The 248,332-nt window shown below is 43.0% G+C and overlaps 5 protein-coding genes across 14 annotated transcripts; 3 read left to right on the forward strand and 2 right to left on the reverse strand.

Annotated features, from left to right (window-relative positions):
* Window positions 1–17,079: 17,079 nt before the first annotated feature.
* Window positions 17,080–96,971, forward strand: CABLES1 (Cdk5 and Abl enzyme substrate 1). Its single transcript, XM_068396522.1, has 10 exons — window positions 17,080–17,639; window positions 54,442–54,513; window positions 56,789–56,881; window positions 64,013–64,090; window positions 77,894–77,993; window positions 79,506–79,662; window positions 80,428–80,531; window positions 91,092–91,198; window positions 92,136–92,343; window positions 93,947–96,971. Exons 1-10 carry the CDS (start codon window positions 17,134–17,136, stop codon window positions 94,085–94,087), a joined length of 1,566 nt encoding a protein of 521 aa, XP_068252623.1. The 5' UTR covers window positions 17,080–17,133; the 3' UTR covers window positions 94,088–96,971.
* Window positions 96,972–110,273: 13,302 nt separating this feature from the next.
* TMEM241 (transmembrane protein 241) lies at window positions 110,274–174,997 on the reverse strand. 8 transcript variants are annotated; one of them, XR_011047817.1, is made up of 17 exons: window positions 174,859–174,997; window positions 172,488–172,534; window positions 171,316–171,393; window positions 166,463–166,544; window positions 162,248–162,325; window positions 160,783–160,808; window positions 159,370–159,421; window positions 159,163–159,211; window positions 157,018–157,063; window positions 155,983–156,018; window positions 145,546–145,580; window positions 144,201–144,270; window positions 141,480–141,573; window positions 114,491–114,555; window positions 113,613–113,663; window positions 112,805–112,914; window positions 110,274–110,955 (listed from the first exon to the last, which is right to left on the reverse strand). XR_011047817.1 is itself a non-coding variant. In XM_068396343.1 (15 exons), the coding sequence occupies exons 1-15, from the start codon at window positions 174,928–174,930 to the stop codon at window positions 110,895–110,897; spliced, it is 888 nt and encodes a 295-aa protein (XP_068252444.1). In that variant the 5' UTR covers window positions 174,931–174,997; the 3' UTR covers window positions 110,274–110,894. The 8 variants fall into 8 exon arrangements, 4 of the variants coding, with proteins under 4 accessions (XP_068252444.1, XP_068252443.1, XP_068252446.1 ...); XR_011047816.1 differs by having other exon boundaries at window positions 113,546–113,663; XR_011047818.1 differs by lacking the exon at window positions 112,805–112,914 and having other exon boundaries at window positions 113,546–113,663.
* Window positions 174,998–178,400: 3,403 nt separating this feature from the next.
* On the forward strand, window positions 178,401–190,101 carry RIOK3 (RIO kinase 3). 2 transcript variants are annotated; one of them, XM_068396341.1, is made up of 13 exons: window positions 178,401–178,584; window positions 179,633–179,754; window positions 180,582–180,727; window positions 180,856–180,960; window positions 181,511–181,620; window positions 182,353–182,496; window positions 183,386–183,513; window positions 184,674–184,862; window positions 185,332–185,491; window positions 186,507–186,587; window positions 186,676–186,765; window positions 187,138–187,245; window positions 188,763–190,101. In XM_068396341.1, exons 1-13 carry the CDS (start codon window positions 178,522–178,524, stop codon window positions 188,862–188,864), a joined length of 1,548 nt encoding a protein of 515 aa, XP_068252442.1. In that variant the 5' UTR covers window positions 178,401–178,521; the 3' UTR covers window positions 188,865–190,101. The 2 variants fall into 2 exon arrangements, with proteins under 2 accessions (XP_068252442.1, XP_068252441.1); XM_068396340.1 differs by having other exon boundaries at window positions 178,428–178,584; window positions 184,677–184,862.
* A 2,656-nt stretch (window positions 190,102–192,757) lies between these two features.
* On the forward strand, window positions 192,758–209,191 carry RMC1 (regulator of MON1-CCZ1). 2 transcript variants are annotated; one of them, XM_068395897.1, is made up of 20 exons: window positions 192,759–193,125; window positions 195,405–195,481; window positions 196,947–197,031; window positions 197,413–197,469; window positions 198,526–198,612; window positions 199,819–199,959; window positions 201,609–201,712; window positions 202,183–202,272; window positions 202,391–202,496; window positions 203,898–204,009; window positions 205,077–205,121; window positions 205,536–205,589; window positions 205,901–206,029; window positions 206,379–206,485; window positions 207,221–207,340; window positions 207,525–207,602; window positions 207,764–207,868; window positions 207,954–208,022; window positions 208,164–208,389; window positions 209,014–209,191. In XM_068395897.1, the coding sequence occupies exons 1-20, from the start codon at window positions 192,952–192,954 to the stop codon at window positions 209,091–209,093; spliced, it is 2,046 nt and encodes a 681-aa protein (XP_068251998.1). In that variant the 5' UTR covers window positions 192,759–192,951; the 3' UTR covers window positions 209,094–209,191. The 2 variants fall into 2 exon arrangements, with proteins under 2 accessions (XP_068251999.1, XP_068251998.1); XM_068395898.1 differs by lacking the exon at window positions 207,221–207,340 and having other exon boundaries at window positions 192,758–193,125.
* On the reverse strand, window positions 208,983–237,930 carry NPC1 (NPC intracellular cholesterol transporter 1). The gene is made up of 25 exons (XM_068395896.1): window positions 237,729–237,930; window positions 230,387–230,509; window positions 229,011–229,117; window positions 228,180–228,355; window positions 227,112–227,279; window positions 226,278–226,527; window positions 224,253–224,329; window positions 223,213–223,583; window positions 222,607–222,833; window positions 221,949–222,049; window positions 220,897–220,999; window positions 219,760–219,949; window positions 219,155–219,337; window positions 218,303–218,417; window positions 217,432–217,559; window positions 217,202–217,342; window positions 216,538–216,627; window positions 216,243–216,433; window positions 215,330–215,445; window positions 214,632–214,761; window positions 214,027–214,227; window positions 212,304–212,535; window positions 211,055–211,168; window positions 210,137–210,299; window positions 208,983–209,739 (listed from the first exon to the last, which is right to left on the reverse strand). The coding sequence occupies exons 1-25, from the start codon at window positions 237,810–237,812 to the stop codon at window positions 209,657–209,659; spliced, it is 3,864 nt and encodes a 1,287-aa protein (XP_068251997.1). The 5' UTR covers window positions 237,813–237,930; the 3' UTR covers window positions 208,983–209,656.
* Between the last annotated feature and the right edge of the window lie 10,402 nt (window positions 237,931–248,332).

Here is a 248,332-nt window from a genome sequence, read left to right on the forward strand (position 1 = left end):
GACTTGGCCTGGTGCCCCCTTTTTCCAAGACACCCATTTCCCTGGCTTGTGTCTGCATCCCCAGTCTCCTATCTAAAGCCAGAGCATTTGTACCTCGCATGATGTCTCTTCTCTGGGACTGGGGGGAAGGGAAAAGACTCATGGTCCCTCATCTCTCCCCATGCTCAGACATGCAGTTCCCTCTCCTCGGGTCAGTTCCTTGAGACAGCAGAGCAACCATAAACATGCACGTGCCCCTACATGGAGGGTCAGGAGCGTCCTGCTACACTGCCAAAGGGTCCCAGCTTGGAGCCAGCTAAAGCTCCAAGTCAGTAATGATATCCCTATGCTGGGCATTAAAGGAAATATTTCCATATTTTCGTTTCAGACTGTGTTGAGATTGCCTCCATGCTGTGGCACTGCCTTAGCAATGCTTCCTCACGGCAGTCAAAATCCAAATCTCAGGTGCTAAGTCCCTCCTAGCCCTTGCTTTAGGTCCCATCTTCATCAAGCAGAGGGAATAAGCTGTACACCCATCAGGAACTTGAAGCCAAGGAGATGGAGCAGGCCAGCAGACGTTGACAGTGTCCACGTTGACTTGTGACCCACCTGGAGGTCCCAGTGTGATCTCAGGAGGCACGATGGGGTTCAGCAGTAGAGAAGAGAGGTGTTTTTCTCCCTGCAGACTACGCTGCCAGTGCTATGCTTGGGGCACTGCTGCTTTCCACCAGCTCAGATAATGTTAAAGGCATAGACTGTCTCCGTGAAAAATCCTCAGGGAAAGCGATCTTCTGCCATTACGCCAAGAAGGATGCAATCCCCAGGGAAGCTCTGCTGGCAGCTGAAGTCTGCGCACCACCCTATACTGGGTGGGTTAGTCCAGGCAGGAGAGGAAGATGGCTTCCTATGGCACTTCATGCCCTCGGTTCGGCAGGTGCATGGCTTCAGACACAGGCTTGGGTCTAGGAAGACTGAGATTTGGTTTTAATCACGTCTTCAAGAGAATGTAACAAAAAGATGTGAGCATATTGGTTTGAGGTATGAATATCTAATGGAGCAAATACCAACCAAAAATGAAAGCTGCTATAAGTAACCATTGTGTAGCAGAGATTTTCGTTCATCATCACAGTACTTTTTAAAGTAAGGGGTTATCTGCATGTAAACCATAAGAGTATTTTTTAAAAACTTAGTAATCCTAGAACAGCTTGATTTGCTCTAGTAACACATTCTGGAAGTGAAATTTCTATTTATTTATAGACAACCAAAATGAAAATATTATGTCTATTTTCATGTGGTGGGCTTAGAAAACAAAGAACAGTCACGGGAAAAGCATTTGTGATGGAAAGTTACTGTCCTCTCCCTGGGACTGCTCAGTCTGTGAGAAGAGAAGGAAAGGGGAGGGCAGGGACAGAGAGAGAGAGAGAGAGGGAGAGGGGGAGAGAGAGAGAGAGAGTGTGTGTGTGTTTATTTTCATATATATTTCTATATAGAAGTAAGATTCATAATCTCAGGAGAAACCAGTACGAATATTTTCAGTTAACACGAGAAGAAATAAGACTCTTTCTTAGGCTAGAAGGGAGCTATGTGTGCTCCACAAACGCACGTGTCCTTGCTGGTAGCTGGAGGCCCAGACATGAGAGTTTTGGTGGGGGCACAAATGACAGACAAATAAATCCAGACCCCAGCTCCCACCACCGTAGCTCCTCACATACGTCCCCAGGACACAGAGGGTGGCTGGGCACGGAGAGGTGTGAGTGGAGCCCCGGGTGCTCCCCCAGCTTTCCCGTGGGAAGCCTCCAGGGAGGCTGTGGGCTCTATAGGATTCGTATATGCTGCACTCTGCACTTGTAAAAAGCAACTATAAGGTCAATTACAATATTTTTCTTCTTTCCCTGTAACAAAGAGCATCCCTAAGAGAGAGTGTCTCATCCAAACTCCTTCGCTCTGCTGCATCCTCCATTTCCCCAGCTTTGGCTGAGCTGTCCCCGAACTAACACCAGCCCCGAACCTCTCCCCTCTCCATCTGCCCCAAGGGCTCAGCCCCTCTGTAACAAAAGCTGTCACTGCCTTGCATCCCAAAAAATCAGCATCTAAAAATATCAGCTGGTGCTTGTATACATAAAAACGGAGGCCCATCGAATAAAACCCATCGGAGACCCGGTGGATGCTCGGTGCCTGCACGTGTGCACACACACCACGCCGCCCGCCCGGGGGGACAAGCAGCGAGGCAAACCTCACCTGCAGCGATGCCGGCTGACTTGTGGAGAACAAAACCCTTCACCAACTCTTCCAGAAAAAAAAAAAAAAAAGCCTTGAACAAACCAGCCCGGGGCCATTTCAGCCAGCGACAAAGCTAACAAGCAAATCAAACAGAGAAATATCCCAGCAGACCTCAACTTGGCTGAACAAACAGACAGAGAAACTGAGGTTCCAAAGAGCAGGGGAGCTGGGTTATGAAACAAGATTTTTGATACAAAAGGAAGCTTATTGCTATCTCTGGTGATTAGACACGGAAGAGAAAGGTCGCTCTGGGTGTCAGGCCACACTTCGCACACATGGAGGTTATTCAATCAATATTTGTCCTGGAATCACATGCGGCGGAAAAAATTGCAAGTGAATGGTCAGCAGAATTTAATGCTCATATTCATTCATGTTGTACTCTTGGATGGACATGTGTTTTTAAATCTAGCACAACCTAAGCTTCAGAATCCAGTGGGTTTTTAAACAAAATACAGGAAAATCTTGGAATTAAACATTGTATTTGTATATGCCTTTCAGTTACATCTTCAGCAGGACAGGGACCCCTCACCTATGATTTTAGATCTGTGGTTAGGAGGGGCAATATTTGAATCTCCAAGTTCTTGACCTAATGGGAAAAATAATTTAGTTAAGGCTGCAGAAAGACAACCCTGTCCACAGAAACCTTCCCAAAGCAGAAGGGAGTGATTTATTCCTGCCATCACTGTGTTCCCCGGCCATGCCGCTGCGCTGGCATTAGAGGTTTTATTTAGGGTCACGGCAGTAACAGTGGGAAGATATAATCCTCTGATGAACAGACAGCTGTTACCCCCTGCCTTTATGAAAATTATGATCTCAGGTTGAGGATATTGTTGCCTTGAATCATCATCTTTTTTTTATCCCCCCCCATGAGTTCTCCACAACAGATTGTTTGCTTATGTTCAGATCATAAGGTCATGACTCAATTTTTACCCCCCCCATAGCAAGAGTTAAAGGAAATTTGACCATAGGGGCCCTAACCATGGACTTTAGAATGTGGCTGCAAATAATGAGGACTAAAACACAAAAAAAAAAAAACAAAACCAGACAAACCCCAACCCTCTTGCCTAGTGACTTAATGACAAAATGTGTGCAAGGCACAGCACAACATCCAGTTCTCTTCAGAATCACAGAATGGTTCGGGTTGGAAGGGATCTCTGGAGATCATCCAGTCCAACCACCTGCCAAAGCAGGTTCCCCTAGAGGGTCATGTCCAGGGCGGGTTTTGAATATCTCCAGAGAAGGAGACTCCTCACCCTCCCTGGGCAGCCTGTTCCAGTGCTCTGTCACCCGCAAAGTAAAGAAGTTCCTCCTCATATTCAGATGGAACTTTCCATGTTTCAGTTTGTGCCCGTTGCCCCTTGTCCTGTCACTGGGCACCACTGAGAAGAGTCTGGCCCCATCCTCTTGACACCCGCCCCTGAAGTATTTGTAAGCATTGATAAGATCCCCCCTCAGTCTTCTCTTCTCCAGGCTAAACAGACCCAGCTCCCTCAGCCTCTCCTCGTAAGACAGATGCTCCAGTCCTCTAATCATCTTTGTAGCCCTCTGCTGGACTCTCTCCAGTAGTTCCTTGTCTTTCTTGAACTGGGGGGCCCAGAAATGCACACAGTACTCCAGGTGTGGCCTCACTAGGGTGTAGAGGGGGAGGATAACTTCCCTTGACCTGCTGGCCACACTCTTCCTGATGCACCCCAGGATACCATTGGCCCTCCTGGCCACAAGGGCACTTTGTTGGCTTGTCCCACCAGAACTCCCAGCTCTTCTCTGCAGAGCTGCTTTCCAGCAGGTCAACCCCCAACCTGTAGTGGTGCATGGGGTTATTCCTCCCCAGGTACAGGACCCCACACTTGCCTTTGTTGAACTTCATTAGGTGCGTCTCTGCCCAGCTCTCTAGCCTATAAAAGCTTTCAGGAGAAGCTTTCGGGGAGGAGTTTATTTTAATAGCTTAGCTGGAAATTCACTGGGAAAACAGCTCCATCAGCCCTGGTCAGGAAGAGTGAGGGCAGAGATTATGTTCCTCTGGCAGTCTGTCCTGCCAAAGCCCCTGTGCTCCAGCACAAGACAAAGCATTGCCATGTCCTGCATCAGATGTGCTTTATTCGTTGTGTGGCTAATGCAAAAGAAAAAAGCCTCTAAGTCAGTCACACTGTGTTAAAGATCACTTTGATGGACTTCAAACAGCCTGCTGAAATCATCCACTGTGCACGCAGGACCGCGCCGCTTCCAAAGGAGATGCTGCAGGAGGGCAGAGGGATGAGCGGGGAGCACTGCCCAGGTCAGGGACACATCCATGTCCAGGGGAAAAGCTCTTCCTACACATGGCGGGTGAAAAACCAGCAAACCCCACACCCAGGGGACTTCGTGTAGCGCCATCCTGGTGCATTCACGGCAAAAAGCAGTCCTGCTTCTCTTGCAAACCATTTATCTTCCACCTGCGCACCTCTTCCCCTCTAAAAACACTCGTCCTCAGGGCAACGCTGACCCATACCGCTGTAGTTTGGGGAGAGGAAACTCCCTATTCAAAGTGGGGCACCCTGGGGCGAAACAGGGTTTATCCCACAAGTGGTGAACAGGGCTGGCACGTTTCAGGTGGGGAGCTGCTCTTTCTATGTTTCACCTCCACAAGGCTATTGCATTTACATTTCTTAACACTTGCAAGGGAATATTCAAATGGCAGAGGGAAAAGAAAGATCCTCCTCAAACATGATGTGCCCCTTTCAGAGCTTTGGCCCTCAGTCTGTTTGGCGCTGAGCATTAGTGTCCTGCCTCCCCGCGTGCCATCCTCTGGTTCTGAAATGGGGAAAAACTGGCAGATTCAGGCACAATTGAAATGATGTTTCATGGGAGTCACTCTTAATGCTCTGTAATGTATTTCCTTAAATAGCCACACATTTGGCCTAAAATTACTTGGCTTGATGCCCTTTAAAAATAACCACTTTGGAAACAATTGCATACTGAATTTGAGCATTTGAAGTTCTGGGACAAATGACCCTACCTGCATTTGTCATCCTCCATCATCTTCCCACATCTCTCTGCACTTCAGGTATGCTACATACAGAGCAATAAAAGCAACACATCCCTCACCTGTCTTGTTCTGGTTGGCAAGCAAATACTAAAAGCTCGAGATCAGCAGATGGCTATTCAAACAAATTCATGTCTTATTCAGCCTACAAAGGATTAACACACCCATGTGTTCACTGTGTGGTTCTCCTGTGAGCTATAAGGGTTGTTCTAAAGACAGAAACTGCAAACGGTTGCTTCCAAGGGCACAGTATGCTTCATGATATATTATCAGATATTATATTCAGTCCACTGAAATGCTGATTAGGTATCGCAGTGAGTCAGTTTAAAATTCCTGTACGTTGTCAAGAACAAAAACAGGGAGAGGTGGCAACATGCCATCGCTGTTTAGAGCCGTAGGAAACTTAAACCAGGAAATGTCTTGAGATTAAAAAGAGGAATTTCAACACTAATTGAAATTCTGCAATTTTCAAACCTTTCTCTATAGCCTGTTCCTCTTCACTTTTTCCCTCACAAACATGGTTTCTACCACCAAAAATAAACAATCACTCCAGTGAAACTGTGCGGGGAGCTGGGACGTTGTGGCCCCTTGTGAACTGCTGGGTGACCCATAACACCAGTACTGCATAAACCAATGCAGGCAGCACATCTCTCCTCAAACATGCTTCACATTTCTCAACAGCAAGCAGCAATCCTACCATATCACCACCAAGCCCTTTTCTTGGAGGTTTTTACCAGTGCCTTAAATCTAAAGGTGTCTTAGGCACCTTTAGGATGTCTTAGGGCCATCTCACCATCATCTGCCCTAAGCACGACAGGGGAAATGGCACACACAAATGGTCCCTGTGCCTCTACCATGTGGATGTCTCACCCTGGCCACCCTCTGTACCTTAAGCGAGGTTCAAGGGGAGTTGTACTGATGCTGGAGCATCAGCAAGGGAAGCCAGGATTATGCCAGCAGAGACAAGACATAGATGAACCAGCACTGAGAACAGAGCTAGAGAAGACATTTGAGCAGTGGTTACAGGAGGGATAAGACCAGGACTGGAAGATACAACTCAGACTTCCTTGTTTCATTTATTTCCACCAGCAAATTGGTATTTCTGGACTCATAGTACCAGATGGGGAAACTTGATGTTTCATTTACGTCTGTACCCTTGATGTACAGCACATATGACTCCATTTAACTGCGTATTTCCCCCAACTTAGAAGCTTGCCTTGAAATTCGAGTCCCAGCCTCCCCATAACTTCCAGTATGCTCCTTCATTACCTGCTGGCAAAGAACTGCAGGTTAAGTTCTGTCACCTTCATATCACTTACGAGCATAACGGCTGCTTTGCTGGCAATTTTAACAGCTTGGAGTTAAAAATAAAGCACAGATACATTCGATCAGCTTCAGTTCAGGGAATGAACACTCAGAATATTGATTCAAAGAAGTATGGAGCTAGCTGCAGCGATCGTTCTGTTTTCTGACCGACTGGTCAGATTGATGCTTTTCTTCCCCAGAATTCCTTATTTTCAAGGCATATTTGACAGAGCTTTGAAGTTCCAGGGTTTTCTTCTGTAAGCATTGCTCCTGCTGCAAGTCAACATTAAGGCAACATAAAACTCTTACAATATACAACACAAGACCTTATTTTTCAGCGGAGATATGCATTTAAGGCAAACATTAATGTAAAGCCAGATTCTAATATGCTCCCTCACAAAGAACAGTACTTTAATCCAGCAGTAGTCCCATTAAAGCCTATGGGATTACTCCTGCAGTACAGTGCTTTTCAAAAGGGGTATCATCATTAGGATGCAGCTCTGGGAAGTAACACCCTGGTTGCAAGGAGGGTGCGAACAAGCTTTTACTACTGAGGATCTACTAGTTAGTTCTACCGATGGTCTGAACGCAGCTGATTGCATCTTGCCTCATTGGCAGAGTAGAAAAGAACTCTTGCAATTTGTTTCCAAAATGAGTGAATTTAATCAGAATATTGCAGAATACTTGTTATTTACAGAATATTTAGTTTTTTGCTAAACCCCAAGTTTTTAGCCAGGATTCACCTACTCTTGCTATAGAAGCCTCTTGCTTTGAGGCAGCTTGTTCCCATAGGAACACAGTCACACTGGCATCATGGAGGTGGCTAAAACATTTCCAAAAACAGCCAGCAGAATAATTCTTCTACCGCTCTAGTTTGAGCATATGTATTATGTCCTATTATATCTAGTCAGAATTACATCCCCACAGGGCAAAGTGAAAAAAAAAATATATACATATGGACACACACATACATTCATATATATATCTCTCTCTCCAAAATCTTGTTAATTTTGGTGTGTATCTGAATATTTCCTTTTTTTTCCTGAGGGACTGGCACAAAAACCAGCCACCTCCAAAGACATGGCAGTAAATCAGAACTAAACCTTGGAAAGTTTAGTTGCAGTAAATTAGAATGAAACTTTGGAAGAAGGAAACACCGGTGTGTCAACTTCCCAACAGAAAGACCTGCAGATGCACCAAGTACGTACCAAATGCCATGCTAGGAGAGCTGTACCCTCCTGCTACGTTACCATTTCTTTCAGTTTGCTTTCTGGCTCCTAACTAAGTTTTATTTTATAATAAATTTTAGAATGGATCTGATGATAGACTCTTTCCATCCTTATTTCTTAACAGCTTAATGGATTTATCCTTTCCTCGGGGCTCAAGAAGGCTTGAATTTTATTCTTTAGATTTGAACACCATCTGTCTTCCCTTACTTTCTTTTACACTTCAGTGCTTCATTTATTTAAACAGCCTCATTGAACTCAACATGAAGATTATTACACCAAAGTGCTATTTGATTTGAGCAGAGGCAGCAGAAGACTTTGGATCTGTCTTGCCAGGGGATCGCCTTTCCGTTTATGTCATTTCCATTTTCTGCTTACCAAAATTTCCTGCCAAAACCTTGAGAGGAGAAATGTATCCTGTTTAGACCAATTTTTAGCAGCTTTAATTTCTATTGGATTATGTGAGACGTGCATGTGGCAGGTTATGGTTATTTGGGGTAGGGTTGAGCTGCTGGTTTCCCCTCAATGGCAGCAAGCCGCCCCCCACCCCATGGGCAGCCAGCTGCCCTAGTGCACCCCAGTGCAGAGCTGGGGCACCTGTGGCCATTCGTCTGCAGGTGAGTTTGCTGTTCCCCGAGACCAGGGCGGGACACCCTCCCCTCCTAACGTGAAGGCAAGCAGGAAGATTTGGGAAGTGCAGGCAGCAGCCTCGTGTGAGCACCACATCGGCAGCCCAGGGCTGCAGGGAGCTATAAAAGACCTCCAGAGGGCTGTGGTGGGGAGCCCATGACCTGACCCAGCCTGCAATGAGACCCCCCCAGACAGGCACATGCAGGAATCTGAGGTGCGTAGCCTTTGCCAGCTCAGAGGATTTTGGGGAGAAGAGCTGCCCGCCACCCAACCATTGATGGTTGATGAGAAGCTCAACATGAGCTGGCAATGTGCGCTCGCAGCCCAGAAGGCCAGCTGTATCCTGGGCTGCACCAAAAGCAGCGTGGACTGCAGGTTGAGCGAGGTGATTCTGCCCCTCTACTCAGCTCTCATGAGACCCCACCTGGAGTACTGCGTCCAGCTCTGGGGCCCCCAACATAAGAAGGACATGGAGATGTTGGAGCGAGTCCAGAGAGCCATGAAGATGATGAGAGGGCTGGAGCACCTCTCCTATGAAGAGAGGCTGAGAGAGTTGGGGCTGTTCAGCCTGGAGAAGAGAAGGCTCTGGGGAGACCTTATAGCGGCCTTCCAGTACCTGAAGGGGGCCTATGGGAGAGCAGGAGAGGGGCTTTTTGCAAGGGCAGGTACTGATAGGACAAGGGGGAATGGTTTTAAACTGAAAGAGGGTAGATTTAGATTAGATATTAGGAAGAAATTCTTTCCTGTGGGGGTGGTGAAACAGTGGCACAGCTTGCCCAGAGAAGCTGTGGATTCCCCCTCCCTGGCAGTGTTTAAGGCCAGGTTGGATGAGGCTTTGAGCAACCTGGTCTAGTGGAAGGTGTCCCTGCTCATTGCAAGGGGTTTGGAACTAGATGATCTTTAAGGTCCCTTCCAACCAAAACCATTCTATGATTCTATGATTCATCCTCCTCCCACCCAGCCCGCAGCTGAGGCTGGCCCCATATACCCCCCCCCACCAAGGTTGCCACCATGTCATCTTCCTTCTCAGCAGCTCAGTCGCTTGTGCCAGTTTTTCTGGCCGCCCTGGGACAGAGGCAGAGCTGACCTGGCTGGGTATCATTATGCTGGAAATTTGCTCATGGCAAATATTTACCCATGAGTATTGCTTGGAGGATCCACGTAGGACCTGTGCCCCGTCCTGGGAGTAAGGAGAAGTGGCTGCAGACCCCCCGGGTCCCCGTGCAGGTGGTCTGAGGTGACAGGACACAAGGGTGCAAGAACAGGTTTTATTTCTTCTCCCTGGCAGCGTGCTTTCCACACCAGCCTGCAATGAGCAATACTCACTGAGGATCTCCCTAAGTTAAAAGGCTTCTAAAACCTTCCCTGAAATTTCGGAGTGAACCGAGCACGGCGCTCACGGGATATCACATTGCACACAGACCGAAAAATGCCATTGAGCTGAACGCAAAACCCCAGCTCCCTCCGCCAAAAAGTTTTCCGTTTGCTTCCTTCATTCCCCTTGGAGTCACACTCCCTGAATTTAATATTTTCAAGAGGAGGAAAAAAAAAATCCTTTGAACTTTTTTTTTTTTTTGCTTGGATATTAAACATTTCCAGTCAAGCTGAACTCATAGGAGAGCCTCTGAAGTGAAACACTCCACCAGCACGTCCCTCCGGGAACTTCACATGCTATTTATTTAATGTTTTTACTCATTGAAGACCGTGTCTGAGAAGGTGTCAACAGCGTTTTCACTCTCACCCAGCTCCTCGGTCTGACTGTCCTGTGAACTGGAGGATTTTCCTACCCTCGGCAGACAGCAAACTGAAGGACTTGCTCACATGAATGTTTCAGAAACCTGCAGCCCGTTTTAAAATTATCCCGAGGCGATTAAAAATTAACAGACGCTGTGATGAAGACAGATGTTCTTCCAGGCTTCCCTCTGAAATCTTAATGTCCAGTGATCCTGTACTTGATTCAAACTGTCTCAAAATGGTAAAGAACAGGATAAATCACAGCTGTCACTTAATGAAAACCTTAAAAAAGCTTTTTTTAGTGACCAGTCGTTCTGTTCTACTGCAGTTACGAGTTGCTTTTTATTTACGCCGCTGCTTAAGGAGATTTCCAGGCAGACAGGACATTTGCCCATTCCTCATTTCAATAAAGACTACTCCATTTTGAACCTCACGCCCACGTTAACTTCTGATGATACTGCAAAAAAAATATTAATCTTGATTTCAGAGAAGAAAACTGCAGCAAGACAAGGACAGAGAGAGGGGTTGTTTTCTGTACAAGTGCCCACAGTTTTTGTTTTTTAAGGGAGGGAGGAGCTATGTGGCCCTGCTCCCACTTAATCACTCCAGTAGGAGCCAGCAACGGCCACGTTCCAGTTGCAGTTCCAACATGGCCACCTTCCTTGTTTTGTCTAGTTATCCCGCACGCTCACTGAGGCATGGGGGAGCAGTCTAGCAGCACCCAGTAAAACAGAGCTCCCGTTTTAGTGTGGGTCTTTAAGGGATCCGATAGTCTGTAGAGTGAACAAACAACAACAACAACAAAAAAACTCAAAGCCTGCTTAAGTTGAATGAGGAACTTTAAAAATTCAAGCATGCAAAAAAAAGCGAGGAGGAATTCAGGTTGGATGTGCAAGCCCTCAGCCCCGCTGTGTGTATGCATTAGACCCGAGGATGGTATCTTTTCCTCCTGCAGCTCCTTCCCTCTCCACATCCAAGCAGGCTGTTCCCTCCTCCACTCCACTTGCCCGCTCTGCACCCATGGTCCGGCAGCTGCCTCCGCCATGCCCCAGAACAGCTGGGAACATCCCTCCCAGCTCCTGCAGGTCTGGGGACTGCATGTGCTCAGCCCATTCAGCAACTGCGGAAGGCTGAGGTTTGCTCCACAAAGATATATCCTCGCTGGCAGTTTTAGCTGCCAGGCAGGAATAAGTCTCTAGCGAGCATATGCAAGCTATGATTCAAAGGCTTAAAATTGGACAAAGGCAGCTGGATTTTGACAGGAAGGGCACCCCCTCCTCCTTCCCCAGCCCCACCTCAAGAGACAGAAGCCCACCTCCTGAATTCTCGTCCAGGTGCAAGGATGCTGCGGTATTTCAAACGAAAGGTCACAAGAATTTCTAATGTGGGCGAAGCAATGTGTTTTTCTTGGTCTTGCCCTTGGAGCTGGCGTAACCATTTTGAACAAAGTTTTCCAAGAAATGTTTGTCCTGAATTGTATCTAGCACAGATCTAGCAACGGATAATGTTAAGCATTCTTAATAAAAGGCTGTTGCCACCAGCCCCACCTAAAGGTACTGTAAGTTGGAGTAATGATACAGATGCCAGTTTTGACCACTTAACTAGACTGCCCTAATTTTTCCAAGAGACAAACGACTACCAAATTGGCCTGACTGCCCATATGTGTGCTACCAGCCTACTGAAGATCTCAGGAACCTTTCAAGGCACACAGAAACACCATGGATGCTGCGCCTCTGACATCCAAAATAAGTGGCAGGTTGGGTGCTCTGACCATCCACACCTCAGCTGATCTGCAGAGACATTATTTCATCTTTGCTGAGGGCATCTGCTTCTGCACGTCCTGCCCCTGCAGTCACCCACACTGCTCCAACCATGATCTTAGGCACACACAAATCTCTCCCACTTTCCCACTGGCATATATGAAATTGGTTTTACGTTAACTGGCTGAGGTTGGCACCTACCCTGGAATGATGCAAGCAAACGAAGTTAGGTTCTTCGTACAGAGGCAAGTGTGGACCTACACATATCCAAGGAATGCCGCTCCTCAAACAAGATGTCACTCACGTTAGTGTCAAGCTTTTACGTTGCAATTAGCAAAGGCGGCCTTCAACAAGTAAAACACTCAGGCTCCTGAAAAATCACCAATGGGAAGCACAAGTACTTCACATTTCTGAGAATCAGGCTAAATTTACAACAGACTGAAGGTTAGGGCCTGGCACCAAAACAGGCCTTGCTATCCAGATGCAGTATTAGTCTTTTGTAAAGAATTTGTACTGTCTTTATCCAATTTCCATTCTTAACTGTGGCTCTCAGTGAAATGTGTTCAAACTCCCTCTACTTTTTTCTGCCAGATATTCCTTCTAAGCAGAAGGATCATTAAATTCATATTCCAAGTCCTTCTCCAACGTTACAACTGCTCTCCTCTTTTGAAGGGCAACGCTCTTCTGAAAAGGGACTCTGGGAAGGACAGAAAAATGCGCTTATAAAGATCGCACGTTTCTTGTTTCTCCAAAGTCTTGCACAGCAAATCTGCTTACAGGCTACGGGAAATCTGCGTTAACTGTTGGGATCTGATAGCAATATCCATGACCGCCGGTAATAATGATCTCTGCTCTCAACTACAGGAGCGCAGAAGCGTTATCTCCAGACTAATTCTTTGCTAAGCTTTGCATAACAGCATTACCCGACTGATCCCGACAATCAGAACACAAGACTGTCAGAATTACAAGAGACAATTGCATTTACTTTTTCTTCCCCTAGCTGACTCGGTTCTGCAGCTCTGACAAGTGCCAGTGACAGTAAGAAACTTGTTTTTGTCACTAAAGCAGGCAAACACTATGCTGAGGCCGCTCAAGAACTGACCCGGTGACTCACGCTGCAGACTCAGGACCGGTTATTCCTGCAGAGTTAACTCTCAGTATAATACAAATCTTGCCTCTAACTCAAATTCCAGGTGAAGTTTTTGATTCACCTGAAAAGATATTTTTAAGCTTGACTTGGCAAGCTGCTCAGGAGCCCAGCTTTAGCTCAAGGTCTGTGACCTTCAAACTGGCTCTTCACATCCCACGCGCTGCACGCTTGCATTGCAGCAGGACTGCCCTCACACTAGTTACAGGAAAACCAAGACAACGTGAGGCTTCCACACTTGGATTAACTTTCCCCTGAAGGCAGGTACGCAGAGGCACTGTTTCTCCAATCTCATTTCTCAGACTGGTAAATTGCTGAGCTTTCATTTTTTCTCCAAACTTCCTCCACCCTCCTCAAGCTCTTCAAACCCACTTCACCTGCGTTGACCGGCCCCCTAAATTCCATGTTGTCTCCTAACACCCACAAACAATTAGTCTCTCTTCCAGCTCTCGGTGCACTGGGTGAAAAAAGACATCATGCTCTACCACTCCTATTACCACTTGTCATCCAACCCCTTACATAAGCCTGTGACCTCTGAAATAAAAACATTTGCTTGCACTTGGGTAGAGCCGGTTGGTTGGAAGAGAACTCGGAGAGGGAAATGATTGAAAAAACAGTCACAGAAGCAAGCTTCCAGAATATGTCTTTTTGGTTTTCCTTTCAACTTTGCTATTTCCTCTAGTCAACCACTGGTTCCCCATCAAAGAAAAAAGTTTCAACCAGCAAAGTCAATTCGTTTAACATTTCCACATATCCTCCAGCAGACAGGACTCCTATAGCACGTATAATCATCTATAGTCTTGCTAAGCACAGATCAAAAGGACGTAAGGAACTGGAAAAAACATTCACCTTAGGTTGTGCACATTCATTTAAATTTGCTACTAAATGCATAAATAGGTCTAGAGAACCTGGTATTTCTAATGTGCCAATTATATTTGTACTGTGGTACACCACTCGTTACCAAAAATAGCTTCACTTCAGACTGAAAAAGTCATGCTTTTCTTCTGTGTGATTTTCTCAAACAAGTTTATTCTCACGTGCAGTGGGATATTTTAACCCACCTTCAATGTGATTTTTGGAAAAGGCAGTCCGTACACACACAATACCCCCAGAGGTGGCTTGTGCATGTTAGACCATGCGCATCAGTTGAGGTCCAGGGTGGTAGTTAGGCTGGTGAGCACAGACATACACTTTGCAAAGGACATGCTGGGTGACCAGGTGAGCTCAGCTGAATGAACCAGGCTAGCAAAGCCCTACAATTTATCCCGACCCCTCTAATTTTGATGCAAGAAGGTTTGATAAGCTCAACCATTCACATGGGTGTTCAGATCTCAGAGAGAGTATTGTAAAAATCAGATGCCAAAAAGCATCTGGACACACATGTGGACAAGGGAGGGGGGTAACCCGTTCCTCTGGGACAGCTCCAGAGGAGCTCTAGAGCAGAGGTTGTGGCTCCATTTAAAATAATGCTTACAGCAGGAAGTGATTTATCCCATCACGAGAGTAATTTTGTGGAAGGAGTGCATACTTCTGCACTCATAAAAATTGTCCCAAGTTAGACTAACCTCTGGAAACCCACCTGGCATTTTGGTGGTGGCTCTCTTTCACAGACCTATCTCATGAGAAGCTGGATTTGGAAAATACGCTTCAGGACCCAGTTGCCATAGCAAACTTCGGAGCTCCAGAGAAAAATACACACTGTGGCTGCTCCCCCTCAGAAATGCAAGAGGAAAAAAAAATCCCAGTGTATACCTTACTCAGCTGTAATGTGGGAGGCCTGAGTTTCATGACCTATCTACCATCTAGTAGTAGTCCTTGGATCAGAGGTCAGCATACAGGGAACGCACTGACCATCAGGCTACAGAGCTGTGACACTTCTCTGGGGCACAGGAGCCCTCCTCCAAAAAGTCTTGAATTCTTTTAAAAGCAGTACTGTCTCAAAAGGAGCATGGAGCTCCTCCACGGGAGCAGAGTACATCATTGTCCCAACACCAGACATCCCGCTGGTCCCCACTGTAGGGACAGGGCCTACAGTCAGAAACGGGCATTGCCTGCCCCATCAAAGGGAAGTGGCAGGCCTGCAAATCCTCAGTCTTCCTCTCCGAAAGAAAAGTTTGACACATTTCGACCACAAGGGTACAGAGCATCCTCCCAGCAGATGGGAGATGCCAGTTGGACTCTTCTCTGGGGAGGTAAGCCTAGCACTCAGGCTGACCCACCTCCCATCCAAATGATACATCCCTGATGTGCCACAGGGACAGGGACACCAGTGCCCTCTGTTAGGAAAGACAGCATCAGTGTAAACCTTAAGAGAGCAGCCTGAAATGAGAAGACCCATCTCAAAATAGCACTTGCCTCTTGAAGAAGGTGGGATCTGGGAAACATCCCGTTCCTCCATCATTTACCCTTCCCTTGCTCAGCGCTTCCTGCTCAGGATGCAGCATTCTTACCGTGTAAGGAGCCCACCCCAGCAACTTGGCCTCTTACAACGTTCAGGTTTTGTGGCACTCAGTGTCAGTAAAGGCCAAACTTTCAGAAATCAATCCAAGTCACAGAGCTCGATTCTAAAGTCATTGAATACTCAAAAGGTCAGTTTTGAGAGAAGCACAAACCTGTGTCCATAGCTTCCTCCAACAACAGGATTAGGTCCCCCTCTCTGACCAATCTCATTTTTTTAACAAATTAGCAAACTTTTGATAAAATCGTAGGGGGCACTACAATATTTGTGACAGTTTGAGATGACTGTAAATCATCCACCAACTGTAACTGGAATACAAATAATTGTAATGCTTTATGAAGAAGGCGCATGTCACTATCTTGCAACAACCATATGTTCTGCTGTTTGTATGTATCTGTTATCCAACCCTTACATAAGCTGTCGATGAAATTATCATCACAGGACAAGAACACTTGTAGCACGGTTGACTTGATCAAAATAAAGTAATGAAGAAACGAAGGAGCTTTATGGTGAGGCGGGACTGGCCACTCGCCTTCCCGAGCTGCAGCTGCAGGAGGAGGGAGCGTGCAGACCTGCAGTCAGCCGCGCAGCAGCCATCACTTCGGAAAAGACGGGGAATACACAAATTCTGGGGCTTGGGTGACTTACGAGAGGGCAAACTAAAATACCCGCACTTTCTCTGGTCCAGGGGTGAGGGAAGGGTTGGGGAGGGGAGTTGAGGGAAAGGCTGGGAAGGGGGTTGCTTTCACAGTTTAGGGAACTCGTGAGACTTTACTTACACACACTGAGGCACACGCACGCCTCACGCTGCAGCAGGCCGCCCGTACCAGCTGGGGCAGGCCAGCCTTGCCGCACCGGGGGACGCGCCGCCGGCAGCCGAGCGCACCCCCGGAGGCTGCCGCCCTTCGCTGCCCCCGCCTCTCCCCTCCCGCCCGCCGGGGCGTCAGCGCCTTCCCCGGGGCCCTGGCCCCGACCCGGCAAAAACAGCAGGGCAGCACCCGGACCTTTTGGCACGGCACGGCACGGCTGCAGCCCGGTGCCGCTCCATCAGCCGCGGGCGGGCCGGGCCGAGCCGGGCCGCAGCCCCCGACCCCGGTACTGCCGGTGCCAGCCTCCGAGGGCCATGTGCCGTGTACTACGGGCACAGACTCCACCTTCCCCAGCTCCCGCCCGCCCCCACGCATCCAGGAAGGGAAAAAGGAGGAGGAGGAGGAGGAGGGAAGGGGGTGAAAGGGAAAAAAAAAAGAGAGAGAGGTTGAAAGGAGGGAGCTCGCCGAGACCCACCCTTCTCCCTCCTCCTCCTCCGGGCTGCTGGCCGGGCTTTTGTTTTCCTCCAGCGCCCCGTTTCCCACACGTGATTGCCGTGTTATTGCACGGGGCGCTCGGCGGCGCGGCTGCACCTATAAATACGGAGCGGGCGGGCGGCGGGGGCCCGGGGCAGCGCGGCGCGGCCGGGCGGAGGGCACCCCCGCACCACCCCCATGCACCCCGGCGGGCCGACGGCACCCATGCCCCGCCGCCCGCCCGCCTAAGGGCAACGTAGCGAGAGGCAGCACCCGGCCAGCAGGGAGAGGAGGGGGAGCCGGCCGACAATGGCGGCGGCCGCCACCGCCGCCAGCCCCGGCAGTCCCGCCGCCGGGCCCCTGCCGCCGCCGGAGCCCTGTCCCAGGAAGGGGCCGCCGCAGCCGCCGCCGGCGCGCAGCGACCCCCGCCGCAGGCAGGCCGCGCTCTCCTTCCTCACCAGCATCTCCCTCGACGGGCGGCCCCCGCCGCCGGGCAACGACGGTCCTGCCGCCAGGCCCCGCCAGGCCCCGCCGCCGCCGCGGTTGGGAAGCCCTCCGGCGGCGCCCGCCGAGCCCCCCCGGGCGCAGGAGGAGGAGGAAGAGGAGGAGGAGGAGGACGCCTTCGCCGCGGTGCAGGTGCCGGCCGCCGCCTTCCTGGGCGCCGCGGCGGCGGGCAGCCGCGGCCGCCTCAACTCCTACACGGCGGGGGTGCTGCCGGCGCCCTTCGGCCGCGCCAGCCCCCAGGGCCCCGCCGGTGGCAGCGGAGAGCTGGGGCAGCCCGGCTCCGCCGCCGCCTTCGAGCTGCAGCGGTCCCGGTAAGCCGCGCCGCGGGGATGATGGATGCGCGGGATGCGGGGATGATGCGCCGGCTGCGCGGGCGATGGGCTCGCCCCTCGGGAAGGGCGGGCACGGCAGCTGGGCGGCGGGGGGCAGCCGCGGGGAGGCCCGTTAGCCGCGGGGTGGGAGCGCCGGTGGCGCGGAGCCTCCTTCCGCGAGGGCCGGGCGGGCGCCAGGGCGCTGCGCTGCCGCCTGGCCGGGGGGAGCAGCGGCACCGGCGGGGCTGTGGGGGCGTGTAGGGGGGACAGGTCCGCAAAGGTTCCCCAGCGGCGGCCGAGCCTCCGGGGCAGCAGCAGTCATCCACGCCTGGGCGCCAGCGGCTGAAAGTTTCGCTCCTGCTAAGAAATGGGGGCGTACGGCTGCACAGCCGCCCTCCCCTGCGGCAGCCGAGCGCGGCTACGGGACGGTTGTCAGCCCTTTCTCATGGCCGGTGGTGGATTCAGCCCGCCGTGCTGTGCCTGGCTTCTAGGCAGCAGGCTGGGAGCCAGCCCTGAGCCAAATGTGCTGTAGCCAGACCTGGAGCCCACAAAGGGGAAGGAAATCTTTATCTCGATGCCCACAGATTACTGTGTATGTGCACGGTGTAAGCAGCAATCTCGCTGCCTCCCTAAATAAGCTCTATCTACAAGCACTTCGTGTTCCTTTGGGTTGTTCCTTGCCGCCGGGTACTCTTTTGCCTTTTAATAAGCTCATCTCAAAAGAATAACCTCACCTGTTTGAAGAGCTGAGGCTTTTGGCTAAGAAGGTGCAATCATGTAAAAATGTGCAAGTGCATATGGATTAATTGCTCCACGGTACAAAATTATCTTCCTTTACTTCAACAACATATTTGGCTATCAAAGGCTGGGGCAGGGGAAGAGCCAGGGAAGAAGCTGGAGGAAATGACTGCTCTCCCCAAGCCCACATCGGTTGCCACTCCCACATTCCCCATTTGCCACACTCCCTTCTTGTTTCTCCCTTGGACAAGTAGGTAGACTTTGAGTCACATGTTATTGCAAGGGTTTATAAGGGTAATTGAGCATAGATTGCTGTAAAAAAATCCCTTTCAAAACCAACTAGCTTGGAGAAATTGGAGGTATTCCAGGAGAAGGTTGTCTTAGCTGTGTGCCCCACCGTTGGTTGTTTTTTTTCCTTCCATCTGGATTGTACTGGTGGCTTTTTTGAGCCCCTTTTCGGGTGCTGTGCTAGGGAGCCCCACTTTCCCAGGTGAAATGCCTGCTGGTGGGTTACCACCCATCTTTTCCCAGTCATGTGTCTCTCAAAACATTTCCTGGAGTGACAACCCTCTAATTGCACCATGGATCATCAGCACAGCAGCGTGACACACACACGCTTGTGCATTTTAGTCTGTGACGTGGTTCTGCACACTGCTGCTTGTGGCCTTGTGAGTGAGGAGTGACCCACGGAGCATGGTTTGGGAATTGCTTTTCTACTCTTGAACTTTTTACTTCTTGGTGATAATATGCTTGGCAGTACCCTCTTAGTGTTCAAAAGACTGGATTCTCCTTGGCCTTCCAGTTAGTGAGTTTATTATCGATGCACGATTCCTGTGTTACCTTTCTGGATTCCCAAGGATCCTCCTTGGGTTTTCATTGCTCGCCCGCTTTGATGCTGAGCTCAGTTCTGGGAAGGATGCTCAGATCTCACCTGCATCCCTTCTTCCCTCAGCCCTTCCTCTTCCCATCATTGTTTTCCCTTGCCCCTGTTCACCATGCTCTGAATTTTTCCTTCCACAACTGATGCTTTTTTTTTTTTGTTACATGATAACAGTGAGGAGTTTAAGAGGAAAAGATAATTGCTGTTCTTGTTTACAACCTAGAAATCCAGTGTCGTGCAAGTTTGGCTGTGCTGCTGGCATGCAAGCAGGCTGAATGGATAGCCCAAGTCCATGATAAGGGAAGTCACCTAAGGAAACCTTGTCAGGGTGCTCCTCCAGTCCTTTGTGCTGTATATTTTTCTTGTGGTGTAAGATGTAAGGGAAGTGCTGGTTTTCTCATGCTCTTTTGTTTGGTTGAGAGCTAGATTCAACTGTGGCAGAGACCTTGCATTACTCTGCCAAGTGTGAAGCCCTGTTGCAGCACTTGCTTACGGCTGGTGTTGGTGCAGGAGAGCTCTGGTTTATGCCCCAGGCATTTCTGACTGCTGTGACACTACACATGTGCAGCCTGGGGCAGTCTTTGGCCTGCCTTCAATAGAATTTTTTTTTCTGTTCTGGAAAAGGTATATATTTTTAAACATCAGGAAGGGACAGCTGCAGACCATGGAGGTTGTATCAAGCATTTGCTCATCATCTCAATGAAAAGATGTGGTAGGGGCTCTCATTGCTGGGTTCACACTTAACTGCACAGAAGATAAGTTGCAGGCACGCACAGGGCTGGCGCAAGCCCAGGGACAGAGGGTTCGAGCAGACCTGCTGCTGCTCTCTTAATGGAGCGGAAGGAGCCAAATGCCCAGCACGTGGCCTGCCCTTCTCGTTGCGACAGGGTGGGAATCACAGCAACTGCCCAGAGACAGGCGTTTGCTCACCTGAGGGAGGATGCGGAGAAGCAGAGAGGAAAATCAGAGATTTTTTTCGTAATTTGTGTGTGCATCTGCTGTCTTTTCCCACCCTTCCGCTCTCCTTGCAGCGGGCTTGAAATTGAGTTTCATGCGCTGTTTGACAGACTAGTCCTCTGTGCTGAGACACATAAGTTATGTTGTAACATGAAACTATTTTCTATTACAGTATCAGCCAAGACAGACTGCCTCATGTTGTTGTTTTTATTTAGTTTTCAGAAACCACTGTGAACATATAATCAGAGTTTCCTGGCTTTTTTGTTTGTGTTAGCAGTTTGTATAATTGCGCACTAGTTTATATTTAATAAGGTTATCATTAATGTGGTTTGGGATTGTGCTCTTATGTGTATGCACAAGAAAGAAACGACACAAAAAAAGAACACGGAGCTTCTAGCTGTTCAGAGGCTAGTATGTAATTATATGTAAATAGAAAAAAAAAAACGCTTGTTCAGGAGTCAGCTTGTTGATGCCAAAGGCTCCTGTCTAGTGCAGGAGGAGTTTGTTTCAGTTTTGTGGTGAATGGGTGGCTGAGGACACAAGGCTGCTGGAAACTAGAGCCAGGTTCTGCCAGGTTTTCCTTCATGTCAAATTATAATTCATTTTAATGAGGAGCTCTGTGGAACAAGATTTCAGCAACACCGGTTTAAAATCATTTCAGGTCCTGTAGATTAGGTGATGGTCCCAGGTCCTTGCTTTTGTGTATGCCTAGAATTCTTGTTGCCATAGTTTTCTTTGGGAGAAATGCTGCTGTTCCCATACGTGAAGTTTCCTTTTCTACATAAGGCCTCTTCCAGTGGGCTGGGTGGTTACAAACAAGCGCATGCTTTTTTGTGTTGTGGTGGTGTGTTTTTTTTTTTGCTAAGGAAGCAAATCACTGATTGGATTTGGAGTTTAAACATCGTTTACAGTTGCATTTGTCTGTGTCGCTGTGTCAGGCTTGAAGGCTTGAAGGCAGATGGGCAGGAGAATTCCTTCTGGGAGCAGCTGGTGCTGGGAAGGACGCAGAGAGGAATATCTGCTGAGTAATCGCTGGGGGGGAGGTCTGCTCAAAAGGACATTGAAGTTATCGTGGTCCAAATAGATTTATCTTCAGAATTTATTGACCTACAAGACAAATCTCATTTCCTGAGTAATTCTAAAATTAATTTATGATTGGTAAAGCTTGTGAAGATTCAATTTGTTTCTACCCATTAGAAAATACAGAGCTATGTAAGGCCTCACTATTCATCTTCTGGAGAGATGCAGTGAAGGGGGATGCTGGACTGGTGGACTTGCCTGGCTTTTGTAGGGCTCGCAAAGTGATGGGTTGTTGGTGCTAGAGGAAGCCTGCAGGGTGTTGCTGAGGAGCTGAATCCCACCGTTCAGTTTCATGGTGGAGGGCTGTGAGATCAGAGCCCAGTCCTCTATGGCCTTGGGCGGGCAGGCAGTGCAGGCTCAGCCCACCGCAGGAGATGCCTCCAAACTGAACACTCCAGAGACAAGAGTCTCTCAGAAACAAGTGTCTGACAGGCAGAGTCCTGAAAGAGGAGCAAAACAAAGAGCTGGGGGCACCGTCCACCCCGCAGGGTCATCCCAGCATCAGGAGTGGGCTTATGAGCTGCTGGAAGCACATTGGACCTTTTGTGTGTGATGGAGCCTCTGCTATTCACTGAATCTAAAGCCCTTCAGGCAGCCTGAGTTTCAGAATGATGTATACAAGAATAGCGTGAAAATAGCAATTTAATGGTCTGAGAAGTGAATGGGAAGTGCACATGCTGAACTAAGTCTTTTCATAGGTGTGTGACCTTGTATACCAGTGTTGGTTGCTGTCTTTAAAGAAGGGGATGCTTATTGACTTCAGCTGTCACTTCAGCAGGCTAAATGGCCTTCCTGTGCTGCCCTGAAGAGGGGATGTTCAACAACAGGGTTAAGACTCAGGTAATAAGGGCTGTTTCACTGGTCACACCAGCATCCTGCTGCATCGCTTGGGGCAGGTCCCTCGTGTCCCGTTTTCAGTGCTGCAGGCCCTGCATAAGTCTTTGATGCCATTGCCAAGGGCTGCGCCCCCCAAGAAAGGGCTTGCAGTCCCCATGCACGCAGCTTGCAAGCTCATCCAGGAGTCCTGTGAGGGGTACTGAGTGCACTCATGTCCTTCAGCATGAGCACGCTGAGAGGCTGGGCCCACATGGTCGCTTAGAGCTGCACAGGAACAGTCACTGACTGCCTGTGGGCTTTCTGAGCTGTGCACGTGCCGAGCACGGACAGCCCCACATCTCACTGACTGTCATCTGTCACTTTTGGTCTGTGCCTGCCTTTTACCTTGTTCAGGGCACAGGTTTGTGCCTCCCTCTGTTGCTTGCCTCCTTTGAAACTTGTGGAAGTGTGGTCATCTTCCAGGTGTTAGTTGAAGTTGACCAGTGGTTCAGAAGTCACTGCAATATGATGATTCACAGAGAGATGGACAGCATAGATCCATCAGCCTTATTCCCTTAAAACACAAAGCTGTTAAAACCAAATCCCGCAGAAGTTTGTTCTGGCATATTTTAGGCTCTTATTATACTACTTAGCAAGCATCTCTGGCAGATAAAAAAGGTGATATTCATCAGACAAGGAAAAAAACCTTTTGCTGTCAATTCTAAAGAGGAGCTGGGACAGAACATAACGTTCATGACTGTTAGGGAATTAATTAGACACCTTCACAGAGGGACAGACACTGAGAGGAAGCTGCCTCTGCCGAAGCCTTGGGACTCAGCAGGTTTCGGAGTGAAGCGGCCTTAGAGCCGGACAGGTGAGAGGGCTGTGCCTGGGTGGGTGCTCATTAACCCCTGTGAGAAAACCTGAGCCGGTAACACATGAAGAGCCCTGTTTGTGTTGACTGCCTTTGTTGGCCACCAATTCAAAGCTTTCTAGGTCCAGCCCTGCCTCAGGAAGTCCTGTGGTTATACTGCAGAGGTGCTAGCTGGTATGCAGTGACCCCGTTAGCCATCAGGAGAGTGGAGGAGTGAGACATTTCAGCATGTTGGCTTATGTGGTCGGTGCATTTCCATTACTTGATCTTTGTTTTCACCCTTTTCTTTACCGTCAAAGCTCCTATGCAGGCAGCCAGACTGGCCCTTCTCCTTAGGAGCCTGCTACACAGCTTTCCTCTGCACAATACTGCTGCAGGCATCTTGAAATGATGAAGATCGGTGGCAACTATGTGAGTCACCAGCCCTCCAGACCATCACAAAAACATAGTTTGATGGTGAATAGGTAGGATAATGACAGATCATAGTTTTGATGACAGCTTTTGGATAGGAAGTGTGCTTTAATCTGTAATTTATTATGACTTTGCGAACTCCTCTGGTGGAGGATGTAGCTTAGCTTGGAACAGTTCAAAACGGCTAAAACACAAAGATGAGATTCCCAAGTGCTCTGTGAAAGGAAGAAACCCCAACCCTCTAGTAATTCTGTGGCTTCCTCATTTGAAAGAAGTAAATACCAGATGGACTGTCCAGAGGCTTTGTAGAGTGGTGAGTGTGATAAGAGGTGAAGATGAGAAGCAGAACCAAATCCTGACTTTTTTTTAATTTTAATTTATTGTTCCCCCTGATTTCAGCTGTTTGTAGTCTCTCAGGCAAGATCTCCACTACACGAACATAAGGGCTCATCTTCATAATCTAACCTGAAAATGCAGGAGTTTGGTTTTACATTTTGGGACTTCTGTTCATTGAAACTAAATATGGGAGATCAGATTCTATCTGAGCCATGCAAATATCCACAAAATTGTCCTCTGAACGTATGCTAATACCTCCAAGGATATAACCTTGTCCTTTCTGACAAACACTCTCTTCTACACCCAGAATTGCTGTTGATGGCTGTGGGGCTGCCACCAGAGACCAGGCTTAGCAGCGCAGCAGGTGCAGTGAGACACAAAGCTGGCTCTTTTCATAACCCAACTGAAAAAACCCTTGCCAGTTTGCTGTAAGAAGTATTATTCCTAGAAAATGGAAATGACATAATTTGGCATAGGGACAGTATCTATCTGCCGGCCTGCAGTTAGCAAATAACACGCTGAGAAATTTAAGGAATGGTATTCGATTTCGTAAGAAGGGCTTAGCAGAGGTTTTATTTGCTGCAAGGGTAGGGTTGAGGAGCTGAGCAAATCGGTTAGAAGAAAATTTAACCTGGTGGCTGGAGAAAAAACGATGTGCCAGTGGGAAACTTTTAGGAGTCTCAGGGTTTGCTTTTCAGGCTGCAATATGCAGATTTAGAGAACATCTTTAAGGAACTGCGAGGTTCCTTTCTAGGGGCTACTGTGTTATATTCGTAGCAACTGCTTTCCTGTCATGAATGCTAAATGTATTTTCTGTTCTCATGATGTGTTTCAGAGTCAACACTGCTCTTAGCAGCTACGTTTGAGTTCTTGTCTAGGGAAGGTTTTCTGTTGTGGAAAATTTAGATGTGAATGAAAAGTGAAGGAAAGGCTACTTTCCTTTCTGGAAGAAGTACTTTTTTTAAAAAAAGCCTTTCACCCCTTACATGAGTATAAAGGACAAATAGATGTTCTTAGCAAGCAGTTGTGTTTTCCTCCATGTTATAGGTTAGGCTAGCAATTTTTGTGAAATTGAGGTTTGAGGAACAAAAGATTCACTCAGCATGATTGAAATGTGTTTTCCCCTGCCTGTCTTGGATGGCAGAGGAAGGTATGTCCTTTCTGACCCAGGATCCTGCAAAGCCTGAACTGTACATTTACATGTGTATAAAATTACTCAGTGAAATCAAGTGCCAGTGTATAAAGTTATGCTAGTAAGTAAACCTTTGCAGTATCAGGGATTTTATTGTATAATATTGGTGGAATTAAAAAATAGGATGATAGATAACTTTATGCATAATAATTTTTCAGACAACAATGGATTGCATTTTGGTGCTACTACAGATAATCATATTACCGAGGTAAATATGATTAGGTTTTCAAATCTATATGCTGTCAAGGCAAATCAGGCATAGGCATATCAGTTTATGGGTAAAGGCATTTAAAAGAAGCATAAACTTTCCTGCAAACTAAAAAAAAAATCCCCTGATTTTGTGTAACAGGAAAAATCTGTAAGGTGACATTATGCCGACTTCTTTCTGCACCACATCATGCAGCTGGAACTGAGCCACGTGGAACGAACAGTGATGAAGCTCTTCAGATTGCTTTTCCCTTTCTTTGGGCTTTGGGTAGGATGTTGAGCACCAAGAAGTCAGTAGTGCCACTTGGTTTGCAGCCTGCTTGCAGGTAAATTTTTTTCAGCCATCTGCGTGCCATCTGCTGTGTGTGGCCTTGCCCACAACCATACAGGACATATCTGCACATATTTTTTGTGTAGACACAAGGGACAGAGAAGTGATACTGGGATGCAGTGGTGGTGCCAGTGCAACCTCAACAGGTATCAACTGCTAGGCACTGTTGCTGTCCTTGGAGTTGAGCTTGTGCCTCCTGCAGCGTGGGAAGGCTGGTGATGGGTGTCTCTCTGTCCTCTATCCTCTGTGGGATATCATTTCCTTTCCCGTTTCAGGATGGAGAAAGAGCCACTGCAGGTACAGGGTCAGCGACTCCCAGTAAGGAAAGTGGATGGGGAAACATGCGGGAGGCTCCAACATTCCCAGCATCATTGTTTTTGGTGGGTCTGCCATGGGTGGAAGTGCAGGGAGAGGTCCCAGCCCTCCAGCAAGGTTGGATCACACAGAGGTTAATACACCAGAAGGGAAGAGGAGGAGACAAGAGACCCTGAGCTGAGCTGTCTCCCTATCTGACAGGAGGTGTACATGCTGGCACCGTGGCATGGATTTTAATTTCATCACAATGAAAAGATCAGATGTTATTACCATTGCTTTTTACAGAGACACCTGACAGCCTTGGAGCAGCCTGTTCCCTACTGTGGCTGCTAGAAGAGAAGTGGATTAAAACACCAGCATGGTGGTGTGCCCTTTGAAGGGTGCAAGCAGCACAGCTTCGCCAGCCTACTTCAGAGGGAGGTCTGCCGAATTTTAGTTTCCTGGGTGCATGGTGCTGGAGGAGGGGAGAGCAGAGCCTCACTGCCCCAAGGACCTAGGATGCCTTCGGCCCTCAGGGAGGACCGTTGTGTCACCTGGAGGGATGTCAGGTTTCATCCAGTACCCCCAGCACATGGAGGGATAGCGAAAGGGGAACCAGGAGATGAATGTCAACATAAGGCCCTTTGCCTTCAGGCCTGCTTGGATCACATACATACATTTGTGTATACACAAATATAGTCCATACCTGCAGTTCAAGAAGCTCTCATTACTCCTTCTTCACACTGGCATGTGCTAGGAACCTGCACATCCCACCCCACTGTACACAGCCTGTCTGAAGGATGTAACATAAAGCAGAAGGTAAATGTCAGCTACGGTCCAAAATGTGTCTTGAATGCATCTTATTCTCTTTTTTTTTTTTTCACTTACCAACTTTATTCCTTGTGTTCTGTCTGTCATACCCCTCTATGGACAAAATTTTTATTTTCCTGTTGCTTCTGCACTTGCATTAGTACCTACACATCCAACAGAAAAGGAGATTAATTTCTTCCTTTTTCAGTCGAGGTTGAAATCGGCTACACCCAGGCAAATGCAGGGTGACAGAAGGGTTGTCCACGTGTCTGTTGGGTGCAGTGGACTTGCACAGCAGGGAGTGAAGTCCTCGTTAGGTGACAGAGAGCTAGTGACAGAGAGCTATGTGAAAACGAAGACTCCATCTTGATACCTGGGACGTGGGCAGAGTTGAGCAGGCTTAGTAGTACAGGCAAACTTCGTAGTTCTCCAAATTTACTTAAGTGAATGATATTGTTTCTGACTGTAAAACACAGCGGTGTTTTTTGGGTAATAGGAAGAGAAGGAAAACAGCTTTCAGGTACTGCAGTGCAAAGTACAGTTTAATCACTTGGGTAGGTGAGTTGTGCAGGTGCTGCAGCAGGTTCTGTAAAAAGACATGGAAAGCTCACCGTCTGCTGTTAATAGTCTTGGAAGCGTGGTCTTTAAAACACAAAGGTGTAATTCTGTTTTCTAAAAGAGAGTTCACATAAGCTCCCACCTTCAACCCATTGTATATCTTCCTTAATTTTATGAGGCTGTTTTCTTAATTAAAGCAAAATGGGGTTTAATTTTTAATTGATGGTGTTTACTGTTTTGTAGAATGCCATCTTTTAGCATAACCTGATCCAGAAGAAGCAGCAGCTAAGAGGTGGTTGCTTAAAAAGGCAGAATTATTTACAGCAGAACACAAAGTGCCACTGTCAAGTACCTCCATCGTGACCTTTATTTGTAAAACACGTATTTTTCCGTTTGTGTGACTTACCTCGAGATAAAATGCTTTTCTATTTTAGAAGGTGCTCCGGGTACTACAGAACTCACGAGCAGCCTCACAAATAGCAAGTGTCTGCGCAGATTTGTTTTAAGGAACAGACTTCATCGTCCAAAGTTTTTTGCTTCTGTTTGTTTTAAAGAGATTATTATAAATATTGCTTTCTTGTTTGTTCATTAATTTCCTTCTTGATACAAGGATGTTCAAGTCAAAGATAGTGCTAGGGTGTAACAGGGAGCAGAGTTTGAGCAAATGCATTTAAAAGTGAAAAATGCAAATTGTATGAATTTGCCAGCACCCTTAAATAGGCGCTTTCAGGCTGGTATTTTCTGTTGCTGTCCTCATGCTCTGTGTGAAGGCTGAATGAATGATGTGAATGGAAACGTGTATTTTCTCACAGAGAGTTTGTGAGCTCACAAGCTTCCTTCTCTTGGAAGGATGTAGCCTTGCAGCAGGAGCAAGGATTTTTTTATGGTGTGGTACCAATGCTGCGCTCAGTGCTGTACAAAATGCCATTACTCCTCCATATCCCTTAGGAGCTAAGCCCCAAGCCCAGGAACTGTTTTGTGCAGTGGGGCACCGCACAAGGGTGTGGGTTGTAACTGGGATTCACTCCCTTGGGGAGGATGGGGTGGGAGCGAAGATGCTGGAGTGAAAAAGCCCTCATGAGCCGCTGTGTGTTTGCAAAGGTTGAGGCATCTGAAAACGAACGGGCTGTGATTAATTGCGGGGTTGCTCGGGTACAAATGAGACCAGGATTAGGCCTGTCTTTTCTATTTTAGGTGCGGAGGTGGTATTTCCAACCTGTAGAGTGATTGTGTATCTCAAGTATCTTACTGGATAAATGAATGTGATATCAACAGTTGAGGGTGGTACAGCCTTTCGTGTGACTGGCAGTTGTCTTGCAGTTGTTGCCGTTCTCTGTTTTGTATGATCCCCAGGAATATTTCAACATGGTCTTGTCTGTTGTGGTTTTTTTCTATGTGTCATTTACATATGTTAGAAGAAAAACAGCTTTTGAGAGACTCTTGACCCTCACATCCACTTTCCCAAGATATGGGGTTACAGTAATGAAGACTTGACTTCACTTCTCCAGTGTTTGTTCTGAATTAGACGTCTGTCTTGTGTTATACAGCTAAAGAGAGCAGAGTAGTCAAGCAGTTCAAGCTGGGATTTTTGAAGGAGCCTCTGAACCATGAATTTTGAAGAACTCTCTGAGAGCCTTTGAAAATCTCACTTTGAAAAGACAGCATGTGCTTTTCCTTTTTCACAAATTTTGCTTACCGCACTGTCTAGACCTGCTCCCGTTTGTGTACTTGTCCTCCCTGGCATTTTTTGGGGGAGCCATTGGTGATGTTGTGGACTATAATTGTCGATCTGCTTTTACTGAAGTTAACAGTACACCTCTGGTTTAAGCAGTGGGTCAGAGAGCTTGCTTTGTGCTGACACATTAATGTAAATGGACAAAAATGCTCTTTATAAAACCTGAAATGTGACTTTGGAGGCCACAGCACTGCTAATCCTTTGCATCTTAGCCCGTGGAGGGATGTGGGCCATAAGAACCAGAAAACTGAGGTGCAGGTTGTGCTTTCCTAAAGCAAAGTGATTGTAATTCTCTGATTGCTCTTCAAGCTGTTGTTTCCACAAGCTGAGAACGAGAGCAAAATTGGAATAAAAAGACATCTCAGAGGCTTGGTCAGCTCCTCACATGATGTGCCCATGCCATGCTGTGGGGTGACAGTCAGTCCCACTGGGCTGCACCCTTTCTTGTTTTGCACAAGCTGTTTAAACATCCAGTGCGCTGAAACGAAGCTAATCAAGAACCACCAGCACTATAAGTTATTTAAACCTGGAGCCTTTGCGAGAGAATGGGGCCTTCTCCATCCAGAAGGGCCTTGTCTGTGTCAACAAGAAGCATGGTCCAGCAGGAGCAGGTCGGTAGAGCCAGGAGCTTGGTGCTGAGGACCAGATGTCCACACCACGGACGTTCAGACCAGCTCTAGCCTGGACCTGCAGACTGGACACCCAGCAGTAGTTGGAGGACAAGCGCAGGTGTTCCTGCAGTGTGTCACCTGGCTTCCTGCCGTTGGAGGGGAAGCCTTCGTGCTCCAGGGCTGCTCCATGCTGCAAAGAAGAGCAGGTCGTAAGTGGGCATGGTCAGGAGACTCGCTTCAAAAGTGTGCTTCTGAGCCAAAGTCAAACACAGTGCAGATATGCCTGTAGAGTTGCAGTTCCCTGTTCTGGGACAAAGGGATTCACACTGAGCTAATTTAAATTTCTCACACCCTTCCTTCCACTTGGGTTAATACACTTTTTCTTTGACCCGATGAATTCAGATGCCTTTCCCCTAGTCATTTCCGTTGGAAATTACTGACTTCCCTCTTTCCACTGGGGCTTTAAAAAAGATTTTGTAGGGTTAACGTATTTTTTTTTTGCTTGTTGAATCAGAGCACTGGCATCTGTTTGCTTTTTACTGGTTAGTTGTGGGCTTTCTAAATCTTCATTTTGTAATGTGGTAGATTCTGTAAAAATTGATTTTTTTTTTTTTTTTTAAAATTACGGTTATTCACATTAACAGACATCTTTCCCATCTATTTAGTGGAAAATGTGAAATAGGAAAACCAAAATTTCAAAATTCTGTATCACATGTTGATGGCAGTTTGTGAGCTTGATCAACACAGAGGTCTCATGTCATACCCAGCATGGTTTTACCCTTGCCCCCAGCTGTTTTTAGATGTGAACATGCAGCGGCTGAGGAAGTAGTGGTTTCTGTTCGTGAGGTCTGGGGAGGAGGGTCCGTTTGTTTAATTAAAAGAAAGAAAAAAAAAAAACACGCTTTCATACAAAGTATAGCTAATTTCACTTTCAGTGGAAGCAATAAGGCAAAGTTTTGCCTGTGACTTCTATGGAAGTAGCTACCAAATGAGCCTTTGTGTTGAGTCCTACCCAAGATTTGCAAGGGAGAACCACACCAGGGTTTGGCACAGAGGTTGAGGGTTGCTCTTCTCCTCCGGCCCCACCATCTGCAGCTTCTCACGTGCACGTTTGTGCTTCTCCCCTTTCCCAGCCAGATGCAGGCAGCATTTGGCAAACACATCTATGCGTCTATCTGCCCCTACCCATCCAACCATAAAGCTGTTCCCCTCTCCCTTCCACATTAGACAAGCTCATTATTGTTCAGGTCTGAGGAGGCAAAGGATGACAGAAGCAAAGCAATACACTTTTGTATAATTTATTTTTTTTCTGATGCTGTGAGGGCCATGGCCCTCGTATAGCAACACTTGGTTCAAACATCTTCCTTTGCAGAGGCTTGTGGGGAAAAATGCTGTGGGTGCTTGGGCAGTCGGAGGGACAGCGACAGAAGTGCATTTTTGGTTCCTTCACTGGATGGATTCTTTGTAAGGTGCCGCTGCTTCTAAAGGAAAAATAAAGGCATATAAATCTCCTGTTTTCCAAAGAGCGGTCAGCAGATCCTGCCCAAGAGAGGAAATCTTCCCAGTTCTCCTTGTCGCTCTGTCACAGGTAACTGAATGCTGCTCTGTTAGCACTCGCATCCCCCATTTCACTTTTTGAACTTGTACAGATGGTTTCCCACTATCGAGATCGAGTATCCCGATTACCAGTGCCAGGGGTGCTGCTGGCTGCCCCGTGATGGTACCTGTGGGAGAACCTGAGCCATCAGCTGGGGAAGAACCTGAGCATCAGCTGCAAACCCCTGGTCCGCTCCCTTCCCTGCCGCCGCCACTGCCTTCTTACACCTTCTTGCTCTGGAAGGCTTCACCATGGGCACACGGGTTACTTAACCATCCCTTTTCTTGCTGACATTGTCCTTGCAGTCCGTGAGGCTGTGTAGCGCCTGTTGGAGCATGGTGGGATGGCTGGAGCTGTCACTGTGAAGGCTTTAGATGTGCTTTACTTCAAAGAGTGACTGTATGTCCACATTTTATTTGTCCTTATTAGTACAAGCAAGGATGTTTCTTCTGTATTGATAGCTGTATTTATTCTTTGTGAGGTACAGGGATAAGTTTTTCCAGTTGCTAAAACACAGTTGTTTCCTTGTCTAGAACTGCAGCGATTCTATTCTCAAATGTGGTCTTCAGATTTTTTTTTTTTCTTAAAAACCTTCAAATCATGGTATGCTTGTTGTAGCTTGGTGCAAAATTAGTTCAGATAATAAAAAACAGCAGAAGGAACTGGGAAGGGGAAATACTCAGTCTTAGGGCATCTTTCTCTGTACCTTTTCTGGCTAATATAAATATAGAGAAATTTTTTGTACGCAAGCAAGTTCAAAATGTTGCTAAACAGTTTGTCTTTATACCTTGTAGTACTGCCATCAGGATACTATTTTCTGTGTATTACCTACCCAGCCACTACTTTATACATAATTTGAAAGCTTTGAGTAACCAAAAATCCACTATGAAAGTGTATGCTTCCTCAGTTCCTACTTAAAGCCAAAAGAGATGCGTACTTACAGATAATAAAACATATTGTTTTGAGGAGGAGTATTGTTTCTTTAATTGCCTGTCTGATACCCCCCTTGGAAGATGAAGTATTTTCGGTAGCAGCTTTGTGGTCCATCCCCTGTTTGCTTAATATCTGTCATAAAATAATGTAACTGGTACTGGTGCAGGTAAGACTTGAGCTTGCATTTAACTCCCTGGTAGGGTATTGTAAATGGGAAACTGTTGTGGATACATAATCCCATTAGGCAGTATTGTTCAAAATCCTTTTTTTTTTCCCCACCCTCACAACAAAGGTCCTAGGTCTGTGGTAGTGTTTTGTGACACATTTTTGAACAGGCCTTTTTGCCCTGCTTTCAGTTCTTTAATGCAAGAAGCTTTACCAGGAAAAAAGAATCTCTTTCTTCTCTGTCCGTGTTTATTCAGCTTGGGGCTGCGATGCTGAATATGCAGACAGACACACAAGTCAGGTGATGTAAGATGTGTGATATTATAAGGTTAGCCATTTCACATGAAAATAATTTAAAATCTGTATCAGAGTTGTTAGGTCTGCACTTAATGTCTATGCCATCTAAATAATATCTTAATCCTCTTTTTAAAGGGTAGAGTTTGTGTGTTTTCACACCTCTCAAGGATGTTCTAAAGTAAATCCTCCTTGCCTTATATTTAGTCGCATCTTTTGAAAGAGGTGATTTGTTTGAAACAAATATTTCTAAATTAGCTTTTGTCATTGAGAAAGGGCTGTGTAAAAATAGACTCTGATCCTGCAAACACTTGCAGATATGGTCAGTCTTACTCTCCCAGGTAACTTCCTGCCTTTGGCTTATAAAGTCATTGCCTAACACAGTCAAAATGAGTGGTTTTGTAGTTCCATTTGAGCACGAGCCCCATCAGCTGAGTTTTCACCGTTAGTCATGCAGTTAGTACCTTTGTTAAGAATGTTGAAGTACATGAGGTTTTGCAGGATCAGATCAAATTATTGTTATAAGTGACTTTTTTCCAGTTATTAGTCTGGTATATTTTAAAATCTTGGAGAGGATGGGCTTTCGGTGGTTGTCTTTGAGATGTTTTTGTAAATTAATGTGTGCAATTAGTTCTTGTAATATTAAAAGCTGAATACAACTTACTGCAACCTGGGAGAATACTGGACACTGAATCAATGAAGTCTGTGACAAAAACTGAGTTTTTTTCCAAAGTGGTGGCAAAATGAGATTTTTTTCAAGGCATTTCACGTTTTATATTTTCCTTTATATGCTTAGTCTTCTGAGGAAATGTGATGAGCTGCTGTCCAAATTTTCTCTAGCTGGTTTTCTGTTTAAGTTTTTTGTTGTCTGTCCGATGCTGCTTATAGAGCAAAGACTTTTCTGCCTGGAGGTTCCCCTAGGTGATTTGGGGCAATTAAAGGGATTACTGGCCCCAAAGCAGAGGGTAGCTGAAGCAAGTAGGCTTACAATTCCAACATTTTATTTCACAACCCGAAGTATCACTTTAAACTGAAATACCTGCTGGTTTAAGCAAACACACAGGTCTGACTCTGCTCACGTTTAGCCCCACGTTTAGGTTTTTCAGCTTTCAGAAATATGTAGCTTTTTATATTGAATGGAGTAGGAGAGCCAGATCTACTGCATCTGTTTTCAGGGACTCAAAACTTTATTTCTTCCTGCATATGAAAGTGCCTTCAGCAGAACTCAGTAATCATGTTTGAAAGGTAGCATATGCGTGCACTTCACACTCCTGGCTTGGGGAAATGAAGGAGCAAACAACAGATACTGTGAGCTGCGGCTTAGCGGTTCTTAAGATTTTTGGTATATTTTTTCGTGATAGTTGGAAGCTCTAACAACATTTCTAAATCACATGATCCAATAAAGGGTCCTGTGTCTCCTCTCCATCTTTGTTGCAGAGGAAATTATTCCAATGCCACCAACTTCAAAGTCTTGCAGTGTATGATAGAGGCTTTTTAAAGTTCCTGGGCTGCTGGGATGAGGTGGTGATGCTCACTCTAATCTCCATGTATTCTGTCTTTTTGACAAAGTTCCTAACTTTCAAGATCAAAAAAACATTTTAAAAGATCCAGCCTTAAAGACTTCCATACCAGAAGGCAAAAAGAAGACTCTTTAAGGATTCACAGAAATTCATAAATTTTAAATATGTTTTAGCTTTGTATTTTTTGTTTAAACAGATAATACAGAGTCACAGGTCTCTCGTGCCTTCTACTTTTGTAGAATCAGCAATGAGTACTGGAGGGCACCGTATGCCCGTGTAGAGTCCTTGCATGTATTTTTTCAAGGAGATAAGGCTCTAAAAGTGACAGATACCACCATGGAAGTGGTAACAACTGCCCCCATCATGACATTGCTTTTAGCTTGGGACCACTGGTCATGGGAAGATGCAGCTTCTGAGGCAGATGTGGGTACATCACAGATGGGTTGAGGCAGCTCGGGCACCTCGGTACTGAAGCATCCCCTGGGAGTAGCACTGTCTGGTGAATTGCCTCTATGCTGACATCTCCCATAACAGGAGCCAGGGTAAGGTAGATGTGAAACTGGAAAACAAGCCAACACACCCTGACCATCAGCAATGCAGTTACTGAGTTTACAGGAGGACATGTAGAGAAATGCAAGGAGAACCATTCATCCTTCTGACTGTTGAACTTTGTTCTCACATCTGCACCCATCCAGTGGTAGTTGTGGGAAGGGTCTGGATACGGGGACCTCCTTTGTCCTCTTCACACAAAAATTTGTGATACTGAACTCAGTCAGGAGGGGTTTCTGATTTATTTTTTTTTATTATTACTTTTTCTTTCTGCAAGGCAATTGCCTCCAGTTTCAAAAACGTCTTTTGCCTGTGGATGTGACCCAGTGGCAGCGGCGTGCTAAATCCCCAATGGGTTGTTAATGTGTCATGAGATGGGGTGTCCTCTCCTTCTGGACCAAGATGTTCAAATCCAGCTCGGAACTTTTTCAAAGTTACCTGTTTTGCACGAATAAGGGTTTTGTAATGATATTTTATGGTCACACCAGGGGCGGTGCCTGCAAGTAGCTCATCGCCGGCTCTTGCAGAAACTAGTCCCAACAGCAGCCACTCGCTTGGGTTACGGTGGCTGCAGGGCTGGCTGCTGCCCATAATCCTGTCTTTGGGGTATGAAGCCAGCCATGAAGTGTCTAATTAAAATACCTCGGTCTGGATGACTTAATGATTTTTGACAATAACAATTACTGGCAGTAGTAGAAGTTCCTTGAAAAACAAGAAGTGGCACTGCAAAATTGTCACAGCGTGTAACATTGGGATGGGACACAGGGCTGCACGTTGTATTTGTGACCCTTATTTTTAAAAATTTCTCTACAGTTGTTGTAGTCTGTGAATTGAAATAACATCATGTCTGCTCCTGAATATTCATGAAATTGGGCAATGCCATGGCCAACTCCCCAGTCACTGTGGAACTGGATGGGTTTAGTGGCTGTAGTAGCTTGGGAGGTTGGTATTACTGAGTTTCCTTTCAGTTTGTGATTTTTTTAATGTATGTATGGTCTGTCAGATCACTTGCCCGTGCAGTCAGAGGTTAGGATGAGCATCTTCCAGAAATAAAGATAAATATTTTTGAATTTAAAGGCTTAATTCTGTGAAAAGCTTAATGGGCATTCAGTTACGCTCTGGAGTAGTTTACCGGGCTTCAAATGGGAAGTAAAAATAATAAACGCTTGGAGTGAAAGTCATCTCTGCGCAGGACTCTGCAGCCCAGTGAAGCTGCTGCTCCAGTTCTCCAGCTCCCCAGCAGGCCTGGCAGGGATGGGGTAGGATATTTGCAAGAGTAAAGGAAGGCAGGGCTTTTTTTATCTTCCTTTTTCCAGGACAGAGGAAAATAAAGTAGCTCCTGATTTTACTGTATATGTAAAGGGAAGAGCAAAGCTTTCGGAGGAAGTACAAGGTTGGGAAGGGAAAGCGGCTGTTTCCTTCTTCCTCCCACTTTCCTCTTCACTTTCCAGTCCCTCCCCTTGCTGGGAGGATCTCAAAATGCTGTGGAGATTTGGGCTCAAGACTTATTTTGTAGTGAGGTGTGGATTGGAAGACTGGTTGGAGGCTACAACTTCATGTAGTTTGTCTGACGTTGGCGTTAAGTACAGAACTTGAGCAGCGTTCCGGGGGCCTGCCCTGCAGAGGCATCTTCTGGGGCATCCGCCTTTGTGTTGCCTCTGGAAACTGCAATTTCATTGACGTAAAAAAGTGTCTCGTGACTGTTCTCATTTAAGAATAGGATAGATAATTTGGCATTCTGCTCAGAAAATTGCCATCCTTTAGCAGGAAAACTTGCGGGTTTGGGGTGTGTGAAGCGACGCGCGCAGAGTTTGCGAATCAAACTAAGCAGGTTGTTCAAACAACCGTCAGGTTGGTCTCCTCACTCATTTTTCAAATGTTTGCGGCAAATAACTGGGAGAACTAAATTCAAAGTGACTCCTCATGAGAGAGGCAGGACAGCTCAGGAAATACACCATAATACAGGATAAATAGGTTGTTTCAGTGGTGCCTTGGTACAGCATCACACTGTGGCCAGATGGGCAGGAGGAGAGAAACCTCGCCACCTCCAAGTGTTTGGGTCACTTTGCAAAATAGTTTGAAATTTCATTTTTTTTCCTTTTCTGTCCTCTGCTGTCTTGCCTGACAGCAGCGGCAGAATACCTCCTGCTCCTCCTGGGGTTACAGCCTGTGAGTAGCTGCTGAAAGAGCTTCTAGAGAATAAAATTGAGGGGTAATAGAGGGTAGAGAACAGCATGGCCACGCTTCATATGTTATCTGTAATGCCTAACAGAGCTTCTTTAATAGAAGAGATTTCTTCTCTGCTGTCCTTGTGTTAGTGGGGCACAAGCCTACAAGCAAAAAAAAAAAATGGATAAATGAATATTAATGAAATATGTCATTAATTATAGCCAGAGGATGCTCTGGGAGAATTGGGTTGCATTTTCAGTGGATTGAAATATAACTTTGCTTATGCAATCCTGTTAAACATTGTTGCAGTATGTCACTGAGAAAACTCATTATATTTGCTGTATAAAGATTACGACTTGGAGGGGGGAGATTAAAGTTTTAGCGGCGGTTGCCATCTTTCTTGTGGTCACAACAGTGAACTGTTAAATGTGGAGAAGAGGGCAGAGGCTGTGGGTAAGCCAGATTTTCTGTCTGCCTGAAAACACAACCTTTAAAGCTGTTAAGCCAAACCAGAGGAAACTCTTGTGAGCTTTTTTTTCAGGAAGAAAAAATCTTCAGAAAGGTGAGATGTTCAAACAGTGGGAAACGTGTTTTTTTTTTTCTTGAGTATGGGTCTTTTATATCATATATGCAGATGAATATATATGTATGTGTGTGTGTGTATATATAATAAGAAAAAAAATAATTTCAAAGTGAAACATTGGCTTCAGGCAAATCAAAATGCTCTGTTCCCCACAAAATCTGAGATTTTTTGATTTTGCTGGGAATAGTGGCCAAAATGAAAACAGAAATGTGGGGTTTTTTTGTAATTGAGTCAAAACCCTGCACCCAAGACTAGCAGTGCCTTTGCCCCTTGATGTAGTAGTCCATGTTGCTGATTGCTGGAGCTGCTTGGCATTTTCAGCCTGAAAATGTTGCCCTTAGAGCCGTGTCGTCCATTTTTTTTGTTATTATGAACCTAAGCATGTCCCTTTGGCCTGCTCATTTCTGTTAGCAAAAGTCTGAGCTCGGTGTAGGGGAAAGCAGGTCTGCCTTTGCTCGCAGCGTTGGTGCGTTGGGGTATGGCCGAGGGGGCTGATGTGCAGACACTGTTCTGCAATGTATTTTATTCACACCAAGCAGTGCTTGCTTCAACAAGTCATTTGCTGACCTCAGTTAAAGCGATGTCTGCAGGCTGATGGCTCTAATTGGACACAAGGTACCTGGTGTATCAGTGATTAAGAATGAGAAACATTATGACTAGTTATTGTACAATTGGCTTGAAACCACTGTATAATGATGGTACATTTGCCATCAGATTAGGTCATGAAGCAGCTTTACTGCAGCTTGGAAAATTAGGATCAAAAATAGTCCTCTGATTAAAACTTGAGCTTTTGAAAGCTCTTTAGAGAAGAAAGATGTGCAAATGCAGATGTATGGGAGAAATTAAGCAGTCTGGATATGCATGGTTCTTGAATTTAAAGAGAATAATTGATTGAACCACTGTGCTGTCTCATTTCTCACAGCTACCCTGTCGTAACAAAATTAAATGAAACATCAGAATGATCTGGGAATAAGTTGCCTAAAATACAATCCATAATTGATCAATGTATTAACATAGTGAATTTCGTATCTGTGGACATGCAGTTGTTACATATACCAATGTCAGCCTGCAATAGCAGTTGTCTTGGTTTAGATTTATTAATTTCTCCCACATTTAAAAAAAAATATTTCAAACAGTTTATCACACATTTATCAGCAGTAGGATAATTTCTCTTTGAAACAACATTTGCTTTCTGGTATCATCAGGAATTGGTCTCCTCCTCTGCTGCCCTTTGCTGCATCAGCATGATTCCATCAACCTCAGGGCATCCTACGAGTCCCTTACATCCTGCCAGGCAGTTTTTAAACATCAGGAAAAAAAAAAAAGAAGAATGTTTGAACCGATAAAGAAAAATTATTAGGTTCTCATTTTGTTGCTGTTGTGTTGCTTTCTTTCATTTGCATCAAGCAGAAAAGCATCAATGGTGCTGGAGTTGTGCTATCAGGTACCCAAAGACTGAATCTGGTCAGTATTGGCCACAGGCCTATTTGGTGTCTGTATCTGTTGAGCTTGAAGGAGTCCAGCCTAAACTTGTTCCCTGTGACTGTTTTAGATGCCCACTAACTGACTGAGTTGAAGGTGGGACCTGTAGCTGCAGTGGAGAAAGGCTTGGGGACGGACAGGGGCTGTGGGAGCAGCCTCTGGAGATGCAGGAACAGCGAGTCTGTTGCTGTGATTTGAGGATTGTTTTGGGCTGATCCCGTTGAGGACAGCAGGTATTTTCCTCCCTCACAAAACTCAAAAAAAGCTAATTACTATTTGTTTTTTTTTTCACTTGTGTGCTTGTTAGCAGGATCGATTCTCTTACTTCGCCAGCTGCAGGAGACCTTCTGCTGGCACGATGCAGGGGTGGGTAGATGGCTGGAGCAGCACGGTGCCTTTTGGTCACAGCATAAGCTTATTACCATAAATGAGGCTGATTTAAACCAATTATGAAGCCATAGTTTGCAGGAGGTCTACACAGGGGCTGACCTTTACTTCATTTAATGTTATTTTGGTGTCAGGATGTTCTGTAGGTCTCTGAAAGTTAAGTTGTCCACAAGGACAGTTTCTCTGCACGCCAAGCCTCCAGGTGTGGGCTATTCTGCCTGTAAGGTTCCAGAGTTTGGTAAGTCTTAACGGTGTTCACTTTTTAAAACCTCATACCCATCTTAGACAAAATTCAGTATCGTGTGGGTTGGCATCTGTTTAACTGATGGGTGTTTACACCTGGCCCAAGCCCATTTTTGTATATTAAAAGTGATGCTGCGTTTGAAGTAGGTGTTGCCTGTTGTCTGTGACGTGTACATGATTTATGGTACTGATAAAGGGTCATGATCATGCTGAATCCAGTTGCCACCTGCTCCCTCTGCAGCAGCTCCATTAGCCTGGACAAATACAAGGCATTTGCTCAGTCTGGGAGAGGACAGAGGAGCAGAGAATTATGGGGCAACATAAAGTCAGCTAATAAGACAAAGAAGCAATGTCAATACCCCAAGCTCGGAGGTTACCGTGACCCTTGTGCGTGTTGAGAAGATTGCCACGGGCTTGGCTGGAAAGCAACAGAAATGCTCCTGGCCGTGAGCACAGTCCCAGCTAGCCAGGGCAGTCAAATTCCCTTGCCTCTTTATCAGTTCCCTGGCTGAAAGGCTGATAGAAAGCACTTCCTGATCAGCATGATAAATGGAATTCTGCATGATAATTATGTTTACAGCAGGACAGATGTACTAATAACACATCCCCTAAAGTCTTCAAATGAGCTATAAAAGAACCAAATCTCTGCTGAAAATGCTGGCAGCAGTAGTATTAATTGTGTAAGTTACAGCTGATAATTGTCTTGTTTCATTTGAATGAGGCAGTCAGCTATTAATGGCTTGTGCTCTGTCGTACAGAAACAGCAGGCTGCGCAAAATTTGTCAGTCTCTATAACGTAGTTATATATTAGCAATGCATCCTAATGGACATACTCTAGTGGCTAGGGAAGGGAGGAAGTGTTACAGTTAATTTCTAATGCTGTTTCATCTTTTCTATCAAAATACTTGCTTATGTGCCTTCAGGAAGAGAACTTATTTTTTCTTATCTACAAATTGTTTGATGTAAGACAATGCCTGCAGTAAAAAAACAGGCTCTCTTTGTGGTTATTGAGGATTGAAATGGAGAATGACTAATTAGCTGTCTTGTTCCACTTATCTCTTCCACACTGGTGATATGAATGAAAACCTTACCCATGTTTTTGTGTGTATGAAAGATCCCACTGTTCTGCAAATCTGTTACAGAGCATGCATAAGTATGCATGTGCATAGATACTGATAGACATATATATATAATATAAATGTGACCTAAAAACCTCTTAGAATAAGTTATCAAGCCTAATTTTAAAAATACCAGCAAAATGAAGTCCAGTTTGGTGATCATACTAGGTATTGTGCCAGGTTTACAGTTAAATAAAGATCTTGTAGGTAACTAACCAAATTTAAAACCCTTCTGGTCCAAATTGAATTACTTTTTGTGACATCTTAATTCGTTTGCATTCCCAAAGCGTGTTTCATTTCATCTGCGGTAAGTTGAGCTGCAGATAGTATCCCAGAGGAGCGTGCTTCTAGCAGTCCTAACCCATATCCTTGCTCTGGCTGATTAATCTGTAAACCCTTCAAAATTTCTCTCCCATGCTATTACATCAAAGCATCCCCGAGTAAAACATGAGAGCAGAATCCTGAAACGTGCTCCCTTAGCATGAGGAGGACTCTGTGTGTGTTTCATTAGCAAATACTTTGGGGGTTTTTACGGAGAAACAGGTAGTTGACTTTCTAAAGAGTGCAAGATGTGTTCACTGGTTAGCAAAAGAGAGCTGATGGCCTGGAAAAACTGCCTGGAGATGCTCCCTAAAAATTGTCCTTGATTCCTTGTAACTTTTCATCAACATAATTCATTGCTAACGAGCTGCAAGTTCATTGCAATTCATTGCAGAACTTTAAAATTGCCACTGAGTCAGATGTGCCTTGTTTTATGTTATCAAGAAAAATCTTCAGATTGATGGAGGACTAGGCAGTAGCGCAGCTCTGAAAGAAGTCTTGGACCCTTGTCTCTAAAGGGTGCCGGTGGAAGTACAGTGATTTTGAGAAGGGAAAGGAAGGGGGAGATCAGAAAAACAGAAAATCTTTGTTAGCTTACATCCGCATAGGTTTTATCCTTATGCTTGCTCGCCCTAGGGAAATGGTAATGTGGTTGATTTGTTCCAGGCAGATAGGCAAAGCCTTAAATATCAAATATATCCATTTCTGCATTGGCTTAGATATTTTTCTTCCTAAAACTGTCTAAAAAGTACATGTGCATAAACAAATGAAACACCAACAAGAAAAAATACCAAATTAAAAAACGATCTCAGCTAAAGAAGAGCTTAATAATTTTTTGCGTCTGTAGTCATGGCATTTGCCACCCAAAGGTCTGTTACTCTGCCTAAGGTTATACTTAGCATAGCTACAGTCATAACCACAAGGCTGCTCCTTCCAGATGTTGGAAATCCTTCAGACTAAGTCAGTGTACAGCACCTCAGCTTTGAGAGGACTGACCGCTGCGTCAGCTCAGGTTCCCATGCCAGGTTTTTTTCAGGTCTGATGCTGTGATTTGCTCCTGTGCTTCCCAGACATTTGGAGACAGGCACCTCGGGTAGCCAGCTTTGACTGCTGGGAAGATTTGGAGACACTGAGTGGTGTCTTACACCCTTATGCATGCTTTGTTAGTAAAGCTGATGGCAATCCCTTTTGACAAGGGAGAGGTCCATCATCAAATGCGGGATTGTGGAAGCCATCCCTGTCTCTGCTGAGCCTCGGAAGCAGAGGAGGGAGATTCGCTAACAAACTGCCCCTCCTGGAATTTTACTGTCATTTTTAGACTTTTTGCCCCACCCTCCTATGTGTATAGGCCCCCATCTGAAGTAACGTACAGGGTATATAAACTCACCATAGACAGCTCAACTTTTGTATTAACAAGTTGTTTGTGATGGGGAGAGCTGGGTAACTCAGATCCTCCAGACTTCCCATAAGGTTAGGGTGTGAATCCATTCTCAATTAATCATCTCTACCAGAAGATGGGTTGCAACTTTATTATTAATGATTGCTTTGTCTATTTGTTTTCTTATATATGCTGTAGATTAGATCAGGTCAAGGGCTCAAGAGACATTTGAAGTGGGTCACTGTGACTTTAGGGCTAGGTCAGCCAACCTCTTCCCTTCTTCATTGCGTAATATGTATGCAACATACCTTTTGGGTGTGCTGGGGAGAGACTGAACATGTCAGGAATCATCACTGGAGTTATTTGGTACAGCAATCAGTGTGCTCTAAGAGGGCTGCCTGCTCTTGCATCTCTCTGTTCTTCTGGCACGGCGTGGCTGTATGTGGAGATAGTGAACCAAGCACTGACATGGGTGAACCAAGGCAGGGGAGCTTGCTAAGTATGTAGACATGAAATTTGGGTCTTGTGCTGCCTTCTAATAATGCTGGTCTTAAAGCAGCCCTCTAAATTGCATTTTGGCCAGATTTGTCACTATGAGGTGCTTTTTATTGCTCTGATAATATAAAATATCAGTAGACCCAGTCTTGCAGAGTGCTCTGGCAGCTTTCCTCACTTTTGGTGTATTGATGTATCTGCTTTTAGAATAGAACAGAATAAAATAATTCAGTTGGAGAGGACCTGCAATGATCACCCAGTCCAACTGCTTGACCACTTCAGGGCTGACCAGAAGTTAAAAGCATGTTATTAACGGCATTGTCCAAATTTCTTGGAGGTTTTTTCCCCCCCTCAAACTGATGGAAAACTGATATCTCAGTACTGGGTATTTGCTGTCCAACCAACTAGTTGGCACCCAGAAAAATTCACTCCTCAAGTAAGTAATTTACTAAGTAGGAGACTGCTCAGATTACCAGAATAACCATTATTTCCGTACATCTGATAACCCAGCCCTTTGACAGTATGTGGGGAATATAAGAATTTAAAAGGCTGCAAATTCAGGTCCTTTTCAGGTCTTCACATCCAGCTGTTTCTGGAGTGGCAGAGCAACGTGCCTTCCCTGAGTGAGAGAGTGGGGACGGTGCCCTTGGAAGAGTCTCTTTGTGGTAGAGAGTAGGGGAGATGCTTTTTGAGCCTCTGACATCTGCCGATTGCAGTGTACACTCTCAGGGAAGTATTTATCCCGGGAAAGGCAGTTCCCATGCCTGCAGATGTAGGCTGCATTTGCCAAGTCAATTAAAAGTTCATTACGGTGTCTGCTGGGTGCTCTCTGTTGTGAAAACAGGTGGGGAGGCTTCTTGACAAGCTTCTTTAAATACCGGATGCTACTGTACCACCATACCTTAACACTGGGCCAACGATACAGCTACACAACCAAATGTCATTAGAATTATGAGGATCCCCATAATACTTGCATACCAGGAGTAGGGAGAAGTTAGGGTTACTTGCAGAGATCCGATCCCTTAAATGCCACCCTCTAAACCATGGTTAGTCTTTGTATGTGTACCTGTGATAAGCTATACCATGTTTGGTTCATAGCTGGTCTTTCACCCTGTGGATCATACGGACTAAATGTTCTGAATGGACTAAACTGGTTTCTGAAAACATTTAAATTTTTAATAGAGATCTGTACCAGGAGAAAGCAACCTCAGGCTGGAAATGTGCCAATTACGGTATGCCATGCTGAGCAAGGGACCTCAACAGAGAGAGAAGAAAATGATCTGATCCTCTGCTACCACCTATCCACCCAGTGCCCGGTAACAGGAAGATGTTGTGCCCAGTGACACTGTCAGGGACGGAGGGAAAGAGGAGGTAGTTTGCTTTTCCCAGAGCAATTACACTGGTTGGCTCCAGGATCTGTCTCTAGTGAGAAGAGCAGGGAAGAACCAAGCTCTCTCTCGTGAGCCCCAGGCCCACATGTTCACTCACAGACATGTTGCAGCAGTTCTGCTGGACAATAAGAATCTTCCATTACCTTAATAGTGGATCTTGTTTTACTGTTTTTGAATTGTTTCCATTATTGCAAATATGTTTTTAAGTAAAGCATAAGCAAATGAAATATTTTAAGTAAATACATATTTTTGTACTCACATGTCTTTGGCATTAAAACTGACTGCATGAACTAACAGGCAAGGAGGCATTAATCCCTGTGGATGTAGTAATATTTATAATTTTGACACTGGGCTGTCTTGCATTATCCCCTCCCTGGCAGTGTTCAAGGCCAGGTAGGATGGGGCTTTGAGCAACCTGGTCTAGTGGAAGGTGTCCCTGCCCATGGCAGGGGGGTTGGAACTAGATGATCTTTAAAGTCCCTTCCAACCCAAACCCTTCTATGATTCTATGATATCCAAAAGTGTACCCAGTATTGGATATCTAAGCTATCCAATATTTTATTTTTCTGAACAATATGAATTGGCTTGGGCTTTAGCAATGCATGGCCAGGGAAAGGAAGGTGTTGAGTCCTGGGTGTGTAATAGGATGGAGGGAAAAGTGCCTGATCCCAAGCGAATTCGTAGCAAATGTGCCCACAACTAAATCCAAATTATGCACCAGTAAAAACTGATTGCCACCACCTGTGCCAGCATTCCAATCTCATGCATGAAATGCTTCCTGCTCGATTTCACTTGTTTGGTTTGGTCTTTATGTCCTGCTCACATAGGGGACTTCCTTTTTTTCGTCAACAGAACTTTACCTAGGCAATTCACAGTGTCTAGGATACATTTTTTTTAGCCATGAGATTTATTAGTGCCTGTTCAGATCTCTTCTAAGCCTAGTGTTAAAATGTGGGATTGCAGGATATGTTTTGCCAGGTAGCGCACGTGCCTCTGGAGACAAAACAGGGATATGAGGTAGGGCTGTAGGTTACCTAAGAAATACTGTGAATGAAAGAAAGGAAAACAAACAGGAAAAGGCAGCAGTTTTAATATCATAGTTATGTATGCAGGCTAGAATGAAAGTATTTTTTTCAGATTACTTAATAGTGCATGTATGTGTTTCCGTGTGTTATGGTATCTACTGCATATAGCCTTGGCTTGCAAGTAAGTTTCTTAGTTAATTCCAGAACTTTGGCTGGTCTGAAATACAACATTATGGGATTTGACACTTTAAAAACTGGTCTTGCAGTGTGGCTTACTCAAGTAGTTTCCTCAGTTTAAGTGTTGATTCTTTATTTCTTTTCTTAGGAATAGGTATCCTTAGGATACGACTTTTAAGGAGCAACATCGCTTGTGGACAGACCTAAAGATTCATCGTTTTACAGTGCACAGAGTTTGTCAGGCAGAAATGACACTTGAAGAATCTGTTAGATTAATGTTGATCAGACAAAGGCTATTATGGTGTGAGTTTTACTGTAGAAAAAGGACATAAAGATGGAGAATTTGTATGTTCTCTACAGTGCTATTGTATCTGCTTTGGCAAGCGTCCGTATTTTCATAAGAACAGATGATTAATCTTGTTGTTTGTTCCTTTGCTAGTTTTGAGTGTCTTTAATTAAGCTGGTGCCCATTGATGTCTTACCGTGATAATATGTGTTAGGTTATGAGGTAATGGCTGTTCTGAAAAATACATCTGTGGCAGTGTTCGGGCGTATTCAAAATAAATCACTGTGCACAAGCCTTCTGAAAGCTATCACATTGCTGCAGAGTCAGTAAAGTGAAGACAGGGAATCTGTAAATCATTGGTTACAGATAATAGAGGATGTCGATTTTTGGTGCTTCAGGAACTGAGAGCTCTGCTGTCTCTAAATGAGTCTTACTGAATTGCAGCTGTAGCTCCTCATTACAGCTTGCGTAGAGCCAACAGTAGGAGGATTGGGTGCAGAGGCAGCTGCCTGCAGAGGGAAGGTAGTAGGTTTTAAACAGGATCTGTCTTCCGTGAATTGGGAATCCAGCTGGGGAAGGTGAAAATGAAAGGGTCCCCAGAATCAACAGCATGTGGTGATTGCTCTTCCATTCTCCCTAGATGCAACCCTGTTTTTTTCCTTCACTAGAGATTTCATATCAATGCCTAATTTTGAACACATTTCCTCCCAGAATCATGTCTTCTAGCAAGACTAACAATTAATATATCAAGTTGAATTGTGCAAGATGCTAAAAAAAAACCCCAAACCAGTTCTACCATACCTTCTGTTTTTCTGCACGCATGCGTATGTGCGTTCACACTCTACAAATGCTTTGTCAGTGAACAGCTTGCTTCTCAGCAATTCTAGTGTACGTCCCCTGTCTCTTCACAGTGCTGGTACTCCTGATTTTATATTTGATATAACCAGACCCAGATGATCCCTCTTGGAGATTGGGACAGAGCCATGTTAGAATTTTGTGGGCCATTTGAAGGATCATGTGTGTAAAGCTACATAATAATTTGTGAAAAGAGCATTAAGTTGTGTTGCTACACTGTGAAAGGTCAGTGGGATACTTCAGTATTGTCATGTTGGTTTCCTTCATTCTTGCTTACTTCTTTCTTTTTGTGCTCTGTATTTGACAGGAGTATGATTTGTACACAAAAAAATCCTACCTTTGGGGTGGCAATGTAGGTGTTTTTTACGCTGAGGTGTTACGTGCAGACAGGTCAGCAGGCAGCAGTTTGAGAGCTGTGTATTTCGAAGCTTCTGCCTTGGGTATTGCGGGATGATGAGGCTTGGAGAAGAAGCTGGATGGCAATATAGGTAGGATACTTGGTGCAAGGGGGACAGCTGGTTTGGGAGTAGTCTGGCATGGAAGCATGTTCATGCCATAGCTCTCCCATCATCCCCCTGTTTTCTGCCCATCTTCCTTCTTACCCCCTAAAGGCTGATGGAGACCGAGGAGGCATTTGACATGGCATTATTCTTGTAGTTATCACTAGCCTAAGGTTTGAAGGTCTTTTTCCTTGCAATACGTATCCCAAGAGGAGCAGGTTGTTGGGGGTCCTGCTAGCTCAGGATTTCTGTGTGGGATACTTGCCTTCATAGCCCACTGCAGAAGGCTGTGGTCTTAAACCATGTTTGCATCCTGCTTGCAAGTAAGTGACGGCTAAATGGAGGTCTCTTGGTATATTCTGTGTGTGTTTGGGTTGGGCTACTGAATTAACAAAATAACCCATACCTAGCGTGCGCCAGATGCTTTTAACTCCCATTGTGGGCAGCCTGGCCAATATGCTACGCAGCTTGGAAGTCCTAAATGGAGTTTGATGTTCTTTGCAGAGAATGGCTCTGCTGCATAATTATGATAGCACATGACTAAATACTGCTTTATATCGGTTTGGATAGCTCCTGGAAACTCTTTATTTCCCTTAATAATTTTCTATAGTCTCAGGGTTTGTTTTTCCTATGTTTGTCTTCCTGTGATATTGGCAAAAGATAGGAAGAAAATTATCTGGGACATAGGAATCCCAGTAAAAGCTTCAGAGGGAGGGCGAGAGGTGACTCATTAGCGGGTCTTTCATCTGGGTTCATGCTGGGTCATGGAGTCAGGGGTCAGGAAGTGAATGGGGATTCGTACACAGCTGATGTCTATTTCAGAAGAGTGTATTAATTGACAGCAGCTTAGCCTGGAAGTTTGGGCAGAGGCATTCAGCTGGTAGGCTGAGGAGGAGTGGGAGAGAAAAGTAGCTTTTAGGTTTCCCTGGGGTGACGAAGGGGCTGGGGCTGCTGGGGACAGGGCATTGCATGCATTGGGCAGCTCTATGATGACTACCTGCTCCCCTGGCCCAGGGGAGAGCCGGCAGCTGCCTTTCTCTTTATACCCAAATCCAAAGGAGTGAGGGAGGAGAATGGTAAATGTACCTTATTCAAAACTCAAGAGTTGCTTGGAAGATATGTTTGTGGCCGGCATGTGCTGAAGGAACTAAAATACTGAACAGCCAGGGTTTGTTGTGGACTATAGACCAGAACTGTGTTTATATATATATATACACACACACACTTGTAATATATAATATATATATTTACTTTTAATATTTTTTTTATTCTAGCACCTAGCAGCCTGATCGTAGATCTCATTGAATACTCTCCTTGTTTTCCTTTTACTGTTCAAGCCATTTTGGTGCTGGAGGGAACAATATGAAGCACAATGAAAAAACAGCCCTAGGGTTGCTGTTCCTGTAGCAGTAGGATCAAGGGAGCTGCATGTCCAGAGCATGTTTTGGTAACTCCCCAAGGAGTGTTTGCAAAGGACTAGGTTGGCTTTTGGGCAACAGTAGGTTGGCTTTTAGGCAAGCGCTCCTCTTTGAGTCCAGAGCTGGCACCTTTCAGAAGAGGGTGGATGGATGGATGGCAGAGGGACACTCTCCCCTTACACCTCTAGGCAGGCCCTGAGGTATCCTTACAGGTATCCTGATCTCATTCCCCATCGCTGCAAGTTTTATAATTACTTTCTTTCCACTCCCCTTGTGTACATATCTGGGGCAGTCTTCCTGCACGTAGGATATATCTTTTGTGATGAAGGCACAGCGAAAACAAGGAATTCAGCATTTTCCAAGTGCCAAGCAGTCTTGTGCTTTTCTGATGCTTGCAAGGCACGATATTAGAAAAGCGGTTGTGACCAAAAGGGGATAGCCCTGATGTTTCTGCCCCATGGCTCTAGTTCATGCACGTTCACTTTCCCAGGCCAGCTGAAGGGAGAAGGTGACCCAATGGGCAGGTGAACTACCAACAGTCTTCAGCTGCTGAAGCATCTTTGCCCCTCCCAAGTTCTCCCGTCAGTGTTAATGCAGTTGGGAGGTGTTCAGATGATGAGCACTTGTGTGTCCCATCATCACTGCATCTCTGAAAGGGTTCAGTTTTCCTAGACAAAGTGGAGAAGCTTCTTCTGAGGGATGCTTTTATTCTGGGAGCCAATGGCACCCATGCTACTGGCTTCAGCCATTGTAGGTTTGTAATCTTAACACAAGCTGCAGGGATCTACACCCACAACTTTCACAAAAATTAGGTGTATTTAAAATGCAGCTTTTTCTTCCTAGTTTTGTAGCTGTGCTAGAAAGTCATTACACATGGATTTATTTTTCCTTATCTCTTGTATTATCACTGGCTTCCTTCCTTCCTTCCTGGATGAATTTATCCAGTGTTCTGATTGCAGCTCCGTTTTTTTTATCACCTCCTGTCTATGGGGCTTAAGATTTTGTATGTTTAACATAATTGAGCTGAGTATTTTGCAGGAATTGACAGTGAAGATAATTTTCCACCGATTGATGAGTTGGTTACAGTGAATCTTTTTGCAATCATCTACTCACTTTGGCTATTTGCTCTTTTGGTTACAGACCTGCTTTATTTTATTTGTTCTTGTATTTTATTTCTCTTTTTTCTCCTTTTATTTTATTTCATTTTTGCAACTGAGCCACATATTACTTTGGAGAGGGGAAACGGAGACAATATTTTAGGTTTTAAGAAACTTCCACGCAGATTCAGACAGCTGGTCAAAGATAAATCCAGTATGCAAACATGGTCATGAATATCTTAGAAAACAACCGTTTAAGATACCAGGGTATCAAATATCTCTTTAGTCTCTTTCTTTGTATTTGGGCTTGGAATTTGATTGTAGGGTATTGGTTATTTCTGGGCTTATGTAAAAATTGCACGGGGAACAGGGAAGAAACAGAAAAAAAATATTTTAGATAGGTGTTTAAGGGAAAGTGGTATTACATGATTTTAAAACAAAAAAAAATCCGTAAGTTGCACGAGGCTGTGACTGACAATGTCCTACAGGGGCTGATCATAAGAACTAGGAGGTCGTCCTCTTTCCAGAGGTAAACTGCTTTCTTCTGTGTGCTTGGGGGTGTGGGGAGAGAGGGGTGAGTTTGGTATACCTAGGGTGTGGTAGCTGAACTAGGAGGAATTTTTTTAAGGCTTTCCATGAACTAGGAGAAATTAACATTTTTACTGAAACATCTTTATTTTTGTTATTAAGGGCAATTGTATTTTAGTGTGTGTTAGCTGGCTGACATTTACTCTGCACAAGTTTTAAAGCATTTTATGTTGAAAATGCATCTGTCTGAAGACTTGTCCCAAAGCCTGAATCCTGTATGAGTCACATAGTGCTATTTTGTTTTGGTCTGTGTATAGATACTCTTCCTTAACAATAGAAGGATTTTCCCCTCATTATTATTGAAATAGGACATTTTTAATTATAAAATAGGTATCAACACAGCTTTACATCAGAATGATGGTGATGTGCGCTATAAAACAGTTTGGGTTATTTCAGTGCAAGTGTCTACATATACCAGCTGCTATAGCATGTTAATCAATTTTTGAAAAATAACCCTTTTAGAAGTTGTATAGACAAGCCCTGACTGCTTGCCTGAAGAAAGAAAGATGGTAAGTTAATTTAAACATTAAACACCAGTTGAGGAGATTAATTTTTAATGATGACAATGAAAAACTGGTTTTGCTTGTATTCCCTGGAACACCCTTTCAAAAGCTTTGCTTTTCCAGAGTTGTTTTTTTTTTCCTATGTGTGTGGCACAGGATGTGACTTGGTTCACAGCAGGTAGGTTCATTAGTTGGCATTTCTGGTATAATACCCAGCTGTGGAAAGCTTATAAAATATTGGTATTTAGGTCATCTTAATTAGGCCTTGAAATAAAGATTGAAGATAAAGTGGAATAATTGCACTTAACTTCATTGCGGCTGAGCTTCTTCAGTGAAAAGAGGGTGCAATTCCCGGGCAGTATGAACTGGTTTCAGCAGAGTTGTTCCAAATCCGCCTCACCGGTGCTCCTGAGATTGTGCAGGGAGCTGAACCGATTAAAACTAGCCATTTTGGGGGAGAGGTGAAAGATGTGGCAGTTTTCAGCTGGGTTGGGTGCTGGACTGGATATCCTCACTCTCACTGCTACCGATGCCAGCATAGGGGAAGGGATTGGGCTGGGGCAGCCCCTGTTTACATCACTGCAGGCTTCTATGTGACCCATGCTTCTTCATTGCTGGTGATTTGGGGGGGTTATCTGCTTTTTTTCCTTCCTTCCTGGATGAATTTATCCACAGTTCTGTGTATGTTCACACTAGTTGAGAGGGAGCTCAGGTATCTGTGCTCCTCTCCCAATTTTGGCTGAGCAAAGAGCTTCCCCCCTTCTTTGTGCAGACTCACTTGCCATGGTAGGTCCCCAAAATACTGCAGAATCGCTAGCAGTGAAAATCAGTTTGAGCTCTTTGTGCCAAGAGGGGTGGCAGTGATTCCCATCCAGCCTGTGTTGCATTTGAGATTAGCAAGCAAAAACCAGCAGGCAGCATTCCTGGTGCTGGGTTTAAGAAGTTGTGACCAGCAAGGGAAGCCAGAGGAACGTGAACAGTCAGCAGGTAACTGGATGACCAGCATTTAAAGCTGCCCTGGAGCTGATGAAATGCAGTTGTTTGTATTTCTGCCAACCAATGCATCTGTCTTAATAACAGATGCAAATGTAGGATCTTCAAACCCATCTCCGCCAGCTGTTGGCAATGAAGTTGAGGATGGTGCGTAACTTTGGGCAAGGAGAGGTTTGGAGAAGGATTGCAGGGGCAGCTGGAATAGGCATCTGGTGTTGTACAAGCACCTTACAGCATCTAACAGGCATCTAGGGGAAACAGAATCATAGAATGGTTTGGGTTGGAAGGGACCTTAAAGATCATCTAGTTCCAACCCCCCTGCCACAGGCAGGGACACCTTTTCTCTAGACCAGGTTGCTCAAAGCCCCATCCAACCTGGCCTTGAACACTGCCAGGGAGGGGGCATCCACAACTTCTCTGGGCAACCTGTTCCAGTGTCTCACCACCCTCACAGGAAAGAATTTCTTCCTAATATCTAATCTAAATCTACCCTCTTTCAGTTTAAAACCATTCCCCCTCGTCCTATCACTACTTGCCCTTGTAAAAAGCCCCTCTCCCGCTTTCCTGTAGGCCCCCTTCAGATACTGGAAGGCCGCTATGAGTGACTAGTTCGATAAATTGAATACAAAGAAGGTGGCACGGTTGTACTGTTGTTTATCTCTCTTTGACTAACAACACGGAAAGTATGCTTTTGGTGTTGTAACACCAGAAGATGGGAGGGCACCATCATTTAAGTGTGTTATTAAGCTAATGATGTATAAAGAGATACTAAAAAGCAACAGCTATTATCTGCTACATCAGTGGTGCTGGTAGTTGAAGCTTCCAACTTTAGTTTATGGACCAATGTAACTGGAAATGGAGGGGGAGCTCCTCCTGATGTGAATTTATCCCTGTAAGAGCATCTCTGTGTCCTCTGGCTGTGGATGGAGCCAAGGAAGGACCCATGGGTGCAGGAGGCAGCTGTTTGGTCTCTTCTTCCTTGTCTACACCAACAAGTTTAGCAAAGTATCTCAGGGTCGTGGGTCTGCGTGATTATGGGGAGGACATGAACAGATGGCATGGACAACCTACCAGTACCCTACAGGCGCGAGTACGTGAGTTGCAAGCTAACACTGCTTTAACCACCCCCAAGACACTGTCTGCAAACATGCAGTTACTTAGAGGAGACTTAGCTGAAAGCAAAAATCACTGAAAGGAAAATCGGCCTGGTTTAGGCCAAACCAGGACATACACCCTGAAATGCAGACTTTATTTTTTTCTTAGCATTTTGAAGGTGTATCCTATCTTGCAGAAGATCTAAAAATTCTAGTTTAGACAAAGCCTGAGGGGATTTAGGTTTGCATATTTTCCTAAGAGGATTATGCTTCACACTTAGTTGCTCTATAAATGGTTTGAGGGGGTTTTTATGATTTTCTAAGTATACAAAAAGCCACATACACATTCAAACTGTCCTGAAATGTGTTGTCTGGGGGTTACTGATAGAAATCTGGTGTTTGAACTAGTAGTAAACTGAATCACTGAACCTCAGGGTTATTTTGAACTGAAAGACATTTCAGTAATCAGATTTGCAGCATGGCTGCAGGAGCAGTTGTAGCAGCACAACTGGAGGGGTTAGCAAATTGCAAGAAGGATTAGAAACTGCTTACACCAGCATCAGAGAAAACGAAATTACAGCCCGGGAATAAATTAATAAGCACCTTTCCAAGCAAAGGAGTGCTCGTAACACATTTTGATTCTGGAAACTCTTTACTTGCAAATCAAGGGAGTAAGGCAGCTCGGTGGGAAGGACATTAAGGTAATTGGGGAAAACATAGTGGTAGTCTATGAGGACTTTTATCATTTAAGTTCATACTCATAAAATGACTGCCGAGGTACTGTACACCTCAGCAGTGGCCCCTTGGAGCAATGGGTGCTGACACTCCCCGTGCTAGCTGGGTGCTGCAGCACAGCCCCTTTGCTCCCGTGGCTGTCGCAGCTGCTTAACACCCACCGACGGAGTCGTTTTGGTGCTTACCAGCTTAATTTTTCATGATGTGCCTGCAGGTGGGCTGCGTCTTATACCTTTATTTTTTGTATTTACGGTGTTTTTTGGAGGGCTGGGTTCAGCTCCTCATTTTGGTGCCGTTGGGGTGTTTGGAGGTTATGCAGCAGTAATTGCTGCTAAAACCAAGCCTGTACCAGGGCTTCTTCCCTGCCTGCTAGAACAGTCAGAAAACTTGAAATGCTGAGATTTCCTTACTTCATTTTGCTGAAGGTGGAGGAAGGATCTGACTCGGCCATAGAAAACTGGTTTAAAACAGGACTAAACTCATCTGTGCTGCTCAGAGGGATGGTCAGAGCTCCCATTTAAGCTGCTGTTTTGCACCCAGTGCTGCTGGCTCTGTCATCTTTCATCTCTCTTCAGTCACTCCTCACAGGAGTGATGAGATGGACATCACTGAGAAAAGAGTGGCATTTATTTGGTAAAAAGGGCAAGGGGCAAAGAGAAGTGTCCCCTGTGGCAGTGTGAACAACAGGCATTCTCTGTAGATCTACGTCTGCATTATTTTGTCAAAGAAAGAACTGTACTAATAGCATTGCAAGCAATGCCACAGCAAATGTGGGACTGGTGTTAGGTGGGTGTTAAACCCTTGAAGGAAGGAAAACCTGAAGGCACAAACTGAGGAGGAGCGGTTGGGAAGTTTCAACTTCTGTTTTGCTACAGAAGCTTGTAATAGAGTGTTTGCTTCTGGTTGGGATCAAATTGATTTAGTAAGGTAAGCAAAACAGAACAAAATTGATTCATATCCAAAGGTACGGCTTGGCTAGTGAACGGCAGTTCGTGAGCTTTAAGAAATAACAGCTCTGAGGACTTTCTCGTGCCCTCTAACCCACAGTGTTCTTTTGTGTTCTGTTTTCTCTGCAGGCGTCGGCTGATCTCCCAGCGATCTTCTCTGGAGACTCTGGAGGACATCGAGGAAAATGCCCCACTGCGGAGGTCATTTTATTTACTCTCTCTCTGGTTACTTGTCTGTAAGGCATGTGCAGGGACAGACTTGCTGTCCCTGCACATGCTGGAAAGTCACTGGGTGTTCACATAAAGATGTTCTTCATAGTGGGTAAAGTGAAACCTCACACAGCCTGCAAGGTGGTAGGTGACATGAATTACATGTTCCCTGGCTTCAGGTTGTTAAATAAAAAGTCAGTATTTAAACAAAATATCAGGAAATAAAAAGATTTGGTTAATAGAGAAGTTTAGTTGTCACTAACAGGAGTGACTAACCTCTAACGCAGTACCATTAAAAAGTGAGTACAGCTGGTTTAATAAGGTAAGCTTTTAAAGCCTAGTATTTTTGGTATTCTTATTTTTTTATGGATTTTTGTCATTTGGTATCTCAACACACACAATCTTATTTCAGTAACCAGTGTTACTGTCTTTTTGTGTTGACTTTTTGTGTTGTTTGTGATGGCTGCCTCACTAATAAATCTGCCCCCATCTTTGTTATATCAGCAGCTTCAGTGTTGTATTATATCTGCATCCAGGAGGCCACAGCTTCTCTGGGGACCGCAGTAATTAGTCACTAGGCAGTCCTCCGGGGTGATGGAAAATGGAGCAAGTGCTTAACTGTTCAGAAACGGGCTGATCAGTAATCTGACCAGTGCATGGTATGCTTCCAGGTCAGCTGTTCGGCAAGGCAGCAGCTTGATTTTGAACGTCCCTTTATCTTGGGACTTGTAATTCAGATGGTTTTTATTGATGTTTAGCCAATAGCCTTGTTTATCCACATGCAGATTGGCTGTCTCTCCCTACCTCAAAGTAAAGACTTAATAGCAGAGTCCATACCAACTGGCCTATTACCAAGGCTTGATTATTTTTACTAAGCTTACTGGTGAATGCTTACCGGCATGTTATGAAGCATTCTCATAAATGATTCAAACATGTATAATTGTCAAAAGATATAAACAAAGTATGGTTTGCGAGGCAGTATTTTTACTGGCTAATTTGCAGAATTGGTGGTAGAACCTCTCTCTCAGTGGTATTTTCCCATGAAGAAGCTAACAAGGCTAATTGCAACCAGAGGGTGAGGGAATCCCAAGGATTTTGCTAACAGGAGGAAGGCAGAAATTGCAAAGTGATGGGCCCCCCTCCTCGGGGTGTGCCCATGCAGCATGATGACGTTTGGGTACAGCAACAGGGACTGGCAGTCCCTGGTGGCTTAGGACCGGTGGTCTGTGGTTTCAGTCCAACAAAAGGACCTCTTGGGGTTGGGAAGCTGCTGAACTCTGCCTATGCATAGGAGAGGATGGGAAAAATAGGTTAGGGAGGCTCAACACAGAGGGACTGTGCTGGTCCCATGTGCCAGCGGAGGATGCTCGTCCTTTAGCTCCCACGGAGGATGCAGCGGCTGCGGTCCAGCACCCCTGGCTGTGCAGCGAGTGCAGGAGTTATCATCTCCGGTGCCTGCGTGCCGTGCCGTGCCTTGCAACAAAACAGCACTGAGGTGAAACAGAGAAGGCTTTCACATGCATTGTGGTTTCAGCTGATTAAAAAGAGCAAGGCTGGAAGAGGGGAGGGATATTGCTGTTTGTCTCATCTCTCCTCCCTCCGGCAATTTCTTTCTGTAACTGCAATTTAAAAAGTACGTTCAGATGTAAAATAGATTTAAGGATTAATGTTTTGAAGAAAGATTTTTTTTCCTTAGGTAATTTATTTTATTTTCAGGTTTTTTGTATGCTGTCAGGAATGTGAAAAGTAGTGTTTAGAGTTAAAAGCAGATAGGAATTATCCTTGCAAATGAGAGATTTTAAATCTTTCTAAAATTAAAACAAGAAAGAACTTTCCTCAGTAGCTCCTTTATCAATAGCTGAGGAGGGTACAAAAGTGTGGGTGTTAGTTTGAGGGGGAAAATTGCATATTTACCGACTTTTGTTTTAGTTTAATTTTTTTCTTACTCTGAAAGCTTGGGCTAAGCTGTCACGGTAGATTACAGGAAGTTTTATTTTGCGAGATTTTTTTTATTATGTGTTTTTTTGCATGAAGGGAGGGGTAGTGATGCCTTTTCTTATTATTATTTTAAATATTTTTTATTTAATCTGTCACATTTCCAGACTTATTGTCTTTATTGTTCTTGCTGATTCCTAACACAGGGTGACTTGAATCATTTGTCTCGTCTTTCCTTCCTGCCTTTGTGTAGACTTCTTGGCTGTACAGCAGGGAACTGAGTACTTCTGTTTTTTTCTTCTCCCCTCCCTCCAACTGATTTATTTTTCAGATGCCGGACACTCTCAGGATCACCCAGACCAAAGAACTTCAAGAAGGTTCACTTTATCAAGAACATGCGGCAGCACGATACCAGAAACGGCAGGTATTGTGCATCCAAAGGCTGCTTCTGCAAAGGCAATCCATGGGGCACGAGGGAAAGGGCAGGGTCAGCATCCCCATGCAAGAGCACAGCGTGCCATTGTCACTTATCACATACGTAGTAATGGCCTTTAAAATAGTCTGTGAAGGTGCAGGCTGCAATGCACACTCCTTCCTCGAGTGAAGTACGAGTCAACAGAAGTGCTAGCCCATGGATTTTTAAGACCTGTGTCTCCATAATACAAATAATTGCATAAAATGAAAATCAGACAGAGTAAACTAGGCATAATCTGGTTGCATTTCTTCAAGGGTAGTGCCAGGTACTAAGTTCGAGAGGGGCACATGGCTGAACCTGTCTGGAATAAGTTTAGCAATGGCTGAATGACATTTCAAAATCTGTTAGTGGGTATAAGAGTAGGTGTCAAGCTAGCTGGGTTGTCAGGGCTGCCTGTGGCAGGAGGCTGACTGGACAAGTGACTCAAGAAAACAGCTTTAGGGAAAGGTATTGAGATTATCCTGAGTCGTACAAGATAAATTATAAATGTGACAGATCCCAACAGCGCTGTTGTGTCCTCCTGGATACATAGTGCTGGTTGGTAAATGCACAGCCGGGGATGGTTGTGGCGAGGTGAGGAGTGGGATCCTTGTTTTCAGGGCAGATGCAGGCAGAGGGGCTCCCAGGGGGTGCCTGAGAGGTGCAGCTGCAGCACACCTCGAGCTGGGGCGTGCGCTACCCAGATTGCAGCTATAGGCACCGGTGGGACCTGTACAGCAGTAGCTGGCCGGGACTTCCCTTACTGCAAAGGCACAGTACCTGTCGTGGTGTTCCCATCAGCAAAAGAGGTTCTTGCGGTATCATCCAGCTCAGAAGTGAAACTAGCTCCTCCCTACTTATAAAGAAGACACCTGCCCTCTCTGTTTTTTTTCCCAAAACAATTTCCCCATGTGCCTCATGCTCATATGCTTGTCCTTCCAAACCTGAATAGGTTTGAAATAGGCAACCTGAATAGCTTGTATATAGACTAAACCATCCCACTGAGGCTCACCCTTGCACATATCTGTTGCACATATCTTGTACAACTGCCATGGGCGAGAACCATGTACGTTCCTGTGGACCGATTTGTGCACATAGCCTGTGGTTTCCATCAAACATGGAGCCAGGTCAATAGAAATTCTGACATTACATTGAACTACAGGTTTTATAAATTGAGTTCTGGTAGGTGTTACTTGGCTCAAGCAAAATTTTCCTTGCATTTATTCTCACACGTACAATTAAATGAAGTGAAAGGTAGTAATCAACATAAATATTGCAGAAGGTGGCTCTGAGAGACAATGGCTTTTTAGAAACAGCTTTTGTAGCAATCAATCATACGCATGCAGAACTGTTGACTTAATGATTGTCTGACTAGCAGCTGATTATTGTCTTTACAACAAATAAATGTGGAATCAAACGCTGTAAAGCAGCCCTCTAATTTTAGTCTGTTTTGTGCATAAATGTATGTACACTTTGGGAATTTCTTATAGCAAAAAATACTTATTCATAAAGTATTATGCAAATTCCACAGAGAATGAGTAATTTCTGAGACGCATGTATAAAATACATCCATAAACTTGATAGAAATATTGCCTGTGAAAAAAATGAATAAATACTTGATTTATGAACTCTTTCTCCATCTGTTGCAAAAAAGTATTTGTAGGATATATCCTAGCATTTTATCTTAGTTTATATATCAGTCATTGTGTCTAATAATATAACTGAATATTTTTCTTGCTAAGAAAACAGTCAGTAAGCTTCTGTTGTTCAACTGGCTTCTTATCTTTATCAGCAGAAACAGTTTTCCAGAATATTTCCATAATAATAATAAAGATGCCTGTATCTAGAATACAGATACAATAAGAATAAGATACACAGTTTTGGAAATGCTTTTCGTCCTATGGACAAAGAGCCACAGCGATATTAGCTAAAAATAAAATGCAAAGTCAACAGTTTGTGTCACCCCAAAGGCCAGCTACGTCTAGCAGTAAGTAATCTGAGCACCTGCCCTGTGTTTCTGAGGGGTCTGGATGCTGTTGCAGTGACTGAAGTTAATAGGCATTCTGGATGAAAGGACCTCTGGAAATTCAGGTGGATCTGCTTTATGTGTTTGTCCTAAAATCAACAGAGTTTCTGAGTACCTTAAGACCTTTAAAGCTGGTTCCTCCCTGGTTCCTTGTAACACGGAGGAGCACAGGTATTGCAATGGATAGAAACCCCCCCCGAGGCTCCTCCCCATGCCCGGGACCTCATCCCAGGCAGCTGCTGTGTGGTCATGCAGGATGCAGATGCTGAGCTGGGCTGGAGTTGGGCTCTCTGAGCTCTCTCTGAAACCCCTGACCCTTCTGTTGCGGCATGAGAGCCTTTCACTTAACTTGAGGAACCTAGCTTTGAAAACATCTACACAGAATATATTTTTGAGTGGTGAATTTGATAGCTGAGCTTTAAAATAGCTAGCGCTTTCAGTAATTAATTTCACTGGCCTGTGACTCTGAGTGTCACAGCAAAGAAAACTGCAGTGTGGATGATAGCTTGGCGCTTGTTTCTCTGCTAACTGCCCTTATTTGTGACTCTCAGCCTGTGAAGTGCAGTGTCCTTGTCCTGCGGGCCTGAGAGCTTTTCTCAGCCCCTGGGGGTGACACATGCTGAGCCACAATGCTCTGGGTCCAGCCTTCGATGCTCTGGGTCCCGCCTTCAACAGTCCAGCGGCAAGGCAGGACCAGCTGTCGTTAAAATAAGAGTTCAGCTGTTTCAGCACAGAGAAAAACCACATATACACAGGCCGCAGCTTATTAGCCAGTCCTTGTAAAGCTTCCTGTTGATGGTTCCGTGCACTGGTTAAACCAGTTTCTTTGGATTTGTAGGATGTGGCTTATTAAAGGAGCTGGAAAATTAAGTTTCCTAGACTGTATTATCAAAGCAGTCTTGTAAAATAACACAAAATAAGTTTTCCCATTAGAAAACAAAACCAAGCCAACCCTGACATACAAATTAGCACAGGTAGCCACCAGTGCCTGGTGCCACCCACTTTACTCAGCAGGTTTATTGGTGGTATCTTACATAAACTGTGAAGCAGAAGATTTCCTATCCATCAGAAACAGGCCACCAAAGCAGCAGCCTGAGCCAGCTGAACAAACAATTCATGGTGGGAATGGGACAAGAACATTTTTAGAGTCATCCTACATAGCAGATGTAAAAGCAGTAAAATAATGCTTCTCTTCCACCCCCATGCTATCGCTTTCTCAGATTTTTTGTTAGTATACATACAGTTCCATGCCAAGGCCAAACAGCATCCGTTAGGGAATGAAAGGTCTGGTTTGCTGCCCTTTTAAATGTGGAAGCACACACATGTGCACTCTAAGAGATTGACTATTTGCAGTGTCCTCACAGTTCATAATTACTCTCAGCCACTTTTCAGCAGCCCCAACTTGAACTTGTGAGACTCCAGAATGATGGCTGCTACCCAGACAGCATCCGTGGTTTGTGTGTTCACCTTTGCATGCAGGGCAGCAAAGCCATGGTAGTCAATCATCATCAGTCAGGTATGAGAGAAGAGGCTACAATATTCCACATGTATATGGTACATGTAATGTATATCACATTGCCTGATTGCAGCCTTTTGGTGCAACACAGTTAAACCTAGACAGGCACTAAAGAAAATGGACATTATTCTTCTTCAAGTCAAGCGAATTATTGATTCTGTTGAGAGCCCTGTGCTCAGTAAGTTTTTGTAGTTTCATAGCATACACCTCATTAAAGAAATTGGAAGATTAACTTTTACAGCCTCAGATGGTTGCACATTGACAGAGCTCTCTTGCAAAGTAATGGTTGCTCTGAACCATAGTAATTAGTACAACTTCTTGGTGAAATGTGAGAATTAGAGAGTGAAAATCTTTTCATGAAGTAATTTTAAACATGTCTAGGTGGCACAATGGCAATCAGGGCATGTCAGCCCACTCTGACTCAAGCTGCTTCTGATGTCAGAGATAGCTCATTCAGAGCTGCACAGGATCATAGACTCCCTTTGTTGAAGAGTTGAAATCCAGGAAAATGCTTTTCTCTCATAAACAATGGTTCAATTTTCTTGAACAGCAATGGGCTTCCACCACACCTTCTTTTCCAAAGCCTACTTTCTGACAAGTTCCTGGACTTTCTGCTCCAGCAAACCATTGCAGGCCCTCAGAATTTTTTTGTTTTTCATACGTATCATCAGACCTCTAAATAAAATGCCATTTTATCCCTCCATAATGAGCTTCCGACCACTGTCTTCCCTGCTTCTCTTCCAGTTCAGTTCCTAAGCCTGTCATATACCAACCCCCTCCAGCAGCTCTACAGATGGGGTTTTGTGGCATCCTGGCAGTGGAGGCCATGGGCTCCTCTCCCACTCTGCCTGGGAGATCTTTATGTAAAGAGGGTCCCCCGTTCTATGGAAAGAGAGGCAATACTTGGGTCCCAAGGGAAAGAAATCTGAAAAAAATAGAGACTGGGCTAGTGCTTTTTGTTTCGTTTCTGATCTATTCCTTCTGATGCACACAGCAAGTTTTCTGTGGTAACTTCCCACTGTTGTCTCTCCTTGTGGACATGGAAGTACCAGTTTGTTTTTCTTTTTAAGTATTAAGTGTTTTTTTTAGGGAGGTGTAGGGCGCTGGTGGAAGAGCTGCATTGCCAGAAGCAGCCATAGCGAGTGGGGTGAATACACTTAGTGGGTACTGTGGTTTTCCGAATTCAAAGATGCTTTCTGATGTCAGCCTCGAAATCTGTGCCAAGTTTCATACATCAGCAAACAAGGCTTCCAGTGAACAAGCAAGCTGTTGTGAGTAGCAACCATTCAGCAATAAGCAGTGGCAAGCACAAAATTAATCATACGCCAGGGTTTTTTTGCTTGTGGACTGCCTTTCTCAAATGTGAAATATGATTCTCCCCTGCTTTATAACTTACTGATGTACCATGAGACCATCTTGTAGGATCTGAGATATTTACCATAGGTAAGGGGTGTTATAGCATTCAGACAAACAATGAGATCATCCTTTATCTGCTGCAGGAGAACTTCCTAAAGCTGTGTGCATGTTTATTATTAGAAACCCTCCTTTATTAAAGGGTAAATACCACTTTGCTTTTAAACATGCTTTTAAGGAAGAAAATAGGATTACTATAACAGAATGACCCAGGAGAAGGAAAAATGATCATTCTGCATTTTTCCAAGCATTAAATGCAGCAGCTCTCTTGGGGATCTAAACCTTTTCCAAGAACTATGACTAAGCTGGTCCCATAAGGAAACCATTTTAATAACAGCATAACTGGTGCGAGATTGGTAGGTGCATATGGTGGGTTTTGGACAGTAAAGAACAAAATAGCTTTCTAGGGTTTGTTGTCCAACTTTGATCAGTATAGGACAAAGGATGAAAAATTTGAGTGAAATCCTCACATACAGATCTGCGGCACACAGCGTCAGAAAAATCAATGTTGGAGAGCAGAGCAAGGAAGTGCAGTAGCCCTGACAACCAACCTAGCAGTAGGTCCTATCATTTGGACCACAAGTGGAGATTTTTAGAAAGGTAAAAACATCAGTAAATTCTAACACTAATCAGATTAGAAGATGGCACAAATTGCCATCACCATGTCTTAGAGGAATTTGAGGGGATGCAGCCTGTTGGCCAACTTTAGAGGGAAGAAGGGTCTTTTTAGTGTACGTTGTACAATTGTACAGTTGTCGGTGTCCTGAAGTGATAAGGAAAGAGGGTATATTTATAAACAGTTATTTATTGGCATTTTATATCTTTTATATCTTGATCAAGCTTCTCTTGGCCTCTTGCCAATCTGCATCTCCCAAAACTATAATTATGTAGCTATTGGCAGTCTATGCAGTTTTATGGAAAGTGAGTCTTGACCTCAAGGTGGTTTTGATGTTGCTTAATGATATGTCAGAGCTTGACGGCTAAAGGTAATAGTATGGCTGTAAAACAGATAGTTTGCTTTAAGGTGTTTGATTTAATGCCACACAGTGAGTTTGCATATGATGCAGAGATTTGGAGACCAGTTAAAAATACAAGGTGTTTGCTGTAAGAGTGGCCTGGATATAAGCTCTGTGCAGGCAGATAATGTATGCTTTCATGTAGCCAAATCTTGAGCTACCTGCCTATAAGGAATGAAGGCAAGCCATGCTTACAGGAGGAGGGATTCAGCCCTGACAGTTAGTGACTGAGATAGATGTGGCACTGGAGGAGAAGGGGTGAGGAGCTGTGGGATCAGTCATGCCCGAGTGTCAATGCAACTTCATAACCAAGAGGGCTGATGTGATTACTGAGTGCAGTGGCTGGCAGTCGTCAGGGCTAGACACTGATCATAAAGGTAAGACTGAAAGATGTGATGTTTGTATCTGCCATGTGTGCAACTGCTGAGGCCAGTGATACTGCCCAGAGACCAGGAAGGGTGATGGGGAAAAACTGGAGAAGACTGAAGGAGGAACCTGGAAAACAGTGAAAGGATCTAAAAGCTTATGATAACAGCAAACTTTTACTTCATCCATGAATCAGGCTGTTTCAGGAACAGGAAGCTGAAAACCAAGGGAGCCCTTTGGTTTAGCAGAGAAAGGTCGTGACCAGCAGCTGGACATTCTTGTCTGATAAATGCAGACTCCAGATCAGCCACAGAGTTGTGGTGCACATCACGGGTGGTGGTTGCTGTGTATCGCCTGGGTTGCTGTTGGATTTGTCTGTTTAGTTTCAGCTATAGTGGTGAGTTGTCAGAACGACTCCTTGCCTCTTTGGGTGGACTCCTTTCACTACGACTCCTTTCACTAGAAAAGCATCTTTCCTGGGTTCCAAGTAGTGTATTCAAGAAAGTATTCCTAGAAAGCCTGTAGAGGGGATGGAAGTCCACTACTCATTTGTTGTGTAATGTATGGCACAGGCTTCAGCACTTCTGTAAAGAGTCGGTAGCGCAACACCCTACCTGTGAGATAAAAAAGAGAAGGGAGAAATCATCCATGATGGAATTTTTATGATTATGAATTCCTCAATGGTAACATCTATTGCTTTGGTTATTGTGGTGGGATTTTTAAATTTTAGTCTTTGATTTCTTTTATTTTCTTTTATATTTTAGAATAGTCCTTATCAGCAGCAGAAGATCCTTCTGTAGCATATTTTCAGTGCTGCCATATCGAGACTGTACCCAAGTCGGGTATGTATATTTATCCACGTACTACACAGTCTTTCTGGGCCTGCATGTAGACCTGATAACGGAGAACAGCATGATGGAGGCTAATGCTTTTACATATCTGCTCTGAGAAAAGATAAATGCACTTAGATATATTTGCCTTGTGGAACATTGCTAGGTTAAAACTACAGCACTCAGTCCCCAGTTTATTTGTGTGTGTTGTGGTATCTTTGATTATTAAACTGGAGAAAACTAACCCCCTGAAATCAATGTTGTTGAAAAATGCACTGTTTTTATTGTTTCTTCTGACTTCACTCATCTTTGACAAAACAAGTACTCGACAGCACAACTTTTGTTTTATAAGCAGTCTTACCTTTCTCATTCTCCCACGCAAACGTGGTGCTACTGTATCTAGATTTCCAGAACTACAGAGAAATATTTGGATTTAAACATAATACGTTTTTATTGTATGTTTAGCCATTGGTCAGATCATTCAGTCAGTGAAAACAGGTTATTTTGGTCATAATACCATACAGGTTCTTAGCTGGTGTAAGCAATGTCCATGGAGCTGCCTTGCATCCCTTGATGTGCTGGGACGCTAAACCTCTGACAGAAAAGTTTATTCAGATTGAAGCAGTTCTCCAAAGACTGAGAAAGCTTTTTGCTCTCCCACTGAAACTGCAGAAGTGGAAGAAACTGGATTTGGCTAGGAGACATTGTCTGGCAGGCTCCGGGGCACAGCTTGCTGGGTGCCTTCAGAGGCACAGCGCAAGGCTGGTAAGGGCAGTGCTGGTCAGCAGCAGCACCAGGTCCCCGGAGCAGAGGAGTAAAGCGTAGCCACCATGGCCATTCGCCAGAGAGCTGAGAGTTGCCTGCAATTGGCGTTGGCTCAGCCCCTGCAGAGCACCAAATTTTCAGGAAATATTCAACTGATACACTGAGGTGGGTTTGAAAGACCCACAAATCACCTAGAGTCAGATTTATCCAGTGCGTAAAGGATGAATTTGGCTCGTATTTTTCAGCCATCTATTTAATTTTGGAGAATGATTTGCCACAAGCTGCTTGTGCATCAGGAATTCAAAACAAAGGGGGATTATTTTTAATGCACAAAGGAGAGGACGCACCTTTGTAGGAGAGTTGACTTGTTCTCCTGTCTCTTACAGTAAATTTTTTCTCTTAATTAAACTTGGGTGACACATCAGGCAAATTCTTGACAGACTGACAGTTTTCTTCGTTCTTCTTGGGTACACTGTCATTCATTTATGGTCATTGCCCTGTGGAAACTGCCTCTTTATTGAAAATTGAATGTATTTTGAAATGCTGATGACTGGTTATACCTTCTAAATTACAGCAGTAACGAGCCCAGCTGCAAACCTAAATATTATTTCAGCATGTAATGTCTTGTACCGTGCTTACACAGCAAGAAGGGCATGGGATGAGAAGGTGGCAAGTGCCAGTACAAAACAATCCAGCCCTGTTCCCTTTGCTAAAAAGCCAAGATTAAAAAAAATTGCCCTCTGTCTTTCTTCCAGAGCATCAGAGGAAGAGAGGAACAATGCAATGGCACCTCCTTCCAGGAACAGCTGGTGCAAAGAACAGATGAGGCAGTGTAGCATAAACTATAGCCACTCTGTTCAGGCTTCACAGTGCTTGCTTACTTCGTTGCACATTTTGATGTGTGGAAGGAGGGGGGGAGTGACACTGGTACCTTGTTGAAGTGCTGTAGTGACAGCATCCTTTAGCTTTGCTTTCTCTGAATCTCTGGATTGCTGATGTCTGTCCCCGGGCAAGATGTCCTAACTGGTTTACCTTCTGCAAACATTACTGAAGAGTTTATGAAAAGAAACAAATCATTGCAGGGAACCTTGGGCACGTCTACAATTAGACTGGAGTAAGTCCTGGCAGGAACAGGGGAGCAGGGTGGATGTGCATGCAGGGGGGACTATTCCTTGTGAGAGGAGCACATGGTGGAGCTGCTGCAACTTCTCCACTTCTGCTCTGACTCGCAGGCACTGCAGCCAGTGAGGAAATCTCCAGGCACAGCTGTGTTTTGGGGAGGCTGCCAGCCCCCGTTATGTTGTAGGCAGCACAGAAGAGCTCTGCTGTATCGATGCTGGCAGCTGAACTGTGCTGAGAGATCCACTTAAAAAACCGATCTGAAAGGCAGTTCCTGCAGACACAGCTGAACTCTGCATACTTGGCCAGGGTGGACGGGGCAGCATCGCCTCTTACCAACGAGGTGCAAGCAGTGTACTTTAGGCTGTGGCCCTTGCTTGCCCACCTTCCATACTGAGGTCAAGCTACAATAGCAAGAACCCTTCCCAAGCCCCCAGACTGTGTTTTTAAGTGGTTGTACAAATACCGGTGGAAGTCGAGAGTGCGGGGAGGAGAGCCATGGAAGTACATGAGAGGATGAAATTTGAGCTGTCCCCTGGAATATCTTTCCCAAATCCCCCTCCCTGGCAGCTGCCAGCTCACCAGAGTGCAGAGGCTGGTGAAGGGAAACGTGCTCCAGAGCGGCACAGAGGCTGCCAGTGATGAACGGTAGTTTTTGCTACCTGTGGTTTCAGAAGGCCCCTCTTGGGTGGTACTTGCTGGGGCTAAGAAGGAAGGACACCGTGTGCCGGGGGAATTACTTTCTCTACTTTTCTCTGTTATGCTGAAGAGAAGCAAAAAGCACAAAGCAAAGAGTGACATGGTGGGGAGGAAAAAAGTCATGAACAGAAGTAATCACTAGAATTTTCTGTCCTCAAAATTTTGTCCGTACCTTGTATGAATGGAAACCTAATGCTTTAGCTTATAGTGCTTTTGTGCAAGGGGAAATGGCAGAATTAAAACCTAAATTCACAAGGGGTTTGAGATGCATTTTCTCCTGCTGGAGCCACTGAAAGGCAGGTACTTTTGTGGATCTGGGCCATAATTTCTCCTCTCCAGGTCTGGTTACATTAAGAGTAGGGTAATGGGCATGGACCAGAGCTTGCTTTCCTTCCCCCACCTAGACAGCAGAGCAGCTGTGAGAGCAGCCATAGCCGGGTGAAAGCAATGTAAGGCAGGCTATACTGCAAGGCAGGAGCTGAAAGAGGCACTGAGCATCTTGCCTGCTGGCTTCCCTTGCCCCCTGGCATCCTCCAGTGTTACAGCCCAAAGTCATCAGACCCTACACAGGGTTTAGGGGTGGCTAAGGGCAGTGATGAGAGGATTGCCCTGTACTGACAGCACTGTTAACAGTGTTATTGCCTCTGCTATTAAAATAACAGACGCACACACAAACTCTCTTTGTCGTTACAGCCTGATCTGCAGAGGCAGGTAGCACCTAGAGCATTCAGCAACACTGGTAATGTTGTCTGAATGCTTGGCTTTGATTATGTTTTTATGAAATACAAAATCATTGTGTGATGCACAGGTTAGAGGCAAGGCAATTCAAGGGCTGCTGGTGGTACTGCAGGATCAGTTGTGCAGTTGCTACTCTTTTTTTCAGTGTATTGGAAATCTTCATGGCTAAAGGGTATTCATGATCTGAATTTTTCTGCTGAACAAAATCTTGCTCACCTGTGAAACGTGCATGCTGTTACCACACAGAGATTTTGCAGTAAAGTTTACAAGCAAAACACATGCATGATGAGATGCAGCAGTGACTACTGAACCTTTTTTACCATTGTGGAGAGATACTTGTGCTTTACAAAAATTGTTTCTCCTCTCCTTTCTCACCATTCACTGATGTTACACTATGGATCAAGTTTACACCCCAGTGTTCTTTAATACTACTTACAAATTTGAAGCATCTTGTGTAATGTTATGCTAATACTCTTCTTCAAGTTCCTCTTATTTAAATATAGTATTCCAAAAGATGGAAGAGCTACTTTGTGAAGGGCATTGATGCCGGATTTCTGTCTTAGCATCCACTTTATATCTTCCTTGCGGGAGATAAGAATGAATTCCCATCTAGTTCTGCAGATGGGTGGAAAATGAGAGGTAATGACAGTTATCAGAGGTGCACCTTGTGCAGCCCCTGAGCTGCTGTGGCATACACCTCCTCCGTCAAAGGTTGTCATGGTGGAAGCTCACAGCAAGTGGAGTTGAGCCTTGGTGCTGTTCCTCTTCCAGGACAGGGGGAGATGCCTCAGGTCACTAGCAAATAGCTGCCCCACCACACGCGCACTCAGCACATGCACGTACACACACATGCTGACCTGCTCTAGGCCCTCAGAGGGGATCCGTGTCATGGCAGACCAAAGAGTGGAGCTGTTTGCAGATGGATTAAACAAGACTTGAAGGAATTCCTCATTTGGAGATGGGCTCCACATGGTTTGAGGTGAATAGGATTTCAGCCCTTTGAGACAGGAGCTGGGGATCAGGCACAGCAGATAATAGCCTTTTAGTCATTAGGCAGGTCGTGCTCCGGGTGCTAGGGTCACTGCGCTTGACACAGAATCACAGAATCACAGAATGTTAGGGATTGGAAGGGACCTCGAAAGATCATCTAGTCCAATCCCCCTGCCGGAGCAGGATTGCCTAGACCATATCACACAGGAACGCGTCCAGGCGGGTTTTGAATGTCTCCAGAGAAGGAGACTCCACAACCTCTCTGGGCAGCCTGTTCCAGTGTTCAGTCACCCTCACCGTAAAGAAGTTTTTCCTCATATTTAAGTGGAACCTCCTGTGTTCCAACTTGCACCCATTGCCCCTTGTCCTGTCAAGGGATGTCACTGAGAAGAGCCTGGCTCCATCCTCTTGACACTTGCCCTTTACATATTTATAAACATTAATGAGGTCACCCCTCAGTCTCCTCTTCTCCAAGCTAAAGAGACCCAGCTCCCTCAGCCTCTCCTCATAAGGGAGATGTTCCACTCCCTTAATCATCTTTGTGGCTCTGCGCTGGACTCTCTCTAGCAGTTCCCTGTCCTTCTTGAACTGAGGGGCCCAGAACTGGACACAATATTCCAGATGCGGCCTCACCAGGGCAGAGTAGAGGGGGAGGAGAACCTCTCTCGACCTGCTGACCACACCCCTTCTAATACACCCCAGGATGCCATTGGCCTTCTTGGCCACAAGTGCACACTGCTGGCTCATGGTCATCCTGTTGTCCACTAGGACCCCCAGGTCCCTTTCCCCTACGCTGGTCTCTAACAGGTCTGCCCCCAACTTGTACTGGTACATGTCCCCAGAGAGGAACTGTTACGGCCAGACTCTCCATTGCATCCAGCACAGGGAACGTGCCTGCAGGTTTCTCCACCCCACTCCCCAGCACGGTCAGTTCAAGGGCACTCTGCAGACCCTCTGTGTGACCTCAGCCAGGATGGAGAAGGACCAGGTTCAGCTCTGCATCCAGGTAACTACCCTGGAAAAGGCAGATTTCCTGGGCAGAGGAAGAGGGGAACCCATTCTCCATTGCTTGCCTGCTCCTGGAACTTCTCTAGGCACCACTTCTTCAGTTTCCAAGGAGATGGTACAACTCTGGCAGTCCTCATGGATGTTGTCAGAGTCGCTCCATGTGGCCTGCAGGACATGGTGGCCTGCAGAAAGGCTCTGCATATGCTTGCAGCCAACTGAAAGCAATCCAGTTCTCGTTAATATTTTGAGGTACCTAAACATTTTCAAAAAAGGCGATGGCAATGGATGTCTGTTAGAGGTGTTATAAAGGAGGAAGAAAGTACCATGTTGTCTTTCCTCCCAGGAAAAGAAGGTTGTGCGGTTAGTTGGGCTTACAGTTCTGTTGTGTTGTGTTTTTTTTTTCTTTGGCATGGATCTTTATGGTTCATAATTTAAAAACATGTTTTTGAAAAGGGACTTTTTAGGCTTGTTTTTGTTAATGGCAAAAACATTCACAGATGAAATCATACCTATTCTGATGATATTTTATTTCGTGATGTTATAAGAACTTTTAAGAGCTTCCAAGTTCCTCTGAAGTCCTGCCCAGAAGATTAACGTAGAGGACCCGGGGGAGGAGGAGAGCTGGTGGTGTCACATAAATGTGGCACTGCAACATGGCTAGTCTTGCGTTCGACTCTCAGCCGCTGCACTCGCAGTGACTGACTGCCATTGGGGCTGGAGGTGATGAGCTACAGGACAGAAAATCCAGAGCGTCAGATAGTGCATGTCCTCATAAGACCGGCCAGTTCACCTCATCTTTTATTCTTCACGGCTTTGAATTCATTAAGTGGTTAGAAACTTAACTACAGCAGGCATAGCTGCTGAATATTGCTGTCTTGACAAGAATGCAGGTATTCATCTGACTAAACTTGCCTCCAGTTAAGGGAAGTAATGCGATATGAGTAATCGAATGGATTGAAGCCCAGGAAGCGGACCATTCTTCTGAAGTAAAGCAGCAAGTAGTTAGATAAAAAGAATTTGTGTCCTTCTCAGAAATGCTACAAACCAGCTTCATCCAGTTCCTAAAGATAAATCACTGCTGAATTTAACTTTGAATTTAACTAAGTGCTGGCCAGAACACTAATGAGTTCAATGATCCTGAGAGCAAGAGGTTTTCAATACTGTCACCCCAAATAACATGTAGCCACAACGATCAATGAGTCCGTAGGCCAGGCATTCCCAACGGCCTTCTTTACCTGAACTCTGAAATCTTTGTTCGTCTTCAGTGTTTAAAGTGGATAAGAAAGTCGTATGCAAAATGAGACAAAAAGAAGCATTTAAGTGAGGTTGTCTCACACGCCGCGTCCCTGCCGTCAGTTATTTGGCAGGGCAGGTAACAAGCATTGCAGTGAGTGTGGCAAACGGGGGAATGTTTACAGGAGAAATGAGAGCATCTAAATTGCCATAAAGATAGTAGCAATAAACACACAGCAAAGCTGAATACTGTGTTGCGTCCTTCAGATTTGTTACCGAGTTCCTTGCTGTTCTTCCCCAACAAATTTTTGTATGCGAGGCAATTTTGATCAAGTCATCAATCTCGAGTGCTTTTCCTGAGCATTTATCATTCCGTAGGCCTGGGGGAGAATAACTATCTGTTCTTAGCCGATAATAGGGAAACTGAAATATCACTGCTCTTCGTTACCATTGCCCGTTTTCCCCGCTTCTCCCAAATTGAACAAAAAAACAAAACCAAGTGCATATTAGCTTTACAGAAAGACAAATAAATCTGGGGGGGTTTTCCCATAATCACACAGAATCACACAGAATGGTTAAGGGTTGGAAGGGACCTCTGGAGATCATCTAGTCCAACCCCCTAGAGCATGTTGCACAGGGTCGCGTCCAGGCGGGTTTTGAATATCTCCAGAGAAGGAGACTCCACAACCTCCCTGGGCAACCTGTTCCAGTGCTCTGCCACCCTCAAAGTAAAGAAGTTCCTCCTCATATTCAGATGGAACTTCCCATGTTTCAGCTTGTGCCCATTGCCCCTTGTCTTGTCACTGGGCACCACTGAGAAGAGTCTGGTTCCCTCCTCTTGACACCCACCCCTAAGGTATTTGTAAGTGTTGATAAGATCCCCTCTCAGTCTTCTCTTCTCCAAGCTGAACAGGCCCAGCTCTCTCAGCCTCTCCTCATTAGAGAGATGCTCCAGTCCTTTGATCATCTTTGTAGCCCTTCGCTGTACTCTCTCCAGTAGTTCCTTGTCTTTCTTGAACCGGGGGGCCCAGAACTGCACACAGTACTCCAGGTGTGGCCTCACTAGGGCCGTGTAGAGGGGCAGGATAACTTCCCTTGACCTGTTGGCCACACTCTTCCTAATGCACCCCAGGATACCATTGGCCTTCCTGGCCACAAGGGCACTTTGCTGGCTCGTGGTGAACTTCTTGTCCACCAGAACACCCAGGTCCTTCTCTGCAGAGCTGCTCTCCAGTAGATCAGCCCCCAACCTGTACCGGTGCATGGGGTTATTCCTCCCAAGGTGCAGGACTCTACACTTGCCTTTGTTGAACTTCATGAGGTTCCTCTCCACCCAGCTCTCCAGCCTGTCCAGGTCTCGCTGAATGGCAGCACAGCCTTCTGGTGTATCGGCCACCCCTCCCAGCTTTGTGTCATCAGCAAATTTGCTGAGTGTACACTCAGTCCCTTCGTCCAGGTCATTGATGAATAAGTTAAACAGGACCGGGCGCAGTACTGACCCCTGGAGAACACCACTAGCCACAGGCCTCCAACTAGACTGAGCACTGCTGATCACAACCCTCTGGGCTCTGTCATTCAGCCAGTTCTCGATCCACCTCACTGTGCACTCATCTAAGCCACACTTCTTGAGCTTTCCTATGAGGATGTTATGGGAGACAGTGTCAAAAGCCTTGCTGAAGTCAAGGTAGATAACATCTACTGCTCTCCCCTCATCAACCCAGCCAGTCATGTCATCATAGAAGGCTATCAGATTGGTCAAACATGATTTCCCCTTGGTGAATCCATGTTGACTACTTCTGATGACCTTCTCCATATGCTTAGAGATGGCATCGAGAATGAGCTGCTCCATCACCTTTCCAGGGATGGAGGTGAGGCTGACCGGTCTGTAGTTGCCTGGGTCCTCCTTCTTACCCTTTTTAAAGACTGGAGTGACATTGGCCTTCCTCCAGTCCTCAGGAACCTCTCCTGTTCTCCATGACCTTTCAAAGATGATAGAGAGTGTCTGGGCAATAACATCTGCCTGTTCCCTCAACACTCGTGGGTGCATCCCGTCAGGGCCCATAGATTTGTGTGTGTCCAGTTTGTCTAAATGATCTCTAACTTGATCCTCCTCAACCAAGGGAAAGTCTTCCTTTCTCCAGACTTTCTCTTGTACCTCCAGGGTCCGGGATTCTTGAGGGCTGGCCTTAGTAGTAAAGACTGTGGCAAAGAAGGCATTCAGTAACTCTGCCTTCTCTGCATCCTCCGTCACCAGGGCACCCTCCTCATTCAGCAGCGGGCCCACGTTTTCCCTAGTCTTCCTTTTGCTGCTGATGTACTTGAAGAAGCCCTTCTTGTTGTCTTTGATGTCTCTTGCCAGATTTAATTCCAAGCAGGCCTTGGCCTTCCTTGTCACCTCCCTGCATACTCTGACAACCTTCCTGTGTTCTTCCCAAGTAGCCTGTCCCTTTTTCCACGTTCCGTAGATTTCCTTCTTCCATTCAGTTTTGTCAGAAGCTCTTTGCTCATCCATGCAGGTCTCCTGCCCCCTTTGCTTGATTTCTTACTCATAGGGTTGCATCGATCTTGAGCTTGGAGGAAGTGATGTTTGAATATTGACCAGCTCTCATGGACCCCCCTGCCCTCTAGAGCCCTAAACAACAGGAGATTGCAAAACTGATCATCTCATGTATGAATTTTATAGAGCCACTGTTGCTCATTTTTGTGAGTTGCCCTGTTCCCTTAGATTAACATTAAGCAATGTACCTCCAAAAGCTAATAGGTTTAAATTTTGAACTTCTACTCTGTGTTGGCCAAAGTATCAGGAGGAGAGCTGATGTGCTGACACCTGAATATATTTGAAGAGAGAAAAAGGATACTGGCCCATTAGAGCCATCTTTCCAGGAGTTTTTCCACCTCCTCTCCCTGTAAATTGCCACTGGAGCTGTTGTTCTGACAACACTAATGGTAATTAGGATCTGAAAGCTCTCAATCAATTAAAGCAGATAGTCTCAGGCAGTGGGAGATCTGCTGCTGGACTGGCTGGCAGTGCATCTTTTCCAAAGCTGTCATTGTCCTTGTCCCTATAAACAGAGACGATAAGTAGAAATTATTTACAGTGACGGATAAGAACAGTATCTTTTCTTGATGTCTCATGAACTGCCTTTGCTTTCAGAATAAATCCTAACAGTCAGGAATCACTAAGCTTAAAATACAGACACAAAAGGCTTACATCTCTAAATAACAAATATCAATTTCCTTTCTGCAATAAGCAGAAGGCTTTTTCATGTGTCTAGAAATCTATTTAATATTTAATGGACTTCTAAATTATTCACAGGTTAAAGTGTTCAACTGTTGCTGTCATTGAAAGAGCAAGTGCTCAGCAGGAGTCTTGCATGGGGCTTTGTAGATTGCGTCAAGAGTAACGTTTGGTTCATTAAAGAAATGTTATACTTCAAAAGGTAATAGCATCCAGTTTATATTCTGCTAATCCTGGCCTGACTAATAAAAGACATGGTGAGATTTCCTGTTTTGCTTCCTATCTACCTGCCAGTAAAACTTTTCACCATCCCACAACAAATTTGGGATCCCAAGTCACCTGGTACTGTTCCAAGAAAATCTGTGAACTCTGTAGGTGGAGAAACTTGTTTTTTTTCTGCAGTCCTGGATAACTAAAATCATATGCTGAGTTTTGAGTATAGTTATAAGACCGCTCAGCTTTCTGGAAGTGGTATGCACAAATAGAATATCTAGAGCTTGACATTGATGTAAATCAGGGTAACTCCCCAAACATTGTCGGAAAGTGGGATCTAGTTTTTTGCCTCCTAAGGGAATCTCATCCCTGATCATCTCATTTCTTCAAGCTTTCCCTGTTCAAATAAAGTGAAGGCAGTAAAATTAAGTTCCCGTGATTGATTTTTGCTTTTTGGTGTCCGTTTGAATCCCTTGAAAACTTTGTTTAAAAGCACTTTTGGAAAATAAAACGGGAAAATCAAAGTGAGGAAGAGGAGGAAGGACATTTTATTCACTTAAAAGCCTCTTTGGCAAGGACCGTCTTTCCTACTCTGCATTTTGTAAGCATCTTCTACTACTGGATATTGGTTTGTGCAGTTCCTCAGTCCCATCGGTAATCTAAATAACTTAAACACAGTGAAAGCTTGATTTTTTTTAGATAAAGTGCCTATCCTCCATACGGCCCTGCCCCGTGGGGCCCATTGACCGTGGTGCCACATGAGAGCATGTGTCCTGAAGAACTTGGTGGCAGTGGTTGGCAGCGCTGGTGCAGTGGCTGTACACAAACAACCATCCTGACTGTTTCCCACTCACCTATTTGGAGAGGGCAAAGCAGAGGCATCCCTCAGGTCTTTCCTAGTTGCTCTTGGGATTTTGGGGGTGTGGGAGGAAGCAGCTGTGCTGGGGCTCCCCCAGCAGCAGGTTGCAGTCCCTGGGCTTGCTCTCCCAGCAAGAGCTTTGCTGAGGCATTCGTGAACTTTTTGACTATATTAGGAGGGAGGAAAAAAAATCAAGACTGGTCCTGCAAAAACTTGACTAGCTTGCTGTTGATCGTAGTAATAGGGAACTCAAAAAGGATACAGTAAAGTTGACTAGGAGTTTCTTACTAGGTGCTTACCGAGATCTTTTACCAGTGAGAGGAAGATGTGTATAAGCTCAGATGAACCTTTCCATTTATACGCTGATACAAAACTGCGTGTTGTTTAGTACTGATTTTCCTCAAGAGAGGGAGTTTAATTCTCTGGTTTATTCTCTGTTTCTTTCCAAACAGTAGTATTTTATTACTCTGTTTTACAGCACAAGCAATCATAGAATCATATGAATCACAGAATGGTTTGGGTTGGAAGGGACCATAAAGATCACCTAGTTTCAGCCCCCTTGCCACAGGCAGGGACACCTTTCCACTAGATGACATTGCTCAAAGCCCCATACAATCTGGCCTTGAACACTGCCAGGGAGGGGGCATCCGCAATCATATACTACCTAGAAATATAGAGCGCATGTAGAGAAGGGGAAGACCCTAAGTAGCCCTTGCAAAATACCTAGGATGGGTGACAACGACTGCAGTGTTGTTCACAGGGTCCTGAAGGTAGAGTCGCTTTAGAAACACCAGAGAGATGGGAAAATGGAGGCATTAATGTCCACTGATCTTCAGCTAATGTCCAGGAATCATTCCTGCATGTGCTCACATGTACCAGCTGACCCTGATCCCAGAGTACTGATTTCAGTCCCCAGAACTGCTCTGTTTTTTTTAAAACTGCTGTGCTGACTCTTCCAAGGGTGCCAAATTTTCATTTGATGAACTACAGGGTTATCTATCCTTGTCTGTTAATTGCATGGAGAAATTTCTCCGTGACTCGTTTTCATAGTTGTAACAGCATTATTCCTTACTCTATGTCTGTAAGGTTTTCAATGGAAGGAAACTGAACTGTTCTGGTATTATTTCAGGTAATTCAGATATTTGTTTTCGGTTTTGGGTTTGGGGGCTTCCTCAGGTTGTGTGTTTGTTTTCTAGATAAGACTTGCTGAAGTGGTTACAATTTGGCATTTATCTCTGTGAGAAATAGTTCCTTTAAGCCCATTCTGTGCAAGAGCGGCGAGGCTAATCCCATGCCTCTGACAGAGGGTTATTTTTACATAATTATTTGTCCAGCCCCTCAGTAACATGATATCAGGAAACAAGAATGATAATGTGACACTGTGCTAAGTGCACCCCAGTCAAGAAACTAAGAGGACTTTGTTGGGATTAGAAACTTGATACAGTCTTTTCCTTTGTCACAGAAGTATATTTTCCAGCAGATAGACATGTTGGATTTTTCTAGCAGTAAGGTGCATGATTTATTGGGGGCTCACCAGTTGCCATGTTTCAGAGAAATAAAGTGAGTGACAGGTTGGAAAGGGAAGACAAGGAAATAGGGTGTGCGGAGATGCAGTAGGAGATAGCACAGCCCTGCAATGGGGTGAAGAGCCTGCAGGGCTTCTCCCTGCATCAGTGTCAGCATCGCTCCTACACAGATTTTTAAGCACATACTTGGACCTCAGCGGAAATCAGCCAGGAAGATAGTGTGAGATAAATACTCTGGAGTTGTATACAGCTGTCATTTGTGGAGTACCAATTTCCTCATAGTGTTTTTTACCTTCACTCACATTTTGATTGTGAGGCTAAAGCATGGGATACAGCCTGATTGCCTCAGGCATCTCACTTACCTCCAAGTGTAAGATGCCCACTGGGTCAGTCCTTCTAAAGTAGATCCCCAAGTTTCCATCCTGAGGTGATAGAGAGCTGGGTTTCTCCTGCCGGCCTCCAGCAGGAGTGTCACTGGGCTTTGGACCCTCTCCTGCGCTCGGAGGAGCAGGAATCACTCCCGGAGGCTTTCACGGGCAATTACCTGTGTCTGATGGCATAGGGGGACGTGGGTATGTACTCTGGGACCATCTGTTTGCTGGATACGTGGCAGTCCAGTGTTCAGGCTGGATTGCTGGATCTCACATGAAGTGTCTATGATTTCCAGTTCCTTCCCAGTGCCAGGTTCTGTCAGAGGCACCCAATGATGGGGAGCCTTGCTCTGCACCAAAGGTGGAGTATGAGGTGCAACCTGGAACAAGTGCAAACTGAAACAAAGTTGAGGTGTTGGAGCGAGTCCAGAGGAGGGCGACCAAGCTGGTGAAGGGTCTGGAGGGTCTGACCTATGAGGAACGGCTGAGGGAGCTGGGGTTGTTTAGCCTGGAGAAGAGGAGGCTCAGAGGTGACCTTATTGCAGTCTACAACTACCTGAAGGGAGGTTGTAGTGGAGTGGGAGTCGGCCTCTTCTCTCAGGCAACTAGCGATAGGACAAGAGGACATAGCTTCAGGCTTCACCAGGGGAGGTTCAGGTTGGACATTAGGAAGAGTTTCTTCTCAGAAAGAGTCATTAGACATTGGAACGGGCTGCCCAGGGAGGTGGTGGAGTCACCATCTCTGGATGTGTTTAAGAAAAGACTGGACATGGCACTTAGTGCCATGGTCTAGTTGACAGGGTGGTGTCAGGGCAATGGTTGGACTTGATGATCCCAGAGGTCTCTTCCAACCTGATTGATTCTGTGATTCTGTGATTCTCTCTATAATGGATTTTAGACTACACAAGTGCTGCCCATAGGAAAAGTTGTCTGGTCTGTGCTTTGCATTGGCATGTTTGAATTAACGCTGCTGTACTTTATTTCAGCATTGGGTGGTGGAAGGTAAACAAGGCGTGTGTATTAAGAGCTGTTTCTGCTCTGGTTTCTGTTCCCTAGGGATATGAAGCTGGACGGTGGACGCCAGTGCCATTCTGCCGGAGTGTGTCTGAAAGAGATAATTGGTCTTGAAGGTGTGGAGCTTGGAGCAGACGGGAAGGTGGGGATGCTCCAGTTCCTACTCCCTTAGATTTTATGTAATAAGGGAAAAAAATGGCTTAACTAATAACAAGCACAGATATAAAAATAAATTATAACATGCCATGTAACACGATAGTTAAAGCACGGTATGTGCAAACTGAAATTCAGAAGTAGTGCCCAAACTGTCAATGCAAACAACTCTGTTTCCTTGAAGAAATTTGCCTGTGGCAACATCTGAGTCTGTAAAGCATTACTGAATCGCACAGCCTTCCCCTGGCTCTGACAGGAGGTATCACTGCAGAGTATATTTTCAGGGGCTTGAAAATAACTTCTGGTGAGAGTTGTAAGCTGTAATTCTGTTTGCTCACAATTTTATTTAGTAAAATAAATTTTGCTTAACAGCATATTTTTTCAAAGAGCAGGAAGACAGTAATGCAAATCTGATGAGTATTTCAAAATTCAAGAGTGCATTCACTTGAATGGAATAAGCAATTATGAATCTCTAGGGAAAGTGATCCGTTTTGAACAAATGCATATAGGAGAGACAATTTTAATCATAAATTAAACCATTTTTTGCTGAAAGCCTGATTTACTTTTTACAGTTCAGTTTACCCACTCTGCTGTCGTTTATGGATTTAAAGGCCCTAGGTCAACGCTGCTACACGTGGTGTGCTCACCTAACCAGGTGTCAGGCCAGACCACGGGCTGTAAATTCCTGAGGACAATCTGTCTGCTTATAAATAAATGAAAGCTCACATGATTTATTTGATACCTGTTCTGACCCCCTCGTAAACCAGTCTAGAGTCTAAGCCTCATTTGTTTTTCTTCAATATAATGTTATTTTTGGAAAATAAAACTACGAGAAGCAAGGTGTAGTCTATTCCTGGCCAAGGGTGCAAGCAGAGAATTGGTACGCTCTAAAAATAATTTTGTCACAAGTTATTCATTCACAGTTAGTCCATGTTGGGAGGTAGTAAATGATCTCCCACAACCATTGCTGTAAACTGCTAGCTCCCTTATGACACCAATAAGACTCTGCCAGACAAAATCCTGAAGGAGAAAAATACAGGAGAAAAGTGCTTAAGTTCAGCAACATCCAAGTGATTTGCCTCTGGCTGCCCTGTGCTGAGGGCCCCATATAGATGATGCTGTTTCAGTAAAGAAGCAGCTGAAACCTACTCCAGAGAAGGCCCACTGAAAAAAAAAATTACCAAATTGATATATTTTTAAGTCTGACCCTTGAGTAGGATTTTGTAAATCCAGTGTATTAGAGCTTGTGTGTGTGTGTTTGTGGTTTGGCTTTGTTGAAGAATTAATGCCTTTGCAAAAGCTTTTTTTTGCGTGGATAAACTGACTGCATTGAAGCAAATGTAGGTGACTGGTGTTTATTCATCTGTGCCTAACTATTAAATCCAGAAAATCCTCCGCTAATTTGGCTTTCCTTGTTTCCAATTGGGATTCACCAAAGGCATCACGCTGCAGCCAGGCTGGGCTGATAGTAACTGTCTGTCCGTTTGGACTTTCTTTTTAGACGGTTTCTTATACACAGTTCCTGTTTCCCACCAATGCTCTGGGAACTCGGAGAAACACGATAGACTCCACCTCATCCTTCTCCCAATTTCGCAATGCAAGCCATCGTAGCCTTTCTTTGGCAAGAGCTAACAGCACCCAGGGGAGCATTGATGCAGGTAACTTCTCAAGAAGCTTGTTTTAATATCCTTGTATAGCCTGGTGATAGGCGGTTATTGTGAAGGATGGACATATGTCATGTTTTAGCCCCAGTTTTTGCTTAAATGAAGCAAAATACGGTCTCATGCTGTGGGTGAAACAGAGCTCCTTCCCTGTTTGTTTAGCAAAGCTGGATTACAGATGATGGAAAGTTAAGTAAACAAGACTGCTGGTCGTATTGACAGCCCCTGATGGCACTCGGCATGCCTCCTCCTGTCACTGGCCTTGTTTGTTCGTCCCGCACCAGGTTCATTGTTACCTACCTTTGCTATGGAAAATTTACAGAGGCAACACGGTAGTCATGAGCTGAAGGTGTAAATCATACTTGTGACCTTTATTAGGCTGGAAAGGGCCATGTTTACAAAACTGGGCTCAAAACATAAGCTAAAGCATGGCATGTTAAATGAAACAAATCAAAACATCTGCATAAACAGATGAAAACTTGTTGCTGGGAATAAAACTCATTGTGGAGCTTTATATAATTTTGCAGTTCTCTAAGCCCTAAATTCACATTTACCACGTAATTCATAAGCTGTAGGTCCGCTATATCTTTGCAAATTGTATTAGTAGAGTTTTCAAGATTTAGAGAAATCTTTCGACTCTTTCAGAAATCTTGCATGAAGTTCATCTTATGCATTACCTGTGAACTTGTTTGCCGCTTCTATTAAGTCCAGAGATTTCTTGATGTAATTAATTCCTTTCTTATATTTACCATTGTTTTATAGGTAGTGACCTGGGAGACTTTGTTGAATACGACCCAAATCTTTTAGATGATCCCCAATGGCCATGTGGCAAACATAAGCGAGTTTTAATATTTCCTTCATACATGGTAAGTGATATGCAAAATAAGGTTTAGCACAGATAAATTTTGGTTGAGGTTACATTTGACCGTATTTTAAGAAGATTATTATTATTTTTAATCTACTAATAACAGCTGTTTGGAATGCTTTGTTCTAAATGACAGTTACCGCAACATGTAAAAACAAACTCGTGGAGGTATTACAAAAGTACATGCTTTTATTACCGCTGTATTTCATAAATGCTTTAGATGAAAGGCTTGTTTGAACAATGTGTTCGTTCTCTCACATTCAGAGGAAAATTTATGCTTCCTCTAATTGGCATCTATTACAAAATAGGAGGATGCCCATTAGGGTTTTTCTGAAGTCATGAAGCTGCATTGTGTTTTGATGCTTATCATTCACTTCTCGGAACAGCACTTCGATGTCTAGTAGAGCCTTTGTTTCCCAGGTGTTTCACCATGGGATAGTCCTTCCTTTAATTGCAGCAATTGCGAGTAGAGCCTGTATATTTTTCACTATATCCAAACCCGTAACAATACAGATGCATAACTGTTCCATGATCTGTGCTCTAGCTCAATGTTTTCTGTGGTGAGAGACTTCTGTAGCCTTTTTTTGCTTGGACGAAGTCTGTAGGCTTTGGTGTGCTATTTTGGCAGGAGTGTTGCAAGATGCAGTGCCGTTGTGTATGCACGTGAGCACGTATCTGTTTGAATTATACATCCAAAGTAGTAGTAGGTAGCAGGGAAAAGCTTTTTTTTCCCCCAAAGTGGTGACCTAGTACTCGGTTACCTATTTACAAATAGGATAGGGTTTGAAACACTGAGGTCTAAAGCGTAGTCCATGTCCTCACTTAACTTGGAACAGAGATATGATTTAAGAAACTACTAATGTATGTAAAAATACAGTCTGTGTAACTTCTTTTCTGCCCCGTACCCTGGTCTTTTTTTGATAATAGGGCTCTTGGGTACTCCTTCTTCAAAATAAATGGATTTTACATGTTCCATGTAGACTGAAGCTTATCTCCTTGCCGGCAAGAGTGTTCTGCCTGTTGCAGAAGGCTTAAGAGAAAGGCTTAATCGAGCTCTGAGGTTGTGTTTGTGCTAAATTTTCAAGTGGGAAGTCCAGTACGACCTCTGCTTACTTTCAGCCAGTTTTACTTTCAGGGATGGCAAGTTACTTTTTGGCTGCCAGCCCACAAAGTGTCAACCTTTTATGGCAGTGTAGCCAGCCGGTCTAGGGAAGTGATCGTCCCTCTGTACTCAGCACTGGTGAGGCCGCACCTTGAGTACTGTGTCCAGTTCTGGGCCCCGCACTTCAAGAAAGATGTTGAGGTGTTGGAGCGAGTCCAGAGGAGGGTGACCAAGCTGGTGAAGGGTCTGGAGGGTATGACCTATGAGGAACAGCTGAGGGAGCTGGGGTTGTTTAGCCTGGAGAAGAGGAGGCTCAGAGGTGACCTTATTGCAGTCTACAACCACCTGAAGGGAGGTTGTAGTGGAGTGGGAGTTGGCCTCTTCTCCCAGGCAACTAGCGATAGGACAAGAGGACATAGCTTCAAGCTTCACCAGGGGAGGTTCAGGTTGGACATTAGGAAGTATTTCTTCTCAGAAAGGGTCATTAGACATTGGAACGGGCTGCCCAGGGAGGTGGTGGAGTCACCATCTCTGGATGTGTTTAAGAAAAGACTGGACATGGCACTTAGTGCCATGGTCTAGTTGACAGGGTGGTGTCAGGGCAATGGTTGGACTTGGTGATCCCAGAGGTCTCTTCCAACCTGACTGAATCTGTGATTCTGTGATCTGGGTAGGAAAATATTTGTTACGTTTTGATATGGTTGTTGTCACAGACAGGGAGCTGTCTTCCCTCAAACAGAAAGACTTTAACGTCCAAAGTGAACGGCATACAAAGTGAACATTGGCTTTAGCAGTCATGGTTGTGTTTCCAACCTTCCTCAGGCTGCGAGTGTGCACCAGGCAGTCTGAGTCCTCTAGAATCACCAGAGGTCTTTGGTCCCTTTCCAACTTGGTGCTGAGATGGACATGGTTGGGCAAGTCAAAATAGGACAGCCAGGATAGCTTCCTGCAGGGGAGGTCTCCAAGGCCCCAGGGTGGGTGTTCGATGCTCTTCTTTTCCATATGCTGGTTAACCACAGCATTTTGAGGTACTTTTATTGCAATAAGAAGCTGACTGGGGATTTCCACAGTGACAGAGGTATGATTAGATGCTTTAAAGGTGAAAAATGGACTTCAAGGGCAATTGTTAAAATTAACGTAATTGTTTGTCTAGAGTATATCTGCATTGACAGGGGTCTCCCTGCTTTTTCATTTTCTCTAGGGATTAATTACTGCTGTGTCTGGAAAAATGCCTTATTTCACATTTTGGGGTTTTTTTTTGCCTGAATTTGCCTTCCAGCCGTCACTTCTTCAGCGCTGCCTGAGGGTCTGCAGCACTCTCATGTCTCTCTCTGAAGGCAGGCACTAATCTAAGAAAGGGCTGAAGGACATTAAGTGCTGTGTTTCTTTTGGTGGTGGGAATAACTGGCATGTGCCAAGAGCTCTCTTGTCCAAGGTCCAAGGATTTTGCTTGCCCCTGGTGGAAGCAGTGTAGCTGTGGTGCCACGCCGGAGCTGCACAGCTTTGCAAGAAACCAAAGAGCGGGTGAGTTTTCTTCAGGGCTCAGCTGAGAGATTTCACAAGGGGCTGGTGCTTCCTTCAGCAACGAGAAGGGAGAACAGGTAGTGTCGGAGTTCCTGGGAGCTTGCAGGTTAAATAGGATTTTGCAACTTGAGCTGCGGGTAAGGAGGGTTTGTGCATCGAGCTGATGAATATAGGGCCGTATTGGCTATGTAGGAGACTTCACTCGCATCCATATTAGACTTTCCGGGCTCAGCTGGCATTCCCCATCCCTGCAGTTCACATTAGTTTGAACAGGAGCATAATAGGCTGTAATTTCAAGTCATTTGCTTCCCCAAATATAAAAATCAGCGTATGCTGCAATTAAAGCAAATTGCAGTCTGAGGCCAGCGAGAAACCTGTGGTTTTCTTCCTGACCGTGCACAGCCATTGCGGTATTGACAGACCTCTGCCAAGTGACCACGGGGCTGTAGAGCTGCTGTACACAGGATGAAACCAGTCTCTGGTCCTGAGCGTAACATAGCAGTAGTTACTGCCTCTCGCAAGTGCCCGAGCAGCCGAGAGCAGCTCTGATGTCAGCGCCAAACATTTTATTGTGTGTGGAGAGCTGCAGCTTGTAATTAAAGTTTCGTTACTTGGCCAGCGTTTAGCATTAATGCTTGGCAGCTGCAAGCTTGTAGATGTGTCCCCCCCCGCCCCTTACGGATGTCAGAGCAGTAAATGGGGGGAAGGTGTGTGAGAGGGAAGTGAACACGTGGCGGTGTGGATGAGCAAGGCGGGATGTTGGGCTGCGGTGCTGGCTGCGGAATAGGGCTACATGCACCCGTGTTACTCCTGGGAGCCTGGCTCGTGCTTTGCAGGCCAGGATTTCTCCGCTGGTAAAACTTCGTTGAGGTCTGTGTGAATGCTGCATCAGTAAACACGGCACGCTTTGTCCTGAGGCACAGGACAGGCAAAATGTGCGGTCCTGCTTGGATTTTACCCTGAAATACGTGCAGTTAGCACTCAAGCCTATGCGACATGGCTCCATTTTTGTGGAGCCTGGGTTTATCATCACCAACATTGACTTTATAGTCTCATAACTTTACTGGGCTGAATTAGTCCTGACTTGCAGAGGATTTTTAAGCGCAAGTCCTCAGCTGTTTTCAAGGAGGAGCTGAGCTTCCTCTTTGAAGATAGCTGTGGGGAAGGAGAAGTGCTTTCGGTTTGGTCTGGTTTTTTACAGCGAAGTTCCTAGCTTGAAAGGGTATACACTTCCCTATTATATTTCTGGAATACCCACAAACAGCCTGTCAGGGGATGATTCTGAAAAAGCAGCTTCAATGCTTTGCTAACACAAACTCTATGGCTTCTTTTAATTGTGTTAGTCATATTTAAATTCTGGTCTGCCCCAGAGAAATTATTTTGCTTTATGTTGGCTTTGTAGGAGAGTCTACAATCTCTACCGCAATATAAACAGTAAGAGGTAGAAGAATTTCATGTTGGGGGGCGGGGGGAGGAGGGAAACATCATGTCATGGTTAACAGATGTCTTCCTGGCTGATAACTGCTAAAACAGGAATTCTTGCACATTCTTAAATCTCTCTAGAATGGGAACTTTACCTACCAGACAGAGCAGTAATTTCTGTGCTCGAGTCTCACGTTGGCCAGGGTACACCCAAACTCGTCAGTGCCTCCCTGGCCTCCCTGCATTCTTGCCAGCAGAAACAAACTCCTTCCATGCAGAAGCAGGAAAACTCACCCTGCAACGGGCACGCAGCTGATCCCCGCAGTCCTGCTTTTATTGGTAACACAGAAACACAGGCGTGTCTTCAGCTGGCTGCTGTGCACTGCCAAAACTTGCAGCAAAAGAAGAAAAGCCCGTATCAGTAGCGTCTTGACTTTGAGTGACCCTTCTGTAATAACATCCCTGCAATATCCATCTATCCGTGCCCAGGGGATACACTTGGAAATTGGTTTGGGTACTTAGCTACAATCTCAGTGTATTGGTTTAATTATGTCCAAATAAATTGACATCTCTACACCACTCATTAAAAATCATGTCGCAAAAGTCTGCAGTGTTCTTACAGCGGGCTGACCGGCAGCCTGCCTTTGCCAGGTACTGCACTAGCATCGAGCACAGACAGGCTGCATTATTAAATATTAGTCCTCCAGTGTGATTTTAAAATTAGAACTGCGTGCTGCCCTGGCTGTTCAGTCTAACAAAAGCCCTGCATGATGATATAGCGCATTCGGTCTCTCACTCGCCCGTTCTGTCTTTCACAAGGAACATCAAGGTCAGGAGTGCTCGGCTACAGCCAGCGTCCTTCGGTGCCATCATCCTATTCTTCGAGCTGCTTCCGTAGTTGTAAATTAAGCATCTCCAGACTGCTTTTTTATCAGCTGCTGACCTTCTACCCAAAAGTCTCAGGGAGCAGGGGATCACAGTGGTGGTATATGTTCATATCTAAACCCTGTGCTCTGTGCATTTGATGCTGTATGTGGCAGAGACTCCAATAAAGAACTATTTCATAACAATGACACACTGTATTAATTGAGAATTATTCCAGTGTGTTAACCGTATAAAACAAACTGGCGCCCTTCCATGTACTTTAATGGCAATTTTGAGATTATTTGCTTTGTGAAATTTGAAATCTTTCAGTTTAAAAGATCCTTGATTAAGATCCTTAATAACTTTCTAACAACAGAAACATCTTCTTTTAGTCTTCCTTTCCTTTTTTTTTTTTTTTTTTTTTTTATTATATGTAAGAAATCACTCCCATTTTCCATCACCGTTTTAAGCCTCAGCTCTGTCAGGATTTCCCATATATATGCATCTTCAGCCATAAGTATAGGAATTAGGCTACTGACAGTTGATTGATAGCTACAAAGCTGGTCACCTATGGTATGCATTAAGGTAGCCAGGCAGTGCAGAGTCATTGACTGCTTTTCATTTGTTATGTGGTTGAGAATTTACCATTGACTCTCTGAAAGTCTGTTAAAGGTATCAGTCTTCTGTCTGCTCTCTGTGAAGTAGATTTATCAGGGGTACACAGTAATGACAGCTGAAGAGAGCCTATTGTATATCTTTCATTTTATTCACCTATTTTATTCTGATTTTATCCTTCTTAAGTGGGAGATAGAGGCATCCAAGGCTAGATCATCTTTTACTGGTAGTGTGCCAAAATAGGATTTATTTTCAACAATATTTCATCTTGCCAGTCTTTCCAACCATTTCAGGCATCCTCCCTCCTCCCATGTTTATGAAGCTATATATACAGCTTTCCTATGAGAAAGCAGCTGCTTGAAAACGCTTGTGAATAACACACAAGCTAACCTCCAAGTTAAAAACTGCCAGCCATGCAAAAAGTGTGCGGAGTACAGACTTCGGCCGAAGCATTCATCATGTTGTCCAGGCATCTGTCAGCTACCATATATCAAGGCTTTCATTTGTCTTGTGCAACTTCCATCGCCAAACTAAAACATACATGTACAGATTTGTATACAGAGAACGCGAGCAGAGCTGATGAAGGAGTATTGCTGAATACTGAAGTGAAATATGTTTTGTGGAAATAAGCTGTGAGAAACAAGACGGATGTTTCTGGATGACAGAAGTTACAAACATTTGAGATTAGAGTATGAGAGAGACCGTTTGGTAGTTCCCAGTGCCTTGCTCGTGTGTCTGACAGCTCTGGGAGTGCAGAGTGCCTGCCTGGTGGAGAATAACATTATGTTTAAGAAAGCATGTTTGGGTAGAAAAAAGCGGTGCTACTTTTAGGGAAATATTTGCAAACCCTTCATAAAATTTGGGGCATCAGTGTTGAATGGGCTCCTACACGGGCAGTACCAGAATTGTTCAGAGAGACACAAATCTGCACCGTTTACAGTCATGTCTTCTCCTCAACGTGGCAGCTTCTTCTGGGACTCACGGGCGGCTCGAGCACAGTGAAATGGCCTCAAACAGAGAAGAGAAGCGTAAACGCTGAGCAGAGAGCAGGCAGCGAAGGACAGCATTAGGTCAGAGCCCTCCCGTGTCAGATCCCAGCTGGTCCTCGTGGGTCGCTGGGCCACACCAGAAGTTTCCTCTGCTCCATCCCTCGCGGGCAGGGGCAGCGGCGCGGGAGTTGCTGCTCGCTGCCGAGCTGCGCGTGGGGTGCAGGAGGTGCCCCAGGCAGGAGGGCGGCCAGGGACCGGGATTTCTATGTAGCCCTGTGGGTGCTGTGCCCCAGCCATGATGTGACAGCGAGAGGGGTGCTGGGGTGCCTGGTCAGAAATGCTTAGAAGGGGTAACTGATGCAATCACTCAACAGACACTAATTCAGCATTGCTTTTAAATTACCTGTCAACAGATATTCTTTTTTTTTTTTTCACTGCCTGCCTCTGGTGGGCAGGGTCCCACATGCACGCGTTTCTATAGGCACCAGCTGGGCAAACAGCATCCTACTGCTCAAAGTTGGGCTTCTGCAGCACCTATGGGAAAAAAAAAATCAAGAGGGAAAAAAAAAAAGTTGCACAATTCCTTTTCTTGAGAATAAGGGCAGTTAGCTGAGCTCTCCAGCATGGCACTGACAAGATGAGACAGCTGCCTTAGAGCCAGTGTGTTCAAACATGCTGCCATTATCCTGTTACATGAATCAAAACCAGCACACACCAGCTTTCATCTGGATTTCATTATTGTGATTTATATCGTAGAGACTGTTGTCTTGCAGGAAACAGCAGTATACAGAGTTGGGGAGGGGGGGAGATTCTTATCAACAGGACAAAATTGACAAATCTCTCTGTTTAAAAATAGCCATACCTCCTTACCATTTTCAGTTTTAAGCTGTCTGCTTATTCTCGAGCCTCTTGAGTGCTTTGCTTTAAATAAAATTTTTAAAAAAAGAGCTTTTCTCCTTCTAAAGAGAATTTATCTGAATTCTGGCAAATCTCCCACGGGCTGGAGGAGTCCCAGGAAAAACAGACGGTGCCTGCAGAGCGGCCATGGGGAAAGGTGCACCCCGGGGGGCTGTTGTGTGGCAGAGCCCAGGGCTCGCTCCCCCTCTGCGCAGTCACCCCCAGAGCTGGGTTCATGCTGGCACCTACTTGTTAGAGGTGAAAGCAACTGAAACTTGGTGTCTGGTGTAATTTCTGTGCAGCTGAGTCCGGAGGATGGTCGGGCCCTCCCTCCGCTGCCGTGCCCTTTCTGCAGCAAAGTGGTTTCTGTCGTGCGGGCGAGGTTCGTGCGTGATTGCATCCTCCTCTGCGCGAGAGAAGGTGATTACCTGGGGAGAGCCAAAGGCAAGTCTGCCAGAAAAAACCATGATCACTTGGAGGGAGATAATTAAGATAAAACTAAGGAGCTCTGTGGTAATGGAGAGCAAACAACAGGCAGTTGGGTTTGCAGTGGAGCATGAAATAAGGTGTCATGTAGCTTTGCACAGTAGCACTGAGCTCAGTCTTTCTAGGATTGCCCAAGACAACCAAAAAAATGCTCATCGTAACTAAAATCATCTTTGGATTTAATAGCAGGTAGCCTTTATGTGCTCAGTGTCTCTTGACTCTGCAAGTAAGGGCAGCGTGGACCAATGCTTCTGTAGTTTGAGTAGCAGATGGCACTGGTCTAAATTATGTTGCGTGGCTTGTTTCAGTAGACCTCTTTAGCAGTACTAAGAGGAACCCTCTCAATAACACATAAAACTCCCAGCGTATCTGTGTGTCAGAAGCACCCAACTTGCTGATGATCATCTGGCAACAAAACCAAGGAGTAGGCAGGCAGGCAGCGATGTCCCAGGAAAAGAGAGGAGAGCAGTAATTGGTAAGATCTTCATTCTTCTGCTTGGAAGGGCTGAGCCCTGCCAGGTGAGATGAAGCACATGAGAAGCTGTCTGTGACGAAGAGCCATGACCGCACGGTGCGTGCGTATGTCCTTAAAACCTCAGCAAGATTAAAACCAGGCAGACCCACACATTCAGTTGAAGCCTTTCCCTCCAATCCCGGGTAGGGCAAGGTTTGTCCTCCCTGTCTTTTCCTCTCTTCCCTTTATTCAGGCATGGTTGTGTGTTGCCTGCCTCAGCATCAAGACAGAGTATGAATTTTTAACCTCAATGGCACCGCAGTGTCTGCCCGGACCTGCACTTGAGCTCATCCATACACATGCAGGGCAGCAGGGATGGCTGAAGAGGGCTGATGTGGCTTTCTCCTTTTTGATGATTTCTTAGGACTGGCAGCTTTCCATAATAGGACTGAATTTCCTTAGTAAATTATCCCCTTTACTGAGCAAAATTTGAACTGGTGCCTGACACGTGACTGTGTTGGAGGGGGCTCACAAGCATTTATACATAGGAAAACAGCAGGCAACTGTTGTGCGTGGCATGCCCAGTGGAATTACCTGCCAGAGCGTACTGGGGAGCATTTTATCTGGACAGATGATGCTTCTCACACTGCAAATCAGATAGCAGAATGGCCCACATTTTAAAATGTGTATATGACCGTAACAACACCCCGTGGCAAGAAGTTGGTTTTTTCCTCTCTGTTACAGTATGTTTACCTCAAATACTGCTGTGTGCTATTCAGGGGAAACACGTGCTCTGCTTTCTTTTAAATTCCTATTATTATCCATTATTTCAGTACCATATCTCCTAAATAAAGTGCAGGAAAAGTTAGGTGTGTTTTACTTCCCTTCATGTTCATTTCAGATCCAGACAAGAACATGATCAGACAAGAGTTGTCCAATTGCTCTCTAAAGCCATTACACCTCTCTCCTCCCCAAGCCCTTCCATATACTCTTTCAATTATTGAAAAAAACCTGCATGCATATGCAGTCAGTCTTATTGGATGATTTAGATTCCCATGAGGATATAATACAACGAAGCTCATTCTTCTATAAAGGCATAACATGCGACAAGTGTTTTGCATGCCTCTTTCCACCTCTTGTTGTGTAGTGTTAACAGCCCTTTGCCATAATATAGGTTAATCATAAACAGAAATTAGAAGGGAAAAGTTATTTTACTGGAAGGAGAATGCACTGCACTGCAGACTGCTGCTCTCCCACTGCCCGTGCTTGAAGCTGGACGGGAGCTGGGTGCCTGGGTTGTCCCCTGCCTGCCCAAGCTAGGGCTCTTCTCTGCTTCTGTCCGAGGGGCAGAACAGCCGAAGCCAGGAAGAGAATTGGCACATCCTCAAAATGAAGGTTGGTTTCTTGTTCAGCTGATAGATTTTGGACAGGTGAGTGGTGACAGAGGATGTGGGTGAAATGCTTCCTGAATGAAGACTGAAGGAATAAGAGAAGTGCTGCACACCCATAGATGCGAGCACTGGCATTGCAGTGCTGGCCGGGAGGACCCTCTGCTACCTGGGGAAATCCTTTACGTTGTGACAAAAAGGAATAGGAAGCTCAATGTAAAGGGGATAGATAGATTGTACATTTTGAGTGTTGTCCTAACTCAATATTTTTGCGCACTTACTGCCTAACTTATGACAGCATTACTATCTTGCACTCCACTGAATGACCTGCTGTGTTGGCTAATTACCTATTTTATCACAGATGTACACTATGGCAGTCAAGAATTTGTACCAGTGGTTCCTTTGAAGAATCAATTTGAGAGAAACTCAAAATATGTCTCAGAATCACATGGAGATATGCACACAAAATACGGTCATCAAATCAGTTATTGTGATGGGGTTTTTTTGGTTTAACAAGACTTCTCAGCTCTGTGTTATCCACCCACATTTAGCTTAAACTCACTCTTGGCAATACTTGGAGGATCCTAATAAGGTATGTGTTGTTTGGGGCTGATGCTGAACAGTCGTCTCAGATTTCAGGTCACTTGTTCTGATGGAGCAGTCACAAACAAATTGCTGCCTTAATTCAGACTTAATTTTCACCTCTACTGAAAGCATTGGGACTGACTGGCACTTGTTTGGTATTCCTTGCTTTTGGGAATTGAGTGATCTTGTTTGTTACAAACTAAAAGAGCAATTCTCTCTTGACCATGTGTTACAGACCACAGTCATAGACTACGTGAAGCCATCAGATCTCAAGAAGGACATGAATGAGACCTTTAAGGAGAAGTTCCCTCACATCAAGTTAACCCTCAGTAAAATAAGAAGGTATGTTGCAGAGCTTCATAAGACTGCAACGTGATGCAGCTTTCTCACATTTCAGTGCAATTGCTGCTGTACATGAGGGGAGGCACAGCACTGATATTGGTCTTCCAGGAGCAGTGACCGGCAGAGGTGTAGAATAAGTCAGACGATTGCTTTGATCAGTGGGCTGAGTAAACAACATAGGGGAATGTACAAACACGCATCAGTCAGGTGTCAAATGTGGCATCTAATGGGATGAGGATGCAAGCTGGGCATGCACTATACTAAAATATCCAGAAAAATAACACAACAGAGTCTCTAAGCTCATGGCACTTAGCCTAAAAAAGAGGCTGAGGAAAAAGAAATGCTGACTTCTGTGCCGTGTCCAGAGAGCATGGCCAGAAGCAAAACAAATGGTCAGCTTTACAGCAAAGTTGTAGTATTTCATCACTGTTCCCAGTGTAGCAGGCTAGACATACTGCTTCACTGAAGTAATGATAATTTCATTTGACTGAAGTGGCCAGAAGGATACTGAGTCGTGTTGCTCTGTAACCGGGCAATACTGCAGTACATGGAAAGACTGTTGGTTTGGATTTGACCAAACGTAACCAGCAGCAAAGCTGCATATAGAGCACAAGCAATCAAGCTGTTCTTAGTAAATAAGTTGTATACAACTTAAGACCCCTGATGAAATATTGTTACTAAAAATGTCAGAGGTTTTCAGTTGCTTTTATAGTTTGACACAACTATCTATTGAGGGCAGTGAGGGGGAAGGGTGAGGTCAAAATGTGCCGTGAAATGTGTCCCCAAAACAGCATAAAGATACCTGCCCAGTAAATTAAACTTTCCTTTTCCCCTCCATTTGACTAAGCAGGAATCTCTGAAAGGATGACTCTCAGGGTGAAATGAGAAATGCTTTAAAATGCAGTTCACAGCATACTTGTCTGATCTCTTTACTCAGCTTGAAGAGAGAAATGCGCAAGCTTGCTCAAGAAGAATGTGGTTTTGAAGAGCCCACGGTGGCCATGGCCTTTGTCTACTTTGAGAAGCTCGCTCTCAAGGGGAAGCTGAACAAGCAGAATAGAAAGCTTTGTGCTGGAGCCTGTGTTCTTTTAGCAGCCAAAATTGGCAGTGACCTCAGAAAACATGAAGTCAAGCATCTTATAGATGTACGTATCCATAGGTTTCCAGTGTTCCTTCTACATGAAGTGCCAGCATGTGGTCTATGCAAGCCTGCTTGTCAGTGGTCACTCTCTCCTCTAGGTTTCCAGCTGTATAGCCAGCTAAATACCTTTTTTTGTTATACATTTATGTGGAGGTAGTAGTGATCAATGTCACTGCAGAGGTGTGGGAAGCTCGTTTGATGTGATTGAAGACCCTGGTGTCAGATACTGTGAGGTCTGAGAGGTATCTGACCACCATTCTGTCAATACAAGTCAAAAGTTAACCCTCAGGAAATGCATTTTGCTTTTAATTCTGTTTTCAAGAGTGTCAATAAAGACTCTCCTTTGAGAGGTAAATGCAGATACTAAGTTCAGAGGGAGTCTAATAGACTACCAAGTTGGTATTTCTTTCATCAAGTTAAGCTTTTGGGCAACAAAACCTACAGAAGTGTTCCCATTAGAACACCTCACTCCAGCTACTTTTTTGTAGAGTAAGGTGTTTGGTCTTCCACCCACTCCATATGAAAGCCTTAACAGAAGGGAGTGTTATTCCATAATCTGTTTGCAAGCACTGAGATACCAATCTGATGTAACGCTACAGGAAGTTAGGGCACGTAGCTGGGTACTTGGCTACAATCAACTCACTTAGTTCAAGAGAGATGGAAACCTGGCTGAGGGGCAGAACTGGACTCGTGCCCTTCTGCCACAGTCACAGAGCTGTGTCGACAGTCAGTTTGTTAGAAAGCCCTCTGAATAACCAGAAAAAAAATCAACCCAGTGGGAGTTGGAAGATCTGGCCTCTCTTGCTATCCTGAAACATTGGTACATCCTTAAGACACATTGAGCTTTTCAGTAGACTCAGTGGGCAGAGAAATAACAAGCTAGGGAGATCATAAGAAGAGGACGGGGCGGGAAATATCCCTGAACAGCTGGTTGCCTACTTGTAGCATCCAAATCCAGTGAAAACAGCAGAGCAGATGGGAGGTTTAGTGCGTTACAGCAGAAAGCCAACTATGAAACCCATCTCATCCCCCTTGAGGACAGTAGTTTCTGCTACTCACTGTTCTTATGGTTGTTGCAGATGACACCTTCTGCCTCTGAGGTATTAAGATCAAATGTCTCTAATCGTAGCAGAAATAATTTCCCCAATAGGGTGTTGTGACACAGTCTAATGCTGAAGGGAAGATTAGTGAATTCAAGCAGCGCAGGAAGTTTCTGGGTAGTTACGAGACGCATGTCTTCCATTACACAAGTGATTTCGATGTTTGCATGAAGCCAGGAGTTTCCCCTTCCTGCAGTGGTAATCACTATGATCAGGAGAAGGTGTATCTGCTGGAGATGGAATGAGTGACATGACAAGTCAGAAATAGCATGGCTGGCTGAGCTTTGTAAGTAAGTTCACCTTCACAGTAAGGAATCGATCGGTACATCCCGTTCAACCTGCTCTCATTTTCTAAACCTAGAGCCATGCAAGTCCAGCAGAGCAGAGGTTTAATGACAGCAGCACGCGTGCTTTTAATAATGTCATCTGTAAGAAAGCGCTAGAAAGTCAAATCCTCATTCACAAAGATTTTTTAATTTTTTTTTTTTTCCGTGGCTGTTGTTGCAGAAACTGGAAGAGAAGTTCCGGCTGAACAGGCGAGAGCTGATCGCCTTTGAGTTCCCGGTGCTGGTGGCTTTGGAGTTTGCTCTCCACCTTCCCGAGCATGAAGTGATGCCGCACTACAGACGCTTGGTGCAGAACTCCTAGCACTGGCTGCCCTGCGGGGAAGGGGCTCGCGACTGTTCCCGCTTGGCTCTCCTGAGCCGCAGTTACTACTGGAAATGCAAAATCAGACTCCTAACACTTCACTCTCTCTCTCCCCAAAACAGTTTTTCTGGCAACTTACAGGAAACACTGCGTCGATGTAAGACTCTCAGCTTTGACAAATTTCTGTATCATTACTTTCTCAAAGCAGGTGAAGACTGAGCTGTTGGTAAATGGTTAACGTGCTGAAACTGGGTGGCAACTGGCCCTACCTGTGGGGACTACAGCTATAAAAGTAGGCAAAAATTAGAAGGGCAGCCTCCATGACCACCCCTCTCTCCATCACACAAACCCTGGAAGCCCACGTGAGTGCATTCTCATAGCGCTTTTTCTACAGACCTGCTGCAACTTCCAAGAGGACTTCTTAACGTGAAAAAGCTTTTAAAGAGGATATATCTTCACTGTGTCAAAAAGAATGTGCCAATCTATTTTTGTATCAGCAATTGAAAGTGCACTTTTTCCTGTGGGGTGTTTGTGTGTGTATCCGTGTGTGCGTGCGTGTGTGACGCTGAACTGATCTCAGTCCAGGTGGTTGGCTTGGCTTAGCTGTTTCCGAGCGTATCAGTTACCGATGGCGAAGATCAAGGTGACCTTACATGTTTACTTCTTAAAAAACATAACTACTGGAAAAGTGGTAAATGGGATCATTTTTGGATGCTTGTTTTTTTTTATTCCCTGATCTTTCCAACATTGTACCTTTGAAAGGATTACACTACTACTACTACGAGAGAAGGATCAGCAACTGACCTTAAGTTTTCAGTCATGTTTGTGATAAAGACGAAAGCATTAGTATGAGATTTCATGTCATGTTTTTTAAAAATATCTTGTGTTAAGCCACATGCATATTTTTAACCTTCGCACTTTTCCCACTGTGGAGATGGTTAGACTTGCACTCTGTAGTGTTGTATTTCTGTGCTCTATGTTAGAGTGCATAATAAGCACATTTATTGTGCTGTATCTTAAAACAGTGTTTTATTAAAAAGAAAAAAAAGAGTAGGGCTCAGCAGTATAACAGGTGTCTTAAGGCTCCAACAGCAGGGGCATCAGCTGTTGTTAAAGTTTTTTGGTTTTCAACTAGAATTGACTGTGCGAAACCTAAAATCAGCGCCCATTGAAGTTAAAGGTCCAGTTCCTTTAGGCATTTCAGTACTGGAGTTTTACAGTTAACTTCTCGCAGCTTGCCTGGTTCTGACTAGACACCCAGAAAGCTGGAGGGTTTCATCCAAGCTCCCCAGTGCTACATACACCCTAAGCTAGCGCCATGCTTACGGACCTCGTTCAATTACTGTTATCCTGTGGGATTACACCACTGTCCAATCTTCTGTGCTGGTTCACTTAACAAGCCTTGCCCTCAACATGCCCCACATGGATCCAGTAAAGTCAAATACTTACATTTATGGTATATATTAAAAAAATAAAAATCTCAACCATGAGATTTTAGCTGAAGCCTTACATCTTTGAGTTTGGGAGTGCTTGCTCAGAGTATGGAAAGGGCTTGTGAGCAGAACATAGAGAAGTGGGACATACCAGAGGACGTAAACACACTAATGCTTACTTTCTTTTGCTCTTACTTTAATCAGTTTTATTATTTCCTTCAGTTAGGCCAGGAAACATCCAGTTTCTTTACCAGCTTTGACTCCTTTAAATTCTAGTATGAAAAACGCCTGCGTATGATTGCTCTGTAGGATCTGGAAAGGTTACACATGTCAGGACAAACGGGAAGCTGTTTGATGCTGTTGCTTTCCCTCCATTTTTGAGGGGGGAGGGTGACTACGCTAGCTTACAATTATCATTAATACTTACCTAATTACTGATATAGATACATTCCAACAGGATTGGGGAGGAGCAGGTAAAGAGTGCACTTACCTCCCCGGTGCAACGCCCTACACCGCTGCAACCCACACATCACTCGGCCGGCTGCGGAGCCAGGGGACAGGGGCCCTTGCCAGCGCTCCTGCTCCCTCCTCCTCCTCCTCCCGGCCCTCACGCAGCCAAGGAACAGAGGAGCCGAGAGCCTGAAGTGCACCTAATGCCTGTGGCTGCCCTGCCTGTTTATTCAGCCCAAAAAGGCAGTGTAGTGTTGACCTACAAGTCAAAACAGTCTGTGGGTCTGGTAGGAGGACTTCCAACCTTGGCTGCATCCCTTCCCACCGAAATCGTGTACATACCTTCAAGATTTGCTTCTGATTGCAGAGATCTGTTTCTAATAGTGACCACTCAAGGCTAAGCAGAAGCTTTACCTTGCTGTAAAGGCTTCTGCCTTTTGCTTTTGAGTCTGATTTTTTTTCATGTTGCTTTATAGTATTGCAGGGAAAAAGCAAATGGTGATTGCAAGATGCAGACTAAAGAATGACAGTCTTACAGTAGTCTTTAGAGACACTATTGAATCACATCTTTTGTCTCCTGTGCTGCTACCCAATCCTGATCTACAGTTTACACAGATTTCTGGGATGAAATGTGATTGCTGGAGACTTCCTGCTTTTCGTTGTTGTTCTTGTTGTTGTTTTGGGGGCAGGAAAGGGTGTCAGAGTGATGTTCAGTTACAGTTTGAATGTGGAATAAATGCTTAAGACAGTGATGATGTTGCACTGTTCACTTAGGAACGTATATAAAGCCATATGATTCTAGATCTCAGAGCACAAAGCTTGTTCAGTACAATTATGGTTAGGACAACGGGCAGGATTTGCCCCCCTTTTCTCTCCAGCCCTGGGAAAAATCAGACTGAAGTGGTAGAGGAAATCTGTACCAAACAAAAAACATGTTGATTGTTTGCCTTTGTCTTACATGGTAATGAGTGTTGATTTACAAGTGATTTTAGGTTCAAATAGTTTGGGAAAATAATCCATTCCATATCACTTGTTCTGCTTTGAAATTATATACTGTACACTCTACCATGCAGAGTTTATTCATTTTCTAAAAAAATAAATAAAAGTTTAAAAAAATTTGAAAAACCCAGACTCTTTTCCACCAGTGACAGTATGTAATATTATTCTGTTCTCTCATCTTTATGTGTCAAATGGTTTTGGTTTTGTCTTCCTCTGGGACATAAAGCTGCTTATTAATAAGCCAATAGTGGGATTGCCCAAGGGCCCTCGCTGTCTCCCTGCAGAGCCCTCACTTCCAGGATCTTTCCTCCAGTCAAGTTCTTAATCTTCTCCTTCCCAGACCATCGTTTTGAGTTTGTTGTTTTTTTTTTTTAAGCCCTTCTTATTGGCACCAGCTCCTCCTCCTGGAGCTGCCAGGCCCTGGTTCTCCCAGTCCAAACTGTCAGTGTGCAGAAGGACGAGGCACAAGAAGGCTCCTCAGCATTGCTCGTGTCTCACAACCCCTTGTTCACAGGGGAACTTGGGATACGCCACTTTGATTTAGTCCAGGTGGTAGTAAAATTTACAACTGGCCCCCATACCAGTTGTAGTTCACAGCACCTGGGAGGTTGAAAGTTCAGTTTTGGATGTTCATGCGTGCACACACCCAATTATCCACCACTTACTGGCATTCAAGCTATTTTTTTTCTGCCTATGACACCCGCTAAATCCAACACCCAGCTAGGTGGTCTCGCCAGACAACACCCATTTATTGTGCATTTTCATTCCACATTAATAAAGTTACATGAAAGGTTTGGGTCCCTACCTCCACCCACCACTGTCTGGGTTGTCTAGAGACTCAGCTGTAAATCGTGTTTGTCGCAATATGAACATTAGCTGGATTTACACAGACCCCAGAACGTACCAATATAGAGAAAAATGCTTTACTAATCATTTTCCAAAACTACTCACTAACAGGCAATGGCTTCTTTGGGATTGTCTGTAACATCTTTAAATGATAAAGCTTCAGCTAATTGCTCCAGCCTCCTAAAATACAGAGCCCACAGCATAAGTCTTCCCTGGAAGCAGTGAGGAGTAGTTTGGTAGGAGATGATGGCACCTTCCCACGATGCGAAAGAATTTTGGCACCAGGCCCCACAGTAAATATTTAAAAAAAAAAAAGGTAAAAGTAGTTTAGCGAGGTGAGAGACTGAGCAATCACAGCAATGCCAACATCACTAACTGAGACTGACATCTGTCCCAAGTTGCACCTTTGGGGAGAGGAGGAAGGAGTGTGGGAGGCAGAGTTAAGCTTAATTTGTTCATCTTCGACTGTAAACTTTGTAGTGAAGAGCGGGAAAAAAAGAAGTGGAAAAAGAAACTTGAGGTGCATCCCTTCAAAAAAAGTTGCACACAAGTAAAAAGGCCTTTCTGAAATCCCAACCCTTGTTGCTTCCCACCGACTTCACTGTGAGCTCACACAGCCAGAGACTCCCTGCTTCAGCCTGGAGCCTGCTGATCCCGATGAGCTCAGAGGAAGAGCTCTTCAGTCACTATAAACAAAAAAACCTTGTCCAGACCCCAACAGCAAATACCAGGACCAACAGTGAGAGGAGAAGCAATGCTTATAGTGTGCTACTGGGAAACAGCAGGAACTGTCATCATGGAAAATGGCCTGCATGTCTTCAAAGCAAGGCAGGGAGGACCAAGAAGTTGCTGCTGACTTGAGCAGCAAACACTTTGTTCCCTTGGCAAAAGCTAAATACTGGCTACTACCAGAAGTTAATTTACCTTTTCTATTCATTCCTCTAGCCTGTCATACACTCATTTCCATAATCTTCCTGAGCATCATCTTAAACCAGCTAGGATCATTGCCCCTGCTACACTGTTTAGACAGATGCTCCAGGACTTAATTCCTCAAACCAGAAGAATCCATCCAGTTTGTAGTCAAATGTCATTGGTGAGTAATTTATAACTTTCTGAACTCATGTCAGTATTTCATTTAACTTTCATCTTTCCCCTCTGGGAACTCCGGGATGGGGGATCCTCAGCAGCAGCAGATATTCTTAACAAAGTTCTGGCATTGAGTTAGACAAGATACTAAAAGGAGAAAGGAGAGGCAAGAAAATAATCCTCTTCCAAGAACTTCCAAGCACAGTGAAATGGCTAACTCAGTGGGTACATCTTGGCTAACATCGGTGGGTACACTGATCGAGGAAGAAGTTGTGCAAGTCAGGTTTCCAGAACCACTGACACAAGGCCTAAACTTCCTTAATTTTCAATTCACCAGCATCCATGAGCTGGCCTTTATACTCTCCTTCCCAACACACACAGACAAAAAGGACAGGTTTTCATCTTCCCCATTGCTTCCCTCTACCAACAGCTGGAGGGTTTTTACTTTGAGCATTGACTCGGAGAGAGAGATGATAAAGAGGCAGAAGGGGAGAATATAAAGCCTGGTTTATTTACAAACCAGTATGAAATCCTCTGTGTTCACAGAGACTGGTTTACGAGGAATGGATTCTGTTCATTGATTTAGGAGTGAAAATACTGGGATTTTTCTTTCAGTTTTGAGACTGAGCTTTAGACCAGCTTTTCTTCAGCACCTGTAAAGCTGGAGCCTAACAGCAAGGAAAGTTTTGGAGACATTTAGACTACCTCAAGCCAGCTGTTTCTCCTCTGTTGCCACACTAACTGTTCATGTTGCCCACACGGTTGCGTTGTGCTGGGTTTTTACAACGGACAAAGGCATCGTGTTGCAGCATGAGAACAGCAGTCACAGCATTGGCTTTTAGTCTCACACCAGAAGACGAAAGGGGCCCCATTCTGGTCCCTAAATTTCTGCCCATCTGTTTGCGTAATAGGAACCCCTGGGAGTGCAGAGGTCTCAGCTCTTTCTCCTTCTCTCTCTTAGCCAATCATCACATACACACAAATTAAAGTAAAAAGCAGGTAAGATGGCAAATCTCAATATATTTATAGAATGCTAAAAAAAAAAAAACAAAAAAAACAAGCTTACCAAACAATAAGCATGAGAGAGGCGTTACAGGCCTGTCTGCTGCCCCCTTGTAAGGAGCACAGACAGCAGTCTCCGACTGGTAAAGAATCACACTTGTGATGGCCTTCCCCAGCCCTCCACACCTCAACATGCTCTTGACTATACGGCCGCTCTGGATGGGGAAGGAAGATAAAGCACGAGGAAGAGATTTCAGAAGAACTGCAGAGCTGAGCGGTCTGACATACTGTGTGAGGGAGGGAGGAACGGTTCACAAAATTATAAGTATGCAGAAAACAAAGGGAGTCTGTGGTTTCTGGGGGTATTTTCTGCTGGCAATGGAAGAAGCCTGATTGTAGCCTGATTGTATTTTTTTTTGGTTAAAAAAGATAAAAACCTAATGTAGAGACATAGTAACTGTAAAGTTTTAAAAGGGTGGATAAAAGGTTTTTATTTCTAAACTGCTCTCATCGCACTCAGAGCAAAAATGACCGAATTGTTACCATCCAGGCTGGATTAACAGTTCAGCCCGTGCTGTTTCCCCAGTCCCTTCACACTTGCCAGTGGCTGGATGTCCCTGCAGAACGACACGTGTGAACACCCCTAATCAGAGGCTTGAACCCCAGACACATTCCTCACATCATCCTGCCTCTGTGGGTGAGAGCACACCCTGCGAGGCAATCGACTCCTGTTGATTAACTGCCATGTGCCGTCCTTATTAATTGGGAAAGAGATTGTCCCTGCCTTCAGCGCCGGGCAGGAGTGCCCAATGGGCCTGGTTCCCACCTGTATACATTGGCTACCTCTTGGTTGCATGTTGGGGTAAGACCTGGCAGTGCATCCACCCACCACTCATTCAGCTTTCCTTTCAAAGGAAACCCACAGCGCTGGCAAGAAGGGAAGCAAGGGGCCATCACCACAACTGTCCATGTGAGCGTCCCTAGAGGAAAAGGGAGAACTAAGACATGTTAAAGACATGCCCACTAAAAGAAAGGTGAACTGAAGCAATGACTACCCACTCATCATCATCTTCATCATCATCTCTTCTTAAGAAAAGGACCTCTCTTCTCCCACCAGCTGTGAGAGGAGTAAAAGGGTGCTGAACAATGTGGTTGAAATGCAAGCATTAGCAAACTTCCTTCTGCCTTCAAGGCCAGAAGTGAGCTATTCAAAGCGGGCTAGGTCTGTGCTCTGACCTCCCATGATGCAACCCACAAACTAACTTCACTGTAGCTCGTCATGGAACACAAGCATTTTAATGAAACATCTAAGCATGATGTAGGCATTTCAGACAGACACAGTCCAACACATTTCCAAACAGTAGGTTGTTCCAATTTCAGTCTCTTCTGGTTGTGAGCATTTTTTCTATACAAAACTAGACCAACTCAAGCTTATAAGCAATCCCAGGGTGTTTACATGCACATCTTTCAAAAGCAGAGAGTGCTTTTGAAAGCTCAATATTTAATGCCTTCTTCCAGAGCGACATCCTCCCAGCTATCTTTAAACATCCTCCGGTGAGCAGCAGACTGGATGCCAGTCAGCATTTGGGGTATTTTCATGGGCAAAGACTACAAGGCTCACAAAGCCAACACCAGAACTGCAAAGTGCTCATCTCCCATGACAGCCCGAGAGGTTCATTAATGCTTTCTGAATCCAAGACTCCACAAGCTGTCATCTGCCTTCCAGGGCGACCTGCATATCATCTTATTTCTGTACAGATTGGAGTTGAATTAAGACAACCTATGTAGAAGAAAAAATGACTTTTTTTTTTTCTTTGTCCAGTATCCAATCTTTCATTTCCTCTAATCTGAGAAATATCACAGAGTTAGATCTCTAACCATCAGTGGAACACAGGAGGCATTGCATTCAGATGTACTCTCTAAGGAACATTTCAGATATCACAGTTTAAATTATGGATCATGTAGAAGGATTAAGAACTATGAGATCCTGTTTCCTCTTTTATTCCTTGTTAGGTGCTTTTCGCTTGACTCCTGCTGTTTAGGTGTCTTTTTTTTTTCCTTTTTTCTTTCCTTTTGATTCACCTTTTATAATTTCAATAAACACAAAGATAAGCAGAAAGAAGCTGGTGCAGTGCTGGGAGTTCGGTCTGGCTGACTCTTTCACACAGTGCATCCGGAGCTGTGGACTCCACCCTTCGTCTGATTTATTTTAAAAGCCTGTGCTGTGTCCATTAATGGAAAATTGGACTCTGTTCAGGCTGTGATGGTGTCCATGGACAGGAAAATGGAAAGTTTCAGATTAAAGCTGCAGGAGGCCAGGAAGAAAAATATCTGGTGAATTTAATTGATGGTAGCAGCACAATTATTAGGGACAAATATTAAAGCAATGGCAGTCTGTGACCCAAAGTAGCTCCTTAGTTAGAAAGATAAAAGAGGGTGGCATGAAAGTCTGCAAGGCCACAGGACAGAAACTGAAATATTCCTCACCAGCGGGAAGTTCAGCCACTTTGCGAACTTGATCTTTTGAAAGTATATGATAGGACATCTATCAATCACTGTGACGTTAAATTTGCCAACCATCCAAGTTATTCTCTTCTTAATTTCTTAAAGATCTGAGAAATATCTGATGGCACTTGGGCCTTCCCTGCTCGCTTTTGTAGTCATCATTGAGTCTGAGAAAGTGGTAAGAGTCTCAGGGACATCATTCTGTAGTGTCACTAAAATAAGCAGCTGAGTAGAGGGAAGAAGTCACAGTAGCAGCCTTCACTGAACATCTGAGCAGACACTGGAGAAGCCCATCAAGGTACATGGAAACCCTACACCTAGGCTGCTGCTGTCCACAGAGCAGAAGCCAGTAAACCAGTGAACAGACTTTTCAGAGCACAATTGAGATAAATAAAAAGCTGGAAAAACAAGCAGAATTGCTGCTCTTAAACCTACTGATTGATTTAATAACAATACTGTCCTCACATGATGTTTTTTTTGCAGTTAACAGTGTAGCGATGAAGTAAACGAAATATTTATTTTTAGCATAACTGTGACTATTGTTATTTATATAAGGCTACTATAGCATACAGGAGGAGATGAAACCAGTATGATGACAGGGAAACTTAATGGATTCTACACCAAAAAATCCCCCAAAACCTTAAAGAATGCTCCAGCTGAAATCTCATGCCATGGGCTTGCTTTATTGTTTGTTTTTAAACCATCACATGGAAAATGATGATAGAATTCTATAGCAGGAATATATTTTTGGACTGGTCAAAAATATTTCAGAGTACTTTGTACCTTCCTATTAAGGCAAGATAGCCGAACCTCCAGCCCATGAAAGAATTTGTTGTGAAGTGAGTTCATTAAAGCTCTCAGAGAGACCAACATGAACAACATTGTCTCTTAATTTAAGAGTATGTTCCTTTCTCTCCTTTGCCTAAAAAAGAGAAACACTTGCAAAACCCTTCCAGTCTTTACCTTTGGATGAAAGGATTGAGTGCACAGGGATCTGGTGCAATATAATATCCCATTATTTTCCTCCTCCTAGCTGAAGTCACAGCCTAAGACATTCCCATCAGCACAACCATCTGGTTAAGGGAGCTGTATCTAGCCTGAAGTGAATAGAGTATCATGACTGATTGATAAGCAGCTTTAACTTCCATCAGTTTAAAAGAAGATGTGGTTTATTAACTCACAGTGAAGAACATGGTAATAGACCCACGTTTCCTCTAATCTAGAAAACTCTCCCGATTTTGCCATGAGCTGCTGAATCCCCAGGTGCTGGCAGCAAGGGGTTACACCACCATCTCAACTGTTTTCCACTGCATTTACTCCTTTAAAACTGACTTTCCATGGTTTCAAAGAGGAGTTTGAACCAGAATGGTGTCATTGTGTCACATTTTCAGAAACAAGAAGAGTAAAAAACACAAGAGAGATTTTGAAGGGAAAGGAGAAGTTAATTTCTAGCTTGTACACCAATTTCTGTAGCAGGAGGTTAAGGGTTCCTCTGTCAAAATTTTCAGTGGCGCTGCCTTTGCAGTTGAGCATTTGCTCTGGTGAACTACATTGCGTTTCTCCAAAGATTTCTGAATCACAGAGGGCTTGTTTTATACGTTAGTTTGTTTGGTTTAACTCAAAAGAAAACAATACAGTTGAGTTTTTTCCATCTGAGAGGCTGCGGTAAGCAACTTACCCATACAACACGGCTATTCACAACACGAGCCATTCAATTCTTTGCTCAGCAATTTTAATATTCCACTTTGAATACAGCTGAGCCACATGAAATTCTGTTGTGTAAGGCTCTCCTTGAAAGTAGATTTATTTTCTTTGGTTACAGCTCATCAACCTTGAGGCTACAACCATCTGTGTTAATCTCTGCACAGTCTGTTCTTATTCATCATCAATAATAAGCGCAAGGAGCACCCATGCTGAAGACAGTGTGAACAGACAAGTATAATAAAGAAATAAAAGCTGCCTTGCTGAAATTTTTAGCTTCTGTGTCTATCCTACATCCATTCTCTGAATATAACTGGAGACATTAAATGAGAGAAAACAATTAACTTCGCCCTGAAGGAGCATAATGTTTGAAAGAAAGTTCAACTCTGTTTTCCAAGCGGCCATTGCTGGAGTGATTTGCAGATCTCAGTCTTTGGCAGTGGGATAGCCAGAAGCAGGAAGGCAAAGAGAAGAACTTGGATGCTGTTTTCTTCTGCCTGCTGGAATCTATTGTGTCTCTTACACTGCAGCTATTGGGGTGTTCTCCACTAACTGCTGAAGTTTGCTACACGAGTAGACCGGGTCATTCAACTGCTGGCAAGCAAGATCCAGGGCAATGTCTGCAGAGTTGCATACAACTTTACCTCTAGCTTGCTCTCCAGTGACAACGAAATGGGGTTGGCACTTCTGTCATGCAGCTTAAATGAAGAAACTCACTGCAAGGGCTGATCATGCTGAGCACCCCAGTAACATGCTGATAATCTTTTTGCTGGCATTGGACTGCCCGCAGGGTTGCAGACTTACGAGGATGGAGGGTCTCAATTAAAATTTCTTCTGACTGCCCTGACCTGAATGAAGTTCATTTGCTAACTATTGAACTTGTGGCAGTAACTGGCATGGAGGCACAGGGACCCCTCCTCTGAGAAGGCAAAGAACAGACTGATTTCTAGGCATCAGTAAGGGAGAGGTGACTCCTTGAGGGAAGTTCTCCATGCCTTGTCTGAAGCCAAAGCTCACCCCTTCATGTCCCAGAAGGTGCATGATAGAGAAACAGCAGAAATCCCTTCTGGTTCCCGTCTCCAGCCAGGGCTAGAGGGTACGATTAGCCAGACTGGCTTAGTCTCCACAGCTTTCAAAGGAAGGTCTGAGAAATATGTGCCTTGCAGTGTTTCCCACCCCAGTCAACAAATGCTTTCTGCTTTTGCGATGTGACCACTAATTACAGCAGCGTAGTTGTTACAGTGGGCGTTCACAAATCCCCAAAACATTTCTGCTTAACAACAACTTCATGCTTGAACCACAGTCCTCTTAGCAGAAACTTTAACCCTCTTGTTAATCGAACAAGTTCTGAGCTATATGTTTTTAAATCTTAATGACAGACCATAAGACAAAATATACTAAGCATGATCTCAGTGTGGTTTTCAAAGAGATTTTGTATACCATCAAATCAAGAATTTAACATGCCAGCTGGGAACCCCCACCTATTAGAATGTTTCCAGGGATGGGGCATCTACCACCTCTCTGGGCAACCTGTTCCAGTGTTTCACCACTCTCACTATAAAAAATTTCTTCCTTATATCTAGTCTAAATCTATTCTCTTAGTTTAAAACCCCTTGACCTATTGCAACAGGCCCTGCTAAAAAGTTTGTCCTATTTATTAAAAGGCAGAAGGGCACTGTGTGACTGCTTCCCATCCCAGATACCAAGGTGGAGGTACACTCCCCACCTCGGTGATCAAGAAGAGATAGTACAACTTTTTCACCAGCATTCTTCCAAAAAATAGTCAATTTTCTAGCAGAAATCAAGGCTTACACAATGTAACTTTCAAAGCATAGTTAAAAAAGGGTTAAGCTTCTCAAAACAGCAATTAATATGGAAACGGTTACACAACCTTCACCGGCTCCTCTAATTCCTTTTCAGGACTAAAGAGACATGCAATTGTAATATACTTTAATTAAAAAAAAAACTCCGAATAAGCAACACATTTTTCAGAAGCAAATCGCTTCCCATTTTATCTCCTGGTACAAAAGTATTTTGGCCTCTATTTTTTTCAGTCCTGTCCCCAATCTCCTTCCCCTCACCCCCACCTCCTTTTCAAACAAAATGAGCCTGTCCCTGTGTCTATGGTCTGGAACAAGATTAAAGTTTCACACTGAGCCTGTTGCCCAGTTCACAGCAGCAGATGATCTGTTTGAAAGCTCTTCATTCAGCTTCTGCTCCAGGCAAGACAAATTTGCTATGGAGTTTGCTTCAACCCACAATCTCCTTTAGCTTACAGGTAAAACAAAGCTGGAGGAAAACTTTCCTCAGCACTCAGTACAGCTCCCAGCAACTAACTTTTCTACAATACTTAATAAAAGCACCCTTTTCAAAAATGTCCTCTGTTGACATCACATTTCTTGAATTCTTCAGATCTTCTTGTTTGAAGATGTGAAACAAGAACATAAATGTATATACACTCACTCGGTAGTGTTAGGTTAGTGGTTGGACTCGATGATCTTAAAGGTCCTTCCCAACCAAAACAATTCTATGATTCATCCACCAACTCAGACAGACATAGGTGTTAAAAAGAGTAATAGTAAATCAGAACTCTATCCCTTAGTGAGCATTTTAATAGCTCCATTGCTTTTTTAAAAAAATAATAAAAAAAATCTTTTCCTATTGTTTTTTGCTAAGATCACTTGCTCTGCAGATTTTCAGCTTCATTATTAAACTGGTACTGAAAGCTTGGCATAGATCCTCTTCCAACACGAAGCAGAACAGCCACTCAGCAATAAGCAACAACAGAATCGCTTCAGTGGTAAGCATCAGGTTCATTTAATTCATTTAATAACATTTTTCTGATGGAAGCTATGTCACAGCCACCAGATCCAGGAGACTGTTTCGAAACAGTATCTCTGCTGCCTGTGTTTCAGTAACCGACTTGTAGTGAACATCCATCAGCTTTACTGTTTCAGTCTTCTTTCCACGGCACCTGGCTTTATGTAGATGCTCTTTATCATGAAGGCCAGCCACACACAAAAGTCATGCCTCTGCAGCAGATAATACAAGCCTTGCCCCAAACAAATTACTTCAGCGAGGAAAAAAAGGTATTACATGACTCAGGAGTATCTGAGTGGTTTGATCAAAACCAGTAGATGAGAAAATGGTGTGATGGGACAGCCTCCACGGCCCGCTGTCTCTCAGAAGGACCAGCACACTCCAATTTCTCTCTCTAGTGCCATGTGCTGATGGCCCAAAAACTGAGAAGCCTTAAATGATGGATACTGATAAAACCAGAGGTTCTTCCACCAGCTGAGCTACAGACCCATTGCTTTGCAGTCAGGCATTAATTGGTCAGACCCATTGCTTTGCATTCAGGCATTAATTAGTGTCGTTACATCTTGGCAACATAAAGAAACTCCTCCTTCCTCAGAGCTGTGTGTTTGTCACTTTGTATCTTTGACTGACTGGGAAGAAAAGGTCAATTAGATATAAATAATCCACTCTTTGCATATTTGTTCTCTAAATTACTGAACATAACTGTTGTTAGTCTTGCAAGAGCCATCTTAAGCTTGAACTTCTGAGGTTTCCTGCTTCGAAGATCATTGTAGTTTTTACCTTTGCGGTATCCCTCCTTCTGCAGCAGGGCTGAATTAAAGATCAGGCTGCTGCTTCCTCAGGAAATCACGGGGTTTGCTCTGCCCCATCTCCGCCAGCCTCCACCAGTGGCCAGTACATGCCTGTCCTCCCATCTCCCCTCTGCTGTAATCGCCTCCCCGTCTGGGGCTGTATGCCTGCTAGGACCAGGGAGCCCAGCCGGCGCCTCTCTGTGTCTCTTCTCCCCTGGATGCCACTGGTGGGAATGCACCTCTTCCCAAGAGCAGCGGGAGGGGGGCGGGGAGGAGCCGGGGTCTTCCCATAGATGCCCTCCCGTGGCTCACCTACAGGTTTGTATCACATGCCTACTCTGAACCTCCAGCTGAAACATCATCTTAGGGCTGCAGATCACCGTTCCCAGGCCGACATCCCCACCCTAGCATGCACGCGTTGACAAAGTCACCACTTGTTGCAACAGCCAGAAGCCCTCTGAAGGGCTCTCTCTCCACAACCTCTTCCCCTACAGCAGGGCTAAGCCTCCATCAGGTTGCTCCTGGCAACGCTTGAGCAGCTCTTTGCTCACAGGCACTCCCAGATGAGCAGCTGCCACACTGGACCCCAGCTCTGCTGTCACCTCTGCCACAGCCTGAGGAAGAAGTAAGCCAAACCCTGCCTTCAGCACCCTGAGACAACTCCGAATACACAGAGAGAGATTTTGAAGGCCCTGGAGCTCCACTTCCACCCTACTTCAAGTCTTCAGCAAGCCTGATGAGCCTCATGCTGGTCCACAGGAGTCATCCTCACCTGAAGCAGTTCAGGTCAGTTCAGAGGGTGCTTTTTCTTCCCAGCCATGATTGACAGAGGAGCCCAAATTCACTGTTAACTCTGCTTCCTTGATCTGCTTATGTGGCAATCAGTTTAAACCTGCAGTGTTTTACTTATATCAAGCAGAGTCTTAGAAATGCAAGCACATTGGGCTAAGGCACAAAAATGAAAGCAGAAGCAAACAGCTCAGTGTTGTTTAACATGTGCATGAAGTTAAATAAAACGGTAGTGGACTTAATATGCAGGGAGATACTAATTCAGCAGCTGCGGAGACTGAATTGCCCCAGAGCCCAGACAATGTAATGCCTGTTGCAGCCAAACAACCTTCCCGCAGCTGCCCTAAGCATGTCCTCCACAATTAAAACGCTACAGCAGCTCTGGCTGCTGATTTGGCCACTGGCTTTCTGCTGAGACCACCAGCAAGAAAGCAGATGGGTGTTCTGGGTTTTGGTACATCGCTAGGAACAGCACAGACAAAAGAGAGGAAGAAAAAAATCCAGACTGCAGCCTACCCTTGAAAGTTATGCGAGAGGTACACGTTGAGCTTTTTCCACAGCAAAGGTTCCAGCTATGATTGCAAAACCTCATCTATCACACCGGGACTCTTTCAGGAGGTCTCCCAGGGTCACTAGTCACTTCAAAATGAGCAGAAAGGTGGCATGGCAAGGATCCTACCATATTGCCACAACTGACTGGAAGAGCTAGCTGTCTGAGGAAGGCTCATGTTGGTTTCAGGACAAGTGCTCAAGTTCAAGCACGTTTCTTTCATGCTTGTCCCTCTCTCCCTCCTTCTTCCCGAACCTGAGTTTTACCACCTGGCAAGAAAATGGCTCACTCCAAGCTCAAGCCAGAGCGTGATCCCAACATACATGGAAAACATACCAGTATAAAGAGACCCCTTGCAAATAACTGGGATGAGCTTAGGTACAATACAGGCCAGCGTACTTCTCTGAATTCTCTTTTTTAAACTACAGCATTTTTTTCTGAAAACCAACTGATCTTTATCTAAAACTCTCCAGTCAGCGAAATTGACTGCAATCCTTTGTAAAATTTACCTTGTTAAACTATGGTGGTTTATGGGAAGTTAACATGTAGCTATAATGTAAAACTCAGCTGGTGGAATTTGTTAGATTGAAGCAGATATGCCTCAGCTAACTGTAGCCTTCTAAAAGCCAAGTGTCTTGTCTAGACAAGTCAGCTAATTTCCATCTACAGAGAGATGAGCACTTCCAGAGGGTCTTTCAGTCATATTAACACAGCAATCTACTAAAGAAGAATCACCTCTGTGACAGCACCCCTCTCCTTCCATTGACTATGAAGGAAACTTTGTCAATTTAGATTAAGGGACTAGACTTCAGATACCTAATGTCATATCAGACAAGTCCCTCTCCTCATTGAAGATTTGTTATCAAGCTCCTTTTGACATGTAGACCTTCCCCACAATATTATCAACTCATCATTTAATATTACTCTCACATAGATTGCTTTCCCAGACACTAATATATCAAGACTAATTTCTAACAGCCATTAAGCCACCAGAAATGAAATTATTTTAAGAACTCTTGAGATGAATTGCCTTACACTCTTTATGACATTCATTTGAGGTTCATAATCTTTGTTGCCTCTTCCAATAATTTGAGACAAACCACTGCTGGGAACAGTATGTGTCCTTCCACCCGCTCCAGCTGACAAAAATTTGCAGAGTTCAAGAGAAATCTTGAAGAATGGGAGAAGAAAAAAAACACACAAAGAGCAATCACTACAGATATTAAGATTTATTGCTGATTTCCCCATTCTGCAAAGCTGTCAAACGGCTGCAGTTCCAGAAGGGGATTATCTCCAGAAGCCCCATGGCCTCGGTCACCGTGCCAGTTCAGACAACGTGACTAGAGACCCATGTGCAGCAGCTTGCTGCTTACAGAACAGTTGGAGACAAAATCCATCCTTCGTGATCCTGAATTCATGGCAGGATCTGGTCTCTGACATTGGTACAACCTGCTGTCAGCTTTCAACAAAAAAACTGGGGGCACCCAGTGGGGAATGCTGCTTTTCCTGAGTTCAGTTCCCTGGGCAAGGAGCTGCTACTGAGAGGTTCTCACACAGAGCCATCAGCATGAGACAGTGCAGTTTTTCCTTTACCACATCAATCAGAAATAGTTTGTCTTGTGCTTTGAGGCGAAGGCTCCTAACCATCCTGCCAACTACGCTGCTCTCTTACCAGTGCTATTAATAGCAGAGTTTTTCTTTCTTAACAGAAAAACAATAGGTCTCTTTCCTCATGTTTGGTTGCACTTCTTCATTCCTGCTGCCGCATTTTATTCGTGATAGGGTCTCTAGGCTGCAGATCAGCTCTTTTCCAGCTGGTGAGATCTGGTTCCTCTTTATGTGCCTGTCCTTTCAGTGTAAACAAGCAAAGCTTCTCCAGCTCCACTGATCACAAGGCTGTAAACAAAGTATACCACAAATTTAGCATGAAGCAAGTCCCTCTACTTGATACTATGCCAAACAGCACAACATTAGGAGAAAGGTATTATTTTGTCTAAACACATTTCAACCTAGAGACAGTAACCCAGGTGATTTTTTCATTTTTTCTTGCTAAGAAAAGGCTGAAACCAGAAATGTCTTATTTAACTGATCTCATCAGAAACTACCCTTCCTATATTTTAGGGCTGGTGGTATTCACCTGAAAATACACAGACAGAAATCTAGATAGAGAAGGTTGCATCTAGTTACAAGAATAGCTGCACACCCATACACTAGCAAGAACAGGAAAGGAAGGCAGGAGAGTTTGAACTTCATTAGGTTAATGATTCCCCCTTGCAATTTCTGTTTGCATGCTGTCCTGAAAACTTGCCACTTGACGAAGTCAGGAGGAGATGTAAAACCTAGGTTTTGGGGACTGAGGAAACTGGGAAAAAGAATTTTGCTCTAGGGAGATCCCACTGGTGTAGCAAGGCTGGTAGAAATTCCCGTGTTTATTTCTCTTTGTGAGGAACCTGGTGGAAGAACCTACCCCAGCCGAAACGGCACATGTGCCCAAGAGCTTCCCTCCTGTGCTGCTCACAGTGCAGTGGTGGCACTGACGCTTCTCTCCAAGACTCAGGCTAGAAGCAGGGCTCCAAATCAGGATGAATGTATTTACAAACACCACTGTTCACTGAAATAAGCTCAATCCGTGCAAGAGTTAATAATCCCCAAATCTCCCCTGCTATCTGTCATAGCTGACAGGACTATAGTAGGATACCAACTTGTCTCCCCTTTTATAACAGTGCAAAGCTAAGTGTACTGACCTTTCATCTTAGCCTCATGGCTTAGTTAGCTTATGAAACATAAAAGCTCCTTAATGAACTTTATAAACAAAACAAACTTCTGTTAAGTTCATTTGTAAGAGGGCTTTTTTGTTTTTCTTGGGGGAAAAAAAAAATCATGCAAAGCTGAAGGCTCTCTGGTCTTTAATAGCATTACGTTCACTTAAATCTTAGCTTTGGTGACCTGTTTTAAAAATCACATAATTGCCCTTGTTCCCAAGGGGAACAAACATTGTACAACAACAGTACAATATCTCACAATTACACAAGAAACGGCCCTGGAAAGTAGGTGTTACAGATGGTCTGTACAGTCTACTGTGGAGACCGAATACCTTTGGTGTGAAATTACCAAAAAGGAGCAAAGGGCTATGAGAGCTACAAGCTTTTCAAAAAGATCTAAAACAGGTGAGTCTGCTCGCCTGTAATCACTACCAAGCTGTGAGCACTTATTGCTGGAGAGGGTTAACCCTCATGTCTTGCCTGGATTTCAGCTCCAGTTGTAAACACACCCTCTGCATTAATTCCTTCAGAAGATAAGGCTGGATACTGTATTCTTCTTCTTTATCTTAAGGAAAAAAACCCACTGAATATAGCAAGAACTAAACCTAACAGAGCCTTAGCAATGACTCAACTTTTAAAAAAATTTCTATAGATGTATTGTTTTCTACATTTTAAATGGAGACTTTAAAAAAAGAAACCTATCTCTGCTGTAGCATTCTAAACACTAGACTGGCAATTCTGTACAAAAATTAGCAAACTGTACAGCCCTGTTCTGTAAAAAGGTGCCTGTATCTAAACTGTTCTTTAATATCTTATGTCCTACATCAGAGGAAAGAATTCCTTTCTGAAGGATTTGAAATGTCAGGTATCCACATGCCCATGCAATCTATACTCACCAGATTATTAGGCCAACAGAAACTATCATTATAATTTAAAGATGAAGCAGAGCAAAAACCATGGCTGAACGCCAACCCTTGATTTACCTTCAATTTACCATCTGGCAATTCCTCCAGCTTCTGTTTGTTGTGGGGTGACAGCTAACAGCATTTGCCCATCATTCAGAAATTAACATATGATATTGTCCATGACAACACTGGAGCAACATTAAAAAACTCAGTGATTAATGACCTCACGAGTGTTTTGCAGCTGCTATCATCTAACAAACTATTTCCAGAGCTTTGCTGATAGCCAAGGCGCTGCTAATGCACAAGCAATAACAGAACTCAAATAAATATATAAACAAATAAAAGAAATGGTTATCTTTTTGAATTATGACAACCAAAGCATAACAGTGGCCCAAGGGCTAAAGCAAAGCTTCTTTTAAAGATACAGATGTGTTCATCATCTATATTACTTTCAGTGCATATAGGGCATGTAGTATGTGTGCGACTATATGGGCCCATGCGCTCACATTAACAAAGGTACACATGATTTTTTTAGTATACCTGTCAGTGAATACATACATACTATAAAAGCCTACCTCTAGCACGCACATGATAGACCTGCACAAACACATGTAAAACATGGTGAGGAATGGCAAGTTAATGGTTCACAGAATCACAGAATGGTTAAGGGTTGGAAGGGACCTCTGGAGATCATCTAGTCCAACCCCCTGCCAAAGCAAGTTCAGACTAGGAGTGGTTTAGGTGCATTGATATTAGTTCAGCCTCTTATACACATAGGCCACATAAATGTATTCCAAGAGCTAAAAAAAATTACGTTACCTATTTTAGTATTTGAGATTACATGCACCTAACAAACATATGGGGATGCATATTCACACATATGTACATGGGGCTAGTTTAAATTGAGAGTCTCCTTCCTGTAACTTCTTTATCACACCTGAAAAAAGAATATGTTAATTCATTCAGTGCAGAGCTGAACCTTTTAATATAGCAATCAAACTGTGAGGGGGAAAAAGGAAGCTTAAAGCTTTTCAAAAGCAAGCAGATTTTCATTTCCAGCAACAAATCTGTCCTCAGAGGTACACACCTAACCCTGTATTTAGTTGTTATTTGCATGGCAGAAGCATTTAGGAGCATCAGCCATGGGCTGGGATTCCCTTTCACTGGGTGCTGTGCAAACACAGACTAAAAACATTGTCTTTGACCAAAGAAGTTTGCACCCCAATCCTTTATATTACTACCTAAAAAATTCAGGTTAGGTGATTCATAACATGTGGCCACACGTTACAAAATCCAGGTTCAGCTTTGGAAAAAGTTTATTATCATTATTTTTCTACTATTTTCATTTTATGCATTCACAGTACACACCATGTTTGGGAAAATTGAATACACTCTATTGGTTAAAAAGATGCTGTCACCAAACCATAACTCCTGTGTTTTATTTGCAATTCCACCACTAATTTATAGCATGACTTTGAATGGGCCATTTATTTGCCTATTGCATCCATTTGTCTAGCTGTAAAACACGCTGAGTGAATTGTGGTGAGCTTAATGTCCAAAATGTCCATGTTCTCCCACAGAGACAGAAGAAACACTCTTCTACTTGTATTACTGTACTGCATCCATCATTGCACACCTGGTTCTCCTTACACGCAAAATATTACTGGCACTAATAGAACCTGACATTTAAAAAGTATTTCCACATGAAGCACTGTGTGGGAATTCATCTGTACTGTTAAGAAAAAAGCTCACGTAGGCACTTACCAAGAAATTGTTAGTACATTGGTAGTCATGACAAAGAAGAACGGGGATAAGCTCGCAGTGATAACCTGTTAAATTGAAAGGAAAAAAAACACTTTGTGAACTTGTGATATCACAAATGAAAACTGAAATACTTTTACTGAAATTAAATTTTTGCCTCTGCAGTTGCATTTTTTTCTTTTCTTTTTTTTCTTAATCATTAGATGCAGTAACTAAAATAGTCAATGGACAGGAGAAACCAAATGAGAGTCTATGCTAAACAGTAAGACATGGCTAAACGTGGAGCTTCCACTCCACCCCAACCTCCCTCCCCTATGCAAGTACAGACACTATATACAGGCACCTCCTTTCCCCTCTAGACAGTGGGAGGCAGGCCAGAAACAGCAGAAAAAGACCCAACGGACAGGGATACAAGAGCTGTGCAGCCGGCTTGGGGCAGGAACCTGACTGTGGGGTATTGCTGGGAAAGCAAAACATGCTGCTCATTAGGCTGCGAAACCAATAGAGAAAATAGTATGAGGGTCACACATCGCAGTTCGATTTTGACTCCTACAGAAGCCGAGACACAGCAGAGGCAGGGCAGGGAACCAGAGCAGAGGGTCCCTTATCACACATCCCGGCTGGCCTGGCCTGGAAAGCTGCTAGCTTTTATTTGCCGACAGCAGACTGGGGAGAGCCTTATATTTTTGAGGAGAATGAGAACTTGAAATGTGTTTGTGGGTATAGAAAAGCCAAAAAAGGAACAGGGGACGGGGTAAAGAAAAACAACGTGACTTCAGTAGGTTTATATCACAAATCTCATTACACTGAGGTGTCCTGGGCAGAGACTGGGGCAAATGACTTTATATTTTCACAGTACTGATGCCAGAAACAGCTAGATCCCGCCATACAATGGTTTGTATCAAATCCCTGCCTTAACAGCTACGGAACTACCACATCTGCAGCCTGAGCGCAGCTTTGGACATTTTGTTGCCAGATAAGATAATGTAAAATGGAAAGAGTTCAAAGAACAGTGACAGAGTCATTAGATGGAGGGATTGATTTTCAGTCAACAGTTACGATAAGCAATGCCTGTGGGAAAGGAAGACTTGGTAGTGATTTACAAATACTTGGGAAACACAAGCATTGAGGAATGAAAGGAACTATTTAGGATAATGCAAAATTGCCCAAGGAAAAAGATGAAATTAAGAAACAAAACATTTAAACAATTATCGGCTAAGATTTCCTAATCGTTGTTCGTCTAGCTGACCCCCAGCGGAGACAGCAGAAACTTCATTCCATAATCTATTACTTGTTAAAACACTACTACATGTGCAGCAGCGAAGCAAATGCCATTTTAGAGCAGGCTCTGTGCACCAGACCTTGGACTAACAGTTTTTTAGTCAATACCCACTACATTTGTTACGGCTGCATTTTAAAAGGCAGGGTTCTGAACCTGCCCAGTGTGTAATCACTGCAGGATCACGAGCAGCAGTGGACAAAGAAGAGATGGTTGTATGTCACTTCTCCAGCCCCACTCTAAGAGGTACCTGGAGAGGGGGCAATGATCTAAAGCTGGCAGTGAGACCATGCAAAGGCAGTAAGCACCACACAGGAGCGGTGGTGCTCGATGGGGACTATATGGTGAGTGCCTCCTCTGGACTATTTGGGTATGTTCTCGACTTCAGGGAGATTCAGGCATGCAGGAGATGGCTTTTTTCTTCCTAGACATTACCATAAATCACACCCTGACTGTTCTTCATTGCCTACAGCATAGGCACCCTGCAGAGGGAATGAGGCGGGAGATGGACTTGATCCAGGAAGGATACCATGAGACTGCAGATCCACTCCATTCCTGCACAGCAATCAAATCGCTGGTATCAATACAACCACAGACATACCTCCTGATACAGACTATTCATTCATCTGACTTAAGTGTTTGCACACTGCCTACCACAGTAGTGTACAACATGGGCAATACTCTAGAGCTCGAAGCTAACAGAAAAAGTGAGCTCCCACTCCAGGGGAAAATCAAAGATATGTGTCAGCTCTACCCCTACAGCCTTGAATGCATACATACAAGGAAACATATGACTAAATAGATGCACCCAAAAGAGACTGACAGAGGATAAGGACAAGTCATAAACTGAGAGTTATTCTTCAAAGCTCAAGAAGACAATATTGCAACTGTCTACATTCAGGTCACCCCTTGGCCTGTCTCATAGACATTTGCAGCCAGAGGTAGCTGACACCTACTCCAAACAGTGGAAGTTAACCATTCAGGAGCTGAATCTTTCACACACTTTACTTAAATACAGCTCCTAGGCTGGATATCCATCAGTTCAAATGCAGTACATCTTGTTCTAGCAATGTGGATTCTCCCCTTACACACCTACAAGGAACTATTTCTCATTACAACAGTGTGAATGATTGTAGAATTAACTGCACTGAGCTTACCTTACGTTAATACTAGTCTATTACATAAAAATATACAATAATCATTACCAAGCATGTAAAGAGGAGCTAATGAAGGACGGCAGCTGTGGTATTTACAGAGTATTCTTTTCTTTAAGCTGGTCTCCTGAAAGAGACTGAAGTGCTGTATTTGAGAAGTGACACAAGTTAAAGTTCTGTCACCCGCTCCCTTGTAGAGTCCTGTTTATTAGAAAATTGAGAAGAGGCCAACAGAGGAGAAACGGGCATTTAAGAACCCTCTGAAAACAGGCCTTATCAAAAACAATACACCATTCTACTGCGATCATCCCAAACCTCTGCAAAAATGCAGGCTGTAGCCTTTTGGACTATTACAGCAGAACACTGTTGTATTTTTGAAAAATTATGTAAGAGTGTCTCAGTGCCAAAGAAACAAAATGTAGGTTGGAAGAGCACATGAAGTATGCGTGTGGAAGGAAAAAACCAAACAACCAAAACAAAAGGAGAACACTTTGCTAAAACGTCCACCTTTGATTGTTTATCTAAAAGAGGAACACATTCAAAAATGAAAACAAGTTTTCAGGGAAGCTAACCATATAATTTGTTCCAGGGGAAGAATCTAAAGTCTAGGGACATAGTTCAGAAAGTAATTTTCCTTCAAGTACATTTCAGCATTTTCCAAAGTGTTTTAAGTGCATATTCAGTTTTAAAAAAAACCCTCCTACACTGGTGTTCTGAATGTCCTTTAAAAAAAACAAAACCACAACATGCTAAGTGCTATAATCTCTCTTTCTTCACTTGAAAGGTCACAGTTGTCCTCCTAGGCATGCAGACGCCTTAAGAAAAGGAACGAGCTTGCAAGACAAAAGAAAGCAATTAAAAAGGCAAACTAAAGTTAATGATTTCCAAATATATTTTGGTGCTGAATCTGTAAAACTAGGAGGTGGAAAACAAAATTTTAATTAGCTGTAACTAGCCTATTTTGAACAAAGGTCCCCAAGATTTTGACATATGGTCACTAATCCTACCAAAAGATACAGATTGGATGGTTGAACCCCAACAATTTTAGAAACAGGAATGGCTCTATGGACTCTGCCGACTTACTTGCTTAAAGGACCGTGAGCAGGCAGTATTGCAAAAGCTATCTTTAAAAACATTCATAGCATGAACATTTCTACAAAATTCTGACACAGCTTTCAGTGATTAGGAAAAAAATCCAAGTGTAGCATCATTTAACAAAACATTTCCATGTGAGCTGAAATCATTCCTAAGAAATCATTTCAAACCCTTCCTTGTTCCAAAAAAAAAAAAAAAAGGAAAAAAAGATTGTTTCTTAAAAGAACACTCTAAATTTAATGTGTTACTTCATTGTACCCTGGAAACAAGACCTATTTAAAGGAACACTATACTAACATCTATTTGCCTTGATCGCAACTATTTCTATAATTCCAATCACTCAGTTATTTACAAGTAATTTTATAAATAAACAAAAATCTTGGCATTTCAGACTGTGTTTGTTATCTCAGCCAAGAACAGTTCTAGCTCTTTACAATGTGTATCAGCATTGAAATAAATAAGTGCATCCTTGTCATGGATACTTACCTGGGATGAGGTCTGTGCATAAACCTGGCCCAACTTACCCTAGATGAAATGGCTTCTACAGTAATGCAGATAGCCTGCTTGAGCTAGAACTGCAGATCCCACCAGGAAAGAGAAGAAAGAAGATTAGAGCAGGATCACTTCAAGCACAGGGAGAATTCTGCAGGACTGCCGGAACAAAGATTGGGCCTGAACAGTTAGATAACGAAACAGAACAGATGAGACTTCTTTACACATCTACTCTAGTACAGGGAGTGAACAAGGATCAGGAGAGAACACAGAGGGTAACCCAGCCCTGTAGCTGGATTGTGCCACAGAGAAGGGTCTTAAAACAGCAGCCCTTCTACAAGTTTGTACCAGAAGTGGGGTTGGACCTACCTAGAAAGGGTAGGACAGCAGAGAAGTACAGACTCATTCGTCATCTTACAACCTGATCCCTAAAGAGGGAAACAAAGCTTGCGAGATCCCTGCTCCAGTTTCTGAAGAGGAGAGACATATTTCATGGAGATTCAGTGATAGGAAAGATCTGCTTATTGTAAACACCAAAACAGAAACAGAAAAGGCTGAGCTCATTGTACCTAATGACCACGGACATGAGAAAGAAAAAAAAAAAAAAGAAAGAAAAATCATGGCCATCAAAGATAACTCTTCAGAAGTTGGTAAGCCATCAACTATGGTGAAGCTTTAAGGAAAGATCATGAGGAATCACTTAGGAGGAAAAAAGTCTGTGTCTCCTCAGTGGTGAAACACCTATCTGAAAGGCTGAGCTTTGGGTACTGGTACACCACAGCCTGGCAAAGCAGAGGGATGTGGGGCTCCAGAGTATTAACCCACAAGAAGTGGGACAGTCAGAGGTTTCCAACAACTTCTTGGTTAGAAGAGATTCCCAGATTCAGTTCCCCACAAAAAAAAGGGTGAAAACTTCGGGCGTTCCCATCATTATGGGAACCAAAGACAGGCCTGGATGCCACATAACCTCCCGCACACTGCTTACATTGTCATTTACATTTAACAAGCTGCTCTGAAGGGCAACACAGTGCCCAGCTTCAGGATCCAAACAGAAGAGGGGAGTCAATTCCACAGGTACAGAGTTTGCTTCTTATCAGGCTGAATTACCAGCAACAAGAACAACGATGGCATTGTTGAAGTGCTGGGTAACAGACTAAGATTCATAAAGCAGAAATACCCTAACGTGTGGAGGAACTTGTTGCACAGTAGGGATAAATCCAGCATGTAAAATCATCCTAGGAAAGAATGTGTTCTATTACCACTAGCTTTAAAGAGTTCCAAAGGAGCTTTGATAGACAAACCACTACACAACTCATGACATGAATGATCCCCTCCTTTCTCCTAGTCACATTATGGTCAGACAAGAAAAAATGTTCAGAAGAGAAAGCAAAATTTTTTCATAAAAGTTATTTTTAAAAAAATTAGAAAAAAACTAGAAATTAATTTAGAATTAGAAATTAATTTAGTTTTATAGGTAACAAAATAAAAAATAAAGACTGTTTGGAGAATTCTTTGCTGAAGGACCTTAAGAACAGGCAAGAACACTGCTGAGCCAGCTTCCTTATTACATCTATTTCTTGACCACGTAACAGAAAATTCTGGTAAGGCTGACATGTGGCTTGAAGACAGGAGATGGCAACGGCATCCTAAGGGTTCCTGGTCCTTGACAAAGCAGAAACTTGGATCCTGGGACATACAGAAACACGGGACTCTGCATTCTTTGCTGCCTTGCCTTCTCCACCAACCGGCTGTGGTTATCCCATAGCCTCTGCGGTGTCAGTTCTCGATCAGTTCAAACCAGCCAGCACCGGCTAGATGAAAGTGTCATTCTTGACCAAGCTATCGATGACCCCTTCCATCCCTGACTTTACAATTACTTTAGAGAAAGATTTTCAAGCTGCAAAAGCTGGCTGTAGATTTTGAATATCTAGCGTTTATGAGGTGTTCAGGAACATGTTGTTTATACAGCTAAGAACACAGATGAGGACATTTTCAAAATTTAGATTCTGATTTAATTTTCCTATCTGGAATGGAAAGATATGGGGGATTTAGTCCAGACATGACCATGATTTGTTAATATTACAACTATACTGTACATACCATATAAAAAAGTATGTTTCCTCTGATTCACTGTTAAACTGCTAGAAAGTTAAATGTCATAGTTCTTGTTGTTAAGTGAACACAGAATACTTTACAGAAGTTTTCCTTAGTTTGTGTACACAGAGCCAATCCTTGTAACCTCACTTCCCCAAACTGCCAAAAGCTCTGTCCTTTCAAAAATACGTATTTTTTCCCAAAGACGCTGTTTTGAAACAGCTCATCAAGTTCACTCACTGTTCAAAATAAATCATCCTATTTATCATCAGGTCATCTTCTCAAAACATCATGAAAAAGCTTCTGATGTACATAACCTTTGTTTTCATTCTACTGGTGGAATTAATGCAATGTCAAGCTTTTTATAGACATAATATTTGTTTTGTCCCTCTTCTGCATGTTTTAACCAGCTGCTAAGATAATCATCAAAAATCGCCAGGGAAATGGATCACTGTTAGTGCCACTGAAAACAGCTACATTAAGATAATCCAGCACTACCAAAACGGCAAAAATTACAGCAGGCAAACATCAGTAACAACATCAGTAACAACATATACTCTTTTGTTTCTTGAGGGAGAGCCACTGAAATAATTTCCCAAATTTCAGAGTTACATCTCGTTTGCATAGACATCTACTAGAGAGTAAGCATATGTGCACACAAATATGAAATGCTATGTCAGGTATGGAAATCTAGCAAAAATAAAACAAAAATCCTCAGAACAGGAAAAAAGGAACAGTTAATCTTTTAATGCCATCTTCTGTATTCGTTAATTTACAGGAATTTTCTAAGCTATTAACACGTCCTTGTTTATGTACATTTTTCATCGCAGCTGCAACACAAGCCATTTCTATCTAGCTCTCCTCTGCTTCGCTACATCCAAATTCAAGGCAACCAAACATTGCCAGATGGGTAACTTCTCTGCACGTTAGCAAGAATACTTTGATTCAGAGAGATCCAGCAGCTACAGGAACAGATGAACAAGGCATTGGCCAGGACAGCCAAATACATGGAAGAACACTGAGTGACCTGGATCTCCCTTGTCTAAACCCTGACTAAAGTGGTCCAGTGTGCACTGACAAGCCTTTTTGAAATAAACCAGACTTGAGAGATCTTCATAGAGCAGGTGCTAACGGCGAAGTTTTACAAACTGTAGAAAGTCAGCAATGAACAACAAGAAGCACCAGTGAATACCAGTAAGCTCACTGATTGTGGGAGGCTGGTACAAGCACTGAAAACCTGCCAGAAGTGGGCAGCAAAAATCCCTGCTAAAGATGACAAACATGGTACACATCTTCCCTCACAAGAAAGACAGGATGGGACTAGAACTGAAGTCAGGTACAACCAGATTGCTTGTAAACAGGGCAGGGAAAAATAAAACACAAAGAAAGCGTGGAGGAAAAAGAGAATATACTATTTTTCTCCCGTGGTCATCAATCAAAATAAAGCACCATTAAAGCTGCAGATACTGTGCACAGGAGATCTCTTCCATCCTGCACAGTATCTGAATGAATCCTCCACGCAGAACCAGAGGAAAATCAAACTAACATTAACTGTTTAATTTCAGGTCAGCTTTGGCGATGATCTACCACGGAAACAAAAACTTCCCTGGAAACTTTCAAGCATATTGCCTATTGCAATGAGAAGGCTTTCCATGCAATCTGGATCATTTCTAGAAGCTTGAACGCTCCTTTAAACCATCTTTAAAGAGCCAAAGCCAATCTCTGGTTAAAAGAGAGACAGCAAATGGAGGCAAAATGCCTCCAACCAACTCTCCTATAAAGCCTCCCTCCCCTAGATATTGATCCAGTTGTGTTAATCAACACATTGAAAGGATCTGTGAGTTTTCAACTTTGTTCTGAGGGTTTAATTTGTTACCATATAGAAGAAACACAAAATATGCTGCTTAACCTCATGGCTTTAGGTGATATTGCAGCCCCCTGAAGGAGCTGTACTAATAAATCCACCGACAGGCAAGGATTTTAAGCAGAAACACAGCTTTTTCCAAGGGAAAGTAATGAAGCTTTAGCCTTGAACCACCAAAATAATGGCTGTTCCCAAAGGAAACAGCAACGCCATGATCCTGCCTGAAAAGCTGAGCAGCCCAAACAAGGGAAAGAAACAATCCAAAGTGAAATACATTGGAGAAAGGGGGAAAGCAAAACAGGTTTCGCTCTCAGTTCTGCTCATTAGCTTAAAGTTAACTTGAGTATGTCTACTGCATCACCCTCATTGCCTGACCAAAGTGCAGACATGCCCTAAGGGTTTTCCTTCCCTGACAGACTTACCTGGAGACTGTCAGTCTATGAAATCAGTAGACAGTGCAATGAGTTTGTGCATTACAGCATACTTAGGTGCACATTGCTCGTAGGAGGACTCTGCCAGCTCTCCTGAAGGAAGAAAACCCTTTAACCCTCCCTGACACACACCCTTGATCAGGAGATGCATGGGCCTGGGCAGCGTTGTTACTTAAATGATAAGTGATGCTGGCACCATGGCAACGGTGGCACCATGGCAACGGTGACAGAGTCAGCAACTACATGATCCACACAGCTTTGATCCAGCCACACAGAAGTTGCTGTAAATTTCTTTGAGACCCTTTATTTTGTATTTGCCTAAATGCCTGCACAGATCTCCAGCTTCCCTAAAGTACATTTTTCTCAAAGGAGGTTTTGGTCACTCACTTCTGCCCTTTCCTTATATTTTATTCCTCTTTATTTTTTTTGAGCATTATTAAAACAATAATGGAAAATTCCGAGGGTTCTTTAAGAACACGATTAGTTCAGTGTATTGTGACTCAAAAGCAGCCAGTGTTTAAACATACCTTAGCAGTCAAATGCCTAATGATAATGATAAAACTTAGTTCTAGTGTAAAGGAATCTAACTGGTTTTCATAGCAATTAACTTCTGACCCAGCTTAAAATCATCTACATGTTGCATTTGAAACATAAAACACACTAAAAAAAGAGGGAGAGGGTAGATCAAATGTCAAACACAATTGGCAACCTGCCCTCTAAAATGTTTTCAGAACAGAAGCAGTATAAATGCTCACCTCTAGCAAAATCATCAGATATTTTAGGGTGGCTTTTTCTTTTACCTTACCAATACCCAAAACAATAATTTTTGTATCCTCGTATATAATTTTGTATACTCGTATAGTATACAATAATTTTGTATACTCGTATCACAAACGAGTATTTTTATGTATCAGCTTTTCAATCACTGTAAGAAAGTAGATTTCTCAATCATCCCTAGTATGCATTTAGAGGGCAGATAATCCTCTGCATTTCTATGCCTAGATACACGCAATGCTGTTCCAGTATCTAGAGAATGAGGTATCCATCCTCTACTTCCTATTGCATTTATGAAGTTTTTTCTTGGTGCTCTTTTTCGTACATTCTTTTTGTTTCCAGAATGTGATGATCAATACAACCAAGATGCTGAACCTGCAAGTGTAATATTGAAGCAATAGGTGGTTGTATCAGCTTCCTTAAAGTCACTCAGCATCCTGTTTTATCAGATTAATATAGTCAAGGATTAATGTATAATCCTTTCAGATTAATATGCTACAGTAACTATTTTTTAACCCTGAGCATCACGAGAATGCCAAAAGAATTGCTGAATTGTTGTCTAACTTCATAATTCTTTTCTTCCTCATAAGACAAAGGTGGCCAAGCTATTGTTCTTGCATTGTATGGATCTCATTAGCAGTTTGGCTGTGGGAGAAAATGAGCCATTAGGGGATACTGAAGCTGTGGTTACTAGGTCATTCTGGAACCCAGCTGTGTGCCCAGCCCCATCCTACAATGCAGAAAGGGCTCAAAAAAGCCCATCTGTCTCTTGCCTCTGAACCAGTTCTAGAGAATCTTCTGCCTTCACCTCTTTAAGGTAAGTGGCACCTGTCTTACAGCTCTCAGCCATACAAAGATGTACAGCTAATGGATAGTCTTTCTGATTCTAGGCAATACCTTAGTTTCCTTGGTTCCGCACTGTCTCTTTCTTTTTTTAAACCTTACAAGAGCCACTGCAGAGAAAGATAAGGCAATTATTTTATGTTGTAGAGACACCTTACAATAGTTAAGTACAGAAAGTAAAGAAGGATATGTGGGTTACAGAATCACAGAATGTTAGGGATTGGAAGGGACCTCGAAAGATCCTCTAGTCCAATCCCCCTGCCAGAGCAGGATTGCCTAGACCATATCACACAGGAACGCGTCCAGGCGTGTTTAGAATGTCTCCAGAGAAGGAGACTCCACAACCTCTCTGGGCAGCCTGTTCCAGTGTTCGGTCACCCTCACCGTAAAGAAGTTTTTCCTCATATTTAAGTGGAACCTCCTGTGTTCCAGCTTGCACCCATTGCCCCTTGTCCTGTCAAGGGATGTCACTGAGAAGAGCCTGGCTCCATCCTCATCACACTTGCCCTTTACATATTTATAAACATTAATGAGGTCACCCCTCAGTCTCCTCTTCTCCAAGCTAAAGAGACCCAGCTCCCTCAGCCTCTCCTCATAAGGGAGATGTTCCACTCCCTTAATCATCTTTGTGGCTCTGCGCTGGACTCTCTCTAGCAGTTCCCTGTCCTTCTTGAACTGAGGGGCCCAGAACTGGACACAATATTCCAGATGCGGCCTCACCAGGGCAGAGTAGAGGGGGAGGAGAACCTCTCTTGACCTGCTGACCACACCCCTTCTAATACACCCCAGGATGCCATTGGCCTTCTTGGCCACAAGGGCACACTGCTGGCTCACGGTCATCCTGCTGTCCACTAGGACCCCCAGGTCCCTTTCCCCTACGCTGCTCTCCAACAGGTCTGTCCCCAACTTGTACTGGTACATGGGGTTATTCTTGCCCAGATGCAGGACTCTACACTTGCCCTTGTTCTATTTCATTAAGTTTCTCCCCGCCCAACTCTCCAGCCTGTCCAGGTCTCTCTGAATGGCTGCGCAGCCTTCCGGCACATCAGCCACTCCTCCCAGTTTGGTGTCATCAGCGAACTTGCTGACAGCGCACTCTATTCCCTCATCCAAGTCATTAATGAATATATTGAATAGAACTGGTCCCAGTACCGACCCTTGAGGGACTCCGCTAGACACAGGCCTCCAACTGGACTCTGTCCCATTGACCACCACTCTCTGGCTTCTTTCCTTCAGCCAGTTCACAATACACCTCACTACCCGATCATCCAGACCACACTTCCTCAGTTTAGCTGCGAGGATGCTGTGGGAGACTGTGTCAAATGCTTTACTGAAATTGAGATAGACCACATCCACAGCTTTACCATCATCTATCCACCGGGTTACATCCTCATAAAAGGCTATCAAGTTGGTTGAGCATGACTTCCCTTTGGTGAAGCCATGTTGACTGCCCCTAATGATCCCCCTATCCTTGATGTGCCTAGAGACAGCACCAAGAACAAGTTGTTCCATCACCTTTCCAGGGATGGAGGTGAGGCTGACCGGTGTATAGTTACCCGGGTTCTCCTTCTTGCCCTTTTTGAAGACTGGAGTGACATTCGCTTTCCTCCAGTCCTCAGGCACCTCTCCCGTTGCCCACGACTTAGCAAAGATGATGGAGAGTGGCCTAGCAATGACTTCCGCCAGCTCCCTCAGCACCCGCGGGTGCATCCCATCAGGGCCCATGGATTTATGGACGTCCAGATTGTTTAATTGGTCCCTGACCCAGCCCTCATCTACCAAGACAGATTCCTCCTCTATCCTGACTTCTTCTGGGGCCTCAGGGGTCCGGGGCTCCTCAGGACAGCCTCCAGCAGTATAGACAGAGGCAAAGAAGGCATTCAGGAACTCCGCCTTCTTTTTATCCTCTGTCTCCAGGGCCCCCACCTCATTCATCAGTGGGCCTACATTGCCTCTAGTGTTGGTTTTACCTGCAATGTATTTGAAGAAGCCCTTTCTGTTGTCCTTGACCTCTCTTGCAAGGTTTAATTCCAAGGAGGCCTTAGCTTTCCTAGTTGCCTCCCTACATCCTCTGACAACAGACTTCTATTCCTCCCAAGTGGCCAGCCCCTCCTTCCATGATCTGTACACCCTCTTCTTCCACTTGAGTTTGCCCAGCAGTTCCCTGTTTAACCATGCAGGTCTCCTGGTACCCTTCCTTGACTTCCTACCTGCTGGGATGCTCTGATCTTGAGCTCGGAAGAAGCAGTCCTTGAATGCTAACCAACTATCTAGGGCCCCCTTACCTTCTAGTACCCTGTCCCATGGGATTTCCCCTAGCAATTGCTTGAAAAGGCCAAAGTTGGCCCTCCTGAAGTCCAGGGTTGCAATTCTGCTAGCTATTCTGTTCCTGCCACATGAGATCCTGAACTCTACCATCTCATGGTCACTACAACCAAGGCTGCCCTCAACCTTCACCGCTTCAACCAGACCCTCCTTGTTAGTGAGGATAAGATCCAGCAGCGCTCCTCTCCTAGTTGGCTCATCCACCATTTGCATCAGAAAGTTATCATCAATGCACTGGAGGAACCTCCTGGACTGAGGATGGCTGGCTGAGTAGGCCTCCCAGCAAATATCAGGGTAGTTGAAATCCCCCACAACAACCAGGCCCTGTAATTGCGAGACTGCTCTCAGCTGCCTGTAGAAGGCCTCATCACCCTCCTCATCCTCATCCGGTGGCCTGTAATAGACACCCACAACAGTATCACCCCTGCCAGCCTGCCCCTTAATTCGCACCCACAAACTCTCAACTCGCTCCTGATCCGCCCCTGGACAGAACTCAATACATTCTAGCTGCTCACTCACATAAAGAGCAACTCCACCACCTCTCCTTAGCGGCCTGTCTTTCCTGAACAAGACATAGCCATCCATGACCACATTCCAGTCATGCGAGGCGTCCCACCAAGTCTCTGTGATTGCCACTAGATCATAGCCCCCCGACCGAACACAGATTTCTAACTCCTCTTGTTTATTCCCCATGCTGCGTGCATTGGTGTACAGGCATTTCAGGGAGCGAGCTGAGCACACCGATTTCACCCCAGGGGGATGGGGGGCCTCCTGGTCTACCTCAACACTAGAGCATTGCCCCAGTGGTGCAAGCCCAGCTACTACCCCATCCCCCTTCGAATCTAGTTTAAAGCTCTCCGAATGAGCCCTGCTAATTCCTGTCCCAGAACCCTTTTGCCCCTACGACATAAACCTTTCCTATGTATTACGGTCACGCCTGGTGTCTTATAAAACCAGCCATTATCAAAGAACCCAAAGCCCTGCCTGTAGCACCAGTCTCGTAGCCAGGCATTAATAGAGAGAATCGTACTATTCCATCCCACGTCATCACCTGAAAATGGAAGGAGGGAGGAGAAAACAACTTGTGCCCCAGACTCTTTCACCAACCGTCCTAGGGCCTTGTAGTCTTTCTTCATCCCCCTCAGACTACGGGATGCAGCTTCTTCCCCACCTGTCTGGAAGATCAGCAGGGGGTAGTAGTCTGTGGCCTTCACCAGGTTGGGGAGTTTCCTGGTGATATCCCTGATTCGGGCTCCAGGCAGGCTGCAGACCTCCCTGTGATGGGGGTCAGCTCTGCCTATTGGGCCCTCAGTTCCCTTTAGGAAGGAGTCTCCAACCACTAAAACTCTTCTCTTCTTCCTTGTGGAGGAGGTAGCTATACGCCTGTCAGGTTTTTCTGACTGTGGTGGGACCTCTGATATAGGTTGCCTCTCCACCACATCCCCATTGGACCGGCTGTATTCCACTAGGGCTTCATATCTATTGCTCAGAGGCACCTGTGGAGGCGAGGTAGGCAAGGAGGGCACTCGCCTTTTGCCACGGCCATAGACTTGCCTCCACTCACTCTTCTCCTCTAGGTTATTGTTTTCCACCTGAGAAGGGCAGAGTACAGGGGCCCCTCGATCCTGGGAGCAATCCGGCAGGTGCTCCCATTTTTGTTGCAGGGAAGGCAGAGCCTGGCTCCACCAGTCTATCTCCATTTCAGCCTCCCGAATGCTCCTAAGCCTTTCTGCTTCGGCTTGAAGCCTTTCAACCTGGCTTTGCAGCTGTGCCGCTCGGCCGAGCAGATCATCTACTTGCTCACAGCGCACACAGCCCCCTGACACCACAGAGACGGTGTAGCATTCCCTGCAGCCTGCGACCTGCACCATCGCCTCCTTCCGTGGGAGCTCTGTCTGGGTTCCCACATCCATTTTGGTCTTCTTCCACCGGGTAGATACCATTGTTCTTCCACTGAACTGGGAAATACCTGTTGGTGACATCCCTGGTTCACAGCTCCTTGGCACCTTCCTCGCCTTGTGCACTGGGAGGGAGTCAGCGCCCTCCCCAACGAGCTGCAAACGGCTGCGGCCTCTCCTGCCCTGGGACACACCCAGTCATAGCTGAGTCTCCCTCTCCCCTCTGGCCAGGGACTAGTCCCTGCCCTTCAGGAGGCTCTTTATCACCCGGCCACAGGGGGTGGTGCGTTTAAATCGCTTAAATCGCCCGTGGTGCCTCCGGCTACGCCCCCTCCTCTCCTGATTCGTTGCCGGGAACCTCCGGGTCCAGGGTGGGGGGGGAAGCAGCTCGGGGCTGATGCTCGCGGGGGGCTCGGGGGGGGCCAAGAGTACGAAAACCGCCCGGTTAAGCCTGATGTCGCCCTCGCCCCTGCACTAACCTCAAGTCGCGGCCGCCGCTGTCTCTGCTGCCGCCGCTGTCAGCTGTTTGTTCTGGTTTCACCACATTTAAATCGCCCGCGGTGCCTCCGGCTGAGTTAATGACACTCAGTAACTCCGGGTTACTGAGTGTCATTAATAGAATTTGTGTAAGAAAATTCTCCTCTTACAAGAAACAGGATATCATGGTCATATTTACAATGATCAGACATTAACAAGACAAGAGAAGACTCTTTCTTTTCAGAAAGGCCTACATAGAATCATAGAATTGTTTTGGTTGGAAAGGACCTTTAAGATCATTGAGTCCAACCGTTAACCTAACACTACCAAGTCCATCACTAAATCATATCCCTACATCTATCAATGTATAAACATATATTATACACGCATTCATATATAGATAAACACATACCATATATAGCATAGAAATATATAAACATGTATCACTGATGAGACAGGACTGACCTATTACAAGCACATTATAACTCATTTTTTTGCTTTCCTACAAAAAGTGAAAGATATCCAGAGACTTTTAAAGAAAACCAAAACTCTTTGCCCCTTGTGAAATACTAGACTGGGTGAAAATTATGGTCACGGTTTCTTTTTGAACATCAAGTAGTCACTCCACCCTGCCTTCACTCAAACACAAACATCAGGCTTTCTGTCATAATAAAGAGAAAGCCAAAACAAGAAGCATTTGCCCTCCACTACTGCAGATAATGGCCAAAACATACATTTCCCCTTCCTATGACTAATGAGATAGCTGGTGAAGTGCCACCAATCTTCAGCCTATAACGTGCAGAGTAGCTGTAGTACAGAACTCAATTTTAACAGTACCTCTGTTCATATTTAAATATTTCTCTTAAATGTGACCACTGAAAACATAATCCAGATACTGTTATTACTCTCAGCGTTCCGGTTCTGTATTAAGGAGACAAAGGGAAACCCTGAACCACTCACGTGTGTTCTCCCTGAAGCATGCTTTGCTGATACGGGAACACTATCAATCAATCATGATTCAAACAGGTGTGCGCACATGCACCAGACTAATAGCATCTGTTCAGGTCAGTTCTGCAAATGAGAGGCACAATCCACGCAGCTGAAGCTTTGTCAAGCAAGGACAACAAAAGTCATTTAACGAGGGATACGAGAAGGCTTCTTCAGGCCAAATTACTCTGATTTTCTTTGACTTTGCCAAGAAGTGCTTTGTCCATTCTTGCTGTTACAAGACTGATGGTTGATGCACGTATATTTGAGCAAAAGCTGAAATATATTTGTATTTCCAGGTTATACCAAACTTAAGACCCAATGCCTCCTGTTTCCTGTAAATGCTTCATGCATTATAATGCTTAACTGTACTTTTTCATTTCAGCCTGTTGAGGAGTCTCTTTTCCTTATGTGCTGCTCCATTACTGCAAAGGCCTTAAACTGCTCCTGCCATTTAGTCTCTCCTCTGAAACCTCTGAGCTCAGAAGTTGACAGGGCAATGTGATTCATCATCTTGTTCCTGTTCTATGAATGATTAAATATTTGTGTAATGGAGTAAGCATTGCAACAGCAACAACAACAGCAGTGAAGTGTTCTACCTGTTAGGATCACAGACACCAACTGGGGTGGACCAAGAGTATGTTTAATCAAGTATTGGTTGATGGCAGAGAATTGAGGAGAATTTATGATCCTTCCCTAATGCAGCAAGTCTGCAATCGATGTGCACATCAGAGAAAAGGAAGGATTTGCATCTTGACCTTAGCTGATACAAAACTTACATCCTGTGGCATGCAGTTTATTAATCTTTCCACTTCTGTCCTAGAAAGATTTCCATATAATGTCTGTTTTTGCTGAAATTACTAGCGACCCAGTCACTGAAACCTTTTGAGCAGATCTGAACCTGTAAAAAAACCACACCTTTCTTTACTTTTACTCAGTCAATTGTCTCAGTATTATCTTCTATTTGATGCCCTGAATTGTACTGGCCAGTAGTATGGTGACTGTGTTAAAGAATTATTTTTTCTATCAGATTTGGAAAGTATGGCTTTTCAGTTTTGGGGAGCAGCCAGTTGTTCTAACACTCTGCTGCTGTAAAATACCACAATAAAATACACTTCATCTTATGTTAAGCTCAGCAAGAGCTAGCTTTTGGCATTCCAAGTTATTCTTCACCTCATCTAACCCTTATGAGATCATGAAATAACCATAAAGAGACAGAGAAGGATGATAACCCAGATAAAATGACCATGCTTTTCATTGTCACACTTCAGCGGCAAATTTAACAAGCAAACTCAGAGTTTGCTACGTATATCTGGCACAAAAGGAGCTGGCTCCTCAGGAAGGACCGAGCTCAGCATCTGCCTGTGTCTATCTTCCTCCCAAGTGCTAGATGCCAGTGGCTGGGCCAGTAGCCAGATCAGGCAGGAACTGTTACTATAACTGCCTTGCAGTATCAGGACCTCTGACTAAAGATGGGAGAGGAGGCAATTTCAAACTCCTCACAGGTGGACCATGACCTCCCACAGCAGTGGCTCAGCAGTGGCTCAGCTGGCATCCAGGACACAAAAAGGCTGGTTCCAGCAGGCAGAGTGTAAAGTTCCTGGCTGTTGGGGTCCATGAAGAAAAGGAAAATTGACTTGAGTTTCCTGGAGGAAGAATACATTGGCACTGTGGTGGAAGACAGCATTTTTAAGAACGGACTGCTTAGCGGCTGTGATAATTCTTCAGCATTTAGCTACTTATGTGCACCACTTCATAATTCTTACCAAAGTCCAAATTAACCAGGCTCATACTTTCAACCCCTGTCAGTCTGTTCTCCCTCAAAGTGCAAGAGAACATAGTTCAAGGGACCACGACTTCTGAAAGAGAATTTCAACAGTGAGGCGACTAAGGCAAAAAAATGGGGCCAAAGGCAGGTATGTTACAGGCCACATCAATGTGTTTCCATGCATCACAAGAACTGAACATCTTTTCAAAAGTCAGCTGGACACTCAGTCCAAAGCCATGTGCTTAGGTGTTGCCCTATACCAGATAGTACCTTCACAAAGCAGACCAGAAGACTGCTTCTGCTCTGTTTCCAGAGCAGAAAATATCCCCTGAGCAACCTGGGAAGCCAACAGTGAACTTTTCTTTTCCACATAGACATCAGGTAGGTGAACACCCACCCAGCTGTGCACTCTGAAGCCACCTCCACAACTGGCTCAAATGACCCAGATGGGGACTGGCCTGTTGTGCCAAGACTGATCATATCTGGAGTACCTTGCTGTAGAGGGGGGTGCTGGGTAGGATGCTGCACACATTCTCAGCGACTGCTCTTTCCGTGCTAGATTGCCCCAAGGTCTCAGGCTGAACGTTGCAGATTGAGGCCACTGTCAGTTCAAAACCTGTGCATTTTTTCAGTGCATCTTCAAACCTCTTCTTGCCCCTAGTATCGCCGCTATAAGAGAACAAATTCTACGCATGCTGCTTTACTTATACATGGAAAGCACAAATGTTGCCGAAAGGGTTCAAAGATATTGTCAGCACCAATGAGGACGCCTAGCTTAAGGGGAATATTTTAGTGAAAAGCCATATAATGCATTTTTCCATTGTTAAAATCTATAGAAATACCTGAAGTGCTTATGTTCCTTGTCAACATTATCAGATGTAAAACATTTTTCTGTCATGACTAACTCAGAACTCTGTGGAGGATATCACTAATATCAAAAATAGCATAGGAAACTTCAGGATGCGTAATCAAGTATTTTTTAAAAATCTGTTAGCTAAAATAGCAAGTTTCCATCAGCCTCTCTCCCGCATGACACTTACAGTTTCAGTATTTCTGTGCATGTATAAAGTCCATTGCCTATTGTATTTCCCATCTCACGACTCCTTTGGGAAAACCTAATTCATAAACAAACAATTCCCAGACCAGATAACTAAATCTCCCTGCTGACCCCTTTCCCTACAACCAAACAATAATAACAGAGACACAGTTTCTGCATTGCCCTTCTCTGGTGTGTTCATGCTGTTTTAGTAATGATGTAATGGAAAGAAATCGACATGCTATTATTATTATTATTATGCTAAGGACTGCAAGGAAGAATTGGTATTCTTTAAGGTTTTATTTTTCCATTCAAAACCAAAAGTCTTTCCAGGGCTTTCTAACCATTCACTGTTACAAAAGGTCAAAATATTCCATCAGAAACCTTAAAAACCGTGATACTTGACAAAATGTTTTTTAAAACATTAACACAGCTAATCCATTTTGAGCAATGCCTTTTCTGAGCAATGTCACAAGGTTACACACTTAGCTCTATGGGCCTCAGCGGTCCCTGCGTGTCCCATGCATGGGAAGACAGTGACAGAAGTGACTATAGTTGACTATAGTCTTTGGCCTCCCATTCCCTCAGAAAGGGTGGGGAAGCCTCTGCAAGAAGACCCAGTCCCTTCTACCCCCTTAGGACAACCATCCATAGCAACATGCATGGAGAGAAAGCCGGACTCTGCCCTCTTCCTCTCCATGTTAGCCGTGGATAGGATGAGAACAGGTCACAGTCATCTCCTGAGACTGAAGCCTATGTGATTTCCCTGAGCACCACATATTTCAGGGACAGGACATGAGCCATTCACTCTGCCTTCCCCAGAGCCCTATGGCTGTTTGCTGACTTGTGTTGAAAGCCAACAACTAATCCTTAAACAGGTGTACAGAGTGGGATTGAGAAATGAACATACTTGAGATTTTGCAAAGATTGGTTCTGAGAGGGGAGAGAGAGGAACAGAAAGACAGGGAGACCTGGGAGACCCGTTTCAGACAGCAGCAGCTTGCTAACATGAGAAGTTTCTGAAGAAAGCAACCTGGAGTGTGACACCAAGTGCCTGTCAGATAAGTCAATGATCAGGCTCAAGATTTCTGAGGCAGTCTGGAAACATTTCACCCATGAAGGTTGTTAAGAATCAAAAAGGCAGCTAGCAATCCAGATCCTAAAAAGAACAGGGAACCAGCAAGGGAGAAGAATGTGGCTATTTCTGCTCATTTTTGGAAGCCTAGCCTTAGCTAGCCTTGAAACCTTCTACGTTAGCATGTTATATAGCGCACGGTTCTCCCATATAGTTTTGGCATTTACATCAGTACATTAGCAACAGAAACAATTTCCAAAACAGTTCTCATTCTTTTGTCTTCTCTTCGTCACACTTACGATTCATCTCCCAGCCTCAGCTCTCCATATATAAGTAACTTCAGGAGACCAAATAGAAACATGGGAGACTAGGAATCTATTATGCAGAGGAACCAATGAACCTGCACCCTCTGCAATTCAAAATTCTGTTAGATTCGACAAAATCAACTTTTAAATTGTCATTGTCTACTGTCAAGTATATAAAGACGGTTTGTCAAGGGTAGGGGTGAAAAAGTACCTTCCAAAGACATACTCCAAGCTAGCGGTTCTGCAGTTAGCTTTATGTGCAAGAGAATGACAATACCAAATGTACAAGATGTACTTCAAATGGATAACATGATGGATAAAAGGAAACAAACTAATTCAGAGCATCTCTTAGGGCTCAATCTATCAATCTGTAGAGGTTTGGTTGAGTGAGAAGGCGCACGATCCTGTGTCAGTCACCGAGCAGTCTGAGCAACCCAGGCTTTGAGCAAGGGTTAAGCCCAGAGCTAGCGACCTTGCACTCCCCTTGCACGGAGCAGAACAAAGAACCTCGTGGTGCCTGCTTCGCGGGAAGCAAAACTACATCCGGGAGGGGAGGGGGCGGTCACGGCTCTGAATATGTAAACCTATGGACCAATCACAAGTGCGATCGGGGCGCGCGATTAACATATGCATAGTCTATATAACCACTGCTTTCTTTGTTAATAAACGAGAAGCTTCCATACTCACATTGAGATCAAGTAGCTTACTCCGGACCGATCCCCAGCACCCGCGAGCGCGCCTCCCCCGGTTTTCCCCGTACTACATCAATCAATGTCTGCTGAGACTTAATTTATTATATCGAGCACAGATGAAAATTGTGCTGCGATACTAGCCCCAAGCCACAACACATTATTTTATGTACTTATTTGTGTGACCATGTCATGCCCAAAAGCTGTGTAGCTGCCATTTTCAATGGATACACAACTGCAGCCCTATACAACTCCTCTTAATGTACATATTTAAATTTCCCATTACCTGGAGACTCAAAATCTCCAACAAGTCTCAGCTGTTTTTACAGGACAGCTTCCTTAAATTGCATTAGTGCCCCAGGGAGCCTGTGCCGCTTAGCTTAGTGGCCATGCAGCACACAAAGGAGTTGTTATGGAGACTGATGTCTTCCCAACAATTATATGGTGTAATTAGTGTTGGATGCTACAACATAACTATCAAGCTGTCTCCATGGAAACTACCTGAAAACCTATACTTTTAAGGTTTCAGCAACTGGTCTTTTTCATAGACCTTTAAGATGCAGTTAAGAGCACACTGATGATTGCCTTATCTGCTCGTCAAGCACAGCTGAGAAACACATTTTCTTTTCCAAGGTATTTGCATAGTCCCCACGGTGATTCACAGGAATCAAATATATCTGTCAAGAATAAATGTACATAGTTCATACAGTGAGGACCAACCACGAATCAATAAGGATTTTTACCATTTTTAATTATCTTTATGCATATGTGTGTGCATACCCACACGCATAAGAGTACACAAGGTGAGTAGATGGAAGAAGCTCACTTCTACTTTTATGAACCCCTTCTTGGCATACTTGAAAGCTTTAGGGTCATGGAAAGTCGCTCTCTCAGATTAGAGATGCACTTCAAACCACACTGGTGCCACGGAGAGCACCTACCAGCAGAGTCCAGCCACGTCTAGCACACAGTTCTCCCTCTCTCCCAGGGCTTTGGCTTGGAGCTGCAGTTTTTCCAGGCTGGGTGAGCAGAGATCTTGAGACGGCCTTGCTCGCAGTGCAGGATCTTTGCTGAATGAAAACGCACTGCGTTTATTGAACTCCCATGGGAGTTTATGACATTTTTCCATAAAGCTTTACGAGGTGCAAGCCAAGAAAGCAATGTGATTTTCAGCCAAGAATCTCACTGTCACTTTTGCCTGAGCACAGCAGCATGCAAAGAAGACACTACTTCAGTCTACAATATAACCAAGTGGGCAAGTGCCAGATAACCAAACACATTCTTGTTCTGGTTATGATATACAGATAAAATTTTTAAACAGATTTTTCTTTATCCAGAATCCTCTCCCATTAGGGCAGAGATGAACAAGGAGAGCCATTTGCTTCAGAAGGTACTAACGGCAGGACTCTTTTAGAGGGGCACTTATTTCTGCAAGTAAAGAGCCCTCAGCAGAAGTAAGGAACGGACATTCTGGACCAGAATATTTGCTAGCATTTGCATGCTAAGCAGCAGTGAGAGAGGAATTAAGAGATATACAAATAGGGGTGCATGCTTCAGCAGAGGCTTAAAGACTGCAAAAATGTGGAAAACCATGAATTTGTTTTATTTCTCTTGGTTGGTTTACCCCTGGAATTAAAGCAGATAAAATTCTCATGTGAACTGCTATCTGTGAAGAGAGGTGCAGTGAGCATAACCAGGCTAGGAGCCCCAGAAGATTTGCAGTTGTGGCCTCTCCGTTTTATGAGAAGCAGGGAAAAGAGAATTTCTGCTTTAATAAAAAACATCAGTGCTTTTCCGCTCTTTAAGAGGGATATCATCAGTTTTTTTGCACTGACATGAAGATGGATCTAGTCTATCCATTCTCTTCAAGACACCATGGGGACCAAAGCAGCAGATACACAGACACAAAATATAAAATCAAAGACTACAGGAGGCATTCTGAACAGCTGTTATATATTTGGGGGGAAGACTAAAACTGCTGGGGTATAAGCATAGTGGGCTACAATTAGGTACATAGCACCCATGGATAAGATACTCTTTCAGACGCTGCTGCAAAGTACTTTTGCCAATGCCTGATAGCCAGCATTAAACATAGGGTGACCTGGGGCAATCACTTCTGAAGGCAACCAAAGCAACTGTCAGGGGATACTTTACCTATCAGGGAGCCTCCAACACTATTCAGATTCAGTAGAGATTACATAATGGTGCATGGGATGGCCACATAAAAAAGAGTTGCATACTCCTGATCAGGTTAATCTACATTTTCTTCCAACCAATGCATAAGAAAACCAGTGTAAAACTCAGTGCAACTTGATTTCAGCTATCCAACTTCACTTCCTCAGATGAGGGAGGAAGAAAGAGAGAATCCAAAATCCATTGACCTTCCTATTTATTCTTCCTCTTTATAACAAGCTGTTGCAATAGGTTCCTAACGGAAACAAGCTGAATTCCCTACTACAAGTTTATTGGGATAACACTACACATGATATGGGAATATGAATTCATAAGTAACCAGTATCTTGCTGAAGAAAAGTTCTGAAATACCATTTTTCCCTTCTACTCACGATTTAAATTATTTCTGCTGCTTAACTTTTAGAGACCCTAACGAGTTTCATCACCAGATATAGATTGGCAGCCTTAATCTAAACAAACTCACTGACAGCACTGTTAGAGCTCATTAGCGTTCTCACCAGATGCTTCTGTCTGTATATATGAGCATCCCTAGTTTTTCTTTCCAGTACATGACCCACGATACTAGCATAGCTTTCAAATTAAAACAAGACATCTCAGTACAGCTTCAAATCCTTGCTCTTCTGGGGATTAAATCTGTGCAAGGCTATGACAAAGCATTCTGTATTTCTTAGGCTTCTTAAAAGCATTTCTTTTTGTTTTACAGATCACTTCAGTGATTTTTTTGGCATTTCTCACGAATCTGTACAGATATGACTAACACGCACACTATTTGCGTTCACAGCAAAAGTGCAGAGAGCATTTGTCACTATAACTATCACACAGGACTATATCCACAGATGAAACCTGTGCTTCGTCTGTCTGCACAAAGCAACGCTTTGACACGAAAGCTGTCAGAAATCATTACGGGGAAGAATTTAAAAACCTCATACATTGATTAAGTTGCCGCAGCCAAAGTAAGTATCATAACAACAAGTTATGACCCAGCTCCAGTTTTTAAGTGAATGAAAAATTAGAGGGCAGGGAGGCCAAATATGTGGGCTTCGCAAAGAATGTCTCCTTGAATCTGCAAAGCAGGCCTGATCAGATCTCATGGTTAGTTTATTGGTCTATCAGCACTTAACAAGAAATGAAGTGGTGGCAACGATGTCAGCCCCAGCTCATCAGTCACATAGGTACAAAGCATCCAAATGGAAAACACATTTTCTGATTCTCTGCACTTCCCTAGAGGTCTGCGCTGCTGTCTGAGGGCTACAGCATTCTCCTTTCTTGGCTCATTTGCAAAATAAACATATTCTGGCCTCAAATGCTGCTCCTTTCCAACTGCTGGTGAAAACTCCAGTCAGTCTGAGAGATTAAGAGGATGATCTAGGGCACTACTCAATCCAAGAAAAATGCTCATGTGGGAACACAAAGCCATTGTTGCGACCAGAGGGGTTTTTTTCCACTGGATCTCGTTCTGCAATTCCAGATTCAAATACTTTCTATCTTCATTTTTTATCCACATTAACTTCCTTCCTCTTTTTTTTTTTTTTTTTTTTAAAAGGGAGTCACGTACTTGGATTTAAACAAATTTTTACAGTACTAGTTACATACTGCTTTTCTGCACTTATGATGACTTAAGATGTGATTGAGACAGCCCTCATACCCAGGCAATGTTGGGCTGGATCAGTATGTAGTTTTAACACTTCCAAACACCTCCAGGAAGCAGCATTAGTGATCAGATAGACAGGACTCTTCTTAACTACCCCATATGTAAATTTATAGTTCCTTATAGTTACAAGATACCTTGTGACAATTTCGTAGGAGCTGCCAGATCATCCCCTACCCTCGTAGGCAAGCTCCAGTTCAGCTCATGCTTTCTGCCTATCCGTGTCTGTCTCTGCAGTCTCTTTTGATCCCTGGTCTAAAACTGATGTATGGTGTTTCTGAATTTTTCAAGCATTCACTGACTTTTAATCCCAAATCAGCTGCATTTCAGCACTTGGAGCAGCAGTTCCTCCACGCTCCTCATGCTGCCTCAGATGGGTATGACTGAGCCCTAAAATCGTTCTTATAGTAACCTTTAAAACCCTAGTGAAAGACATTAGGGAAACTACTAGTTTTGATAAAATTATTAGTGCTACAGACAGATTTCATGTCCTTATTACTTATTCCCCTCTATAAACTCAAGACAAGACATATAATTTGAGCACTGGGTTAGAAGCTGCAACACGAAAACGACTAATTTGTTCTGTTACAAAAACCTTCCTAAACAAGATAATTAAACCACGCACATTAACAAACACAGACTTTTATGGCTGAAGAATAGATTAAATTATCACAGTGACGCAGGAACAAATCTTTAGTTGCTATAAAGGCACGTAATTTCATTGACAAGAGTGGCTAGAACAAACTTTGTCTAATTTATGTCTAGAGTTGGCCAAAACCCCACAAATCTAGAAACCCTTGAATTTTGGGAAAGGTTTGATCCAGTCCAGACTTTGTGGCTCTGACCCACTTCAGCTAGGAAGGACTCAGATCTGCTTGAAATATATTTCACAACACATCTTTGCCTGCATTTTTTTCAGATAGGTCATAAATACCACATGTAGAGCCATTTCTCCTCATTCACAACACCTGCTAGCAGCGCCAGCTATTCCCATCTCCAACCCAGAATGTCAAAAAGAAAAAAAAAATTTAAAGATGCAAGAGCAAGCTTTAGATTGGTTGACTTGCTACCAAGGAGCAAGAAGAAAGCTAAGGTACTAAAATCTGTACAGTCAGAGAGTTTAGAAGAAATTCAAACTGGTGAGAAACATTATGTGACTTTTACAGTGTGGAACAGCTTGCAAAGCACAAAAGAGCCATATCACTCCCTTCTTGTTATTCCCAGAAAAACCAAAGACTCATTTGACTACAGTTTCTAAACATGCATATTATGCAAGTTTACTTTTTTTTTTTTGGTAAGGTAACAGCTTCATTCACTGTAGTAGGAAAGCTGTGATCACAAACCACATAAGAAGGTTGTGGCTTTCACATGACCTAGCTGAGAGTGATGAAATTATGTAAAATCTAACCAGGGAAAAGGAGTCTGACAAGCTCTTCTGACTGCATTTACCACTGATAATTTAACAAATGAGCTGCTAATAACTTAAATCAAGTACAGCCAGACCCTAGATCCACAGATCATAGGGTAATTCCCACAGGAATGGACCTCAGGAGGTCACACCAGGTTGCTCAGGGGTTTGTCCAGCTGAGTCTTGAAAACCTTCAAAGACAGAGACTGCACAGCCTCCCTGGGCAACCTGTGTCCCTGCCTGACTTGTCCTCGGAGTGAAAAAGCTTTTCCTTATACCCAGTCTGAACTTCTCGTTTCAACTTATGCTTATCTTTCACGCTCTTCCTCCTACTATGCACCACTGTGAAGATCCTCGATCTGTCTTGATTATTTCTCCATAGCAACTGGGCGGCTGCTGTTTGTTAGGTGCTCCCAAAGCTGTCTCTCTTCCAGGCTGAACAAGCCTGGTCCAGCAGCCGCTCCTCACAAGGTAAGTGCTCCATCCTCCTGACTATATTGGCAGCCCTCTGCCGAACTCGTTCCAGTTTATCAATGTCTTCCTTGTACTGAGGTGCCTAAATCAAGGCTCCCTATTCCAGATGTAGTCTAACGAGTGCTGAGTAGAGAGGCATGATCACTTCCATGAATTTACTGCCTGTGCTGCTGCTAGTACAACCCAGGATACTTTTGGCCACCTTAGCTGCCAGGGCACACTGCTGGCTCACATTCAGCTTGCTGTCTATCAAAATCCCCAGCAACAATGGCAGTGGGAGTTCTGATACTGGACTTTGGGGAACTAGTTTTAACTCTTGGCTCTGGGAAGATACACTGGAAACAACGGCTGGTGCACACACTCTCAGAAGGAGTATTCTTCTCCAAAACACCTTTGGAAAGTATAGATTTGTATTACTGGGATTCAGTAGGCCAAATCGGTAGCTGCAATAATCAGCCCAGCTCCATTAAACTCAGCCTATATACAGTATTTCATCTCAGCTAACAATCCTGTCTTACTACGCACCTGATATTTGTCACCTCAACTCCACGTGCAGGTTGCACAGACAGGCCCTGGGAGCATCAAATAGGAATGGCAAGGGAAACTAGAGAGATGCAGAAATTCCTCAGCTCTCCTGGGAGAAGCAAAGATCCACTGTGTTCCTCTGAGTGTCTTTCTCTTACCTTTGCAAGGAAACTCCATGCTGCATATTGCCCTGAGGTTGTGCTGCTTTTTAGCTTCACTGTGTGCAACATCAGAAAGAACCCCAACAGTCCACTGCAAGGGATGGGGAAAGCTTGTTAATAAAGTCTCTCACTTTCAACTAAGCAACCTCTTACAGGCATCTTGGTTTTCCTTATGCAGAACTGAACAGTCACCCTTCAAGCAGTGTTAATCCCATTTGCAGAAAGAATGGACAAAGAGCTTACATTATGTCCAGTACATCTCAGGTTTTGCTCAGTCAGTGGCTAGAGTCTGAGTAAAGTAAGTCTGACGCTCTTATGGCTGGTCTCTAATGCACTTGCATAATCAGAAAAGTAGAGATTATTGGAAACATGGGGTGAAATATTAACTTCAGGCATTGAAATAGCTCTGAATAAAGGCAATGCTAATTTCAACAGGAGACACACATGTTTGGCAACTCCCTCACTTCAACCTTCACAGAGCCTTAAACTGAAAAAATAACCACTGGAAAGTTTCTGCCTGAAGCTTTCAAGCTGTTTAAACGTCATGAAGCCTAAATTCCAATTAGGAAGTCAAATACATTTCTACTGTATAACAAACAGACAAATGACTCAGTAATGCTGGGAACAGAATACTCCAAAACTCTCTGCTGACAATTAAGCGAATTTCAATTCTCAAGTCATATAGGACAGTAGTCCCCAATGCTCCTGTATACTCTTAAGGGAACTCTGTTCCACATCTCACTGGACCTCACAGAGGTTACAAGCTTTGGCTCTGGATTTTGTTTCACTTGTGACATACTTACAACCCACTGGTTGTGAACCAGTGAAATAGTGTAAACCAGCAAGCAGGGAATAGAAAAGGACTTCAAAATATGTAAGGCACAAATTACTGTGTGGCTGGTTAAGAGGCATAAGAGATTACAAAGTACTGTGGGAAACTGCATGGGAAAGGAGATAGGATCAACACAGCACACACGTGGCGAGGCAAAAAGTGCCTTGGTATTCAAAGAAGGTATGCTGTTCTGGATACTGACGCAATGCAGCTGGTGCCCTCCTCTCTGCAATAGCAGGAAGGGTGGAAGATGGTGGCTTCCCAGGTCCATGCTGGGCTCCAGCACCTCAGTCAAGTGCCATTCCCTGCTCAGTACATACGGCAAAGTTGCTTCTCAGCCACATGTCAGTACAGGTGATTTTGATATACCAAACAATAGGGTAAGATAACTGCCCAGGAGTAGGAGGTATTCCACTCTGAGAAATCAGTGAGTTCAGTGAAGCAGCACTGCCCAACCTTTTGAAAAGCCAGCAGCTGGCTTAAGTTTGTTCCACATTTTCTGCCCTGCTGAGAATGGCTTTTAGTCAGAGTGATTTGAAGCTGTTTAGGGTAAATCAGAGATAAAAAGTGAAACAGCTAATTATAATACCTGAAATATTGATGTCACAACACAGATTTATTTCATTAAATAAATGGAGCACTTTTCACCTTACTGCTAATGCTTCAGACATTCTGCACATGTAGTAGATTTAGCTGCATCACTCTTACTTTACATTGTATAGGTTTTCCTCCAAATCCTTTATGTTTACAAAGACACTGGATTACAAGATGTAAGAGAGTAACCGAGACGCTTGTTTCTCCATCTAGCTATTCCTTTCCGCTTGCTGTAGTGTATAGTGCTATCTACTACACATGTACTGAAGCTGGGGCAATGGAAACAGAAGTGGGAGGCTACAACAGTGGTAAAATTCTAATGAAGTGAAAGAGAATATCTGGGCTAGATAGATATCCATTAGTGCCTGCAGTTAGACCTTGCCTTCAAGAAGAAATAGATTTCACCTACCTACCGTAGAACAACTTACTCATTAATACCTAATTGCAAGTTATTAATACCTAATTGCAAGTTACTTGCAGTGTGGATTGTCAACCCTTGAAAAAAGCCACTTTCGTACCAAAAAACTATGTGCATAGGGGAATTATTTAACAATAATTTTTAATATCCCCTTTTAATGGAAAATCCTGATACAATTAAGAAAAGCCCTAACAATCAGGAAATATTTTTACCATCAGTTAGCATGAAAATATTTTTCCCCTCTAAAAAGAAAATACTTCCATTTGGCAAAAGACTGGAGGGGAAAGACCGGAATAAATTTTTTTGAGATAGTTAAGACTATAGAAAACATACTTACATTGCCCTGTGAGAATTACACTATTGGGCAGTGAACTTTTGCTACTCAAAATAAAGGAATGCTTGTTAAAGCTTTTCCCTCTTACCCAAAAAAAACATTCTGCCAAATAACAAGATGTACAGGCAAATAAATCCATGTACACCCATATGCTGCTGAAGACTAATAATTTGTAATCACTGCAAACAGCAAGTTTTACGAGGGCTAATCTGACTTGAGAAACATTTGAGAGACGCTACTTATCAAAGCTGTGCCACACTAGGTAAAAATTTTTTTAGTGATGACTGGGAACTCTCCTGATTGGAATGCATTCACTCAAATAAACACATATACTTTAGCACATTTGAATCTCAGGCCTTCAAATCCATATCCACAGATATGCACAGATACATATTCTCTACAGTTTTACTGGCTTATGCCAGCAGAAAGTAGTATAACTAAAGTTTTGCATGCTCCAAAATTTTTAACTGAGTCAAGGTTGGAAGTCAATGGGATCTCTTATTTTGAAAACATTCACATGTCCTGTTATAGAGAGGTTACCTGGCGCAGCAGCTGCTATGAAACCTGTAGAAGTACAGGAATGGAAAGTCCAAGGCACTGAAGAGATCACCTGAGGGACAAAGTAATATACTCAGTGGAACACAGGAAAAAAAATTACCCACTGTTACAAGCAGGGGAACAGCAATTATATGAACATTACTAGTTTAACATTCCTTTGAGCCTTTACAGCTGGCTGACTTTTCATTTATGATGCTTTCCACATTTCTAGTGTGTTTAATGATTTCTCTCTGACCTTGCTTTTAGCCAGTTCCTGCCTTTGGTTGAAAAAGGGGAAAGGGACACGTAAGAGTATTCTTCGCTAGTATACAGAAGATGCTGCTTAAGCAACAGTTGCCAGTGGATAAGACACACATCAAATCCACTTCTTTTATTACAGAGCTCGTGATAGTTCCTACTGAAGCAATAGGAAACACAGATGTATGTTGGCTGCTTCCCCCTCTGGCATTTGAACTCTGTCACACAGAGCAAGTTGAGAGGTTTAAAAAAGTTCTCCCAGATCTAAGCAGAGCTCTCGAATACTTGCATTTCCAGGAATGTGGGCCCTAGTTGTTCTTGGTAGCAACAATTCCCAGGAGTTCTCCTGTATTCAGGCTCTACAGATTCCGAGGAAGCTCCATCTTTCACTTTTTGAAATGCAGGACTATTTTGCTTACCATGTCTGTCTGTCCTGGTGGGAGAACGCTATATACACAATATGCACCACCAGGCAAAAGGGGGAATTTATGTTTATTTAAATGCTTCTTCCTTTGTTTTTCTGAGTGAGCAAATGTCTAGTGAAAGCAACAGACAATCATCTTTATCCTTCTAACTTTTAAACACCAGTATGATAGGAATATTAGCCACCACCAAATATTCAATTTCTCCATTTTTAGCCTTTGATCTTTTGCTACTTTAAATCCTGCCATGGGCTTAAGTAATGGGATACATCTTATAAAAGCAACAAAATGAAATCTCTGCATAGCATTGAAGGCAATGCAGAGAAGGAAACTCAGTTCTATATGAACTGCTGGGACACTGCTCTGAAGAGGACATATTCACCTAGGGAATCCTTGTTCTTTACCATGCACCACCTCAAAAGCTGTTCTTTGTTGTTTGTCCCATGCTGCTTCTTTGAAAAGGGCAGATAAGAAAGGTATTAGTAAATACCATGCAAATTACACAGTCTTCTATGCCCTCCTCTCCTCTTCTTACAGGATATCATATATTGGTCATATTCCTGGTGAATTTCAGGGCTAAAATCCTACAGGGTTTGGCCTCTAAAAACATGCATGGAAAGGCAAGGCAATATGGAAACCTAAAGAAGGAACAACTCAATCCACTTTACCTGCTGGATGGGATGCAGAGGCCAACAGCACCACACTAAAAAATAAAAAAAGATTAATTGTATACTACAGAATTTATGACATGGGCTGAACACTATAAATTGACAGCTTTGTGTTTATTTTTTTCACAGTGAAACTTATTCCAGTTAAGTAGAATAACTAAGGCATAAGTATCAACTTAAAAAAAAAGTTGATTGGGAAGGAATCTCCAGGGTCACCTAATACAACCTCTCACCTGAAGCAGGACTATCATCAATATTTATTTGATCATGTCCTCTGTGGCTCTGTCTCAAAAACCCAGGTCTCAACAGCTTCCCAGCATGGAGATTCCACACCATTCTGGGTAACTTGTCCCAGGGCCACCCTACCCTCCTAGCAAAGAAGTTTCTCCTGATGTCCCATCTTTAAACCACCAAAGCTGCAATTTATGGTTGTTGTTCCATGTTATACCATCTGCCACTCCTTCAAAGAGTTTGGCTCTGTCATCTTCGCAACTCCCTCTCAAGAAGGTGTAGGCAGTTGTTAGGTTGCACCTCCGTCTCCACTTTGCCAGTCTCAACAAGACTAGCTCCTTCAAACTCTCCTTGCAGTAGGCCATGTGCTCTAAGTCCCCAACAATGTCAGTAGCCCTCTACCAGATCTTGAATTTCTCAGTATCTTTCTTGAACTGGGAGGCCCAAAACTGAACAGACCCTTCCAACTGCAGCCTCAGCAATGCTCACAGTAATTTCTCTCGATCTGATGGCCACGCTCCTTCTAATGTAGCCCAGTACATGGTTTGCCGTAATTTGCCATGAGCATTTGCCTCCTATAGATCTCAGCATCCACTGTTACCCACAAGTCCTTTTCAACAGACCTGCTGTTCAGCCAGCTAGTGACACCACTGAGACAGAATCTATAGAGAACTGTGCTTGTGTCTAGACTTAAGTGTCTCTTAGCCCAAGGATTAATTTCAGCTGTGTGCATACCGATGTCCGCTTTTTAGCGGACATAGGGATACGTATATATTGCATATGAGTCAAATATAGTCTTATGCACGTGATTGCGCATGCACTGCACGTTCATGCCCAAAATGTCAGTTAGAGAAAGGATAAGTGCTGCAATTAAACAAGTTTTAAAAAAATGTATGAAAATAAAACCAAATACCAGCCCAAATGATGAATACTTTTCAGAAAGATACAAGTGAACAAGAAAATGAGCTGTGACCAGTTCTTTACCTGGAGTATCACTTAAGATTTCTGAGGTCCTACAAAGACTTCATCCTTTGAGTTTGCAGCATAGGCTGTACGGAGCCTTTTCCAGTGCTACTGATTCTTCCGGTAAATTTCTGGGTTTTTTTCAAAATTTTTTCATTTCATGTTGTTTCCAAGGTTAGAAGGCTACAAAAACATATTCTAGGGCACTGTAAGATGGGAGAAGCATGCATGTCTCCAAAGCAGAGCTACAGCTTCCTCCAATTACCAACAACACACATCCATAACAAACACAAAGGACAAGAGGGAGAAGGAGAAAAGAGTATCTGGTGACGTTCCTTCTTGATAAGCAGCAAGCACTGCCACTTACGAAGGTAAAAAAAGGCATTCATTAATGTTATGAATGCTAAAGCTAGGCAATTTTCCCTGGCTAATTACCAGTGATCCTTACAGTTCTCACTAGGCCCAGTGATGGCAGTAAAGTGCCAACCCAGCCAGGGGAGGAATAGAAGCCTGCATAGTGAAAAGTTAAGGCGGAGAAAGAGCTGGAAGTGGTTCCCAACATGCACGGTTATGGCTAGAAAATGGAACTTGCTGTAAATGAGCTGCCTCCAGTACCACTGTTAACACAGCTACCGTTTCCAAGCCTGCTCGCTCTCAGCTGGTCCCAGTTCTCTACGTGACCAGGCTACTGCATTTGGTGGCCTGCCCTCAGCATGCTTTGCTGAATCCCGGCATCATCCACAGAGGCGCTGGTACCAAAAGGAACTGCGAAGAGCATGGAAATCCCGTGGCCAAGGAAGCCTCGGAGGGAAGCTTGTCACTGAAATCAGCCGTGGAAGACAACAGGCTGAAGGAAGAAACGGTTCAAGAGTGACAGGCAGGTGGGTATTTTAGGCTTAATGTTTTATATAATGTCTTTGAAAGGCATCAGCTGGTACAATATGTTCACGTTGTCAATATTTATACATGTTTCTAAAATATGTGGTTGTCACAAAGATATTAGACAAGGCAAAGCAGATCACTTACAGAAGGCAACTGCCCTCCGCCCCTCCTCCCCACACACGCACGCTCTCCCTGCACAGGACACCAAGAGAAATTCACAACAAACAGGCCCAATTCTTCAGTTTCCTGGTAAAGAGAGAAAAGGAAGCGAAGGCCTATTGCTTTTGACTGAATAACAGAGAAAACAGGAGACTGGCAGGGCAAGTGAAACTCTATCAACAGTGATGAGAATTATGACTAAGCCATGTTTCTCCACTTTTGCTTTTTGCATTACTAATTTTTTAAACAAAAAAACAGTGAGATTGGGAAATGTTCAGAGAGAAACTTCCTTCTGCAACCAAGAGGAATTGATAACCCCACCAGACATCCCAGGCTTCAATCCAACGAAAACATACGAGGAAAACAAAACCTTCTTTGTGAAGTGCGGGGCAGGTTAAGGCAAATGGGTTAGATGGCATTACAGCTGTGCTGTAACTCTGCTCTGAACAGAACATCAGTAGAAAAGACACCATGATGTTGTAAAAACAGATTAGGGATTCAGAGGTTTCCAGCAGGACAGCCTGGACATCAGGCTGCAGCAAAACCAAAACCCCTGTCCCAGATTTCTCTGCTCCTCTCTTTTTCCCCTGTACTCAATACTGAGGGCTGCGTCACCCGTGGTTTTCTTTCTGACTAAAAAGAGGTTTTGTCAGCAAGAACAGCAATTTATGCCTGCAAAGCTGCCCTTCCCTATTGCAGAAAATCTACTGCAGCTTTTTTAATTCATGAAAACGACAGATCAGCAGCTCTTGCAGAAGCCAGATGTAGTTTAGCTGCATAGAGTAGAGCCTTTACCTCACACCTTTGCCAGTGCCATTTATTCACCTTCTGAAACTCTCCCAATGTAAGTCTTTGTTTTGTCTTCACCAGTGACTGGGAGGCTATCTGGCACGCCTTTGTGAACCAATATTGGACAGTAACAGATACTGGGATGCACTGAAACTTCCTTCCAGGTTCTCCACAAGAAGTAACATATCTCTACCTGCCTCAGCATAGGAGAAAGCCCAAGATGAGCCATGACCCACTTCTATGACACATTACATATCCCTCAACATGCCAGGCAGACATTACTACCCCCCCCACTCCCTGCCTCATGCTACCCCTTACCAGCTAGCTGGTGCAGGGAGAAACCTAGCTCCCTCCTTGATAAAAAGTGGGAGACTGGAAAGGAATAAAAGAAAATGCAAGACTACTGGAAAAAATACTAGGAAGTAGAACACTAATGCAGAAGTCAGAGTCCAGGGAAATACAATACTGCAGTAAAAAAAGGTGGTGGGAATAAGACCGGATGATTAGAGGGAGGTTCTTGGAAGTACATTTCTCCTCTTCCTCCCCCTCCATGTCCTACCTGCTTAAACACAAGGGAGATGGATGACCAGGATGGGGTTGGGCACTGAGAAGCAACATCACCTACCACTCCCTCCTCTGCATAGCACAGCTCTGCTTTCCCTCCTACACTTGCTCCTGGTCTGGCTCCTTTTTTAAAAGCCATTGAATAATCATACTGTAAGTGATGAAGTCAGAAGAACGCCACACTTTCAACATCAGCAAATATTTCCTCAGATCTGTTTGGTTCTGGAAAGTTCCCGTTCATATACGTTTGCTTAAGACGTTCTCCCCTCCCAAACTGTTCCAGATTTTAAAGCAAGAAACAGTGCATGGCATGTAGGGACAGCATATGCTAGGAGACTTTGCTAATTTCAATTGCACCTCTGGAAGTGTCTGACAGAGCCAATACAGTTAATGTTTATTTTTAATCTAAATATAGATTTTTTTTTTAATCTAACATATTGGTAGATTCTAACATCCAGTAACTTGGGGCAGAACCTTTAATCTGCTTTATCCAGGCAGTCTCTACCCTCAGAGTACAACTGTGCTTTTGTACCGAACAGAAATGCTTTGAACAGCCTCTATTGTAACAAACCTCTATATTATCTTATATATTAGGAAAAATTTCTTCACCAAAAGGGTCATCAAGCACTGGAACAGGCTGCCCAGGGAAGTGGTGGAGTCGCCAACCCTGGAGGTATTTAAAAGACATGTAGATGTGGTGCTTACGGACATGGTTCAGTGGTGGACTTGGCAATGCTAGGTTAACGGTTGGACTCAATGATCTTAAGGGTCTTTTCCAACCTAAATGATTCTATGATTCTAAACACCATCTGCCTGTGCCCACACAGCTGCTTTCTCTTTCTACACAGCTGCATGTCAGCTGTCTGATCTAGGTTAGAAATAAGGAGCTATAAAGGCCTAGTGATAACAGTACTAAGAGGAGAAAGTTGCACTGATAGAACACTAGCAAGTTCCTTCATAAATCATAGAATCATGCTCGTACAGACAAGACCACAAGTACACATTAGACTGTCCTGTTCTGGAGGTTGAACTAGGATCCTGTCATGGCTGAAACAGTCCTCGAGGAGCCCTGAGTAGAGGAAGTAGCATATACCTTAACGCCTGCTAAAACACGAAATTTAGTGCTGAGCACCCTCTGACAGGGATAAGCACGCGTTTACAGTAATTCTGACCCAGAACTGCCCATGAGGAGTTAGTGCTCATTTAGAGAACACTCAGAGTAAAATGCCCTCTACTCAGTGTGATTTAAATATACATTTGACTGTTTCCTACAGAAATTAAGCTTGTGCAATAAAGCTGTGTGTACACATACATACATAGCTCTACCCAGCTCTCAAACATGCTGACCAGATTCATCCAAATTTGGGAAGTGGCAGTCATCTCCAAGATAACTATATGCGCAGAGGTCTCACAAAGAGTCAAACCCTGCCAGTGCCTTCTGCAGCAGAAAGATTTCAGCCCCATTAGACACTGGAGGACCTTCACGGCAGTGGCACATCACGGAGGTCACAAACAAGGAGAGAGCTTCTGTCAAATTTCCCACCCTTTCAAAAATCATCCGCTATTATGACAAAACAAAACTCTAAAAGAAATCAGATGTCACTTATCCCGTTGCCCATGGTACTGTTTATTTTCCCTTGGCAAGACGAGGTCCAAATGCTGTGGACCGCGAGCTTCTCTAACACATAGAAATATATCTGTACATACATGTATAGATACATAATCATATAGATATCCACAGACCCAAGCCAAACAAATAAGCATCCAGTCTTCCACCTCCTCTAAGACATGTGTTTTTCAGCAATTGCTTTGCACCATCATCTCACAAACTACACTGACCTTCAAGCCCCTTAATCGTTGTCCTGGTTTCACTGGGATTTGGTTTCAGTTTGTGGCCAGCCATGGTGATCAAGGCCCTCAGCAGTTAAATCCAGGGCAGCTGACCCAGGCTGGCCCACAGGTGTATTCTATATCATTGACATCAAGCTCACTATAAAAGAGAGGGTTTGGTAGGAAGAGATGCGAGTTTTTCCTGCTCTCCTTTCCTCTCCCTGTTTGTTGTTGTGATTCCTGGAGCAACTTGCCAGTGATTTATAGATGAGTATATTTTTGTCTGTTTTGTGTTATCATTTATATTGATTTTCTTCATTTCATTAAACCTGGTTAACTTCATCCCATGAGTCTCCCTCTCTTTTTCCCAATTCCCTTCCTCATTTGGGGAAGGGACATTGGGTAAAAGAAAAACTGCTATTGTTTAGCCCCAGGTGCAGGCCAAATGAAGACAATGGTGAAAATCTTTGCAAGCTCTGATAACACATTTTTGCTTTTAAGCAGATGCTAAAAAAGCCATCTTCCAATTTGCACAATTCCCTTGGGGTTTTTTTTGTTGTTTTTTTGGTTTTGGGGGTTTTTTTTGGTAAAATAATAGTTTTAAAATACATAACACTGCACCTCACAGTTCCTTAGTGAGAAGTTTCTCCCTTTCAAAAGCCTCTAAATCAATAACCAATTTCCATGTAATGTGGAACTCCTGCTCTCTGCTGGACACAACTTCACAGACTTCAAAGGATACCACCAACCAACACAGCAGGAACCCAGCCCTGACTTTTCAATCAAAGCTGCAAAATTAAGACCTTCAGTCAAAATCTGAATTTAAAGGTTCAGGCTCAGATGCAGTTTTCAACTAAAAATGACAACTGAGCACCATAGTCAGGAAGGTGCTAAACGAAAAATCAATTATTTTACTGCTTGTTTCATGATTCTCTCTTCAACACAGACAAATAGCTACACCTCATTCAAGACTTCATGGGTTATTTCTGCACACAGCAGCATATTTGCAAGTTCCATGACTAATTCTTCAAAACACTCTCAATAAACACAACTACTTTGAGTAAAATTGATTTGCTTTGCACTTCTTACTAGATGGAAACCAACAACTGACTTAAACAAGAGCCTACTTCAAGCAAACTGATATTCAGATACTGTCAACGCATGGGACCCTGGTGAACAGACACTGGAATCATACAACTGCAAAATCAGAGGCCTGCATTACTGGAGGAAATTTACTGCATTTCCTCCTATTATGGAAATAGGAGACTTGATTGAACTAAGATAGAAAGAGATATACAGTATTATCACATTGATGATGCTCACAAGATAAACGGGAATTGAAGTGAAGTAGCTGTCCTACGCTGGTGTCCCTGATATGTTCCTATCAAGGATCTTTAATGTAGTCAGACAAGAGCACACACCCATCTAATCAAACGGACAAGCAAAACTTCACTTTTGTTATGCTTATTCCTAACTTGTGCTCTCTCTTTCATTCCTTTTGACCATCCTTTCTTAGAACTTAGTATCTGTACTCCACAGTGTTCCCATACAACTTTAGCTACCATTCCAAGAAAAGAGGTCAACATATACAAGATGTGATTATGGATGGAGGAGAATCTAGTAAAGTCTCTCTATGCCTTACTTCAAATAAAGCCTCACAATAATCTAGTGGAAGCCAGGCACACCAAAAGTTCAGGCTTATATGGCTCTTTGAGGAAAGAACTGACTTTTTTTTTTTTTTAATAAAAAACCACAGGGTAGTCTGGTAAGTGACTCAGGCTCTTCCACTAACTACAAAATAACGAGCCACTTTTTTTATCTCCAAATCAGAAAAACAACTGAAAGTCTGAATTACTCAGTCCCACTAACTGCACTCTGAACAATCAGTTACTGCTCATGTTCTTTGCACATCGCACTTTTGCAAGCGCTACCTCCCCTTCTGGCAATTTTGTACAAGTTTTATTTTCTGAAGTGGGGTATTGCCAGGGAGTCACTCTGTAAATATTATTTCTGGAAATGATAGATCACTTGTGCACATGGTGATTAAAAAATTCATAACAAACACCTCGTTACCTCCCCAGGTGTATATTGGCATGTCAACCTATAACCAGAGCCAAAAAAATTCAGCTGCTAAGCCATTCAGCTTAGCACTATTCTTTCAGTGAATGTCTTGCTAAATAAATACAGAATCACAGAATCTTAGGGATTGGAAGGGACATCGAAAGATCATCTAGTCCAATCCCCCTGCCGGAGCAGGATTGCCTAGACCATATCACACAGGAACACGTCCAGGCGGGTTTTGAATGTCTCCAGAGAAGGAGACTCCACAACCTCTCTGGGCAGCCTGTTCCAGTGTTCGGTCACCCTCACCGTAAAGACATTTTTCCTCATATTTATGTGGAACCTCCTGTGTTCCAGCTTGCACCCATTGCCCCTTGTCCTGTCAAGGGATGTCACTGAGAAGAGCCTGGCTCCATCCTCATCACACTTGCCCTTTACATATTTATAAACATTAATGAGGTCACCCCTCAGTCTCCTCTTCTCTAAGCTAAAGAGACCCAGCTCCCTCAGCCTCTCCTCATAAGGGAGATGTTCCACTCCCTTAATCATCTTTGTGGCTCTGCGCTGGACTCTCTCTGTCCTTCTTGAACTGAGGGGCCCAGAACTGGACACAATATTCCAGACGCGGCCTCACCAGGGCAGAGTAGAGGGGGAGGAGAACCTCTCTTGACCTGCTAATCACACCCCTTCTAATACACCCCAGGACGCCATTGGCCTTCTTGGCCACAAGGGCACACTGCTGGCTCATGGTCATCCTGCTGTCCACTAGGACCCCCAGGTCCCTTTCCCCTACGCTGCTCTCCAACAGGTCTGTCCCCAACTTGTACTCATACATGGGGTTGTTCTTGCCCAGATGCAGGACTCTACACTTGCCCTTGTTATATTTCATTAAGTTTCTCTCCGCCCAACTCTCCAGCCTGTCCAGGTCTCTCTGAATGGCTGCGCAGTCTTCCGGCACATCAGCCACTCCTCCCAGTTTTGTGTCATCAGCGAACTTGCTGACAGTGCACTCTATTCCCTCATCCAAGTCATTAATGAATATATTGAATAGAACTGGTCCCAGTACCGACCCTTGAGGGACTCCGCTAGACACAGGCCTCCAACTGGACTCTGTCCCATTGACCACCACTCTCTGGCTTCTTTCCTTCAGCCAGTTCACAATACACCTCACTATCTGATCATCCAGACCACACTCCCTCAGTTTAGCTGCGAGGATGCTGTGGGAGACCGTGTCAAACGCTTTACTGAAATTGAGATAGACCACATCCACAGCTTTACCATCATCTATCCACCGGGTTATGTCCTCATAAAAGGCTATCAAGTTGGTTAAGCATGACTTCCCCTTGGTGAAGCCATGTTGACTGCCCCTAATGATCCCCCTATCCTTGATGTGCCTAGAGACAGCACCAAGAACAAGTTGTTCCATCGCCTTTCCGGGGATGGAGGTGAGGCTGACCGGTCTATAGTTACCTGGGTTCTCCTTCTTGCCCTTTTTGAAGACTGGAGTGACATTCGCTTTCCTCCAGTCCTCAGGCACCTCTCCCGTTGCCCACGACTTAGCAAAGATGATGGAGAGTGGCCTAGCAATGACTTCCGCCAGCTCCCTCAGCACCCGCGGGTGCATCCCATCAGGGCCCATGGATTTATGGACGTCCAGGTTGCTTAATTGGTCCCTGACCCAGCCCTCATCAACCAAGACAGATTCCTCCTCTATCCTGACTTCTTCTGGAGCCTCAGGGGTCCGGGGCTCCTCAGGACAGCCTCCAGCAGTATAGACAGAGGCAAAGAAGGCATTCAGGAACTCCGCCTTCTTTTTATCCTCGGTCTCCAGGGCCCCCACCTCATTCATCAGTGGGCCTACATTGCCTCTAGTGTTGGTTTTACCTGCAATGTATTTGAAGAAGCCCTTTCTGTTGTCCTTGACCTCTCTTGCAAGGTTTAATTCCAAGGAGGCCTTAGCTTTCCTAGTTGCCTCCCTACATCCTCTGACAACAGACTTATATTCCTCCCAAGTGGCCAGCCCCTCCTTCCATGATCTGTACACCCTCTTCTTCCACTTGAGTTTGCCCAGCAGTTCCCTGTTTAACCATGCAGGTCTCCTGGTACCCTTCCTTGACTTCCTACCTGCTGGGATGCTCTGATCTTGAGCTCAGAAGAAGCAGTCCTTGAATGCTAACCAACTATCTAGGGCCCCCTTACCTTCTAGTGCCCTGTCCCATGGGATTTCCCCTAGCAATTGCTTGAAAAGGCCAAAGTTGGCCCTCCTGAAGTCCAGGGTTGCAATTCTGCTAGCTATTCTGTTCCTGCCACATGAGATCCTGAACTCTACCATCTCATGGTCACTACAACCAAGGCTGCCCTCAACCTTCATCTCTTCAACCAGACCCTCCTTGTTAGTGAGGATAAGATCCAGCAGCGCTCCTCTCCTAGTTGGCTCATCCACCATTTGCATCAGAAAGTTATCGTCAATGCACTGGAGGAACCTCCTGGACTGAGGATGGCTGGCTGAGTAGGCCTCCCAGCAAATATCAGGGTAGTTGAAATCCCCCATGACAAGCAGGCCCTGTAATTGCGAGACTGCTCTCAGCTGCCTGTAGAAGGCCTCATCACCCTCCTCATCCTGATCTGGTGGCCTGTAATAGACACCCACAACAGTATCACCCCTGCCAGCCTGCCCTTAATTCGCACCCACAAACTCTCAACTCGCTCCTGATCTGCCCCTGGACAGAACTCAATACATTCTAGCTGCTCACTCACATAAAGAGCAACTCCACCACCTCTCCTTAGCGGCCTGTCTTTCCTGAACAGGACATAGCCATCCATGACCACATTCCAGTCATGTGAGCAAATACATTTAAGTAGTGGTAGCTGTGAGTTTCCTAAACAAGCCATGGTTGAAAATGAAAACATATACCACATAAAACCAGCCATAGTGTATCAAAGGCTTATTCATTTTACCTGAATACATAGTTGATGTACTGTTGGTCCAGATCACTGGGAGAGGAAGGAAAGAAAAAAAGGTGTTCTTTTAGTAATGCAGTTGATTTGCTATAAGAGATCAATATATTAAGTAGTATTATAACACTGTAATATTACATAATATTAATATTATATATGACACAATGTTATAATTAGGTAATACTAAAATTATATTATAATTATATACATTATAACCATAATCTATTAATATTATAATACTATCAATATAGTAATCAGCATATTAATTTACACATAATTTGCACATTATTTCTGTTGCTACTATGTCAGTCGCAGTCTCATTTAAAGGGAAGATAAAGTGAGACTGACTGAAATTTAGAGCCTTTAAACAGAGACAGAAAATGGTTTTCAAATAAATGAGTTTATCCATATTCTATACATGCATGTCTTATGTACATATACATAATATGCAGTGGCAACATATCCATCTCCATCCATAGAGACAACTGCAGATCATAGACACTGTGAACATGTAATGCCACCTGCTTTCAAAACAACTATTGTCTGGCTGAAGTTCTAACATGCACCTGGGATTAGTGCAAGGTTTCAAGGTTTTTAAGGTACTCAGCCATTCCAGTCTGTGGCAAGTCAACACCTGCTAAACACTTTTGAGACTGTGTCGCAAAGGGAGATACTGACAGATTCAAACCATGCGGCTTTCAAGGCCAACACAAACTAACATTTCCTCTTAATGCCTGTGCCAGTAATTAGGGGTTCTTCTTCCAGGACTGAATCATCATCCTTTGATAACACACTGTTTAAAACCAATTCAGTGTTCAAGTTCACAGTATAACTATCAATAACTACATGCTGTTGTTATCAACAGTAAATAAGGCTCCTCTTGCAAGAGAAGTCATTAATGATTAACCAAGAGCGGCCCAGCTCACACTGATAATGCAGAGATCCCTACAGTTTACCTGACTGCTACACAGATGTGTCTCTAACCCTCTTTGATAGCAATCTCTTTCTTTTCAAAAGAATATGAAAACACATTACCTTAAAGAGCTAGGTTTCCATAACTTGTGAAATACTTTGTAAGCCCCTGTAAATAAAATGACATGTGTAATTGCCATAACATGCAATCATTCTGACAAACAATGGCTTGTTTGGCTGTGGTATCAGCAGACGTGGAACCCCTCTGAATTACAGTTTAGCAACATGGTGCAAAGGATGCCTAAACCATGAGTAAAATGAGCCTATCGCTTCAAATCAATGGTTTTCAAAGTGTTATCACTTCAGAGTACTGTCATGCTATGCGAGTATAGTATATATAGTGATATAAGTAAGTGATATAGTATATCACTTCTGCTAGTCCTTCTGAAGAGACAACTCCTAGCCCAGGGCAACTACAAAGGAGTGTGTGTGAGAGAGAGTGAGTATGTGTGAGTGAGTGTGTGTGTGTCTGCGTGTGTGTATACGTGTGTGTGTAAATAGAGACAGAAAAGTGTCACAGAATGGGTTCTTCAGCCTACCCCATATTTTTGGTAACTTCTATGATGTGTTCATCTATGTAGACCCCTACAGCTGTTGGCTCTGAGCTGTCTTTCCTGTTTAGAGTTCTCTCAGCTCTAGGGTCTCCAGGTCCTTGACATTTTTGACCTACTCACCTCTTGGTTAGCTCCCATTTCTGTTCTGGGAAAAGTTTAAGCACTCAAGGAAAGAACAGCACAGCTTCAGGCTCTATTTTTTCAGACCCTTTCTACAAGGCTGATTTTTTTTTTTTGATTCACAAAGAAAACCAGAACCTGAAAAGCAAATCCAGTAGAACACTGTGTAATAGATGTCCTCAATTCTGCCTCTGTCAGACAAGCTGAAGGGCAGAACACATGTCCTTTCTCTAACGCTCTGTCTTGATTAACTGTGTGATAAGTTAGTTCATCTGTTTGCCCTTTCTTGTAGCATCTTTATTCTGTGCCAGTTGATAGGAAATCTAATTAGACAAAAAAACCCCAACAGTCATATCAACAACTTTCTCTCAAAACCAAAAGAAATGGAAAGAAGCTATATTTTGAGCATAAACATTATGTTGGCACTTTCTACACATTTCAAGCACACAGAAGAGGCCTCCTGAAGACTCTCCAAGCAGTTTTCCATCTCCTAGCACTGCTTTACAAATGAGACCTCTTGGCTTTGAGAAAGCAGTAACATCACTCATTACAGCAAACAAGTATTGGAAGTGAAAAATCCCTAGCTTTTTGTTTTATCTAAATGAGCAAATGTTTACCATATAACATTTCCTAAAGGAAAAAAAAATATACTATTTCTTATTTGTATGTTAACAACCTTTTAGAATGGGATCTCTAGACCTCCCTAGACATAAATACATATAAACACATTACCTCTGCCCTGAAAATTTTACATTATGAATAGACAAAATAAAGAAGGAATCACCCCTAATTCACAGACAAGACTTAACATACAAATAAGTCACTCACTAAGTCTATAGGACAGTTAAGAACCAAATATAAGTCCCTTACTATCCAGTCTAATGCTCCAAAAGACACAAATCTCCTAGTTAAAAATTACTACTCTTGTTTTCTTCATATTTTCAGCATCTGACTGTTTCTAGCTTTTCAGGGAAGAATTATAATTTATCCGAATCAGTGTTTAGTCTGAAAAGGACAAAAGAAGACCTGACAGGTTATGCAACTCATTGTTAAACTTTTTTAAAAATGCATATGATTGCATAAAAAAACCCCAACATTTCAACATCCTTCCTCTGGGAGCATATTCCATGATATTTTAGAATATTTTTGTCAGTTTTTAAATAAAATCAGTGTGTGCAATAAATCTCCAGCTACAAGTTATTGCTTGGCTATTTTCATGTTTCTTCTCCCCTCACAAATAAGTGTCTCTACGCAGACAACCACCAAAAACTCCCAGAAAAGCTTAGTGCTGATTAAAATTGTACGTGCATTTTCTTATCCACTGTCAAGTGACTGCAATATCTAGTTTATTCTGTCATTGTTTTCAGTGTAAAAGCTATAAAAGGAGTGCACTTTCTTATATTTACTAAACTGCTTCATTCTTTCTAAGTTTTTCTTACATCAAGAACCTTAAATATCAGTAATTTCATAATAAAGCTGATTTCTCCAACATGTTTACTCTTCTTAATACTTTTTCCAAAAGAAAATTACTTACCAACACAGATCAAATGAATTAGAGCCCATAAATAACCGTTTGGATCAAACTGCAATAAAGAACATCTACATAAATAAAAGCACGTTCATGTAAAAATACGTATCGCTATTTCCCTGTGGTTAGCTTCACAAAGCATATGCTAACAAGATGTCAAACATCAAGGCCTAACTCGAGCTGCTTTAAGCCGCTTTACAAAGCAGAGCTTACCTGTGTGTCACATAAAGGAAGGCACACTGCTGCTACCAGGAGGAGCAGCACACTGTGGAGAAGAGAAAAAAAAAAAAAAAGACCAAAAGCTCGTAACCTGGATTTGTACTCTCACCAAAGCAATAGGCAATTCCACTCAATTTTATACTGAGATATCATTTGTTTGATTTTTATTTCATATTTAAAGAGTAATTTCTGCCATCGAAATGAAGTTTTACATCACGCATTCTTCATAACTCATACAGCAAAGATGTATGAGAAGAGAAGCAGCAAAAACCATCTCAACAGTGATGAAAACAAGCTTTTTGGTAGGGAATATTATTCTTCACTTGCCATCTGGCTTTCCTAGGCTGCTTCAGAAAGCCAAAATCAACTGATTTATGGCTGTGAATGGCTACCAAAAAGTTCTTTCATTAAGGCGAATTGCCTATGACAACAATACCAACAGAGGTGACTCCATTAAAAGTTATGGTGTAACTCCAGAACACAGAGCAAAGTGGGACTGAGTAGACTAAATAAATTCTTAACCTGTGGCTAAGTCAGTATTTCTACAGCCTATACTGAATACAGTGATGTGGAATTTCTGTGGACTGTCACTATTAATAATAACAAACATTTGCTTTTGTAGCTTATTTTCCTGTTCTCTAGGAGCATGGGTAAAGACAATAAAGATGATAAAAAAACTGGTATCCTTGACAATAATTCAGTGGTGAAAACAAGGCCACAGTAAGTCAGATAATGCAAACAACAGGAAGAAATTAGGAAGATGGCGCCTCTAAGTACACTAAATAAACCAACATTATCCAATTTAAGTACAGCTAACAGATTACAGAACGTGGAGGACAGCAAATATGCGTTCTTCAAGGCGATGGGGCGGGAAGAATGAAACTTTTAATACATGGCCGACTTGTGTTTGTCCCTTTCTATCTCCTTTCTGAAGCCTAACAACTAGGGCCAACGAGGGTTGGTAGCTTAATATGAATGATGCTAGCAGAACTGTATATCACTCACCTTTTCTTTCTTAGGAAAGGCATTTTTAGCTATTTTCTATCACATTAATTATCTTTCTCTTACCGTTCAAGATTACCCACTAGAACTTCAAACCTGATTTCTATCTTCTTTCCAAAAACATATTTACGAGCACTGTTTTGTTATTCAGGAAGACTGGCCTCCTGGCTTTTTTTTATTTTTATAAGGAGAAAAAAATTTATCTATTTAAATAATTGTTAAGAAAAAAAAAAGAAAATACATTTAAAAAATATTTAATTACTCCTATGTTGCAATTTAGGCTCACCGCCCACGGGAATGTGCCTTACATTCTTCATTGTTTTGGTGTTCCATTATCTGAAGCAAACACAGAAGCTGGAGCCAAAACAAGTCTGAATCTGAATCTGAGCAGTTTTAAAAGCTTACCTACAGACTTTCAGATGAGAGGTCTGCTGTAAAAAAGAAAGTATGATTTAAAAAATTAACATTTAAAAATAAAAATGGTGAAACAATGCTTTCTCCTTCAAAAAACAGGCAAATGATGACAGCTGATCTTACTGCACCAAACACATTAAAAATCCAGTGAGCAACATTCAACAGCCCATTATGTTTGAGCACTGCCTGGCAAATTTAATTTGAAAAAAAAGAACCAGGACTACAGATTAGCCTACTTCAACTTGATTTATATTATCAGATTATTTACCAGCAGGTAAACCTAAAACCAGACAGGAACTTTATACCTGGTCCTCAAACTTAACTTGAACTATACCAAAACTATGTATTGTATATACTCAAATATTGAGTATTCGTAATTAACTAAATCAGACCATTTAAACTCATGGTCTAAATCTCATGAGTTTAGACCAAGACTGACTTCCCCAGCCAAATCAGTCTTGGTCTAAACTCATGAGATTTTCCCAATCCTTTAGTCCAAAATTATTCTCCAGAAGCTTCCCAGCAAGACCTGTGTTTGCATTATCCTTGTCCGTAGCACTTTTGTTTTCCAAGAGAAGAGACATAAACATGTGAGCTAGAAGGAAACTACGAAACACTTTGACAGGGACACTAATCAGAGGACAATGCCACAGGAACATGCCATGGTACACACTGCTATGTCCCTTAGGCATAACCTTAGTGACCTCTTCAGTTTGTTAGGAGTAGCAAACATGGGCCGTTTATTTGTCTTCTATACACACAACAGAGGTCACGAGTGGAAGATCCCTTCCACAGCAAGCCACAGGCCACTGTATAAATGACTTTGTGATGAATGATTTCCCAGTGTTACCTCACACAGCAGCTCTCTGGTCAATTAGAAAAGCATTTCATAGCCTAAAAAGAAGGATCCCTAGTGCAGTTTGTGAGAAACCAACCCAGCTCTTACTAAAGGGAGCAGGAATTACTCTCCTGACTTTAATAGTTCTTAGGACAGATTCTCAAGCATTCAAAACAAATCGAAAAATGCACTGTTTTTCCAGCACTTCATCTATCTATAATCATACAATACATCAAATACTAGATATATTATACTGGTTAGCTCTAAGGACCCAGTTCTCCTCCCTCTCAGCTCCAACAATGAGATTCTTACGTGGGGCGTGAAACAGTCGATGCTACATTTCAAAAGGAAAAAACAAGCAGACTGGCAGATCAAATGCAGATCAAACTGTCAATACACATTTGCAGTGTTTCATCAACTAAAGGGGAGAAGAAAACATCAATATAGATACTTGTCAACAGCAAAGCTCTCTCTGGGTCTCATTAATGACTAGCTATCACAGCGAGACTAGAACAGCACACAGCACTAATGCCCATGTTAAAAGAAATTAAGTGTCTTGTAATAGTGCAATTATATCACAGGAGGTACCTTCAATGTATCAATTAATAGATCAATTACCTCTTTCTGCACAAACTTCTGGAACCCACAGGTTATAACTTCTGCCGCATTGTGCACGGTGAGGAACACCGGGATTGGCTGCCATTGGGAGAGAACAAAAACGCCCAAATCAACCCAGAACAGTCACACACATAGGAAAGGGCATTCCTCTTAGGGACAGCTGTCCCACATGTTTGTGGTTTTGGGTTTTGTTTTGTTTTTTAAGCTGTAAACTTATGCCATACCTCCTAAAAGGGACTTAGACCCATTCCAATCACCAATGCATGGCACAGGCATCTTTAAATGCAGACCCTTCTTGCTTCTTCTCCCACTTTCAAGTGCTCAGTTGGTTTGTTTGTAGACAGCTACCTCCATGAGATTTGCTCCGGGTTTCTGCCTTTAGTTTTGCCTCTCTGTTCAAACATCTGCAGCCTCCACAGTAAACAGTTCTCATTAGTTTTCCCTTCTCTGTCTACTGGTACTAAGAATACAGTGTGACTCCTAGCAACAGAATTACAGGCAAGATGATTTTAGGTGATTGCTTTCAGTTACTGCTAGGAAGAGGCGCCCAAAATTACGGTAGAAATGTAAAAACTCATACACAAGTGATGTGGAAATTATACCCACTGAGGTATCTGGACATTATCCCAACATGAAATCATTAAGAAACAAACCCCAATGATAACAATAATGAATCAAACACCCATTGCCCCAGGCAAATGCAACCAGAATTAGTTGTTCATAATACTTCCTCCAAATCAGATCCATGGTCTCTCAGATAGCTGAAACAGAAGCAATTCTCTGCTCTGATTAAGATAATCTAAAGACTAAGGCAGTTTTAGGAAGCAGAATTTCCCCACTTGTGTACGGTATTTAAATCACACGAGTAGAGAATGAGCTAATTTTTCAGTGATGTCCATGCCTTTTAAGTATCAGGTTATAGAAGCAGCAAATATCTCTTAAATTCGACTTCGTATTCAGAAATCTGTATTTTCTGGATTTTTCTTTTCATTCCCGTAAAATGTTTAATTAGTGATGCTTATCCAGTTTTAAGTCATAATGACAACTTGGGTGGATCCATAAACGCAACGGTTACACCAAGATAACTTTTAACACCTCTAAATTAGCAAGGAATGAAAATCACACAAACACAACTGACATGAAGTTGTCAGCCCCAGCTTCACCAATTCTGAAAACCAATTCTCAACCCTGTTGCTGAACAACTGAGAACATAAAACCAGAAGTATCTAACATAACCATCCTGAGCCTGACACGATAATAAGAAATACAAGAAATAGCCATACACAAGGAAAGCTGACAGCAGAATTTACATTCTTCCTTTAGTGAAGTCAATTTACTGTGTTTTGCTTTCCCCCCCCCTTTGCTTTTGGCTCTTCCAAATGTGTTTTGGAGCCAACAAATGGCTCCAGTTTGCCTAGCCCAGTTAACCTTCTCCATATGTCTATTGTCTTTGATGTGACTATTTCTTAAATTTGTGAGTGGGCTTAATGCTTACGAAAAGAAAGGTTTACTGGTTGGGCAGTCAGGGTGAATAGACTCTGTACAAACCTCCCCTTGCAGCTCTGCATACTTCTGTTAATGCATCACAGTCCAGAGCTAAGCAGCCCTCCTCCAGTTCCAGCCCTGAACTCCTGGGCAGGGGAGACTGCCAGCACCTCCAGGGAGAGGCACAAACAGCAATTAAGATTGTAGCCCTGCCAGTATACAGGAGCGTTTGAAAGTGGGTCTCCCTGGCTTTGATCAAAAAAGTGCATGTAATTTCTGCTTTAGGAATAAACCCACTTAATTAAAATACACTGCTGAGGTGAGCCAATTCAGGTACGAGCTTGGGAGAGCCCATTTTCCTTCTGACTGTGCCATAAAATTGCTGTATGCAAAGTTATAGTAAGTAAAGCTTCTATGCGGGATTGAATTTAGCCCCAGCACAAGGCATTACATAGTAACTATGGCCTAAGACTACTTGTCCCTTTGTCTTTTCTCCTAAAATGGCCACAAAATTAGGCCTCCAAATCCCCATTCATGTACAACAAAAAGCCATTCAGAAATGGGAGATGCTCCTTAACAAAGGTTTGGGATACAAATCAAACCCATTTACAGCCCCTCTGCCACTCCAGTGCATCTCACTCTTCACAGAATCAATCAGGTTGGAAGAGACCTCAGGGATCATCGAGACCAACCGTTGCCTTGACACCACCCTGTCAACTAGACCATGGCACTAAGTGCCATGTCCAGTCTTTTCTTAAACACATCCAGAGATGGTGACTCCATCACCTCCCTGGGCAGCCCATTCCAATGTCTAATAACCCTTTCTGAAAAGAAATTCTTCCTGATGTCCAACCTGAACCTCCCCTGGCGAAGCTTGAGGCTGTGTCCTCTTGTCCTATCGCTAGTTGCCCGGGAGAAGAGGCCGACTCCCACTTCACTACAACCTCCCTTCAGGTAGTTGTAGACTGCAATAAGGTCACCTCAGAGCCTCCTCTTCTCCAGGCTAAACAACCCCAGCTCCCTCAGCCGTTCCTTGTAGGTCAGACCCTCCAGACCCTTCACCAGCTTGGTCGCCCTCCTCTGGACTCACTCCAACACCTCGACATCTTTCTTGAAGTGCAGGGCCCAGAACTGAACACAGTATTCAAGGTGCGGCCTCACCAGTGCCGAGTACAGAGGGACGATCACTTCCCTAGACCGGCTGGCTACACTATTCCTAATAGAGGCCAGGATGCCATTGGCCTTCTTGGCCACCTGGGCACACTGCTGGCTCATGTTTAGCCGGCTGTCGATCTGCACCCCCAGCTCTCTTTCTGCTGGGCCGCTCTCTAACCACTCTTCCCCCAGCCTGTAGAGCTGCATGGGGTTGTTGTGGCCGAAGTGTAAGACCCGGCACTTGTTCTTGTTGAACCTCATGCCGTTGGTCTCGGTCCATCTATCTAATCTGTCCAGATCCCTCTGGAGGGCCTTCCTACCCTCCAGTAGATCGACACTCCCACCCAGCTTGGTGTCATCTGCAAATTTGAATGACCAGAGCAGGGACAGGAGGGAAACAAGGTAATTTATGGGATGACTAGGAAGTAAGAACAAATAGCAGATTGGATGTGATTCATATCTCCTCCGCCTCCCAGGTGAGCAGACAGAAAAGATGCCTCTGCCAAGGCTTTATTGCTGTTTCCAGACAGGGCTCTCCTTAGAGATCTTTGCTCATTTTACACCAGGGAAGCCCAATGGAACTTGCTTTCATAAGGAACCAAGAGGAAGTAAATGATCACCCCAAAACAGAGCTAATCTGGAGGCATGGGGCCTCTGAGCACATGCTTGTGCTTTCCAAGGGCCACTTGGGTCTGAGATGAGGTCCCCAGCCTCCTTTGTGAGGACAGAGACCTCCCATCCTTTTCTGCCCAACATTTCCACTGGGATGTTCAAGGGATCACTACAAGCAGAATCTTGTCAAAAATTCCCTTTTGATCCTTCTTGGGGTTTAGGAGCTGGCAGGAATAAGCTGGCTCTGGAATTAGATTAAGATGCATTGACAGAATGCAGAAGGGAACTAATACAGATTCTGGCCTTGCAGACTGCATAACAGCAGTAAAACATTGCTATTTTTTTTAAATTTTAAAAGTCATGTCACCGCTTTTTTTTTTTTAAGAAAGACTATATCATTTAAGTAAAAAGCATTCAACTGTAATGAAAGTAGATTTGACATCCTCTAAACATTTGCTAGGTTACTGTGATGCAAATGGATCATAAAACTTATTAATCTAACCCTTCACATAATCTCTTTCCAACTTTCAATTTATTTTTTCAAATCCTGTAAAGCATCAAAAGCCTCTCACTGAAATGGTCTTCATCCTTTTCCTGGAAGGATTTCCCACAGATCCCACAGCCCCGTTCCCCGTTTTGCAAAGTTACAGCTAATAACTTCTTTAGCTTCTTCCCTCCGTGCACAATTCAGACCACTGAGGATCTGTTCTGCAAAACACTGAGTACTCTGGAGAGATGCTGAGTGCTTTGGACTGTCACGGAAGTGCTTTTTGATACTGCTCTACACTTTGTAGGGTTGGACGGCTGCTCTAGCACCATTAGCAATGTATGTATTATTTAAACCCCTCCTCCCTTCTTTACCCCCAGCCCAGGAACAGCATTAAACACCTTGTATGAAGGGAATGTTCTTTGCTCATAAAGTAGAGGTAATAAAGAACTGACTTCTACTTGTGCGTTTCTTACCAATCTAGACAGTGCCCTAGAGCCAGCATAAATAATGCCAACAAACAGTACTGAAGCAGGAAGCCATGACAGGATTTCAGACCTGTGAAAACAATTAAAATCCCATTACTTCACCACATTCTGTTTACATACAGTCAGCAACAGTTGCTTGCAAGGAATGTAATAATACGTATATACGTACATATATTTCAAAGGTGTGCATATTAAATTCATTGTCTGATTGTTCAGTATTCCTCCCATGTGGTAAAGAAGTCCGAGACAGAAATTAATCACTTCATCTAATCCCAGATAAGAACTATCTGCACATAGATTTTCTTTCTTTTACTCTTTCACCAGCTCCCCGCCCCGCAAAATTGCCTGTTTCATAGCAATTACTCCTATTGGTTTTAACGGAGAGAAACTTCAACTAATTTCCTTGATGCACTGTAAAAGGAAGAAAAACTGACAAATGAGGGCATAAAATGGTGTACTTGCACAGACAGCACACATTTTCACTATGTACAAATACGCTTGCCCACCCACACATTCCTCTCTCAGCCAGATTTACAAAGAGATTCTTCCTAAAGATTAGATTGTCTCTGCGGGAGCCTGTCTCTTGAGATTTCCTAATGATACTCCTTTGACTAAGCCAAACTCCTAGAGGCAGTTTGACAACTAATGGAGGAATGAAGTCATCACAGATTGATCTGATATTTTTTTAGCCGTGGTTACTGCGGTAGGGTCATATTTCAGTTCTGAGAAGGGGCTTCAGAATTTGCACTTTTCCTTTTTTGATCTTGGTACTTAAGGGGAAAAAGGGATCAGGCAGGTGGTAAATTTCGGAAAGAATAACGTAAGATTTTGAGCAAGGGAGGAAAGGTGTAGCAGTGATCTAAAGGCCTGATCCAAAGGCTTCCCAGGACTGAACACACTGCCACCCCCATTCATTCTTCCCAAGCTTTGAACTGAAGTTAGGAAAATGTTAGTGAATAATGCTGGTTCTTGAAACGAAACCAAACTGCTTGTAGTTCCTTAATTTGGATTACACTTCCAACTAGCATGTAAGAGTTAAAATGTAATTATAGGTACTGCTACACTACCACACTTCATGGAACACAAGAAAAACAGACCACAAAACGATTAAATCTGAACAGTCTGAATGAAGATAAAACATATCCATCCCTGGAGATGTTCAAAAAACGTCTAGATGTGACACTTCAGGACATGGTTTAGCGGGCATGGTGGCATTGGGTCGATGGTTGGACTTGATGATCTTTTAGATCTTTCCCAACCTTAACAATTCTATGATTCTATGATATCCAAAGATTAATGTAAACACAGACAAGGAAAAAAACCTAAACTTCACATTTCCTCTTTTTTTTAATACATAATTTTCTAAAATACTTGATCAAAAACACAGGGTAACAGAAATAGATTAATCTTTAGATCCTTTCACTGGCATAAATATTTGCTCTGGTTTTTGGGGTAGTCACCATCATTTTTTATAAAAACACTGTTCCTTTTAAGGTTATTGACTTCAACTGGAATTTCATCATGACCAGGATCTAAAACTGTTATACCTCATTACCAACAACTTCACATCAGACACCAACAAAAATACCCCCACCCTATGGGAACTGCAACAAATGGAAGAAAGGGGGAGGGAAGAAAAGAAAGGAGGGCTGGGAAGATGAAAGGAACACATGAAAAAAAATGAATTTTCATTTAGAAGATAACACTCTCTCACGTTCCCCACCACTAAATTCTAGGAATCCCAAATATATCTTCATCTCCAATGCAATACTGCGAAGTGCAATGGAAAAGGACTTCAGATGCTTTTTCCATGATGTAAGGGTAGAATTTTATGCTGCCAAGTGGGAACTTCAGGACTGAAAAAGAATGCATGGATGTTTGATGTAATGTGTCAGCACCAACAATCTGTCTTGTATGTAAACCAATTAGTAGCTTCTTATGCTGGCAATACAGCAACGTACAGGCAAAACAGGAAAGCTCAGTCACATAAAAGAACTGATGAGCTTGTGGTTGTAGGGCTAGATCCAAAGCCCACTGAAGCCAAAGAGTAGCTTCCCCTAAACCACACTTTGGAGCTTTGGTTTAAGCAAGGCTCTGAGCTGCTGCTGAGCTGTGGGGAAAACTCAGCACTGCAAGAAATGTCAACCAGAACACATGGGACTTATGTGCCTACAAGGGTTAGGCAGAAGCTGAGTGACAGATCGCAGCACTGGAAGCATTACGCAGATGCTACACATATTCCTCTGCACGCCACAAAGCCCTTGCTTTGGGTACAAGTTTTGCAGACAGTCACCACTGACCCTTTAGAAGCAACGATGATGATGACAGAGTCCCTTACAGTTGGGAGTATTTGGGGGAAGCAGATGAAAAGCAGGATATTCACAAATCCTAAGAGAAACTACACTAAGTAATACGTTTTTATTTGGCCTTTATTGTGAAGCTAGTATTCCTGAATTTAGAGAAAAGGTGATGATCTCTATGTAATAAAATAATTCTGCTAAGACACTTTGGGATAACCTGAACTGGCTCAGAAAGCATATGAGATCAGTTCACGTGACAGAAATACTGAGACTTTGTGGAAATAAACAAACAAATGGGTAGCAGTTTATTTGAGGCATGACAAGACTGGGGACTGGATATCGTATTCTTAAGTAACCTACACGTACACAAAAAAAACCCAACCACCAAACCAGATAGATTCAGAGACCAATACTCTGTAAGAGAGGGGGAAATGTCCTCACCTTTGGAGGGGGAAGAAGCTTGAGACAAAGTGATAGACAGAAGCTTTGAGACATTATGTTTGTTGGGGAGTTTTGTGTTTGGCTGGTTTTTGAGGGGGTTTGTTTTGTTTGTTTGGTTTTTTTTTTTAATACAGGAGATATATGCTACAAGTCCAGTTCAGCAAAGCATTAAAGCATGTGCCTAGTTCTTCTGAAGACAGACAGATTTAAACTCATGCTTAAGTAGTTCGCTGAATGATAGCCAAACCATATCAATTAATTCTGGTCATTTCATTCAGTCTGTTCTAGAACAGGCATTCTGTATTAACTAAACTAAAGAAGAGATTTTGCAGTGTATTTAATACTTTTCCTATGGGGTGCTGACATCTAGTGGCCTGAAGTCTCCATCATCGAAACAAGAACTAATTTTTCATCAAAACTTTTCTTAGATAAAAACACCCTCTTCAATAGCAGAAAATGGTTCTTGTCCAGTATTTTCTTTAATGTCTTCCAAGTTTTGAAAAAATGAAAATATCTTTTCCAAGCTGGAAAAGCTGAACTAAAAAGGACATTACTGATGGCTGTATTCCTTTGTCCTTTAGACTGTTCTGTGAAGACAAATTCTGCATAAATATACATTTGATAATACTATATGTATCAGGAACTACCACTAAAGCAAGGTTTGAACCCTAATCCTGCCTCTACCCATCTCACTGACAGCTTTTACATCAATATCCTCATTTTATCTGCACTGCAGATAGAAGATAGGAAACTAAATTCTGTTTCCATTTACAACTTCACTTAAGTTTCAGTGGTGATGTAGTCACTTGTGTGGAGATGAACACAGAACTTAACCTGTTTCTTCTGACATACACGCAGGATTTCATTCCAAATGAGGAGATTCAGTTTCGCAAGCCAACTGTTTGAATCCCAAACAGAAAGTTCATCACTCATCACTTGCTAATACAGAATCACTGAAAAAAGTTCTGGCAGTCATCTAGTCTGTAGGGGCCTGGACCGTGGGAAAGTTATAGAGAGAACATACCAGTACACTGTTATGTAACAGCATGAGATAGCAAGAAAGCATAGGGATGTGGCTTGCTTAAGTTTATAGTAAGTATCCAATTAGAACAGTAGAGGTGGCACGCAGCCAGATTATGGACAATACTTGTAGCCAGTAGCTTAGTGTGTGACCGTTACATAAGAGAGTATGTAGGTTATAAAAGTGTGTGTTAACCAAAATAAAGAAGCTACTAGAGCACCATATTGGTGTGCTGTAGTTCCTTCCTCACGCGGACCCCAACACTAGTCCAATTCCCCCCCAGCTTCAGAGTCAAGTCACATTACTCAGGTCACTGTCCAGTAAAGTTTTTAATATCGCCAGAGATGGAGATTCAACAATTGCTGTGGAAATACATCTCTTAGATTATAACATTTTTTGAAATAAAAAACATATGCCACATTCCATACTGCAGAATTAATCCACCTGAGCAGCATATAGTATGCTGGACAACTCTTCTGAGTTGCTGTCACACTCAGTTCAAGCAGATGATTTTTGTCTACAAAGCACCTTTTAATTTGGAGTTTGACTATTATATCAATCCTGTACTGCAATGGCTGCTCTTGCTATGCAGTTATAAATGCTAGAGTTAGGCAAGGGTGAATGATTCCCATTTATGGGACACACTTCTTATAGAAAAAGGCAGATCACATTTGTGGACTTCACTGCACTGAGGTTTTGGGGAAGCATGTGTCCATGCCCTTAACTTACAGTACCAAGGTTTCTCTTATAAAACTATAAAATAATCCAGGGAAGAGCTGCGGACAGACAGTTGGGTAAGTTATCCTTATAGTTTTCACTAATGGCTATGCTTTTTTGATTGTCTTACCAAGGTCAAATTGAATCCCCTCTATATTAATAATCAGTTGAAGTGCATGTCATTGAAAATTCATTACACTAAAAGACAAGATCTCTCCTACACCTGTGAAGCAGAGCACATACAAACACACACATCCTGACTTATATTTTAGCAGGTTAGTAACTTCCACAACCAACTTAACTATGTCGTAACCCAGCTATGGAAAATAAGTATTTAGCAGACGCTGAAAACCCCACAGTACCTTGAACATAAGTTTATCTCCACCCAGCCCAGCTTCCAGGAGACATGAAGCAGAAGTCCACCCACTAATGTCTGCCACCTGAAATAGAAACAAAACAGCACCTCTGAATTGTTTGTCCTTTTTAACCATGTGGAACATGACCTTAGAACCCACAGAATTTCTCACAGCACACCCATGACTAGTTATCTACTGTTTCTCTGGGTTTCCAGGCATGCCACGATTTCTCTTTGAATCTTTCATTCTTGTGGGCCTTCATTTCCTCCAAATTTTCTAATACTCTGGTGCTTCTACCTCCTGTTTCAAATGTTTTGTAAATTACCATCTACCACAATTACCTTAGTCATGTTATTGAATCCCCATTTTATCATCTCTTCCCACACAAGGTTTACAATAATAATAGTGATGTTACAGCCATGGTGATCGGAAGATGCAAGTGAGGCAAGGTTTGTGACATAAACTGTTATTGTTAGAACAAATAAACGTGTTTTCAGGATTCAAAGACTCGCTTCAGCTGAAGTAATAGGCCCCAAGGATGACGTGTGTAGTCCTAGCAGTTTCAAACATTAGCTCTATGACTTCCCATAGTTATTCATGCTGGGCTTAGAATACAAACTCCCTTGAAGTCAGAGTGCTTTTATCTCCCCCCCTGCATCTTGTGTGGCAAGCACCAAGTGAAGTGTCATCAACAATAACATCATTATGCTGCATGAGCCTCTGATTCAGAGCCTCTAGAGGAAACACCTTTACAGCCAGATAACCTTGCATATAATCCGCTATACTGCGGTTTTCTCATTTAAAAGGTGTATAACAATTACATACACTCTGCACTGACTTAACTATCAAATTACTTATCTTACCATAAAGGCATTCCTTAGTCTATTATGGAAATAGTATGTAAGGCCTTAGTGATGCACACTTTCCTTTTTTTAAGCTTTGAAATAAATTAATAATTACAATTATTAAAATAAATTAATTACATCACCAGCATGATGTTTAAAAATTAACCAAGACACATTAATGAATGCTTTACTAAGGCTTCATGAATTATGTTCTTGAGACAGCAAAAGCCAGTAATGACAAGAGGTACTAAAGTTAGCTTCAGCATGGAACAGCAAGACATTTACTGATTAAAGTAATTTTTCAAACAACGGTATTCTTAAAACAGTACTTACCCTTGAAAAAGGGTAGGGTAGGTAAATTTCAGGACAGACAGGACATACTGGAAAACAAATACCAAATTAATGGACATCAAACACCTACACCTTATAACATTAACAAACAATCACAAGAGCAACAAAACACAAAACAAAATAAAGAAAAATAAAAGACAAAAAAATATTTTTCAGTAATTTCTCTTCCCATGTCAGAACTGCTGGATGGTGCCCCAGTCACTGAGGAAGGTAGCAGACACTGAAGTGCATGAGGTATGGAGTGGACACACTGAATGATGGAGAGAAGGCTACCTTCTGAATTGCTCTTTCACTTTCTGAGAATGTTCCATGCATTGCACTGAATGGGAAAAGGATTAACATGAACAAAAAGACACAACCTCTTGTCAATTAAAATCATAGCATATCACAGAGGGAACCTTTGGCAGAATCAAGACCAATAATCTTAACTTAATTGTCTCCTGATGATTAATTGATCTTACAGACCTAACATTCTGATCACACACCATTTTGTGTAAAATATTAAACAGTCCATAAAGCCTTTTGGACATGTAACATACAGGGGAAAAAAGCAAAGCCTCTGTGTCGTTGCTTCAGTATGCTTTGTCAGGGTCTGCGCGTATGGATGCTAGTGTCTTTTCCCACTACATATGTATATATATAAACCTGAGGCAGAAATACATATGCCTTTTGATGTGTTTATCAGGATCTAACAGCTTCCCATAATGAAGCATATAAATACTATTTCTGCAAAGGAGAAGAATGACTGAAGCTTCCTCAGAGGAAAGAAAGATACATGCCATTCCTTTCAGGAGACAGCAGAAGTTGTCAATGGCAAAAGAAGAAGCTGAAAGCTTTCAACAGGGAGGAAACTGTGCTGAGCACTTTGCAAGGTCCAGTTTTTAGGTGTGGGGGGTGTCACTAAGAAGCTGGCATCAATACACTGAGAGAAGGCATGTTGATTCACAAAGGGTCATGTTACACATACACTTACATGAACTGCCACATGGGTTTCAAATCAGGACGATATATCTGCACATGTCCATACCCCCACTTGCATTCACATGCCACCTGCAACAACTGAAAGGTCTATATTCTGGTTATTTTTAACTTCATTATACTAAAACCTACATTCAGGTTTGAAAATAGAGGCCCTATGTCACAGTTTTTCCAACTTCCTCTCAAGTACAGTTAAGCCAAGTACCTCTTCCAATGCATGATGCAATCTGGCAGCTCTTCTAGCCCCTGTTTAACTAACCACTGCTCCTAGCAGTCTGTCAAATCAAGTGTATTATCCCTCCCTATGAACTTTGCTTCACGTCTGGACTTCAGTCTACTTCTGGGCATCCTTAATGGGAAGCGTATCTTGGAACAGAAACCAGTGGCCAATGCTGAGAAGAGATTTCATTTTCACATCTGAAATGTTGCTTTTCTCTAACTCTCCCTCTGGAAATCCATACTTTTTCATTCAGAAATCTGAACCAGAAACCCAGACACACTCTCTAACAAATAGGACAGCAAAGAGTAGTTTCTCTACCTCTTCTCCCCAGAGTGAACAAACTACTTCAAACTATGTTTAAACTATACCATTTTATTCACAATGTGGTCATCTTCAGCCTACTTCTCCTTCCACTTAAACATTTCAGCAATACCATCAGGCAATTAAGCTGCACAATGGCAAACGAACATCTTGTCCTTGATTTGCCAGATAATTAAAGTGTGAAAGGGTCCATAAAAGTTAATATTTGTTTCATTACTACTATAATGCTTTGAATATTTCAGATTTTTCCCTTGGATAGTTGGTACTGTTGTTCCAGTTAACAGATCTTTTGGGAATGACGGTGCATTCAGTGGTTGAGAGATACCCAATAATAAAATATATTAAGCATCACTGATGCTTTCAAAGCAGCACAATTTCTGGCTCTATAACGAACATCTCATTCATTTGACTAATACGATGTCACCCCTTTGCTCTCCTAAATATGCCGTTATGGAAACACAGATGTCATGGAAAGATAAAGACATGGCACACTGAGAAAAGCGAGACGGGTGGGAGAAGACAGCCATCTCCCCAGTTAGGAGCGCACAGGCGGGGTGGGTCTTTGGGCTGAAATGCCGGGGGTTTTTGTCACGCGTGGGGCAGCCCTCCCCCGGGCGGGGCTGACCCGCCGGCTCTCCCTCAGCAGGGCAAGGCGGGGCGGGCAGAGGGCACCGTCCCTCCTCCTGCTCCTGGGCCCCTGCACTTACCTCGCCCTCTCAGGCGCGGCCCCCGCTCCCGCTACAGCAGATCAGCCGCCCAGCGCCCCCGCACTTCCCTCCGCCTGGCCCGGCCCCGGCCCCTCCGAGACCGGGGTGGCTCTAGGCCCGCCCTCACCTTGTTGGTGAAGCAGGACGCCAGGTAGAAGAGGCAGAAGGCGAGGCCGCCCGCCGGCCTCTTCAAATACATCTGTCACCGCGGGCCCCGCCGCCACCGCCCGTCTGCGCGGTCCCAGCCGGCGGCAGCCGCCATGGCAGCGACACGTCGCGCCGCGCCCCGCGCCAATGGGCACCGGGCCGCCACCGCCCGGCGCCGCCTCCTTAAAGCGCCGCTGCAGCGGTGCCGAGCAGGCCCGCGGGGAGGGCTGGGGGCGCGGGGAGATGGAAAGCTGGGCTTGAGCCGGCCATGTGCGCTTGAAGCCTAGGGGGCCAACCGTATCGTGGGCTACATCGACAGCAGCGTGGGCAGCAGGTCGAGGGGGGTGATTCTGCCTCTCTGCTCCGGTCTCGTGAGACCCCACCTGGAGTACTGCGTCCAGCTCTGGGGCCCCCAACATAAGAAGGACATGGAGCTGTTGGAGCGAGTCCAGAGGAGGGACACAAAGATGATCAGAGGGCTGGAGCACCTCTCCTATGAAGAGAGGCTGAGAGAGTTGGGGCTGTTCAGCCTGGAGAAGAGAAGGCTCCGGGGAGACCTTATAGCAGCCTTCTAGTACCTGAAGTACTAGAAGTACTTCTAGTACTACAGGAAAGCAGGAGAGGGACTTTTTACAAGGGCATGTAGTGATAGCATGAGGGGGAACGCTTTAAAACTGAAAGAGGGTAGATTTATGTTAGATATTAGGAAGAAAGTCTTTACTGTGAGGGTGATGAGACACTGGGACAGGTTGCCCAGAGAGGTGGTAGATGCCCCACCCCTGGAAACATTCAAGGTCAGGCTGGATGGGACTCTGATCTAGTTGAAGATGGCCCTGCCCATTGCGGGGCTTTGGACTAGATGACCTTTAAAGGTCCCTTCCAATCCAAACTATTCTATGATTCATTGGTGACGTGTGAACTACAAATATCCCAGGGAGGTAGAGAAGCAGTGAAAGACATGCTCTACTTAGTCACAATTACTGGGCGTTGTTTTATTATGGCCTTGTTCTTCCCAGATCTGGTATTAGCAAGGCCCTATCTCTGCAGTTCTCACCTTGACTTTGCTCAGGTAATGCAAAGTGTAGGGCTCTCTCTGTATACCTACACCCTATTTTTAGAGGACAGAGCAAAGCAGCATAAATAAGGAACTGAGCATGGCCTAAACTGGGGAGTGAGGGGTTGAGACGGACAGAGTATGTGACCTTTGTTATGCCTTAAACAACTTGTTTTACAACTCTGGCCAGAGGAAGAGGTATCCTTTCCTTGGGACCAGACTCCTCTTTGCAACGTAAAGGCATCAACCATGGTTGCACAGAAGCGGTCATACAGTGGTCACAACGACTGTGGGGGATCACAACCACCAGAGACCCCAGGGCACTACCAACTCGTTTCGGAAACTACAAATGCGCAGGCATCCCAATTAGCAGGAGGAGCAAGTGGAGTAGGGAAACAAGAAGAATGTCACCCCCCTCTTCTATCTCACATGCAAATGAACTAAAGTATTAAGGACTTCCCACTTGGGACACTGGATCTGAAATCCGATGTCTGTTTTGGGCCACCTCCTTACAAACCAGATAGGATTTCCAGCGCTGGAAAGTTTGGTCCATCCAGGCCTACAGAGATCACTGACATGCCACTGTAATGGATGCGATAGCAATGGCAGGGTAGGTGACACAGCATTCCCACTTTGCAGAGCATGTGTTTCTGTAAGCATGTCAAATGCGTAGTTTGCAACACAGGTACACTTTGCCTTGTGCCAAAAATTCAAACTGTAACGCTTTAAAAAAGAGTAAGAGAAGTTTACAGGCATCTACAAAGACTAATGTAAGCATGTGATAAGAACACTTTTGACTTTTTATTTTAGTGAAGTATCATTTTAATGCAAAATATTACAGTGATATCTCTGTGTTTCTTGCAGTATTTCTTATTAAAAGTGGGATTCAGGCAAAGACGATATATGTTCCTACAGCAAAATGCAGAGGCAGGTTTGTATTCTTGTAAGCCACTTACAGTGAGGGATTAAGAATGAATATAGAAATTTCTGCAAATGATTTTGTTTACATGTTGTTTTACAGAATATTTCTTCTTAATATAATTCACTTCGAAACTTGATCCATTCCTATAAGAAGTCGTGGGATCAAGGCCTAATAATGTAATATTTAAGAGACTAATATAAAAGACTTATTTCTGAAAATTGAAAAATGAATAAAAAGACATAGGAATATTAAGTCATTGTTAATGTCTTTTTGAACCCAAAACTACGAAAACCAGTTTTCTTAATCAGTGCTTGTACAGTGGTGCTAGAGCAATGATTTTCTCAGCGCAGCAGGAGATTGCTTTGACATTCTGCTCATTTGTAAAACTGATAAATTCAGCCAAAGAAGATTGAAGGGGGCATGGCAGCAATCTTCACACCCCAAAAGGCGGCTGCGAGGGGAAAGAAATAATCTCTTTCCGCCAGGGCAAAGGGCAGAGAGGATAAGCAACACGCTGGTACCGCATCACCAGACAAAGCCACCCACACGCCTCTGCAGCACATGCCTGTGCCATGCCTGCAGGCTGCGTGTTACGACACGGGTCCCTACACTCTTCCACACTGCCTGCCCTTTAGCCGGGGACTTTCTGCAGTGATGAACACTGGAACAGATTGTCTTGGGAGATCGTAATGTCTTACGTCATTGCAGGTTGTTAAGGACAAATTAGATTAACTTTGGCCGACAAAGCTGATTCTTGCGTGCTTGTGTTGACGAGAGTGGCACTTGCTGGGCGTGCCCCAGCTGCGTGAGCTTTGCTAGATGTGTAATGGGGAAGTTACTCCGAAGAGGCCAGGGGATGTGGCAGGGGCCGTATGGCCCCTTACCACTCCTTCTGCTCCCGGAACCCGCTGCCTTGTCTAGGCTGGTTTTCTGGTTATCGGCGGCAGCTCTAACGGAAACGTTTGTCTACATTTGCAGATGCCTCTAAGAGCTGGTGGTGAGCCAGACCGGAGGAGGTTTCAAGGCATCGCTTCCTTCTTGTTGGGACACTTGCTTGAGCAGCTGTATTGTAGCAAAAGGCCATCCAGTTGCCCCTGTCCTGGAGACAAGGCATTTTAATCACGATACTATTTTCCAGATAAACATTACATATAAAGTTGAGGTGTAACAGGTATCACATATGAAGTATTTAGTTTTGTATTTTCAGTGAGGTATGGGATCAGGATCAAATTAATTTGTTCGCTTATGGGTTTTTTTTTTCCCCCTTCCCTCGGTTACTTCCTTAGATAAATGCAAACGCCACCCGTCCAATGTCACCCCATTTGTTTTGGGGCCAGCGCAGCCCCCGCCGGCCCGGCCGCTCGGCGGGCAGCCTGCCATCGCCCTCGCACCCACCAGCTCCCGGGCTGCGGGCGGCCGCCCCGCCGCCTCAACTCGCGGGCAGCCACGAGGGGCGCCGGGGTCCCCCGGTGACCTCACACCCACCCCCCCCCCGCCCGGTGACATCACCGGAAAGGCGGGTGAGGCCCCGAGCCGCCGGCGAATGGGGAGCGGGACGGCAGGTGACGGTAGGAGAGAACGGGGGAGAACCCGGAAGGCTTCGCATTCGGAGCGCCGCTGCCTGCAGGAGGGACCCCGCCGCCGCCCGCCAGCCCTTGCATGCGCAGATGGACCCAGTAGGAGTCGCCGCCGCCCCCGACGCCGGTCCGGGCCCCGCCTGGCAGAGCAAGGTGAGCGCGGGCCCGGCGCGGCGGCGGCCGGGCGCTGCCAGGCCTTGGCGGCGGCCCACGGCGCTGTATCCGGCACCCCACGGCTGCCCGCGGCACCTCGACCCTCCGGGGCCGTGCAGGGGCAGCCACCGCTGGCCTGGCTCTTGGGGGGTGGAGGGAGACAAAGGCGTGTCGGGGCACGGGCGCCGTCTCCGGCCGAGCTTCGTTCGCGGCAGGGGGGCGGGCACGGAGTAGGTCACTCCGGTACGCGGCTGCCCTTCTTCCGCCCGCCCGCCCCGCTCGGAGCGGCCTGGGGCAGCCGAGAGGACGCGGAGAAGTGGTGTCAGCGAAACGAGGGTCACGGTGTTTGGCACCCTGAGCGCTCGGCTCCACTGCCTGGGCGAGTCATGAGCCCCGCTGGACGGGGCATGGCGTGGCCCGCTCCTGCGGGCAGTTATCTTCTCAGTGGAGAGAGCTGCTGTTAGACCCTGATAAATGAGTCGCTTCTCTCCAGGCTCTGTTGGTGAACAGGGAACTGGGTGTAAGTGAGTTCGGTTATCGAGGCAGTGAGTCACGACTTGGAGTCATCATTCCCCAACGCCACCTCCCCAAGTGAAGTTGGGCGCCTGCTTCTGCGTTTTTGGAGGGGTGTTGATGATGGCTGTCCTTTCAGGGCTCTAGAAACGAGGGAGGAAGCTGTGTGTAAGCCATTAATATTGTGTTATTCTAAGAAAAGTTTTATATAGACTGTGTGTATGCTTGTAAGCAAACTTGCCGGGAAGGCTTTGCCCCTGTCTTCAGAGGGTACTGACAAACTGACTCTTTTCTTCCCTCTGTTAGTAAGTGACCATCAACATCCTTTCAATCGCAGTTCTCCCTGTTGAGTTTATGAAACAACTCCTTGAGGTATTTTCTGTACTTGAGTTCGTCGTACTTCCCTAAGTATCTGTAGAAGACAAGCTCTTATAAGATTACATGAGCCTATTTTAGAGCCAGTGATAGCTAATTATCCCAATTCTTGTGTTGCCGCTGCATTTCTTGCTGACTTGAATAAAATGCTTATTTACAGTGTCCGTGGGGAGCCCCTAACACAACATCAATGTCATGTTCACTTGCTGATGTAATGAGTGAACAGCTGGCGAAAGAGCTGCAGCTGGAAGAAGAAAATGCTGCTTTTCCTGAAGTGGTTGCGTAAGTTTAAATCCTGGATTAGTGATCTCTATAGTTGTGAAGCCATGTTCTGTCTCTTGTGCATTTTCTTACAATGTGCCTAATGTGTAGCAATATAGGAAATGCTTTGCCTATTACCTCCCAACTCTGCTTCTTCAGGTCTTTTTCAGTGAAGATGGTTTCCCCAGTTAAAACTCTTCCTTAGATTATCTTCTCTGTCACCCTTTCTTCTTTCCTGGTATTTTTTTTTTTGCATTGTTTTGGGTGCTTTAAGCCAGTCTATGAGCTATGTTTTGAGAAATGTTGTCAGAACATTTTTTTTCTTTGGTTTTAGAGACTCTTGTTAACAGTGTATAATGTTATTTCAAGAAATGTCAGGTGTATCATCACCTGTATCCTCCTAATACTTGGAAGCTCTAAACATAGGCCAAGAGCTTACTAGTTCTAAACTCATACAAAAGAGCAAAGCAACACTGTTTGTGGCTCTTTAAAAAATTTGTTTTTATATATTTATAAAATATAAAAATATATATATACACATGTACACCTGTATGCCTTCTTTCTCGTTCATGAAGGGCATCTTAAAAATACAGCTTAATGCTTCTTACAGAATGGTAAACAAGTAAAAGTTGAAATAATATTTGCATTGTAAAGGAGTGGCAAAGAGAAATGAAGTCATACTCAATATTTAGTGTTAGCTTGGGGGGGGTGCAGACTGTTGAGATCCATTAGTTTCTATGCAGCTGTGCATGAGGTCTTTTGTATAGAGTGATGAAATGGTATAAAGTGGTGTTTCTGTTTAGATTATTGTGTTTAATGTTTGAAATTTCTGTTTTCACTTTACATAGTGTTGCTGAAGGACCATTTATTACAGGAGAAAATGTTGACACTTCTAGTGACCTAATGCTAGCTCAGATGCTGCAGATGGAATTTGACAGGGAGTATGATGCGCAGCTTCGGCGTGAAGAGAAGAAGATCAATGGAGATAGCAAAGGTACCCTCATCAGAAGAAATACTTTTGCTTTGGAGATATTCTTGGCACTCTGCTTAAGTTGACAGAGCTGTGAGGAAGTAGCAAATCCCTGATAATCACAGACATGCTTATTTGTTTTGTTTCTCAAGTCTCCATATCCTTTGAAAATTATCGGAAGGTGCATCCCTATGACAGTGACAGCTCAGAGGATGAGGTTGATTGGCAGGATACCCGTCATGATCCTTATAGAGCAGGTATGTGGCAGTTTTAAACAAAAACAGTTTTTTCTTCGGTTACTAGACCTAAGAAGATGACATAGTTAAATTAGGTTTTTTGAATGTAAAGAGACATACTAGTTGTATGTAAAATCAGGTCACCTAATTGGGAGGTGTTATGCAGGAAGTTGGGCGGGTAACTTCAGGCTTCTGTCTGCCAGTATATTGGCTTCAGTGGCTGAATCTGGTAAAATAACTTATTGTACATGGAAAGTATTGTGGGATATGCATGTCTGTCATCTACATCTGGCTAGGGGCATCTGCACATCATATTGAATATTCTTGTCTTTTAACACTTCAAAAGTGGGTCTGACACCGCAGAGAAGATGTAGATCTAAGTCATAACATAGCAAAAGAAGCTGTCATGTTTAGGATGAGAGAAGACCACCTTAAGATCATACAATTGAAGTATTATATTCTGTTTAATAAATGCAATTATGTTACTCTTGTGGGCATTGTGTAACCTTTATAAGCATTAGTTATATTTGTTTAGATGTAAAGTTTGATTTAGTTTTCTCACTGCTGGCAGATAAACCTACTACTACACCAAGGAGGGGCTTCATAGGAAAAGGAAAAGACATTACTACTAAACATGATGAAGTGGTATGTGGAAGAAAGAACACTGCTCGCATGGAAAATGTAAGTGAAAGCTTAGGGAAACTTATTTTGTGTGTAAAACTAGAATGCTGTAATTCAACCAAAGAACTAATGCTTGTCTATCTGTGCTGCTGTATACGGTCCTGATTTATTTTTTTTTTTTCATCAGATGAAAGCAATGAAGTGTTTGGATTAGTTATTCAAATTGTCACTGTGAGTTGTGTAGGTTTTTTGTTTCATAATAGTTTGTTAATTACCATGATTGAAGAACTTGCACAGAACTGTTTTGGCAAAACAAAACTATTGGCAAGTTTGGTACACAGGCAAATAAACCACTAAGGCTATTTATGAAAAGCATAGCTATCATGTAACTAAATGATAGCTAAAATTTTTTTTAATTCAATTTTGCCTGATGAGCCTAGTAACTTATTTTCAGTCGATTGTTTGACTTACAGCTTTTCAGTCTCTTTATCCATGGTACGTACCTTCCGTTTTCTTTTATGTAACTGGTACAACTTCTGCAAATAAGGAAATGCTGCAAGTGCTATTTTTACAGGATGTTAGGTAATCTCATATCAATTGGGGCAGAACCTCCAGGTTCTGAGGTTAGATCAATATATTTTTTAACATAGTGACAACATTACACAAAGTGGATTTCACATTGGTCCTAATCTACCCTAGGTTTTTGCAAATCAGAATGAGAAATTTTTGCTTGTGCCAGCTTTTGGTGTCTGCTAGTAACAATGCTTAAATTTTTGTTTTTTCTACTTGTAGTTTGCACCTGAATTCCAAGTTGGGGATGGAATTGGGATGGACTTAAAGCTATCAAATCAAGTCTTCAATGCCTTAAAGCAGCACGCGTACTCTGAGGAACGTCGAAGTGCAAGGCTCCATGAAAAGAAGGAGCACTCCACTGCTGTATGTTTTTAATAAAGTCTCTCCATATACTTTTTATCTTGTGTAACAGCTGAACACTGTTTTGGTAATTCCTTGAAACATTCCATTTCTAGTAAAACAGTTAAGTGATATTATGTTAACGTTGCTGAATGGAGATGGTATCAGCCAGCTCCTACTAGAAAGAGGCTGTATTTATTTGAGCTGCATTACTGTGAGAGCCATATCAAAATAAGAGCAAGCAGCTTCCTTTTTTTTTTCTCTTTGTCTTTCTAAACTTACCTGAATAAACTGCCTAAAAATTATTTATAGAAACCATCTAGAGAGGACTAATCCTGTGCAGTTGAACTATGTGACTCCAAATATCTGTCTTCATAGCAAGTTTAAGGAAGATGAGGTGACCAAGTAAAGTCTGACTTAATAATTGAGGAAGTCAGTTTATAAGCTTTATGGGTGAGTTTAGAGCAGGGCCTCTGGCAATTCCTGCTGTGGACTTGTTCAAATTCGGGTGTTTCACTTTATTCCTTTTATATCAGTAACAATAAAACATAATATTTGGGATATTTTGATTCGTGATTTGTAAAGACTTCATGAGAACACTATAGAAAGTGCTCTTGAGCCACAGTCTGTAATTTATGTGGAATTGGTAAAATACTGTATGTGCTACACTGCTGATAAGGTACCTGAGAGTATTAAATCATAAGGACTAAAGATGACAGTGCTGGAGCAGTTTGGCTTTGCTTCATCTGTTTGGTTTGGTTGGTTTTTTTTTTTTCTCTCTATCAATTGAGAGAATGCTCTTAATACATTATTCTTTCCACCTAGTTGAACACTTGCAGTGTATAAATACTCTAAACTCGCTGTGAAGCAAAGAATTGTTTTCATGAACTAAGTATTCATTTCTTGCCTGCAGGAGAAAGCAGTGGATCCTAAAACACGTTTACTTCTGTACAAGATGGTTAATGCTGGGATGCTGGAGACCATCACAGGCTGCATCAGCACAGGAAAAGAATCTGTCGTTTTTCATGCATATGGAGGAAAGTAAGTATATTGTTTGTTACTGATGGTAGCTTTAAGTACCGGAGATGGTTTAAAAAGCAGAAACCACAAAAATATTTAAACGGTCTGCACTTTTTTCATTCTGAAGACTTAAAGTTTGTATTCATGTCTATGCAGATAATAATGAAATCTGAAAACCAGGTGGTACCAACCATAAAGTAAAAAAATCCCCACTTTCCTCCTTGGAGACCATTTAATGAATGGGTACAAATCCACTATAGCTTTCTGTGGAAAAAATATGTACTCCTTTTATAAAAGAAGAAGTCTTGAGATTTTGGGGAACTCTTTCGACTGACCTGCCCCAGACTACAGACCTATCATGATGATCTTTGGCTACCTGAAGATTGTCTTTCCATACAGATCGCTGTATTATCGGCTCTGTCTGTGCAGTTCAGCGGAGGTGCTGTTTGTTACTTTTGGATTACCTTGAGAATAGTGTTGGGATGCTATTCACTTTGCAAGTCATACAAGAATCCAGTTTTAAAGATTACATGCTGGAAGGATTGTAGTACGTTAGCAGTGATTGTAGTGCATTGAAACACCACTAATTTAAAGTGAGTTAAGAAAGAACTAATAAAAACCAAATACAGGTAACCTATTTAGAGACGTCGAGAGAGAGGTAAGTTGGGGATGGGGAGAAAAGATACTTCTTTTTTTTTAAATTTTTTTTTTTATTTCACCTTTGCTTGCATGATGTTCAGCAGTGTTCTTTTGCTTAGTATTATTCAGTGGGCAATATCTTTGTGGTGCTTAACTAAACATTGTGACACTACCATTATTGTTCTAATGCAAGACCATTTTCACTTGTAATTTCTTGAAGCAAGTGCATCCATTAACAGGGATGTTATTAACTGTGACATTTAACTAAAATATTAAGAAACTGGGAGATGGAACCTCTTTGGTAAGCAACATATAAGCAAAATGCCAAAACCCAAACATCATATATAAGCTTAATCGTAGAACTCATATAAACTTACCTTGAATTGGCTTCCAAATTTGATGGAAAATCAGGTCTTTTCCTCCCTTACATCAAAAATCACTATATCTTGCAATGTTTAAAAAAAAAAAAAAAACAAACCCATGCATTTGCTTGTATAGATGTGAATAGTTAACTTTGTTATATATTTGACTTTTTCCATGAGAAGTACAACTGAAGATAAAGTTATACCTCCAGAATGTGCCATCAAAGTGTTTAAAACAACTCTTAATGAATTCAAGAACCGTGACAAATACATTAAGGATGACTACAGATTTAAAGACCGCTTCAGTAAATTGAATCCACGAAAGATTATTCGTATGTGGGCTGAGAAAGAAATGCATAACTTAACAAGGTAAAGAAAAAAAAAAAGCGCATCGTTGCCAAGTGCATGTCAGTTTCCTATTCTCTGTTTAAGGAAGCTACACTATGCCTGGGTAGAAGTTTAGATTTTATTTTTAGGCTAAACAATATACAACCTGGCACAGATTGAATAAGCCTGTGGTTTCTTACAGTTTAATGAATTGTTAGCATCTTCAGTGACCTGGCAGCAGAATTTACAAGCCAATGAAATTAACAAGGTTTTCAGTGAGCATTTTTAGACCCACTTATGCCTTTAAGATCTGAATTTTCCTATGTGAAATACTGTGAAATATATATATTTATTCAGTTTTCAATTCGGTCTATTTCAAAGACTTTTTGACTCTGGATCAAGTTTCTCACAGCTCTCTCAGATTGGAAATGAGCAAGCAGGAACTAGAACTGTAGGGTTTTGGGGGTTTTGTTTTATTTTTCTTAATCAGTATCTATTTTTTGATCCACAGAATGCAAACTGCAGGAATTCCTTGTCCTCAAGTGGTTATCCTTAAAAAACATGTCTTGGTTATGTCTTTCATTGGCCAGGATCAAGTCCCAGCTCCTAAACTAAAGGATGTAACACTTAGTAGTGAAGATATGAAAAAGGCCTACTACCAGATTCTTAATGTAAGACAATGTTGATTTCTCCTCCAATTCTGGGTTGTGTTTTCTTTTAGGGCAATAACTTAAAGGACAAATGATCATTTATTTACTTTTCAGGATACTTGCATCACTTTCAAGATACGGAGTCCAAAGGTTTATTTTGCTGCTGTTTAATGTGTGACTTAGAATAAATAAGAAATTATGCACTAAAAAAATAAATAAATTGAATCTTAATCTGAGTACAAAGCATGCTGCAACTTGATGACAAACAGATATTTAGCAGCAGAGAAATTATGAGCAAGTAGTCCTCCTTTTATAGAAGCAGTATGTCGTTTAGAAAGTTCTCTGAAGTCTTTCTGGGCTTACTGACTACTCAATTTACAGTGTGTGAGCACTGTCCAGTGGATAACCCTCTCCCTACTCCCCTTTTTAACAAATGTAGAAATCAGAGAATGAATTAGAATATCGCAGAGTGGATACTTTACTTTCCTATTATCTGCTGTAATTGGTTCAAACGTATACCTGCAAACTGTCCACTCACTATTATGTTACAGACATTAAAAAAACCCGACCAACCAACCCAGCAGCTTGATAATATGAATGGTCTGTGCCTCAAATCTTGAAACCAGTAGAGCAACACAACCATGTTTTAAGTGAACATGCGTACTAGTTAGGGTTCAGTATCTAAAACCATGAGACTCCTTTCCTCTGTGATAGGGGTGAGAATAACAGGTATATTTAGAGAACGTGTTTATCTGTCTTATGCACCTGGACTGGTTGGAAGAGCTGACATGAGTTTACCAGACTCATTCTTCTGACTTGCCAAAGCTAAGCTCAGTGATGAAAGCATAGTTTGCTGGCAGTTTACTAAAACTGCGATTCCCTGTATGGAACTTTATTAAAGACTTGGAAAAAAAAATATGTAAATTGGGTGGGTGACTGGGGAAAGGCTTTTTTTGGTTATAGTAATGCAGACAGTTGTTTGGTTTTTTTTTGAGTATAGCATACTTCATTCATTCATTAATTTGGTTCCTTGCAGATGATGCAACGGTTGTATAAGGAGTGCAACCTGGTCCATGCAGATCTGAGTGAATATAACATGCTTTGGCATGATGGGAAGGTGAGCATATTCTTAATGTGGGAAGGAAAGGTTTCATCTAATGTGAAATGTTAATAAAAAGTGAATTGCTGTCTCGCTGTGACTACAGGTCTGGCTCATTGACGTCAGTCAGTCTGTGGAGCCAACCCATCCTCATGGACTTGAGTTCTTGTTCAGAGACTGTAGGAATGTTTCACAGGTAGGACCTCTTCATCTGACAATCCTCTGTTATGCTGAATGTTTTTCAACATAAAACAGCATCAAATCAATTCAGAGCTAACTGAAAATCAACCAATACAACTCTGTAAAAAATGATCAGCACCACATATATGTAAAATTACTTTTGCATATTGTCCATACTGATAGTGTTCTTCTCCGAAAGGGAAAAAAACGTGGAAGAATAAAACGGTACCACTGGAACTTCAAACTTCTTTCAGTTATTTTTATCTGTAGGTCAGCAAAAGCAAAAATGTCATTTTGACTAAATACTGTAATTGTAACTTGGGGAAGGAAGAGAAGTATTTTGTTCTGTGTAGTAAAGTGTTTAATGTGTGCTTTTTATATTGACTAGTTCTTCCAGAAAGGAGGTGTGGCAGAAGCACTTAATGAGCGTGAACTCTTCAACGCTGTCTCAGGTTTAAATATTACAGCTGACAATGAAGTAGACTTCCAAGCAGAGGTATAGCTTTCTCTGTCTAATGTTTTAATTTGGTTAGCTATAGTAGCTATTGTAATACCTTAGCTTTCCATGTTTGGTTTGTATGATTAATGTGTGTGAGTATAATTTCAGCAATCATTCTGCATCTCTTTTTTCAAAACTTGATTATTTCAACCTAGTACAAACATTTTCAGAAACTCGGATTGACAGAGCTCTCCACCCCCTTTCCTGATCCCCCTGCTCCCAAGTATAAAAGGCTTCATGTTGCATATAGTTTTTGCTTTCAGTTTTAAGTGAAATTTAGTGATCTGTTTTCATTTAAAAGCTATGTTTGTAGTCTTTCCTTACGTATGTTAAAGGCTGTGCAGAGAAAGGAAAGCTAGGTTGAAAATAGTAATTGCTCTACTGCTTATTTTTTATGTTTTAGATTTTAACTTACTTGACTTTAAAGTTTAGGCTAGAATTTTCAATTTTGAGGCCTAAAATCATGCAAATGTAAATGTGGACTAGGAATCTTTGGTCAACTTTGGCTTTTAATTTTCAAATTTTAGGTGTAACTCCTCAAGGCATGCATCCTGATACCAGACATTCATAAAAATAAGTTGTCAGACATTCCATATTTACTAATTAAAGGGCAACATGGCAATTCTACTGTACTTGATTCCTAATGACAGTGTAGGTTTATGCTAGTCTAGCATGTAGTAGGTGGGAGCTTGAAACTAACTACTGGGTTAGATCCTCAAACTGAGGAAGAGGTAAAGGGAACACAATGTCAGTGTTCCACAATCCTTATGTATCAGTTAAGCAAGCAACAAACAATTTAGTCACTGGCTATGTTGTGAGCATTGGGGTGGGGGGTGAGTTTTGTTGCCGTTTTATGTAATCTTTTTTGCTTATAAGAGTTATGGGAAAGACTTACATTGCTGTTTACATAGAGGTGAATTTGAGCAGCCCATCCTTAAACTTCAGACTTTGACTTTAGTCACTGGTAACTAAAATTATCTCCCCTGGAGTACAAGAGGAAGTAATCCAAACATAACAATCTGAAGATTAAAATAAGCTACTGTACTGTGTTACTTTGATTGCACAAAACATTTTAAGTATAACTCTTCAACTTTCACCTTTAAAAATTATTGCAGTGGATTTGTAATCTTAGTATTACTTGGAATTTCTCCAATGCTGATGGATTGGCTGAGTTACAGTAGAGGTGTTTAGAGTTGGAGAAAGGGACACTTCTGTACTTTGGGGAATACAGCTGAAGTCTTAAGAATCATCTAGTCCTCCCTGCAACTTGTGCATCTCAGTTATGTAGCATGAAGCTATAAAGGAGCACTACTCATTTTACTAACTTGTTGAGAACAGATGTTTCAAGCTCTACTTCCAAAGTACTTGCTCCATACATCTGACTGAATCATTGAAATAGGAATATTGTATATACCTGATCAGTCATCTAAAGCTACCTTTTAACGCTGTTTAGAAACATTCTGGTGCAGGTGTTCTTTTATGATTTCAGCATGGATTTATTTTTGTCTCTCTAGATTGAAGCCTTGGAGAAGATGAATGAAGATCACGTGCAGAATCATGGAAAGAAATTGTCAATGTTTTCAAGCGATGGAGACCCACCTATATATGATGAATAGCACTGCGTGTATAGCTGCTAACGAAACGAAACACAAGTTTGCTGCTTCTAACTATGTTGGTGCAGTGGTAAATGTCAACTACCAATGTCAAGAGAGAGTGGTTGACTGGGAATCCCAAAATGAAAAACACAGCGAGCATACAGTGATGCCTCAGTGTTGTTTTTTTTAACTTAGCCCACACATCAGGCCGGCACTGTGAGAATGGACTGTCACTACCTCTTCAGATGGTCTGACAACTTCACCAGTTGCCCAGTTACGTTAGACTAATGTAGCTGAGGTGGTCATATTTTGCGTGATTCAGAGCTTCTATGTTTTAGTTTAAAAAAAAAATAAATCTAGATTGTCTAAAGTATTTAGTAGGAAAGCACACTAGGAGAGTCCCTCTTTTTTTCCTATTGCTGCTTGAAAAACTAACTAAAATTGTGTATGGACAAAACGTCAGTGAACCTTTCATCCTTCTCCACCAAGGACAAAATGAAAAGTCAAACTATGCGCTGCAATCATATGAAAATGTTTATTTAACAAACCAATGTCTTTATATATGCAAAAGTCTGGACCTTTTCATTTGAAATACATGGAATGTGGCTCTAACTATCTCTGTAAATACAGTTGGGTATTACATGAGAAACAGATTTGAATCCAACCAGCAGAGGACTTCTCAGGATTCCCTGGCACGCCACCACAGGGCTGCATCCAAGTTGCAAACCAGAGTAAGTTCAGTTAGGTGCACTCTTAATACACAAGTGGTTCCAAGAACTCAGTGCAAGTGGAAAAAAAAAAATCTCCATAATCTGTCTCTAAACTGAAATTCTGGGTAGAGCATCAAACATTCTTACTCACCCCGAAGATAATCATAAACTATGAAAACTAAATATTGATCATCATTATTTTTAAATGAAGCTTGTTGCTTACTAGTGCAAAAGAATACTCAAATTTGCCTTTTTGTCATGCTTTTATTCTTAAAGTCAGTCTCTTTATTTTAGCAAGTTCTAAAAATCTAGCAATGTTTCTCTGAAACAACACATCTAAAGAGGAATTGATGTTGTGGGATGGTTTTGAATTAAGAAATACTGATGAACTTCTTAACTCTGCTGTTTCTGGTGCTGCTCTTTATCAAGCAGAATATAGTGTTGCTACATGTAACGTTCTCACAGTGTGCTGTGGAAGTGATTTATTTTTTTAATTATTTTTTTTTTTGGTTGGAAAACTGATGATGAAGTAAAAACTTAAGATCTTGTGGTGGGATTCTTTCGTGGTTCTTCGCATGGTACAGGCCTTCATTGGTCCTCAGTGCATCCCTAATGCATTGTTAGGGCAGGACTATGCTAGTTCATTATAACAACAGAAAAACGACTATTTTTGTGAGTACTATGTAAACAACCTTGGCCGTTTTGCCGGTTTCATTCCCTGTACTTGGCTCCTCTTCCCTTTTCTAAATTAGACAATCATCTTGCACTTACCCCTTACTTTTGAAATAAAGGAACTTAGGACTTTCAGAAACTTAAGTTTATTCCTAATAGTGAAACAGTTGCCCAAAATAATGATATCAGGGAAAGAACAGACTAGGTCCTGAGAGGGAGGTGCTACAGTTATCTAACCCCTTCAGGAAGACTGAAAGCTTCTGTTGCCAAATAAAACCAAATCTTCCTCAAAGCAGTGAGAGGAGAAGGCTTTTAAAAAGAAAAACATAGTCCTGTTCTAGGCTTATTACAAGTTCCAGTACTCCGCCATTTCTTAGAGAAAAAAAATTATCTCAAAGCAGTTGCTAATACCTTACAACATGCTTGTCTAGGAAGGATGATCATTGAGGATATTTGCATGAAGTGAGAGGAAGAGAGAGAGCAGAAATAAGGGGAAGTGAGGGGAGGGTGGTTTTTAAGCTGTCATTTGAAACAGAGGAACCTGCTTGTATGATTGTGCTTTAATGGAAGCCTCAGTTGTTACTGTCACTTAATTTCTTTCTAGAATATGTCTAGCGCAGATTAAAAAACCCCCCAAACCAAATAAATAAAGCAGTAGTCCTTAAGTCTGTGATTTAAAGCTACTGGGCCCGATTATATTGCCTAAACATCTTTTCACTTCCAGCAGTAAAATTGGCTTAGGAATTTGCTTTGAGATTGCAAGACCTCTGGGTACTTTGTCAAGTAGTTGAAAACAAGGAAGAAGTTGCCAAAACAAGCATTTTCCTGGACTCCTTTGAAACAAAAGGTTCTAGGCTTATTAAGAAAATAGAATCTAGATTTTTTCATTGTTAATTAAGCCAATGGTTTAATTAACAAACTTTTCTGACATTGTGACTATTCTAATGGCCAATTCTAAAACTATCACAATAGTTTCAAGTTGTGTGTTTGTATACATGTCTTCTGATTTACCCCCACGCACCTCAGTTTCTACTCTTAATATTTCTATTGCAATTGTAGAAAGTACTTGCTGTCCTGTGGGGAAGTAGTAGTAGGTTAAACGTCAGTAGAATTTCTTAAATTTTGACCTTGGATTAAATAAACTTTTGGCTCACATGCAAGGAATTTTTTATTTTGTAAAAAGTGATAAACTTTAAGGCAGTTTAAATGCTCTGGAAATACTTGTGCTCCCTCTCTAGTTAACTTAGAATTGTTTGTTCACGCAGGAGAGCTCTGCAGAACAAATAGCTTGCTGTAATTCCTAGTTGTGACTTTAGTTTCTCTAGTCTGATGTGAAATGATTGCAGTTGGCCTAACTGGCTCACAAGTCATCAAGCAGTTGTTTGCATGTTACTGTTAGTATCCACTACTTAAATTTGTACTTCTCCTGTACTAAGTTGTGCCACTCCAGTCTAATCTGAAAACTTTTAAATTGGTATGATCTGTCAGGTGTTTTATCCTCTATTTTTTATTTCCCTTTCTAAACCAATAAGCAAATACATACTTGATGATGTTCTCACACAATTTCTAAATTATACTGTAGGTTTTGCAACTAGTGAATTAAGGCATTAGCCAGCGCATCAACCAAAAAAACCCATTGCTAGTTTATTGTACAAACTAAAATACAAATAAGCATAAATGCTGAGAAACAATCCAGACTTTAACTTAAATAATGCTTTAGTAATATTGTTCCTGAAATAGAGTATTTTCAGAGTAAATCTCCCTTTCTGATCTTATTTTACAACTAGCCACTAAAAAGCAGTTTCATGCCCAAAAGCAGCATAAATAGTGACTGCTTTTCAGTGATGATGCAGTGAAGCGTGGACAAAGAGCTGTGAAGCAGTTGGTTCCTTTTCTTCCGCCCACCTAAAAGTTTTGCGTTTTTTTTGAGACAGCGCTATAAGAGGTTGGGCCAAACCTCTTTATCTCCTGTGTGCCATGTCTCGCTGTCAGTATTTCCTTCCCCGGGCGCCAGCAAAGCGGCCGCCTGTCTATCGCAGGGGCCCTTCCCAGGTACAAGGAGACTGGTACAGGGCGGGCTCGGGCGGGCCGCGCAGGCCCCGCGCCTGCCGCTGCGGCCTCCGCCTGCCGTGCGCTTTAGCGTCTCTCCGGACAAGAGCTAGGTGCCGACACCCGCCCCTCAGAAGCTCGACGCCGCGGTCCCGCGGCCTTTTTCCGTAGCATTTTGTCCGCAGCCTGAAAAAACGGGGCGAGGGAAGGGGCGGCGGGCGCGGGGCCGCCTCAGGGTGCAGGAGAACCTCTGCCCACAGAGGGCTGCCCTGCCCGCGGGCGGGCACGCGAAGAGCCCGACCGCGGACACCCCGCCACGCTGCCCGCTAAGGCGAACCGGGGGTCTGAAGAGCGTGATGGGGTAGGCGGGGCAGCCCGGGACCCCGCCCCGCGCCCGTGGGGGAGGTGCGCGCCCGAGGGCGGGGCGGGGCCCTCTCAGCCCCGAGCCCGCCGCGCGCTCCGCTGCCGGCCCGGCCGCGGCGGTGAGCCGTGAGCCGCGCGCTCCCCTCTCGCCGCCGGCGCGGCGCCCTGCGCCTTTAAGGCCGGCCGGTCCCGCGTCACGTGTGAGGGGAGTGTAAACAGGAAGCGCTCGGCCAGGAGGTTGGGGCGGCGAAGGTGGGGGGGGGTTCGTTGGGGACCTGTTTGGCGCCGGGTGACTTGCGCCGCGAGCCGCCGCCATGAGCCGCGAGCCGCCGCCGGGGGAGGATGAGGCGCCGGGAGGAGGAGGAGGAGGAGACGGGCGAGCGAGAGCCGGGGAGGGCGGCTGCTACCTGGCGCTGTGCGCGCGGCCCGTGCACTTCGAGAAGGCCAACCCCGTCAACTGCGTCTTCTTCGATGAGGCCAACAAGCAGGTGGGCGCGGCGGCGCGGGGGCCCTCCCCGGGGGGGCGGTGGGAGGCCGCGCTCCCCCGTTCTGACAGACGGCCGGGCGGTGTCCGTCGTCCGACGGATCTTCGCCTCAGGAGCTGGGCCCACCCCGGGCGCTGGGGCTGTGTGCGGGAGAGCCCCCAGCCTGCCGCGGTGGGCGTCTGGGGCGAGGGAGCGGCCGGCGGATGCCGGGCACCCGCTCCGTGCCTCGCAGCGCTCCGCAGGGGTCGCGGCTTGGGGCCTGTTGCCTCAGCCTCTCCGGCTGCTGCTCTGTTGCCTCTCCGAGAAGAGGGGTCTGGAGGTTCATGTCTGAGGCTGGTTTCCTCCCCTTTCCTCGGCTACTGAGCATGATGCTGGTGGTTCCCCTTCTATGGAACCGCTGCGGTGCGAGGTATTGCTGCTGGGTGGCTGGCCCAGAACCTGTCATCTTGCTAGGGACAGTAGAATTTTTTTTCTCAAATGCATCAACATAGACTTATTTGGATTTATTTTAGATTTATTTGAATCTCACCTGCGTTTATTCTCACTGCTGTAAGGTCTTTCTGGAATTCTTCAGAGTCAGCACTTTTTCTTTCTATTCGAACGTCCCAGCATTACTGACAAACTGTCACTTCATGATTAGCTTCATTTCTCTGATTTTTTTTTTTTCCCCTTTCTAATTCCTGAGCTTCAGTACGTTCATAAAAATTAATATTTGTAGCTTTACTTGTGGCTCAGACCTGAGTGGACGCTTTACTTTTCATTTATTTGCTTTAGTTCTTTCAAACGTATTTCTCCTTAATATCCCCACGGGCTTCTGATTATTCAACTCAGTATAGCTAAAAGATCCACAGTCTGTTGTGAGGCTTATATACATGTGGATACATTCCGCTGTCTAAATCCTGTAACAGTTCTGTGACCTTATTAGTCACAGAATTGAAACGTTCAAGCTTTCTTCCCCATATAAATGGCATGGTTTGCCACGTGCAGTGTGGACGTGATCAGTGGCGTATTTGGAGAGGGGGGAGTATTTCTGGGATGTGTTTCTTGACGTTGTACTCTGTTCAGAATCATTGGTGTCCTTTCTCTTTATAAACCGTAATCCTTTACTGACGTTTTGAGGGCTAGTTGAAATAAGATTACTTAAACCTGCCTGTCAGGAGACGCTATATCATAGTGTGGGTGTGATATAACTACACCACTTCAAAGAAACTTATTTTCAACTGAAATTAAGTTCTCCATATTTTCTTGCTACTCTAAAATTGTTTAGTTTCTGATGTGTCTCTAAACCATTTGTAACCAGCATTTCAATGACAGTTTCCCACGTGAACGGCCTTCTGAGAGATCTGTCCTTGCTGTCTTCTCATCTCGCAAAGATTAAGAGAGTTTTGCCTTCTATTTTCTATCTACAGCAATATTAAAAGTAGTTAAACTATGTATTTGTCATTCTCGTAAGGCTTGCTTGCATTTTATAGTCTTGACACCTGTATTCCTGCATGAGCATACTGCCCCAGTAGCATGGCTAATATTGCAAAACAATATATCTGTTATTCTGAGACCTGATCTGTGTGTCTAGTGCTTCTACACGTACAAGTACACATAAGGCATCTGCCCGACTTTCTTTTTCGAAGCCAGTTAAAGTTTGTAACAGCATGACTTTTTTTTTACTGTTACCTTATTCCAGCTCAACAAGCCGTATAGCGCTCACAGGTTTTATACATGTGTGTATATATACATATGTGCAGTTGTGCTAAAGGAATTCTTTAAGCTGTTAGTGCAAGTTGGCTGGAACTTCTTAGGTACAAGCAAAACTGCAGATTACTAATAAACTACTCCTATCTAAGAACGTGTTCTGACAAGATCAAGCTTCTGGGTCACTGAGCTGCATCTCTTCCCAATCCTCAAGCTGATTTTGTTTTAGACAATGCCCTGATGTCTTAGATACTTTTACTAGTACCTGACTTAGGAAAATATGAATATTTCAAAACAAAAAAAAAAGAGAAGCTTATACAGAATTTTACTGTTTTAACTTGCGCAGTAGTTCAGAATATACTACAAGACTGTTACAGTACCATTGTAAACCTGTCAGCTCCAAGCTCCAATTGAACTTGAAGCTCCAGGGGAGGGAATTGATTATTCGCTGAATCTCAGTATGAACTGGCAGACCTGTATAAGGACAAAAATTGTGTCTAGTCAAAAATTAAAGGCATGGCTTATAGAAAAGAAAGCATTTTAAGGTTATGATTTTGAATAAGCTACAAATATGTTCAAAACTTTTTTTATAGGTTTTTGCTGTTCGATCTGGAGGAGCTACAGGAGTTGTTGTTAAAGGTTTGGAGGATAGAAATCCCATTTCTTTCAGGTGAGGCACCTTCATCTTTGTTGTTTTGGGATAGAATTCTGCAATCTTAAAATTATGTGGTACTTAGTCTTGATCTACTGTAATTCAGGCATAAATCTTATAAGTAGTTGTCATCATCTTTTGATTTTATTCTTAGACATAATCTTGCAATTAAGATGGCATGCTTTGCCCTCATGAATTTATAGTCTTCTGGGAGAAAAAAAAAGTTACTAGGCTGTGGCTTTTTTTTTTTTAAAAAAAAGCAATGTTTTATTAAAACACTCTATGTGTGTGAGAGAGTGTGGGTATTCAAACTTGTGATTCCTGCAGCAGCAGTGACTCACCCAAGGATGCAGTTTATCAAGTTAAGCAAAATGGAGTAAATTTAAATGTGTAGAGAACCATAATTTCTGAATTTCATGCCTGTGATTCAAGCACAGTGTCTCCTACATGTAGATTTCTTGCATTCTGTTTCTTGTTTAATCTAAATTGGCTTCTTTTATGTCTTTCATTTCTGTGGAAACATCTTTTTGCGGAATCTGACAACAGTGTTATCAATGAAACTACTTTGTCTTCAGAAAACTATTTTATATATGCCTCTGTTAAGAGTGGTGGCTCTTTGAATTCTGCTGTCCCTATGTAAGGAAATATTCTTTTACTTGAAGGTTGCTTCAATCCAGATATGGATGAAGCAATTTATAGTTGAGGTGGGTTTACTGTGATCTGTCAGGTATTACATAGGGCCTGTCCTGAAAGTTGCTATTTTTATTTGACTCTTTTATTTGACTACCCTGTCACAAATCCTGAGGGAACTGAAAATACTCAGTAAACTTCAGGCGGTTCCACGATTTTCCTGCTTTACTATCTATCTCTCTCTTTGTCTGGACTTAATAGTGCATACTGAAAGTAGAACTACCTTATTCATGCCAATTGTAGTGATGCTTGTTTGGTAAGAATACATTTTTTTTTTACTTTTTTAAATGGTGTAAAAACAGCCTCGCTCTTCCTTTAACATCAGAAATTCTTCTAGAGGATGTGTCCTAATGGGGAAGTGAGTAGGCTTGTGTCAATTGGCAGTTGTTCTGGAAGTAAAGGAGCTGATTGCAGGATGTTGATGAGTATCGCACAACTCCAGACTCACTGGGACAGAACTGAGAACGCAGGTTTGAATAGTCCCACAGTCTTCCAATTCCACATCGTAGGCCAACAGAGTTGAGCATTTGTAGTAACTTCAGGTGCTAATTTGTGCGACCTTAGCCGTGTTTCTGTAATGGATGTGTTCAGGACTTCTGAAGAGTGAACTGCCATTATCTTCCAGCCTGAATTTTGAATCCCGTACTTGTCAGGCAACACTCATAAGTTGTATTCAAAAGCATCTGCATTACACTTTTTCCCTTTCTTCTTGTCTTTTTGAGGGTATGTTACAGAGTTCCATAAGAAACTATTTTAGACAGTATTTCCATAACTTCTTTTTCTTTTGGTATAGGATGGAAGACAAAGGAGAAGTGAAGTGCATCAAGTTTTCCTTGGGAAACAAGATACTGGCTGTGCAGAGAACTTTGAAGAGTGTGGTAAGAAACCTACACCTTGCAGATAGGGAATTGGAACTGGAAATCTTCTACTTACAGTACCAGAGTAGAAGCCTCTGAGGCAAATGTTGAAGAGGTCTGGTGACTAACAACATCTGTAGTGAAAATTCCTCTATCATCCTGAGAGGCTGAACAGGCAACATTGTTGTCTTGCTAGTATCATCATTTAAGAAAAAGTGTAGGGGGAGACAACTTCTATAAAGAAGTCCCTGGCAGGGGTTAAGTGGAATGTAGTAAGTCATTTTTTCTTCTATATATTTGATCCAAAATAATTTAATAAACTAATATCTATTCTTTTGTATCTATGTCTGTATCTTGTTTGAGCTTCATAATTGCTAATACACTTCATGGGCGTTTTTGCAGGATTTTTTGAATTTTATTCCAGATAGTCCTCAGCTAGAATATACACAGGAATGTAAGGTAAGTTAAGTAAATGTCCAAAGCTTATATGTTTAGGTGAAACTCTAATGTTAGTTACGCTGGTGGCCTCTACAGGAGAACTAGTTGTGATACCTTCCAAAACACTAACATGAAGTGAACGAGATACCTAGGCACTACTATCTATCTGAATTGAGGTAAATGAAAAGATATTAACGATACCATAAAAAACTTCCTGGTCCAGTCACTTTAATTCTTTCCTAGAAAGGACTGGAAAAGCTGTGGAGGCAAAAATGTCAAAGTTTGGGAAGGAAAAGAGACAAAGTGCTGATGATATAGGAACAGTGAACAGTAATTATACTAATACCAGATATGTTAATGTGGATGTTTTTTCCCTGATTTCACTGATCAGTGATAGTAAGCTATTACTAGTTTGCATACTATGTTTCATATTTTTAAACAACCCTTCTAGTTTTTTTGATGCTTATTTTACCATAAACAAGTACCATTGTCATTGTTTGGTACTTTCCAAAATTACATTTTAGGGTAATAGAATGCTAAAGTAAATTTTTAAACATCTGATTTGCACACATCCCTTTATTCCTGTAGGCTTTAATGCCGAAGTACTCTCGGCTTCATTATTTAGGATTATGTGTTTGAGTAAACCATTCTAGCAGAGCATTTATGGTAGTATTCTGAGAAGAGTCATGGCAAGTATTTCCACTTAGTTCTTCATTTCTGTCAACAGAAGGAACCCGCTTTTCATGTTAGGAATTGGTTGAATTGGCAGTATGGTTTGAACCAGAAGAACTTGGTTGTATTTAGGGTGAAAAGAAAATTTGACTGTGTAACAAACTTGTAAATCTTACGTGCTGCCAAAAATTCAGGTCATACAGTAGTTGTGTTCACACATAGTTTTGGAAATCTTTATGAAAGTAGCTGATGCATGCTGGGTGTCTAGTTGGCTAAAAGTGTTAACTCCAGTGGTCGGATAACTAAATTGCCTTTGGTCTCGCATTCTTCAGTTAGTAATATTAGCTTTTGTGAATAGTTAATTTTTCCAAGTAAGAGTGCTCTTGTTTGCTTGTTTGTTAAAAGACAAAGAATGCCAATATTCTAGGATTCTGCTGGACAAGTTCTACAGAAATCGTCTTCATCGCAGATCAAGGAATTGAATTCTATCAGGTAATACAAATAACTCCCATAGGACATATTTAGAGATCTGAAAATGTAAATTTGTGTTGGTATCTTTGAATTCCTTTCTTCTAGCTCTGATTGAGAAAGCACTACTAAAAAAAGAAATTCTGTTCTTTTGTTTGCAGACTACAATTATTTTTCTTTGAGAGGAATACTTTTTGGAATGGGGGGAACTTAGCACTAACAGGTTATTTAGCACAGCTAACAAAGACCCTGTATAAAGGAGTACTGAATTAAGCCTTGAGAACTCTAGATTAATAGATGCTCTTGGCTTGTATGGAAATGAATATGTAAATCTAATGGGAAATATTGCTTCATGCAAAACAAATCAGCATTGAGGAGGATGTGTGCACGCTTAAAATGCAGCAAAGAACAAATAATTGACTAAGACAGTGATACCCTTCTGCAAATTGGCAGCTTCCTCCTATGTTGATCTCATTGTCCGAGTTCCTCTGTGTTATGTGTAATTACCTTTGCATATGTTTTTGGAGAAATCTAATGAATAAATAGCCCTTTCTGACATTCACGATGAGGGATATTTTAAACTTCCTCCAAAGTTGTGCACTTGCCAGTAGTTCCAGTCCTGAAGCTAAGACATGGTGTTTCACATAATTAACTGTTACTAATAGCTAGTACTAAAGAAAGTACCTGAAAAAGCAGCATTATTTCCTGCTGATTGAGGGAGAAAAATGTATTTGGCACCTAAAAGGACTATGAACGTCAGCCCTACAGGTAGAAGGACCAAATCAAGTAAGTGTGTTTTTGAAGAGAAGTTATTTAAGCCCTTAAAATGAAGAGAATCAATTTATATACTGTCTTAGTTCTTAAAAGACTAAGGAAGCTGGGGAGTAAAGGCAGCAAAGATAGTGTAATAACTTTTTAATAAAACTTCACTAGTTGTGACAAGCTGGGTGTTTTCTCCATTATGGACAGAACTTACACCCAGACCTGGATGAGGGGGAAGAGTCAGCACCTTTCAGCTCATCAGAATTTGAGGAGGATTGGATGTGCATTTCTTTAGCTACAGTGAATTGGGGCCTAAGCTGTAATTGTCAGGTTTCTGATTTTTAATTCTGGCAGTGTGAATGCCCTTACACTTAGCTGCTTCTCACTTAACATTCCTAGCTACTGTGTAGTACCATTTGTGCTGTTGGAATCCTGATGGTAGTATAATGCTATATCCTGTGTCTCCAGGTATTACCAGAAAAACGCAGTTTAAAACTTCTGAAGAATCAGAGTATTAATGTCAACTGGTACATGTATTGTCCAGAGAGCTCTGTTATTCTTCTGTCGACCACTGTCCTTGGCAATGTCCTGCAGCCATTCTATTTCAAGGTAAAGGGATGTGTTCCAAACTTTTCATTTTGTGTGCTTCCGTTTTTTTAGGCTGCTTCTTCACTCAGATATTCTGTTGCTTTTCCTGTATTTCTTCCAAGAGGTGCATGTGTTCACATCCTTATATGACAGTAAGCAAAGGACAAAGCAAAAATCTGTAAGGTAGTTCCTAGGTAATGGCTTAAAATTAAGTCATTTGCTCTTTCTTACATCCTCTTTGGAAAGAGGTGTGTCCAGCTTATGTTGGACAGTTGACCTTGAGAAAGGAAAAACAAAATAGTGACTCAATATTTGACAACTTTAATGTCTTTCAAGAGATCTTTTTTTCACTTAAATAAGTATATATTATTTACTTTTACTATGGGTGTTTGCACTCTGTAGTGTGGTAATAAAGAAAAATTAAGAGCCTTTCACTTGTGAAACTACAACCTTCCAAATGTGAGTGGATGTATTTGAAAAAGAAAGAAAATAGGTAGCGCTTAAGAAACAGCTATTGTCCCAAGCATGAGAGGACTTTGTTTACAGTATTTATTTCTCTTAGTGTTCTTCCCTGTGGACAACATGTAAGGTTACTGGGAAAAGAGTTTCCTTTTTGGCTTGGTAAAAACTAGAATCTGTTTCAAGTTAATCATGCAGTAAGATGATCTTAAAAATGAGGAAAAGAACTACAGACTTCATCTTGCTTCTCTCAAAGGATTAGGAAGATTTCTCTGGTAGTCTAAGGGAAGAGATTAAAAAGAAGCTTATTAAAATGGATTTCCTGGGTTCATCTTGTGTAGGGTCTGTACTGGATCCTGAAATGACATTCTTCTACGTGGCTAGGGGGAGCTTACTAGCCTCTCACAGCTTTCTTTTTAAGGACTTAGGTCATGCCTCCCCTTCCTTAACATTTTGTGTCAAGTTGTAGCTTGAAGCTAAATAATTTTTATTGTGCATTCAGAAGGTAATCTTTAAAGATTTCCTGAGAAAGGTGTTGTACTAAAATAATCTTTGAAAACAGAGCTCTAGCAAAGGATGTTTTTTTGTAGTGTTCACACTTCACACTCAGGAATGAGTTCATGAGAATGGGAAGTGAATTTCAGTAGAAGCTTTGGAAACTCTGAAAACTTGCTTAAATATAAATTCTGTGGGAAAAGAGGAAGAGGGGAGAGGAAGCCTCACCAGGAGCAGGAATATGCTATGAGTATAGGGCAGATTCTGGAGTTAGCAGGGAAAAAAGGAGACTGTAACTGGTAGGAGGTACAGATATTTTCCCCTGACTGGTAAGCGATAACTTAAGAGTTGGAGAACATGTTTTGCTGGAAGAGAGAAAGGAAGTTAAAATAACTGCTGTTTGAGATTTCCAGGCCAATTGTAAGTGGGATTTGCGTACAAATTTGTCTTGACTTAATTAAAATGGAAATATTTTGCTAGCTGAAGCTGATGTTATAAAATCAAGATGATAGAGCTGTTAAAATTAAAATACCAGAAGTATGTGTTTAGGATCACAGTAGGAAAAAAAAGTGTCAAACCCTTTTTTTCTTTTCGGCTATCACCGTTCTTCACCTCATGGGGGTGCTATTGATATACCGTTTGATTAAAGGTTACTTGCGACCTTTCTGTTTCAAGGCTTAACCATGGATTTCTTTGGGGTTTTTGCTGTTTAACAGAGTGGAACAATGTCAAAACTATCAAAATTTGAAATCGAATTACCTGCAGCACCCAAGTCCTCCAAGCTCAGCCTTTCTGAAAGAGATATTGCTATGGCTACAATGTATGTATCCAACTAATCAAGCCTCTCGGAAAAGTATGACAGTTTGGGGATGCTGAGAAAAGACAAGAACATTATACATGGTTGCACTTGTTTCTTGTTGTAGCAGTACTACTGCTTTAAAGTGCTTCAGTTAGGACCTTGAACAAAGCTTCCGAACAACTCTCTTGGGGCAAGGTGGGGAGGGGAAGCTAATTGAGAAGTCTTACATGAAATTGTTCTTGAGTAGTACAGAAGTTTTGAAAATGCTTCATTTTTGAACTGACGTGTTGGTAGAGTTGTTCTTAGATGCCTAACTTGCATGAGTGTGGACTGTGCATTGTGATTTATGGAGTCCTTTCACTTTTAATTAATTGATCACTTGACTTACTTAGGTAATCTCACATCTGTTCTTTTAGGATAAAATGCATGGTTCTAACAGACTGGTAGAGCTTTTATTTGAAAATAATGCCTTAATCCTGTTGTCTCGTTAGATATGGGCAGCTTTATGTTCTCTATTTGAGGCATCACTCAAGGACTTCCAACAGTACAGGAGCAGAAGTAGTCCTGTATCACTTACCAAGGTAAGAGCAGAATGAAGAACATCATCAGTGGCAATTCACATATGTGTAAGACAGAGACATCGGCTTTTCTAGTGTAAACAGGCTTACTGACCAGTTCTTCTCATCTCTGTTTCCTTAGAGAGGGCTCCTGTAAGAAGACACATATTTTAAAGCTGAACAGAACTGGCAAGTTTGCACTGAATGTTGTGGATAACTTGGTGGTAGTACATCATCAGGATACTGAGGTGTGATTTATTTATGTTATGTTGTACATTAACTTTTAGAGGTTATGGGCAGATTTTAATGATGATGCCTGTTAGCCCTAGAAAATAGTTTTGCACGTGCTTAGCTTTGCCAAAAGCCAGAGTATTTGCAGGAACAAAACCATAAGAGTATAAGAGATTCAAAGTTATCCTTTTACCTTGTTGAGCTAACATTTAATCAGGGCTGTTGCTAATGCCTGTTTTTTCATACACTTTCTTTTTTTTTTTCTTATTATTAGTTTCCTATGATATTCTGCTACTGCATTGTGTGGGCATTTAAGGCATTATACAAAGAGGTAGAGTTAAATTGGATACTAAATTATTAATCCTGGGAACTTCTCATATTGCAAACATTTGAATGATACATTTCTATGACACAAACTTATGCTCCTTTAGTTTGAAGGCCCGGATCTGCAAAAACTTTTATGAACACAAATGATCTTATGCATGTGGTAGCACAGGTAAAACTCGCTTGTCTGTAGTCTCTGTAACAAGGCTTGATCAGTGGTAAAGCTAAAGTGGTACTTTGCTCTTAACTTGTGGAATTGCTTTGGCTTCTTGTGTTATCTTCTCTTGGGCAGCTTCAAAAACTGGGGCACGTTATCTCATTAGGATGATTAGTTGATTTGAATGATATTGAATGATTAGTTGATATGAATTATAATTCATGTTAATTCTACACATTAGCATTCAACCTAGAGCATTTATTCTCCAGCATTTTGGTCAATGGCTATATAAACACAGAAAACAAAATCAGACTGAATAGGGGAGATACCAGTCATTCACTGAAGTCATGTTTCATTAGCACTGAAAGTGAAACTGATTTTCACTGTGCAAGGCTAAGAATGTGGTCTGTACCAGGTAGAAGCGTTAGTGATCCAAGTTGAACAAGACTGAATGGTAGAAGTATGAGGGTATCACAGGAAGATGCAGAATTTTCCTCACAGTTTATAGCGTCCATAACTAAGCAGTGAATTTGACATGAATCTCTTATAAGGGGGTGTATAAGACAGACTGAGAGAGGCTTTGTACCAGGGCCTGTAGTGACACTTCAAGGAGCAATGGTTTTAAGCTGAAGGAGGGTAGATTTAGATTGGATATAAGATAGAAATTTTTTGCAGTGAGGGTGGTGAGACCCTGGAACAGGTTGCCCAGGGAAGCTGCGGATTGCCCCATCACTGGAAGCGTTCAAGATCAAGTTGGACAGGGCTTTGAGTAGCCTCATCTAGTGAAAGCTGTCCCTGCCCACAGCACATCCCTTCCAACTGAAACCGTTCTGATTCTAATGGAGAACACAAGATGGAATGTGAAAAGCAGCCTGAATACATGTAACTGGGGGGTAATTCACATTTGTGAATATTAATTTCCTCTTCTCAATTGCAGACTTCAGTTATATTTGACATCAAGCTAAAAGGAGAATTTGACGGGTCTGCTACCATCCATCAGTTTGTACTTCCACCTCGATCAATACAACCCTATCAAATACCTGTAGCAGGTAGAACTACTATATAATAAATAACCTAACAAACACTATTATCAATCAAGATTACCTAAATGTAACAGCTGGCATACAACAGTGCTTCAGTTTTTAGAATGCTGGTTACTAACATTTCAATTATACGTATTTAGGAGAGGGTGAGGGAGGTGAGAAAGAATTGAGCATAAATGTGTGTTCCAAACTTGTGCCTACTACAGAAAAGTAAGAGTTGCTCTTTAAGGTGCATACTTCCCATAGTGCTTTGCTTTTACACTTCAAAACTGTTTGTTTGGGGTGGTGTGGTTTTTTTGGCCACAGCTATAGAAGCTTGTGTGTGTACTCAAAAGCACTTCATGATTTTCTGGCTTAAGTCATGACTATTTAACTTCCCTAAGTCACATAAAGAGGCTGAAAGACAATCCAAGCTTAGAATCAAGTTTAGGACCAGTTTAGAAGCACTGCTAAGATTAGATTCTTCTTCTTGGATTATCTTTCTGTTCTCCTGTCCTAGAAGTGTAGCAGATAATTACTCGCAAGCTGGAAGTAGCTAGAAATAGTCTGAGCCTAGTTCCAGTAGCATATGGCAAAGCAGTGTGGTTCTCTTTATAGAAAAGAAAGATGCTTCTATAGGAATGATTGTACCTTAAAAGCTCTTTAACAGCTGAATGTTAAAATCACTAATAGCACACATGGTTTGTATTAAACAAAGATTAGGATCAGACAGTACAAACCAGTCTTGCTTTTTTAAGAAACTAAAGTGATTACATATAAATACAGCAGGTGGAGTCTATGTATTTGGAATTATAGTACTAGAGAAGGAGTACTTCTGCATGTATGATTTCACTTGGCTGAAAAACAAAACAATCATGTTTTGAAGAATTTGTTTGCCTTCTCACAGTGTCAGATTTTATCTGGAGACGATGTGGCTGCACAAAGGGGTATATCATTTTGCCTGCGTGCTGTAGGACTGCTAGACATGTTACAATCCATACTTGACGTTTCAGTGTACGATTGTAGTTTGTATTTTAGCATAGGAGAGCTGCCAGACTACTATTGTTCTTCACCTGATATTAATTTTTCTGCAGGTCCAGCCTCTGTGACAAGTCAGTCTCCTGTTCCATGCAAACTTTGTATCCTTTAAATACTCTAAAAGCGCAAGAGTCTTACTGAAGCCTCATTCTGTGTACCAAGCATGGAAGAAGCTAGCATTTTTTACCTTGACCCATTAAGTCCAGCTTTAGCTGACTATACATATTTAGTATGGTTCATAAGAGACTGTAATGCTTTCATAGCATTGTAAATATGGAAATCTACTATAATACAATACCACATTTCTTGGTCATTTGAGATACATGTATGAAATTACTGAATAAGTACACCAGGAAATTGAAGATACAATTCCAAGAATATGGTTCAAGACCTTAGAAGAAAAGGTGACAGTAAATTAAAGTATGTTAATGGGATCTGCTTCAGTACAGTATGTGAATTTAGTAGGAACAGTTTAGAATCAATGTTAATATGGATGTTAGAACTTTAACATTTAGATTCTTCTTCTTGGATTGTCTTTCAACCTGATATTATCATCAGTGCAAGTGAAGGTAAGTGGTGAGCTGTTTGACTTTACTACACTCGGTGTCAAAGGGTGGCTAGTTTATACTTTCAGTGCACAAAGTAGCTTTAAACAAAGTGATGAAGCAGATGTACCTAGTGAGATGACAGCTCTTAGTAATAACTGAGGATGACTATATCTTTACTACAACTTTCCAGGGGTAATGCTGCTCTGAAACATAGACTTAGGAAGGCAAATAAATCATAATCTAGATGTGTTCTCATTTAGAAGTGGGAAGGTGGATGTCTAGGCTATACTATATAAGGCAATTTTCTTTTTGTTTTACTCCTTCAAATCAAGGTTACCTCTGGAGTCTTCAAGTGAAACTTGAACCTGTAGTTAACCTCTTGCTAGATAAAGGAAAACTAATGGATTTCCTTCTCCAAAGGAAGGAATGCAAAATGGTTATCCTATCTGTATGCTCTCAAAGTAAGTTCACGTGCTTTGTCTGTCTCTTCAAAGTATAATACTCCTTATTCATAAATACACAGGTTAGCTGGGCTGTTCTTAGATTTGAGATCACCTCTGAAGCTAGCTTGGTCCCATAAGATGTCATTTGCCTAGACTACCCTCAGTCACCATTCTAAAGGAAGTATTTAGCAGCATGAAAGAATTCAACTCCCCCCTACCATTTAGTTAAAAATACATCTGACATGACTGAAAGTATTTCTTTAAAGTTTAGAATCAGGTTTAGAGTAGAGATCACCTTTTGAAAAGGCAACATTAAAGCCCCTGGTTATTTCTCCTCATAGTTCTTTTTTTCTTTTTATCTTTCCAGTGCTCAGTGAGCCAGAAAGGGGATCACTGTCTGTGATTGCAACTGTTTTTGACAAACTGAATCATGAATATAAGAAGTACTTGGAAGCTGAGCAAAGCTATACTCTGGTAAACCATGATTAGCTACAGCAGCTTACAAAGACAGGATAATGCTGTTTGCAGTTCAGGTTGCATCATGGTGAAGGCAGAACACCTGCTCTTTTCTGCTTAGGAAACTCAGGCCTACTCCAAGGTCCCGGCTGCCTCAGGCTCACAGTAGAAGGCCTACTGTGCAAGGTGCACTGAGACCCCCACTTAGCACTCTGTTGTGGCAGATGCTGCATAGCTCATGTCCAGCATGACAAGTAACATATCCCAGTGCTTGAAAGCAGAGAGAGGGTAGAAGCTTAAAAAGCAACTTCAAATCCGTAACTATCAAAGTAGTTTCCAAACTACTGAGTTCGTGACACTATACCACTGCACAACATATGCAACATGCTGCATCTCAGAACTACTTCTGTTAAACTAGCAAGTTCAAGCACTAACTCAGAGTACAGCCCCATAATAAGTATCCTTCTAAAGCTGAGGGACTGTGTCAACATAGTAAGTTTGATTCATCTCCTGGTTTTGAGGCACATAATAGCTACATTTATATAACTTTTAAAAGCAGTTTTAGATTCAATATGAGAGCCCACACTGAAGAGAATGCATCCAGTATAACATGACCACAGATGTGAATTTGCTTAGTAGCAAAACATGTTTATAATTATGTTTCCAGTGGAAAACAGTCTGTGTACAGATGAGACTGACTAAAACTGTACTACAACACTACAGTTTTCTTTTAAAAAGGCTTTCTTCTTGTAGGTGGTAGAAGCAGGCCTGAGTAGAAGTAATCCACTCCTGAAACGTCCAGTCCGCACTCAAGCAGTTATTGACCAGTCTGACATGTACACACATGTTTTATCTGTATTTACAGAGAAGAAGGTAAGCTAATTCTAAGTGCTAGTTTGGCAGCAGTCTCAGAGCAGCACACTTAAGTTGACCCCTTGAAATAGCCTGCAGAAGGCTCTATTGTCAGGACCAAGGTATTTTGATGCCCATTCTTTACATGGTTGTCATTAACAGGGGAAGCTATGCAAGTTCCACCTAACACTTCTTTCTTGTCCAGGAAGCACCTCATAAGTTCACTATAGCAGTCTTGATGGAATACATTCGCTCTCTTAACCAGTTCCAGATTGCAGTTCAGGTAAAGTACTTACGTGCCAAGATCTCGCCTCACTCCATGAAATTACATGGGGTTTCAGACCAGTCTTGGTCAGCTGTTTAAGTCCTATACAATCCTACCTTCTAGATTGTGAAAACTGGTATTGAGGCATACCTTTGATGGTCTTCTTCCTGCATTCACAGCACTACTTGTACGAGCTGGTCATCAAAACCCTTGTTCAACACAACTTGTTCTACATGCTCCATCAGTTTCTGCAGTACCATGTGCTCAGTGACTCAAAGCCTTTGGTATGTAAGACAAGTTGCTTGAATAAGCTAGTGATGGAGGTGGGAAATCTTCAGAATTCTAAGGTTATTTCTACTTTTGCCCTAGGCTTGTCTGTTACTGTCCCTGGAAAGCATTTACCCTCCCGCACATCAGCTCTCTCTGGACATGTTAAAAGTAAGCATTTCAGACTATAGTTACTCCATGTCACATGTGGATTAGACTTAACAGCTTACCTGACCAAGCTTGAAGTGACTAGCTAGCATCTCAGTCCTTTGTCAGAAGCATAGTCTTACAGCTGTGATTGACTGTTCACAGAGACTTTCCACAGCAAATGATGAAATAGTGGAAGTTCTGTTGTCCAAACACCAAGTTTTGGCTGCCTTGAGATTCATCAGGGGTATTGGAGGACACGACAGCATTTCAGCCCGCAAATTCCTTGACGCAGCAAAACAAGCAGACGATGACATGCTTTTCTATACTATATTCAGATTCTTTGAACAAAGAAATCAGCGGTTGCGGGGAAACCCTAGTTTCACACCAGGTAAGCAATAAGCAGTTAGACCAAGATACTCAGTTGCACCAACAGAACCAAGACTTGTTTCACTTCCCCTCCAGCTTCCCCACAGGAAGCTGCTGATTAATCTAACCTGTTTGGCTTGCAGTTGCTTGCACTGCTTAGTTTAGCAAAGCCATTAATCTCCCATTAGTGCTTTCTCCTGAACCCAGGAACTGGGTCAAGAAACCTTGGAGTTCAGTTGGCCATTTCCACAGGTTACAAAAATTCAAGGCCTGTTTTATACTACAGTTCCTCTCACTTTAACAACCAAGCTAAACTGCTTGCACCAGCAACATGTTCTTAATCACCCTATAGTCTATACGCACAGAATCCCACTCCAAGATCTTATATCTTGACAGTAATGAACTCTCGTGCATATGAATCTGCTCGTTAGATACAGGAACTAGAGCAGACATCTGCTACACCACAAGAATACTTGTCACAGGACTGGAGATACCTCAGTATTCCACTGCTTTAAAACTGTTAAACTCCTTTACTCAAAGGCATTAAAGAATTAGTACTTATAAATTGAGATAAGCGAAACTACACAATCTTGCTTCTCTGTTTCTGAGTTTTAAAGTTAACTTTTATTTTGGCCCCCCACCTCAGGTGAGCACTGTGAAGAACACGTCACCTTCTTCAAACAAGTTTTTGGAGAACAAGCTCTCATGAAGCCCACAACGTTCTGAAAGACTCTTCCACCGAAATGTATAAACTTAATTTATTGCATTTAAGTAGATTTTTGAACTACAAAATTGCTATTTTATAATAAAGTATATACAAGACATTTTGGCAAATAGTACTAAAAATATTACAACTTGTGATGGCTTCCCCCTAAAAATAGAGACAAAAAATTGCATTGACCTGCATTTAAAATTAGTGTCAGTGGTTTAGCAGTCCATTCTCGTACACATCACCTCAGTTTCATTGACAAAAAAAAGCTATTCAACTTGCAATACAGCTGGTTTAGGTTTCTAGAAGAAAAAGATGCAACCTCTTCAAAACAGAAGTGTTTTAGTAATCTTGTTAACACATCTAGTTCTAGTAATACTGTTACATGAGCCACACGTAGCATTTCCTGAGTTTAAAGCTATGTCCAAAGCTGCAGCTGATATCTTCTAGTTGAATCTGTGCAGGAGTCAAGTCAGTGGTGGTTACAGTGTGATAGTCATAGAACATTGCTGCGCTTCAGTTCTGAAGAAGAGCTGGGCCTAAGCCACAGTTCATGGAGTCCACTGAACACTGTTAAAAACTAGAAGTAGAGGAGTCTCTCCCGTTCTGTACCTCTGGTCCTGTCTTGTGCAGCACGAGTTTTAGCTTTATTTGCTGATGGGCCTGAGTGAGAGAAAACAGAGTTATTCCAAAGTCTCAACATTACAGCAGATCAGTCAGTCATCAAAAAGCATGCATGATCTTAGTTGTCTAGGTCCAGCTTAACATTGATGAGACTTCAGAAACATGCTTCTGCTCAGCTGTTAATAGCTATCAGCAGCAGGAAGGGCATGAGGTGAATCCCCATTAGTCTTAAGCCCCTTAGCAAGGCTCAGTCAAAGTCTACTTTTAAGAACTACACCATAGGCATGAATTTCCAAATTCAAGAGGACAATATTTGGACCACCCTTACTGCAAAGCGACATTGCTTCTGCAAATGTAGGAACACTGTCCCACAGCAGGGTTCTTGCTTCCACCCACTGTCTTGAAGTGAGTTTTAGAGCAGATTGTCATATCTTACCTATGTAACTAAGCAGAACTGGAAGAAATATTAGTCCGTGTGTTGCTCCCAGCAGAACCATAGCAAGATACATCCTGAAGTAGAATATCTTGAAGATTTGAGATTTGGAAAAAGCCAGTACTACAATTCCTCCAAATTTGGTCAGTGTGATACCACTGAAAATCTGGCAATAAAAACATTTTTTTAAGTGGTAAGTAGGTCTTTATGTAATCCATTTGCTTTAAGTATTTAACATTTGCTAAAATTCTGACATAATTTGAGGCTCCTATATGCAGTATACCTCCTTACCTGTTAGAACCAAATCCAAGACCTACTCAGGAGAAGAGTTCAACTTCTTGGTCCCACTAGAACCTGACACCACAGGCCAGGCTCAGCATGATTAAAAATCCACTCTAATCTGTACAGCCACCTAGTTTTAGTTTAATTTTTACTTCAGGCAGATACAGATAAAAGCCGTTACTGAACTAATTCACATTCCAGTCAAGTTTGATACCTGGGTCCAGTACATGTATCACCAGAACAGTCGATTCCAACCCCATCCAGGTTGCTTATCTTAGGCTAAGTGACATGACAGTACTGCCTAAATACCGAGTCCTGCTTGCATTCCCAATGCTTCAGTTGGATCCCATATTCAGAACAACCTTTCCTAGTCACCTCTGAGTATTTGGAAGAGAGGAGCACTTAAAAGTTTAACGGGACAATTCAAGGTTAATCGAAACTACTAGTTCAGCTAAAGCTTTTAGTTCTGTTCTCTACTATTAGGTAGTAGAAGCCTAGGCTGACCTCTAAGAGTTTTCATCAAGTATTCCAAAAAGAAAAGGCAAGGCCATCCTTATGACTTAAGGATATCGACATAGTCTGTGAAGTTGTAACTCGGCTACTCATTCCCCGCCTCCCCCGGCCCCAGTAGATACTTACGGAACTGCCCATGTGAGACAGAGCTTCTTCTGCACGCTCTACTCTACTGCCCTTAGTACTAACGGTGAATGCTCTTGTCACGTGGCTACAGAATTCCACAGCGATACCACAACTCTGGAGAGTTAAACATACATGAAAATATCATTTAGATGAGCACGTTGATGGTAGGGGTCTCTATTCTGAGCTCTAGACAGGCTAGAGAGATTCTAGCAACTGTGTTCAGTTCCCAGGGTTAAAATGCCATGGGAAGTTATGAGCTCAGTATTACTTGGTTACTAGAGGCTGTTGCAGGTACTGTATGGCATTTTACCAGCAGTCATTACTAATGAACAATTAATCTCATTAACAGAAATCAGAACATGAGATTGTTTTGGAGGACAAAAGTTTCTTGATGTTGAAGAAAGCTGGCTTCAATACAGTGCGTGCAGTGAACACCAAACACTAAAATCAGTTTACAGATATTAGCTGCAATAACATTGCTTTAGAGTAACACTGAGTATATGTGCTGACTTGATACCAAAAAAATTCAGCTGAGTGTAACATTTCAGTTTAATCTTAGAAACAAGCTGTTTAAAGAGTCATTTACAACATTGACTGAATGGTTGGCAAATCTTGGACTTACTTAGCAGGTAGATTTGCGTGACCATATGCCTAGTTGTAACATGGGGCAACAGTTTACTCTCTCGTAATTGTCTCAGATCTGCAATAAATCTCCAGAGAGCACAGTAAGCCAGAGCTCCAGCACTCAGCTATTAGTTACTAAGCTCTGGAGTCTTTCACTAAGGCACTCTCTGCCCAAGTGGTTTCATCCATTTACGCAGGAACAATACTGGTGCTAGCACGTCACAGATCTACTCTGTGGAACATAAACACAGCAGAAGCCTTAACACTAACCTATGTATCCTTACCTTAGGCATGAACAACCTCTGCTGATGTGCAACAGCACCTAGCCTATGTAGCAGCAATACAACTGTTGCTGCAGAACAGAAGAGACCACCACCAGATGCAGTACAGCTTATAGTTCAATTATCAGTACTAGGACTGATACTACAACTACTAGGACTAGTAGTTGTCAGAATAAACCCGTTTTCTACATACCATCTAGATGTATTAAGATAGTTCCACTACTGTTCAAATGCCTGTCAAAGTTTAGTAGAAAATACTACTCAGCCTCATGAATATATACATAAGACACACAGAATTGTTCAAGACTTGGAAACAGAAGCAGAGGGATGTCTTGTTAACTTACCATGACAAGATTAACTAATGAAACTGCATTCAAGCTGATGCCCCAGAGCCACATCACTCCAAACATGTTGATGATTATCATAGCAATAGTTATTGAAACTACAACAGCAGCCCATACTTCAAAACCAAGCAGCACAGTTGTCACCAAAAATATTGATCCCAAGGAGATGCAGAGGTTAAAGATAGCATCATGCACAATTGTCAAGTATTGTTCATAGAAGACATAAAACACACTGTGGGAAGAATAGAAGTTGTGGTTAGCCGTCTTCATATCATAATCACAGAATCACAGAATGGTTTGGGTTGGAAGGGACCTTAAAGATCATCTAGTTCCAACTCCCCTGCCACAGGCAGGGACACCTTTCCACCAGACCAGGTTGCTCAAAGCCTCATCCAACCTGGCCTTGAACACTTCCAGGGAGGGGGCATCCACAACTCCTCTGGGCAACCTGTTCCAGTGTCTCACCACCCTCACAGTAAAGAATTTCTTCCTAATATCTAATCTAAATCTACCCTCTTTCAGTTTAAAACTGTTACCCCTCGTCCTATCACTACCTGCCCTTGTAAAAAGCCCCTCTCCCGCTTCCCTGTAGGCCCCCTTCAGGTACTGGAAGGCTGCTATAAGGTCTCCCCAGAGCCTTCTCTTATCCAGGCTGAACAGCCCCAGCTCTCTCAACCTGTCTTTATAGGAGAGGTGCTCCAGCCCTCTCATCATTTTCGTGGCCCTCCTCTGGACTTGCTCCCACAGCTCCATGTCCTTCTTATGTTGGGGGCCCCAGAGCTGAACGCAGTACTCCAGGTGGGGTCTCATGAGAACAGAGTAGAGAGGGAGAATCATCTCCCTCAGCCTGCTTTTTTTGATGCAGCCCAGGATACAGTTGTCTTTCTGGGCTGCAAATCTTTCTTGTTATATGCTAATATTAGATTAGCTTCTGTGCCAAAGATAAAGGAGCTCCCTCCTTACAGGAATCACCAACAGGAACTGGCTTCCTAGCATCAGTGGAACGACTCCTACAGAACACTGGCTGTTATATGACAACTCTTCACTAACACTTCAAACAAAGGCTGTATCTGGAAGTCAGGGTAATTCCCACACTTCAGTATAAGCAGCCACAGTAGATGCCAGAAGGTAGTTCCTCAGATGGACTATGGTATTTGCAGGAACTACTGCACAGGGTCTGAACTGATTCACTATGCAGTGACACCATAAGGATGGACAGGACACTTCAAAGCAGAAAGATTAGTATTTCAGCTGTACAGATGCCAATTCCAACTCAATTGCAGAGTCTTTAGTATGTCAATCATCCAAGCATTAGACAAGCAGTACTTGACATCACTGTTGCCTTTGCTTTAAATAACTCAAGTTTGAAGTCAATACATTCACATTACAGCTTGCCAACAACCCAGGTCAACATATCTGCTTAAGTCAGAACTATTGAACCCTTCTATGAAAGCTGGGAAGGGCCTGAGCTGAAGCCAGAGCTACCTTTGTAGTGAAGGACAGGTTTCTTGATTTAAGTTAGTTATCAACCACAGTAAAGAGAAGTTAGTGCTGGGGATATAAGTTGTGTTTTTGTGGTTTTACTAGACATTCCAGAGTCTCTGTATTACCTTCCGTTAGATAAAACTCAAGACTCAAGTCTCTACGATGCTATTAGCCAGTACCTTTTCTCAGTTCCTCAAGCTGACTATTTGTCACTAAGGCAGGAAAGATCTAAGCATACCTGTAAGGAAATACACGGTAGTTCTTCTCTTTGATGCCCATGGTTTCAGTAATGTTATCTGCTATAATCCGAGCTTTCTTCATAGCATCAATAAAATCAGATGATGTTTTCAGTACAGTATGGTAAGTCATAAAATAAGTAGCTCCAACATCAGATTTGTTGTTTATAAAGTTGACAGCAGAGTTATATGCAGCATGTCCTCTATATAAACATAGTAGGATTTCAGATGTCAATGTCGGTGCACACCATTCAAATTTATTAGCTTTTATAACCTACAACCTTGTTTTTAACAGTTTCCAAAGCTGATACTATAGAGCTTCAGAACACAATACATTTCAGGATAGCACAGGATATACTAGAACAGACTGACTGTACAAGCTGTTTCTCTTTGTAGAGGGGAAGCTGCTGTTTCATTTAGTTGATGCTGCATTTGTTTTCCAGTTTTGTTTCAGAAAATACTATAGAACAGATGAGATGTCAATGTTCATATGACTTTTAGAAGGACATTAGATATCCAACCTTGCAGACATAAAAAAAGTCACACTTCCGGAGCAAGTATCTTTGACACACTGATCTAAGCAAGATACATAGAATACAGCTCTTACCCTTTGCCACATTTAGGATTAGGGTTGTCCGATAGGAACATTGGCAAAAATGTCATGAAATCTTTGCCCTGTGGTCTCTGCTTGCCTTCTGGAGTCAGTGGTCGACAACGAGTGCAGGATGGATCTGTGACTGAAGAAATACAGGAAGGAGGTCAGCTACAGGATCAAGTATTCTTTGTCTTAACACTAGCAACTTTTGACTTGCAATACTACTGGATACAATTCCATAAAAAGCATTTTCACTGATGAAATAACTGATCAGTCCTGAAATTCTGTATAAAATTTGTAGTCCTTTATTTTTATTTATTACTACTAAGGCAAGGGCTACCAGAGAACTCAGTTACTTGTTCACTATCTGCATTAGACACAGTGAGAGCTATACCAAATTGAAGGATCTGAACAAAAATAGAGCACTAAGTTTGTGTGCTCTAATAAGACCAGCAGAAGGATCAAAGTTTTCGTAGTTTTTGGAATAGTCATTACATTGGCTGTCTAGGTGGGCCATCTTCAACCTACAGCATTCCAGTAGAATATTTAAGTTCACTCAAACAGCGGTTCAAACAAATCAGAGGGCAACTCAAGAGGTGCCTGCTCACAGAAAGAAAAGCTACTCCCCTGACTCATACCACAAAAAAATGTTTTGGCTCTGAAGCTTATACACCAAGCTAGTCCCCTAACAACAAGATGGATGCCAATACCTGAAGCATTGCAAAACTGTCCAGTGGTATTGTAGACTCTGCAACAGGATGACTGTGGCTTCACCCAGTCAAAGTAGTCATCAATCCATGATGATGGGGCATAGCCTATCCTCGTGCTAATAAAATAACATAACCATCATCAGTAATTTTATGTTTAATTCTAGAACACATCCCTTGATCTCTGCAGTGCTGACTTACTCCATGTCAACTCATTCTGGTCCCAGCTTGGCTCTCCATGTAGTCCCCTGCTTCAGTACCCCAATCCAAGAGCCAGTCTTGTTTGTAACACTGCAGCTAGCAAGCAGCAGGAGCTTCTTCCCTGCATTCAAGTTCCACTGCCAAGCTCAGCTTTCCATCCCCCTGTCCACACTATGCCCCATCCTATTCCAGATATTGCTGTCTCAACTTTCAAGCAAGGCTCCTCCTTCAGTCAGGCTGAAGTAAAACCACTGAACTACAGATTACCTTTGAGGTTCACTCTTACAGTGTGTATTGAAGCAAGTGGCTTGGAAGGAATCAGGAAGAGACTTTCTTCAGTTGTTAGCTACTGAACTCCAGATACAGAATGCATTCCAGATGCTAGACTAGGCTAGTTTATCCACCAACGTTAGAAGCTGAGCATGCAAGTCGTTTTCCAGGAGAGCATAACCATACTGAGAGGTTTTCATGAGTTTGTCTTCCTACTATTCCCAGATTCCTTGAAGCATCAAGCCCTTTTTCCAAACCCAAGTACATCAATACATCCCACCAGTCCAGACAGGTTTTATCCCCATTCTAGGGGATTGCCACAGCTTCTTCCCTTCCCCACTCCCAAAACCACAGTATAAAGCAAGTACTATAGAGAATTAAAGGACACACTGGTCAGCTACATCTTTTCCATGTGACTATGCAGAGAAAAGCAGGAAAGACTTACTAGCTACCAATTTCTGCAGCATTGAAGACTTGCTGAACAAGTGAGTCATTATTACATCCCATTCCACCACACACCATGTTCTGCCCTTCCAAAGAGGTGTAATTGTGCCCTTCTTCTAGGACGAAGTAGACAGGAGGACCTGCATGCAGGTACTTGCTGAGCTGGCTGAAGTAATCCATTACATAGGAGTCCTTAGAGGGAAAGTTTTGAGTTACTATTACATAATGCACAACAAGAGAGCAAGGTTTCAATTCAGCCACAAATTGCTGAACAGCAACATGATCTTAATACTTACATCTGGCATTGAGAGAGACTGATCCAGTCCAATCTCTACATTGTGCATAACTGCTGTACTGAACGACAGAACACCCACAAACACTGCTATCTGAAAAAGGCAAGTTCATTTAAGTGATAACTGTACAGAAACAACAAGCAATAGAAGTAATTTACTAAGTTAATAGCAACCATGCAAGAAGGCTCTAGTTTAAGTATGCTACCCAGGCTTAGTCCAACAGTGACAGTAAAACCTAGCTACTCAGAGTTCCCTTCAGAGCTGTAACTGAAAACTTAATACTTAGAAGGCAGCAGTGAAAAATATGCCAAACACCTTCTGTAAATAAGCACAGTAACCTCAAACTGAATCACAGATTCAGCAACACTCGAGATTACTGCAGTGTAGGAGCCAACATGTGCTGATTTTTGACATATGCGTAAAGTGATTTGTCAGTAATGCAACTCTTAAATGTGGGTATTGGACAATCCAAGGTCAAGCCTCTACTTACTAGAAATGCTCTTGCAGTTACAAAAGCTTATTCCAACACTAATGCTGAAAGCAAAAATACTAGAAGCTTCATTTGTTTCAGTGTGTTGAAGATATTTTTTTCAGTATTAGATCTTCAGGCTCACTACACTTTTGCTCAAGTTTAGATGACTGCTTACTTTAAACAGAGTATACATACTACTATCGGTCTCATCCAATCCTTAAGCAGATAAGGCGAATACAGATTTTTGAAGAACGCAAATAAGATGCTTTCAGAACGCTGGACTCCACTCATTTCTTCACTGCTTTTGATGCAACACAGAATATCCAGTCTATTCCTCTGAAAATGGATTAAATGCCAGATTTAGTATGGTTCTGCAGAAGATGCCATCCCTGTTACACTGCAGTTACAGGTGCATTTATACTCACCTCTTGACGCTTAATATCCAAGCCCAGGAGACTTATAAAGCAAGTGACTTGAAGAATAAAGTCTATGAGCACAGCCATTCCAGCAAAAAGGGAGAATGTGCGAACCGCTGGCATCGTAGACAGTGTCCCTGAAGGAAGTAACCTGGTTTATTAAGCAAGTACCCTTCTCTTAGAAAGCGTTTTCTAGAAAGAGATCTACTTTAAGTGCTAGCCTTACAGCAGGACAAAGAGCCTTTCTCTTCAGAGTAAAGAAAACAGCTAATATAAGCCTGGCTACGACTGCTGTCTTTGACCTGTTTGACGGCATTAAGGCTGTGCAAAGAAGTGACCAGCTTTAAGGCATTTCTCAATTCCAAAGTTACTAGTCTTGTGCAGGCTGCGCAAGAGGGCAGTTAAGGAGTGTTGTCAAGCAAGATCTTGCTTCAATATTAAGCCACTTGCTTCAATACACACTGTAAGAGTGAACCTCAAATGGAGTGAACCTCAAATGTAATCTGTCACAGGGGCATTTTTCCAAGCAGTAGCAAGATGACTGAATGCAATGTAGGAGCTAGTACACCCTGACATTTGATATATTACCAAGGTCAAATTTAGACTTGTCAGTCACTACAAATCAGTAAAAAGCTCACACCTTTCAAGCTGAAGAGCTTGACAGATTCAGAATTAGATCGTTTTAACTGTGCCAGTCTCTTGAAGTACTATAATACCTATCCCCAGCAGATATCAAGTTAAACTTGATTATAGCAATTAACAACTACGCTGAACTTCCACTACAAATTTTTGCTTTGTTTTTATCTTTTAGTTCTGCATTTATTCTTGCAACATGCAGGTACGATAAGGCCCTTATCTTCAAATATTAAAGAAGTCTTACCAAGAAAGAACGCTATAGTCTCCGAAAGAGATGAGAGAAACATACTGGGTGCCACATCTCCCAAGACTCTGCCAATCTGTTTATCCAGAGTTTCACCCTGAAGGCGCTCATCTCTCTGTTTTAAGGCAAGAACTACTTATAATTAGGAATCACGCAATTTAGAAAGTGATTTCATATGGCTTTAAAAAAGCGCAAAAGCCTTCAAACACCCAAAACTATCTTTTATCATTTTCACTGCATTAACTTGAGTTAGACAAAAAAGCCAAGATTCTCTAATACAAAAGCCGCATGAACATCCTGTTGCCTTGCTTCAACCTTAACTTAAAATATAGTATTAAGTCCAGTACTTCAGCCCAAACCATACACTTGTCAGAGGCAGTGCCAGTTTCAGTGCGTTATTGAGCCCATCAAATTAGAAAGCCAATAACTCACTAAGACTTAGTGTCAGAAGTTCCTGGTCTGAAGAATGTAGTTTAGTCCATGATTACCACTTACAATAGACTAAAATTACAAGTGATCAAAATAGTAGTCAAGTTCTACAACTACCAAATGAATAAAAGAATTATTCCTTTGTACATCATTAGTATGTGGACCAGAAACTATGTTAAATGAGCTTGATATCAACCAGCAGTAAGAAAAAGCAGGGGTTTTCTAATTCGGGGGCGGGGGGGGGCGGGGCAGGGTGGCGTACATACAATCTTGGCTCTCTTCAAGAGAACTAGATATCCTGTGAGAGCCCAAAGCTGCTCAGATGGGGATAAGCAATGGAATGTAGAAGACTTTCTGCTCCGAGTTAACAGCCTTCAAAGATGACAGGCACATTTAGAAGAGTCTGTATGAAAGAATACATACCTGAAGTGTCTGGACTATAATGAAAATGTTGTCTACCCCAATAGCCAGCACCAAGAAGGGAATTACTTCTATCACAATCAGTGTCAGTGGGATTCCAAAGTAGCTGAAAATGCCCACAGAACATGCCACTGAGCTCAGTACAATCAGGATGCCTGCAGTGCCCAGGGAGATCTTTGAATCCACCTAAAAAAGTTGTAATGACTGTCAACCAAACCAGCATCATCACACAGGACAGATTATAGCAAAGATAAAACATATTCTTGCATTTAGTGTAGTTAGTAGAAAACTTACTTTTCTAGTTCTTTTGAAGATCCAGATATATTTAAAAAACCACCCACAACTTGAAGCTACAAGCCTTAAAGCTAAAGTTAACTGTACATTTCAAGTGAAAATAGAATAAGTTGAGGCTATGAAGCATACATGAACTGTCAAGTGTGACACGAAGGACAACGTTCCTCCTAGCCCCTGCCCAAGGAGAACTCAATGCTTTTAGACAAGATTAAATATTTTTGCAGAATGCTCATATTCAAGTCACTTAAAGCTAAGAAAAACTAGTCAGGAAGCTGTAGCTTCAGTGTTTATAGCAATGAGAACTATACACATACCAGCAGTCTTCTACAGCTCTGGATATGTCCCAAAGCTATGGAGATGTACACAAACATTACAATATAGCTTATCAATACAGTGCCAATATCACTATTGCTTTCGCGATTGATTTCATCTTCAATACTCCGTTCAGCAGAAAATGATACAGTTAAGTTTGAATTATTATAGTTCTTCAAAAAGTTAATAAACCTAAAAAAAAAAAGTCACACTTTAAAGGACAAAACATCTTGTATTAGAAATACTTGGAAGTCTGTTGAAGGCATATTTAAATCATCTGTGTGATACAGGAGAGCACTGTGGCCAGACAGTACTTTGAGGGACCTTCCTAATTTTTAAGAGTGGTGCTGGCTACACATCCCTAGAACTCTACTCCAAGCACTAGAAATACACTATGCTGAAATACTGTCCATGTTCTCTCCAGAGTCTCATGACAACCAGGTATCTTGCATAAGCTATTTCAAAGTGGAAGTGCAATTTTCCTCAAAGCTAGACCTAGAAGTACACAAATGAAATATGACTGCAGCTTACTTACAGTACTTGAACAATTTACTAGCCCTTACCCTAACTCAAGGGAGGTGCTCGTGACACACGTAGACACTAGTTATACTCGTACTTAGTCTCAGACTTTCTAGTATGGTAGTTTTTATCTGAACTGTCAGCCAGAGCAGTTGGCCTGTGTAAGCCAACATCAGCTCTTCAAGATGGCGAAGGGAATGAAAGTTTTAGATCCTCATCAGGAAGATGTTTTTAGAAATTAAAGTTTAAGAATTACAGGATGATGCTGGACCTTTTAACTGGTGGTTAACAGTTCAGTAGATCGGAGAGCTACCTGTGTAATTCTAGTCAAAGTAAAACATAATCGAATCCTTTCTAAGGTTACTTCTCAGCAAGTACTACTGGACTGGATGGTCACTAACAAGACTACAACTTATCTCCTCAAAGCAAATGAAGTATGCCAGATAAAGTGAAAGTCTTATGACCAGTACAGTCTGTCCTTAACCGGTTTTGCTGCCTCTCAAAACATCCCTGTAGTTATACTGAGAAACTGTCAGTACAGTACAGGTGTTTTTCATGTATCTACATTTAAAGCCGCTCTAAGTAACGTATGCATTTCAGAATATAGGAAGCCTACTTACTCTTTTTCCCATGCCAAGGCTTTCATTAGCTTTCTTGAGTCATTGTAGTAGTTGTTGACAGGAAAAGTAATAACAAGAGCTGTAGCATTATTATAGTTATCATCTGTAGAGTAGGAAAAAAATTGTCAGGCATTATCAAGTGGAGCTTACATTCCAGTATAGGCAGGTACAATTAAGTTTAAAATGAGTATTGTCCAAAATAATCCCATCCCTACAACTCCATTAAATGCAATCTGTTTAACACTGAGTTCTCAAACACACTACTGAAATAATAGAAGCTGATAAGCACTCCAGATTGTATTCAAAAGTAATTATTATTTACCATGTTCATGGCACCCCAGTGTTAAATTGTTGCATGGTTAGACAAGGGGCTACTATATAACCAGTGCTTATGACTTCCCATCCAATGAGAAACAAGACGTGGTTTTCTCAACACCATACCTCTTGCATACTTAGATTTTACTCAAAGCAAGTGCAAAAACCCTACAGCTTAATCAAGAAGTGCTTGCCTTCAAAGGCTTTTTTAGATACATCAAACACAAATGTACTATCAAGTTATGTTTAATTGGATAAATTGCACGAACAAAATTCTGGCTTCAGAATAATTATGGAAGGATGTCCTTTGTGAACACCTTAATCTATTCTTAACTGCTTTGTCAGATCAGTGACAAAACTTTATTTTAACTCAAAAGCAAAATACATGCACATCCCAGCATGTCAACTTGAGATACTGCATGTCTCTATCTAGTCTCCAGAATCTAGAGATCCTTTAGCTGGCCCAAAGCAGACTGAACATTTGCATACTTGTCAACAGGATTAAGTATGTTCCAGTAATACACTGCTTGCATTTTGCACTTCCAGAGTAGTCTGCCTCCAATCTCAGCACTGATCTACTGAAAAGTTACTTAAAATATCCTTGAAGTTTAACAAAACTCCAGTTTCTCCAGAGTGCATTCAAACATCTGTGTTAAGAGAATACGCTTTTAGTGCCAAAGACAGCACACAAGTACACACTCTGAAGACGTAAACTGCAACACTGTTTTGTCACCTACCGTCATATCCTCCCAACACCAGCCATGGAAATACAGGTCCACCAAATGTTCCTAAGCAGGGATCGTGAAGCAAGCTTGTGTCATTCAGTGATGCTGGAGCCCTAAAGAGAACACCAGCAATAACTGTTAGCTTCTGCTTGACAACTGAGGCACAGCACCACAAGACAAAAAAGTAAAAAGCTGTTGTGTTATAACTGATTATCAAGAGAGAAATGAGCTACGACTGCTAGTGATACATTGCCCTTGTGCTATGTTCACTTTGAATTTAAGTAGTTTTTAAAGTGTCTTAGAAGCTGTAAGGAAGACAAGGAGTAGCTTCTACCCAACTGAACTATAAACTGAAGAGAAAGCTTAGAAATTGTCTTCTGTTACTGAACTCTACTTCTCAGAAGTGTCTGAAACTAAGGTAAACCAGAGCCAGTGTCTGCACCAAACCAAGCTTAAGTGGAAAACCAATTAAAACATAATTCCTGCTCAAGTACTAAGACAGAAACACAAGCAACCTATACTAATCTGCAGTTCCACACAGTATTGCAAGTTTAAAAAGGAGTAAGAAAAGGTTCGAGGGGGGGCAATGAGAACTAGCTAGCTTCATTTGCCAGCAAGACAAAGACCTAGTTGGCCTACAGTTTGAAAAACACGTAACTGTATTGCTTACCGAACACAGTATAAGAAGTGGGTATGGTAGTCAGCATAGACAAAGAACTCGTCCCCCATAGTGTGATCTAGAACAGAATGACTGTTCTGAAAGTAGTTGAGTACACTCAGTATAGTGCAGTTGTTGTTGTAGGGAGCAAGAGGAGCCAGGCAAATGTCTTTCAGCATTACAGTCTCATTGTCAAAAGATGCAGTTATGTTGACAATAGCATCCTGCAAATCCAGCACCTTGAAAATAACAAACCAAACCATAGTTTAAGAGCAGCACAAGAAAGCATTTCCCTTGCAAGACAGGACTTAAGTGCATGCTATATTCCTGTAAGTTTCCAAAGGCAGAGGCACACATCAACAGAAGCACATGACTACATCTGATCATTTCTGCGTTCACACTAAGAATACTGAGACTTAGCTTGCAAGTCTACCTCTAACAGAAGAGGTTAGAAGACAAGGTTTTCAGCAAAAGGCTTTTATACTAAGACTAGGATTTTTAATGTGAATATCTAGTGATTGTTTTGATGGACACATGGCATTACAGATGGAAGACAACTCCGTGTGTTTATACATGTTAGGTATGTTTAGGTCTTTGCTCTTGGGAAGTCCTAATTACCTGATGGAGAATGTCTTTGTTAAGTGGAGGCCCAAAAGGTACATCTGCTCCCGACGGGTAAGGTGAATAGGTATCTGGATGGCTGTTTGGTGCTTGAATAATAAGTTGTTCAGTACGAAAGAAAGGCCCAAAGTGTGTGTCAAAGTACTCCTTCTCCTTGCGAGCTTGGCTGCTTGGGGCTGACCAGAGATCTACAGGGTTTGTAGTTGCTTTAACATATACAAAGCCTGAGCAGCACATTGCAATGAAGACCACAGAGAAGAGGATAACAGGACGTGGATTTCTGACACAGAAAGCCCCCCATGATGTGAAGGTCATCCTTAGGCCATTCTCAAACCTTTCACCAAGCCTTTCACCACAGGTAATTTTCCCTGTAAGAGCAAGAAGTAAACAGTAAATGTTCGAGAGGTCAGTTAAGCAGCATTTTCTTGAAGTCCACTAGGAAAGATTAAATTTTGTTCTAGCTCTGTTCATAGTAAGCACCAGAAGCTATGTCTACAGTGACAGTCAGACCTAGGGATCCATCCTTGATTGAGGTCAAGGGGACGGAGACCAGCTTGTACCTAACACTGACCCTTCTAATGCAAAATTATCATTGACAGCAGTAGGCGCAGCAAATAAAGCCAGGAAGCAGCTAAAAGATACATAAGCATTAAAATGAGGTATCTCAGCTGCTACACAAATTAAACTACAGTTCTTTCATGGCATGCTTTGAATAGATACATGGATGGGTCAGAACACAATCAAATTGATTTTAGCATCATGTTGCCCCCTTCACGCCCCCAGCTACAAAGCATTCCAGAACTTCCCATTAGCATAGCTAGACCCATAAACTGTGCACCCAGGGCTTTCAGCATCCAGCAAAATAGGGTTAAGTACTACTCTAAAAGAAGAGAGATACTGGCCAGAAGACTGAAATAAAGCCCTGTAAGAATGGATTATACAGACTAACAAAGCTAAAATTCCAGAGCCCATCCACAGGAAGGGGATGCACTTAAGCTGAGTTCCTAATAAATCTATTACTCTCATCCAAGACGTACCATCGTCACGATGGGAATTCACAGAAAAGGCTATATTGCTGTCAATTGGTGTGTACTCCGAAACAAAGTGTCGACTCCTGCAAGACAAAAAGTTATGTTACCCTGCTCCCCCAAAAAGGTATCTTTTGGGGGTTGTACAGTAAGAGTAGAGTCCAATACTAGTAATAAACGTGATATTTGACTCCTTCACAATCTATAGGCACCACGTTCCCCCCACACCCATCCACTCAAGAACAGCAGTCTCCAGCTTTATGATCCTTTGGAACAACTTACAGCCATGTCGGCTGTCTTAAACTTTTCCAGCTTGGATCAAGCACACGTTCTTTATGCATATTTAGACGATCAGCAGCATTAACAACTGAGAGAGTCTCTTTAAATAGATTATAACTTCAAGTGATAACATTTGCAAGAGATTTCTAATGTAGAAATATTTTACTTGATTAGTCAAACTACTTAAGGTACACCTACTTAGCCTGAAAAAAGGGGGAAGTCAGGAAAAAGGAAAGTAATGTACTTTCTTCCTGTCCTGAAGACAGGCAAGTTACAGCACAGAGCACTTTTGATAGACCTATATTGCTTATACTCACTCCTGATACCCAGAGCAGGAGATAAGTTCAATAGCCTCTCATGGTAATCTAATCAGACCTCCAATTATGGCAGCCTGTTTTGAGCTATGAACCAGACATCTCAAACACCCTTACCATTTCATGACGTTTACTATGCATGTTGCCCAGTAAGATAAGGCTGCTGAGCATGTCATAACTTCGTTGTACCCACTATCCTTTTCCACACAGATTTAATTCTTACTATACAGCAATTTCACATTTCTGGTCATAACTGAACAATGAAGTTGCACTGAGAAGTACCACCATACTTAAGGATATGAGATAGTGGAAGCCTCTGGAAAATGCTATTAAGAAATATTAACAGGTTTTCACTGCTCCGGACTGCTAGCACACCCACACTAAAGCAACTACAGCTACAGTTACTTGTGCACTTTACTAGCGAGTATCACATAGCACATAGAAGCTGGCCTGCTGCCCCTTACTTTACAAAAGGCTATTATTACTGGAAGCTCAGCTTTTGTTTAGTTTTTTCAAACCAGGAGACTAAGGAAAAGTATTCATGACTTAATTTGCAATAGGGCAGTGATTGGTTTGTTACAAATATTAGTCTGCAGGAAAACTACGTTACAATTGCATGTTGCTGCCAATACTACATCTTGCTCTCTCCCACTGATCCTGAATTGAGTTCCTACAATCCCATTAAGTCAAACTTCTAGTGATTCTTTCCCCCTCTGCCATATCTCCTGACGAAGTATGGTGTGTTATATGTGCAAAGTGTTTAACAACAGCCAGAAGTAATAAAGGCTTTAATGAAACACTGCATGCAGTAAACAGGCCTCCCCGTCACTGTAATTTTCCAGCTCATTCCAATTACAACTTAAGGAACAAGTGATTTGAGGAAGAGAACAGGATTGCATTTTTACTTAGTCACATGGGTTCTCCGAGATATTAGTCTATTAGTGTACCGACCTAGTCTTAAGCATTGTAAAACCCCACAGCTTCCAGAGAAGTTTGACATTTGAGTACGAAGGCAGTTCACTGCTCCTGGCAGGCAGTGCTCTGGTATCTTAATGCATACCATCCAGGAACAGACACAGCTGAACTGAGACTTTACTCTTTACCACAAAGAGCTTAATGTCAATCAGATGAAGCGGACATATGCATTTCCCCAGACTTCTGCATACTCTCAAGTTCTTGCTTATGAAAGTTGTACATTTGTGTATTTGATCCTGTAGCTAGGGATGCTATGAGTTGCACATCAACTAAACAGACTTCTGCACTCACTTTCTACCACATGGTTTGAGGTGTCAGAACACTGCCTGTAAGTATAAGCATCTGCCACAGAACATGACTTTTGGCTGGGTGAAGAAGTAGAGACATAAGCATTCTGTCCTGGACAAAGGAAGTTTTCAGGGAAAAGGCAAGTGAGTTTCAGAGCAGAGCGTTTTGAATGCTTTACCTGTAACACCAGACTCCAAAAACTAGTGCAAAAAATATGAGTAGAAATCCCATATAGGAGATCCACACGATGACATACACTGCATCCAAACCAAACAAAAGCCAAGGAGCAGGCAATGGAGGGGGCTGAGGTTTTGGACCACAAACAATTGAACAGTCCTGACAGCTGCATGGTCCTGTCGAATCATCCACAGACTCATTACAGCCTTTGGTAGCATTGTTCATAGGATTCATTCCATGGACAGGAACATCTATGACAAATTACAAGTTGCAAAGCCAGTTTACTACCAGGTAAAAAGTCAGACCTTCAAAACACAAGCTTCCCAGTTAAATGAGTTAACCCTTTATACGAAAGCCCTGAGCCTCTATCTAGAGTAGCTTTTCTTGGTCTTACAGCTGAAGAAGCCACTGCCTTTTCCACAGCAGGTACCAACTATTTACAGTTGTCTACTAACTAAATGACTAGTCATGTTTTAGAACACTTCAGTTTGTAAAGCTAATAAGCATATACTTCTATCACCCCAGCAACGACTTGTCATCCCCCTCATCTATTCAGACTGTTTCCCAAGGAATACAAGCTATCCAGTTGCCCAAGATCAGTCCATCCCTTAATGAGTTTGAGAGACCTATACAGCAAGAAGCTGCATACAAAGCAAGCACGAAGTATGACTTCCCAGCAGAAATCAAAAGAGATAATAAGTTTATCTTACAGTGCTTTGAAAGCCTCTGACTGCAGACATTCATTGCTGGGCAGCTGTTTAACAAATCAGTATACTAGCTATAGCACACAGCCTTTGACAGAAGCTTCAAAGGCAAGGACTATTCAGTTTCTTACCCGAAAAGATAGGAATAATGCTGAAAGGAGTTTGTCCATTGTCTTTATTAAACATGTACTCAATCCAGTTGGTTGCATTGCAGTCCTTAACATCCTTTCCACACAGCAGCCCCAATGCTTTAACATTACTTGATGGAGCCTCCACATCTTTGCAGGCATTATACATTGCTAGGAAAAGTGCATGAAGACAGAAGAATCATTAAACCAATGTTACTATTTGAGTGAACATTCCAAGTATTTCCAATAGTTACAGACCCACCAAGTTCAAAGCACATACTTATAGCTTTCGAGAGGAAACATCTTAAGATAATGAAATAATGCTTTCAGTTGTATTTACAGTATTCAAGGTTGCAATGCTTTGTTACAGCTATCTTATTCTGACTAGGCCACCTGAATCTGCATTACACTAGAACCTACTTTACTGTTTGAGAGGGAACAGTACTTACTAAAAAATTCCTTTCAGGGAAAGTTGCGACAAATATTTAAGGTACTTTTGACCTGTAGGCCATATACGACTTTCAAATGTCTCATAACTTGATTAAATGTTACTGCACAAGGTGTACAAAGACTTCAATCTTGCTATAAAACCAAAATACAACCCAAATTTGTTTGTTCTTAGAAAAAAGCTTTGGATTTGACAAAGGACTAGAACAGTCCATTTCAAGAGGAGTAAGTGCCTCTTAAAAGAACCATTGTAGTGCACTGTGTACAAATTTTACTACCATACTTGCCAGACAGTTTCAATATCAGGTAGGCTTGGGGCATTCAGTATTTGGCAACAATTTTGTTTTTCTGACTTTAAAGTCATCAGAGTTATTAGCTATTAACCATTTGTATAGATGTCCAGTCTCAGCTGAGTATTCAAAACCAGTTATTAACATTATGTCTCCTACCCAGGCAGAAGTTAGTGTTCCAGCAGTTTCAAGGCGGACCTACTGGTACTTATTTGATGCCTCAAACTTCAAAAGACAGTCCAAGAGATGTTTCCCCCTCCCAATTCTTCCTGAGAAAGCATTGGTCTTGTTACCTTGACAAAACCCTACGTAAATTAACACACTGTTTACTCACCATTTGCAAAGCGTTCTCCAATAAAGTACTGCAGCTCTGTAATGCTACTTTTGTTCTCTTTTAAAATTGGATCATAATAAGGTATGGTGCTTGTAACATTCAAAAAGTCAGACTGATTTGGACTGCAAGTCAGTTCACAGAAGAGGTTTATCAAATTGTAAAAACAAGACGGACATCTGGGTAGAAAAGTCAATGAACAGCAATCAGATTAAGAGTTAAAAATGCAAGGCATATCTGATTTGACCTACACAGCAAATGTAAACATTCTGCTCAGAGTGATAGAACAAAATACTTAAACTCTGCAAGTTTTTGATTAGCAATACAACATTAGTTGGTCCTTAAAATTGCTTAGTAGCACCAGTAGCATCAACATCATTCACTATCAAAACTGCCTACCTCAAATAGCAGATACAAGCAGAATTTGAATAGAATCTGAAGGAATCACAGAATCGTTTTGGTTGGAAGAGACCTTTAAGATCATCAAGTCCAACCGTTGAAGACTTAACTGCTGCTAGCAGGAAGACTTCTGTTAGAACAAGAAGACTGAACAGTACTTTATGCCACCCTCTTCTGAAGGCTTTATTACAAATACAGTAGCTTGAGACAAACTAAGGTAACGTTTATTCTACCAACTAACTCAATCCACACTGCAAGTAGTTGTTTCATGAAATTAAAGCCTCCTGATATGGATGAAGAAGTCTATCCAAGAGCTTGCTCCAATAAGCATTTAAATGAAATTACCAACTCTTCCACCATCTACTTGAACAGAAGTCTTAATGTGCTTTCTTATTATGTTACAAGCTCTAGTTGCTTTGCCATTCATTAGCATACCTGGAGAGAAACTGCAGAGGCAGCTGCAAGTTGTTTTTCAAAGTCTGAAGCTGATGAACATCACAGCAAGTGCTAACATTGCCGAAGAATAAACCTGGACAGAGTTCCTTAAATAAAAACAGTATTAAGATCAGGGGAGAAGGAAGGAAAAGCATGTTTAAGACTTTCAGACTCATTATAGTTATTGGTTCTGCTTCAGCATATTTCAGAAGACAGTAGCTGTTGCTCTCAGAGATACATAGAAAAAAAAAAATCAGTCTAGCCAATGAGATTCTTTAGAGAATAGGGAGAAGAATCACTTCTTCTATTCAAGGCGTCATTTCCTTGTAAAAAGCTCCTTCAGATGATCTTTAGTCACCAGGGTCTATATATAGAATGATAATGGTATTTGAGAGTCTATTACTAAGAGGACAACACATGTTTATCCAAGTTGAAAGTATTCCTGCAGCTTATCCTCCAGTATATCTTCCAGATAGTATCAGATTCTACAGTCTCAGAAGGCAAGCCACTAACCACAAAATCATTGATTACCTGGAAGAGCTATCTCAAGTTCAGTTTATAGAGACAAATGCATTTAATAAAAGTATAACTGATCGTAACATACAAGAACTGTACATTAAGTCTTCAGAAACAGTACAAAACGGTAGTTAGCTCACCTATATATTTAAGTCACCCCTGCCAGCAGCCAAACCATTGTTTAATTCCACAGCTATTTCACATTTCAAAGCTTTGAACAGTCATCTGCCAGAAGGCAAGTCTGGCAATATCATCCTATATTGTGCACCAAATACACAAACTCTATTTTGACTGTGGTTTTGTTCACTTTGGCAGCTAAAGCCCAGATAAGGAAATACGGTCTCGCACTAGGCACAGCTGAGGAGACTGAACTTCGTCGAAGTTGGCTCCATTTGAACGAGTGTCAGTTACTGCCTTCCTATTTAAGGAGTAGATGAGGAATGATCATCTGATGGAAAACACAGTTTAGTCTTGTCCTTTAGAGATCAGAAGGGCATAACTGTGGAATGTATTGGAGTCTGCAAGAGTCCTAAAAAAACCCAGTCTGACTAAAGAGTGCTCAAACCGGTGACGAAAATATGCAGGAAAGTGAACCAACCCTATATTTAAGGTTATGTTTGTGAAAGCCTGTGATCACATGTTTTGGAGACTTCTCATATCTCTGAACAGAAACTGAGGTATATTACCTTTACACAGTTGGGGCTACAAGTCATACCTGAAACATCAGAGAATCTGTTCACTTTCTCATCAAGTTAGGATGAGAAAGTTAAAGGTCATAGACCAGGTCCACAGAACCCAATAAAAAACTCTAAAGCATAGGAGAAATATTTTTTAGCAGCAGACCTCCAAAAGAAGCTCACCTGCATTAAGTCATAGCCATCCTCTGGTAGCGCTATTGGTGGTCCATCATAAGCACAGTTGTATCTCTTGTCTCCAGAAGCAACTCCACATTCCCCATACCAGACACACAGTTGTGGAAGTACCTAATCAACACGAGATAACTGATTAACTGCAAGGAATAGTCACCAAATTCCTCAGCTATTGTACAGTTTTGTGCTACCATTACAAAAGTCACTTACAATCCAGACTGGATAACTTCCTGCTAATTTAAGCATCAGGTTGTACTGCATAGAACACCCATTAACAAAAGCATGTGTTCTTGACACAGTGCACATCACCACTGATCTCCAGCTCAGCTCCCCACCCTTCCTTGCCTGGTCTAGAAACAGGAAGTGCATTGTCTATAGTTAAAACCAAGTATAAGAGTTACTCAAGAAATACCTAAATCAGTACTTGAAAAGCATCTCCAAATATAAGGTGATGTAGAAAATAATTTGTTCATGCAAGGCAATGCATATGATTAGAGGGTTAAACTGTCACTTTAGAGCACATGAATTGGTGTACATGGAGAGAAGTGTATTGCTTATATGCAATACATTAGTTCCTCCTGCCACCTTCTAATCCTTCTTGCAAACTCACAGTGACAGATTGAGGAAGTAGCAGCATACAGAAGATTCTGAAACAGAACTTCACAGCTCTGCATTCGCCATAGAATGCCATGTATTGTGACAATCTCTCCATCACCACTTTCAAGCCTAAGCATGCAACATTTAAATGGGCTTTACAGAGCTCTAAATAAAAAGAAAAAGCTTCAAGTCTCATTTTAAAGATGTTTCGATTTCAGGGACTAATGAAAAAATAAGAAATCAGTTCTTTATTACATGCATAAAGGAAATTGAAAAAGGACAATGGCACCTTGCAAGCCTTGTATTTTTGTTCAGTGGTACTGACACTGAGACATCTGAAATGCTAAACCAAAATATTTATTCTGGAAGTTAAAACATTTAATGTAATAACAAATTATTTACAGCAAAAGCTTTAAGGCAGCTCCAAGGTCTTCCTATGCACCTGGGCTGCAAGCTGAAAGCAGACTGCACAAACATTTACTACACTTCTGCCAGCTCCGATCAGAAGTTTGCATGGTACAGCTTGAGAGATAACTGGCCCACTTTTATCTCCTGAACAACCTTGACCTAGCATTTGTAGAAACACCATATGCTTACACTGCAAGGACAGACTGCCGTGCTTTGTGCTTGACCATGAATAATATTGTTTACTGACCAGAGAGGGCCCTGAAAGGCTGTATTCATAATAGCCAAGAGCTACCCATCATTACAATCCTCCACAACATCCGTTTTTGTGCTGAACAACACTAACAGTTCTTCAAAAAGTACATCAGTAATTGTTTTTTTTTTTTTTTTTATCAGGGACAATAACGATCACTGAGTTACCTGACCCTGTTAGAATTGTTTTCCCTTTAACTTAACCTAGGCAACATGGCCTGATTCAAACTTACTCACTATAAACCAGGTCCAAAAGTCAGTTTAAGTACCACTCATCCAGACCCACTACTTCATTTGTCGACTCTAGCATTTCTTCTAGCTAAACCTGTAACCAGCTGCTAAGTAACACCATATTCTTACATACAAGTTGGAAAGCACCCCTTAAGACTGCACTTGTAAATACTGAATGTTTAACACAAGCATGACCCAGAAAGTTAAACTGCCATAACTTGAAGGCTATTTACAGAAACTACATTGTACATTTGTTCATGCATCAAATTAATCTAAGAAGTCAACACTTCTTTGATGTAAATTTAGAAGTCACTATCTTCACCTCCGCTTCCTCACACCCATATACCCCAGTTTTAATAGCAAACAATCTACTAGTGGGGAAAGAAACACTGTTTAGTGTTCGTATGTACCAGTGTCAGAAGTTAATTAATCATCTCTTCAAGATGAAGCACAGATTCACTGCTATCCTTGCAAAAGGGCAAAGAATTTTGAGCAGCTTACTACTGCCCATGAGAACAGAATTAGGTATTTCTTCAGTATCAGGCTGGCTTCCATGTTTAGTCTAGAATGGTTTGTAATCATACTTCCTATGAACACTTTCTAAAAAACACTTTCTCTGCTTCATTAAGTCTTGTTATCTAACACTTCTTAATTTTTAAAACCCACAACATCATGAAGCTACTCTTTTCAGAAAGACTTAGTTTCTTCCAGAATGGAAAGTGTGGTAAGACAGGTAACACAGTTACCTGTTACAAAAAACTTTTCAGGGCACTTCTTACCTAGAAAAACTTACAGCAAGTTTCAGTTACCATATCAGGCTGACTGATAGTCCTATTGTTTTAAGAATGTTATCTGTATTTCAAGGTAACACTTCCTTGGTTATAACTACATAGACACAAAATAAAATACAAGTTGTATTATGTCTATAAATTTACCTACAAGGCTTTTTGCCATCATTTTCAGGACAGAACATAAAGCAACTTATTTGCACATGACACTTGGTCATGCACCAAAAGGTATTCAGCTAAATACACAAGAAAATAAAGCAAGATGAGGTATTTCCGCCTAGTGTTAATTTACACTTGTAATCTGAATAAAGAATTTAGAACCCTATTACTGAAGTTCCACATCAATAAAACCTACAACAGAAAAACCAACATGTTTATCACTCAAACTTTCAGCCTGTTTAGAAAAGCTGAACAGATCAGTTACTTTTACCTACTAGAAGAGCACTTAGACCTAGAACTGCAAGTCTGAATACTCTGTTTCAGTATTAACACCAAGAATGCAATTTCAGAGAATCTAAGATCAGGTATTTATGTCATGACCTAGCAGGATCTCGCTAATAGAAGTCTGAATTTGTTCGCTGAACCAGTAAGCTTTGGCGATCCTTGATTTACAGTGGTTGAACCAAGTCAATAAGCCTAAAAACCTTCAAATCATTCGAAGTCAGCAGCCTAAAGTCACCAACATAGCTCTCGGACATTAACAAGTCAACAGCACACTCATCACTGAGTCAGCCACTAAATATGGGAGAGGGCTGGTCTCCTAAGGTTCAGACAGTATGCAGGGATACTACAAGTAACTAAGTAACTACTCCATTACCACTGATAAGATATAGCTGGAAGTTCTTCCCCCAAAAACCCTCTAGTAAAAGCTAGATTAAGTTACTGACTAAGACAAGTACTTTGCTCTTTTCATTCTTTCAGAAGAACATTCCTACACTGGTAGGAAGAGACAGGGATGAGCAAGTGTGGTTGTAAATAAGTCACAGTTAACAAAGCTACTGCTTGCAGAGTCAGACTTTTGAGTCACTTAAGATTTGGGTGAACAATCTACTTTCTTAAATGGGTGAAATCTCTCCTAGCCCCCAAATTAACAGAGAAATGCTGTGTTGAACCCAACTGCCTTCTAAACAAAGCAAGATACTCCATAAGACTAACACAGGGATGGGTTTTGGTTTTCTGGTTTGTTTTTGTTTTGTTTTGTTTTGGTTTTTTTTGTTTGTTTGTTTGTTTTAAAAATCACGTTACTAAGTGCTCCATATTTTAAAATGGGACTTTCCTAAGTGCTTTACAAAGCAATAGCAACACAACCTTAGATGACGGCTGTTCCCTCCTGCCCCCAGCACAGGTTAGAAACCATCTGGCAGTACACTAACACTAGCTGTCAGCATATCCCCAGAGTTCAGAAAAGCGTATTCCTACTTCTAGTAGACTTACTCTGCTTGAAGAGAAATTTCACCTCAGGTCAGAGCTCCAGGAGCCCTAATAAAGAACTGGCACACAAGCAAGTATGGGCATTTCATGACTTTTAACACTCTACAAAGGTTCTGTTACAGTTTTCTGGTTCCCAGACATTATCATTTGTTTGTAATAAAACTACTGTTCCAACAGATCATAAACACATTTATTTCAGTCCAAGTTTCTTCAACTGCATGTTGAAACAAATCAATAATGTTCAATGCTTCCAGCAACATTAGCCATCACCAAAAATGAATGTGTAGCTGTTAAGCAGACAAAGAACAATGATGATGTTATATACAGAAACAGCAACTATTTGTAGTCTTGCAAATACCAGATGACAAGTGAACATTGTTTGGCTCTCCAAATTAAGATTACTAATGTATGGAAAAGGCAACAGCAGATACAGCTGTTTCCCCTTCCTTCATCTAGGATGGTACATCTGGGATCTTGCAGGGCAAGAAGAAAGACTCCAGGAAACAGCATATTCCTCCCCCCGCCCCCCACACTCCCTTGATATCTAGCCCACATCACACAATAGCTGATATTGCCCACCAGGTTGAGAAATTGAGTTTAGGGAAACACACCACCACACTACCCCTAACAAATGGCAAGCCTGGTTTATGGAAACAGGTGACCAGGTCAAGTTTGCAGATCTGCCCCAGAAGCTGCACATTACCTCAGAGCCCTCCCTATGAAAGGAGGAGGTCCATGGACTAAAGGAAACTGTACAGGTTTCATTCTTACTCTGTCTGTTTCAGTAACTTATTCAGAGACAAGCTTTGTCTGCCAAGCTCCTCTTATTCCTTTGCTCATAGGTAAGGGACTGTTCCCTTTCAGACAGAAAAATCATTAGCTACTCCTGGTCAGGCAAAGCAAGCCCCAGTTCTGGAGTTATCCAAGCACACTTCACACGTCACAGGAAAGTCAAAGTCAAGTAGGAAGAGAAAGTTGCAATAATGGTAATATTTCAGTATCTGTGGGAGCACGCTGGTGTTAGCTGACAATGATTTATTGGGAAAATACAGACTTACTGCATGTATGATCAGAAAGCACATAGCCCCTAACTAGCAGCTGTCTGCAACTAAGGCCATCTGCACCAAAACACCTCTGATGTCCTGCATGGGAATAGTAATAATAATACCACACAACACTTAAGTTGTTTTGTCTACTGCCCAGCAAAGTACTATTCAGTTCTACCAGGCACTCCCTTCAGTTATCTCTCCACTTCTAAGAAGGCTTCCTCACTTTCTATCCAGAAAGACTACGAACAAGTCACTCCTGATTTTCCAGGAAGTAACTTAAGTGGTTACTGTCCTGTTCTGAAGCTGTGTCGCGATCCCTAACAAGCACGCTGCTCCACTCACGCATTTCAGAACTTCGTGCCCAAGGTCAGGTAACACTGCACAGCAGGCCACTTGGCAAGTTTGAGACAGAGGGCCACCTGCCATTACCATCTTCCCATAGAATTTCAGAAATTCAAACACATCCTACAGCTTGGGATCCCAGTTGCTGATAAGAAACCTGTGTCCAACCCTGCTTGGTCACTATCCTTGACAGCTTGTGTTTTAGTACAATTACACAAGGATCAACTGCCATGAAGCACACAAGATGCCATCCAGTACATCAAGATATTCATAAGAGAACAAGAACAGTTTAAAGACTTCAACCTCCTGTAAGTCTACATTCAGAAACAGGACTAAAGGAGCCAAGATGTTCAATGTAGTTCTTAGATAGTATTAATGGGTAGTTAACTATCAATTAGCAATGCGTTAGCTGGCACAAGTCTTGTACCATGCACTGTTCAGAGTGAAAGATACATCCAACACAGGCCGAACACTTCAAGTTCATTGTGAAAGTGTATGTAACACAAGGATTGCAAACTGAAATGCCACTCTAGTCCACTAACTTCTTTAAAAAGAAGAAACATGACATATGGCATTTTGGTTTATACGCACCACAACCGAAAGCACGAAAACATTACACCTCCAGTATACTTGAGGGAGAGAACAGGTTCACCTTCACAATGCTTTTCTTCTGCAAGCACCTAACACTGTATATAGGCTCAGTCTACCTGAAGGACCAGCTTCTCTTTGAAAGGTATCAAGATCTACTTTGTGGAGTGTTAGGCTGTAAATAAGAGTTAATGTCAAAAAAAAAAAAAAAAAATCAAATTTTGCCTTCTTGCATTACAAAACTGAAACCTGCATGGTTAAAGTCATTTTGCAGTGTTTACTTCTTATGGACCACAAAGCCACATCCTCTACAAGGATCCCCTAAATCTTAAGGGAACTTATTTCAAGCTCCTCTAGCTCATTATCCTTCTGTCACCTAAAGGAAAGCATCTTGTCATTTCCTTACCAGCCTAGGACACACCTCATGGTTACAAGATGGTATCTCCCTCCAAAAACATTATATAAAGGAGTGGTGGTAAGGTGTGAAGTCTATTACCTACACGCCTGGAGAGCATGAGTCACTACTAAACAATCAGCTTCTCCAGTGGTAACAGAAGAATGAATTCCTAGTTTTCTGTTCAAGTTTTTTAAAGGTTGTTTGAAGAAGATACAAGAACAGCAGAACCTCAGCAGACACACAGGATGACTAACTTGTGAGTTTAAAAAGGGTTAAGCATAAAACTTGACCTAGAAAGTAGGTTTCCAAGTTGGTTAGAGAAAAAAAAAAAACACAAATGCTTACAAGACACTCCTTGTTTCTCCAGAGGAACGTGGAGTATCTCACTCCTATCTTGGACCACATCAAAAACAAAACATGACTGAGAAGAGAGAAATGAGAAGGTTTTACAGTATTTTTTCCTAAAGTATCAAGACGTCCAACTTATTCTAGTCCTTAATTTTAAGGAAACATGTAGTCTTAATAGTTGCACATCAATAAATAGCAGATCTTACTACACACACGCTATTGCCTCCAGGAAGCTGTCACCTAGCATAAGAAAAACTCTCAGCAAACCCAACAAGACACATGCAAGCCTCTGCACAAGCATGTGACTGCATGGCCACTCACATGCACAGAGCATTGCATAACCAGGGCACGCCACAGGAACGGGGCATCCCGGGCAGCCGCTGCTGTTTGCAATAGCAGGGGACCAGGACTGGGCAGAAGTTGAAGTTTGCTAAGCCCGAGCACGCCCGCTTTAGAGCCACAGGTGCTCCCGGGCGGGCCTGCTGTGTCCCCGGGCTGTCCCGCACTCCTGCCTCACCCCGGCCCTCGCCTCCGTCCCGCCCGGCACCGAGTCGAGGAGTGTGGGGAAGGGGAGGGAGAGCCCCACCGGGGACAAGGAGGGACACCCCGGTACCACGCTTTGGCTTCGCACCGACCGCCCCGAGCCCAGCGGCCTAACCCACACCTGCCAGCTGACGGGACAGCCGCCTCCCTCAGCCAGCTTCCCCCGCCCGGGAGACCCTCGGCTTCAGGCAGCGCGGGGAGCCGCCGCGGCTCCCCACCCGCCACGAAGCAACACCCGGGGGGATCCCGCTCCCCGTGGCGGAGCGCCCACCGCTCCCTCTCCCCCCGCCGGTGCCCGGAGGCCCGGCGTCCCCCACCGCAGGCACCACCGCCCCGCGGCGCCCTCCCCGGGAGGGACTCACCTGCACGGGCGACAGAAGCAGAAGGAAGAGGAGGACGAGCAAGCCGAGGCCGCCCCGCCCGGGGCTGCCTTGCGGGCTCCCCATAGCGGCGCGGGCAGGGGCGCGGGGGGTCAGCAGGGCTCTCGGCTGCAGCACCGGGAGGCGGCGAAGGGGCGGCGAGATAAAGCGTAGCAGGAGAAGGAGGCGGGCAGGCAGCCGCAGCCGCGCCCGCGCAGGTCCGGAAAGACCGCTCTCTCCAAGCCGGGCGGTGCTGCCCCTCCCGCCGCCGGCCCCCTCGAGGAGCGGCCGCCAACCGCCGCCGCCGCTCCGCCCCCGGGCACCGCCTCCCCCTCGTCCCCCCGGCGGCGGGGCGGGGCCGCGCCTCACGCCACGGGCGGGCCGCGCGTCAGGGGGCGGTGGCGGCGGCGGTCGGGTGGTGGCAGCTGTGCGGGGGGGCGGCGGGCAGCTCGGCCCGCTGTCCGAAAGAACCCGTGCCTCAGCGGAACGGGAAATCCAGCCTCGGCGGCGTCGGCAGCCGGTCAGCGGCTTTGTGTGGGCGCGGGAGTGTCAATCGCGTCGTTTATAAATAATCAAAGTCGCTTTAAACATCCTGGCCTTGACAAAAGCGTCTTAATTTTGCTTCAAAGATAACTAATTCGTTATTTCCAAGCATTAGTCTCACAATCCCGTGTGCTATTGCAGTGCGGCTGCAGTAAATACAACTCCCAAGCAAGGGCAGGTCAGGCTGCCGGTGGCTGTGGCTGGAGCTGTGCCTTCTGCTGCTGACTGGCTGACATCAGGTGGCCTGACCCGTGTCGCAATCAGAACTTTTGGGAGACCCCATTGCTGTTTGGGATCTCTTTGTTGTCCGGGATCTGTTTGGGACCTGGCTGGGAGGAGGCACGCTAAAAGCGGGGTGCGACGCGTTCCCGTGCAGGCTCTCTGTGATTTCCCCGCCGCGTTATTGCCTTCGCGGCTGGGTAGGGCACATTGCGCTGCTGGAATAAAATATGTAATTTAGCTGATATTGCCATCTGCTGACAAAAATGCAGACTAGGCTTGGTGTCAGCTTCACGGGCTAACGTGCTGGACGGGGAGCTCTGGAGGGTCACGCAGTCAAGCTTTCTGCTGAAAGCAGAATCTAGTTAGATCAGGTGGCTCAGGGAATTGTCCAGTTGTGTTTTGAATAGCTTCAGAGATGGAGATTTCACAGCCTCTTTGGACAAACTGTTCCCTCTTTGACCACATTTAGCATAAAATGTTTTTTTCCTGTATCTAAAGAGAATTTCCCATGCTCCAGCTTGAGTCTGTTGCCTCTTGTGCTGTCACTGTGCCTGCCTGAGAAGCCTGTGGCTGCCCCTTTTCTGCATCCTCCCATTTGGTAGCTGTGGAGAGCAATAAAGGTGTCCCCAGAGCCATCTTTCTGCTTAGGGCTGAGCAAACACAGCTCATGTGCTCCAGCGGCCCCAGCTGTCGTGATGGCAGTAAACAAGGCTTGTTCCAGTATGTCTTTTTTTTTATGCTGGGGAGCCCAAACCTGGACACAGCACTATAGATGTGCTCTTACAAGTCCCAAAGAGACAGGAATAATCCCAACACTTGATCTGCTGGCTACCCCCTTGCTGATACAGCCCTCTGACTCACGTTCAACATCTTGCCCAGCCCAACCACCCTGTTCTTTTCTGCCGAACTGCTTTCCATCTAGTCGCTGCCCAGCTTGTACTTTTCCATGGGATTACTCCATCCCAGGTGCAGCACTTGGCGTTTGGCATGTGCCCAACAAAGCTAGAGTAGCTGAAGTTATATTGTGTTTTACTTTTGATGTCATAGATAAAAAAAATTATTCAGCACTATGCAGTGTGGTCCTAAAAGCAGAGGACCGAGTTGTCACATTTTCTAGGCACTCCACATAAGCAGAGGGTGCAGTGGGCATAGCTTGCATAGCTACAAGTTAAAAAAATGCAAGCACCTTGTTTCAGTGCTTGTGAAAAAGGTGAAGGATAGCAAAACTGGCTAAACAGAAATGGTGTTTCCTTTCTGAATGAATCACATAGAGAAGCGATATCAGCATCATAGAATCATAGAATCATAGAATCATAGAATCATAGAATGGTTTGGGTTGGAAGGGGCCTTAAATATCATCTAGTTCCAACCCCCCTGCCACAGGCAGGGACACCTTCCACTAGACCAGGTTGCTCAAAGCACAGTACAATCTGGCCTTAAACACTGCCCAGGGAGGGGGCAGCCACAACTTCTCTGGGCAACCTGTTCCAGTGTCTCACTACCCTCACAGTAAAGAATTTCTTCCTAATACCTAATCTAAATCTACCTTCTTTCAGTTTAAAACTATAGGTGAGAGAAAACTAATTTATAATGTTGCAAAACAAGCAAAAGGAAATCTACTGCAGTGACAACTTCCAGCGTAAACTAATTAAGCCCATAACATCACGGTTGTTTACCGCCTACACTATAAACAGAGAGAAGAGGTAGTATTTTAATATTTATCTAAATCTCTGATGGATATCTATATTTAGATGGCTGTCTAAATTCGCACTGTTATTTCAGTGCAATCCCTCAGAGCGTGCGGCCTTTTTGCACTCACAAGCCAAAGTGAAGTGGTATGGGTGTGAAGACTGATTAAGAAACTCTAACCAGACTAAGCCTATCTTTGGTCATAGAGACTTCTGAAATCTTGTGTAATGGCAGATGCAGAAACTCAAACATGTCTCTGTTTGTATGTCACCTCTGTACACTGGCAGCCAGCAGACCAGAGCAAGGTATTCCTTCAGTCCTGCTGCAGCCTTCTGTCTTCGTCATGGCTGCGTGCCATATTCAGGGGGAGAGGATGCAGAGCTATCTCTAGCAGCTCCCGGGCATTTAAGTGTAGCTGCATGAGTGTTACCAATGACAAAGTTGGCACTGTTGACTGTGTCATTTTAAAGTTACCTCTTTCCTTTCGGGCCGGGAAAAAGTAGCCCTGAATAGTTAACCCCGATCAATGCTGCCAACAGCTCATTGCCTTGTCTGTGGTACACAGGGTCCAAAAGAGACCGTCCCCACTCCCAGCTGCTCTTGTTGAAGGACATTTATCAAGTTATGTCTTACGAGGTTCCCTTTCAAACACAGGATTATGCATAGCTGTTAGGGATTGTCCACTTGGAAGGCTAATGGGGAATACTTATTCTGGTTCTCAGCAGCGTACACAAAACTGAGTTTTGCTGCCTGGAAGAAAAGGCCAATATTAATTCACAGTGTAAGGTGCCTCCATCCCACCAAACAAGTCCTTTAATTGTCCGTTAGGATCAAATAAGCTCTTTCCCTCACTGGATACCCTGAATAGTGTAAAGGTGCCTGCCGGGAAGCTTGTGTAAAATAGCTGCCTGCTTTGTTTTGTTCTACGTCTTTGATGGAAAGCCCCGAGCATTGCTTTCAGAGGTGCAGGCCTCACTCTGTTTCCATCGCTTTGCTCAATGCAGAAATAAAACTTGTGTTGCCGCTTGCACTAGAAACTCATGCGCCTCGTGGTAATGACCTTGCAATTTCTACATGGCAATCTGTCTGAAGCATTACTTGCACATACAAATGGAAACACAGTACGTGATTGCTTTGCTGCAAAATCAATTAAAATGTCCATCACTGTTTGTTTCTTATAATTTATTACGAGCCTTTATTATTTCTATTGTGATAGCACCCAGAGGCATTTGCAAGAAGTGGCAGTTACGTTAAGCAACACCCTGCACACACACATGGGAAAGTGCAATATTCTCCTTGGATGTCTTGCAACCTGTGTGAAGACAAACTTCAACAGGTAGGTGAGAAGTTTCACCCAGTTTCTTAAACCTCCATTTTTTCATAGAGACAGTTCAAACCACTATAGCTTGTTCCAAGACTGTTTTTCCAGCTAAACCAGAATAATACTTGTACTAAACAAAGCTGGTGCTTCCTATTTGGTGTTGTAAGCAAATCATGTTCTTTTCATCAGCTCTCATTTGTCAGCCTTCCTCACCTGTGGAGGCCTGCTCACCTTTTAATTATACCTGCCTCAATGTACCTATTACTTTGGTCAGATGCTTTTGGCTTCGAACTTTCCATGTGGGATCAAATCAGACTGAGGGGGCTGACAGCAATCTGCCTGATGCTGCCAGTACTCACTTAAATATATATGTAGTATGTCAGATGATGCTGAATCAAATCTTTTTATCTTTTCATCTTTGTATCTGCCCTAGTGTATTTTGATGGCTGCTCTACCAACCTGTGCCAGTGTGTCCCTATCTAACCTTAGACAGTCCTACAGTCACTCTGTAAGATCACGTCTTTTCTGCATTTATCACTGAAGTCATTGAAACTTATTCATTTTTATTACAATCAGGTAAAGTTACTTATTGCCTAGTAGCAAAAGCTTGGCACTTGAATTCAAACTATTCAAAGTTTGTTCCAAGTTTGCTACAAACTTGCTGGACAATCTGGGCAGGTCCCAACCTCTCCGGTGCAATTTTCTCTTCTGTAAAGTAGTGCCAATTGCATGGCAACATGGGGCCCAAGAGCTCTGAAACCAGGTATCAACCAGTGAGCTGTTGAAGGAGAACACTGTAGAAATGCAGCTTATTATTGCAGCAGAATCCAGAGACACGCTGCACTTGTTGCTGAGAGCAAATAGGTGCAGGGCATACTTGTGCCAGATACTGTGCATAAGCACTGATATGCTAACAAATTCAAAGTTTAACCTGTGTATGGCTCCTGGTTTGCGTTAACGTTGGTTTACTAAGTCCCTGTGAGCACTATGCTGCCACTTGGTGAGTAAATCAGGATTTGCTGTTAAAGTGGAGAATATGGGCAGAACTGTCACAGGGGAGTCCCCAAGGGCACTACCAAAATCTGACTTGGCAGGAGGAACAGGTGACTGCTTTATGAGCCACAATTCACCTGAGGAACGGCCTGTTCATGGCTGGACTTGAAGATATTTTGTCAGTTTTATGACAGTTTGTTCCAGTGAGTAGGGTCCGATGCAGTAGCATGGCCAAGGGAGCACCTGCAGAGACTGTTCTTAGTGTTTTCTGAAAGTTGAATAGTTCTTCTGCCTCTTCATGCGATGTAGTCTGGACAAGCAAGCAGACCACAAGTGACACTTACCACTTTTCCAGGGGGATTATAGGAACCTATACCCATATGCTGGATACAAAGTATGTATGCATATGTGTATATATGTATATACCACACAAGAACACATCTGTGCAGTACATATAAAATTGCAGTCTGTTTCAGGTCTGTGTTGTAGGTTAGTGTCATGGTCCATCTGTGCATCCGAGTGCAGTGAAACTTTTGCCATAGCAAAATGTTGCATTGCTTGTTCCTTCCTAACTTAGCTGTGTTCCTCACTGGCACGTCCCAGATTGCTCTGCTGATCCCTGCTCCCTGGCAACGTGCAGCACTACGCAGCCCTTGTGCCAGCTCTGAATGTACTGAGTTGGCATTAAAAGCAGGACATTAAAGCATCAGTTCGGTTAAAATGCCTTGTCGGTGCTGTGAGAGCAAAATGGATTATTTACAGACAACTTAGGTATGTGTCTCAGGTTTCATTTTGCCATGCAGCTACAGCCACAGTTGCGAGGCATATGGTCTTGTTATCAATCTCATGAGAGTTAGCATCCCTTTAAACCACTGAGGAGATAAAGCAAAAAATGTATTGATTCGTATATTTTAAAATCAAGGAGACTATTATGATCACATAATGTTAGTTCCTGCATATCATGTAATTTCATCCAATAATTCCTGCATCAAACACAAAATGTTTCAGATGAAACACATCTTTCAGAATGAAAAGTATTTTTTTTAAAAAAACCTCAAATGATGAAGGAATCATCTCAGCAATTTGTTTCAATAGATAATTATCCTCACTTGAAAATCCACAGCTTGAAGTTTGAATTTGTCTAGTTTCAGCCTCCTGACACTGTTGTGTTATGCTTTCATGTGCAAAATTAAGGAGCTTTCCACTACCAGAAATCATCCTTTGTAGTGTAGGGCACGAACAAGTCACAGCACTTTCTCTTAATATTCTCTGAATAGATGGAGATGCTTTACTGAGTTGTGGCTCTAGCAATTTTTGACGATGGTTCAAAATGTAGCTCATCACAATAGAAAATTGTAGGAATAAGGCAAAAAGCCTGGGATGTCAAACACAAGGTCAAAAATACGGTTTTCAGTGTAGACTCTTTTTGCCTTTTATAACGCACATAATCCACTGCATACCATAATAAGCATATCAGCAGGGTGTTGACTTTTAACTGAAGTAGGTCAGATCAGTGTAAGGGACAGTTTTACGTTTAGGAACAATAACAGAACCACCAAGACACATTTGACTAACTGAATAAAAGTATAGTCTTATTCCTTTGGTTCCTAAGTTGCTTTTTATAATCTTCCCTTCAGATCTGAGCTAATGGATGTTAATGTCAAGTGGAGTCTGTCAGTGATGCCTGGATCTTTGAAACAAACCTTGTTATGTCAAGCTAAATTAAGTTTTCCTGTTTCTCAAGCCAGGGCTTGGCTTTATTTGTTTTGTGAATGCTATCATCTCATCTGTAAAGACCTGGAAAATAATAAAAGTCTAATCAATCAAGTGGAATAGAACAAAGTGGTCTTTACGTAAATAGGGTATTAATTCTGGTATCCTACAAAGAGAAAGAGCAGAATACAGAAGAAAGGAAAGAAGTATTGAAGTAAGCAGACAAGATAATCTGAGTAGTATATTAATTTTTATTGAAATGATGCTATGGAAAAATGTATTTTAGCAAAGCAACATTCCTGTTGCAGAATATTAGTCTTACACAGAGTTACATAAATTATATAGGTTTTATCAAATGCATAAAAGGGCAAACCGTGGAATTCAGAAAAGTATGAAACTATCATGACATTTCCAAGGACCAAATGCAGAGCCGCTGTGAGAAGGCACAACTCCATTTAGTCCCATGTGTGCATTACAATATTCTGTTCCTGGACAAAAGAGCCCTGTGTATAATCTTTGGTTGGACTCGTAGCAAACGTTAACATCTTACCACCACTGACTCAAGGGTTCCAGACAAAGGCAGTATTTTATGTTTGTCAGTGCTCATATTAAGTGAAGTACAAATGGGCCAGGGTTTGTGCTACCTCATTTTCTGTACAACAATTCTGAAATTTCTGAGACAACACGAGATTTGGTTTACTTACAGATTTCCCAATAGTCACCATGACTGGCTGAATAAAGAAGCGTGAATTATTCTTGCAATTAGGCTTGGACTCTGAGGCAAATAACTATCATTGTTAAAGTGCATTAAATATGACCTTCAGCTGTTTGATCTGGTGCTCTAATCCTCTCAGCTCTTCTAAACTAAACAAAGGTGGGTGGATCAATAGTGAGATGGTTTCACTCCAAGGGACGAACACATGTGCAAGTCAGGAGGTACAACATTGCCTCTTGTATCATTACTGAATAGATGTTCCTGCACACTGTACTGCAGTGATCATCTTAAATGAAGAGCTCCATGTATTTGGGACCTCTGAGGCTACACCACTACCATGCCACTGATGGGATGCCACGTCTCTCTATATCCTATGGGCCCTTCCTTGTGCTCATTCCCATCCTACAGTGCCTTGATACTAGTGAAATAAAAGAAAGATGCCCTATACTTTTCCTTGACTCATTTGTGTAGCCCGTTCTTGGTTGCACATCCTTGGTACTCACTTGCAGCTGATGGGAAGTCACCAGGCTATAGCATGTGCATAAATCCCAGGTGGAGAGGACAGCAGGCTGGGCCCCTGGATCTGAACGTGCAGAGAGGCAAGCCTAAAAGCAGTGTTCTACTGGAGCTGATTTTTTGGGGGTGTAAGATGGATATACATATATGGCGCTTTTGGGAGAAAAGAAACCCCAAAACCCAACCCAAAACCAGTTTGGCCTGTTATCCTGTCCCAGTTCTGTTTCACATTATTATATGGTTCCTACCTTCATCCTGCCATCTATGAAATGGATTTGGAGCCCCTTAATTTCCAGTCTAAATTTACCCTTGTCTATTGACATGAACTGCTGAACAGCTGCTGCATTTCACTGTGTGAATGAAATAATCTATATTTCTCTGCTTCCCCCAGCCATGCATTTTGGAATTTACAAAGGTAGTAATGTCTTACAAAGGTAATAGTGTCTGCAGAGCACTTTGAAAGCCTTGCACAAAAGGCACCACAACTATGCAAAGAGCTACTGTCAATATTAGTGAATCACTTCAGCCAACGAAGGGAAAGCAGGTTTCCGTTTTAGAACAACAAACAGACCACAGCAGTATTTACTGAGCACTTTAAAGATAACAGCAGCTACCTAAATACTAAGAATTATTAAGGTTTATTTGTGAAAAGGTTAATTGCATGGTGAGAAACAGTATTGCAACTTTTGAGCCCATCTACAGGCAGAATAAGCACCTTTTGGTTACAGGGAAACCAAAACTAAACCCAGTGCTCTCTCCAAAGGCTTTGAAATGAAACAGATGCTCCCAACAGGAAGATTTCCATGCCTACAAATACCATGTTGGCCAAATAGTGTCTTTGCTGAAGTGAGATTCAACTTCAGCCTGAGCGGGGCAGAGAAAGACTTTGCTGCCAGTTCTCCACCACAGAGCCCCACACGCACAGCCCGTGTGCTGTATCAGCCAGCACTAATGAGAGCGAGGAGGGAGCTACAGGCCTCTCCCTTCAATCTGTCCTAGCCCCACATTTCAGATTTTGTTTAGAAATAAGAAAAGCCAGTTATAGCCCAGTATCACTCAAATAGCCCAATATCGCTCAAAAAAAGAGGACCTGGTAACTGCATCCTCTCAGAAGGTCAGCAGATGCTCTCTATGGGACCCAGCATCCCAGGCGTTCTTCACTTGTTGCATGAGAGCCCCGGCTGCAGTGGCCAGTCATGGAGGCAACTGGGCACACAACTTGGAAAGTCCTACTCTAAATGGTGGGGAGCAGACATGCATCTTCCCAGGGACAGGCATCGTTCAAGTAGCTCTTTGCTGAGCAGCTGCCCTCTTTGGGGTGAAACCACTCTCACAAGAAAATATGCCTGGCAGAAAGGAGAGGCCACATGCAGATACCGGACATCTGCATGTTGTTGTCTCAGCTTGGTTACTTCAGCTGTCACAGGACCACTGTTGGCTTGCCCTGTCCTCTCTCCTATGCTCTGCAATCAGGAAAAAATAGGAGACTCGTACCAACAGTGGATGCTTCCACATTTTTTAGGAAGACTGCTTGATCATTACAGTCTGTCTGATATTAAGAGTATTACTTGCTCACCCAACTTGACTACTGAAGACCTTCTAATGATTATCCTCCTCGTTTGCAACTGTGAAAGGGCTTTTCATCTTAAGAGTGTGGTTGTTCCCAGCTGTTGATCTGAAGAAACTTTAGGGAGAAAGATTTTTTCTTTCTTTGAGACCAGGCTACCTAGAGTCCCTCTAGCATTCTCCAAAACAATATGTTCCTCTGCAACCCACTGGGGGCTCCAAAGAAACCTGTCCTCTCCAGTGTTGCTTGTTGAAGAAGTTAAAGACCAGTCCCATGTAATGCTGTGCAACTTAAGTTCCCAATAAGGCTCTTGAGATTTCTGCATGTTCAGTATTTTTTAGTCTTTTGCAGAACTTAACCCTGGATACAATCATCCTCTAAGTGTCTTGCATGATTCTTTGGTTCTGCAAGTTTCTGTTAGGCACAACATTAATTTAATTTAAAAATACAGCAGCATGAATTACTTAAACAGATCTTTCTGGTGTCCTCTTATATTGTTGGAAAACTTAAAGCTTTCCTTTCTAATGCTGAAGAGAAATTGAACAGCAATTCCAGCTTGCAAGCAAAGGTATGCCCACTTCTGTTCTCTTCACCAGAACCCTGACTTCTTACCTAACTTACTCACAACAAGAACAACTTTATGATTTAGTAATATATGTGGCTAATTTGCACTAAGTAAACTACATTCATTTGTGCTAGCTCACTGAAAGATTTTTTTTAACTCACTGAACCAAAAGTGCAACAGCTCAGCTGAATCCTAGGCAGACTCTTTTTAAGCAGGGAATATTTTGTTTCCTTACAATCTTCTCTGTCTTCAACTTTTAAAGTAATTTTTCAGTAATTTGCCAAGGTTTGAAGGCGAAGCGCCTGAATTTATGCACCGAACTAACTTTATACCTTAACTCACTGTAAAATAATCGCTAATGTTTTTGTGGCTAACAGGATGTACTATATACTGTTTATACTGCAAAAATGCCTGGGTTTTCATGGGGCGTCTTACAGCAATGTGGTTAAAACATAGCTCTTCACAAACCATCTACAATTTGCACTGCCTTCCCCACACAGGCACTAGTAGTGTGTCCAAGCATCTCAACCACAACAAAGGCCAAAATTGCTGTTGAGAGTTCATTTTCCACGCCTGCATTAATTAGTGGGCCTGTTTGAGTGTGGCTACGTGTAATCCTCTCACCAGCTGTTGAAACACCTGTACACTGCGCACTTCTCCCTTAACTCCCGTCGCAGACCTGGGGAACAAGTGCATTGCATAGTAGATGTGGGTATTAAACCATAGTGTCACATACATGCGTGTGCAGAACATATGTATACCA

Source organism: Nyctibius grandis, chromosome 3, assembly GCF_013368605.1.
Source record: "Nyctibius grandis isolate bNycGra1 chromosome 3, bNycGra1.pri, whole genome shotgun sequence".
NCBI lineage: Eukaryota > Metazoa > Chordata > Aves > Nyctibiiformes > Nyctibiidae > Nyctibius > Nyctibius grandis.

What these genes read in the sequence shown, in the direction of transcription:
- NPC1 (XM_068395896.1), bottom strand. Translation starts at nt 237,812, where the DNA reads ATGGGGAGCCCGCAAGGCAGCCCCGGGCGGGGCGGCCTCGGCTTGCTC. An exon ending in GGTGTTGGGAGGATATGACG is followed by an intron (nt 221,000 to 221,948) that starts GTAGGTGACAAA and finishes CCTACTCTACAG; the next exon opens with ATGATAACTATAATAATGCT. An exon ending in GCCTTGGCATGGGAAAAAGA is followed by an intron (nt 219,950 to 220,896) that starts GTAAGTAGGCTT and finishes TTTTTTTTTTAG; the next exon opens with GTTTATTAACTTTTTGAAGA.
- RMC1 (XM_068395897.1), top strand. Translation starts at nt 192,952, where the DNA reads ATGAGCCGCGAGCCGCCGCCGGGGGAGGATGAGGCGCCGGGAGGAGGA. An exon ending in CTGAGCAAAGCTATACTCTG is followed by an intron (nt 206,486 to 207,220) that starts GTAAACCATGAT and finishes TTCTTCTTGTAG; the next exon opens with GTGGTAGAAGCAGGCCTGAG. An exon ending in CTGTATTTACAGAGAAGAAG is followed by an intron (nt 207,341 to 207,524) that starts GTAAGCTAATTC and finishes TTTCTTGTCCAG; the next exon opens with GAAGCACCTCATAAGTTCAC.
- RIOK3 (XM_068396341.1), top strand. Translation starts at nt 178,522, where the DNA reads ATGGACCCAGTAGGAGTCGCCGCCGCCCCCGACGCCGGTCCGGGCCCC. An exon ending in TCATGATCCTTATAGAGCAG is followed by an intron (nt 180,961 to 181,510) that starts GTATGTGGCAGT and finishes CACTGCTGGCAG; the next exon opens with ATAAACCTACTACTACACCA. An exon ending in CCTACTACCAGATTCTTAAT is followed by an intron (nt 185,492 to 186,506) that starts GTAAGACAATGT and finishes GGTTCCTTGCAG; the next exon opens with ATGATGCAACGGTTGTATAA.
- TMEM241 (XM_068396342.1), bottom strand. Translation starts at nt 174,930, where the DNA reads ATGTATTTGAAGAGGCCGGCGGGCGGCCTCGCCTTCTGCCTCTTCTAC. An exon ending in CGTCCTGCTTCACCAACAAG is followed by an intron (nt 172,535 to 174,858) that starts GTGAGGGCGGGC and finishes TTTGTTTTCCAG; the next exon opens with TATGTCCTGTCTGTCCTGAA. An exon ending in TCTCATCTGAAAGTCTGTAG is followed by an intron (nt 159,422 to 160,782) that starts GTAAGCTTTTAA and finishes TCTTCTCCACAG; the next exon opens with TGTGCTGCTCCTCCTGGTAG.
- CABLES1 (XM_068396522.1), top strand. Translation starts at nt 17,134, where the DNA reads ATGGCGGCGGCCGCCACCGCCGCCAGCCCCGGCAGTCCCGCCGCCGGG. An exon ending in CGAGACTGTACCCAAGTCGG is followed by an intron (nt 64,091 to 77,893) that starts GTATGTATATTT and finishes TCTGTTCCCTAG; the next exon opens with GGATATGAAGCTGGACGGTG. An exon ending in CCAGGGGAGCATTGATGCAG is followed by an intron (nt 79,663 to 80,427) that starts GTAACTTCTCAA and finishes ATTGTTTTATAG; the next exon opens with GTAGTGACCTGGGAGACTTT.